The sequence below is a fragment of the Siphateles boraxobius genome, unplaced genomic scaffold (genome assembly GCF_051911475.1).
Source record: "Siphateles boraxobius isolate OS27281-9 unplaced genomic scaffold, OSU_SipBor_1 46, whole genome shotgun sequence".
NCBI lineage: Eukaryota > Metazoa > Chordata > Actinopteri > Cypriniformes > Leuciscidae > Siphateles > Siphateles boraxobius.
Genome location: NW_027509097.1, coordinates 16,366,305 through 16,654,662, shown reverse-complemented (window position 1 = coordinate 16,654,662; position 288,358 = coordinate 16,366,305). Strand labels below are relative to the sequence as shown.

General features: G+C 37.7%; 12 protein-coding genes and 2 non-coding genes across 24 annotated transcripts in view; 3 read left to right on the top strand and 11 right to left on the bottom strand.

The window, feature by feature from the left end:
- Positions 1 to 6,976, top strand: part of shisa9a (shisa family member 9a) — a 736,130-nt gene extending 729,154 nt beyond the window's left edge. The window contains exon 5 of the mRNA XM_077201149.1: positions 3,594 to 6,976. Within this exon, the coding sequence (XP_077057264.1) occupies positions 3,594 to 3,997 (404 nt within the window). The 3' untranslated portion in view covers positions 3,998 to 6,976. The remainder of the gene's footprint in view (positions 1 to 3,593) is intronic.
- Positions 6,977 to 46,039: 39,063 nt separating this feature from the next.
- On the bottom strand, positions 46,040 to 185,839 carry snx29 (sorting nexin 29). Of its 3 annotated transcripts, none has more exons than XM_077201129.1 (21): positions 185,263 to 185,643; positions 183,984 to 184,048; positions 183,529 to 183,581; positions 183,296 to 183,420; positions 180,690 to 180,870; positions 178,737 to 178,807; positions 178,369 to 178,623; positions 177,467 to 177,827; positions 176,147 to 176,265; positions 175,846 to 175,939; positions 175,681 to 175,763; positions 168,466 to 168,529; positions 166,825 to 166,953; positions 160,497 to 160,582; positions 139,474 to 139,580; positions 113,860 to 113,976; positions 110,545 to 110,600; positions 109,287 to 109,368; positions 86,792 to 86,932; positions 68,254 to 68,393; positions 46,040 to 47,065 (listed from the first exon to the last, which is right to left on the bottom strand). In XM_077201129.1, exons 1-21 carry the CDS (start codon positions 185,267 to 185,269, stop codon positions 47,014 to 47,016), a joined length of 2,388 nt encoding a protein of 795 aa, XP_077057244.1. In that variant the 5' UTR covers positions 185,270 to 185,643; the 3' UTR covers positions 46,040 to 47,013. The 3 variants fall into 3 exon arrangements, with proteins under 3 accessions (XP_077057244.1, XP_077057245.1, XP_077057243.1); XM_077201130.1 differs by lacking the exons at positions 46,040 to 47,065; positions 185,263 to 185,643 and adding exons at positions 60,477 to 61,584; positions 185,822 to 185,839; XM_077201128.1 differs by lacking the exon at positions 46,040 to 47,065 and adding an exon at positions 60,477 to 61,584 and having other exon boundaries at positions 185,263 to 185,656.
- A 497-nt stretch (positions 185,840 to 186,336) lies between these two features.
- On the bottom strand, positions 186,337 to 187,882 carry tnfrsf17 (TNF receptor superfamily member 17). The gene is made up of 3 exons (XM_077201157.1): positions 187,681 to 187,882; positions 187,007 to 187,147; positions 186,337 to 186,712 (listed from the first exon to the last, which is right to left on the bottom strand). Exons 1-3 carry the CDS (start codon positions 187,832 to 187,834, stop codon positions 186,471 to 186,473), a joined length of 537 nt encoding a protein of 178 aa, XP_077057272.1. The 5' UTR covers positions 187,835 to 187,882; the 3' UTR covers positions 186,337 to 186,470.
- A 5,035-nt stretch (positions 187,883 to 192,917) lies between these two features.
- On the bottom strand, positions 192,918 to 197,866 carry rsl1d1 (ribosomal L1 domain containing 1). The gene is made up of 9 exons (XM_077201143.1): positions 197,393 to 197,866; positions 196,896 to 197,035; positions 196,659 to 196,797; positions 196,240 to 196,388; positions 194,175 to 194,276; positions 193,847 to 193,940; positions 193,551 to 193,676; positions 193,320 to 193,463; positions 192,918 to 193,206 (listed from the first exon to the last, which is right to left on the bottom strand). Exons 1-9 carry the CDS (start codon positions 197,471 to 197,473, stop codon positions 193,060 to 193,062), a joined length of 1,122 nt encoding a protein of 373 aa, XP_077057258.1. The 5' UTR covers positions 197,474 to 197,866; the 3' UTR covers positions 192,918 to 193,059.
- Positions 194,010 to 194,140, bottom strand: LOC143710341 (small nucleolar RNA SNORA55). Its single transcript, XR_013194530.1, has one exon. It is a non-coding gene; the product is annotated as a small nucleolar RNA SNORA55 (small nucleolar RNA).
- On the bottom strand, positions 196,469 to 196,592 carry LOC143710340 (small nucleolar RNA SNORA55). The gene has a single exon (XR_013194529.1). It is a non-coding gene; the product is annotated as a small nucleolar RNA SNORA55 (small nucleolar RNA).
- Positions 197,867 to 198,339: 473 nt separating the features above from the next.
- On the bottom strand, positions 198,340 to 215,098 carry gspt1 (G1 to S phase transition 1). Of its 2 annotated transcripts, none has more exons than XM_077201131.1 (14): positions 214,647 to 215,098; positions 212,727 to 212,768; positions 209,746 to 209,982; positions 206,584 to 206,617; positions 206,420 to 206,497; positions 205,531 to 205,711; positions 204,837 to 204,991; positions 204,608 to 204,748; positions 204,418 to 204,511; positions 203,247 to 203,327; positions 202,916 to 203,089; positions 199,623 to 199,712; positions 199,313 to 199,481; positions 198,340 to 199,226 (listed from the first exon to the last, which is right to left on the bottom strand). In XM_077201131.1, the coding sequence occupies exons 1-14, from the start codon at positions 214,810 to 214,812 to the stop codon at positions 199,174 to 199,176; spliced, it is 1,695 nt and encodes a 564-aa protein (XP_077057246.1). In that variant the 5' UTR covers positions 214,813 to 215,098; the 3' UTR covers positions 198,340 to 199,173. The 2 variants fall into 2 exon arrangements, with proteins under 2 accessions (XP_077057246.1, XP_077057247.1); XM_077201132.1 differs by having other exon boundaries at positions 214,909 to 215,074.
- Positions 215,099 to 215,207: 109 nt separating this feature from the next.
- dmc1 (DNA meiotic recombinase 1) lies at positions 215,208 to 221,573 on the bottom strand. Its single transcript, XM_077201144.1, has 15 exons — positions 221,526 to 221,573; positions 221,247 to 221,346; positions 220,905 to 220,962; positions 220,668 to 220,712; positions 220,443 to 220,589; positions 219,792 to 219,874; positions 219,425 to 219,477; positions 219,275 to 219,316; positions 219,106 to 219,178; positions 218,912 to 219,003; positions 218,704 to 218,777; positions 218,470 to 218,584; positions 218,229 to 218,289; positions 218,042 to 218,158; positions 215,208 to 215,523 (listed from the first exon to the last, which is right to left on the bottom strand). Exons 3-15 carry the CDS (start codon positions 220,959 to 220,961, stop codon positions 215,454 to 215,456), a joined length of 1,029 nt encoding a protein of 342 aa, XP_077057259.1. The 5' UTR covers position 220,962; positions 221,247 to 221,346; positions 221,526 to 221,573; the 3' UTR covers positions 215,208 to 215,453.
- Positions 221,574 to 222,164: 591 nt separating this feature from the next.
- On the bottom strand, positions 222,165 to 225,655 carry tomm22 (translocase of outer mitochondrial membrane 22 homolog (yeast)). Its single transcript, XM_077201154.1, has 4 exons — positions 225,404 to 225,655; positions 224,735 to 224,853; positions 224,531 to 224,648; positions 222,165 to 222,952 (listed from the first exon to the last, which is right to left on the bottom strand). Exons 1-4 carry the CDS (start codon positions 225,494 to 225,496, stop codon positions 222,878 to 222,880), a joined length of 405 nt encoding a protein of 134 aa, XP_077057269.1. The 5' UTR covers positions 225,497 to 225,655; the 3' UTR covers positions 222,165 to 222,877.
- A 1,400-nt stretch (positions 225,656 to 227,055) lies between these two features.
- Positions 227,056 to 232,873, top strand: maff (v-maf avian musculoaponeurotic fibrosarcoma oncogene homolog F). 3 transcript variants are annotated; one of them, XM_077201151.1, is made up of 3 exons: positions 227,056 to 227,290; positions 229,353 to 229,426; positions 231,037 to 232,873. In XM_077201151.1, exons 2-3 carry the CDS (start codon positions 229,391 to 229,393, stop codon positions 231,478 to 231,480), a joined length of 480 nt encoding a protein of 159 aa, XP_077057266.1. In that variant the 5' UTR covers positions 227,056 to 227,290; positions 229,353 to 229,390; the 3' UTR covers positions 231,481 to 232,873. The 3 variants fall into 3 exon arrangements, with proteins under 3 accessions (XP_077057266.1, XP_077057267.1, XP_077057268.1); XM_077201152.1 differs by lacking the exon at positions 227,056 to 227,290 and adding an exon at positions 227,331 to 228,286; XM_077201153.1 differs by lacking the exon at positions 227,056 to 227,290 and adding an exon at positions 227,344 to 228,201.
- Positions 232,874 to 232,911: 38 nt separating this feature from the next.
- On the bottom strand, positions 232,912 to 245,632 carry tmem184ba (transmembrane protein 184ba). Of its 2 annotated transcripts, XM_077201141.1 has the most exons (10): positions 245,263 to 245,632; positions 243,581 to 243,802; positions 243,335 to 243,500; positions 240,463 to 240,553; positions 240,216 to 240,291; positions 240,033 to 240,124; positions 239,768 to 239,937; positions 236,553 to 236,747; positions 235,412 to 235,438; positions 232,912 to 235,240 (listed from the first exon to the last, which is right to left on the bottom strand). In XM_077201141.1, the coding sequence occupies exons 1-10, from the start codon at positions 245,269 to 245,271 to the stop codon at positions 235,011 to 235,013; spliced, it is 1,278 nt and encodes a 425-aa protein (XP_077057256.1). In that variant the 5' UTR covers positions 245,272 to 245,632; the 3' UTR covers positions 232,912 to 235,010. The 2 variants fall into 2 exon arrangements, with proteins under 2 accessions (XP_077057256.1, XP_077057257.1); XM_077201142.1 differs by lacking the exon at positions 235,412 to 235,438.
- An 838-nt stretch (positions 245,633 to 246,470) lies between these two features.
- On the bottom strand, positions 246,471 to 254,740 carry csnk1e (casein kinase 1, epsilon). Of its 2 annotated transcripts, XM_077201072.1 has the most exons (12): positions 254,573 to 254,660; positions 254,388 to 254,449; positions 253,719 to 253,815; positions 253,523 to 253,633; positions 253,288 to 253,436; positions 251,304 to 251,532; positions 251,042 to 251,212; positions 250,807 to 250,955; positions 250,522 to 250,720; positions 250,214 to 250,350; positions 250,065 to 250,134; positions 246,471 to 247,252 (listed from the first exon to the last, which is right to left on the bottom strand). In XM_077201072.1, exons 3-11 carry the CDS (start codon positions 253,792 to 253,794, stop codon positions 250,102 to 250,104), a joined length of 1,254 nt encoding a protein of 417 aa, XP_077057187.1. In that variant the 5' UTR covers positions 253,795 to 253,815; positions 254,388 to 254,449; positions 254,573 to 254,660; the 3' UTR covers positions 246,471 to 247,252; positions 250,065 to 250,101. The 2 variants fall into 2 exon arrangements, with proteins under 2 accessions (XP_077057187.1, XP_077057186.1); XM_077201071.1 differs by having other exon boundaries at positions 254,388 to 254,740.
- A 715-nt stretch (positions 254,741 to 255,455) lies between these two features.
- tnrc6ba (trinucleotide repeat containing adaptor 6Ba) lies at positions 255,456 to 282,527 on the bottom strand. 4 transcript variants are annotated; one of them, XM_077201067.1, is made up of 22 exons: positions 282,260 to 282,527; positions 281,028 to 281,115; positions 278,582 to 278,603; positions 276,484 to 276,834; positions 274,392 to 274,418; positions 271,466 to 274,267; positions 270,287 to 270,451; positions 269,287 to 269,459; positions 269,116 to 269,187; positions 268,605 to 268,811; positions 268,355 to 268,474; positions 267,939 to 268,073; positions 267,716 to 267,823; positions 264,660 to 264,858; positions 262,587 to 262,748; positions 262,310 to 262,477; positions 262,068 to 262,208; positions 260,987 to 261,079; positions 260,166 to 260,381; positions 259,946 to 260,016; positions 259,690 to 259,829; positions 255,456 to 257,548 (listed from the first exon to the last, which is right to left on the bottom strand). In XM_077201067.1, exons 2-22 carry the CDS (start codon positions 281,082 to 281,084, stop codon positions 256,981 to 256,983), a joined length of 5,997 nt encoding a protein of 1,998 aa, XP_077057182.1. In that variant the 5' UTR covers positions 281,085 to 281,115; positions 282,260 to 282,527; the 3' UTR covers positions 255,456 to 256,980. The 4 variants fall into 4 exon arrangements, with proteins under 4 accessions (XP_077057182.1, XP_077057184.1, XP_077057183.1 ...); XM_077201069.1 differs by having other exon boundaries at positions 262,635 to 262,748; positions 282,260 to 282,517; XM_077201068.1 differs by lacking the exon at positions 274,392 to 274,418 and having other exon boundaries at positions 282,260 to 282,517.
- On the top strand, positions 281,525 to 287,303 carry LOC143710118 (putative endonuclease 4). The gene is made up of 8 exons (XM_077201073.1): positions 281,525 to 281,848; positions 283,382 to 283,556; positions 283,905 to 284,114; positions 284,313 to 284,492; positions 284,604 to 284,735; positions 284,907 to 285,011; positions 286,937 to 287,066; positions 287,160 to 287,303. The coding sequence occupies exons 2-8, from the start codon at positions 283,388 to 283,390 to the stop codon at positions 287,224 to 287,226; spliced, it is 993 nt and encodes a 330-aa protein (XP_077057188.1). The 5' UTR covers positions 281,525 to 281,848; positions 283,382 to 283,387; the 3' UTR covers positions 287,227 to 287,303.
- The last annotated feature ends 1,055 nt before the right edge of the window (positions 287,304 to 288,358 follow it).

Genomic DNA, 288,358 nt, shown 5'->3' with positions numbered 1-288,358 from the left:
TTGCCACACTGTCACATAACACAAACTCATCGCAACCCCTTTAACAGATGCATACTTTTATGGTAAGTTAGAACACCCTGAACTGCAGCCGGTGATTAACAATAAAAATACAGTGAAGTAATCAACTGACTGTGACCAATTATCTAGCCCGATAAACATGAAAAAAAAAAATTAGACTAATCAAGTATAGAGTTGCATTCTTTGTGGCACGGGACGTTCGTGGCTTAATGTGTCAAATGTGCCAATCAAATGTGCGAAAAAGACTGTCCTTTATTCAAATGTTGCTATATAGCCTAATATTAATGCTAGAAAGCCTATGCACTTGGCAACTGTAATTTTTTTTAAATAGTCCAGTCTAAGGCTATTTCATTATTAAAATCCATTTTCACATTCATTTCACATTCAAAGTGGCCTAAGAGTGTACATACAGAGATTAAAATAAACATAACTGGGAAAACTGAAACTAAACTACAATAAATTTGCATGACTTCAAAACTAAATCAGATAAAATATGTTATAATATGAAATGGCATATTAGAAAACTTGAAATCTTTACAACCACCTTGCATTAAATGTGAAAATGCCTCTAGATATAATAGCATTAGACTGAATGTCTAAAGGTGTTAAAACTTTTTAAAATGTCTTTACATTTAAAGACATTTAAAATAAAAACTAAATAAAATATATCATCAAACTAAAACCAACAATGATAGTGCTGCACACTGAACTGAAGACAAATACAACAAATTTAAAAATGTAAGACTATTATAACCCTGTGTTGAAGTTGTTATTGATAAAAGTGTCTGATAAACGCATAAATGTAATGCCATGGTTTAACTGTAGTATGTTGCTACAATTGTTTCTCCAACTAATCACCTGAGAATTCCTCAATCAATGTGGTGAGACCTAAAGAGAATCTCACTGATGCATATCATTTATACTGTGAAGTCACTTCAAGCTTCCTCCCTACCAGACAGCTAAATGTTCTGATTTCAACTTATCATGGATGATGTATACTCGAGATCATCGAGCAGAGAAGAACTGACCCTCTGGCATAATGGTTATTTTTTCTTATTTAATTGCCTCCTCCATGAAAATCTTCAAAGGTGCAAAATTGTTAGAGCTGATAAGTCCCAATTCTACAAATCAATACTTCTCTCTCAGTCCCTAAATACATCTCTAAGGTCAGAGAATTGGATTTCCACCAGACATAGAGAAGTGGAGCTTCTAATAAAGGCCTGCACCAGAATATCCTCCCACCCAAACCCTTTGAGATCCTGATGACACTAACTCCATGCGTGGAGTCATGGAGTTTCGAGCCGATAGATATTTGAACTCTGTCTGGGGGCACTAGTTACAAAACCACGATTCATCTTGATTATGGCTCTTGAGGATGTGCACTGTTGAGCACTGTAATTGATTCACCCGTCTGTTGTGATGATCCATGTGTCTGATACAAGGAGCAGTGCAACTGTGAAAAAATGTCCGCCGCACGCAATGTCTCCGTCTTCTCCCACAGGGGCAGATGTGCAATAAATAAGATTTATCATCACACCGTAGACCAAACTCGTTTTAAGCGTGAAAAGTTGATCTCCAAGGTCGTCAAAGCAGCCGACCATCAAAAGCAGACTGAGGAAGTCACACTAGGATGCCCGGTACTCTAAGAGTAATGATCCCCTTACAAACATGAATTACCTGGTTAAAGGAAACATAACCCAGAGGAACGCGACAGGCACTGACCACAGATTGAAAACCTTAACTGCTTGTGTGTTAAACTCTTGGATTCAGATGCTAATGTTTCTGCAGGAAACGTGGGACACTAATTTTACTAATGCACTGTGTACTAACTGTAATGGTTATTTTCGACTGGATGATTATGTCCAATATGTTGTCATAAAATGGAAATTCCCCCTATCTATTTTCTAAATGCTTGTTATTGATCTTATTGTGCACCATTCATACATGCATATTTTATTTTAATTTATTTATTTATTTATTTAAATTTGAGCTCATAGTTCATCGTCAAAATGTCATTGATCAACTCGATCTTCCAATGAAATGACAGACTTCTCTCTGGTGATGTATTCCGGTCCAAAACCAGTCAGTATCTGGTGTGACCACCATTTACCTCACGCAGTGCAACACATCTCCTTAGCATAGAGTTGATCAGGTTGTTGATTGTGGCCTGTGGAATGTTGGTCCACTCCTCTTCAATGGCTGTGCGAAGTTGCTGGATATTGGCAGGACCTGGAACACAGATAAATTATTTGGAGGGAGCCATCTTTGCGCAATTAATTTTTCGGCAGATTTTAGACCTGCCAGCCAGATCTTTCTTTGTAGCTCAGTGAAACCTAAATTGGAATCATCATTTAAAAGGAGCACAGCTGGCTGCACTGGTATATCTTTTCCTATCATATCAAAGACAGTAATGATGTAATCTTTTCCCAAAACTCAGAAACCTTCTCACATTTCCACATCATATGCATGAATGTTCCCACTTGTTGGTAGGGGAAAAAATTACAGTTAGGATTGATAGGTGATGTTTAGTGAGGGGACGTTTCTTTGGTGTCCACTATGACAAAATTTGAAATGAATAAATTGGTGATTTGGATTTTTTGATGCACAGAATATGTTTTTCCATACCGTCGCCTAGTCAATCTGGTCTCCTTTACACAAATTGTGTTCAGTGATAATTGTTTTTGCTTAACTTCAAGAAGGTGAGGATAGACAGCTGACACTACTCTTCTTTGAGAGGGATTAAAGAACCAACTGTGAATTGGGTGCGCTTCAAGAGCTGTTCCCCACGAAACTAAAAGTTGTACGTTTTTAGTTGAAAAGGGTGTCGTGTAAACAGCCCCTAAGTCTGCCTTCTTAAACCCAGCCCCTTTCTTACAATAGACCTCAAGCTCACATTCAGATCTGCCTCCATCATATCAACAACCGATGGATAGAACCAAGTCTCTGCCATTTTTTTCTTTTGATAATCCATTTCACTCAGATGAACATCATCATTTTAATTTTTCAAATAAATTCAAGATTTAAAGTGGTCATACCTACTTTTTTATATATATTTATTTTAAAATATTACATATTTATATTTTAATTATTTAAAAAAAAAGTTTAATAAAAATATAAATAATAGAAAATGCAATATGACCCCTTCATCCATCTTAATGATATATTATTCATGACATGACCTCTTTAACATCAGTATAATATTTTCAACATTTATGCTACAACCTTTCAACCCAAAATAGGCAGAAGCGTAGGTACATAGTGTGCCACCTTTTCTACAGAAACAACAGCAATTGACCATAATGTTAGTTTTGTTGTGCCAAAACAGTCCAATATAAAATTTTAATTTAGGAGTAATAGCATCTATATACTTTTTCCTCAATAGCTCCCTGTAATAGGCAATTTTTGTAGCATAATTTCAAGTAATGCTTTTTTGGACTGGGTACATAACGCTCTTCTATCTGAAGAAAATTTCAGTTTCTCACTATATGAAACTTTTATGTATGACAACTTCACATAATTGCAATTTCTCCCTTGAGATTAACTAACCTCCCTCTTCCTCTCTATCTTTTCATCAGCGGCCAAAGCCAATGGTGATTTCCTCAACAAGCAACACCGCCACTTGGTCGAGTTGGCAGCTAAGGGAAGCCTGCCGCTTCATTCAGTCAGAATGGAGCATGTGGAGCCCACGGCTTCTTACGTCACAGAGGTCCCGTGCCTCAAACAAAATGGACAGAAGCCCAAAAGCATTAAAGCCAACGTGGCCCATCCCGCGATGGCCTACAGCTCCAATACAATCGCAAACCCCGGCATGCTGAGGAGCTGGGAGAACGCAGAGACTGCGGGTTACCGCAAAACCTACGGCCCTAGGAAGGTGTGCACGATGGAGCGAGTTAATGAGCTACACACTGCCCGCAGTCATCATTACCTACCAACGCAGCCCTACTTTGTAACCAACAGTAAGACTGAGGTGACTGTGTGAGAGGCTGAAAATGCTTCAAAGCAAGTGGCAGAGAGCCAAAAGTGATTATTGTCATGAAATGACTCTCCACACTGCCCCTAGTGGACTGGAGGCACAACAGGGGTGAGCATGTTACGCTCTCACGATAACATCCACTGACTGTGAGGCCAGGGACACTTAGAAATGTTCAGTTCACCACAATTTATATCCACTGTAACAATGATGTGTTTGTGTTCTGTCAATGGCAAGGTAAAAGGAAACAGATGTAAAGAATTGGCACACGAAAAGATTCAGATCAATAGCAATAAGATCTAATAAATGTGTATGGAAAGAATGGCTTTGGAGAGATGAGACATTACAGAAATGAAACATACCGGATTATCGATCCCAGATATTAAAGGGCTGGCGTGGAGTATGAAACACAGAGTGATGCTCTTATCTGAAATAATATACTGAAAATTTGTTGGGTGTGATATTGATTTGATGATGGCGACATGAAAACACTGGGCTTGAGGCTGTGCCTTTAGTTTTCTCATTATAAAACACCTCGGTCAAGCAACTAAACAAATGACGCTTGAAATATGGAGTCAGAAGAGTATTAGCAGCGATGGTCGCATTACTGAAAATATATAATAATGCGGAGGTAGCATTGTCATGCCATGAGCAACACTGTTAAAAAACATGGAGGCTTGGATACAACTTGTGTCTTTGGAAATATGTGTTTGGTCTCCTTTTTGCGTAACATTCGGCATTACTTTTTTATGTGTACTCTCAAATGCATACGAGCATGTTGAAATATTTGTCAAAATGTCATCAGTAGGTGTATCTGCTGCCACATGTAAGGTTGTTTTGCACTTTTACAAATGTGTCGTACAGAAGGTGCATTTTATTTCATCCCCCCCCATAAAAAAAAGATACAACTATAAAAGTATATTTATACCATTGCCAATATATTTATGCAGATTATACAGTACATTGTGCCAAGAAGTAGCTGGTTGAAGTTGTTGTGTTCAGCATTATTTATTTAAACATAATGATTTATTTTGTTTTATTCAATAGTATGTTCGAGACAGAATGTTTCTAATGGAGTGGTAATTGTGGAGATGAAAACAAAATAAAGCTTTTTCTTTCCTCATTCTCTTCATCCTTATTTTCCCCTTCCATCGCTGTCTTTGATGCTAACAGGATGTTGCATTGTGAGGTTTTTGTAAACAGGTCGATGAACTTTGTTGTATCCAATTGAGTTAATTCAGCAATGCGTAAACTTGGAAATATCAACCCAAAGAACTTGACCTGCTCCTGCACTTCCCTCTGATTGCAGGAGAACCAGATCATGTGGAATAACTCTAGTCTAAGACGGATCCTGTCAGCCTCACTGCCTGGTAAAAATTCACTCTCCTCCATGCTTCTCAGTTATTCTGTTGTATGTTGTGTGCATGAGCAGTGAGCAGTGCCGTAACTGCTTGTTTGTGCATCGTGAAATCTTACTTTTGCTAATTATTCACGGTAGTTTTATTTTTTTAATTCTTTTCCTTTCTTCCATCACTCACTAAAGCTACAATAAAAAAGAAGCATAACTCTGCACTGTAAAGCCTTTAAATATCTCATAGCACACACTCTCCTGCCAAATTCGGAGGTCCATCAAAGGCTGTTGTGGTGTTTTGTTAGAAACAGCCAGGGAACAGGCAGCAAGTCTTTCATCTGCTGCAATACCGAGGAAGTCCCAGATGAGGAGCAGGGAAGGAAAGGACTCTGATTGATTTGATTCAGGCACTTTGAGCAAGAATAAGTCAGCTAATCCAATCCTCAGCTGCACACATTCACCTCTGAACAGGTGCCTGGAAACAGCCAGCGATTGAATGAGCCCGTTTCTGTGGGGGCCTTGTTGAGCTGCCAGAAATCAAAGTTCTGCTCGGCGAATTAAGATCGAGGGTGCAAGTGACCTAGTTAACCGAATCAGCACCGGCATGTTCAGTATACAGACACATTGTATTAGGAGAGCGGGTGGTCGATTGCATTTGTTTGTTGAGCTCCCTGGCTGAACATTTAATTTTACTATGGCTCTGATGTCTATGTGAACTTGAGAGACCAAACAAAATATATTATTATACAGAAAAACTATTCTATTAGGCCTATCTGGCTCTCTATATAGGATGTACAGTATTGTCATGTATGCCAAGTTCCATTATATATTATCAACACCAGTGTGATTACAGTAATATACATTTTTAAAATTTCAAATTATATGAATATAATGCACATAGTGATACATTTATCTTAATTCATTTAGCAGATGCTTTTACCCAAAGTGACTTACAAAGAGAATAGTTAAGCATATGTGCTGCAATATAAAACTGTTCAGAAAAGTACAAACCAGAACATAAAGAGTGGAACAACAATGTCTAGATAACAGGGCAATAAATTCAGTGGATGAAATTTATTCAAATGCGTTCTTTATCAATGAGTGATTCAATGCTAAATCAGTTGATGCATGAATAGTAGTTATGTCAGTTCGTTTCACATATACACATAAGCACAAGAATTGACTAGTACCTAAAATCACAGCATATTCACAAATATGAAGCACTTACTGACTCACTGCATTTTAGCTCCAGTCAGAAATTTCCAAATTATGCGCAATAATTGAAATTTCAATTATGGGAGAAATGAGGTTGAGAAATGGTATTGACTGTGATTAATGGACTGAGCCTGAGATAAGTCTGATTGTTATGAGGTTATGATTAATTTGAAGTTAGAAAATGATAATGTGGATTGAGAAACTAATCAGATTCAAGGGCTTATCTTTTTCTTTTCATGTTTCAGTATTGCTACTTGTTCTTATCTATGAGTGTAAAATGCAATTCATTTTGTTTACAGTGAGTTTACATTAGGATATGTACCACATGGCAGATAAGCTGTCTTTAAAACAGTAATGTAAATACTATTTTTGTGTAGTGTATTTGTATACATATGACATTTAATAAAGATACACTAAACTGATCTCATTGGTGAAGGTTAATTTAATTGTACTTTGATTTATTCATTATTTACTTATGATTGTCTACTGTTAAATTCACACTCATATTTTTTTTTAACGTTTTTTTATTTATTATTTATTAATATTAAGCTTGCAGGTCTTATTCATCTCTCTTGTTCACTTTGGACCAATGAGGATGTTTATATGACAAAAGCTTTTGCTTGTAAGAACTAATGCAAAGCAACAACAAAAAATAGTTTATCCATATTGTTATCTCCTAAGCTGTTCTTTAATGAAGTATGCAAAGCAGTACAACCAAAGTTACAGTAATGTCCATTTTAGAAATGTTTAGGGCTATCCCTTGAATAAACTGAGAAAACATAAATTACACCTGACATTACATCTGAGTGACTGAAAGATGTTGCTTCTGTTACAGGGCTGCATCTGAATTAAAATACAGTTTTGGTTGACCTACGTGCCGATCGATCGATCGATCGATCGATCGATCGATGATAGATAGATAGATAGATAGATAGATAGATAGATAGATAGATAGATAGATAGATAGATAGATAGTGTGTATTTCTTCAGAGACTGCGTGCATTGCTACGGTTGATTCTGTACATTCAAGCCTGAAAATTTTATTCTGCCCGTCCTTGTAGTTTTTCTGGTTCATGGAGATGATGGGCCATTGCACCCACCAGTCCTACGCTTGGTCTAAGGGCATAATTAAGCCCTACGAACACATTGAGTCTGCAGATCTAGCGCCTGTCACATGGTGAGTCACTGCAATGAGATTCAATTTCTCAAACCTCATCCAAAACTGACATGAATATTTATGTATGAGGTACACTTTTATCTCTGGTTCCCCCCTGAGTGTTCGCCCCAGTAACACTAACTTCCTGTCTGAGACAAATGACTGATCCTGAGATTGGGCATGTGGAACATAAAAAAACTTTCAAAGCACTGCTTCTCTTTATCTGTGAGAGAATAAACCAGTGCAGGGTACACAAGAGACTCACCAACGAGATGAGCTCAGATCTTTGATTCTGAGAATGTGATCATTTCCATCATGTCTTTGGCCTCCGTTTGTGTCAAAGGGCTGCAACTATGGCTGCCTAGACTTACTGACTTCTGAGAAGCAGTTTACATTGGATGCACAGGAGAAGTCTGATTCGTGAACGAACCATTGTGAACATAAGTGAACAGGGTCTTTGGAAAGATTCTAATTTGAAAAAAAAAATTTAATTCATGAAACAGATATTGCTTCCACTGTAAACATGTATCAACTTTGATTTGTATCTCTCAAATGAATCAGTTGAACAGTTCACAAAACTGTTTTGAACTATATACTCATGAATGGGACTGAATCAATGTGAGCAGTTCCAGAGTCAACAACCCACTATCTGTGTCTGATGTACGGATTTTGATGAAACGTACATTTCAAAGTCCTTTAGGTATGCACTATGCAGGCGTGAGGTATGGAAACATCCATCATGTTGTCATTTTTCTATTTTTAAATAAAATAAAATAGCTTTTTTTTTTCAAAAGTGAAAAACATTTTCACTTGAGCGTTACAAAAACAATAGGCCTACTAAAATTCATAGGAAGAAATTCTAATTACCATTAGTTTACAATACCATTACAATATGTGCTGGTGTTTAACATTTTAGTGCATGTAATATGCCCATGCCAGGATGTCAGGGGATCACATGATGATGCTGAATCAATTCACAGAAATTAGTCAGTCTTCCCATCACTAGTTTGTTTAAAAACAAAAAACAAAGCATTCTCTTCGATTCCGCTGCACTCTGTCTAACACTCTGTTTTTGAAAAGCATCCTATGTGAACGGCCCTTTAAAGTATACCTCAGAAGGAACATTGGAGATGTAGATTGATACATAAACCATGACGGGTCGTAAGACAGGTCATCACAGGAGGGACTTGAGCTGTAATAATATTCATAGCGGTCCTTTAGTCTCCCGCAGTAATTAAGACCTGAGTGGCAGTTTTGGAAATTCTAATAATACCCTTTGTTACTGTCAGGTTTTCTTTATCTTCATTAGTGCTCCTGAATAATGTTATGATGAAATTATGACAGGTGAGCGCTCGGCGGAAATGAAGCTCGCATGGGCCTTTTTAATGCCTTTAGATCCAACAATTAGGTTTTCATAAAGCCCATTCTCATTTTATGCCCATAAAGAATGTTCAGAGGAAGAGGAATTTTCTCATCAGCGATAAATTATGAGTCTTGCACAGCATATCCAGAAAGAAAAGCTGGGTCACGTAAGACGCCACAAGCGCCTTTTAATAAGCCCCCGCTCGATGGTCCATTTCAGCAAGGAATACTTCCTCCTCGCAATCAGGAGTAATTTACTGCTTATACTGCAGGTTTAATGTGAAGTCGACAGTCTGGCGGTGGTCACAAATTTTGGAAAAACTGTGAGAACTAGACCCCCAAAGCCTTGATGAAACCCAGCCGTTGCCATGGCAACAGAACTTGAGCCGCCTGCTTACAAATCTCTTTGTATGTTTCCACAGCAACGACTGTAGATAGGTGGAGAGGGGGTGGCGATATGGAGGAGTGAGTGGGAGAGAGTGCTGCGTCCATTGTTTATGCTCTGGAATTCACTAGCGCGATCATACTCAGCAGTTTCAACTTAGTGTCCAAACACCAAGAATGATCTCCCAAGACAAAGTTGGAGTGCAAACTAGATTTCAAACTCTTTAGTTTAGAAGAAGAAGTTTTATTTATATAGCCCCTTTCCGTAGCTCAAGGTCGCTTTACATTGTACATTAAAATACATTGACATACACATCACAATCACGGAAGGACACATATAGTCACATTATCCAAAATACATGTTAAATAGATATGTTTTTAGCTGAGTCTTGAATGTAGACACAAATGAGATATTATGAAGTGTAAGGGGTAGTGAATTACATGAATTAGGAGCATTAACACTAAATGACCTTCCACCTACAGTAGACAACTGGAAACGAGGGATGGACAACAAACCAAGTTCAGCTGATCTAAGGGACCGGGCAGGGGATAAGAGTAAAGTAGATCAGACAGATATGGAGGTGCAAGACCATTTATTGTTGGTCTAGGTTCTTTAGTTTAGAACCTAGAGAGGTAAAAAACTATGCTATCAAACTATCAAAACATCAGACAACCCCTCTTTTAACATGACTTAACATTCATTACTAAATTAGAGTAAATTTCCAAAATTGTTTCTGGGAAGAACTAAGATATGTCTGTTTTGAAGCCTGTAAAAATCACTTGGCTTATACAGGAGGGATATCAATAATTACACTAAATTGATGTTATGGTGTTTCTCATTATGAGAGAACAGCAAGTACACAAACAGCGCACACTTCAGCTGAGAACACACGAGCTTCGCTCCACACTCAGGGACAATAAAGCTTCATCCCACTGAGAGATGCTGCTTATCTCAGAAAACAATTAGAATGGCAGGCATCAAGCAAACCACAAAGAGACTCAGGTACACACATACAAGCGCACATGCATAAACATACTCATCGGCACAATACATTTTCCTATTCATGTGAGCCAGACAGGATCCTATCTCAGTGTAAGCTGCGGAAAGATCTAATAATGGAACCTGAAAATAAAAGCAGAAGATCATTTCAGCTATACAGGTACAGCTATACTCACATCTAAATTCAGACGACAGTAAAAAAAAATTGTGGGGCTCATTTTTTTTAAAATTATTTTATTCCTACATTTATTTTGAGCACTCATAACAACCTGAAGCAGTACTGTGTCTTCAAATCCAGAAAATTTCCTGCGGGCAATAAAAGTTTTATAATTACTTTTGGTGCAGAACAGGCCTATTTAGGACTGATAAGTCGTTTCATTTGTTATACAAGTTATTGAGCATAAAAAAAATGCCAAAAAGCATCAACTTCAAACAATTTCACATGAAGAAGAAGAGTGCTAATTCTTTCTGCTGGTTTCATTGTAACACCATTAGTTGGCGACAAGTGACTGTTATGAGCAAGTCACTGAATCATTAATTTAACCAATTCGTTCAAAAACACTGAAACAAGAACAAAATAGCTACTGTGTGTTTCTCAGAAGAACACACTGATTCATTCAGTAATGAAACAAGGGCTGCATCTGAAATCACATACTTCATACTACATAGTAGGTGAAAAACAGTATGTGACAAAAGAAGTATGCCCGTATTCACAGTATTTATAAAAGAGTAAGCAAAAAGTACCCGGATGACCTACTTCTTCCGGCAAGATTCTGAAGTGTGTGTACAATGGACACTCTACTATCCCATAAGGCCACAGGAGAGGATTTATGAATGGCAGTGAAGTGACGTAACTGATGCTGGTAGGTAACATGATAATGACAACATGTTGAATGTAGTATGTCCAGATTACATTCATACTACACACATTCATACTATATAGACACAACCGCATACTTTTTTAGCGGCTGTGATATAATTACTTATTTAAAATAAGTACCGGCTCAAGATAGTATGCAATGTCGGATGCAGCTTTTATGGGTGAGTCATTGAATCATGCACTCAATCAGCTTGTTCAAAAAAATGCAAGAACAAAACAGCTACTGTATGTTCCTCAGAAATGTACAATGGTTAATTAATCTAATTTATTCAATTGATTCATTCAAACATACTGTGTCATTCAGTAATGAAAGATATTTTTGTAGGCGAGTCATTAAATCATTAACTCAACCAATTTGTTCTAAAACACTGATTCAAGCCAGAACAACAACTACTGTTTGTTCCTTAGGAATGCACAACAGTTGATTCAGTATTGTTTGGAACTTTTTTCACTGGGAAAAGCAAAAGTAGTCAAAGTAATGGTAATATGTCTAAAATGCAATTGACTCGATATTAACTTGTTTATTGAACTGTTGTATAAAAGCAAAATTACATTTGTGAATTGTTTTTAAACAAAACGCACTCGTGAATATAACGTCAGCAATCTTTCTAGTGTTATATTGCTCAATTAAACCAAAAATATTCACCAATAGACTGAAGTGCCTGTCAACTACTTTATGTACTGATTGTGAAAGGTAATTCCCACGCATATCACTGAACCTGAGTTTCAAATGCTTCTCATATTTCTTTCTCCGTCAGCAATTTCTTGCATTGTTTACAGTGTTGAAAAGAATATGGATTGCACTAGATTTGCTGATGGCTGTTGGAAGAACCTTAGCACTGACTCCATCAAGCTACTGAAAGATTCATCAGTTTCTTCATTATGCTCAGCCACAACAAACAATCATCCATCAGTATAGCTCACCACTCCACATATAGATAAACTTTATACATGCAACGTAATGTCTAAGTAGCTTTTAATTAGCACAGCTACATAATAACATTTAATTAATGTGTCCATGATCCATGCTGGTTTCATAACTGAAACTTTCTTAATATAGTTTTAAACAAAATTAACAAAAAGGGTTCTTCATTCTCAAAATCAAATACAAATAACATAGAGAGGAGATGCATACACAGTATAATGAAGCTGTTTCTTGTTGTGTAAACGTTTCCCCTGTTTCATGCAAATTTTCACACCTCGGGCATGAGCCAACCTGGCCATAGTGGTTGTGCCCTTGTGTTGGGCCCTTGGCCAGCATTAACAGATGGCTGAATGGGTGACAAAGCTGCTGGAACCCTATTCAATGAGATGTGAATGTGATTGTGCCCATTTGTGAGGGCACTGTAAGACAAACAAGCTGTTTACCAGATGAAATTATGAACATTACAAGTTTTCTGTGATCTTTTCAAGTGATCAGCATCTGGAAAAACACAGAACAAGTACAATAGACAAGAGTTTGGAATTGCTACTCTGTCTCCACAGCATCCCACACCTGGTATTTGTCACACTTCATAGTATATGGTGTGTATGCAGACTGGAGATGTGCAGGTGTTGCCATATACAGTGAGGGCTCTCCACACCAATCAGATGTGACCAAGGGTGAAGCATCTCCATAAAGCTTCACTAGAGCACAATCAATTGCTCATTTCCGACAGCTGGAGCAATTCTGGCCCCTCAAAAAAAAAAAAAAAAATGATGGAAAGTGGTTGAAAATGAAAGTCACTATGAAACAACATTATATGGCTACTAATATAGCATACATAAAACATAACAAGAACTAAAGATATTAGAGAATACACGCAGATCAATAACGCCTTTCAAATCAGGTCTATTATAATGGTGAAACGCAAAAGAACATCTTCAGGGAACAGGCTATGCAGTCGCATATGATGCATCTAGAAGCTTTCCAGAGGATGACTGTAATTCCACATATCAGCATAAATGTTGTCTGCTGATAATGTTCTGGAGCTAAAATGAAATGCATTTGTAGATGAATAGATCTGACCTAATTATACACAAAGCAAAAAAAAAAATATTATTATTATTTACTTTTTACAGTTTCAATATCTACCAGCGCAAAATGTTAATATTCAAACACATTTAGGATGCAAACCAATAAAATGGGGTTTAGATTCATTCACAAAGCTATGGCAAGAATATTAAAAAGGAAAATGGTGTTCCTATCATTCGCTCATGTTCGACGTTACGTCAACGTGACAACATAATTGGGATCACTTCAGGGAGCCCTATCAACTTCGAGCGTCTACAGAACTCACGTCACGCGCCACGCCCCATAGCCTGGGTATAAACAGAAAGCGGGTGGACGAACCTTTGTCTTGCACTTCGGATCCAAGTTTCCTGTTTGTCTTCGTGGAAACAGACTGCTACTGCGTTGAAGAAGCTTCTTATCTCCTTCTTACTATTTAGTGTTGGTGTGACGGCGCGAACAGCGAGTGGCCGCGAGCTCAAAACTCGAACAACTGCTGTTGTCACAGCATAAAGGGTATTGTGTTGGTTCGGTGGGCGTTCCCCTGAAAGTGTACTGAGTAACACAGCGGCCATTCCCTGGGTGCCTCAGCACTGTGTGAGAATCACAAAAGAGCTTCTTTTTTTTCTTCACAAAAGAGCAACATAGGCAGCCTTTGTGAATAGCTCATTTTCCCATTGTGGGAATATGACTATGGCAGCGTTAAGATCGAGACTTGCTTACCTCAAGAGAGGTGCAGTCTCCTCACCTATGCCCCGACCTAGTGCCTATTCTGGACCTCAGAATAGACCTATTTCGGCGCTTAGCCAGGGTGATCTGAGGATTACCGTGAGGGCTTCCCAGCCGAGGCAATCTCCGTGGGTCCCTCACGCCTCACAAACGCTGCCATCGTTAGAGCCTTCAAAGGAGCATGCTGGTCCTTCGCATGGACCACCTGACGACCAGATTTCGGTTGCAGCATCGGAGGGGGTGCACTGTGTCCAGTGTCCGCTTCCTCTTGGCAGGGTAATCCGCGCCTCCCGTCCAAGGCCTATGAGTTTTCATCCGGTCTTACGGCGAAGGCTTACAGAGCCTGTGGACAGGCTGCTTCCGCCCTCCATGCCATGGCACTCTTGCAGGTCCACCAGGTGGTTCTAACCCAGAGCTCCTCTGTGAGCTCCGTGCGACAACTGACCTCACCCTCCGGGCTACGAAAGAAACTGCACGTTCCGTTGGTCAGGTGATGTCCACCTTGGTGGTCCAGGAGCGCCACCTCTGGCTCAACATGGTATATATGAGGGACACCGATAGATATCGGTTCCTGGATTCCCCCTCTTTCCCAGGTTGGGTTATTTGGAGACTCGGTCGAGAGGTTTTCCCAAAAGTTCTCGGCCGACCAGAAGCAGATGGAGGCCATCCGACACATCCTGCCCCGGCGGACCGCTGCTGCTCCCACCCGTCTGCCGGCCGCAGACCCTCTGTCTGCTCGTCGCCGAGGTCGACCTCCTGCGGCATCCTCCGCTCCCACTAAGTCGCCGCAGCAGCCATCACCCAGGCCTCAGCGTGGAGCAAGCCGTAGGAAGTCAACCCTGTCTGTCCAGGCCGCTGCCAAACCAGGAGGCAAGCGGAGGTGCAAACGACCCGTCGGGCGACCCGGAGGTGGATCAAACTGCTCTTCAGGAGATGATGAACCTTTTGTTTCTTTTTCTTTTTGTTCTGAATAAGAGATTTTCAATAAAAGAGCCGTTTCCAGGGAATGTAACATGGAGAATACACATATGGACTGGCCAGTAGGGGGCAGTACAACATATGGAATCATATGGGACTGCCATGGCGCTTTTGCAGGTACACCAGGCCCAAGCGCTCATGGACATGCATGAGCGCCATCCTTCTCAGGCTGGAACCACCTCAGCGACATTCCATATGTCGTACTGCCCCTAACTGGCCAGTCTATATGTGTATTCTCCACGTTACCTCCCTTTCCACTCCCTTCTGGGACCAGGTGGCGAACCTTCAAGCGCTGCCTTCGGAGATGGCAGACCCAGCCCTGGCTTTTCTCTGTCCCATTCGCGCTCTGCGCCTATAAGTGGACAGAACGCAAAACCTCAGGACCAGCTCAGACCAGCTCTTCGTCTGTTACGGAGGCCAGCAGAAGGGGAAGGCTGTCTCCAAGCAGAGAATGGCCCACTGGATAGTGGATGCCATCGCCTTGACTTACGAAGCCCAAGGCGTGCCTTGCCCTTCCGGGTTGGGCCCACTCTATTAGGAGTGTTGCTTCTTCCTGGTCGCTGGCACACGGCGCCTTGCTGACAGATATCTGTAGAGCTGCGGGCTGGGTGACACCTAACACGTTTTATAGACTACTTGTTGAGCCGGTTTCTTCCTGTGTGCTCGCTTCCCGAAGCTCCCGAAGTTCCCTTTCTAGTGTCGGCTTGCTGCGCCACTCCCCTCCACATGGAGCGGATTCATGTGCGTTTTGGCTCCAGTCGAGTTCCCCACTCAGGCGAACCCTGTAGAGTTTCGGCAGTTGGACGTAGCGGAGCGTTCGATGCCAGGCCTAGTGCTCATATGCTTGTGTAACTTGTGCTAGGCTGGGTTCCATATGTTGTGATCTCTGCGGCGATCCCATATGTGTATTCTTCCAGGACCAGCTCCCTGCGGTGAGCCCATGTCTTCCCTTGGCCACCCCAGCGATGTCCATATGTCGTACTGCCCCTAACCGGCCAGTCCATATGTGCATTCTCCACATGTTACCTCCCTTCAGGCAAGATGTGGCTTCTGCAGCGTCCCTCTCCGTTGGAAAGGCACACTTTCCCAGTGTTATCCAAGAGTTCCACTGTGTGGGGTATAACGGAACAGCAGTTTGAACTCCCTCTACGCAGGATTCCGCCCCAGTCAGTTGGGAGTCTGAGAATCTTCCGTAGGGCGCTGGATGTGGCAGCAACCGTGGCGTTTTCCATAGGGATCCAAATTACGTCGTCACGTTGACATAACGTCGAACGTGAGCGACTGATAGGGAACGTCTCGGTTACAAATGTAACCCTTGTTCCCTGAAGGAGGGAAGGGGAGACGTTACGTCCGCTCAGCGAAAAACAAAAGTGCGTGCGTCCGCTTCCTGTTTATACCTGCGCTTTACAATAGTGGCGCTTTTCCACTGCATGGTACGGCTCGGTACGGCACAGTACGGTTTGGCTCGGCGCGGCACGGTTCGGCTCGCTTCGCTTTTCCACTGCGTGGTATGACTTGGCTCGGTGCGGCACGGCTCGGTTAGCTTTAGCTCGGTTGCTTTTCCACTGCAGTTAGTACCACTTCAAAGTGGGTGGGATTATGACTGATCGTTATAGTTTATCCGCTCCTCGGCAACCAACAAGAGGAACGCCTGCGCTTCTCGTCCACTGACCACGATTCAGCCATTTCTTTTTTGGAAGTTTTTTTTCTTCAAGCAAGTCAAGCAAGTATTTTTAAAACAGGTGCTACAGCGGTGGCTGTTACTGGCTATTTAAATCTAGCGGATTTGATGTCTTGCAAATACAATGATGCTGGTAGTGACGATTCTGTCTGTCTGACCAATCAGTGATCTACAGTGCTTCCACGCTACATTTTAATATCGGTACGGTACGCTTGGAACCTCAACAAAGGTGGTACCATTTAAAGCGAGCCGAAGCGAGCCGTACCGTACCGTACCATGCAGTGGAAAAGCGCCACAAATGAGCCATGCCGTGCCGTACCGTACCATGCAGTGGAAAAGCGCCAAAGCGTGCCGTACCGAAACGAACCGTACCGTACCATGCAGTGGAAAAGCGCCATAAGGTTCATTAGTTAACATTAGTTAATGTATTAACTAACACGAACTAACAATGATCAATACAATTGTTACTGTATTTTTTAATCTTTGATAATGTTAGTTAATAAAAATAAAACTGTTTTATAAAAATAAAGCATTGTTTGTTCATGTTACTTCACAGTGCGTTAACTAATGTTAACAAGATTTAAATAAAGTATTAGTAGATGTTGAAATTAACATTAACAAAGATTAATAAATGCTGTATAAGTGCAGTTCATTACTAGTTCATGCGAACTAATGTAGTTATCTAATGCTAACTAATGAAACTTATTGTAAATTGTTACCAGATTGTTCAAAGCTGCGTATGCGTCAAACTCCTGTTGAAAGTATACTTTGCAAGGCTGTACGTTCGACTGTGCACGTACAACAAAGTATAATTTCTGCTTTAGTATTATTTGTCTAGCAACTCTCAGAAAGGTTATTTTCATGGCCAGAAGAAAAATAGGTAACACTTTACAATAAGGTTCATTAGTTAACATTAGTTAACTACCTTAGTTAACATGAAATAAGAATAAACAATACTTCTACAGTATTTATTTATCTTAGTTAATATTAATTTCAACATTTACCAATACATTATTAAAATCAAAGGTTGTATTTGTTAACATTAGTTAATGCACTGTGAACTAACATGAACAAACAATGAACAGCTTTATTTTTATTAACTAACGTTAACAAAGATAAACTAATACGGTAACAAATGTATTGATCATTGTTAGTTTGTGTTAGTTAATACATTAACTAATGTTAACTAATGAACCTTATTGTAAAGTGTTACCGAAAAATAACTCTTTCTTACTGAGTACAGTACTACTCCTGATTAGAGACTCCAGTATATGAGCGCAAGCCACACACAACTTTACGTGTGACACGAAAATGGCTTTATTAACTAAATTTAACACTTAGACTAATCTAACATACACACACACACAAATGCACACAGTTTAGCAATGGAAAGAGAGCTGAAGCAGAATACAGGAAAGCAAGAATAAAGCATTGTTTGAAATTCAGCAGATCAACAGGCTTTAGCAAACCATCAGTTTCTTAGTTATACGCACCCTTCTTTAATAGGGGTAGGGATACTATATGTATATTATATATAATGTATCAACTAATGAGAATAAATTTGATTCTTGAATTTCTCGCCTATTTGAATAAAACTGTCCTGATGCAATTTGTTAAGGCTCTAGTTGATCTCTGCTGAAGTTGTCTTGATGAGAGAGAACCAGTTTGTTTCAGGATCATTGATGAGTGGAAAGACAAGAGCGTAGTCTTCTAGCTCATCTTCAATTTCTCAGAATCAGCAAAGGGGACTAAGGGTAAGAGGGCCTGATCTTGTGATCAATGATCTTTTAAAGCATGAAGATGTCACACCCTCGGGAGGCGAGTGAGCCAATAAGTAGTTGTTCCTTTAGAGGGAAAGAGATGGCAAAATGTAATGTAAATAAACATAAATGAAATTAAGGGTGTGTTCACACTTGGCGGGTTTGATTTGATTAAAATGAACTCTGGTGCGATTGCTCTGTTAGTGTGGTTCATTTGAATAAGTGGGAACACTGCCATCCGAACTCTGGTGCGCACCAAACAAGTGAGCTGAGACCACTGAAAAGATGGGTCTCGGGCCGCTTCCAAACGAACTTTGGCACAGTTCAAATGAAATATGAACGCAACATGGACCAAAGACATGTAAACAAACCAAAATACGGGGCATGATGTCACAAGATGCGACCCTAAAAATGACAGAATGCTCAAGCATACCTGTTTTTTCTCGTCATGGCCGCGATATGTTGCCTATCACAGTTCGGGACAGGCATCAGAACTGCGTCTCCTCACAGCAGATATTCTTTTGTGTGTGGGATGTAGAGATTCCTGCTGATGTTTTGACTCCTTTACACAGTTTATAAGCTCTTCATGAGTTGTCAGCTTCCATCATATACCATCATATACTGTATGTAAACACAAACAGTGAGCGCATTTAGCCCAGCATACAGCATTGTTTTGGATGTTTCGACAAGATCCGTTGCAAAATAATAAAAGCCTTTTTTTGAATCTTTAGGTGCGGTGTTAAAAATGACAGTGTGAATGCTAAGCGAACCATGACTAAATTGGTCCGCACCAAAAGAACCGAACTAAAGAGTGAACAACACACCATCAAATTGCAGTTCATAGATACCCAACATGCTTTGTGATCCTGTTTAACTACAGTGTGCCATTCGAAATAATTCCTTCAACAGTATTTGAATTAAATTTTAAAACATACGCAAAACCAGGGCTTGACATCAACACCCACATTTGTGGATGCGGGTGGATTTCATTAGTGTCGTGTAAAACAGTCACTCGTACTAGCCACTTTGGCGGGTTGAATTTTATAGGCCTATATAATGAATTCATATTTCAATTGTAGTCTCTTAAAATGTGTTTAGAGTTGTTGTCAAAAATATAGATTTTTGTATACATATTTATACATTTGAATTCCTATACTCATTTCCCGCAGAATAGATACAAATAGCTGAACTTTCTCACTCTCTCATCTCGCCAACAGCGAGTTGACACACAAAAATAATTTCACTCATTCCCGTAGATTTTACTCAGAACCAAAGTGCGTGCAGCCGTGCACATAAAGCCGCCTCTCAGTACTAAATTCTGTTATTTTTCTCTGCTTATTGTGCTTAAACAGTCAAATACACACAAAATAAGGTCAAAATGCCGGTCTTGGGGAGTATTCAAATAAACACAGTTATGTTATCAGTGAACGTAAAAGACAAGATGTGTGTCAGGTCTTAAAGTGACAGCAGCCTAATATACCTGCTGCCAAATTATATGGTAGTATTAATAATATCTATATGGCAGAGTTTTCCCCATGATATCAATCTCAAAATTGTGGCCAGTGTAAATGAAAAGTGGCTAGTAGAGTTGGGTATAACGCATTACAAAGTAACGCGTTACTGTATTCTAATTACTTTTCGTGGTAACGCAGTAATGTAACTCATTACATTTTAAATTTATGTAATTTGATTACAGTTACTGATGTCAATAAAATTAAGTTACTTGCGTTACAAATGTATTGTTAAGAAAAAAATATTTAGTAAAATGCATTACTAATCACGTTTTGCCGGCTGCGTCAGCATGCGCTTTAATGAATTACCGGAGAACGCGCTTCATGAGGCACACACACACACACACACATGCAGCGCTACACGGTTTGGAGCACAGTCTCGCCGTTTCTCAATAGAAGTAGCCTACGCAAACTTCGGACTTGCGTCCTTGGTAGTTCAGACTTGCCAAGTTTATTCTGCAAACGGAACCGCGGCGTTCTTGATCGCGTAACTCAGCATGCTCTGGCTACTCCGGTTATCTCTTTATGTAGCTATATTTCAGGCAACAATAAAACGAAATATGGTATAAAGTATAACTCTGCCTCTTTTCATCAACAATAAAACAAAATATGTTTTAAAACACAACTCTGCCTCTTTTCATTTAAAAAAATCGTAAACATATTAATGGCCACACAAATGTGGTTCAGGCAACGCGTACATTGATTATCTTCACTGCATATATTTATAACAAAACGATATATAAAACACAACCCTGCTTCTTTTTGTTTTCATTTAAAAAATATGAAACATTATTGATCATTAAAACTGACATTTAACAGAGACAGGCTTGTCATTTTATTTTATTATACATGTACATACAGTGAAGAGAATGTAGCGTAAAATAAATATAAACAATAATCTATATATTTTAAAATATATAAAATGAAATTACACAACCCTGTCTCTTTATGTTAAATGTCAGTTTTAATGCTCAATAATATCCAGTATAAAAGTATAAGTAGCCTAAAAGGTATAAGAAGCTGTACAATTAGAAATAAAGCAAACAATTCAGTCAAACATAAGTCAGCTCTGTAATAGGCTACAAAGTTAAAGTCACCTCTCAATGCATCCTGGGTAAAAGGGGCGGATCAGGAACACATCAGGGGTCTTGAACTGGACTTGGCTAGATGTGAACTTTGAATTGGAACAGTACTTGGGCAGCGACTGATGACGTTTCACAAGTCCACAAGAACATATTGAGAAACAGCCCTCTCTTCTGTCTCGCATGCGCGCTCTTTCTCGCTCGCTCTAACTAATTTGCGGGCATCAGGGAGCCGCTATCAATATGCGGGAGACTCCCGCAACTTCCAGGAGACTTGGGGTGTCTGTATTCTGCAATATTAAATTACGGAAAGAAATGAGTTTCACTTTGTAGTGTATTCTTGTAGTTTTAATAGGTTTTCAAAGTAACTTGAAAGTAAAGTAATTAGTAATCTGATTACTTTTTAAATGCAGTAATCAGTAATGTAATCAAATTACAATTTTAAAGGAGTAATTAGTAATTTGTATGGATTACTTTTTTTGAGTAACTTACCCAACACTGGTGGCTAGTAACTTTGGAAAGCCACTATAGCCACAGTGGCTGATGAGCGAAAAAGTTAATGTCAAAGCCCTGCACAAAACAATGTAAAAGAACATATGATTACTTTGGAAAAGTGGGTACATGATTGTACAAGTGATTATATCTCAAGTGATTATATATAGAGAGGTTAGGATGGACCGTATAGATGCATTTGTCTGTTTCAAAGTGAATTTAGAATGAAACTCTACATTCTTTTGAGTTGTAATCCAATCTTATCTGTGTTACTACGGTAACCGGAGGCCTGGTGTTAGCTGGTGTTAGATTGTGCCTTAGAATCTCATGGTCTGTTCGTTGGGTGAGGGGTATTGTAGACTATTTCTTAAATATAACAAATAGTTGTGTGTCTAATCTGTCTCAGGTCGCTACATTATGATTCTTCAAAATGACTTTTTCTGTTCCACAGAAGAAAGAAAGTCATACAGTTTAGGAATGACTAGAGGTTAATTCACAGTATTTTCGTTTTGGGTGAACTATCCATTTAAGGATCAAGACAATATGAATGTTGTGTTCCACTAAGGCATTTTGTATAAAACATATGCACTTTTTGATCATAAAAAAATAACAATATTTCCTACATGAGCATGGGGTGTTTTTCTGTGTATTCTAGACAGTCCCTGCTGTCATTTGATTTTCACTTTTATTTGAGTTTTTCCCTTTACAAAATGAAGGATCCGTGAAAAGGGATTTACCCCCAGGCGTTGTTAGTGCAGCATTTTAAAGTAATTGCCTAAGAAAGTACAAATTTTGTGAGGTTTTTTTTTTGTGCTCTGGATCCTCATCTTCTACATGGAGTTAAATTGAATGTATTATATCTTCCTCAGAGGGTCGTCTGTCTAGTTCCACAAGATGTGGAAACTCATAAACTTGCTTTAATCTCACATTGAGATGCTGAATGTATACTAAAATGGTGGACATGTCTGTGATTGCAACCACAAGGCATATCTTCACAGTGACTAGAAAAAGATTAAAAAATAAACAGATAGACTGCAAACTTTCAGAAAAAGTGACTTACCCGCACCTGTTCCATAGTGCATTTATAAATGATTAATTGCTCATTAATATTTACTGTATGTGTAAATGGGATATGCAGTCTTTGTCTGTATGGATTTTGATAAATGCATTTTCTTTTATATTTAGATCATCTTTGTATTTCCATTGTCAAAGTTGACAGTGATGTCAGCATGCTGTTTGAATGATGCAATTGTATGAAATCAGTCCTAGATTTTGAACAGTTTCTCATTTGTAGTATCCAGATCACCCAAAACACTGGTGAAGCACATTGATTATATTAAGATATCAATCTGAATATTGATCCAAAGACAGGTTGGAACCCAACATATTGTAGCTCTTCACATTCAGTCAAAAATTAAAACATTTAAAAAAATTATTAAATAAAAAAATAAGATGGCCCATAGTTTGGTTAATGGCCTAATCAAATGTCCTATCTGTTAATTTATTAAAAAATACATTAAAATGCAATTGAATATGATGAGCATCTTTTTAATTGTTTTATTAAAATACATTTTGATATTCTTGGGTGCAAAACGTATCAATAGTCATGTACTGCCAGATCCACATGACTACAGACACTTTATGATATGAAAAACAAAACAAGGACCCTTGCAGTCTCTTATGACTTTATGTTAAGGTCAACAAGTCTCTTACCTTTTTAAAAACATAATTCTATTTACAGTATGAAATCACCACATAATGTGCATAGCTAGGATACCAAACAGTTTATCAGTTTTAGTAAGAAGAAGAAAATGCTTTCTAATATTTTCTTTTTATTGTTGACGTCAAAGGGATATACTGTACAGTAGTTCCAATCAAACTCTGCAGTATTTATCTGTCATTCGACACTAGCCAAGTTAGGTTACAGATGCCAAAAAGGACAGGTTTTGTGACATGCTCTCATCCTATGCACAATAATAGACAAGAACGAAGAAAGTGGATCTTTCAGAGTACAGAATCTTTCAGGAAGTACATACTAATCATACTAACATCAATCTACAAGTGCCTGTCATTGCCAAGATGAAGCTATAACCATTATGAATTGGGTAACACTTTAGAATACTGTTCCATCATTAATGAATAACTACACAATAACAAATTAGTAATGCGATATTAACATTCTAGTAACTATTATTAACTAACAATTAACTCTGTTCCCTCGATTACCCTGTGTGTATATTCTCCCCGTTCAGTTCAGTCCCTTGTTGGTTACTGTTCGTGAGAATGTTAACAAGGTGTTACATTCTGTTCACCTGCTGTTGGATTAAACCTAGTTTACCATTCAAATCTATGTTCGTCTGTCTGCTTATCTGCCTAGCCGTGACAGAATAACCGACCAAACAAAGATGAACTTGATGGACTCACCCACGCTGCAGCTTCTCCTCCGACCGGAGAGCAGGCCCTATCTGGGTTACCTGGCCTGGATGCTCCGGAACAGCGGCCTCTCTTCACCAGCCGACGAGCCTGAGGTGCCCACTGAGGTCGTTCCAGAGCCAGCCCCGGAGTCGATGCAGGCGGGTCAGTCCATCTCAGAGCCAGGAGCAATCTATGACCTGATAGACATGTGGTCCGCGGATCCTATGCCCACCCAAGTCCCCACCCTCACATCATCATCTTCTTCTGCCCGTATCCCTGCCTGATGTCCTAATCCCGTCTCCATCATCACGGCCAGCCCCCTGGATCCGTCGGCACCACTGGTGTCGTGTAGCTCCTCAGCTCTGCCACTGCTGCTCGCTCCGTGCGGCTCACCCTCCGCGCCTCCGGCTACACCTCGGGCCTCCAGACCCAGACTACCACCTCGTCCTGTCAGCCCGTCGCCCTAACCTTGACCCACTACTCCTTCATCCCCTCCACGGTCCGTCTGCCTGGAAGCTCCTAGCCGTGACAATTCTAAAGGGAAAAGCATAATAACTCTAGTAATGACTGAAATCATTGTTAGCTTTTGGGTTTTTTTCAAAGGTTTTGGATAATTCATGTAGTAACACTTGACTCATTACTATTCAAAACCTTAAAATCCTCAAAAGTTTACAATGACTTCAGCCATTACTAGAGAGTTATGATGATTTTCACTATAGAATGTAAATAATAATTCCTTCGGAAGGATTTGGTAATACTTGATTCATATAGTGGGTTACCATGACCTTTACTTCAGAGTTAATTATATATTATGCATTGTTCAAATTAATTATGAACCTGTATATGCTCTGGAACTCTGAAGTTCCATCCACTCCTCCCACTCATTCACTCACTCCGCCCACTCGTTCATTATCACCAGAGTTCTGATCACCATCACCTGCACCTCATCATTCACCTCCCTTTATATTCAGCTCTCCTTCATTCACTCATTGTCTGGTCTCGTCAATACATGACACACAACCCCTTGCCTTCGAGTACCATCTTCAGTCTTCAGCCATCAGTCTGCAACCGTCCATGTGATCTCCATACTGCATCTGCAACAGAGACTCTTATTATCCTTCAGCTAAGTTACCAACTGATTATCATCCGTTTGCATACTCACTATATCTTCCTTCTGCTTCTGCAAAACCTGTTAATAAACAATATTCACTTACCATCTGTCTGACTCCTGTTCCGTCCGTGACAGAAGACCAGACCGAACATGCAGAATCCAGCGGAGCCTGTGGAGAATCCATCAAGCGATTCATTTACAGAACTTGGCCAGGCTGTTCGCCAATCTTTACTTTCTTCTCCACCTACTAATCCACCCACCGTTCCCGAAGATATCATTCAATCTGCACGTCAGCGCTCACTTCCGCAAACATCCACTGCTTCGTCAGCTGCCTCTGCGAGTCCCATGGCCCGACCAGCGACATTCACCGGAGGGGCGGAGGACTGCAGCGGTTTCCTGCTTCAAACTTCACTCTACTTTCAGATGCAAGCACATCAGTTTTCTAATGATTCAGCCCGAGTAGTCCTTGTTATCTACCTGTTATCCGGCCGAGCACTCCAATGGGCAAAATCTATATGGAATTCTAGTTCTCCTGTTGTAAAATCCCTCTTGAGCTTTATACAACATTTCAAGGAAGTGTTTGGTCAGACAGTCTCCGATCTCTCCGTTCACGATCAGCTATTCAATCTTCGTCAGGGAAATTCCTCTGTGAGTGATTATGCACTTCAGTTTTGCACGCTGGCGGCTTCGAGTGGCTGGAATGAAACCGCTCTGATAACTGATTTTTGACACCGTCTCAACCCTAACATCCCCCAACTGATTGTGGTATATGAGGATTCATTGGGAATTGAGTCTCATTCAGAGAAACAATCGGGTATCCCAACTTTTGTCTGCCTGCAATAACCCTGCTTCCGCTGTATGTCCTTTGCCCTCGGCTCCATCAGTCACTCCTCCAGCACCCGAGCCTATGCAGGTTGACTCCGCTCATCTCTCTTCCCACGGAACGGCAGCGTCGCATTCAACACCACCTCTGCCTGTACTGTGGGGATGACAAACATCTCATCAACACCTGCCCTGTTCGACCTCAACGACCAGCGGTAAGCACCATTCAAATTCCTCCTAAGATTTCTACCTTGAACCGAACTACTGTCCATCTGTTAACCTCTCGTGTATGTGTCTCAGCAAAAGCCCTCCTCGACTCTGGTTCAGCAGGGAACTTAATTTCCACGCAACTCCTACAGAAATTGAACGTCATAAAACACCAAAGTCATCAAGATGTCCGAGTTCAAACTATCCAGGGTAAGCCGCTGGGCCGACGTCGAATTCGTCATTTCGCTCCCACACTGACGCTCTGCGTGGGGTGCTTACATACTGAGGAGATTTCCTTTATGGTACTGGAGCAGTCCACTGCCGAGCTCACATTCTCTCAAGGGCCAGCCCAAATCTCTGTCCTTATCTCCTGAAGCCATCACAGCCTTTCAGCACCTCAAGGAAGCCTTTCAAACTGCTCCAGTCCTTGTTCATCCTGACCCTGAGATTCCCATGTTGTAGAGGTTGATGCATCCTCTACAGGGGTTGGAGCGGTACTCTCCCAGTGGCAGGATGATCCTCCCAAACTCCATCCATGTGCCTTCTTCTCTAAGAAGCTATCCCCGGCGGAGCGGAACTGTGATATCGGAAATCGTGAACTGCTCGCCATCAAGTTGGCCTTAGAGGAGTTGGCTGGAGGGAGCTAACCACCAGTTTCAAGTCATAACCGATCATCGCAACTTGGAATACCTCAGAGAGGCGAAAAGGCTAAATCCTCGTCAAGCTCGATGGGCCCTCTTCTGTACCCTGCTTTGATTTCCTTGTGTCTTACCAGCCTGACAGTAAGAATTGTAGAGCTGATGATCTCTCCCATCTTCATAGTACTCCCAGGGAAGATTCATCACCTGAACCCATTCTCCCTCCAGCCATGTTCGTCAACCCGATCATCTGGGACATCGACGAGAAGCATCGTCATCCCGCTCCGCCGGAAGGTCCAGAGGGGCGCGTCTTCGTACCTTATCACCTTCGTACCGCCCTTCTGGACTCCGCTCATACCGCTCCGGGCTCTGGACATCCAGATAGCAGGCGTACCCTCTCGCTCCTCAGTTACCGGTACTGGTGACCGTCCATCTCCCAGGACGTCTCCAGGTACGTCAGAGGATGCTCAGTCTGTGCCGTTATCAACACCCCCAGAAGACTCCCGGAGGGTAAGCTTGTGCCACTTCCTATACGTCAATGACCGTGGTCCCACATTTAAGTAGATTTCATGACTGACCCTCCCCGATCCAGTAACCACACTTGCATCTTTGTCGTTGTGGATTGTTTCTCAAAGGCCTGCAAGCTAATTCCATTACCTGGACTTCAAACTGCTTTTGAGGCCGCTGAAGCCCTTTTCAATCATGTGTTTCGGAACTTCGGCATCCCCAAAGACATTATGTCGGCCAGAGGTCCACAATTCATCTCTAAAGTGTGGCAAGCGTTCTTCAGACTCCTCGGGGTTACGGTCAGCTTGTCTTCTGGATACCAACCTCAGACTAACGGCCAGACTGAGCGGAAAATCTATGAGATTGGACGGTACCTGAGGACTTATTGCCAACAGTACCAGGACAGCTGGAGCCAGTTCCTCCCCTGGGCTGAATACGCCCAGAATTCCCTCCGGCAGTCCACCACTGGGCTCACCCCCTTTCAGTGTGTCCTGGGTTTTCAGCCTCCTCTCTTCCCTTGGTCTGGTGAGCCTTCAGACGTTCCAGCTATTGATTACTGCTCCCATCAGAGTGAGAGGGTATGGGACTCGGCTCACGTGCATCTCCAGCAGGCAGTGCGGAGGCATAAGGACCAAGCAGATCGCCGTCGTTCGGAACCTCCTCAATACCAGCCTGGACAGAAGGTTTGGCTTTCGACCCGGGACATTCGCCTCCACCTGCCTTGCCGTTAGCTGAGTCCTCGATACATTGGTCCATTCACCGTGCAGAGGCAGCTGAACGAAATCCCCTACAGGCTAAACCTTCCTCCACAATACCGGATCTCACCTTCATTCCATGTGTCTCTGTTAAAACCTTTCACTGAACCTGTCACTCCTCCTCCCAAAGAACCTGTCCCAGCCGACGTACCTCCTCCTCTGGTTCCCATTGAAGAGGAGCCCATCTACCAGGTCCGCACCATCTTGGACTCACGGCGACGAGGTCCGCGGCTGTAGTACCTGGTCGACTGGGAGGACTATGGCCCAGAGGAGCGGTCTTGGGTTCCTCGCGAGGACATCTTGGATCCGGCCTTACTGACTCAGTTCCATGCTGACCATCCTGATCATCCTGCTCCCAGGCCTCGTGGTAGACCTCGTCGCCATCTTCGCCCCTCTTTTCAGTCGTCAAGAGCCGCCTCAGAGGAGGGGGGTACTGTCAGGATTCCACCAGTTCCATCCACTCCTCCCACTCATTCACTCACTCCACCCACTCGTTCATTATCACCAGAGTTCTGATCACCATCACCTGCACCTCATCATTCACCTCCCTTTATATTCAGCTCCCCTTCATTCACTCATTGTCTGGTCTCGTCAATACATGACACACAGACTCACCTATGCTACATAACTGCTACTTACCCGCTACTTACCTGTCTCCCGTTGGACTCTCTTCAACCCCTTGCCTTCGAGTACCATCTTATCTTACGACTCTTATTATCCTTCAGCTAAGTTACCAACTGATTATCATCTGTTTGCATACTCACTATATCTCCGTCTGCTTCTGCAAAACCTGTAAATAAACAATATTCACTTACCACCTGTCTGACTCCTGTTCCGTCCATGACAAGTTCTTAGTAGTCCTGAAACAAAATAGAAGTTGTTGATTAGCTAATAGTGAACTACCTCATTCAATTAAGGTATTACTACTAAATTATTACTTACTAATTTGTTAATCAGAGTTTCTTGTCAGTTATAAGTAGTTACTAGAATGTTAATATTGCATTACTCATTTGTTCCTGTGTAGTTGTTCATTAATAGCGAAACAGTACTCTAAAGTGTTACCATGAATTGTAAACTTGTCAACGTGTCAATCCTGCAGCTGTAAAATTTGGACTGAATTAATCTGAAGTTTGATGGTGGATCACAGCTGTGACATAATGTGATGAGGGGACAACAGGATTCCCAAGAGGGCATATCACAGAAAACTAAACAAGATTTAATGACAGCACATACTGTAGGAGAAACAACCAGAGCTGATCCAAACTGACCATGAGGAGCTATGATCTGCAAACATGTAAACAATCCAGGCCCCTCTGGCCTTGGGCTGGTGAATGCAATTTATCCCTGTCTCTCTTTATAATGTCATTTGCAAAAAGGTACTTCTTTAGATACTAGCTTGGGGGTCAAAAACCGAAGCTCTTTATCAGTAAATCGAGAATTGTTTTGGATCCAGCCCCTTTTTACTGTGATGCTCCAGGTTAAAATTTAATCTTGAATAAGCACTGCAGAAAAGTTTTTGGCAGATATGGAGAATGCGAAAGTAACACATGGAAGCAACTGAGCGTTGTTGTGCACTCTTCATGTACGTATCCCCCCAGAGACCACAGCCCAGATTCATTAGACCACTGAGATGTTCCAGTGCTCAGCACATCCTTATGAACATCTGTGTTTTCATGTTACATAAGTCAGTGTGCAGAACCATGTTTTTCGCTTTGATCTTTTTAGCTGTCAAGGGAGAAAAAGCACATATACAAGATAAGCAAATAGCAAGACATAATAGGATAAGCTCAGAAATCATTGCTTGACACCAATAGAAAAATCCAAAATTGTTACTGCAACGCTAAACAGTCGATTAGCACCACAGGAACGATTCGAGCTGACATAGTGCCAGATCACTTTACTGGTCGTGGTACACATTCAGTGCAGATATAACACTTCTTCCATCACAGTGCAGGTAAAACACTTGAAAAATTAGGGAGCTCAACTCTATTTTAGACTCAACTATTTATGTAAATGCTCTTGGGGGTTAAATAATTTTTTTAAAATTCTTTTTACACATGTCTGGTACAAATAAGTGGTCTTGACTATTGTTTCATAAATAGAGCAAATACTTTTTGTGTAATTTGCCTGGACAGAATTAAAGTAAAATGTTTTACAACATTTTTACAAAAATGGTACATTTTAACACGAGGGAAACACTGCAACATGACTAAATTTTAAAGGGATAGTTCACCCAAAAAACATTATTTATTCACCCTCATGTCATTTTAAACCTGTAAAACTTTCATTCATTTTCAGGAAACAAATGGAGATCATTTTGATGAAATCTGATAAATTTCTGTCCCTCCATTGACAACTATCAGTTTGACGCTTCAAACGTTCACAATTAGATCGTAAAACTAATCCATAAAAATTTAGCGGTTTATTGCAAAATTTTCTGAGGAGACACGATCGTTTTATATGATGAACAGATTGAATTTAGGCTTTTATTCACATATAAACATTCATCAACTCACACATTAGTTGTGGTAAACAGAAGCTCAAGCATGTTCGCTTGGCGAGCGAGAACCAATGAGGTTCATTCTCGTGTTATGCAGCATGTTTGAGCTTCCGCAAGAATCAATGAGGCTCATTCTGGTGTTACGCAGGTTTGTTGATCAGTGTTTATATATGAATAAAAGCCTAAATTCAATCTTTCCATCATGTAAAGCAATTGTGTCACTTCAGAAATTTGGGCTAAACCGCTCAATTCATATGGATTAGTTTTATGAACTCTTTATGAACTTTTTGAAGTGTCAAAGTGCCAGTAACATTGCTGTCAATGGAGGAACATAAAGCTCAATTTCATCAAAAATATCCTAATTTGTGTTCCGAAGATTAACGATAGTCTTACGGGTTTGGAATGACATTAGAGTGAGATCATTAAAAAAGTACAAGATAAATTAAAATACGGTGTCAATAAAAGTATTTTTCACTAAGTAATATTAATTTCAGTGTAGAATTTTAATTTTGAAATGGTTGAGTTCATTTTCCGTGATGTAACGGAAGCAGAAGGAATAGAATCATTTCAAAATAGAGAGTGTTTTGCATTGCCAAAAAAGAAAGATTTAAGCTTTGTTAAAACCATCTGCATCATTTTCTTAATTGTCATTTGTTGTCAGAAATAAATAGCAATTTTGTTCAAAAATTATGTAAAGGAATTCAAGAATGTAGAACTAGTATTATCCTTATTAGATGTTAAACATAGGACCTCCGATGAATCATGTGAAGTTTGTTGTTAACCTATTGACTTCACCTATTTTTGCTCCCAAAAAAGCCAAAAGTAATTTCCATATTTATAGTCTTGTGCTATGAATAAATCACAGACAGCTAATGGCCTTTGTGCGTTGTAGTAAAACATGTTTTAATGAGCTTCATTAAGTTTCCTATTTGTGGAAATGCCAGGAGTAATTATTTTTCATTTGTATCACAATGTGCTTTTTCGCTCTCTATACTTTTTCAGATTTGTTTTGCCATTTGTCATACCAGAGGGCAACACACTAACCACCTTACAAGTTTTGATCAAGAAGTAAAAACTTTAGAGATCTACAGTATGAGACGATTATTGTAAACTGCCCTCTCATATCCCTTCATCTATAATCACTTCAAATCTCGGTTAACAGTGACATATGTAGACATGAAACTTAAAAAGAAAAAAACTAGGCACTATATGGAAGTAGAGCTGCACACGAAGTACATCGCTCAACCATGAAGAAAATGATGTATTCATTTGCTGCGCCTCACGGGTCATTATTTTTAAAGTCTACATAACAGTGTTCAGTATGTGCAAAATCATTGGAACAGAAATGATCGAATTACGTCTGTATCTGCGTTAAGGAGACTGACTATATACTGGGTGAAAATGTAGAGGAAAGAGGCAGTGGGAGGCAGTCAGATGGTGAGGACACACCTTTTGTACTGGCAGTAAAATGGGAAATGGTGCTGCGTATTGTTGGAAAAGAGAATATCTCAGTGGATTGTGTGGAGCAGACAGGCCCAGGCTTCACAAGAAGCACAACTTCCCCCTCCTCATTTCCACATAAATGCTCAAATGGAGAGCTGAGAGTCTTAAAGACAGGGAGAGAGAATAGAGTACACCAAACCGTAATGATTACTTGCAACTAAAATTACATACGGGAGCTTTCCCAAAAAAAAGTGAAGGGCTGATACAATGGAAAACTTTTCTAAACTTATTTAGAAAATTCTAAAAATTAAATAAAAGCAATGTTGGGGTTTAGGAGCACAGAATATAATTTTCAATTTTTCATAAAATATATAAGAAGTTATTATTGAGTAGCTTACAGTGCTGTTTAAAAGTAAGATGTTTCAATGTTTTTGAAAGAAGTCTCTTATGCTCCCCAATGCTCCATTTATTTGATCAAACATACAGTAAAGATGGCAACATACATACAGATACATGATGGCAAAGCTTCAGTGTCCCATGATTCTTATGATTCTCTCATGATTTGGTGCTCAGGAAACATTTCTTTATATTATCACTGTTCAAAAACAGATGTGTTGCTTGGCGCATGGCGAAGATGAAGGAGGAAGGAGCCGAGCCAAGGTGGAGCCATTATAGATTTCTTGGGGGTTGACAAATGGAGGCAGAGCTAGCGACTCCAGCGAAGCCTTGATGATGACAGCCCAGGGCGACATCGTAGACCCGGAATTACAAGGCAATGCCGCTGGCTTGAGGGACCGAGGTAAAAACGGGGGCCTGACAGAGTGGGGTGACACCAGAGAGAATGACACCAAGGTCGAGCCGGAGTAAAGGAGGAGCCCAGTAGAGCTGAGGGGGTGGAGGGTTGAGGCACAGCCAGAGCCCCGGAAGTATGCGGGGAAACCAGAATGATGAGAGACCAAGGTGGAGCTGGAGGGACGACGGAGCCCGGTGGAGCCTGAGTGATGGCGCACCACAACGGAGCAAAGGGAGCGCATAGCCAAAGGGCTAAAAGGCTGAAGTGGAACTATGGTCCTGGAGGTCCGTGGTGGTGAAGTGGCCCAAGATGGAGCCGAGGTGCTGTGAGGCACCAGTGAAGCAGGAGAGTCCAGGGGACTGGACGGAACCAGCAGTGGGTACAGAGACAATGGGGTAGGAAGACAGCATGGAGGTACAAGGTCATCCAGCTGGTTAGCCGTGCATTCAGGGCAGGAACAAAGGTAGGAGCAGGCTCTGTGTAGAAACAAATGCATGAGCGCTCCTCAACGGGCTCATTTATAGAGTGTCTCACCAATTCTGCCTCTTTGATGGACCTGGCGATCGGCTCCAGGCTTGGGACGGATGTGCCGACCGGCCTTAGCTCCAGGGCAGACTGCAGCTGGCGCTGGCTCCAGGACCGTGGTGGGCATGGGTTTCATCCTAAGTTCCGTGGTGGAGGATCTCTGTTCGTTCAGGGCACTCCGAGCTGGAAAGTTTTGTCCTATCTAGAATGGGTGGAGAGATGGCTGATGGATGAGGTACTGGTGCTGGGGAGTCGAAGTTAATGTTGTCTTCCTTGACAACTACCGTGTTGAGGGAGGATCCATGTGCCCATAAGGTGTACAGGGACCCTCCTCCAATAACAGCTTCTGTCTCAAGATGTTGTCCATCCCACTCCAGAAGAAGTATTTGAAGACTGCATCATTCTACTGTGCCTCGTGGTACAGCTCCAAAAACTCCTCCACATACTCAACCAGTATGCATCTGTTTTGTAACAGATTCTACCACAACGCTGTGGTGGCAACCCAACATGAATGACAAAGGTATTCAATCTAAATAGTCTTTAATCCACAAACAGATATACACAGGAGAATCTCAGAAGAACATACATGCAAACCACACTTAATAATGACGATAACCGATCACAAACTGAATCAACAGAGTGGACTGTTTTATTATTTAAAATAAATATTTTAGTGTTTGACAATGACCATTTTGTCTGTAACTGACAAAGTTGAAGAAACCTCAAAAAAGGTCAATCCCACATAATGTCCCAGGGTCCACATGGCTCAGTGCTTCCACCCTCAGTGTCTGTGTCCTTCCAAGTCAGCTACTCCATTAGGTGGACATATAAGGGTGGTCATTTCTCAGACACATAATTACTTCAAGCCACAAATGAAACATTCCAGGTGCAAGTGGAATGACATGGTTTCATTTACCAATCCAATGTGCTGCTTTAGTCAACTAGATGTTTGAAAATCATGATGCATGTGGTTTATGGAATAAAAGTTTGTTGCAATAAAATAAAATAAAAATCAGCCCACCCAATCGTGATATTGGCCCACTCTGAGCAACCACCCACCAACAGAACTTGTTTGTCATGAATATTAAAATTGCAATCACCACCAGTTGGTCATATATTAAAGTTAAACAAACCATGTAACTCTGGAAAGAAATATGGAGATTTTTTACACAGTACATTTAGTAATATTAGAGTAAATGAACAGAGGAGAAGAGCTCTTAACATTCTACCATAATGCACAAAAGGAAACTACCCAAAGGGAGCAATTTCATGATCACTGAGGTGTTTTTAGTTTTTTTTTATTTTTTTTTTTTAAATAGGAACAGAGCAGAAGAATCTTACTGAAACTCTTCTGTTCTCTCTGGAAAAACATCTGAAGAAAGCATAACATCAAAGCTAGCAATTACACTGAAATGAAAATTTGCCGTGATCATAGTCATAATAGGCACAAATATCAGTCCATGTAAATAATGGTTTCATGGCTGTGCTTTGGACATAAACTCACTGTACAGCTCTCAAACAGCTCAATAGTTTTACTGAAGTAAATATACATTGACCTTTCTGTGACTGCTGATGCCATACTTGTTTGCTAGTGAATGCAGGCTACAAAATGCACAAAACTCCGACGGTCACCAAACGGTCAGCTTCCTACAGTATGTTATTGTAATAATTTACTCCAGAGTAAATGGTACTTGAAAGCTACAGTGCAAAACAAATTACTGCCATACACAGTGCAGAGTGTAATGGTGTGCAAGTGAATCTCAGAGTCCATCAGTGATTCGTGCTTGAAAACATACAGTATTATTGCTACTGTTAATATTTTTCTCCAGTATCCCTTCTTTTTCCACATACCTCCGCAGATTTTGAGACAAATGCAACTTGTCCTAAACACTGTGGCAGGAATCACATTTATTCACATGTAAATTTGGTCAGTCCAATCAAATCCACAGATTTGTTTTAAACAGAAAATACTGTCATCAGCTTCAGTTATTTAAAAAGCATTTTTCATTTACAAGATGTGATAAACACTTATAAAAAAGTGCTAAATTTTTAAAAAGTGTTTTAGAATTTTAGCATGTTTTATCTCAGGGTACCAAGTGTCTCAGAACATCCTGGTTGCGTATGCAACTCACCGTTCCCTGAAGGAGGAGGACGTAGTTGATGTCGACTGAATGGGGATCACGACAGGGAGCCAATCCTCTTCGAGCAATATTGAACGAGCCAATGGAATTACACACCCCACCGCTGCGGCGCAGGTATAAATATGGAAGTGGATGCACGTACTAGTTGCTTTTTCGCTGAGGAGCCGAGCGTAACTCTGAGTCAGCGGTGGTCCAGCAGTAGTAGCAAGGGGACTACGTCCTCCGTTCCCTCCTTCAGGGAACGGTGGGTTGCATACGCAACCAGGACATTCCCTTTCAGTCGAGAACGTCAGACGTAGTCGACTGAATGGGGATCAACCATTGAAAACACCACTAAAGCTGCCACCTTCCAGTGCCTAGACAAAAGCCTCCTGATGCCCCCACACTTTAAGACGGGGAAAGACAGGGCTTAGGCCAGAGAAGTCACTGCTGTTCCTACAGGACCTGCTCCACTCTTGTTCTGGCACAGTAGGTGTAAGTGACATGCGCGTACAAGACAGGAGCACTGCTCAACACTACATGTGAAGATCACTGTGCTTCAGGAGCATTTCTGCTCAACACCTGAGTGTGATGAAATTCACTGGGCTTAGAAGCATCTCTGCTCAACACGTGAGTGTGATGAAAATCACTGAACTTGAGCAGGCGCCAAGCAACAATGAATCGCATAACCGCTTTTATAGAAGGCTCACTCGGGAACGCTTTCTGCAGGGCCCCAGGGGCCAGCTGAGAGCCAGTGTCTGTCCAAGGGTTGTCAGTTCGGACAGAAATAAGCAACTGGCAGGGGAACGAATCCAGAGAGCCAACAGATTTAACTGTGCGGCCCTGAAGTGGTCCTGGCGCAGCTGGATCGCCAGGGGATGGAGTCTCCACTCTCCCTGGCCATAACTGTCATGAGGCTTGTTGGCGGCACAATTGAGCAGGCCAGAAAGAATAGTGGAATGAAGCGACTTCAGAAGCTTCTGACTCCAAGGAAGAGGTGACGCGATGTTGTCGTTTCAGACCAGTACCAGCTCACTGAGCAGCGGTGGCTCAAAGTCAGGTGAACTGCAACAACTTGAGGCACGAATGCCCATGCAGTCGGAGGTTGTCCAGGCCTCCGTTAAAGCACACCCTTTGTACATGGCCCCTCAGTCGGTGAGGGTTTGGCAGCAGGCCGGGGTGAACTGTTGTCATACAGGGTGTGCAGCTTTGCCACGTTCACCTCGGGAATCGATCATGAAGATAGTGCTGAAGCGTTCTTCATATGGAGGAAGCCAAGCGACTGCATCTGCCATATGCCCCAGGAGCCTCTGAAAGTTCTTTCAGTGGGACCCTTTCTCATTTCTACACAGCACCAGCCGAACACACTCTCGATCTTGAAGAGACGTGTTGGACCGAGTCCTTTTCCAAACTAAAAAAGAGATTGCTCTCTCCCAGTTGATCTGAAGACACAACTGGCTATGGAGCACTCAAAGAGTAGGACTCAGTACTGATACTTCGAACTCTCACACGCAACACACAGGATGGCCTGTGTGCGGAAGGTAGAGATCTGAAGTACATGTCTTTCAGGTCAGATGCTGCAGACCAAGATTGTCACGACCCACCACATACTATCATGAAGAGCGAGTTTACAACAACTGGCCTTCACATTGGCTGGAGGGAGCGGCTATATCAAGTCCTTCGCCAGTAGGACATAGATATGCGCGCACAAGACTGGAGCACTGCTCAACACTAGGTGGGATGAATATCACTGAGTTTTCAGGAGCACGTCTGCTCAACAGGTAGTGTGATGACTATCACTGACTTGAGTGGAGCCTGATGTGCCGAATGGCCTCCGCCTGCCTCTGGGCTGCAGAGAACTGTTGGGCAAAATTTTCCACAGCGTCACTGAATAACCCAACCTAAGAAATGGGAGAGTCCAGGAATCGAACCTTGTCCACTTCTCTCCTATGAGCCAGGTTGAGCCGGAGATGGCGCTCCTGGACCACAAGTGTGGACATCGGCGTACCGATTGCGCAAGCTGCAACCTTCGTGCCCCGGAAGGCGAGGTCGGTTGCCATGCTCACCCATGAGCTCACAGTCCGGACTACCCTCGTGCATGTTCATGAGTGCCTGGGCCTGGTGGACCTTGAGCAACGCCATGGCATGCAGAGAGGAAGTGGCTTGCCCACAAGCTTTGTAAGCCTTGCCCGTTGGAGCGGACGAGAACTTACAGGCTTTAGAGGGGTGACGAGGATCACCTCTCCAAGACGCAGCGGCCGCCGGACACAGTTGCATCACCACAGACCGCTTCACTGGAGGGATAGTCTCGTAATCCTTCAACGCTCCCCTGTCAAGGGTAGTGAGGGGGGAGGAGCTGCTTAGGCGGTTTTTGGCATAGAAAGGTGCCGTCCACACCCTCGTAAGCTCCTCATGCCCTCAAGACCCACTGCATCAGATGGGTATGCCTCGCCGGAGACAGAAAGAGAAAACATGGATGCTCGACCGGGAGGGCTCACGCAGCGTCCGATGGAAGACAAAGACTCACGGCACCGGACGGGTAAGTCTCGCCAGACAGAGAAGGAGAAAACATGAAAACATGGACACTAGACCGGGAGGGCTCTCGCAGCGTCCGACGGGTGATCAAGACTCACAGCATCGGACGGGTAAGCCTCGCCGGACGGAGAAAGAGAAAAACTAGCCGATGAGGGTTTGTTGGGCTTTTTTGATGTGGAACCAGTTCGTCCTAATGTAGCTTTGGAAAGTGTCTGAAGACCATCTACTGAGAGCTTGGATCTGCTGCGGGGAGAGGTCTTTTTGGGATGCTGAGGTTGCTACCCCAATGTGGAAAGAGTGACAGGAGAATGTTTTTTTTAGCTTTGTCTGTCATGCTTGTTTAATCAAACAGGAGATTTTTTCACTATTGAGTACGGATAAGTCTAAGATGATGGGATGAACTTTTGGGTTGAATTTGGAAGTTATTGCAAATTCCAAGCATCTAAGAAACCCAAAAAGGCTTAAATAAACAGATTCGAGCCAGGGCGAGGGCAAGACAGCTTTTGCCGCATCCGACTGGAGTTCGATACTCACGGCGTTGGACGGGTAAGCCTCACCAAATGGAGAAAGACATAGTTTCTCGACCAGGAGAGCTATCACACCATCCAATGGGAGTTCAACACTCACGGCACTGGATGGGTAAGGCTCGATGGTAGTTGGCTGGGGACTGTTGCACATGGGCAAGCTCCAGCGGGGGTGGAGGAGATGGCACTGCTATGGCATTGAAAGCGAGGTTAAGCAGAGAAATGGAGCACCTGCAGGGATGGAGGAGATAACGCTGTTGCGGCAGTGAAAGCAAGCTGGACAGAGAAACAGAGATCCTGCAGGAGTGGAGGGGACATCACTGCTGTGGCATCTGTACCATCTGATTTAGATGATAGTTTGTTCCATTATCTGTTGCTGGTTTGAGTGGCACATGCGTATTCATTTAGTGAATTTCAAGAGACTCGCTTATGGTAAAAGTCAAAGGGCTTGGCATAATAAAAATGTGTACCTTGAATTTATTCAATTGTGTTCAATAATCACTAAAGGATCCCTAAACTTCACCATGAAAACACACTGTTTGTATGATTTTTTTATTTTTACTTATCCAGACCTGGAAATTACTCAAATCAAATTCCATAGTTTCCAAACTGCGTAGGAACCCTCAACATAGGTTTATTTTTTGATCAGTTATCTGTCTATGGGTCGTTACATTACTTGCCAATTTCTGTTAGTTTTATGAGATACATGTGAAGTGGAACGATAAAATTACATTTATTTGAATGCAAGTGAGCTCATTTATTTGAATGAGTGAGAGAAAAGTTGCGTGTGTGAATTTGTCCTAACAGTCTGTGCGGCATTTCTTTACCATTATTGAAGCTGTGAGTTTAAGTTACATAATATCTTTCTGTTCCTAAGTGATTTTGTTGATAAATCGCAGGACAGCGATATCAATAAGTTCTGCGCTCCAAAATGATTCTGTGTGCGACTTGACTTTGCGTGCGAGCTGTACATGGTGTGCGAGCTACTGTGTGTGTTTAAGCTACAAGGAAGCAACGTGTTAGTTTATAACGGCAAATCACTTGTACAGAAAACTGTTTGAAGTGCCCCATTATGTTTTTCAAATATTCCCTTTCATGCAGTGTGTAATATAGCTGTTTGTAAATGTAAACGTTCTGCAAAGTTGTAAAGTCGAAAGTCCAACGATAAATAAAGTTATTGTCTCCCAAAAGAAAGAATCGACTCTGAACCGCCAATATGAGTCGTTTTTTATTCCAATCCTACTGCATTACAGTTTACGTCACTAGGAGATACATTTGCATAATGCCCGCCTATGTTGTAGGTTGTCCACCCACAAACAACTTGACCAGCCCACAGCGTGTCATTTTACTGACGACTGCTTCTCAAATCTCTGAGAACAACGAGGGATTCACAAAATGCTTGCTCTAGAAAGACTGGTCAGTACCCAGTTAAGTTGGACCAGCTTGCTCCTCAGAATCCCAACCTGTAAGTGAATAATTATGGATGTATATATTTTCTAGCAGGTGTTCAATATACTTAGTTTTGTGTTTTATATTGTGTAAGTTTCTGGCTCAACGTCTTACTGAAATTCCTCTGCTAATCAGCTGTGGGCCACTATTGCCTAAAACTGTCTCTATTAATGCAGATTGTCTGTCGTTCTTACTAATTTGAGTAAAGATAAAGGATGGAGCAAGATTTGTTTTACAAACATTTGTTACATCAGTCATTCACGTTAGTGCTGGAAGAGCATTATTGGTACAGTTCCCGCATGTGCACCGCAATAAATTAGAAACATTGGTTTGTTGATGGACATACACTTGTTAATGCTGATGGTGAGGAATTACAGTTAAAAAATCTCAATGTACCTCAAACTGAGTAGCGTATCACTGAGAAACGTCCTGCTCGAGTCGTCTTTTGCGATGGAGGTTTGGGTTGAATAACTAGTTCTTCGAAAGTTTCATCATCGGACTTGTGCTCAGATTGATATGGTAAAATCGACGTCATCGTTACTGTCTTTACAGTTCAATCGCTGAGCTATAGAAAAAAGCCTCCGGACCAATTTTGTTTAGCCTGTGTGAATATAGCCTGTTTCCTGTTCTTAGCTGACAGTTAGACCATCTGATTCAAGGTTTGATGTGTTGTGCGTTCATACATGCTCTTACTTCTGGCATCAACAAGGCATTTTCGCCAATTGAACTGCCACTCACTGGATATTTTACTCTTTTTCAGACAATTCCCCTGCTAACAGGGAACATTCTCATAAATTTCACTAATGTTCTTTAAAAGTTATGTAAATGTTTGGGCAAAATGTTCTTAAAATAATGTCTATGGAACGTTCTTATAATGTTGTTATTTGCTGAATTATTTCATAATATTATCATAAAAAGTTGTGAGTACAACATTCATGGAACGTCCTTACAATGTAATTTGTACTTGAATGTTCTCGTAATGTTGAGAGGAAATGTGAGAACATCGTTTATGGAATGTCCTCACAATGTTATTTTTACCTGATGTACATTCTCATAACATTGAGAGAAAATGTTCTTAGAACAACATTCTCGGAATGTCTTTATGATGTTATTAATATTTCCTGAATGTTTTTGGAATGTTTGCATAAAAAGTTGTGAGAATTTTAATGAAAAATCCATATAGTGTTATTTGTCAAAGTCCATTTTTTTGTATAGTGCTGAGGAAGTACACAATCGTGGTGCAGCCGACAGGCCAAGGTGGAGAATTGGGCCTGGAGGCCTGAAGTGAAGCCAGGGACTCAACCTCATGTCGAGCTGGTGGTAATGGATATGATAATGTTTATATGTTTGGTCATGGAGAAATATATCTGCTACGCTGCTGCTGCTGTTGGTTATTGCTGCTACAGAGCAAGTACGGGACTTGCTACTGCCAATACATACATGACACGCTTGTTGTGAACAAGTAAGACATGCTGGTTCTGCACAGTACAGCATACATGAATTACCCGTAGCAGATCTATACAGGTGGAGCTGGGGAAGGTGGAGGGTTTCTGAAAGCGATGCAACTCCTACAGCAAATGCTGACTAAAGTTTTTAAGTAGGTTTTAAGTAGGTTAAGTAGGTTATCACATATATCCCCATATGATAATGAGCTGATGAGTTGAATCAGGTGTGTTTGATTAGGGAGATAAAGAAAATGTGCAGTTTTGGGTGTACTTCAGGAGCAGGGTTGAGCAACACTGGTCTATATGATAGCCTAGGAGTCAAAGTGTGGATGAGTGGAGGACCCAAAGGCTGAGTTCATCATTTGAGTCAGGGAATACCAATGTTTCTTCCACACTTATGGCGCTTTTCCACTACACAGTACCAGCTCGCCTTGGCTCGGCTCGACTCGACTCGACTCGCCTTTGTTTGGTTTTCCACTGTGTAAAAGTTGTACCTGTACCTGCTTTCGGGTACTTTTTTTCGTACCACCTCCGGCGAGGTTCTAAGCGAGCTGAGGCGAGCTAAGGCGATACTAAAATGTGACGTGAAAACAATGCCGACTGCTGATTGGTCAGAGAGAATCATCACTATTCACTGCGTCATCATTGCACGCGCCAGATGGAGTATCCAGAATAACCCCGCCTTTTTTAAATAGTTTAGCCAGAGATAGTTACTAAACTTACTACTATTATTATGGCAACTCGGAAGAATACGCCGTGGTCAAACGAGGAGGTGCAGACATTCCTTTGTTTGGTTGCCGAAGAGAGGATCCAGCGAGAGCTTGATGGGGCAACGAGGAACGAAAGGCGTTGCTATGACGACCGGGTACTATTTGTGGCGATACTTTCTGCAATGGAAAACGGAACGAAAAGCGAGCCGAGTCGAGGCGAGCCAAGGCGAGTCGAATCGAGTCGAGCTGGTACTGGTAATGGAAAAGCGCCATTAGCAGGTCATCAGCTGGGCCGTGTGTGTAGTCAGGGTGAAATAGATATTATTATTCTCATGGGTGAATCTGAGCATACACGTGATCTAACCTCTGAAAGAACGCAGATGTGACGATCCTTAACACCTGCGTAAATGGGACCGTCCATATGGTGCAGATGTATAGATGTGGCATATACTTATGCTGCACTGTATGGCCATTTAAACAAATGTGCTTTAAATAACTAAAAATCATGGTCTAGTTATGATGACTTCATAAACTTAATTCACTACAGTTGGACAAGAATGTCTAATTTCAACCGTCAGTTGGTCAGCTCAATAATCGCAAACAAGAACAATGCAAATAAAATTAGAATAACTATCAGAAGAAGAAAGCTTTATCTTGATGAGGGTTTGAGCTCTTGGTACAGCCGTGTGTGAATGGAATGTGGATGACTTTGATGAAGTTGTTTATTTCTTTGCTTAGAGGCATTTTTCTCTAAATTGTTATTCTGCTGAAATATGGATTTTTTTTTCTTCTTTTTGTTGCTGCTGTATGTGTGGCTTGATGATAATCACACAGAAACTCATCTGATTTTACATTCCTCACAAACGCCCTCATACAAAAGAAAAATCACAGCATGAGATGTTTCCATGGTGACATACGGCCGCATGAAACATTCAGACTGCACATGATGCACATACATGCTAGACAGAGACAATATCCCATTTATGTTGGTAAATCTGCTAACATGACATGGCATAAAAATGATGCATTATCAAAACAAGCAGGTTTTTTTCAAGTAAATCTATGTAAAAACACCTCATGCCTGACATGAGGTGCATTAATGCACTCTAGAGAAACAATTATGTATTCAAGAGGAAGAATTGAAGGGCTATCGTGTAATTGCTCTCTGACCATGCAGACATGCCAATGAGACAAGTGATGTGCTCTACAAAAGGCATAAAATGCCCATCTTCCCTGGACCACAATCCATAAGAATGTGTCACTATAGGGAGGATAAAATTGAGATATCAGCCTCAGGAACGTATTGTATCATGCAACCGCAGTGTTCAAGGACAAAACTATCATGCACTTACAAGGACTCCAGTCTGTCATCTGCTTGAAACTCTCAGTCACCAAAGTGCAAGAACAGATCATATGGATCGGAAGCTCTGCAGGGTATTAAAAAAAGTAGGTGTTTGATTTCAATAAACCATGGCTGATTTAAACCTAATGTTCAAGTGCATCCACTTGCATAAGCAATCAATCTCCTTATTGTTATAAGAACATACAGACTATTGCCAAATAAGTCTCAAAAATAGCATAATTAATGTTATCCTTTAGAGAAAGTAACTTGCTTCATTACATACTATATGACAAATATTGGCCTTGTTTCACAGACCAGGCTTAGATAAAGCCAGGATTAGGCTTTAGTTCAATTAGGACATTTACAGCTGGGTTCACAGACAAAGCTTTAGTCCCAGAACAAATTCATGTTTGAGCTGTTTTGAATGAAAGCCACTTGAACATACATATCTTAAAATATGTCAGTGCCTTTGTTTTGTCTCAAGATGCACACCAGTAATGTTAAAGGCACATCTATAAAAGCTAAGTAAATGCCCTAATTGAACTAAGGCCTTATCCTGGCTTAATCTAAGCCCTGTCTGTGAAATCCAGTCCTTAAAGTAATAGTTAACCCTAAAATGAAAATTATCCCATCATTTACTCACACCCAAGCCATCCTGGGTATATTTGACTTTCTTCTTTCAGCCAAACAGATTTGTAATTACAAATATAATAGTAGTTTCAGCTGTTTTAAATGAAAGCAACTTGCACTGGTATATCTTAAAATATTTCAGTGCCATTGTTTTGTCTCAAGATGCATTGCACACTAGTAATGTTTTTTTTCCAAGGCACGTTTATAAAAGATACGTATATGTCCTAATTGACATAAGGCCTAATCCTGGGATTCCTAGCTAAATCTAAGCCCTGTCTGTGAAACCAGACCTATAAACTATAGTCACTGGCTTCTGGCAACTGCAGAACGCACGTTGGTGAGAGAGTCAAGTTACGGCAGAAGGGTGACCTCTGAGCCAACATGACATATAGGTGTAGCGTAAGCTTAGGTGAGAATAGACTTCTCGCAAAAACCACGTAACTCTCCCATGAACGCACATACGCCCGTTGCCGGAAGCCAATGATTATTGTTAAAGTTTTAAATATGGATATTTTTCTTACATAACACCCCTCACTTCACTTCAGAAGGCCTTTATTAACCCACTGGAGAAAGCTGGGAAGAGCCAGGATATTATTTAATATAATTCCAATTGTGTTCGGCTGAAAGAAGAAAGTCATATACACCTATGATAGCTTAGGGTGAGTAATTATGAGATAATAAAAAAAATTTGGGTGAACTATTTAATTAACTATTTCCCCGCCATTGATGGAAATTTCCGTAATTTGTGAGACGAGTCCGAAAACTTAAGCAGCTGACTTGTTGCCTCGCTGGCTTATCTGGCAATGACTTTGCAGGCAACTTCTGCGCACGAAGGTCCCTCACGAAACTGATTTCAGACAGACTTCTTAGGAAGCGTAACATTTTAATGATCTACAGCAAAATAGAGTGAGCTTTGGTGAAATTTAAGTGAATATTTAGTGACTACAATAGTAATTTCTCGCTAGAAATGACATCATAAGTGGAAAACGTTGGTCAAAAATGTAAATTTGCACACAAGCTGACGACCAGATGCAACTTTGAGATGTCATCTTTATTTCTTAGTCATAGAAAGAACAGGATTGTGGGATATCAGAGGTAGCGAAGGATACAGCTATGCTGCCTTCAAAAAACGATAAGATGAAGGGATCTCAGGAGATAGGAAGTGAAACTAACATTGTATTCGGACGTGCCTTGATGCCTTCCTACTTTGGAATCCTCTCCTCCGAAGGCAGCAATTATCAGTTTTTGGACACAGCCAATGCTTCCCCGCCATTTACAGGAATTTTCTGGCTTTCCATGTTTTCACTGGTACACGGTAGGGGGTGCTGTGGCATCTTCTGCAAGAGTACTGAATCTCCTGATCAAAACACATGTGAAGATGATACAGAAACAAGCGATATCATACATGTAATCATATGCATATGTAACATAATGCGATCATCAACATTAAACAGCATATAAATCAAAACTGCCTAAGATAACTGAATGAAATGTCGACCCAGGACGAGCTAGATGACTGCAAGCATTAGGGGTGTTGATGGACTCGATTTACTCCATCTATGCTTTGATAATCGTTCTGAAACTGATCTGATCTGGATGTCGTTTTTAACATAAAAGTGATTCTCTCAGCTCAAAATGTTGCTTTTTTATGAAACTTACCCATTCAAGTGCATGAAGCTAGAATAAAACAGGTTTTTATTTTTGTTTTGTTTTTTAAAAGTACAGAAAGTCTATTCTTTCTTCTGATATATATTGCATGATCAGATATTCATAAAACAAAATATTCTGGGGCCATGATATTGTGAAAATGATCTGGTGGCTGGCCACTTTTTTAAAAGGCCCACCTTCTTTCTGGGTTGACACATTTTGGGTTTGTTGTTTTTACTATTTCATGATTACACATTCATATCATGTTGCAGATACCTTGGTTACAGATCACACTATATATGTATTTCATAATAATGACAGACACAGATTTGGTTAATTTTCACTGGTTTATTTTCAATGTGTTTTCTTCTATAAATTAATAGTTTGGGTGCACACTTTCTAGTTATTATTGGTATATTGTCAATGTTTATTTAAGTTGCTTGGAAGAGCGGAGGTTTGGCGCTGTGTTGGCGCAGAGCTTCGGCGGAGGTCCGTTCCAACCAAGGGCCGACTAGCATCAGTTGCCACTACTTTGATCTGTTGTAAAACATCTCAAACATGCATTTTAGTCTGGGAATTAAAGCCTTTTTTAAAATTTTTTATTCAACTTTCATAAAAACGTACAATGACATTTTACATCATACATAAAACAAACAGATATTGGGGAAAACCTATACCAGATCTGACATTGTACAGAGTAAAACATTAAATTCTACAAACTATTTTTTCCAAAATATGAGATGTTTTTATGCACTTCTTATTTCTAGTGATTGAATTCATTGAGTCATGGAATATTTTAACATCTTTACAAAAGAAATTAAAGGAGGGTGTTATAGACATTACTTTAGCTTTATGTATATGAAACTTCCCAAGAAGAATTATTGGGAATTAAAGCCTTGTCTTTGAAACTGTGTGATTAAGCATTTGGGACCTGATCAAAGTTTAAACCTAATGTTTAAGTGCATTCTCCTGCCTAAATGCATTCTCCTGTATAAGCAATGTGTTTATTATCAAGAAAAGTCTCAAAATGAATAACGATTATAGTTACGTTTTAGAGAAAGTAATTTGCTACATTAAGCATTATATTAAATAGCCTACAACAGAAATAAATTAATTAAACCATAGTAATGCCATGGTACTTTATGTTTGTATTGTCAGGTACGAAACACAAGATCCAATAGCAAATGAATGTAAGTTTATTTGAAGTAGCAAGAGAACAAAGCAAGGCAGACTGGAGAGATCGCCAGTTCGGCGCTTGGCAGCGCAGAGACTGCAGTGGGCTGGAATTTCCAAGAAGACAGGAAAGACGAACCCAACTGGGCAAAAGGTCCACAGCTCAGGTACTGACATCAAGAATAGTCTGGTAGAACAGGAACGGGATGGATGAACTGCACAGACAGCGAGACAAGAGAACGAGTAACAACGATCTGACAATGAACATGACAAACACAAGACTACATATAGGATCCATAAACGAGACACACTGTGGCTGGTCTGATTGCTCGTCAGCCCAGCTGATGCTGATAGGCAATCAGACCAGTACAGTACACACAGAATGAACAGACAAACCTGCGAACTGTGACATATATACTGTTTTGATTGATAGCCTACTCATTTGGTTTGGAAAATGTCTTTACCTGCAGTCCAGGTTCGCTTGCTGCACGTGTGGGTGTTAAATTGATTGCAAACGATATTTGCAAGTGTTTATGAAGTGGATTGTAAGTAGCCTAAATATCCCGTTAGTGTGTGCATTGTTTGAAAAGCCGCAGTAAATGGAGAGCATGAATTAACTGTACGAATAATCCAGGCTGAATCGTGAATGGTTAGCCTACTAACCTGTTCGACCAATTCATTGAAAACTACTCAGAAGAATGATTCTTGTTCTGATTGTGATTCTTAACAACCGTCAGAGAATAACGGACGTGGGGCATGATTGCTGAAATATTGTCTAAGCGATTATAGAGCTAGGCTACACGATTATGGATAAATTGAGAATTTAAAAAAAATAGAGATCATGATTGTCCTGCGATTCTGAATAGACGACGAAACTAAATAACATGTGTAATTTACTAGAGGTTCTGACAAAAAGTTAATTACTGCAGTCTATTTAAACATATTTAATCAATTTTAATCATTTTTTAAAATTAAAATTAATTGCCTCACTCTGAAAGACTTCCCTTGTTTAATTAAAGCTACAATATGTAATTTCTTCACAGCCAGGGGTCGCATTTTCAAAACAATAACAAGACAAAGGTTGATGAGGAAGGAGAGTAGAACTATGGGAGATGTTGTTTTCGCCATCGAGAGTTGCATAGAGTTCACGAATCATATAAATTATATATCAGCTAATAAATTTGTTTTTGTATTACTTGTACGTTTGATCACAATTATTGACAGTAGACTAGCCTAATAAATGAAACACAAAGCCCTTTTAACAAGTAGGCCTATTAATAATTATTTATTTGTTATATTATCTGCAATAATTACGAAAACCGTGCGCGAGGACTATCAATTTATTTATATATTGTTTAATTTTCTATTGATTATAGATAGGACTATATACTTTATTCAAATTAAACTGCATGTTTCCATTGATTGTGAAGTTAGACATCGAAAATTGCAGATCAAGCGCACGGGGCTGCATGTTTTTTCTTGGTATGAATTGTCTCCTATTTTCCGTTATACAGTCAACTACGCGAAGTGATATGGAACTGTAATGCGGTCAAGACCTGCCTGGAACTACTTTAGCCATGCGTTTCCCTGAAAATAATTGCACACCTTAGAACGTTCGTCAACCAATCATACATAGATTCCTCATTAGCGGCTTAAGTATAGCGGCCCATTAAAACAGCCGCTAATATGGATTCTATCTATTGATATCTATGGTTTCTACAAGCGGAAACCGGGGATAGTGCGGATATTACTTCATTGATACGCAACAATGACCAGGGACAAGCCATTATTAAACACTGAAATTTACAAATCCTTGGGAACTTTTGGGACAATGTAAGTACACAACTGCATGAAATATATCACACTGTGAAAGTGGTTTTTGAATATTTTATTACAAAAATCTTAGATATTGTACCTTTAATGATTGAATCAGCGTTTTTAAACTAATCTCTTGAATGATTCAATGGCAAATACATTCAATGACAAAACAGTCACTTGTCGCCACCCATTGGTGTAAAAACTAAAAAGCTACATAAAAAACACTGAGTGTTTTACTGAGTTGCAAGAGTTGTGACATTTAGTTTGTATATTTGCTTTGAGGCATCTATTTGTTAGTGTACTCCTAAACATTGACAATTAAATTTTTTTTTTGTCTAATCAAACACCCCCAAATAGTCTACCATTGGTAGACTAATGCCCATCCCCCAAATAGTCTACCACTTGCAACTAGCAAGTAAGATGGGAAAGATGCTCACCTTAAGAACAATGTGAATTTACTTTAATTTGTAACAGATTTAGAGACAAGCCTGTGCAGGATGATGATGTCAATGTGTTATGAAGGGGAAAATACAAAGATTTACTAATTTATTTTCTTTAATATTTTTCTCTTTACCATAGATGGCACAAAATCTCAGCGCAACACATTTGTTGAATGACTTTTCTTAACACTTTTCTTAATTGTGTCATTTAATCTGAATATCAACATCATTTCATCTGAACTTTAAAGGGATTATTTTTTGCTACTTGTAACACTGCTTATGCATGGCTCTCTAACATTAAACCGGGTGAGGAGAAAATATTATAAAATTGACACCTGACATAAGAACATTTTCAACCGCCTGAAAACAAAACAGTATACCATTACTGTCTGTAAAGCAGTTATAATGTCCCTTTTATGCTGTTTCTTTTAGATGACAATACATTGCCAGGGAAAGTACCATGTGAGAGATTTTATTACTGCCCCAGCTGTTCTGAACTGATTAGCACAAAGTCACACAGCTACAAAAAACAGGGAAAATTACAATCTGCTACAAAAGTGGCAAAACTAACAATCTAAAATAGTGCAACGTTTGTCAATGTCTTTTGTGGCTGTTTTCCATCCATCCACCCATCGCAGATGTTGCTGTTTTATTATTGTTTTTATTTTTAAATGACTATTTTTTTAATAATCATTTTTAATAACACCACCTTGCATCATATTTGCTGAATGAAATCCAATATTTGTTTCCAACTAATTTTGAAGTGCTGATTCAAAAAATAGTGACCGTTTTGCTCTAGCACATCACACTTTCTCACAAAATATGATCTGCATTTTGTAGCATTTCTGCTTTCAACAATCATTAGTAAAAGGAAAAAGTCTTGCATTGCAATTTAAGCACCAATGTAACCTCGGTTCCCTGAAATAACGGGAACAAGCATTGCGTGAAACACGCTTTGGGGGAAACAGAGTTTTCTCAGAATACTGAAGCCTGTTCAGATTTGTTCATGTTTTTGCAGCTGCACAAACCAATGCATTTCAGCCCACCAAAACGGGCAGAGCGCCTACCATTTCAACAGAATTTTTTGACTGAGAAGCGGCAGCGTCGACTCGTGTGCAGCCATATAGCACGGCAGGGTAAGCAATGCTCGTTCCCTTTATCTCAGGTAACCAAGGCTACGTTAGTAACCAGAGAGTTCCCTTTCGAAATGGTCTCTCACAATGCGTAAAACATGCTTTGGGGAATGATTTACCATAGCAACGTGCTATAAGTGCAGAAAAGAAGCTGTTCCACAAGCCCAGTCCTAGGACGCTACCACAAGGGCCCTAGGCAACATAGCCTAACTAGTGAGGCTCAGGCCACGGAGAGCTGAAGCCTGAGCAGTTCAGACCACTATTTAGGAGTGCAGGACAATCAAGCAGACAAGATCCATGACTGAAGGGCAGGGATGTCCAGGATATAAAACCTCGCAAAGGTAGACGGCAAAGACCAGCAGGTTGCCACACAAATATCCCAAATGGAGACTCCACTGGACCAAGCCCAGGAGAAGGCCATTCCCCTGGTGGAGTTGGCCCTCACTACAATGGGGCATTCAGAGCCCACTGAAGTAAAAGCCAGGGCTATAGCATCAACTATCCAGCGGGATAATCTCTGATTTGTAACGGGCAGCCCTTTAGAACAGCCTCTGTAGCACAAAAAGAGCTGCTCTGATTGACGAAACTGGCTAGAGTGCTCCACATAAGTTCTGAGGGCCTGGACCGGGCAAAGTAAGTTAGAGCCCTGCTCGTCATCCCAGGCGGGGAGAGCTAACAGAGTAATGATTTAAGGGTAAAGAGGCGTATTATAGACAGCGCTCTGGCCTCCGCTATAGTGCTGGTCACCCTCACAAGGAGCTGCCCTCACAAGGAGCTGCAAAGGCTCCCATCGAGGGACCACAGATGTAGACTCGGTTTGGGGATGCCAAAAGGAACACTCTTGTTTGAGAGAGAAGGTCCTTCCTCAGCGGAATCAGCCAAGGAGCTGTCGATGTCAGCTGTATCAGCTCAGGAACATCGACTGGTTTCGCCAGAGTGCAGCCACCAAGAGAACTGAGCAGCTTGTCTCCCTGATTTGCCTGATGTCCTGAGGGAGCAGAGCAATCGGTGTTTACAGGCGACGTTCGGGCCAATCCTGGGCTAGCGCATACTGTTCCCTCGAGAAAAATATTGGGCAATGAAAGTTGTTTTCTGAGGCGAATAGGTCTACTTATGCCCTCCCGAAGATCTCCCAGATCATCTGAACTGATTGGGGGTGAAGCCTCCATTCCTCTGGAGACACTCATGGCTCCACTGAAGGAGATTAAATCTGATTCCTATGGCGAAATGGGCCGCTTATATAGTCAGCAGCCACGCCCATTCTGGCACGTGAGGCGGGAAGTGTCCTGATAGGATTGCGCGTCCTCGCCGCTTCATCATAGGTTCGTGCAGTTCCCGCAGCCCAGCCAATCAGCGAGCTAGACAGCTCTGCGTTGTGCTGGCTGTGCAGCTGCACTGCATTTTAAAATAAAGGCTTCAATTTTATCGAGAAAAGGAGTTTTCCCATAGCGTATTGCTACGCAATACGAAGTGAACGTTCTCGAAAGGGAACTGCTAATTTGACACTATGTTTTATTCACATCAGAAATACATTGTTTAGGTAACTAAATTTACTTTTAGTTTGACTTTTTATTCTTCTCCCAGTTCACCGGCCACTTACTTTAATGTCTTTCGGAAGAAAGTAGATGAATTTGCACGTTTTAAATCCGACAACTCTGATTCTCTGCGCTGAAGAGCAAACTATTAAATGGCAGAGCCGATCACCGCTATCATCTAACATAATCATTATAAAAGAGTTTAAAAGACAAAATACAATAAGCTAAAACCAAGAGGTTTATTTTCACATAGCGAAATGGACTCGAAATGGAAGTGTAGACATTTTTTTTATGCTGTTTAAAGTAAAATAAATATATTTTTTAAATGTCACTTAATTATATTCACTATTACTGTAGTGCAATTCAGAGTAAAATGTAATGCAATGTTGGAATGTGGGGGGCCTGAGATCCTGACTGCATCCATGGCTCGGAGGAGTTTGACCTGAAAAACCTGGAGGACCGCCATAGTGTAAAGCGCTGAGCCCGCCTGTCCTTCTGCAGAGTAAGCCCTACCAGCAAGGGCTGAGGTGGTTCTGCAGGGCTTGGATGGATGGACGGCCTTGGCTTTCCATCCCAGAGCTGTGGGTGGGCAAAGATGCACAGCAAAGGCTCCTTCGAGAGGAGGGAGCTTCTCATAGCCCTTTTCCTCAGCGCCATCAGCAGAGGTGAGTAAAAAGTTTATAAAATGAATTTATAACCTTATGTTCTATGACATGGAGTATATAAACATATTTTTCCACTCCTTTTCAGCTTAAGTTAAATGATACATTTGGAATACTTATTATTGTTCTTAAAACTGAAATATTTGACATTTAAGTGCTTTTGTTAGTTTGATAATTGCATTAAAGCTGATACCTGTATTTATATTTTTGAACTTTGCATCATCAAATTAGGTAAGAAAGGCCATTGGTGTAAAGGCCATTGCAAAAGAGCATCAAGGTCAGCAAACCCTGACAACGATGAACCTCCCTTGAGAGCAACTAAGAGCATGAGAGGTATTAAGCATACAATGTCATGACTCAGTGAAAAAACAGCCTTAATACTTGTACACTTGCTGTGTGTCCTTACATACCTCAGATCTTCTTTGTTCACACCTCTGTATTTGTCATCAGGGGTTTGATTTCACCATTAAAGTTGTGTGAGAGAGATGACAGTTCAAAGTGTTCCTGTAAGGTTTCTCTGGCATCGCCGATCAGTATTCACTGCCAATAAAAACATGCTCCTGCTAAGTGGAGGCAGTGATGGTGTGATGCTGTAAAGACTGAAAAGAAAGTATCTTTTGTTTCATGCACGCTGAGATAGAAAGAAAAAGAAGCGCAGATATGTGTGAGGAATCGCCCGCACCGCGTGAGGAGGGGAAATACCACGGTAAATAAGTGTGAAATGTAACACATTTGTGTGAAAATCCATGACTGCAGTTGAGGGAACAGAACTTTGTTGGGTGAAACTTTGAATTTCTCTGAACTTTCATCATGAAGACCTTCCTAAAGCACAAACCTCCAGACCCCTGCGTTGTAAGGCTTGTTTAGAAAGGAAACATCCAGCAATATCAATCTAAGGCCTGAAGGTAGTAAACATAGACCTCTGTCGACTTGCACATCATCGTCCATCTGTCATTTGCCATCCGACCAGACGCAAAGTGTTTGAACTGCTAGATAAATGAAGTTTACCTCCATTTCTCAAATCTGTCCATACTGACAACCTTTTGGGAGTGTTGGTGGTTGACTTTCCCTGTCATGATTATATGTCACAGCAAATCTAGCATGTTGTAGGGGGTGTTATGTTTGAGAAAGGCTGTGAAATGCAATCTTGCTCAAAAATTGTCTTCGTAAGTGAGATTTTATTAGGTATTTCATTTAAAATGACAGAAAACTCTTGCCCTCATGCAGCGTTGTGACTGACTCTCTCTTTTCTTCCTGGGGGTTTCTGCTTCAACCATCAGTCACTATTTGAAATGATTAAGAAAGTCCAGTTAAACCATAGCCTAGTTGCAAGGCACAGTGACTTTTCATGGCCGGAGCACTTTGATTCTGAAGAGGAAAATGAAGAAATAACACTACGTACCTGCCAAAACACTTCTAGAACCATAGGGAGTAAAAGAAAGCATCTGGGCAAAGAGGAAATTAGTCATACTTTTAACTCCTCCGACTATCGCTCAAGCTAGGTTTATTTTAAAAGTCAATTTCTATATAGACACATACCTTAAACACTACAAAAAAGCTATTGCACATTTCCATTGAAAATACCATTGGAAAAAGATACTGTTAATTTTACACAATTTGATCTAAAGGCCCGTTCACACCACGAACGATAACTATAAAAATAACTTTAACGATAACAATATTAGCATCCACATCATGATAATGCTCTGTTATACGCATGTGCTGCAGTTTTGTTGCTTTAAATGTTTATGTGCTTTAAACATCTGCTGCTTTAAATGTTCAAGCTATTGCGTTCGAGTAAGATTCTGATTGTGATTCCAATGAAATTGTTTCTGTTTTTGTTATAGTTGTGGTGTGGACTTCCCTTTTCTCATATATTTTAAATGATTATGAAAACTTTATAGTTAGATAGTTCTTGGTGTCCTAGCAATCACATCGTTCTCTACAGGGCACAGCTGATTGTTTCCTGGTTGCATCAGCAGCCAATGAGCTCGCTGCTCAACTTTCAAATACATGGTCAGTGTTTGCTGTAGCAGTTGCAGCACGCTTTCAGAAACCCTCCATCTTCCCCAGCTCCACCTGTATAGATATTCTACGGGTAGTTCATGTATGCTCCTGTATATTCATATTGTAAAACTAATCTATATGAATTGAATGGTTTACTCCAACTTTTCTAAAGAGACATGATCACTTTATAGGATGAACAGATTGAATTTAGGCTTTTATTATTAGTTTTTTACGATCCGTTTATGAACTTTTCGAAGCGTCAAATAAATATTTGCATAGACTGGCAATGAAAGGACATCAATCTATCAGATTTCATCAAAAGATCTTAATTTGTGTTCCGAAGATGAACAAAAGTCTTACAGGTTTGGAACAACATGAGGGTGAGTAATTAATGACATAATTTTAATTTTTGGGTGAACTCAACCTTTAATAGTGGGCTAAGCTCACAATTAAACAGTTTATTGTAGGCTTTCAGCAAAATGTAATACAAATATAAAACACAAAACTACTCAGAAAACAGCAAAATGGGTCAGCAAAATATTTATTACAAAATAAATGTGTCAACGTTTTAATGAAAAATACCCTTGAAAACAGTTTAAACTTCAATTAAAATCTACAGTACTTTCATTATAGTTGACTCGTGATGAATGTACTGAATGTCTGTGGGTTTTATCATGTAGAAACAGCAAAAATATGATTTAAATACAAGTTATTGAGATACAACCAATCTCCAACTAGTCTTGGTCTCCCCTATTTGAGGTCCGGTGGGGTCTTATATAAAACATGCTTAATATTCAGCAATTTTATGGACTCGAATCCACTGACACTATTGAATGAGAGCTTAAATAAGCTGGATGATGAAATCACTGTTTTCTCCAGAGCTGCTTTATAGAATTGAACTCATTCCATAATTGATGAACTTTACACGGTTATTGAACCAAACTGAATAATGACTATTGTTTACCATTGACTTTATAGAGTAGAACTGAAATCTGTTTGTATCATTGAATAATTTTTTTCATGTGTACTACTCTCAAGATGATTTGGACAAGCAGATAGAGCCCACCTAACAAGTCACTTCCTGTCTAGATCTATAGAACGTGCTTAAGTATCCGCTTCCTGGCGTTCCCAAATTAGACACAGAATGTTTGCTTTCCTTCTCCAAGTACCTGCTCTTTGTTTTTGAGTGTTTTCGTGTATCGCAAAGACTTGTACACCCTAGATTAGCATAATCACAATAATTGAATCATAATTACATTTGCAATAAACACAAAGACTCCATGCAAAACAGCATATAAATAGCATATTTCTAATGGGGCCAATCTTCTTGTGCTGCTGCCTCCAGTTTCCGTTCTGAATCTTGATAGGCTTGTTGGATAGGGACTTGATTGGGATGTTGGGTGACTGATGTTGTTTGTGTTCCTCAGATAAAATGACACATACTGTGCCATGTTTTCTTATTCGCAAGGCCCTTCTCCCTTACCTCGCTCCCAGATGGGCCAGATATGATGTCTCCTCCCAGCTTTTCCATCAAAGCAAACAGAGCCAACAGCAACAGATGATTCCCAAGCAAAGCTGAATTACCAATCTAAATCTGGCTTGTCTTCCAGCTCCAACTGTTTATACAAGCACCACATGTTGTATTTAAAACCTGTCGGCTGCTTCTGCTCATTAAGCATTCGATTTGGGATTGGGTGTGAGTTTTGCGGTTGGTTAGCGCCTGACAGCACGTTTCCTCCTGTTTTATTGACTGTTACGATTATGTGTCCACAGTAGGTGGATCCAGTGTTCATTTGTTTTTATTTGTCAGTAACACTTTAGTTTAGGGTCCAATTCTCACTATTAACTAGCTGCTTATTAGCATGCATATTATTAGGATATTGGCTGTTTATTAGTATTTATAGAGCACATGTTAATGCTTTATTCTGCATGACCATATTCTGTACCCCTTAATCCTACCCAATACCTAAACTTAACAACTACCTTACTACTGTAACTATTAATAAAGAGTCATTAGGAGTTTGAGGCAAAAGTCACAGTTAATAGTTAGTTAATAGTGAGAATTGGACCCTAATCTAAAGTGAGACATTTTGTCTTTTGAAAAAAAGAAAAAAAAAATCTTTTCAATTTAGTCAATATTTTGTCATGTCAATTTCATTAATTTAAGTCAGTTTTACTCTGACTAAATGTAATCTAATTTTACATATTGTCACAAGAGGCAACAACAATGTTATTTAACAACTATGCGTTTATTGAACATACTGCATGAACTGCATATTTCAGTGAACTGCATAAATCCCGACCGCCCATTTTTCCAGGTTTCCATTATATATACAAGTGAAGTCCCCGCCTATACAGGTACAATTTAATTGGCCAACATAATGAGGCTGGTTCCACACATATGAACAGTATTGAGAAAACCACTATACAAATAAATGTGAATTGTGAGAATAGAATTGAATTGTCGGTAACATTTTATAATAAGTATACAGTGCACTTATATATCATGTCATTATGAAAAGAGCATATTCGCATAACTTACATATTTTTAAGTAAGATCACTTGCACATGCATTTTGCCAATTGACAATATTGACTATGATTGGATTTTCTGAAATAGGCTAATATTCTTTCTATATACGTCCTAGTATCTTATGGCATCACTTTGTCTTGTCATATTTTCATAAAAAATATGATTTATATAAAATGTTCATTGATGAACACTTCATTGACAAGACAAACACTGGGTGGATCTTAATGTCAGTCAGATTGAGGGTAAAAGATCACTTATTAATGTTCACACTGCATTGAAAAATAATAATTTAACGATTAAGAAAACTTGCAATGAAATATTTGTATTCTAGTTTGAGACCACAGAGGACTTTGAATGAAGCAAAAAACAAAACAAAACAAATCTTCAAACATCCATTTCTTTAAGATATTTCTGGAGTTTAAAATATATATTTTTTAAAACATTCACAGCCAGAGTTTTGAAATGCAAATCAATTATATAAAAAAGACAAGAGGGAAAAGAGAAGAATAAATGACTGTTGACTTAGAATTCCTACTAAAATACTCAGGACTGTTTATACAACAGCCTCGATTTAACTAAGGTCACTGTGCTCTGCAGAGAAATTCATGGAAATCATATTCAGCTGAACAATAAATGTTAGGAATGGATCACATGAATAAAACAGCTCATTTAAACAAAATACACAGTGTGCTTAAGGTAAGTACTTTAATGTTTAACTCACAGGATGAGTGTATCCTCATAATGCAGATTTGACAGAGTGAAATAAATTACCTGTGTTTTTCTGTTTTAAATGTTGCTAAGCCATGACCAGGAGCACAAGTAACATTATCTAGATGGTCATTCAAGTGGAAGTGCACAGATTATCTGGCCTGTATTCACTCAGCTGTGAATAACACTCTCTGTGCTAGACTGCGACGAACAGTGATCTACTTCTGACTGGCAGCACAGGAGACGCGAGCTTGGGTCACTGTTGCCAATTAAGATATGTTCCTGGAATAACATTCCTGTCTGAAAATCTAGTCCTAACCCTATCCCTAATAACACTGATGTAGAAGCACCTAATCCTGGTTCTAAGCCTAAACTTAACATAAACTGTAAACTTTCTCTCAAATCTGATTGGACGCTTTTCCACTGTCAGGCCAAACGGTTCTAAGAACGGCAAGGAATGGGTTATTTTCACTAGAGCTTGGATCAGCAAAGCACGATTACAAACTGTTTTCTCAAGCACAGTTGGCCACTCAGGATCGGTTTCTTGTCTGTTGTGTGGCTACCAGTTTCTCTGTAGCTAGCACACTATTTGAGCGAAGAAAAAACACAAGATTATAATAAAATTAAAAGAAATATCTGATAATACTCCATAATGTGGTCGCTATTTTCAGTACATCCTATAGTGTCTGTAAACTCTTGCAATACCAAGGCAACGACTGACGCATTTGTTTTACACTCCAAAGAGCGGCCGTTATCAGCCCCACAGTGGAAGATGATCCAGTGGTCGAATCGGCATGGAATGGAACGCTTAAGCAACAAGAACGGTTTGGCCTGACGGTGGAAAAGTGACTAAAGATGTTGATCCAGGAGCGTGTTGCATCCTAAGTGCTATAGCTGGCTAGTTGTATAACTAAAAGGTTCCGAGTCAAAGGTCCAATTACACAAATGCGTGTGTTCTCTAATAGTAGTTTTATATGTTGGTTTCAAGACTGTCCTGGATTAGGGTGTTTACATGACACCATTTTCATCTACAATTTGAAAACTTATTATGCGTTTTGGCCGTTCACTTACACACAACAAAGCTTTGGGGCCTGAAAATGCAAACTTTTGAAAACGAGATTCAAAGTGCAAGTGATAGTGAAAACGATACTGGTTGAAAACGATACTGTTATCCTCTCTGTGTAAACAACAAAAACGTGAATTTGTGAATACTTCGACGTCATGCGCATACATATTACGTGTTCAGTCTATAGGCGCCAACTACTGGCCTGGCAAGAATTATACAGCGTTTGTAGTCGTGTTGTCGTGTTAGTACATCGTTGTCATGTACACATACCCGTTAAAGCCCGATTTTGCTGAAAGTCCTATAAAAGTTAGTGACAACATGGTACACCATAGTGACAACATGCCCCACTTTAAGGCATAAAGTTCTGAACCAGAGGGCCGGGATTCATTAGAGGGCTTCAGAAACCTTCCCAGGGGCTTCAATAAGTAACAATTTAAATGTAGCTATTTTAACATTATCATGTTCAAAATACTAATTTATGTCTATTTAGGCCTATTTATGTCTGGAAATGTCTGAAAATTACACAAAAAAGATGACAAAGTATACAGTGGTACTGTATAATTATTGTATAATTAAGTATTATTGTATAAATAAGTATTACTGAATAATTTGAATGTTAGTATTTGACATAAAAGGTGATTCATAACTCTAAATAAGTTTAGAAAGAATGTCCATATATAGGTGAAAATGCCCCTGGAAATCAATTTAAGGTGGCAAATTAAATTAATAAAAAAAATAATGTTAACTGCTGTTAACTGACCCCTGCATAGGATATTAAAAAATATGAATATCTTTGTGAGTCTGCTGTCAACAACAGGCCTAATCCAGCCATGTCACCAGCACAAAAACACAATCAGTAAAATATCATTTAATTACCAACAAAACATTGAAAATATTGAGATATATTTTTGTCAATATTGCACACCCCTAATATACGGTATGAATTTTGATTTCTTCAGGTCTTAAAAAGCCGTAAATTTGACTTTTAAAAGTGATTAATAATATCAGTTATTTTCAGTTAATTAATTGATACGCTTCTTGGTCCCCATTGCTTTTGCTAATTTCTCACCAAAATGAAGAGAAAGAAGGACATCATGTCAATTACAGTTACTGTGAATAATACTGAATATGTAATGCAAATGTAAAAATATAATGGAAATGCTTACACATTGTTGAATGATTATAAACATGGTATTTTGTCTGTTAATGCCTGCAGTGCAGTGCAGAAAAAGATATGACAACAATAAGGTCTAAATGTAACTGGCCCCTCTAACAGTACAACTGGCCCCAGCTTGGCCCCCCCAGTTGAAATGGTCTAGAACCGCCACTGTCTTTCTTGCACCTATTTGTATATTGAATTGCAATTAGTCATTTATTTCCCGCATGATGACAGCAAAGCAACTATGATGCAACATTTCATTAACATAGCCAAAGCCTAAAACCTCACTTAAAACCTAAAAACTTATATAACCTATTTATTTCTTAGTAACCTGGAGGTGTTGTGTAAAATTTTAATTTTAGTTTTGAGTCAAGTTACCATGGCGACGCAGGTCACAAGCTCAAATTCAACCATTGTTGACTACTTTATATTTAGTTTTTAATACTTAAAGTCTTTAAAAGCCCATATTTATTAGATATTTAATAGCCCAAACTGGAGCAAACCCTTGTCATTGTGCTAATCACGAGTTACCTTACAAATTTGAAGCAAGAAAAAAAAAAACCTGATTGTGTGTTGGTACTTGTTTTTATTCATATATTCATTAAGCTGCAAAAACAGCTGCTTCCTGTCACATCTGAGACAGAAACATACTCTGTTTAAGAAAATGCATCATATACAGTTGCTTACTAGTACAAAAGGTTGCAAACAGGCACATATGCAAAGCACACAACATGATCTGCTACTGTGGCAATTCTACATCACATTCAATTTGATAGTTTATTCATTTAAACACATCATGGTTCCTGGCTATAATCCCCATATACATTACAACATGTTAAAAACCATAAATACTATTTATTATTAATGAGTTCCAATCATCATTTTGCTCGTAGTTAAAATAGGGCGAAATGATCTGCTCATTCATTCAGTGGAGATTCCCCTGCTACGAAATTCTCTGCTGTTCAGTTCACACAATGCGATACACCCCCAACCGCGCCGATTTCTGTGTAACAGTTACTCCCTAGGTCATACAGGATAATGGTTTTCTGGGACAGACAACAAGGGCTAGACATACCCGTATAACACTTCATCATGTTCTGACCCTCACCAGATATTCCATCTAAAAAGTGATCGTTTTGTATTTGTATTAAGTGCAGTCATAATACAATTACATTAACTTTGTGCCTCATACATAGCAGAGCATGGTAACAAAACCTATATAAAAATAAAAATATAAATGAGTCCCATGTGTCGCAGTCAAATCATATTAAGATGTGCAAATAATTTCCAGACGATCACACAATTCTCATCGCAGTCTCATAAAAGTTTCACGTCCTCCAGTTAGTCAAAATGGCATCCTGACTTTTCCCAAAAACAACATCTGTTATAAATCTCTAGGCACAATAGTAACTGAACGTTCTGCCGCATTTTCCTGCTGATTTTGTTCATCGCCCGGCAGTGGTGGTATGTACATCCATAATAGAAGAAAAGGTCCCGGGCTCAGTACATCCATACTGATGAGCTCTATGGATTGCGCACAGAAGTTAAAGGTCACCGCTTTGGGGTTCAGGGTTCCGGGAATCCCGGCCCGAGTTGCGGCCTAGTCTGGGGAAGCGGCTGGAGGCTTTGGATCGGGCAGTTTTGGCTCCACTCTCATTGGCCGTCGGGCTGTCCCTGTTAGAGGACAAACGCAAACATGGGTAAACCCCCAGGACACTTTGCTCTTTTTTTCTCCTGCCAGACTCAGGGTGTTCATTTGTGTTGTAATACCTTTGGAAAACCGATAGCTCCCACCAGGCACCTAAATGCTTAAACGGAGCAGAGGAAACCACAGCTCCGACATGTCCTCTGTGCATTTACAGTGACTAAACACTTCTGCTTGTCAGAGTCCCCGCTGTAGGTAAATAAACAATGAAACAAGCTCTTCGCAATTACGTTGTTTTCTTATATCCTCACGGGTCGCGCGCTGACATCACCGGTAACTCAAGGCTAACAAACTGAAATTGAAAGATGCCTGCGAGTTGAGCGCTGAGCGGAAAGCCCCCGAGGCTGAGTGTGTGTGTCAGAGACAGTGTGTGAGTCCTGAGGGAGGGCTATATAGACATCAGCTGCTGTTGAGGGCTAGACACTATACATACCCAGCTGAGGCTCACCGTACAGAGACAACTCCAGCCTGGAAACCATGACAACTATGTCACTCATGAGCTGGAGGAGCCTGGGAGCCAGTGGCGATCTAGTTTGGGTGCCCGCTCCCAAATTACATATAAATATAAATCAACAATGCACATAAAGGAATGGTACTGTACATACTGTACTGTATACCACTGCTTGCAAAAAATAAGAAAAATATTACAAATAAAGTAGAGATATTACAGATCAATGATTATAGAATGAAAATTAATGAAATTAAATCCAAGATCAAATAAACCAATTAAAATTTAAACTGTTTATTAGTGGATGCCTAATTGGAACTTTATTATGAAACTTATTTCTGTAGTCCAAAACCCAGAAACCAGTTTCATCGTTCTGAAGTCAATGTTTTTTGGGTTAAATGCCTGAAATAAGGTATGTGGTTAAAAGAAGCACAAGATAGTTTCATGTTTAATTCTACAACATAAAATACATCAGTATTACCTCCTTGTGATTATTTTAAAGCTTTTACTTGTCTTGAAAAAGGGTGTTACTAACTAAGTACAGGTAAACTCATCACCTTACTAGTCCACGTTTACAGCCTTGCATAGTGTTTATAATTGCACTCTTGCAACTATAATAACTTCTGTGGCGTAGTACGTTTATAGCCTACGTTTAGCCTTTTACTTCTGGTGATTGTATTTAGGCTTAAAAATTCATAAAAAGTTGTGTTCATTTGTGAAGATTATCATGATGAACATTGTAAGAATCAAACTTTTGATGAACACAAAGTATATTTTTATAGAAATCCAAAAGACTGTGGAAAAATCCTATTTTGGATTATGTTGTTGGAACTAGGGTGATGCTAACTTTCAGGTTTACCTACAAAAATACAATCACTGCACCACTAGGTGAGGAGACACTTTTCTATTTCAGTTCATGTTCTTATTTCGATGGTGCAGACAGTGAGCAGGCAAAGCAAAAGCGGGTGGAAAAGCAGGAAGGTTCTTGGAAAAAACACATTGGGTCACAATTGGAGGTGGCAGGTGGAATGAAGGGCGACTGCAATGTTGTGAGACTGTCATAGATGAGTGACAGAGAAGTGGTGTGCATGTCTGAGAGTTGCGCTCCTTTATCACCTACGTCAGGATCCAGCCCTGCAATAACATTCATGTTTTTTTTGTGTTTGTGGCCAAAACACAAGGCAAAGGCATCATAAACCTGGCTCTTGTGGGATGGAAAGGCTGTGACTGCATCCAATCGAATTCGTACAGTGACAGTGTGTGTTTATGTGTGTGTAAAGTGAATGGCAGATATTTTAGCCGTATAGAACCACAGCGAAGAGCAAATAAACGCTTTTGTCGAACTGAATCCACCATCATTTGAAGGAAAACGTGTGGATTTACAATACATTTCCAACCAAGTCACAACAACAGAAACCATAGTCTGCTTAAACACAATCAACAATATGTTTTCATGTCTGCCAACCTGGAGATTGAACATTAAGTGTTGAATAAAAAAGAAAGCAAGCATTTGTTATATTTTTAAATATTAATATTTACGGTTTAATACAATAAAATCAGCCAATTTCATAAATCCATAAAAAATCCACATACTTTTCCACCCTGTAAACCACAGTTATTTGGTTTGGCTGTGGTTGGGTAGTTCGGTAACACTTTACAATAAGGTTTCATTTGTTAAAATTAGTCAATGTATTAACTACCATGAACTAAGGATGAGCAAAACATGTGTTACTTTATTTGTTTATCTCTGTTAACGTTAGTTAATAAAAATACAGTTGATCATTGTTCATGCTAGTTCACAATTCAATACCTATTGTTATTCAATACTGAATTCAATTGGATACAGTGACAGTCATACCCTTTCTATCCCACAAGGCATCAGTTATGACCAATTTATGCAAAAAAATCTATGGTTCACATACTTTTCCTAGATCATCTTAAAGTGGAGAAAAACAGTGCATTTACTTTTCTGTTCTCAAAGAGGACCAACAACAACAGTTTAAAAAAGCACTTTTGGGAAGGCATAATGGAACAGCAACTTATAAAGCAGTCGGTCTGAAATCAGGCTAATCTAGCTGTACTGATTACGTATAACTAATAGTGTTCGAGAGGTTTTAAAGGAAATGAAATTTGAACAGTGAGCCAGAAGTGTGGTTATGCAACACACATCATACCATGATCGGCTTCTCCTCTGCTGTATTGCTGCTGTCAGATCGGCGTAGCTGAGAGAGAAAAGAAGAGAGCTGGACGAGGGGAAAGAATGAGGAGGGGAAAGAAAAAAATGCTGGAAAAGTGAAGTGCTGAGCAGCTTTCAATCAAACTTGAGCAGCAGGGAAGAAGCTAGAAGCAGGTAAGTGGGGTGCTGCAATGCCCCCTACCAGTAAATCTATCCATCTCTCCATCCACAGCTCAACACACACACACACACACACACACACACACACACACACACACACACACACACACACACACACACACACACACACACACACACACACACACACACACACACACACACACTCACACTCACACTCACACTCACACTCACAAATCCAGATACTATTCAATGGGTCTTTGCGGCAGAAGGCTGATCTGCAGCCTAAACAGAAGCCTGAAAGAGCCTCCAAATGTTACATAACCTCTAAGAACAGAGATTCAGCTCTTCCTTATCCATCTATCCCTTGCATCCCTGCTGGAGAGGCTTCTTGTTGTGGATTTAGGCACATAATATCTAGAAGTAAATTTTGAAACGGCTCAACCACATTGGAACCGAATCGAGCATTACTGGATGTGGCCAATAATGCTCAACCTCAACAATCAATCAACCTGCTCCCTTAGATTTTTGAGCCCAGTGGATTTTGAATAATACAAAACAATACAATCATTGTTATCTAAAAAAGTATCATGTTTATATGTGCATGTATATATAAATGCCCCGAACAAAAATTATATAAATACACTGCCGTTCAAAAGTGTGGGATCGGTACGATTTTTAAAGTCTCTTATGCTCACCAAGACTGCATTTAAATAACTGTTTTCCATTTTAATATATTATAAAATGTAATTTATTCCTGTAATTCCTGTGATTACAAAAGCTTTCTATTTTAGATAAATGCTGTTCTTTTGAAATTTCTATTCAAAGAATCCTGAATTTTTTTTTACATTTCTGTTTTCAACATTGACAATAATAACAATAATAAACGTTTCTTGAGCAGCAACATATCCACAACATATATCAACATATTAGAATGATTTCTGAAGGATCATGTGACTGAAGGCTGGAATAATGATGCTGAAGTCTGCTTTGCATCACAGGAATAAATTACATTTTAAAATATATCAAAATAGAAAACAGTTATTTTAAATTGTAATAATATTTCACAATATTACTGTTTTTTTTGTTATTGGTATTTTTAATCAAATAAATGCAGCCTTGGTGAGCATAATAGGCTTCTTTCAAAACATAAAAAATCTTACCGATCCCAAACTTTTGAACGGCAGTGTATGTACACACAAAGGTTTTCAGCATTGAAAATTAGAAATGTTTCTTGAGCACCAAATTAGCATATTAGAATGATTTCTGAAGGATCATGTGACACTGAAGACTGGAGTAATGATGCTGAAAACTCAATAAATTACATTTTAAAATTGATTAAAATAGAAGAGAATTGTATTTCACAATATCAGTGTTTTACTGTATTTTTGATCCAATAAATGCAGTTTTGGTGAGCATTGAAAATGAAAAAAAAAAAGAGAAACTTTCAAAAATGTTGGAAAAAATATTCAGTCCCACTTTATATTAAGTGGCTGTAAGTACTATGTAATAACATTGAAATTAATAATTTGATAAAATGGACTTAGTGTACATAGATGTTTTTACATTGTACTTATATTTTGAAAATACCTGCATGTAATTACAGCTGTAATTAATTTATGTAACTACATTTGTAATTACACTGTTGAGCCTTTCCTTAAAACCTCACCAGCCCCTAACCTTACCCGTATCACACCTCAATAGCAGCACAAGTGTTTTATAATACAACATCAATACAATAAGTACACTGTACTTATTTTTCGATGTAAGTACATAGTACTTAAAGCCACTTAATATAAAGTGGGACTAAGATATCAATCTATCTATTTTATACCCCAGTCCACCTGTATCCTAAACGAAAATGAACTAGTAGACCAAGTCTCACACTTACTTTAAGAGATATCAAGTTGTTGAAAAGTGTTTTTGTCTGGTCATGTCTAATCTCGCCTAGAGCACCAAGTGAGTCAAGACTGTCACTAGAGCTCCATCAAAACCAAAATGACAACCCTGGCTGAGACCACCTTTGCTGGAGGCTTTTTGAAGCAGCCCTGCTCAGTAAAGATGTATAGACCTCAAGTGTCTTCCATTTCAAAGCTGAATTCTCTCAAAGTCTGAAAACGCTTTTTGTTCTACAGAAACCTCCTCACAAGAACGTCTTTTAAAAGACCTTCGTCATCCTATACTCAAAACTGACAGTGACAGTCAGGAGATGCCAGGAACTGGCACACAAGAGCTGTTTTAACATGAAAGGATTCCCTGGTTGGCAGTGCGCTCACTATAACCTCTGTGCGACAGCTTTCCACTCTGTCTGTTTGCCAGGAGGCGGCTTTATTGGCATGGATATGTAATCGTCAATGTGTTTAAATTGCTGTGAGCAGATATTCCAGGTCTGAGAGCTGCTTCCAGAGCACAAGAACAGAATTGTTAATCACATAAATCACACTGGCAAATTTATCGAGAATAAACACTGTGGCAAGACAGCACATGTTCAGAAACACAAGCAATCAATGTGTGAACAGTGCACTGCATATACACAAAAGTAATCCAATCCACATAAAGAATGGACTCAAGGACCCTGGGAGCCCCTAAATGAGGGCTATTGTGACTAAATGTGATGTTAATCATACATCACATCCGGCTCTCTCTCTACCTAAAAAAGCAGCTGGCCTTATCTGTCCTTAGTACTCAAATTGTCTCCAGTCATGCCAAGCAAAGAGCCATTATCTTCTCACAATGTGCCAAGGGTCTCTTTTAATTAAATCAGATTTGATGTGAGGGTAAAATTGTTTTTTTTTGTATTATTAATTTCCTGTTTGTAATCACGTCACGGTGCCAGAGCCAGCGCTAACAATAAACCGTTGAGATGCAGCATCTGAAAGGAAGTCTGACCTGATAAATCAATGAGCCAATCGGAACAGACAATTGACTGGTAAAATGCACGATGTCAGTGGAGTGTAAGCAAATCAGACTTCCTGTTAACAGCTGTGAGATGATGGTTTTTGATGCATTTGCTCTGTATAGAGTGGGCAGTGTGGGATTTCAGAAAAAAACAGAATAAAAAAGTAATATATTCACTAGCCATTGTAATCTAGCTTAAACAGGTGCTGAATAAGTCTCAGGTATTTAAATGAAGTCACTCGCATTCTATTCAGCACAAACACACCTGTGCATGGAAATACGGTTTTAGGAAATTTGTAAAAGTCAGTGCTATTTTCTTGCCATGATTAACGTTGTGCTGTTATTGCCCACGGAAAGCAGGCAAACAGCAAACTGTGAGTATAAAATATTTATTTAAAAATCCTCATCCTTTTACAGTAAATCATGAACAAAGTAATGTAAATGCACTAGTTAAAAAGAGTGGGAACCTTCAACATTCAGATCTTCAAACTTCTGAAATCCTTACATTTAATTCACAGAAACAAGGAATTTCAGTGTCTGTGTCTGGCTTTTGAATATTGCTGTGGACAATGGGAGGCCTTGGAATCAGAAAGATTAAGAACCACTTTGCATCTTCTGCATCTTTCACAATCTAATATTCAACCCACAAGATTGTAAATTCGGCATGCATATATATAGCATTCAATAAAAACGTTATGGCCTTATTTGCTTAATTCCTTTAGTGAATCGGGTGCAGCACAACAGACGGCGTGCATGAATATGGCACTATCAGTGTCATTTCTTTATTCAGCATGCATCTGTGGAATTTGAAAGTTTGATTGCCGTGCGCTTACTTGAGTGACAACTCAAAATGGCATGCATCTTTCACAGAGGTAGGAAAATACAGTGTCATATAGAGTTCATGGTGCTGCATTACATACAGTTGATGGTTACTACATGTGGATTATTGTGTTAGTGTGTGTGTGCGTGTGTACTCACTGGCAGAAAGGCAGTAAATGCAGTAAGGTCTCCTTTGTGGGCTGGGCAGTGAATTCAGGCAGTGTTTGGATCAGTTTATTCATCACCATACGCAGATACGATTGCAGCTGTTTCCTCCTCTCCTCTACAAACTTGGCATCCTGCAAATTCAAACACATACAAACACTATGTAAAGTACTTGATTATAATTTTAACTGTAGTGTGTTATTTGATCATTACAAATGTGTAATTAAATGTGAGATTAAAAAAAGTGTTAAAGTGCCCCTATTATGGATTTTTGAAAATGACCTTTCATGTAGTTTGTAACATAGCTTTAAGTGAATGAAAACATCCCGCAAAGTTTTAAATCTGAAAGTGCACCGTGTATAAAGTTATTGTCTTTCAAAAGTAAGAGTCGACTCTGAGTCAATGAAATGAATCGTTTTTCAAACGAGTCATAAGCCGTTTCGTTGTGACGTCAAGACTAAACATTAGCATATTGCCCACCCACTTATTGCGTGTGCAGACACCAGGGAAAACTTGAACCTCAAACCGGCAGCTGATTCCTGTGGATACTGGATATCATCATGTCGAGACGATGCTGTGCTCTACAATGTGAAGGTAAAGCCAGTTTTTTTCCTCTGCCCAAGGATGAGGATGTGAAGAATCAGTGGTTACAATTAATCTTTACCATGATATCACAGCAGTATAATCCTACACTTTTGCTGTGTTTCCTTTATTTTACTGACGACTGCTTCTCAAATCTCAGAGTTCAATGCAGGATTCGCAAACCGATTGCTCTTGAAAGATGTTGTTCAAAATACTTAGTTTTGAGTTTTATATTGTGTAGGTCTCCTGCTAACTGGCTAACTCATGTTATCACTGTCTAACTGAAATACTTCTGCTAATCAGTTGTGGGCCACTATTACCTAAAACTGTGTCTATTAATGCAGATTGTCTGTCGTTCTCACTACTTTGAGGAAAGATTAGGCTAAGCACGGAGCAAGATTTGTTTTACCAACGTTTATGTTACATCAGTCATTTACGCTAAAGCTTGGCTAATGTATGCACTGTTATTGATACAGTTTCCACATGTTCACCCCAATAAATTAGAAAAATACTTGGTAAATAAATAAGTACAAGTAAAACAATCTGTTTGTTGATAGACATGCACTTGTTAATGCTGATGGGAATTACAGTTGCAAAATCTCATAATGTACCTCAAACTGAGTAATGTTAGTGTATCACTGAGAAACGTCCTGCTCGAGTCGTCCTTGCGATGGAGTTTCGGGTTGAATAACTAGTTCTTCCAATGTTGATTGGATATGGTAAAATTGACGTCATTGTCCATTACTGTGTTTAGTTTACGATATAGGAAGCCTCAGGACAGCTGACGTTGGTATGGCAATGAGCGTTTTATTTTAGACGCTCGCGCTGTACGGCTGTACACCAATCACAACAGACTGAGCTGTCTGGCCAATCAGAGCAGAGTAGCTTGCAGAAAGGAGGGATTTAGAGAGATTGATTCCTCTGACGAGTCGTTTGAGAATCATTGAAAATGTGGTGATGTGTAAATATATATTATGAGAAAATGAAACAGTTTTTTGACCTTTGATGCATTAAAACCTGTTTTAGGAGACACCAAAACAGCATTAGGAAACTTTAAAATAGCATAATAGGGGCTCTTTAAATGAACGTAAAGAGAAAAAAGGATGTGTCAGAGCCTAGTCATGTGCCGCAGGTCTTAAAGTGACAGCAGCCTAATAAACCTGCTGCTGTCTGTCATTAATGTGAATCAAAGAACAAAAGACAAAGAAAAATCACTCACTGCTCTTGACTGGATAACTTTTGTACCTTTAATAAGGATTAATCTATATTTAATTTAGAATTTATGCAGTGAATACTTTGCAGTATGCAGTATAAATGTTAAAAATGATAGCTTTCAATTATACAGTAATGTTGAATGGCTATAATTAGTGGCTAAAAGAAAAAAAATAATAGCGCTTAGTAAAAAGATGCAATTAAACAAATATTTTAAATATACTGTCTTTATGTTGTTTTCTACATTATTTGGAGATTCAATGTGAAAGTATTACAATTAGAGATGCACCGATTGATCGGCTGGTGACCGGAATTGGCCGATTTTCACGTGATCGGCCATGACCGGCGACGGCCGGTCAGTCTGACATATTCCGATTTTTTTGCCGGTGAAATGCACTCGGGTCCGCATGATTAACATCGCAAAACATCAGCATCACACGTGCAGACGGAACGCACATGTAGGAAACCTCGTGAATTACGGCCGTTTCACACTGCAATCGTGAGCAGCACGGGGTTTTTTTCCCCCGCCGTGCATGTTAATGAATGAGTGCATTCTCACCGCGAGCAGGAGCAGCGCGTGAGCGTCGAGCAGGAGCGTCGCGTGAGCAGCAGTGAAGCGGGGGTTTCTGCGCAGCCGCAGAGTCTATTTTTGCTGCGCTGCTCGCGCTCAATTAAACTGATTGCTTAGCCTGGCTGGACATGTGGCAGACGAGAGAAGAACTGTTTGCGAAATAAAACTTGTCATTGATAAACAAGTGATTTCAATAGGCCTGTGTGTGTGTGCGTGCGTGTGTGTGTGTGTGTGTGTGTATATGTGTGTGTGTGTCTTTGTTTGTTTTGAGAAATATCTTTATACTGCAAGGCTATATTTATTTTATTTTTATTTGCTATTTATATATTATTTTATTGCCATTACCTGTTTTCATACATAAGTTGAGTTTCCTAAATAAGTAAATATATCATTTCTTTTTAGTTGAATATATGAAAATGGTTCTTCCATACCATAACACTGCACTTAGATATGTGTGAATTTCCCACACCAGAAGTGATAATTTATATAGTTCTATTTTATTTAATATGTCCAAAAAATGTTCTATTAAAGAAAAGATAGAAAATAAATATTTGTGTTTGCTGTAAAGTGGTTAGAAAAAATTAAATCGGAATCGGCTAAAATCGATATCGGCAGGCCAAACTCATGAAAAATCGGAATCGGCCTAGAAAATTGTAATCGGTGAATCTCTAATTACAATATAAAAATTAGGGCTGTCAACGTTAACGCATGCAATACATTTTTGTCCAGTTTAAAGCATTAAAATATTTAATGCAGATTTGTCATCCTTTGACTAGCTTTACATTATATGATGGCACTCTTATTAATACAAATGCTTTTAAACCATTCAAGCACGACAAGACAAAAGAGAACGTGCTGCCTGTGAATGACCTGTCTATGTGACACACACGATGCACAGAAAGATGCCGTCCAGTATCGTGCGCACAGACAGTGCGCCAGAATATAGTTCTTCTCTTTCACGCTTGATCGAATAACACACACAATTGTGCCAAATGTCTGTTTTGTCGAGTATCCTCATAACATAAGAACAGTCTTAAATGAGTTAAAGTCTTAAATGAACGTAAAGTGTTGTGAGAGAATGAGACGCGTGTGAGATCAGCGTCTCTAACAGCAGCGGCAGGTCTTAAAGTATCCACTGATTATGTCTGTTAGTGAAGTTAATCAAAGAACAAAGGTAACAGAGAAAAATACTCACTGCTCTTGAGTAAAGAACTTTTGTAGCTTTGATAAGGATTAGTCTATATTTAATCTATAATGTATGTCTTGCAGACTGTTTGATAACTTTTTTCAATTTCTGTATATGTTAGACAGGTAGGAAGGGTCACAGGTAAATATGACATTAATTAAGGTTTATGTGAGGATTGTTTAAAGTTCACTTAAATTTCAAGTTGTTATATTTTTTGAAGCCTAAATAAAATGTATAGCTTTCAATTACAACAAAAATTGTGTGGGGGGGGGGGGGGCTGTCATTTTCATGGAGACATGACAGAGCTGTATTAGTATTAGAGATACTGACCTTCATTTATAAAAAGATGCCATTAAACCACTATTTATACAAGTGCCAGTACTAGATACAAAATTTAAACCTGTGAAATGATTACATTATAAAATATGTCAACTTAATAAACCTATAAAAGCGTAAGTATTTTTAATTGTGATTAATCGCGATTAATAGAGTTAATTTTTAATCGATTGACAGCACTAATAAAAACATGAACATTGTAAAATTTCTCCTATCGTGTTCCATATGAAGGTGAGAACATGATTATGATTCATCCAAACATGACAATATCCCTTTAAAAGCCTGTTTCATCAGAACCTGCATTGAATTTACAGCATCAAACCTCAGCATCGCGACTGTATCCAGCATATCAAGCTGATGGATAACCAGATCAAAGTCTGCGCTGTGGTGGGGGTGACATCAAAAGCAAATGAGATAGAACAAGGGACAGCGGGAGAGAGATTGAAATGTTATTAATGTCCCCTTGATGGCTGATTAATTGGCCCTGATGCTCCAGTTCTTGCATCTTTACGCGTGTGTGCATGTGACATCAGTCATGCCTCACTTGCTGAGGGGAAGTTGACTACTCTGAATGCTCTGGCATCACCCACTCCATTAGAGGGCAATGGCTCAATCACCCAACAATAATAAAGAGCGTTAGAAAGTGTGTGTTTGTGTGCCATTTAAACAACTGTCACCCCGCATTTTAGCATTAGTGTGTCGTCAGGGCATGAAGTTCTAATAGTGATCCGTCTCCAACAGGCATGAAGAGGCATAAAAGTTGATTATGATATGGGATATGTGGAGGAGATCACTGCTGTCAGATTAGCTTACCCATGAGGGCTGTGCCTGCCAGGGCTAATTTAATGCTCTGGCCCACGTCATCTCAGAACTCTCTTTAAAGGTGGGAACCATGACATCAAGTACAAATATATGCTCTTTGTGCACTTTACAACAATAACATCAAGTGATATTCACTATAAAAGTACATTAGGGGGTCTTCAAATTTTATCAGGCCAATGACCCCTTAGAGGGGACGGAGACAAAGCAGGGACCACCTGTTTCACAGTGGATTAAAAGTAGCATTTTAAGCCTGACCCTAAAAAACATGCATACAGTACCAGATATATGTATTGCATACTTTTATTATCATGGTCATGGTCTATCTATCTATCTATCTATCTATCTATCTATCTATCTATCACTTATCTATCCATCCATTGTACAATTATACATTTACAAATTATAAATGTGTAAAAATGTATAAAAACTGCAACGACTTAAGGTTGGTATGTTTTGGTAAGTCTCTTATGATAAAGGGCTCCATTTAAACAAATATAATCAATCTAAAACGCCATATGCCAAATAAACTTTTTCAAGATCCTTTGATTCATATAAAGTTCAAAAGAAGAGCATTTATTTGAAATAGAAAACTTTTGTAACATTATAAATGTCTTTACTGTCACCTTTGATGAATTGCATGCATACTTGCTGAATAAAAGTATGAATTTCTTTCAAATAAAAATTTCACTGACCCCAAACTTTTGAAAGAACAGTGATGAATAAACTAATTAATGCACACAACTACACCTAACAGGATAAACTGACTCAAGGATGTTAGTCTCCTTGAAAAGAGATGTGTGAGAGAGAGAAAAGAAACCCAAACCCCTTCTAAAGTATTCCTAGTTTGAGAATGTATTATGCTAATTGGATTCTATCAAGATAAGATACTAAAAACCCCTTTTCACCAAGGGACCCTTAACGACCAAACACCTTGACAAACAAGCACACGCACACATGCACTTATGGCAAGTGCATTTAATAACTGATTTTTTTAAGCTGTTGATGAGTGCAGCTTCACTAGGGCTTTCAGAAGATCTGTTAAAACAAACACCCGCTTGCAATTCACGCAAACAACTTGTGGCAAAACCAACAAAGTGCTTCACAATCTCTTAAGAGAATGAAAATGTGAAAATTCTCTGCAAATTATTTTCTCAGGCTTCTGTCTTCGGGCCAGTTTTGTTTCTTTCCATAAACGATAGGCTCCTCTCCAAATTCCTCAAAGCACAGTTCTGCTGATCGCCTGTGTCTGACAGCGGCAGGCAGTGAGACAGAGAACATCACAGCGAGACATTACCATTATAGCCAATGAAGACTTGCTGGGGTGCCATCTTCAGAGGATATTGTATGGACCAGCTGGACTAGCTGTTGCCACACAGTGAGTTGTGTTCGCTTTTGTACAAATCACATGTGCAGCATGTATGGACGTGTGCAGATTTGAATGAAGGAGACACGTTGTCAAAATGACAAAGTGTGAGGGTGATTCAAGTTGGTACAGCAAAACCCATCATACTGTCCCTGAGAATTAAACAGTTTTGACTGAAAGAGGTGATTTATCACGCTGACCCTCCCACTGCTGTAAAACTGCTGTTGCTGTAAAAGTGGTTGTACGGGGAAAGAGCCTCATTCATCCTACAAATAACAACTGATGGTACATATTTACTCTAGCTTAAATCCTTTCGATTCTGTAGTAAAGCAGTAGCTGCCGACCGCAACTGTTTGACAAATTTGATTTTCATCAAGATAATGAAACATTTAAAGCATATCTGAAGTAATTAACCAGGTATGATGTGAGAGGTTATTTACATTTATGAATTTTCCAGACTGTTTAATCCAAATGACTTATAGTGCATTCAGGATACATTTTGTAAATAAAGTAATTTTTTTCCTATGATATCATATTTTAGTTGATGTTTATTTTTTTTCAAGTAGCGAAAATATTTTTATGCTTTTAGTTACGTATAATAACCCTAATAAGAAGCAAGCAAGTCATGAGAGATCATGTAATTTGCTGTGTTCTCTCTGCACATTTCTTGTGCTTTTTGTCACAAGAAAAAAAAAACATTGCAAGCATCAGGCATGTTGCATATGCATACAAAATGCAGGAGTCATGATTTATTCACTTTGAATAGTGAAAGTAGAATTGGCAAACTCTGCATTAATGAGAACAGGGCAGATCCTCCTGGGGCTGTCATCTTTAATGCAAAGATTATGTGGAGTTCAATTAAAGCTGTGCCCAAGAAGCCCGAAGAGACAACAGACTGTCTTCTATATTCTGCGCCTCCCTCAACCTTTTGTTTAAGCCAAATGATGGGGAAATCAATAATATATGACGCAGGTAGCCGGTACCATAATGACCATGTGTTACGGACTATAAAGAACCTTCCAATCTCTTGCACTCAGGAAAATATGGATACAAATGTCTCAAACCAGGTGTTGGGAAAGGCCAATGATGAGAACAAATGGGTCAGTAAATGTACGAGGACCTGCAGAGAGTCAGTAAATAATTCAGCACACAGCAGAAGGTGGGTCAGAAGAGAAAGTCTCAACCTCCAGTCAAGTCTTGTGCTAGAAACAAACTATTCAAATGATTAAAGGAACAGTTCACACACACAAAACAAATTCAATCCAACAAATGTTCATTATTTACTGACCCTCATGTTGTTCCAAATGTATAAGCTGTAATTATTATTATTTATTTTTTTGCAATATACATATGTAAAACAATATTATTAAAATAGTTATATTAAAATGTTCAATGTTCAAAAACACACATTTTACATTATTGCAGCACCTCTCTTCCCAATCTGTCAGTAACGCTCTGTTTAGTTCCGGTCTCTATGAAGCCCCTCCTTCCAAAAAGTGCAATGTGCACTGATTGGTTGTCTGGATCAGTGTGTTTTGATTGGTCATCCGCTTTGAGCATGTTTAGGAAATGTCACGCCCCTTACCATAACCGCACTTGATCCAGGATGGAAAAAACAGTCAGTCACTACTAACACAACTTAACCAGGCCTCGTCCCTTTTATTTTGCGTATGCCTTGGGCGGGAATAATTTAAATGAGGAATATTGTTAAGGGAGTTCCCTTTGGTGTTTGTTTTCTTGTAGTTGTTGTTGTAACTGTGCAGACTTTTTTCTTGCTCCAACAGCATGACACACTAAAGAAAGTTGAAAATATAAAAAAAGCATAATAGGTCCTCTTATATGAGGCAATACATTAATTATTTTAAAAATATTATACACAAGGAAGAACTTACTATAGTGGATGTTTAACTACTGTATCTCGATTACATAATTTTTGGCCATCCAAATCATTTGAAAAACTGCTTTAACAGGGAAGAATGTATATTTGGACATGGGCTGTGCAACATCTAAGCATTCCCTCAATGTACCACTGAATCTCTGCTCTCATTCTGGCCTGTGGCTATATAGTACAGTATCATCTCTAAGTACATCTGTGCATCCCAGCTGCAGTGAAGATCACACTGTATGCACCAAAGCGTAAAAAAAACATGAACATTTTCTCATTTTAATGGTAAATGTGGGTCATAGAGACGGTCAGAGGTCTGTGTTTGTTCCCCCTGGAGACAAGAGATGTGATGAACAATATAAGCAAAATATGAGTGCACAGATAATCTAGATAAAGGTTATTCGTTCATAATATGAGGTTAGCAAGGTCCTCTAAGAAAAGAGTACAGCTAGAGTTCCCAGTTTTGCCCTTATATAACACGTTATTCTAATCAGTGATTATTCATTATACATGTTAATTCATTCATTTACATACACATTTTCAGATTAAAGTCCATATTCTCATTAAACCTTTACTCTGAAAATAGGTTTGCATGTTCAATAGAGTGTAGAGCTATTTTATATTACTGCATGAAAATCTTCTACATGGAAATCAGTGTATTTTGAATAAACTAAGACGTGTGCTCTTTTCACATTATTATTCTCTTCAGTCTCTCTCTAGCCATTTATTACTCTACATTTTGGGTAATTTAATCAAACCCCTCATTTGCATTCATATCCACAACAATAGCAGACAAAAGGATGAGGCATAAATTTAAAAACTTAGGCCTGTAACCTTATTAAATAGAACACTGTTAAGATGCCAAGGCTGTGCTTATTTGATTAAAAATTAAGTAAAACAGTGATATCGTGATTATTTTTATTTATTTATTTTTTTTTTTACATTTTAACATTTTGTATGTGAATGCAATCCATCAATTTTTAAAATTTAATTTATTCCTGTGATGAGAAAGCTGAATTTTCAGCAGCCATTAATCCAGTCTTCAGTTTCACATGATCCTTCAGAAATCAATTTGATATGCTGATTTGGTGCTCAAGAAATAGTTATCAATGTCCAAAACCGTTGTGCTGCTTAATAATTTTATGCTAACCGTAATTCTTTGATGAATAGAACTTTCAAAAGAACAGGATTTATTTGAAATATAATTTTTTGTAACATTATAAATGTCTTAATTGTCACTTTTGATCAATTTAATGGATCCTTAATAAAGAATAAAAGTATTAACTTCTTCAAAAAATGAAGATGGCTGATATTGTAAATAAATACAGTACACTTACATGGCGCATGATAGGAATGACTAATTTTCTATTCATATGGGTATATAATTGTACATGTCACATGTGGTCACTTTTTTTAATAATTCAGTCAGTTCAGCTCACTTATTCATATTCGTTACTAGAAAATAATGCCAGTAACATTAGCACAAACAAATTATACCATGCTTTTCTTGTACTTTTATCTGTATATGAATATTTTTAAGACCACTTCTGCCTCTGTATAAAAGGCAATCTCTTTGCTTGTAAGTTGGGGTGGTATGGTTTAGTGGTAATAGATCTAGCAAGAGAAGTTAAAGATTATAGGTTTGAATCCTCTAAGCGGTGATCAACAGCTTACATTATTGTTCCCAAGAGCAAAGCGCTTATATACTTACTTAACATTGTCCCTGTGACAAGTGTACTGTAATCACAGTAACTTTAAATTAAAGCATCAACCTAACTACTACTGCAGTAGAAATCACATCCGCCCCTTCTTGGCATAGATGTTAAATGGCAATGACTCACAAAGGCAGAATAAATACATGATTCAATTAAAAAAGAGTCTCTAGCACTGTGTTCTTAATACACAGATTAGAGCTGGGTCAAACGTGTGACAAGGAAGTATATTATTATGATACAAAACATCAACATATGCCTTTACGAAACACCCAGGCAAAAGTACACATCAATACACTTATCTGTACATATGTGGGAACAGTGAGCAGGTATTACACACTGGCATTGTCCTATTTTGCTGTGAGGCTATCAGCTGAGAGCAGGGACAGTGAGCGCGGTGCCTGGGGAAGATGTGCAAAATTATCTCTGTACTGACTCCCTCTAAACAGCCAATCCCCAGACCGCAAGGCCTCAGAAAGACTCACCAAATCCCTCCATCAACCTCTCTACCTCTGAGTGGATTAAATATACCTACTGCACAAGCGTGTGCGCCTGTACACATACACAAACACTCAAATGTTTGGAAAAGAGCAATTTAGTACCAAACACAAATGCAAGGATAGATAAAACTAGACAAATTAAACTCTGTAGTGAGAGGCACAGAAAGAAGATTGTATTACAAAAAATGATTTAATCTATTATGGTAAAATTATTATTATTATTTTCTATAATACATTTTAGAAAGAAAAAAATATTTGATTAAGAAAAAACAACAATTATTATTATTATTAGTTAGATTTTAGAAAGAAAGGAATATTTGGAAAATTGATTTGGAAAATTAGAACAATATTAATAATTTTACATTATCACATTTAATTAATATATGAATGATTTCTAAACTATTAATAATATTTATCACTTGTTACATTTCTAAATCAAATATTCTTTTCTTCAAAAATCCACACAAAAATAACAGTAAAAACTACTACCTTGAACATAAAAAACATTTACCTTGATGACATATTCACATCAGTTGAACAAAAGACTATGTTAAAATATGTTAAAAAACAAATGTTTAAGATAGGCAACCATAGGCAGAGTGTGTGTAAGGCTGGGCAAGACTTAGCCTTCCCTAGACTGCTGGTCTAGGATCCGTTTTCTCTGGAATAACGATAAATTGGCAAAACAGACTTGAGGTTTGCACTCGAGAGGGCCAAAGGTTTCATTTTACAATATGGTTTTGAAGCGTTGAGCAACATAGCCAATCACAGACATATCTGTTGAGTTCTTGAACCCAATGGCCAATCAGATGTGCTTAAGTTCGAATCCATTCACCGCTCACAACGGCTGAGTTTTTGTCCAGTGCTGAGTTCTGCACTCCCGCAAATCCTCTCGTTACAAGTTAACTTACAACAAATAAAGTGTAGACTTTTTCTAGGCTAAATAAGAGATCCATTGTGCAGTCAGCTTCATTGATTATAGCAGAACTTTGTGAGATTGCGATGAATTGAGACAGGGACTGATTAACATGCCCAGGGCAATAGACCAGCGGGGAGGCCAGACAAGCTCAACAAGAAATTGGAGCGCTTTTGCTTTGCTGCATTAGGTAAGGCAATGGTTATTATTCGATTTGGCTGCCATAAATTCTAGTGGTTTGTTAACATAGCCGGTTTAATAACAAATAATTTTGCGCGAGCGTTTAGGCTGGGATGTGTAGGTTGTCGCTAGGTGACACGTAGCTTGGAACTACTTCATCACATTCTATTTAAATGTGTTTTTAAAGAGGAAGCGAATCTCCTTAGCCTGACTCTGGAGTTGGTTCACCCTCCACCTATGTTGGCAACTGAGCCAAATCTCTATTATCCTAGCCTTGAACCACTGGTCTATACTTGAGCTCTGAGAGGTTGATCTAAACTATCTAAGACACTCTTACCTGTCTCACTGGGAATAAGACCACTCATCCCAAAAGTTTAACAAGATAACACTGGCTACTTTCCATGATCTCTCAATTATGTCATAAAAAACTCCCTTAAGATTTACTCTCCTTTAAGGTTCTGAAGCGTGAACAAAAAAAACGCAGCCTCAAAATGAAGTCTGTAAATGTGATCCTGATACAAACCTCAGCTATAAAAAATAATCTAAACACAGCTGAGGAGCTTATGAGGTGACAGTTTGACTGGAGTGCTGACAGTCGCCTCTCTTTGATGTCATCATTCTTCCTGTGGTTGGCTGGGCTCAGCGTGCCTCTGCTTGGTAGTCAGGGCACATTTGACGGGTAGGCTGGGGAGCATTTAGCGTGTTTGCCCGGCGAGCCTCTGACAAATCAGCTGTGTAGGAGCTGTCAGTTTGGCTGAGCAGCAAGGGGCCTGACATGGCCCAAGCAGATGGAGTCATGGACACAACAACACACCAAATCCACAATCCATCCCAAAACACAGACAGCTTCATGACAATCACAGAAGGAATGAAATAAAGATAGTCTCAGAGACAGGAGGATATTATACACAAACTAACAATGTATGGAAGACACAAGGAATCTTTTGCATTTGTATATATATTTGTGCTATTGCTTCTCTAAGCAATCAAATCCTGGTGGATGTTGAAAAGGCCAAAAAAGTGGCCTTCATAACACAGCACTGGTTGGAATTTTTGTGAAATCACCAAAGCCTCAAATCTGCTTGATTCACTTAAAGGTTGAAAACAAAATAACAGTTCTTAAAAATAATTATCAGAGGAGACGCAAGTGCCTGCTTGGTGTTGCATTGGTTTCAGTGAGACACATGAAAGGTCTGGATGGGTAATTACACAAGCTGCTGTCTCAAGATGAATGATGAGACAAGCAATGAGAAACTCACAGTTGCAGATAAGACAAGTCCTTCATTTCAAAGGGGTGTAAGGGTTTCCCCAAGTGAGGCATTATTTGCATTTTCTCATCATTACTCTTGTTAGTGTAACTAGTGGCAGAGATTTAGGCCTGAGGAGAACACAACTATGTTGCACAGTGCAAAGTTAAATTTCAGTTCAAGCATGATTACAGGATGGACCATCAAGAGACATTAAGCAACTTGGTTTAATGAGAAAGAGAGAAAACGGTAATATGATGTATTCAATCAATGTTGGGGAAGTTACTAATAAATTAATTACTAGCTTCAACCGTGTAATTTGATTACTGTACTAATTACTCTCTCTAAAATGTATTGGATTACTTATTACTAATTACTTTCTAAATCCCATATCAACTTCAACAAGTTGAACAATACAAGGAAATACATGAAAATGCACTTTTAATTCTTTCAAATAAACAATACACAAATGCATAAATTACTCGAACTGACCAGAGCTTTTAAAGGGAGAAAGTTACAATAAAAACATAAATTTTAACATTAGACGTTGAATTTTGATGTTAAATCCACTATTTATATTAGGGGCCAAGCACAGAAGGTGCGGAGGCACCTATTGTAATTGTATATAGACTTGTTCTAAAGTCTATACAGTATTAAATGCAATTATTAAAGAAGTAACTGTAATTAAATTAAATAAAAAAAACTTTTCAAGGGAAAAATATATTAAATTACAGTAATTAATTACATAGTAATAAATTAAAAAATAAAACTTAGTAATTAATTACACCCAACACTGTATAGTGCTCTTAATATTAAATTAATTGAATTTAATAAAATGTTGTGGTCTGTTTTGACCGAAGTCTCTTTTGCTCACCAATGCTGCATTTATTTGATCAAAAATACAGTAAAAACAGTAATATTGTGAAATATTATTACAATTTAAAAAAAGTTTCATATTTTAATATATTTTAAAATGTAATTTACACCTGTGGTGGCAAAGCTGAATTTTCAGCAGTCATTACTCAATACAATTATAATATGCCGATGTAGTATTTAAGAAATATAATGTAATGTGATGTTAAATGTTATCAATGGTGAAAACAGTTGTAGTTCTTAATATTTTTTAATATTTTTTCAGGAAAGGTCAAAAGAACACCATTTATTAGATTTTTTTATAACAATGTAAAAGTTTTTACTCTCTACCATAATCAATTTGATGTATCCTTGCTGGATAAAAATATTAACTTCTTTAAATAAATAAAAATATATATACTGTACACACATACATGAATATATATATATATATATATATATATATATATATATATATATATATATATATATATATATATATATATATAAACAGGTCCTTCTCAAAAAATTAGCATATTGTGATAAAGTTCATTATTTTCCATAATGTAATGATAAAAATTAAACTTTCATATATTTTAGATTCATTGCACACCAACTGAAATATTTCAGGTCTTTTATTGTTTTAATACTGATGATTTTGGCATACAGCTCATGAAAACCCAAAATTCCTGTCTCAAAAAATTAGCATAACATGAAAAGGGTCTCTAAACGAGCTATTAACCTAATCATCTGAATCAACTAATTAACTCTAAACACCTGCAAAAGATTCCTGAGGCTTTTAAAAACTCCCAGCCTGTTTCATTACTCAAAACCGCAATCAAGGGTAAGACTGCCGACCTGACTGCTGTCCAGAAGGCCATCATTGACACCCTCAAGCAAGAGGGTAAGACACAGAAAGAAATTTCTGAACAAATAGGCTGTTCCCAGAGTGCTGTATCAAGGCACCTCAGTGGGAAGTCTGTGGAAAGGAAAAAGTGTGGCAAAAAACGCTGCACAACGAGAAGAGGTGACCGGACCCTGAGGAAGATTGTGGAGAAGGACCGATTCCAGACCTTGGGGGACCTGCGGAAGCAGTGGACTGAGTCTGGAGTAGAAACAGCCAGAGCCACCGTGCACAGGCGTGTGCAGGAAATGGGCTACAGGTGCCGTATTCCCCAGGTCAAGCCACTTTTGAACCAGAAACAGCGGCAGAAGCGCCTGACCTGGGCTACAGAGAAGCAGCACTGGACTGTTGCTCAGTGGTCCAAAGTACTTTTTTCGGAAATCGGAAATCAAGGTGCCAGAGTCTGGAGGAAGACTGGGGAGAAGGAAATGCCAAAATGCCTGAAGTCCAGTACCCACAGTCAGTGATGGTCTGGGGTGCCATATCAGCTGCTGGTGTTGGTCCACTGTGTTTTATCAAGGGCAGGGCCAATGCAGCTAGCTATCAGGAGATTTTGGAGCACTTCATGCTTCCATCTGCTGAAAAGCTTTATGGAGATGAAGATTTCATTTTTCAGCACGACCTGGCACCTGCTCACAGTGCCAAAACCACTGGTAAATGGTTTACTGACCATGGTATTACTGTGCTCAATTGGCCTGCCAACTCTCCTGACCTGAACCCCATAGAGAATCTGTGGGATATTGTGAAGAGAAAGTTGAGAGACGCGAGACCCAACACTCTGGATGAGCTTAAGGCCACTATCGAAGCATCCTGGGCCTCCATAACACCTCAGCAGTGCCACAGGCTGATTGCCTCCATGCCACGCCGCATTGAAGCAGTCATTTCTGCAAAAGGATTCCCGACCAGGTATTGAGTGCATAACTGAACATAATTATTTGAAGGTTGACTTTTTTTTGTATTAAAAACACTTCTTTTATTGGTCGGATGAAATATGCTAATTTTTTTAGATAGGAATTTTGGGTTTTCATGAGCTGTATGCCAAAATCATCAGTATTAAAACAATAAAAGACCTGAAATATTTCAGTTGGTGTGCAATGAATCTAAAATATATGAAAGTTTAATTTATCATTACATTATGGAAAATAATGAACTTATCACAATATGCTAATTTTTGGAGAAGGACCTGTATATATATATATATATATATATATATTCATGTATATATATTCATGTATATGTATGTGTGTACAGTATATATATATTTTTATTTTCATATATACCATTGTTGTTAATGTTTGTGAATATTTTATTTCATTACATAAAATAATAAAATAAAAATAAAATGTAAAATAAAATAATAAAATAACTACCAAACCTTAGCACAAACACACAAAGAATATTACAATAAAAATAAGCCTACTTTGAAATTGTCTGAATATCCATCCACCTATAGCATCATATGAAGAAGCCACTTAATAAATCTGAGGCACCTTGCTAACCTTTGATTTACCCACACAAGTGGATTCAGAAAGAATTATTCTACAGTCCCTGTTTTAGTACAATCAAAGTCTCGGCTGAAAACTCAACACTGTGGAAGATCAGATATCATACGCGCATACGTGTGCAATGGCGCGTATAGAGAAGAAAGAGAAAGGAGCCCCTTTTTAACAAACTGCCACCGAGCTCATGCAAAACAATAACGGAATTAACAATTACATGACAGCTAATCTCAACGGGCCATTGATTATCAACAAAAGCCCTGTCGCCATCAAAACCCTCCACAGTTGCCGCCATTTCAACTTTAAAAGCCTGCTCTCGTTGCACCCTTTTCTCCCTGCTTTCTTGTTCTAACTGAACCCTGAGGGTTTCCACACTCCAGTTGAATTTGCATGTGAAAGTTTCAGCGAAAACTTCAGCGGAAGGCAGTTAGGAGCTCTCATCTTGGAAAAAAAAAGAGAACAGAGAGGCTTTTTCTGCCCTGTGAATGTATGCAGCTTCAGCACACCAGCAAAACAAAACTCGAATCTGGTTCACGCGCTTCCCTGAGAGGTCAGGAACTTCTTATCACAGAGCAGAGCGAGTTACTCGAGGACAGACGCAGACATGTTTCCTAATTGACATTTGCTCAGCTGTTTTCCACTCCTTGGTGATATGCTAAGAGCAAAATGGCAAAATGTGGCGTGGGGTTAAAATAACTCGTATTTGAAGTCCAGACCAACAACTGACTGCTGGTATTGAAAAACTAATGTGCTCAGAACAGGAACAAAGCATGCTGTCTACACGCCAGCCCTGGGGTTGATTGACTCTTTTGATTGTCCGTCCTTGAGGTGGGACGCAGGCTGGCAGTGGCTGTCTGGGTCCCGGTAAATCGGGTCTGTCTTTCACGCTCTAAAAAGTCTTCCTTTGAAGGGCCACGCGGGGGCCAGTGGCTCTGCTTGGCACGCTCACAAAAATCACAAGCAGCGAGAGGAAGCTGTGTCACAAGCCAATTACCTGCCCCTGGATGAACACGGGAAAAAGGAGGAAAATGAAAAGACAGGTGGGGAATCTGAGTGCTGTCAGAGTGGCCCATCCTCATTAACGCATAGAGTGCTGCCCCGCTGATGATGCTGATTGGACACTGGAGCAGAGGGCAGGACCACATGACACAGCGATCTCGTCCTTATACACGCCGCACAGCAGCATTGTAGATGAAAGGCTAGGAAAAAAAAAAAGCCAACACTCCCCAAAGCAGCAAGATTACTTGTGATAGAACTGAAGCTGTGGTACTAAAAATGGCCACCAAAACTCTATATAACAGTACAGCGAAATGTAGTTGTGTGGTTCTGTTAGTCAGAGAACAGGGAACGCTCAGACCAGGAAGTGCTAAAGAAGTAGTCGGAAATTGTAGATTGCAGCATTGCAGTCTTCAAAACATCACTTTGCTCTCTTTTTATTAAAAAACTACTCAAAAGGCCCCGACCACTAGCAGTGATGTCAGATACCATGGTTAGTGTAGCAGGTGGTGGCAGTGGTGCTAATAGAATGCTTTTTTTTGTTGTTGTTTGTTTGTTTTTTGTTTTTTTTGGCTCTAGCTCCCTTTTCTATAGTATTCCCTTTATTTTGTCTTTTTGTGCTGTGCTGAGATATTTTCTTCTCATATTTCTGGATTACTGTCATTTAAAAAGTTTAAATGTGGCGGCCTACAAACTTTGCTGTTGCCAATGTTTTCTGCCGGCTGTGCACAGAATCAACAATCAACTTTCAAGTGTGTGATGCATTGTTTCCCACAACTGTGATTCTTTTGAAAATACATTCATGTCAGATTAAAAAGTCTTTGCAGTACGGGGTTGCGCAAAATTCTAAATTTCAGAAATGGATTCATAAGTGTGAATTTGGATGGAATTGGAAATGATTTTTAAACACAAGGCTTTATCATTAACTCTTTCCCCGCCAGCATTTATTATTATTTTTTTTTAAGTTGCCAGCATTTTTAACGGTTTTCATAAAACTTTCATGGCCCCCATAATATTATGTTGTATGAATATTTGAACATGCAATAGATCAAAAGAAAGAACAGGCCTCTGCTTATTTATGTTAAAAAAACATTTTATTCTAGTTTCATGCACTTTTTTTTAATCAACACTTGAATGTAGGTAAGTTTTTTTTTAAAAAAGCTACATTTTGAACAAAAAAGCTGCGAAAATCACTTTGTTTTTTTTTCAAAGACTACAACGTGCATAAGCAATGCTTTTATCGCTTGTTTCTGCTCCTTTTTTGCCTGTTTTCTGATCCAGAGCGTCTCTACTCTTTCAGAAGATACGTAATAGCGCCCCCTTCCATATAACAGTAAAGACACAGAAAGCCAGAAAATTCCATCAATGGCAGGGAAAGTTACAATTCAAAGTTTACCAATTATAGAAAATCTATTTTAATTCTACTTCAAATTAAATTCAAACTGAGACTATTTTCTCTTTTTTTCTCCATTCAAGCTAAACTAAAATTCAGGAATTATCAATTCAACTCTGAATGAAGCACAGCCCTGTTGCAGTAAGTAAATAATTAAATAGAGAAATATAAAATAAATGTATGGTAGATAAAGAAATGATAAAGAAAAATAAGTAAATATATGATAAATAACTAATTATTTAAATATACAATAAATTAATAAACAAACGATAAAATACATTTATAAAATACATGTTTTAGGTTGAGTCAAGAAATAGAAGGATGAGGGGGGAAAAAAAGAGAACCTGCCATTATAAAGAAAAAATGTGGTACATACCTTGTTGCCGATGGCTTTTTTAGGTGGGAAATTGAACGTGTCGACTTGTGGGAATTGTGGCCGCAGGTAACTGTGCAGCGTCCTGAACTCAGTATAGCGCCGGTACACATTCCACTCATTGTCCAGGATTCGAATGTACACCTGAAAAGATCAAATATATAAAATGTCACTGGTTAGAGTGAAAAGTATCTGAAGTGATATTTTTCTCGTTAGCCTCATTATTATTTGCATCTGTGATAAGCCAGATCTCCAATGTTGCCGTAGTCAGAAAGACAAGTGACTGTGCAAAATGTGCATTGCAGGGACAACAACACAAGGAAGCGGAGAGGGATGCTATTTTCACGCCTTGCTTTCTCCTTCAGAGCAGGACCGAGGAGCCTGGCTCGATTTACCCAAGCAAGACCTCTGATCACAGAGAAGCGGCACACTTAAGTCTCTTGAACAGACAGCAGCGAGTCCACCGGGGATGCAGAGCAGAGACTGGCTTTAGTAACAGGATCTCATGAGAGGTTAGACTCTGACAGCATGTTAGCACCTGCGAGGGCACACTGACAGTGTCAAACTCAGGCTGTTCTGAGACTACTGGTGTCACAGCGTCAGTGCAATCACCAGCTGCAAAAAATCATGCATGCAAACTAGATGTCAACACAACTCAAATGGCCTTACTTTTTTCACATCCTGGAACAATAGTAACAGTGACAAAACTACGCGACCGTTCAAAAGATTTTTTAAATGTTTGTGAAAGTTTTACTGAATGGGGGGGGGGGGGTCTGAAAACCAGTCAGTACCTAGTGTGACCACCATTTTCCTCACGCAGTGCAACACATCTCCTTTGCTGATTGTGGCCTGTTAGCATCAATAAAATGCACCGGTGTTCGTTGTCCATACCATATGCCTGCCCATACCTTAAATCCACCGCCACCATGGGCAACTCGATCCACAACGTAGACACCAGCAAACCGATTGTTTCAGCAGCTGTCCGGGTGGCTGGTCTCAGACGATCTTGGAGGTGAAGATGCTGTATATGGAGGTCCTGGGCTGGTGTGGTTACATGTGGTCTGCGGTTGTGAGGCCGGTTGGATGTACTGCCAAATTCTCTGAAACTCCTTTTGAGACGGCTTATGGTAGAGAAATTAACATTGAATTCACGGCAACAGCTCTGGTGGACATTCCTGCAGTCAGCATGCTAATTGCACGCTCCCTCAAAACTTGTGACATCTGTGGCATTGTGCTGTGTGAAAAAAATGCACTTCAGAGTGGTCTTTAATTGTGGCCAGCCTAAGGCTGTGCAATAATCATGCTGTCAAATCAGCATCTTGATATGCCACATCTGTGAGGTGGATGGATTATCACGGCAAAGGAGAAGTGCTCACTAACAGATTTAGACAGATTTGTGAACAATATTTGAGAGAAATAGACCTTTTGTGTACATAGAAAAAGTCTTAGATCTTTGAGTTCAGCTCATGAAAAATGAGGGCAAAACAAGTGTTAAAATGTAACTTATTCCTGTGATGCAAAGCTGAATTTTCAGCAGCTGTGACTCCAGTCTTCAGTGTCATATGATCCTTCAGTGCTGAAAACAGTTGTGCTCCTTAATATTTTTGTGGAAGCCATAGACAATAAAAAAAGATGGACGACACCCCTTCGCTCTCTTCCATTGGTGAGAAGTGAAGCCGTCAGTGTCCCAATATGGCGCTGACATCTTGGGACTTGAGTCTGCGCAGTTGCGATCTCGGGACCAGACCATCACAGTAGTGAGCAGGAAGTAAAGCCGCAAAATCAACGCCCTGCCCTCACTCTCGCCAAATGCAATCTCCAAGTAGTACCTGCACTTTTTTTACGTGGCCTATGTCTGCTCCGTTCCTCCGTTCTATTCCAATTTTGATGTCCATTGATTGCAGTACGACAAGAGGCTCGTTAAAATAAAGTAAATAAAATCTCTTCAGTCCTCCGAAGATCCCAAAGTCCGTTGGTGCTTCAATGATTACTTCGCTCAGAGAACCTTTCAATAATGATGCCACAGCACCGTTTTTATCGCATCAAAAACTAACTAAAAATAAACTTATTTTTAAAAACAAACACTTGAAATTACATCAGCGTGATAAAAAATACAGTAGATGACAAACTATCTTTGGAAAAAAGATATGTGAAGTGTAATTTAATTGTTTAGTTAGTCTCACGTCCCGTTGAATAACATGGGTAGGGTTTATGACTTTTATACTAGGACCGGTCACCGGGGGGCGATCGCGGTGCTTTGGCTTCACTTTTCAGGGCTTGTGCGGCACGCTTGGTGGAAACAGTGAAACATTGTTTTCAGGATTCTTTGATGAATGGAATTTATTTGAAATAGGAGTCATGTCTTTACTGTCACTTTTATCCATTTAATGCGTCATTGCTATATAATTGATATGATGTTATATGACGTAAACTTTTCCATATGAGTTACAAACGAAGTCCTCACGTCGCAGAATCTGGGTCATGCTAAGACCACACATAGCCAAATAGGTAAATGAAAAACAATCCATGTGATCCATGATCCAGTACAATAGCTAAAAGGTCACTGCTCTGGCCCATAGGGCACTGGGAGAACAGACATGTGAAAAGCGAAATGACTGGTCTTGGGTGCTGAAGATGAGAGTGAGCAGAATAACAAATAAGGCTTAGTCACAAACAGCAGGCCATTACAGTTTCCCTCATAGTCATTATCTTTAATAGCTTGTGCTTTGTTTGAGTTCAGTCTGGTTTGGCACGTTCATAAATATAGGATGTTGATGCTTTATAAAGTTTAATTTAATTCTCTTTACAAATTAGCTCGATAGCAACTGCTTCATGCAAATCTTGTTTATGATTAAACCTTGAAATTCTCTAAACATATTAAACCGGAGGATATTTCAAAGAAGATGCCACAATTATATTAAGACACAGAATGATGAACACATTGAACCACACAAACACGCACACACAAGAGAGGTTTTATGGCCTTAACTAAAGGAAATCAAAATGACAAACTGACAGTGTATTAAAGCTATCATAATCCCATAGAGGCGGTCTCATTAGCATACATATTTATGGCAACAAATCATCCTCTAAAGAGCAATCACTTCCCCCTCAATAATCGCAAATTAATTCGACGAAAAAGTGTTTGAGGAAATCCAGCTCTCACTGAAAACTCTTTCTTGACAAAAATAAAACCAACCTCAATTAAAATTAAAGCTCATGGCAAGATGACAAGAAATTCTGGAATTCGCCCAATCAAGCAAAACAACATCCTCAAAAATAAGGTGGCAAGTGTTAAGAAATTTTTAATTGAATTTCACCTGCAGTTCACTTAATATTCATTCAATAATTACAACCTAGATTTAGATGTTAAGAAACATCGAGAGACAAAACTCTCTGACGTGATACTCAAGTGTTCTGGGCCATTTCCAGGCTTTTGTTATACAGTTGCTAAGATGTTCTGAGCTGTTAAAAATCACCATGCAATAAAACATTTATCATGGAATATTGCAGTGTAATTTTAAATTATTTCTGTGCACACCATTATTTCTTTAATTAATGTGCCCTTGTAATCTTTAATCAAAATATCTTCCCCTCCCTCTTGCAATGACTCTTCTCTTCTCAAACTGTCATTTACATGAGATCACAGCAACAATAGCAATCAATTCCTGATCCAATCAATTTCCGATGAATAAAATCAAGCACGTCCTACTTGTTCGAGAAGCTATTTCATTTGGATATACATCACAATAGGGAAAAAAGACACATCTTCCATTTCATGCCGACATTAAGCACACTGCTAAAGTGTTCTGGCTAGTGTTATCTCAGTTGCTGGGGTGTCGCTATCTGGTTGTCTTTCCCGCATAGTAACTCCCAGTCAAAAAGTAATATCAAGTAAATAGGAAATATGGGAAAATTAAAAAAACGACTACATTAATCAGCTATAAAGAATCTAGTAGTGTAATAGCAGTGTGGATGATTTATAACAATTTGCGTCTAGTCTATTCATTTGGGCATTACTGTAATATGGAGGAAATGTCCATTAGACTTATGTACCTTTGCAGATTTGTATTACCTCCACTATGGGCATTATAATGGAAATGTCATTTATCTTTGTTGAGAAACAATGAAAGGAGAAAGAAAAGAACAGCCAGTGTATGATTCATACTAAAAGCAAATGTCAGCCTGGGGGAGGTTGCTAACATTTATCCCAGCTATAAAAGCATTTACAATACCTCATAATATCCATATTGAGAGAAGAAGTGTTCCTTACGGAGATTTACCAGTGACACACACACATAAAAAAAACATGTTTTTTCAGCTCAGATACACCACACCATATTTATAGGTGTTGTAGCAGCGGGCAAGCAAGCAATATTGTCTGAAAATGAAATGCAGCAAATTAATATTGGTTTGGAAGCATGTCTAATTGGAGGTTCCCAGCTGTGGTAAAAGCTGTGGTTTGACCCCTTCTATTTCCGGTGGAATCACATATGGTGGTCTCCCCCTCATCCCACGGACAGCCAAACCCTCTTTCTACCTATTGAGCCTCCATACACTCTCTTCTGAGCCATTCAGCTTAACTACAGTTGTCAGTGCACAAATTACTGGCTGCCGGAGTGCCGAGGTCACTTCCTGCTGAGGGCTCCCCGGAGAGATTTGTCTTTTAGTCGATCCTAGAATTATTTGCATTATTCTAATTTGCCCAATAAGGGATATTTTGTGCAGAAATGGAAATGCACAAACCACCCGCAGGGTTCATTTCACCCATTTTCCATCAACTAGCTTCAAACTTTCCAGCCATGATGATCCTCTAACTGGCCTCTATGCATATCTAACTGATAGTTAAGCAATATCACAGGAGTGCATGTGCTGTTGTATTCAATACTAGTGTGGCTGTGAATCAGCAACAGGAATCAGTTATCTTTAGAGTGGGGCAACAAGTAATGTTGGGAGGTTTTCTACAAAAGTAACAGATATTCATTACAACTGCAAGGTTGTGAGTGAGATCTAGTGGGATCTGTGATGCTGCTGACCTATAAGGCCTAAGGACTATAAAGTGTTTAGCTCCTGTGTATTTATCCGATCTTCTATCGCCCTACAATCCATCATGCTCTTTAAAGGCAGGGTAGGTGATTTGTTCAGAAAAACATTTTTCTTTTAGTCTCTTTACATCCTGATAGCAATCACTAAGCCAAGTGGGTCTAAATGTATTTATATGTATATATTTAGTCTGTGGAAGGCTTAGGAACATAAAATGTTCGTCCAATCATTGAATTGGGTCCAAATGCAATGATACAACGTCCTATTTGCCACTATTAACGGCGAAATGAATCTGCAGCAGTTAGATGGTACAGGTCAGTGTTCTTCAAGTTGTTTGTTCATTATTATTATTATAATGTTATGTGCTTTGAGACATGAGGTAGTTTAACGCCATCTCTTGCTCCCTGCTGTATGCATTCATGTGTTTTGAAGGAGACGCGGCTTTGGAGACGCTCTGAAGGGCGGGTAGGATCTTATGCTTTCAAAGCTAGCGCGCTAATGCTAGCCTCTCTGAAAATTGCCTACCCTATCTTGAAGGTCACAAAACCCTGGACTTTTGGTAGTACCTAGGATATCTAAGTCCACTAAAGGAGGGAAAGCATTTGCACATTTGCCTCTTTAACTCTGGAATAGCCTTCCTGATAATGTTCGAGGCTCAGATTCACTCTCCAGTTTAAAACTAGATTAAAGACATCTCTTTAGCCAAGCATTCCATAATGCATTTCATAACCTTGCACTCCAGTTATATCGGATTAAATGTGCATGACTATGTATTGCTTGAACCGTTATGAACAGCAGCTACACTAATTTTTTTCCATTTACTTTTCTGTTTTATCTCAGGATGTCCATCCCGAGGTAACTAGAGATTACACCAGCTCCAGTTTGGATCCAGCCTCTTACAAAGATTTCAGATGACCAAACACCAGTGAAGAGATGACGACTACCCCTGCCAGGACTTCAGATGACCCTAACTCTGAATCAACATACACAACTGCCAAATTTTCTATTTATTGTAATTACAATCACAACTTAATCACTGCTTTAATGAACTCATTGTTTATGTCTAAATGAATACATGATATTAGCTAACTGCATGATTTGTATTATCTGATTTGTATTATTACATTTTTGACAAATGGACATTACTTTGAGACAGTCACCTCTGAGAACAGATTTCTCTAAATTGTAACATAGAAACCTGCATTTTCTGTGAAGCTGCTTTGAAAAGATATGTATTGTAAAAAGCGCTAAACAAATAAATTTAAATTGAATTTATCTTGCTTTTCTACAACAGTTCAGTAGAAAAGTGGACTTTCTGTTAATAGGTTCTATTAGTATATTAAACATGTTACATGTATTTACTATAGTAATAGCAGTAAATCATGCATAATTACAAGAAACTAACACTAAACTAAACCTTACTATAAAGTTTAGTTTAGTGTTAAAGTTAAGTTTAATAACTCATTACTTATTTGTGCAATTACACTGCTACATGAACATAAAATAAAGTTGCCCAAAAAAGTTAAATACATGCAGTTATTTAGTTCCTTTTTACTGTCAACAAAAAAAAAAAAAAAATTTCAATGCATAATCATTGTCCACGCAATAAATATGTGGTTAATTAATTTCACTCTTTGTACAGATTATCATCCTTTTTAAAGTATATTAATTTTCACTTCAAATAGATACACTTCAATTTCAAATGATGACAATATGTACAAAGAGTGAAATAAATAGGCCTAAGCCACATTAATATTTATTGTGTGAATAATGCTATATTAATAATTGATATTAACTGATAAGTGATAATTTATATTAATTTTTCAATTGTCATTTCAATCATGATTTTAAAGCATAATTTCCACCAAACAAAATGTATCCCTAATAAAGTTGAAGACAAATTAAGATAAATATGACTTTTGTTTAATGTATTTAATGTGCATCATTACTAATCAAGCTATAATTTTGTGAACTCAAGCCAAAAATAACTGCCAGATATTTAATATTTAATTGTATTTAGGGTACATAAAATGCATAAAATGAGTTTTAAAAAAGTAATTTCTATCACTGTTGTTTCCATCACATAATGTTATTAAGCACAATAAATAATGTGATACATTACGTGGTAGAAAGGACACTGTGATTGGAATTTTTAATACTTAAAAATAGACAATTATCCTGTGATGCATGTAACTCCACTGTTAGTCCACTGCTATTGGAGAAATGAAATAAAATACTGAGAATGAAAGAAAAAGTGCCAAAATTAGAGGACATATGTAGCACATCTTAAATAACTCCATTCACAAGTAAAATCTATTTATACAGTTTTGAGGACTGTTTCTGGAAAGCACACTCATGATGGTACACGGCCCTACAATTTGACACCCACCCCCAAGTTCACTCTACACTCCAGTTCTACCGAGACAAAACATTTGCCAAATTAGGCAGAAAATAGAATCCATTTGGAAGATTGCTGTGCCAGAGTCATGGTGTAAAAGGAATGACAGAGCCAGAGAGAGAAATGAAGAGAGGAAGGAAAGGAGGAGAGGGAGCAATAAGGAGGAGTGAGAAAAGAGTTTTTCATTAGGAACATTCAGCCGCAACATCTGTCACCTGTGTGCAAAGTGCAAGCAGGTGTGTGTGTGCATGCCATGTTCAAAGCGTAACCATTATCCTTCCAGATGACATTCAAGAACCATAAAGTATGACTTAAACCCTGTTAAACTCGTGGTAAATCATGGTTACATGTATGTATGTTCATTTAGGGTTTTTTTTCCTGACCGATATCATTGTTAAAATAGAAATAAATTAAATTAGAATAGATAAATGTCTGTGACCCAATCAAAATACCAAAATTAGTTTTCCAGGGGTTTAGAATTGATTTGCGCAAATAGTAGCATAAACAACAGAACATGAGAATTCACACACAGTCACGTCACACACTTGCAGAGCTTCTGTGAATAGAGAAAAACAGAAGAAAATTTATTTATAGGCCTATATGCAAAATATATTTATATGATTAACAGATTAATAAAACGAAAGAAAAAACTGTGTGCCAAATAGTAGGCTATATGCCGAGTTTGCTCCACAAACAAGTTCACAGAAAGGAAACGGCAAAAAGTGTTATCCTGTTTGTTTACTTTACAAAAGTATAATGTTTTGTTTTTACTGTGAGTGTTCACAAATGAAAGTAAACCTTTTACAGTTTCGAATGTCTTACTCATATCGTATGACCATAAATTATGGAGTATTAAAGTTTTAAAGAATTAAAAAGTTCTAGCATTGCTAGCTAGACATCACAGCCTGTTAATTATCAAAATAAAAGTCAACAAAACATTATAAAAAGTTACACTGCTCAATTTAAATGGTGTCATTTAAATGTAATTCAAGTCCTTAATACGGTTACGTTCACACACAATTCAGTTATTTACGAGAGTGTCAACCACATTCTACCGAAATCACACCCATACGTTTTCAAGACTCACAACCACACACCTTCGGAAAACACGCTTTGTTTGAACGGAACCATGTCTGTCACATCGTACAGTGCTAGAGAGTCGCTCTGCACAGCACAAACCAGTATCTGCCGTGTGTTTCGCTTTGGTGTGCCTTTTGGTTTCGGAGATTTGAGCTGTGTGTCATCTAAAGCTTTTAGATCCAGTCACTGTTCTCCACGTCTCAGTTCCTCATCTACATATAAAGATGTTGTCGGTTAATGAAGATCTGACGGATGAACTTGCGGCTTGATTGGACTCTTGCCGTGCTTCTCAGATTTATGGAGTCGCCATCTTGGATATTTCTTTGGTCACTGTTTGTATGGTTACTGGTAAGAGAATACGGGCTTGCTTGCACATTCATACAGACAGTATTCAAGACAGAACAAGACATTTCGAGACTCACACCTGTAAGTAAATGCGGTTGTCACTCCCAAAAACAGTGTGAATGTAGCCAGTTTAGTATCCAAATACATTGCAAATATGGAAATCTTTGGATTCGTACCAAATGAGAGAGTTGAGCCCAACGGTGGTTTCGGTTTCAATTAAAATCAAATAATTTGTTTTGGCTTGATGTTTATATAGCTAGTAAAAATTCAGCTTTATTTGCCGGTATTTTACATTATTTTTGATTGTAATAATAAAATGCAACTTTTACAGGAATTATTTGTTTCTTTCCCACTCAAAAATGCATTTTTTATGTGTAGCATATTTTTTAACCATGCAGCAAACGTTTTAAAATATCTTAAAAAATTTACTTAAAATCTATAAAAATCTAAAAATGACTTAAATCACTTTTTAAACCGTTCCTGTTGGTTAACAGTTAATCAGTTCATTATGAGCATCCCTCGTGACATGCATGAATGGTCAGATTCGGTTCTAGCTTTAGTAAAGCTCTCTGCAATTGGGGTGGTGATGGCGCAGTGGATAAGACACATGCCTTTGGTGTGAGAGACCCGGGTTCGAATCCACTGTGAGTCCACTTAACCCCTAGTTGCTCCAGAGGCGTGCGACCTCTGACATATAGCAATTGTAAGTCGCTTTGGATAAAAGCGTCAGCTAAATGAATAAAAATGTAAAATGTAAATGCAATTAAACAGGACGTTATACTTAAAGAAACAAATTGGCAAGTAAATGAAAGAGAGCATTGAACCAGTATTTGTGTTGTATTATACCTAGTAATACACTACCGTTTAAAACTTTGGGGTCAGTAAGTTTAAAAAAAGAAATTCACACTTTTATTCAACAAGTATGCATTAAAATTGATCAAAGGTGACAGTAAAGACATATATATAGACATAATGTTACAAAGGATTTCCATTTCAAATAAAGTTTGCTTTTGAACATTCTATTCATTGAATTATCCTGAAAAAATGCACATGTATCATGGTTTCCTTAAAATATTAAGCAGAAATTAATCACATTTTAAATTACATTGAAATGAAAACACATTATTTTAAATCGTAATAATATTTCACAATAGTACTGGTTTTACTGTATTTTTTATCAAGTAAATGCAGCTTGGTGAGTATAAGACACTTTGGAATCTTACAGACACCAAACCTTTAAACAGTAGTGAATATTTAATAATCATGCAGTGAAGAATAGTTATATAAAATAATTGAGAAAATACATTTATATTATATAATATAATTTTTAATTATTGTAATAACAGTAACACCATGAATAATCTGCATCTGACCTTATCAAGCAAAACAGCCACCACTAATGGTTGAGGGCTGCTTAAAATAACAAAATAAAATAAGAGTCAAAAGGCAATATTAATCTAGACATGGAGCTGGTGTGCCATTCTCAGCCTGACCTTTCTGTCCAACACACATCGATCTCATTTGGTATAAGATTTGAGGCGAGAAGCCCTCTAAAATTCTGGCCACTGTGGGTCAAGTCAAACAATGCTGAGAGCCAGTGTAGGCGTGAGATAGCGATGCAGACAGGACTGAGGAGACAGCAGCAGATGGGCACATAAATACCGTTAGTCTGGGTTAGTGCGATCACGCAGCAGCATGTGAGGAGGGCAATTAGTGCTCAAGCTCCACTGAGATGTTTATTACAGATCTGATTGCAACTGATTGCAGCTCAATTGACAAGATGCAAATAACACAATAGGAAAAATAGGGAATAATGGAAATAAGGCAGTGGGTCACAATCAATGGGTCACAGGCCTGTTCTGATTGGACAGTAGGGCTGGGATGGTATGGTTTGGATTTTTCTAACCGCGGTTGAAAAGCAAGAAATTGCGCTAAACCGTTTTAATTTTATTTTTGTCCCTGTGCACCGATCAGAATTCTGGGAATACAACATAACCAATAGGCTATACTAGGGACTTAGGCCTTTTAATAGTTTTGCTGCATTGGATCAGTCTCCTTTCTAGAACAGCCAAGAGCTTTCTAGCCTCACGGCAGCAGCGTCTTGCATCGCCCATAGACCTTAAAACAATCAGAGGATGGCGGGCAGGTGCGGTTTTGAAAATTGGTCAAAAAACGTTGGTGTGGATGGATGGCGGACGGATGATGAGTTTTATAATGCGGTTGCGGATGAAATAATAGCCCATCCGCGCATCTCTAATACAAATGGAATGTTATGTGTCATAGAACATTGCGCTCCCCAACTCGCGAAAGCTAGGATTTGCTCCATCTTTTTAGCCTGGCAAGCCAGACCTATGAAGATGTTAGGTCTGGGAACTCACAATTGGCATACCTCAATCCAAGGGGCGGGATAAACGGTTGTCTTTCAAATTCCCTCTGCACGCAATAGGACAGCGCTACAACCAACCAGAGCAACGGACGGCTGTGGCTGAGTGAGTCCCATCATGCGTTTTTCCACCAGCGGAGCTAGTTGATATATTAAACTTTTGCCGTATCCGGTCGTCAAAACTCTGAACACATCTTCCTTTTTTAAGAATGACTTAAGTGACGTTCTCTTAACTCCAAGTCATCCAGAGTCGCGGCCAAAGCCAATTCGAAAGACCGCTGTTCGCCAGCAGCATCTTCTTTGTTTTCAAGTAGCAGGGAAATCACGCGGAAATATGCGCGGAACCGTCACAACTCTGCAGTCATTATGTTAAGCCCGCCCACCAACTCTATACACGATGTGATTGGCCTGACCAGAGTTTAGTTTTTCCAGCTCAAAAGTCTATGGAGAGTTGCTAGACCACCCTTTCTGCAAAATAATTTTTGCTGCCGCTAGGGTGCGTCTAGATTTCTAGGCTACCATCGTTTGATGATAAACAAAATCCCAGCCATATTGGACAGTGAAAACAAAACCAACGAGGAATGCAAACAATAAACTGCAACTAACCATATGATCATGCATGGTTAGTCCAACAAAGTACCCATCCTAATCAACTACTCAAGGAAGTGAAAAATCATCCAATAAACCTATGTTGTTGTTGTCATACCGAATTGTCAAGGTCATACCGAATCAAACTCTAAGCTACTTAAATTTAATCATAAAAACCACCAAAATCAGAAAACCCCAATCTTTCAATTGTCCCATTAGTCTGTCCAGTTCCTCGTAATATTAATGAATGCCAATGCTTGATTGTTTACTTTTGTATAACAACAACTTGTCAGTCCCATTGTTAAATCTTGGTCATGAAACAAAAACTAGCTGAGAGCCATTAAAGTAAGAAACAAAGTTATATTACAACTCAATTAGGGAAGAACTTTCTACCGCTATAAAAATTCTGGACCAACACTGAGCATGCAAGCACATTCATGCAGATTCTTTCAGCAAAAAGTGCAGACAGGCTATTTCAACTGTTGATATTGCCCATTTTATTTTCCTAAATTAGTTGGCTCCTGATATGCTACTATGAGTCTCATATAGATCTCTCTCAATTTCCCAAGCCCCATCCCAGTTTATAGGCAATCTGCTCATGGTGCATTGCCTTAAAGGTTAAGAGAGTGTGATAAATAAATATGCAATCTGGACCAGTATGAGCTCAGGCCAGCACACAAAATGCACACAAAAAGTCCATCACAGCCAAAAAAACATTTAGATTCTTGTCCATTTAACTTTGGCTAAATTGCCTTTTAAATGCCCAATTCTACAGGGGATAAATGTTCTGTAAATACTACAAGTATTTATTTATATACACATATATACACAAACTACCATTCAAAAGTTTGGGGTCAATATTACTTTTTATTTTTAAATTAATAGTTTTAAGCAAGGATGTATAACATTGATTAACAGTAAAGACAAGTATAATATTACAGAAGATTTAGATTTCATATAAATGCTGTTCTTTTGAACTTTCTCTTCATAAAAGTATCCTAAAAAAATGTATCTCAGTTTCCACAAAAATATTAATCAGCACAACTGTTTTCAACATTGATAATAATAAGAGCCATTTCTTGAGCACCAAATCAGCATTTCAGAATCATTTCTGAAAGATCATGTGACACTGAAGAGTTCTGGAGTAGTTTATTTGATCAATTAAAATGTAACCTTGGTCTGCATAAGAGACTTCTTTTAAAAACTTTAGTAAAATCTCACGGAATCAAAACTTTTGAATGGTAGTGTGTATGCATGTATTTATGCATGTATAGATATTGTGGCAGAACGGCTGCCTCCCCGTTATTTTCATCGCCACCATGTCACTTAAATTGCCGCCCTTCGTCAGGTTCCCGACTGGAGTGGGTGTGAGAGAGAATGTGTATATATATATATATATATATATATATATATATATATATATATACACACACTCACCTAAAGGATTATTATTAGGAACACCATACTAATACTGTGTTTGACCCCCTTTCGCCTTCAGAACTGCCTTAATTCTACTTTGCATTGATTCAACAAGGTGCTGAAAGCATTCTTTAGAAATGTTGACCCATATTGATAGGATAGCATTTTGCAGTTGATGGAGATTTGTGGGATGCACATCCAGGGCACGAAGCTCCCGTTCCACCACATCCCAAAGATGCTCTATTGGGTTGAGATCTGGTGACTGTGGGGGCCATTTTAGTACAGTGAACTCATTGTCATGTTCAAGAAACCAATTTGAAATGATTCGAGCTTTGTGACATGGTGCATTATCCTGCTGGAAGTAGCCATCAGAGGACATGGTGGCCATAAAGGGATGGACATGGTCAGAAACAATGCTCAGGTAGGCCGTGACATTTAAACGATGCCCAATTGGCACTAATGGGCCTAAAGTGTGCCAAGAAAACATCCCCCACATTATTACACCAGCACCACCAGCCTGCACAGGGGTAACAAGGCATGATGGATCCATGTTCCCATTCTGTTTACAACCAAATTCTGACTCTACCATCTGAATGTCTCAACAGAAATCGAGACTCATCATACCAGGCAACATTTTTCCAGTCTGTCGAACGGTCCAATTTTGGTGAGCTCTTGCAAATTGTAGCCTCTTTTTCCTATTTGTAGTGGAGATGATTGGCACCCGGTGGGGTCTTCTGCTGTTGTAGCTCATCCGCCTCAAGGTTGTGCGTGTTGTGGCTTCACAAATTCTTTGCTGCATACCTCAGTTGTAACGAGTGGTTATTTCAGTCAAAGTTGCTCTTCTGTCAGCTTGAAGCAGTCGGCCCATTCTCCTCTGACCTCTAGCATCAACAAGGCATTTTCGCCCACAGGACTGCCACATACTGGATGTTATTCCCTTTTCACACCATTCTTTGTAAACCCTAGAAATGGTTGTGCATGAAAATCCCAGTAACTGAGCAGATTGTGAAATACTCAGACCGGCCCGTCTGGCACCAACTACCATGCCACACTCAAAATTGCTTAAATCACCTTTCTTTCCCATTCTGACATTCAGTTTGGAGCTTGTCTTGACCAGGACCACACCCCTAAATGCATTGAAGCAACTTCCATGTGATTGGTTGATTAGATAATTGCATTAATGAGAAATTTAACAGAACAGACTTCTTCCAGACAGTCAAAGCGGCGTTACATCATAAAAATGCGGACTAGTAGGAGGACCGCCAGTGTTTAGGGTGTCATTTGGGACAGGGCCCCACTAGAGAAGCCCCCGTCCCTCACATCCCGAAGAAGGGAGTGAGTGTGGCCCCCTTTACTTGGACCAACCCATCTGAGCACTACCTTCCCCTGCATGTGCCCCTGCACAACAGGGACAACAGATCCCCTATTTATTTTGGACACTCTTATCCTTATGGACATTTTATTCCCTTATTGGTCAATTTATTTTTATTTTTAGGTTAATAATTGCTCTCCGAGCAATTACTATGGTTAACTGTGGCTTTATGCCACACCCACTGTGTCTGTTGTTTGCTCCTCCCGCCACAATATATATATATATATATATATATATATATATATATATATACACACATCACATATAACATAATATACATTCCATATTTATGCCATTCAAGATGTGACACTTTGAAATAATTTAGACATTTATAAACAATAATAAACAGGCACTTGGAATTAGTTGATAGTGGTGTATGTGTCTCAGCCAGCAGAAGCACAGAAACCAAATGTAGTTAAAATATGACAAACGCAGAGTCTATGTCTCACACACAGAAAGAGTGCAAACACTGATCTCAAAGCAAATCTGTAATAATGCAACATCACAACTTTCACCTTATTCATGAACTTGTGCAACAAAGATATTGATGTCACTGGCCTCCAATGGTCTTCCTAAATAATGCTACGTGTCACTTGTAGGTTACATATCATGGTTGTTTTTCTGCATGCAAAACTTGTAATAGACAAACAAGCAATAATAAGGGAGAGGGAGCTACATACATTTCGGCGAGTCTGTTTTTCACCGACAGTATTGATTGCTTTTAGTGAATCACTGCAATAATTGGCATATGGTTGAATCATGTGGAATGATCTACAGAGAGATTTCATATAAAAGAAACACGTCTGGTTTAGTGTCAACGAAAATGTACTTTAACCTTATTGATTGGGATATGGGGTTTCATAAAAAAAAGGGGTCTGGAAATGCTGGTTTAGAAGAACATAAAGAGTCTATAAAAAAGTCCATCCAGACAAGTCTCACTATTTTGAAATGAAATACTCACTAATGTGAAACATATTGCTGGGGGCCTAAATCAAGCATCCATGAAAAAGTGATAGCCGCAATATTGCTCTCAAATTTATTATATTTGTGAAAGGATTTGAAATGCCACTTGAGCAGCCAAGAGAGAAAAACAGAGGGAAAAAAGGCAAGGGAAACTTAGAAAGGGAGTTTCAGGGAACTGACATCTTGTCTCCTCAGCCAGCTATGAAGTCATTGAGCCTACCCATCGTTCAGTGAGGTTCTGGCCCCAGTGAGCTTCAGCCGTCCGCTCCGTATGAATTAGTCATGAGTGCGGCTCCATAGCCACCATAATGAGGATGAGTAAGAGATCAGTTCTGCTTTGTAACGAGCATCGTTCTAAAGGTTAAACATACACTCTCACACCTTCTCCCTTCCCCGGGTGTTAACCTAATAATAAACTATTTAGACATGAGGAAGCACCACGGCAAAAAGTGACCTACCATAACCCAACACAAACCCCTGAAAACCTCTGTGTAGGATTGATATGGAAATAAAACTGGTATTTTAATGTCTAACAGGCTGAATACAATGGCTGGATACTTTTCTGTACTGAAAAAGATGTCTCGTAAGATACGACCAAGAAAAACAAGCAATGATCCATTCATCATGAGTGCCCTCCCTGCCAGATTTCAATCAAATAGAGTGGCACAATAGCCGGCGGGCAATTTTTAATGTCGACGTGGAAAGTACTTTGCAATTAATAACAGCCCGGCGATGATCTGACTGCAATGAGAATCATTATCTTACTAACCGTCATCGTGATTCTCATTATAATCATAATCACCGGCTTCACCATCCTGATCATCATTACACTATAATCAGCGTAATATCCTTCAAAATACATATACAGGGTTCAGCTTTGCGCACTGCGCCCTGCTCACGCATGCAGCATCTGTCATTTCCCTTTTTAAGTCAAGCCAGATTCAGTTTAAATTAGATTATTTTAATGGGCAAGCGACTGGAGGCTGTGATATTGATATTAGAGCACATCCTCACAGGGGAGAGGCCATGACATAAGTTATGGAGATGTCCACTTTTCTATGGATTTATACTAATTCAATAGTCACTTATGTGTGCATATTCAATGATATCACTGAAGAAGTCATTTAAGATGGACTTACATAATATCAACTCTCAGTTACTGAGGAACATTCATGTTAGAAGCCACGAGTACAGACACATCATTTGTTTGTGTTCTTACCCTAATCATTAGCTATAGAAAATTTTCAAAATGGAAATAAAAGAAGAAGAAAAAAAGAGTTATCAAATCTCATTAGTTCATAAAAAAATAACTTTGCAGAGTTGGGAGGCAGTGGGCTCAGCTGGTTTTGCTGATCAAAGGGAATAACTCATTTTAAAAAACTAAATTCTGACTGAGGATTTCAGTGCTTGTATATGTGCACTTCAATAAGCTAAGAGCAAACACAGAGCACTGGAACACCAGGGAAAGCCTTGCAAAGGAAGCTATTCTAGCCCCTTTTTAAGTATTTAGGGCAAAAACACTGTTACTTTGTTGAGGGGATCAGTGTCGGGCCATACACTTAAAAACAGTGCCACGATGACCTTAACAAAATGCAACACTGCTAAAGTGGAATGAACATGCAATTAACAGCTTTGTAATTAGGGGTGGGACAAAATACTGATAGGGCGATATATCATTGTCTTTCACCATGCAATACGAGAATCGATACGCTAGCGCCAAATATTGATATTTTAATTAATAAAATATGGCGCTCTAAATAGATTTACCTGCTGGTGAGTGTGAGTAAAATAATAGATGCCCAAACCAGGTTTAAGTCCAAAGTCTGGACCCACTTCGGCTTTTATACCATTGATGGGACAAACATGTTGTAAATAGACACATTTGATGCTCTTCACCAAGCGCTTACACAGATACACACAGGAGCTTGCAAGAAAGTATCTATCAGCGGATCTGTCTATCAGTGGACATATTAGGGATTCGCTGATAGATACACTGAAATGTTCCCAATTTACAGACAGAAAAACTTTTTTTGTGTTGTTTTCTAACAGTTTGGACTTGAATAAAGAGAGAAAACCCGCACTTAACCTTTTGACAGGCATTTGTGATTCCCACCCCTATTTGTTAAACATGTGTAGCATCTGAACCAATCAGACACACAAATTATTCAGTATATTTATACATTCTCTCTTTTAAACTCTAGATTAATGTTTCAAACTTGCATACTATGGTTAACTAAAATCATATGTGTATCATGTTTAGTCTCTATAAACTCCAATCTTTGTCCCCCATTTGTTAATTTACATTCCATTTTGCTACCTTTGTGACTATTTAGTATTATAAGAATCTTGAAGATTCTTTTGTTAAACACCCAATCAAATTAAATTTTTAAGGCAAGCTTGAACAAAGGGTCGTAAAGAAATTCCCTCCAAAGGGAACTACTTATTTTTGGCTCACAATCCTCCAGAGGGTGTGACATCTTCACGCTTTAAAAATCACTGATCACAAGATCACACCTATTGGTCTCTTAGTCTCTTAGTCTTTTAGGTCCTTTCAGAAGTCCTGATGTGAAGAGGATGCTGAACTAGAAGTTTTCTAAGGACCCCCAAGCTTGTGCCAGGCTGCGGCCTTGTCTTTCCATTCACCAAAGATCATCTGACTTCAACTGGTTCTCTCTTATCAAGACAACATCAGCAAAGATCAATTGGAGCATCAACAAATTGCATCACGACAGTTTCATTCAAATGGGTGAGACATGCAAGTATCAAACTTAGTCACGTTATTTGATACATTAAGTATCCTTACCCCTTTTTAAGAAGGGGGTGTTAGAACTAAACTGATGGTTTGCTCAAGGCTGTTGATCTGCTGAATTTCAAATAATGATATAACTTCTTGCTTTCCTGTATTCTGCTTCAGCTCTCTATCCCTTGGTAAACTGCATGCATGCATGTATGTGTATGTTTTATAAGAGCCCATCACCACAGCAACTCTTTACAAAGGCAGAGCAGCACCATTAACACTTCAGATCAACGGGCACAACCATACATAGAATATAGGCCATTTCTGCGAGACATCACCAAGAACGTTTGCACTGAAATAGAGGAAAACATCAGAACAACACAGCCCCAGTAAATCCACATTATAACAGTCATTACATCCGCTTTTTTAATAACCCTTCCTGGCAAAATTGCATAAGCGTGAATGAGTTGTTTTAGGCAGCTGTTATATTTTTTCATTATGTGACATGAAACGGAGAAGGTAGAAATCTTCACAACAAAACAAAGCCCTGGTAATATTACCGAAGATCAATTACATTCTTTCTATGGAATTCAACGGCACTCTGATTTATTTTATGGGGGTAATTTCAAAGCACAGACGAGTCGCAAAAACACAAAAAGTGGGAAATGGAGTAGCTGCAATTTTGGACGGTGGTGGTAATGTGCCATAATCTGCAGCCAAGCTGATGCAGGAATCCAGACTAAAAAAATAATTGACTTTGGAGCCACTGAATCATAAAATGAAACATTGAGGAGCCAGATGACTTTTTGATATATTCTTTTTGTTACCAAATTATACAGTCACTCAACATAGATCAGAATGCACTGTCATCTATGCTAATGTTTAATTCAGGATCTATTGAAATGGATTCACATTGAGATGCATCGCACTCTGTATTTTTCTACTTTTAGAAGGAAATTTAGCACATTGAACGGCTGCAAAAGCATATCTATAAATATATGGTTCAGTTCTTAGAGATCATAGATTGTTACTTTGTTGCCTTTTAAACAACAAATACTGCGGTGGGCTGTAACAAAGACATTTGATTAATTTATGTCAACAGCAGGGCTAAACAAATAAGGATAGCATGAAGATACTATTGTCCAGCTATTATAAACAGTAAATAATATTTAAATATTTGTAATTATGTAGCTGTAATTATATATTATTATCTATATATTAGTTGTTTGGGGTAAATACTTTTTTTTAAAGAAATTGATAGTTTTTATTCAGCAAGGATGCATTGAATAGATAAAAAGTAACAGTGAAGACATTTATAATGTTACAAAAGATTTCCATTTCAGATAAAGGTCTTTCTTTTTATCTTTCTATTCAAAGAAACCTGAAAAAATATAATTTTTCCAGAAAAGTGCTTGTTCACTCTCTCTCTCCTACCTAATTTTTTCCTGCACTTTCTTTGTGCCAAAAACTTGGGTAATGCACATACCCTTGACAATAGTGCTAAGGGTTGTCTTGACCCCTTTAACTGCACATTTTCATTACTTTTGAAGAACACGCTGTAATATATAACCAGCACATTAAGGTAATGCCTATAGTTTCCCTGTGCTATTCCAATCATAAAACCCTAACTGGAAGTTTTCTGAACACTGGTCGCTAAGAAAAATCATGACGGGCTCTTGAAAGTGTAGTGTAGTCTACTGTACACACTAGTGGGCGTCTCTAAGCATGAAAGATTAAAATTAATGCAGGTATTTTCCAACACATAAATGTGCCGATGACATTAGTGCTCACGTGAGAGACACAACTGCCTGGAGTCATCAATCATATCAGAAAATGAGAAGCCCTGGGTTAAATCTAAAATAGTGGAAAGCATTATCCATCAGTCATGCCTTGAAAAAACAATGGATCCATTTCCATGGGGATCCATTTCAAGGCCAGACTCAAGGGAACACTCAGAGAAAATCGAAAAACCCTGTCAAAACCAATTCACTCAGCAAAATCAACTAATATGTGGGGGCACTATTGCTACTTACGAGGGTCTCCTGGTAATCTGTACTGTTATAGAAAGTGCATGGGTCACTATTGTATGAAAATAGCAACATTACAAAGTGTCATATCATCATATCACCTGTGTACTCATGTCAACATGCCTGTTGTGCAGGATACAATATGCTTTGGTTTGGGGTCATTTCAAGATGCTTTTGTCTGTTCTCTTTTCCAGCGGTATTTCCAATGGCGACTCACATTAGCAGATTACAATTTTTTTTTTTTTTTTGACTTATTGTAGTTCATTCTAAACTAAATCTGGGAGAAATATTTGTTTTAACATAGTCCCACAGGCAATAAAAATGCAACCAAACTACAAAACAATAAAAGTAAACACTCTCTACTTAGAGAGAATAAAATATATTCTTTTGGATAAACTCTCACACTTTGAAAAAGTGGTGGTCACCTCTCATTCAATATCTCTCTCCTGGCAGTGGAAATTAATGTTTCCCTCTAACTATAATAAAGGAATATTTAGACATAAGGATAAGGCTGGGTAGGGTGGGAAAGAGGGACTATGTAGGTTTTTTTTCTGTACTCTGTATGTTTATCTGTTGATTCCGTTTTTTTTTTTTTTTTTTTTACATTGTTGTATGTTCTAAAAACAAAAAGAGGACAGTATGTCCTAACTGCACACATTTCTATGTGGTTATACATTATACTCCTGTGTATGATGTAGATAGTATAACGATGTGAATAATGTGCTCTAATAAAAATATTTGAAACAAAACAATGAAAGTATCGAACTCTCCTGTTTCAGATGTACTCTTTAATTTAAGTACTTATGTATACAATGTATTTCCTCATATAAACTAGGAATGCACCATTACCACTTTTTCCAGAACAAGTCTGGATACCGCTACTTTTATTTTTAGTACTTGCCAATACCAAGTACCAATACCTGTAATTTTAATTAAAAAAAATATTGTGCAGAGAAACCTAAAGAATATGAATCAAATTAGTTGGATTGGCAAATAGATATTTCCTTCAGTTATTTTCATGCCTAATTTTACCTGTTAAAATGTATTGTAGGAGCTACTGTTACTTTCACTGTTCATATTATTACTCATAATCTATCTTTAATTTAATACCACAGTTAATATTCAGAGCTGCTCCAGCAGGGCTCAACCAATCGCTTTGTCTTTTGTTGTCAGATTAACATTGCGGACAAATACAGCATTAGGTTTATTAGGCTGCTGTCACTTTAAGAGCTGCACGTATCCAAATACATGTGTTTTCTTTTCAACTGTTTAAGTTCACCTAAGTCATAACCAACTGTTTCACACGGATACTTGACTATTTGGCTTTTTAACATAATTTTCTGTGAATTTGTCCATTCGAAAGCAAGAATAAATGAAAGAGAACTCAATTTAAAAGGATATTCGCACACTGTCTGAGAGGCAGCATTATCATAAATCATCAGTTCATGTTTTTACTTGCACATAAAAATTTGTTTGAATTTAAATGACGCATGAGTGTTGAGTGAACGATCAGCAATCAAGAGCATGCAACAGAAGTGCTCTCTCTCTCTCTCTTTACCGTCAGTTATCATTAGTAATATGCTCCTCATTTTACTTATGACTATTGCCATATCCGAGCGAACTACAAACTTTCCAGCGATAATAATAATAATTGAAAAAGGGACGTGCACTCAACAAGCTGTGCCGCTGCACGCTCAATACACTGAGTTTGCGCACAGCAGCTATATAGGAGTAAATATTTAATTTATTTAATAAAATTCTATCAATTCGATACATTTATTTCATAGACATCCTTCTCTAATATCTCCATTCTGCCCCATGTTGTCCAACACAATATTTGAAGGCCTCCCCACAACTAGGCTATGATATTTTGGATTTTTCTGCTCTTGTAATAACTTTTCTTTTTCTTTTTTACAGAAAACTGGGAGTATAGAAATAGTAAAATAATTAACCATGATTCACCACTGTTCAAAGGACATCAACCTTCAGTCTTTTTTTCACTTGGCTTAAGTCAGCAAACTTGTCATACAGTCCAAATGACAGAGCATTTCAATTACATACTGTGAGGGAAAAGGGTGGTTAGGAGAAGATTACAAATTTTCCAGTAGTACATGGTGGATTAAATTCTGATTAAAAGAACTACCTGATATACATGATAGGCGTTGGCAGCCCGACCTTGAAGGAACACAGAGGGGATCCACACGTTGACAAGGGCACGTTGAGTTCTTAGAGAGACAGGGAAGGAAATAACACATAGGGGAATTCTAATTAGTGAACATCTCAAAAGAAGAGACGTTTAGTGTAGCTATAATCACTTTATCTGCCCAGGGGTCTGAAAAAAAATGTCTTATAACAAACTGACAGGGAAAAAAACTATAGCCTATACTTAAACCATAAACTCTCTGAAGTCGGTGGATGAAACCAATGCGATCGAAAACTTAAAAAACTTATTTTGGGTCATACAAAATTTGTGTACACTCACAAAAACAACAAAATATTGTGTTTTGTAAAATTATGAAAACAGGAATCTCCAAACCAACCAAAACTCAGCATATACTCGCCTCACAGACAGGAGTAATATGCCTATAGAACGCTTGAAATTGAATCGAAAACAAATATTCACTAATATTCCAAATGAAACAAACAAGAGGTACAGTCTTTCCCATCTGAGCTCATTATCTGTGATGTGGTCGCAACCACATGCAGCGCAGGCTATTCATTCGGTTACCATCCATCTGAGACGCGAACACCCTCCATATTGCCTCGATAAAACAAAGCATCAAGCTTTATCAGATGCATCTACTTTTTCCACCTTGAGGAATATGTCAGTATTTACCTCAGACGAAGCCTCAATTCAGCAGAGAATATAATTTCTGATGAGCAAGTCATTTATTTTTACTTGCATCAGTTAATGTTTTATTTTTACATAAACTTGTACAAAATTTATAATTTGGACTTTTCCAAAACTACAGAGTGAAATGTGTGAAATCGAGTGAAACGTAGGTAACTTTTCATTACCATCATTACAATCATTGTCGTACAAAAAGAGGATGTGAATTTTAAGTTCTACAATGTAATAGAAATACAATATAGAAATAGCCTTTTACATGACCCACTAGTTTAACATTGCATGCATTTTCTTCAACCGTTTTTAATGACTGCCATCTTCTCATGTACAAAGGTTACAGCTGTGTGGAAGAGGTGCGTGAATGCTCAGAATGTAAAAACAGAAGCAGCATTCAACCTCCCTATTTTTAGCACAGTCTTTTCCATCAGATCGGAGGCATCTCTTTATGGAATTCCATACCATCGATTTGATTCTCTAAAGAGGCTCGCTGTATACCACCTCCAACACATATACATACAAATATAAAAAGAACAGCGAGTAGGAGGCCACTTACGTCTCAAAGTCAGATAGGCTGGGATCGTCAGAGGTCTGGCTCAGGTCCCCTGGCACCTGTCCAAAAGCAGAGCGCATGAGGTCATGGTGAGCAGCTGAGTTTGCTGATTAACACTGTACTGTTGCAGAAACTTCCAAACCTACATTCTGTAATTCACTTATCTGATAAAAGCATGACAGTCTAGCAATATTCACTGAAAATAATTGATTTGCTAACAAGTAAAAATTTTAATGAAGAAATGTTTCTCTTTTGATTCTGAAAATCTGTTTTAGGAAGGGAGGAAAAAGCTACATTTACATGAAGTTCTAAATGACTACACATTACCCCTCATTCCTGAAAACACATGAGCCTAACTGGTAACAGGCTCTAATCCTATTTGAGTGTGCATCTTATCTTGTGGTGAAAGTGTGGTAATGTTAGCATTTACAGGGGTCACGACTCACAGGCTGCTCCATCTTGGCAGGCAGTGGCACCAGAGAGGAACAGACACATGAGCCATGGAGGCTAGATAAACCAACCACCATATACAGTTCAGCACAGTTACAGAAGGCCATGGTTCAAAGCCACTGCCGTCAGATGTATCAAAAAGTAATCAGTGGCCAACAGATAAGCAGTGAACAGGAAAGAGAGAGGATGGATGGAAGCCACGAGGTGAAATGCACTGTGGCTGAGAATGCCACTGGAGACAGACGGGTCAAATTAAATGGATACCTCATCCAAAAATAGAAAATAGCTTTGTGCGAGAAACAGACAAAAAATTAAAATGTTATTCACACAACAAATTTTGCTTTATTTTACAGTGTCTTTGTTACACGTTGAATATACTTACTGTAGTAATAACAGTAAATTATGCATAATTAATGCAACTAACCCTAAACGAACCCTAACCCTATAGTAAGTGCTTTGTTAATTTAGTTTACTTAGTTAAATTATCAAAATTATGTGAGTTTTTGCTTAAAAGAAGCAAAATTATCTGCCAATGGGGTAAGAAAAATAATCTTGTTTTCCATTTGAATACAAGATTATCTTTCTTACTCCATTGGGAGAAGCAAAAACAGCAGAAAACTTTTTTTTTTCCAGAAAACAAGATATAATTTCTTCATGAAATTACTACTTTGCTGTTATTAGTACTGTAATTATTTAGTGTTATTAAGTGTCTGTTAAATTATTGTAGTTGAGTTAGGTAGGTGGCTTAGGTTATATTGTGAATCTATGTACATTTGTGTGTTTTGTATTTACTTATATTTATATTAAAGTATACTTTAAACTTTTAATATATTGTTTAATTTAAATAAATTATTTTTTTCAGTAAAAAATACTTTTTTTAATGTCATCCACCATCGTTTTATGGCTCTTTTTTTTAAAGTATCGGTTCAGGCACCGTTTAGGCAAAGGGACCGTTTTAAAAGTATCGTTTTTCTACCGGTATCATAAAAAAACATACATACGCATGCTTAGTGAATAATATTTTTCTAGTGTTTTGTTGTTTTGTCACCTATGCTTCTCTATAACCTCCCTTGGCTCCTAATGGTTACCCTACGACAGTACATAAATGTATAATTACACTGTAACAAGGACACCTTAAAATAAAGTGTAACCCATTTTCCTCTGCCAAACCTCTCAAATCTCATTCACATTCACACCAAGAAAAAAATCTGTTTTCTTCACACAAAGCTATCACATGACTTCACAAAACATAATATGATACTTAATATAATAAATAATATAATATAATAAAATAAATCGTTGGGTTTCATTTCATTGTATTGCAAGGGCAGGATAGCGATTCTTAAACAATTTTACGTCCCATAAAAATAATAACAGCATATAGATTTGGAAAGACCTGAGTTTGAGTATTAGGGCTGGGGTTGACAATTTTTTATATTTTTCATGTTGAGTTCATGTTGACATCGTTGACCAACATGAAGAATATAATGTAGTGTATTGATGGTCGAAAACATTGATGGCCGCGTCACCAAACAAATCCAATACATTTATAGACGTGTTTTGCATTTGACAGAAGTATTAAAACAGGAGTCAATAAAACACTTACTGTATGTGATTTCATAATTTGTGCCGTGCATTGGGGTATGCGAATGGTGGTAAAAAATAAGCACAATTCTTAGCGAATAATCTGAATAATTAAGATTGCATGTAAATGGGAGTGAAGAAGTTTTGCTTGTCATGTAAACAACTTACTGCAATAAAATCCTTTCTCTGATTATTAGAAATAATCACATTATTGGTGCACATGTAAACTTAGGTTGATCACTCAACCTGATCTCATAAAAAAAAAACAAATAATAAAAATAATAATTATATATATATATATATATATATATATATATATATATATATATATATATATATATATATATATATATATACACTGCCGTTCAAAATTTTGGGGGTCGGTAAGATTTGTAGAAACATCTCAAGAAACATTTCTCATTATTATCAATGTTGAAAACAGTTGTGTACCATTTTTTTTTTGGATTCTTTGATGAACAGAAAGCATTTATTTGAAATAGAATCTTTTGTAACATTATAAATGTCTTTACTGTCACTTTTGATCAATTTAATTCCTCCTTGATGAATAAAAGTATTGATTTATTTTATTTCCCCCAAAAAATAAAATAAAAATTATTTCTGACCCCAAAGTTTTGAACGGTAGTGTTTAATGTTACAAAAGATTCTATTTCAGATAAATGCTGTTCTTTTGAATTTTCTATTCATCAAAGAATCCTGAACATTGATAGTAATGAGAAATGTTTCTTGAGCATCAAATCATCATATCAGAATGATTTCTGAAGGATCATGTGACACTGAAGACTGGAGTAATGATCACAGGAATAAATTACACTTTACTATTCACATAGAAAACAGCTGTTTTTACATTTAAATAATATTTCACAATATTACTGGGTTTGTTTTGTATTTTTAATCAAATAAATGCAGCCTTGGTGAGCAGAAGAGACTTCTTTTAAAAACATTACAAATCTTACAGACCCCAAACTTTTGAACGGCAGTGTATATATATAAAATAAAGTGTTTTTATTCTAAAACACTTGCAAAAGATCTATAATATTTCCTTGTTTAGTTAGCTAGGTAAATGCGTTTGAGACAAAGGAAGGTAATGGTGTAATGGCCAGACAGACAGTTAATGATGGAAGAGAGGGCAGACCTATGGAAGCATACAGCGATCTGCCCAGAGTGCCTGGACTGCAGAGATAGAGAAGAAAGAACAACCACTCAATGAAAATACGGTTTCACACACCCAGAGAGAGGCATGCGTGTGTGCTTGTGTGTGCTTACTGGACCGCGTAGGTCGATGAGTTCCTGTCTCATCTGTCCAATCAGGTTGTCTTTGGCCATGAGGGAGCGGTACAGCCTCTCGTTAAACTCTATCAGCTCTCCATGCATCTCAGCCACCTAAAAACACACACATTGACAAACTCGCATCAAACTCCCACTCAAATAGGCTGCTTAAAAAGTAGTAGTGTTCAGCACCTGTCTTGAAGCAGGTTGTAGTATGTGTCATTTCTCAAAGGCACACTGAATATGAGTTATCTGGGTTTTGACTCAGGTGTGGAAGGGTTCAGCCGGTGAGCGTCAACTGCTAGTTACAGCGAGTCTCACACCTGCCCGGCGACTCGTCAGCTGTCACTTAGAGTAAGTGACACAGACGTGGAGGCAGGCTCCAGTCTGCTATTCAGAACTTGCATTCATTTGTTTATGGAAATCATATGTCAGGGTATATTTGGGTTAGCGGCGTTTTGCCTGACAGAAGCATCATGTCACTTTTTGACATGTTTGTCCTGGTTGCCGGGCCGCACCTGGCCAGACAAACAGACAAGGATGAGTCAAAAAACGAGTAATGCTAAATCCTGATCTTGAAAGAAAACGTGAATGCCATAAGACTGCAAATTCAAATATATTTTTGGAAAAAGGACGGACAAAAAAGAAAACAAAATAAATCAATTTTGAGGTCTAGGCTACTCTAAATATGCAACCAGAATGCTAAATTTGCCAAATATCTAAATAAATGTGTAGAGTGTATTTGAACCAGATGCAACATGTTAAATCTCATCCATGTAAATTTAATGGTTTTGTCCTGACATTTAGACAGTAACTTGGTTTATTATAAATCCCATCAGTCCAATATCCTGCTCAACATTTGTTTTTGTTTTTTAGAGTGAAAAAACAATGTTGCAATGATGCTGCCTTCAAGTACGACAGGGAAGTTCCTACTTCTGAGTTTGATATTACATAAATTTTAATTTATTTATGATTGTATCCAGGATTTGAAATTAACACCTGCCAACCCGGCAAATGCGGGTAAAAATCTACTTTGCCGGGTATCGCTGCCAAATCACTAGCCATTTTGGCGTGTTATCATGTTTACTCACTTTGCTGGGGAAGTTCGTGTAGACAAATCTTGCAGATTTAGCACAAATACTCAGACTCATGAGTCATCATGATATATTAAATACAGCCTATTGAATCTGCACATATCTGGCTTACTTGAACACACACGTCACTACGCAACAAATAACGGCCCGCTTGTTCATTTGCATTGAAAGAATAACGAAGATTAAAAAGCATTTGGTTAACAGAAAAGACATTGTTATTTTCCAACATCCTACATTTTTGGAATGAAAGACGAAGGGGGGAGATCGGTTGATGACAGGATTTTTTTGAATAAGAAATGAATATATGAAATCCAAATTATATAATTTGGATTTCATATATTCATATATATATATATATAAACTGTGACTTAGGCCAAGTTAATCTGGGGGTTTTTTTGGCTAGTAGAAGTTCTGAATGGCCGGTAACTTAAATTTAGTAGCCAAATTGGCTGGTGAGTGAAAAAGTGAATTTCATTTACATTTACATTAACATTTAGCAGACGCTTTTATCCAAAGCATGAGAACAAATGAGAACAATAGAAGCAGTTAAACTAACAATAGTACAACAATATGCAAGTGCTATGACCCTTCCCAGTTTAATCTAACGCAGTACGTGTATTTTTTTAATTTTTATTTTTTTTATAGAGATAATAGATATAGAGTAGAAGATAAAGTGTTTGTATTAATGGATCAAGTGTTGCCGAAAAAGATGCGTCTTCAGCCGTTTCTTGAAAATCCCCACGGACTCAGCAGCTCTGGCCGAGTTAGGCAGATCATTCCACCAGCAGAGAACAGACCAGAAAAAGGTCAGAGAAAGAGAATTTGTGCCTCTCTGAGATGGCACCACAAGACGGCGTTCACTTTTCAAGCCCTTTTCATATTTCAAACCCTGATGGTATCTCATAAAAACATTTATTCTGCATTAATCAAACTGTGAACGAAAGTGATTAGCTTTCCATTTGTTGTCTATAAGTTCGTCTGTCTATATTTATAATACCAAGCAGCATTACTTCCCACTAAAAACACAGAAGTCAACATTTGAAGTGGATCAAAGTTGTCCTATAAGACTAGAACGGGTATTGTTCAAAATTCATGTATAACTTTGATGAAAGGTTTTGATCCACTTCAAAAGTTCACTACTGTATATCACATTACACCAGATATAGACATGGTGGTTAGGTATTACAACAACAGACTAAGAAATTAAAAACTTTCACAAAAATTTATTTTAAAAAGCACTGAATGAGTGAGTGGCAGTCTCATAGAATCTAACAAAGCAGTCTGAACTACAGAAATAGCTTCAAAACTTTTTGTAATTGATTGTCAGACACGGCCCTCTATCTGGCTACTCCATTGCCTAATTCATTGCTTTATATAGCACCAAGCTGTTTCACAGTATTAAATCCATTTCTCAAAGTCTTTTTTAGTAGCTTGTGTGACAACTTCAAAAATAGTTACCCTTTTAACATGTTAAAAGAGCGTTAAGCTTCAAAATACATATTTTATAACTTGTCATGAAAGCGATTGTGGGTACTGGAGCACAAGCACGTACAAGAATCACTCATCTTAAAGCATTAACAAACATTCACTACGCACCATGCCAAAGGTTTGATTAACCATCAAGCTGGATACAAACAGGGGGAAATAACGGCAGTTATACCATATTTACACACCCAGATCGATACACACCCTGAGCCCTTTCATGGCTTCAGGCTTCATTCATCTCCTGCAGTCGCCGTGGCTACACATGACACACTACTCGTAGTATTCTCATCAATCACATTTATTTATCTGTGGCAAGGCCTTCGAACAGGACATTAAAAAATGGAAATTAATTTTAAGCGTCAAGGAACACAATTAATTCTCTGCAAGGAAGCGAGCTAATCTGTTTGTTGTTCAGTAAGCAATAAGCAGGCTTCGTCCTTCCAGCTCGATGGGTGAATTTTCCGACCTGCGCTACCGCGCGTTAGCACTTTGGGTTTATCTAAACGGGCGACAGGTTCACACACTTCAGACAACGTATCAAACCTCATTACTGGGCCTTTGCAGCAATCCGAGTGCATGACTGTATCTGTATTTGCTCTTTGTAATTACAGGCCGCCCAGTGCTCCAGCGCAGATATCAAGAACACTGCATTCCACAATTATCCCTAGTCATTATTTCCATGAAGGAAAGAAAAACAATTGTGCAGAACACAAACACCATACAAGCATAGCATCTCTCAAATGAATCAAATCTGAGGTGAAACCGAATAAATGTCAAGAAGGATGAAAAACATGTGTGCATTTTGATAATGCACTCATAAGCATATTAATGAGAGGAAAGTTAGAGGAGATGTTTTTTTCATTTTTATACCTGATCTATACGTCTGCACAACAAAAGAGGGAATATAATATTTTGCAACTGTGTTTGCCAGATGCTTTGCCTTTGAATGAAATAAACTCCAACTGTTGAAAACTGATTTTATAATGGATTTTAACCACCAACCAAACAAATACTAAATGTTAAAGATTCTAGTTCAGATTTTTTGGTCTTAAATGGTTAAAATAATAATAATTTTAGTACTTTTAAGAAATAAATGTCTGGAAAATAAAATGCTTTTCTTATTGCATTTTCTGCCCTAGAAGTTTGCTGTCATATGATGAGGTCATTTTAAATTTCAACACAGTCGATATAACAAACAAATATCAAATCAAAAATAAAATGTTCTGATTGATAGAAACAAGCGTGTTAATACTTTTAATGACTTTCACAGACCTATTAAAAGGCACCATCAATTCCATACAATATTAAGTAAGGGATACTCCATGGCAAGCAGTGCATTAAACGATTTTAATGCACAACGTGAAGGCAAAGAACCAGCTAACACAAAGCATTCAAACCGTTTAGTGCACAGCTAACCGCAGATTATGCTGCTTATACCATGGTCATTTACAGTCCAATATTGAACCAGAAGGGTAAAAATTATTGTTATTTTCATCAGTCACGCTTCGCTAGATCTAGCATTCTGTCCGCTTTGAAATTATTATTAAAAAATATTTTTTTTATGTTTTTGAAAGTCCCATATGTTCACTAAGACACGGAACATTGTGAAATATCATTACAATTTAAGATATCCGTTTTCTATTTTAATATATTTTCAAAATATAATTTATTCCTGTGATGACAAAGATGCATTTTCAGCAGCAATTACTCCAGTCTTCAGTGTCAAATGAGCCTTCAGAAATTATTCTAATATGTTGATTTGCTGCTCATGAAACATTTCTTACTATAATCAATGTTGAAAACAGTTTTGCTGCCTCATATTTTTGTTGAAAGAGTGATACATTTTTAAGCTCAAGGAAAGTTCAAGAGAACATAATTTTAATTTAAAATATACATCTTTTGTAACACTACACATGCCTTTACGGCTCATTTTGGATTTGGTTAATGGATTTATGTTGAATAAAAGTAGTAATTTCTTGAGAGAAAAAAAATCATACTAATATCAAACTTTTGAACAGTGGTGTATATTAGATGTCTGAAAAAGGACAGGTTGTTGATTCCTAACCCTAAATGCCAAACTAAAAAGGATGGCTTTATCTTAACATTGAAAAACTCACAGACAGTATACAATGTTACAGTAAGAAGGCGGCAAATCCAAATCCATCTTTGAATCACATTCCTGTCCATTAAGATGCCTGGTCAGATTTTGAAGGCTGCAAAATGTATCCTTCTCTCCCTATGATATCCCCAATCCTATGTATGATGCTGTTGAAAAAATAAAAGTGGCATTTTTAAGGAATGTATGAAAGGAGCAAATTTATTTATAATTTCATTTCTTATAAAAAAAACTGTTTACTACTTATGACTCCATTCAACTGAAAAAAAAAAATTAGATATTCACTTGGCTATCTCCAAAAGCTCACACTTGAATTTGCCTTAGATTATTATACATGAAGGTGCCCTGGAAGGCTGTCTGAAACCAGAGGGAACCTTCATACATAGTCATTGACAGCAAGGAATCTTTCGGTTTCAAACACAGCCAATGATTCACTACATGGTGTGTTTGGGGGCTTAAAGTCATCCACTGAGTCTTGAGGTTAACTGAGACCAAAAAATAAATAAAAAATCCAACAACAGCAGGTTATATTACAGGTCCCTGGTATTCTGGGGTAAAGCTGTTGCTAGCATTTTGGAGCAGTGCTACTTTCAGACGCAGGTGCTGCTGACAGTTCGTCTGCATGGCTGTCAGCGCGAGGGAACGAGTGCTGAGCCAGGTGTCCTGAATGAATAAGACTTGGTCAAAGCAGAAGGGGGGATGGGGGAGCGTGGCCCGCTGCAGCTCTAATGCTCGTAATTGGATGTGAAACAAGTTTGAGGAGTGAGCTTAGAAGACAGGCTTAGCAAACACAAACAGACTTGAAGTGTCAGAGGAAGAGCTAGGGACTGGGGCGGGAGGAGAGGTGGAGGAGGGGGGATAAGTGTGACAGTGAATGTGCTGCTATCACTTTCTTCCCCAGGCAAATACTTACTGACAGAGGGAGAGTTCAGCCTGGCAAAGAAGATTTGAACTGATGGGTAAAAATGCAGTAGAGATAAAACAAGAATGGAATAAGTACACAGGCCTCAACAGAGTCAGAGCCGGAATAAAAGAACTATAGAGTATATGAGAATCTGAGCTTTGAAATCAGTTAAGTTGGAGAGTGATCGTTATCATCATTTAACACTGGAGTCCATAACACAAAGTACATCAAACCAAGAAAATGAACATATCATCCTCTAAACGCGCGTTTGACACGTTTAGAAACCCCACTGGATTGGCGACATTGATATTCACTATATTAGTATTTGTCCTTAATCATTCATCTTACATATGCTTACCATACACACACATACAGTATATACACTCACCTAAAGGATTATTAGGAACTAGGGGTGTCACGATTCTCCAAATCCTCGATTCGATTACATTTTCGATTCTAAGGTCACGGTTAGATTCGTTTCTCGATTATTATTTTTTTAAGCACAGGTTGCTGTTGCTCCTAAAAAGCTGACATCAGTTCATCGCAATCTCACACATCTCTGTTATTATCAGTGAAGCTGACTGCACAATGAATCTTTCATAATATATAGCCTACACTTTGTTTGTTATAATTAGAGGATTTGCCAGATTACAGAATTCAGCGCTGAACAAAAAGTCCGTTTTGAGCGGTGAGGAGAGTCTATCTTAAATGCTTCTGATTGGTCATTGCGTTTCTAGAAATCAACACATATGTCTGTGATTGGCTAAATCACTCAGCGCTGCAAACATGTTATAAATAGAAACTCTGGCCTGTAAATCGTTTCTATTTTGTTTTAGTTGTTCTTGTTGCTTTTCTGCAACAGATGAAAAAAATGTATTAGTTTTTATATGTTTTATTCATAGATATTTCTAGTTTGCGGGAGTCCCGTGAATCTTTTTATTCTCCCGCACACACAGAGTGAGTACATTACCGCCCGCGCTCGCACTCGGCCATCAAATCTAGTCCCGCGCCGCACTCTGTTGCGTTGGGAGTGCACGTCTATAGATCAAGAGCCTGGCCCGAGGATAGTGACGGGAAATATCGGCCAAGTTCGGGCTCGGGCATAGAATCCAAGTTAGAGGACTCACAGCCTTTCAACACGTGTGTTTTTTTCCCGCGCCGTGATGAGTCGTTCATGAACGATCCGTTCATTGCCTCTGTCACGCGACAAATGAACAAGAGACTCGGAAGGTCAAGTATTAATGTTCCCTGTAAATTACTTTTGACTGCATTATAATGATTTCTTAATTCAGAATATGATCAAGATTGCGTTGGATGTGTTCGGGGAATTTGCCTGTTAAAAGTATAACATTTAAAGCCCCTGAAATGACTAGAAAAAAGATTAGTTAATTTTGATGAACGAGATTGAACAATAGATTCAGTAAAACGATCCGAACTTTCCATCACGGGCGCGACATGGGGGCGTGGCAGTATCGACGATTAGATTTTTTATTTCGATTTTTGAGTTTGTGAATTAATTTCGATCGATTTCGATTTAAAATCGAAATCGTGACACCCTTATTAGGAACACCATACTAATACTGTGTTTGACCCCCTTTCGCCTTCAGAACTGCCTTAATTCTACGTGGCATTGATTCAACAAGGTGCTGAAAGCATTCTTTAGAAATGTTGGCCCATATTGATAGGATAGCATCTTGCAGTTGATGGAGATTTGTGGGATGCACATCCAGGGCACAAAGCAATCCGTTCCACCACATCCCAAAGATGCTCTATTGGGTTGAGATCTAGTGACTTTGGGGGCCATTTTAGTACAGTGAACTCATTGTCATGTTCAAGAAACCAATTTGAAATGATTCAAGCTTTGTGACATGGTGCATTATCCTGCTGGAAGTAGCCATCAGAGGATGGGTACATGGTGGCCATAAAGGGATGGACATGGTCAGAAACAATGCTCAGGTAGGCCGTGGCATTTAAACGATGCCCAATTGGCACTAAGGGGCCAAAAGTGTGCCAAGAAAACATACCCCACAACATTACACCACCACCACCAGCCTGCACAGGGGTAACAAGGCATGATGGATCCATGTTCTCATTCTGTTTACGCCAAATTCTGACTCTACCATCTGAATGTCTCAACAGAAATTGAGACTCATCAGACCAGGCAACATTTTTCCAGTCTTCAACTGTCCAATTTTGGTGAGCTCTTGCAAATTATAGCCTCTTTTTCCTATTTTTAGTGGAGATGATTGGTAACCGGTGGGGTCTTCTGCTGTTGTAGCCCATCCGCCTCAAGGTTGTGCGTGTTGTGGCTTCACAAATGCTTTGCTGCATACCTCGGTTGTAACGAGTGGTTATTTCAGTCAAAGTTGCTCTTCTATAAGCTTGAATCAGTCGGCCCATTCTCCTCTGACCTCTAGCATCAACAATGCATTTTCGCCCACATGACTGCCGCATACTGGAAGTTTTTTCTCTTTTCACACCATTCTTTGTAAACCCTAGAAATGGTTGTGCGTGAAAATCCCAGTAACTGAGCAGATTGTGAAATACTCAGACCGGCCCATCTGGCACCAACAACAATGCCACCCTCAAAATTGCTTAAATCACCTTTCTTTCCCATTCTGACATTTAGTTTGGAGTTCAGGAGATTGTCTTTACCAGGACCACACCCCTAAATGCATTGAAGCAACTGCCATGTGATTGGTTGATTACATAATTGCATTAATGAGAAATTTAACAGGTGGTCCTAATAATCATTTAGGTGTGTGTGTGTGTATATATATATATATATATATATATATATATATATATATATATATATGGAATAATTGAAGCTATCATTGATGAGAGGCCGATTTATTAGAAAAATAATGCACACCCGAGCTGGAACTGGAAGCTGAGTGGCCGTTACATCTCGGGTGTGTGTTATTTTTCAATAATTCAACTGTCCGTTGTCAATTATGCTGCTTATACTACGGTTACCACACCTCAAAACAAACATTGTTCAGATGACGCATTTCAAGACGTTTATCAGGTTTTTGTACTGCTAATTCCAAAACGTAATGTTAGAGCTAGCAACGAAGACTTCAGCCACTGTGAGAGAGAGAGAGAGAGAGAGAGAGAGAGAGAGAGAGAGAGAGAGAGAGAGAGAGAGAGAGAGAGAGAGAGAGAGAGAGAGAGAGAGAGAGAGAGAGAGAGAGAGAGAGAGAGAGAGAGAGAGAGAGAGAGAGAGAGAGAGAGAGAGAGAGAGAGAGAGAGAGAGAGAGAGAGAGAGAGAGATTTTATCCTATTGTTTAATAAATTATTTTGCTTGGTCAGTGTAGTTGTGGGTTTTGGTTCCTTTGCTGTTGTAGGCCATAACTGAAATCATTTGGCGAATTTATATGGAACTAATGCAGTCAAGACCTGCCTGGAACTACTTTAGCTGTGCGTTTCTCTGAAAAGAATTGCACGCCTTCGAACGTTCGTCAACCAATCAGATTCAAGCATTCATCAGCCCAGCCCCGTGGTATAAAAATATTTATACAATGCTGTTGTGAGGGATTCTATTAAGGGTGTTGAATAATTTTGAGACTGCAGGAGTCATTAAAAGTTACATTTTCAGTTGAATTTGGGGAAAACATTTGTTGTGTTGAGCGATTTCAATTACTTATGTTAATTTGTTCATTGCAAACAGCTGAAAGTCTGTAAATGTTGCCAATAAATCTAATTTGCAATGAGGGTAGAATAATTTCGATTACAACTACATATTATTACCTGCATTTAGATATGCCATAGCAACACAATTTAAACAAGAAATCATATTAGAAGGTCCCCTGCCTACAGTGAAGTCTGCAATGCAGAGATTTTTGCCAACGATACATCAACATACTATAATATTCCTACTATATGGTCAATGTCATGACACTAATTTTGTCCCAAACCCAGATGGTATAATGTGAGCAGGTGGTGCTGTGAGGCGGGTTACAGCTACGAATTACTTGAGACCTGCACAAGGTGTACTGATGGTCACAGGTGGCCGCTACACAGACGCAACACCTCCATGGCAATGACCTCCTGACCCAGTGTCTCTGGACCTACTGCACTCAGCACGACACAACCTTTAATTCCACCATCACAACAAGGACTCCACACCCCATGGACACATTAATCTATTTTAACTTGTATTTCAAATAAAAGACCATCAGAGGCACGTCCACCCCATCCTACTCTGTCCATCCACTTGTCATATTTCCATTTTCAAATAATTGAATGTACATTTAAAGGGGTGGTAAAACACGATTTCACTTTTCTAACTTTAGTTAGTGTGTAATGTTGCTGTTTGAGCATAAACAACATCTGCAAAGTTACAACGCTCAAAGTTCAAAGCAAACGGAGATATTTGCTTTTAAAGAAATTTCTAAGGACTACAGCAAACGACCGGGTCTAGGGACTACACGACATTCCTCCAGGGTTGCTGACATCACTAACCCCTAAACCCCTCCTCCGAGAATACTAAATAATGGGGGCGAGGCCATTTTATATTGCTTTGGAGAAGAGTTGTTGTGGTAGAACGTTAGTAGGCTGGAGTGTTGCCGCAATGCCGTCAAAACGCTGTTATTTTCATCCGGATTGCAGGCCAACTTTGTTCAGCCTTCCTAGGGTCGGGGGAGTTAGGGATCAATTGTTAAATATATATATTTTTTTTTTACTGTGTTTTTATTAATCATTTTTCGAGCTTTCAACATTTAGAAAGACAGTGGAGGAAGGGAAAGAAAAGAAAAAAAGAAGCAAACAATAGAAGAGGGGGTATACATTCAATTCTGTATAGTTTTACATATAATCATTGATTGTTTACATTGCAGTACTCAATCCATTTCTTCCAATATTTTAGAAATAAGTCCCTTTTAAGTCTCAAAATAAAAGTCATTTCTTCCATATTAAATATTTCTTGAACAATTTCTATCCATTCTCCAAGTAAGGGGGTGTCCGGCTTATACCAATGCCTTGTAATACTCTTCTTACATGCTACACTTAATATATTAACAAAATATATATCTCCTCTCAACACTGAGTGTGTGTTATTTCCCAGATACAATGTATTGAAATTTCTTGGTATTTATAACCTAAAATCTTTTGGATCTCCATCAAAACCATGTTCCACAAAGGTAATACTTTTGGGCAACTCCAGAATACATGAAGATGATCAACATCAGTATGCCCACATATCCTCCAGCATAATTGTGGTGTAGATAATTGTTTACTTTTAATTTTGGGGGTAATGAAATAACGCACTAAATTTTTCCATGCAAACTCTTTCCATCTCTGTGAATAGGTAATCGTATGTTGTGTCTTGCAAGCAAAATACCATTCTTCATTTGGAATTTCTTCCTCTAATTCTCTTTCCCATTTCTGCTTAATATAGCTAGATGTGTTTTTTCTATTCTCCATCATGGCCCGATAAAGAGAAGAGATTATTCTGGGATTATTCTTTGTATAGGAATCAACTATCAACTCTACCAGTGTATTCGGCTCTGTACTACCCATTTTTTGAAACTCCGTTTCAAAATAGTCCCGTATTTGTAAATACCGATAAAAATCATTTTTTTCCAAACCATAATTTTCTTTTAATTCAGCAAAACTTTTAAATTTTCCACGTGTAACAAAGGTGCACAAAGCAGTCAAACCTTTAGTTACCCATCTCCTGAATCCTACATCAAGGGTCCCTGGTTTAAAATTTTGATCAAATGCCACCCATCTTAACAATTTTATCTGATTTTTTAGGTTATACTGCTCAACCAATTTAAACCATACCTCAAGTGCAAAGACTGATATTTGATCTAGATTCTTTTTTGATGCCAACAATTTTTCTTTATCACCTAAAAGGGACTGTATAGGTAAACTCTGGTTTGCAAGCTCTATATCTTTCCATTTCGATATGTAGCTAGGGTTACACAGACATATACATGGTTAAATTTGTGCTGCGTGAAAATATTCCAGTAGATTTGGTAGGGCTAGTCCACCTTTGTCTTTTGCTAGCTGTAACGTTGTGTATCTTATTCGAGGTTTTTTCCCCTCCCAGATAAATCTTGAAATCATCCTGTCCCAAGCCCTGAACTGAGTCTTAGGAATCGTTACTGGTAAAGCTTGGAAAAGATACAACAATCTCGGGACAACATTCATTTTCACGACCTCTATTCGCGAGCTGAATTCCATAGGTAGAGTCGACCATCTCTCAATGTCTCTTTTGATGTCCTTATTAATAATATTATAATTATTACAATAGAGTTCTGAATATTCTTTTTTTAGAATTACCCCCAAGTACTTGATGTGCTTTGCATCCCATTTTAGGTTATATTTTTGTCTAATTAGTTGTGATGGGGAATAATTAAATGATAGAACCTGAGTTTTTGAGACATTTAATTTATATCCAGATAGTTTCCCATAATCTTCCAGTATGTTCATAAGTAATGGGAGAGCAGTTTCAGGCTCCTTAAGATAAATAATGACATCATCAGCAAACAACCCAATTACATGATGGCCATCTCCAATTCTTATCCCACCCAATTCCTCACTTTGCCTTACTGCTTGGGCCAAAGGCTCAATATAAAGAGCAAAAAGAGTGGGGCTCAAACAGCAGCCCTGTCTTGTACCCCTACTTAGATTGAAAGTGGCTGACAAATGACCATTAACTTTGATTCTGGCTGTTGGTTCTGAATAAATTGTTCTAATACACTGTACTGAATTTTCATTAAATCCAAATCTTTCAAGCACCTGGTACAGAAAGGCCCAATTGACACTATCAAATGCCTTTTCTGCGTCAAGACTCAGAATAAAGGCACATTCATGGTTCTCTTTAATATTCTCTATAACATGTAATGTTCTCCTAATGTTATCATGTGTTTGCCGGCTCTTAATAAAACCAGTTTGATCCTCATCAATTAGATCAGGTAAAAAAGTTTCAAACCTTTTACAGATAATTGAGGTAAATAGTTTATAGTCCACATTCAAAATAGAGATTGGTCTATACGAATCACAATGTTCTTTATTTTTACCTTCTTTCGGGATTATTGTTATGATAGCCTCCCTCCATGATGGGGGGAGTCTCCCTTCTTTGAGGGTCTGATTAAATGATCTTAGTAAGATTGGTTTCAATTCTTCCCTAAACATCTTGTACCATTCAGATGGGAAGCCATCACTTCCTGGGGATTTATTGTTTTTTAGCCCACTTATCGCTCTCTCTACTTCTTCCATTGTGATTGGTGCAGTGAAAAATTTGTTCTGTGTTGAACCAATCGTGGGTAGATCTAGGGTGTTTAGAAATGTTTTCATTCTTCCTATATTTGCAGCTGGGGGTTGGGAATATAATGATTTGAAATAATTCTCAAAAATAATTTAAATCTTTTCTGGTTCATATACCAATTGTTTTGTCGTAGGATCCTGAATTTTATAGACTGTATTTAATGCCTGTTGTTTCTTTAATCGACGAGCTAACATCTTTGTGCTTTTAGGACCAGATTCATAATAAGACTGCTTAACGTATCTCAACTTTTTCTCCAGCTCACTTTTCAAAATGCCATTTATCTGTCCCCTTATTTCTTTCATTTGTTTGAGCATCTTTGAGTCCCGATTACTCTTATGTTTATGCTCCAAAGCTCGCAATTCTTTGACTAGGTTATCATATGTTGCTAATTTAGCTTTTTTGAAAGCAGCAGTCATGGCAATCACCTCCCCCCTTGTAACTGCCTCAGCAGCATCCCATACAATAATGGTGTTAACTTCCCCTGTATCATTCTCCTCTATATATAGCTTTATGTAATTTTTTATTTGCTTCACAATTTCTTTATTATTTAGTATTCCTACGTTAAGCCTCCATAATGTGTTCTTTTTTCGAGTGTTCAAATCTATTTTTAATTGAATAACATTATGATCTGATAAGTCAGCAACACCAATTTCACATTCTTTCACTTTGTGACGATCCTCTTTACTTATTAAAAAATAATCAATTCGTGAGTGGACTTTGTGTGGTGCTGAATAGTGAGTATAATCTCTGGTTAAAGGGTGAATATCTCTCCATGCGTCAATTAAACCGAGATCTTCCAAAAGGTTCCTAATACACTTCGAAACCTGTCTTTTCCTATTAGAGTGGCTGGTGGTATCCAATCTTGAGTTTATTACTACATTAAAATCACCTCCTAAAACCAGAACTCCCTCTGTCTCTTGAGCTACTACATTGAAAAGGGACTTAAAAAACTTTTACCGCAGTCAGGAGGGGCATATACGTTGACCAATGTGACCATTTTATTCTCAATTTTGCCCCTTACTAAAATATATCTTCCTTCTTTGTCACTAATTTCCTTGCAGAATTCAAAGCAGACTGAGTTAGGTATTAGAATTGCCACACCTCTCCTATGACCCTTTTTAAAGGAGCTATAAAAAGTGTTTCTAAAACCAAATTTCTTTCATTTTTCATGTTCTTACTGCGAAAGATGCGTCTCCTGCAAGAATATCACCTGTGATTTTTCTTTTTTAATTTTAGCTAAGACCTTTCCCCTTTTAACTGGATTGCATAATCCATTTATATTTTGTGATACAATCTTCATTCAATATTAAGATGAAACTGAATGAATAAACAGTATGATACCCCACTAAGAACATGACCAGAAAAATGTGAACTTCTGAACATAGTAAAAAACATTTAAACGTTAGTGCCCTTCGAACGGACTTCCCAAACTGAACGTGATCAAAGAAAAAAAAAGAATAACAATAACAGCGATAAGAGAAAAGAAACAGCAGAAGGAGGGTGTACTTGTGCACCCGACAAGTCCCGTTGGAAGTATGCGGGGCTGGCCTTGAAGGAGGGGCCCGCAGACGTGTGAAGCAGCGTCTCACTTACTGTACAGTAAATATGCTACTCACCAAAGTTGTAAGTCCAACGAAAAGAAAAGAAACGAGTGAAGTCAATTGTTGAGTTCCTCCCTGATAGTCAAAAAATACTAATTCAACGTCTGTGTAGAATAAAAGGGAACACCCTGAATTATTATTATTATTAATATCTCTAAAGGTGCTTGACACTTCTCATTTCCTCTACTATTTTGGCGGCATGCGTTGGAATTCCTGAAGTTTTTGCCGAACTCATAGATACCTTTCCGGGTTTTTGTTGCAAACGCCTTGCCAAGTCATACAATGTTGTAGCCGTTCTTCGAGGGGATCGGCTCCGGGATTCGCCGCGCTTCCACCGTCGCTATTCACTGCTGACCTCCTGATGATCCCGCGGCCCATCATATCTTGTACCGCTTCCTCGGGGGTATTATAAGTCCGTGTCCCGTCACTCCAATGAATGCGAATTTTCGTGAAGGGTGTCTGGAACCGTAACTTCTCTTCTTTCAGCACTTTCTTTATCCCACTGTATGCTTTACGTTTTTGAATTATCTCTGTTGCGTAGTCGTGGTCGAACGATATGGGACGACCCAGCACCTGTATCCGCTTTTGCCAGGCCAGTTTCAGAACAGTCTCTTTAACCGCGAACTGAAGGAAGTTAACAATGATAGATCTTGGAGGCGAGTTTGGATTCGGCTTTTGGAATAAGGCTCGATGTGCGCGCTGGATTTGAAGATCAATGTCAAGTCCTAACTCCTTCTTGAGAAGCCCCTCCACAAATTGGGAGACCGAACTGTCATCCTCCGCGCCCTCAGGGATTCCATAGATTCGAATGTTATTTCTACGTGATCTTGATTCGAGGTCAGTCAGCTTCTCTTGTATTTCTCTGTTCTTTCGAAGTGTTTTCAGCAGAGCAGCGTTCGCTTCGATAGACCATGTTTCCAGGTGTTCGTTGCGTTTTTCAGCCTCGGTAAGTCTGCCTTGCTGTTTTTGAATTTCGTTGGTGTTCGTTGAGAGTTTGTCATGTATTTCTTGTTTAAATTGGGCGAATTCCTGTTTCATGTTATTCTTGAATTCTTCTTTAAATGATCTCAGGTCAGACTTCATTTCGTTTTTCAAATCACTGATTTGCCTGCTAATAGTTTCAAGTCCAACGTAGGCCACAGGCTGTTCGTCTTCGCCTGTTAGCTTAGCTTCCCCCGCATCGCCATCCCTTTCTGTTGAAGTGCCTGCGTCCTCGATTATATTTTGTTCATTCCCTTTTGCCTGATTACTAGAAGTTTTCCGACTTTTCATTCTTCCACCCCCACTCATTTTTTAACCAGAATACGAGTTTAGTAATTGAATTTCAGGGGATAAATCTGACTGACTATCGGGAGCTACTGATTACACGACCATTCACGCCGCCATTTCAACCGGAAGCCATGTTAAAATTTATTTTTAACTCGTTCCCTCATAATTATTACCCAAAACTCGCTATCCGTGCTGCACATTTTACGAAGGAAAGCTTCCACAATCTTCGCGAGTTCAATGCAGGATTCGCACAACGGCTTGTCCTAAAAGATGGAGCTGTTGTTTACGGGCCACAGCCTGTAAGTATGATTTATTTTTCGTCGATGTGTTTTCCTGTAATAGTTCGTATTGTTAATTGTATGTTGTAGCAATGAAGTAAATAAATGACAACACTGTTTGGCTCTGCAAACCAGTTTGTTAAATGCTCTATCATACTTCACGTTATCCGAACAACACCTAAAGTTACAAACATTTTTTAATCTCAACAGCGAACTTGGAATTAGTGTAAATTATTCTTTGATTAGAGCTTTTATGTATTGTTTGTCTACATGCTTGTTTATCTACAGGCATGCTAAACATGGTTCTGTGTTTGATTTGGCTACTGTAGTAAAGCCAATGTTTAGTGTTCGTTTTGCGTTAATAGTTCTGGCGACAGATATTTGGCTACAATCATTCTAAAAATACAAAAGTAACGGTGCCATACAGCCAGTAACGATCACTATAGATCCGCAGTCTTTACTCAAAAAAATCCCTTTGAGGACTGTAGTATAATTTGTTAGAACGATTATATGAAAATCTTGTTCATGAAGCTTTTTTTTTGTAATACTATAATAATTAGAACAATTATATAACAGCGTATCTAAAGAGTAATAAGAGAACAACAAAAAACAAACCTTTCTGAAACGTCGTTTAACAGCCGTTCTTGTACATGTTCTGCTAGATCATCTTCACTAACATTCTCTGGGTCCGATTGGTTTTATTGACGCCATTGTTTATAATACACCAAAGCACAAACTACCGGTAAAGGTAAGGAGCGTGACGTTTCCGAAAAACGTGCACTAGGCGGTTAGCGAATCACAACACACTGGGCCAGCTAACCAATCTGAGCCTATCATTGCATATTTTTGAGGGACTGGCTTCATAGAACCCGGAAACCATCAGACCGTGTAGAATAAAGGTAAAATATATGAAAAATAATGCAATTTTTTAAAAACGAAGCATGAACACATGTTACAGTGCACCCCACAAACACAATCAAGCCTTCGAAAAAATGTGTTTTACCACCCCTTTAACACTATACTGGTTATAGTTTCTGTTCACCACTATAGAAGTTTACCCAATTACACTCTTAAAAATAAAGGTTACATAAGGGGTAACATCCTGTGGAATTGGGTTTCTTTTAAATTGTTGCCACGGGTTGAATATTTTTTTTTTCACACTCCAACGCACCTCTCGAAGGATATTTTTGGGCCATTTTTGATTGCCCATTTTTGATTGCCCAGTTTTGTTGCGAAGACCTGGCAAATCTGAAAAGGGAGTTTTCACATCAATACCGTGAAAGAAAATTTCAGTAAGCAGTTCTTAAAATAACCATTTTTTTCTTAGAGTGAATCAATTAAAAATTACAATCACACACCTGCAGGTAATAGTAAAAATGAAAGAATATTAAAAAGATCTCAATAACCTATATCCACTATATAGAACATTTGCTCAATGGAAAGGCTCCATGGAAGTTATAAGTTCTTTATGTAAACATTAATGGCAATAAAGAACATTTATTTTTTAAGACTTTATGAAGACTTCCACTTCTTAGAAATGTGAAAAGGGTAAATACAAAAACAAGGCCTACCAATAAAGACAGCCATTACTTTATCACTTTAGAATGGTAGAATTGCTGTTTGTTTTTTGTTTCCTCTGAATTGAATAAAAAAAAAATTTTTAACTAATCGCCTATAGCCCTAATGACTACCTAGTTAATGTGCCACATGCTGTCCTAAAACGCCATCAGTGAATGTTTCCAAAATACAACCTCCAACAAAATATGAGTGAGATGAGAATGAGATCCTTAAAGAATATGAATGAAAGACAGCGAGCAAGTGAAAAACATGCGGCTAGTAGAGTGGATGAGGACTGTGGTCTGAATGTAATGCCTCAGAGAGTCTGACATGACACTGGTTCAAATTCACACAGTCCTTCAAATCACACTAACTACCTGACTGGACTAGTCATTAGCCTGCCTGGAGTGGTGGAGCAGTGGCTGTAAAGATATTCCTCGACCAACACACTGACCACCAGTGGTCAGAGCCCTCTTTAAGACACCTTCAGGAGTGAAGACTGTAGACCGGAAGTTCAGTAAACATGCCAACCCTGTAGTGATCATACATCCAACCCCGAAAGAAGAGGGATTTTCAGCAGCTCTCGTCATTACTAGGACCTCTCCTGCTTGAAACAGAACAGTTATCCAGACTTCAAAAGACCTCCAAGATGTCTCAAGCGTGAAATATGCTTTCAACTGGCTCCACAGCGCGAGCCTCAAATGGACAAGGCGTTTATATTTGACGTGCTCGCAGTTGTACTGTTCTTTGAAATGACAGGGGGGCGACTCTGAAGAACTGTCCTCTGTTGGACAATCAGTGGTGCGAAGTAGTAAGGTACACACGTAACAATGGCTGCATCCAAAATCACAGACTTCCCTACTATATAGTAGTATGCAATTTCGGACGCGGCCAATGTTAGTTTAGTACACTTCACAAAAACCACATTACAAAAGTATCGTGTAAAGTGTTTGGAGAAGTCTGGCATACAGTACATCACCAAACGTCACTGACATTTTGATAAAAAAATTAAAAATAAATGACACAAATCAATATTGTTCACAGTATGATATATAACATGCATTCACAAAATAAATAAGCTGAATTTCTTTGCAGCTTAAATAAGAAAAAAACAGTAGTTAAAATATGTTGTATTGCAGAAATAAAAGGGTTTCTCAATGTTCTTTTCTCTTAAGATGTTAAGAGTATTTAAATTAACGAACAAAGGATGTTTCTTTTAACAATTGCACTCCCTTACGAAGTTCTTAAAATTTTCCTAAGAACTTTAATTTTTTTCTTAAGATTTCTGTGAATCCAGTACAGAGTTGTCCCATCATAGTACTAAAGAATTCAACTACCGGTACTTGCAACTTGTGTTGTTCATCTGTTTAACCAGATTATTTTTCTATAATTAAAGGGATAGTTCACCCAAAAAATTTAATTCTGTCATCATTTACTCAACATCATGTCTTTTGTCACATGTCTCCTGTGAATTTGACACCCTCATGTCTCAAAGACTGTCATGTCTTTACTCACCCCTTTTTTGTGGAATATAGAAGATATTTTAAAGAATTTTAGTAACAAAACCGCTTTAGTTCCCGACCTAAACTGTTTGGTTACCAACATTATTCAAGATATCTTCTTTAGTCTTCAGAAATGAATACAACTTTGGAGTGGCATGAGGGTGAGTAAATGATGGCAATTTTCATTTTTGGATGAACTATCCTTTTAATTTGTCAGACTTTTTCCACCAAAGTACTATGCTTACTTTACTTAGTGCACATTTTCTGTGAATGTGTTTCTACCTGATCTTGGAAACACAGGACATAGGCCAACTTTGCTTGTTTTTTTTACAAAGGGCATCAGGTCTACAAATTTCACTCATAGTTTGTGCCTGTTATATGTCACAGCTGAGAAATATCCTCTTCATCCTGAAGCTTAAATAGCACTTTGATGTAATCACTCGCATTTTAGCAGGCTTATAAAGGGCATCATATTAAACTGACAGCAGAAGTCATCAACCTTAGTAAGTCATTGGTAATCACTGGCATGTAAACGATAAGAGCAACAAAGATTATTATTAAAATGTATTTATTTTAAAAATTTTATTTTAAAACATTTTTAAAAAACTTGCTTGCATGTGCATACTTGCAGTATTCTTTTCCACAGTCCATCTGAGGTCACAGCACAGGAGCTCAGAGCAAAACATGCAGTCTAAAAACTTTCTGTGCCTGCAGTTCCACAGGGCCATTAACTGGTGTGTAATAGTATTACGACAGCTTCCAAGACAGAAGAACAGTATTCCACAGTGATAATTTGAAAGAAGACTAGGAGAGGAAGTGTGTGGGTTACAGAGAGAGAGAGAGACAAGACGAGAGGCTCCTTTGGTGTTACTTCAGAAGAATGATGACATCTTCAAATCATCTAATGCATTTAAGGTGATGAAAGTACACACTTAAACTCATCTGGCACAAGTGAAACATACCAGAACGGACAGCAGGATAGAAAAATCAATCATTTAAACAGATTTATAGATGTACACAGTACACACAGGTCTTTATATCAATTCACATAGTAACTCACAACTGCGGTCGAGATGCCATTGCTCTTAGTTTGTGTAGCAGCGGAACATTAAAAATATTAATTTAGCCAAATAAATATGCCACAAATGTAATAAATCTTCCATATGGTCTATATTCATTGCTGCTCTTGTGGAAACTGAAATAAATATGCCTAAATTTGTCACCAGAGAAAAAATTGCAACTCTTTTACATATTCAGCTAGGAGCAAAAAGGAATGCCCGCTTGACAACAAAAACTAAATAAAGCCTTCAGAGCTCTATATGTACATTTAAAAACTACAAGGCAGCAGCCCTCACACCCATGTTTGAAAAACACAAACGAGACAGACAGCTCTGCAAAAGGGCCCATAAATAAATGACATGCTCAAAAGGACACACTACTGTAAATACATAAGTTAAAACATACTCCTGCCAAAATATAAGCAGAATATTAAGCTATTACAGCATAGACAGGCTTTTCCCTTCATTCAAAATATTTTGGCGGCCATCAAAGATTTATTTGATAATTTAATGAGACGATATCTGCAGTAGCGGTACTCTGTGATAGTCGGCTGCTATAAAACTCTCCGATGAGTGTTTGTGTAAGCGCTCTGTGAAGAGCGTCAAAGGTTTCTATTTACAACATGATTTTGCAGCATTGAGCTTTGTAGCCAATCACACACATCTGTTGAGCGTGTGAACGTGACGAGCAATTAGAATTTTCATTGTGAGTTCTGCAAGCTAGCGAAACCTTTCATTATAACCATCAAATTATAAATGCTATGTCAATAAGAGATTGCACAGTGTAGACAGCTCCATTGATTATAATGGGAGTTTTCGCAAGAGTGCAGCTTTGTGTACCTTGTGTTGTAATTGACTTCAGTGATTATAATGGCAGCAATCTTTACCCGCTTTCTGTATAAAGCTAATTTATATTTTCATGCTGCTAACTACAACCCCAAATCAGAAAAAGTTGGGACATTTTGTAAAATGCAATAAAATCAAGAATCTGTGGTTTGTTCATTCTATTTAACCTTTTATTAACTTACAAAAGTACAAAGAAACGTTCTCCAATGTTTTCACTGACCAACATAATTGTATTTTGTAAATATGAACAAATTTTGATTTTGATGGCTGCAACACACCCCAAAAAAGTTGGGACAGAGACCAAATAAAAGGGAAAAGATTATCCAAATTAGATTATCCAACTATTTTGAAACAGTCCCCAGTGAGCAGGTGAATTGGTAATAGTTGAGGGTATCATGTTTGGGTGTAAAAGTGCTTCTCAGTCTTTTTAAGCAAAGATGGTCATGGCACATCACTTTGTGCCAAATATCTTGAGAGAATTGTCAAACAATTAAAAAATCCCATTTCTCAATGCAAGATTGCAAAGAATTTATGCCTTTCATCATCTTCCATACATAATATTGTCACAAGATTTAGGGAATCCAGAGAAATCTCAGTCTGTGTTGGGTAAGGCAGTAGACCTCTGTTGAATGTGCGTGACCTTTGAGCCCTCGGAAGGCATTGCACAAGATACCATCATGCTAATCCGTTAAATACAGACACATGTGCACAGGAGTAATTTGGAAAACCATTTTCACTGAACAGTCTGACGCTGCATCAAGAAATGCCACTTGAATATCTGTTACGCAAGGAGAAAGCTTTACAGTTTTTATCAGTTCTATGTGGAGATCCGGCGAGTTCTCTGGGCCTGAGCTCATCTTCGATGGTCTAAAAGACAGTGGGAATGTCTGCTGTGGTCAGATGAGTCCATGTTTCAGCTGTTTTTGGGAGAAAATGGATATCGAGTTCTCAGTCCCAAAGACGATAGGGACCAACCAGACTTTCACCAGCGACAGGTGCAAAAGCAAACATCTGTGCTGGTATTGAGGTGCATCATAGCAAACGGTATGGGTAACTTGCATTATTGAAGATACCATTGACATGGAGGCATGTATTTCGATTGTACAGAGACATAAACTGCCATCAAGATGACATCTTTCCTGGGAAGCAAGACAATGGCAGGCCTCATTCTGCACGTGCTCAAACTGAGTGGTTTCTACACACTCTGCACCATAGAAGGGATGTGCCTGCCTGTTTACTGCAGTCCAGATATGTCTCTTATGGAAAATGTATGACCCATCATGAAAAGGAGAATCAGGCAACGATGACCACAGACTGTTGAGCGGATGTCTTGTATCAGACAAGATTGGGCAAATATTCCACTGGCAAAACTCCAACAATTAGTATCCTCAACTCCCAAATGATTCAAAATTGTAACTAAAAGGAAAGGTGAAGTGACACAGTGGTAAACATGTCTCTGTCCCAACTTTTTTGGGGTGTGTTGCAGCCATCAAAATCAAAAGTTGTTCATATTTACAAAATACAATTATGTCGGTCAGTGAAAACATGGAAAACATTTCTTTGTACTTTTGTCAGTTAATAAAAGGTTAAATAGAATTAACAATTCACAGATTCTTCTATTGCATTTTACAAAATGTCCCAACTTTTTCTGATTTGGGGTTGTACACTTTACAAAGTTTCTGAATTGACAAGCATATTTAAAAGCACGACTGAATCTGACTAATAGATATAACCATAGCAATGGACGGAAAAAAACAATCTGATACTGTATGTCAAATGATCTGTGCATTAGGTCTTGGTGTGTAAATGCAAAATAATAGACCTGCCACTTTTTCTGTGAATGAGGCATTTGTTTTCTGTGTAATGTGTTACTTTGCTGTTTTAAAACTTTTATAATCAGTAACTCAGTGACATTTTACATATAAATTTACAGATTTTTAAAATTTACTTTGTTTTATGATCTGTCTTGGAAGTGATTTTTTTTTATTTCATGAAATAAATAGGATAAGTTAATATTACAAACTGTTTCTTTGCATCTATTTTGGATTTATTGTCAGTATTGGGTTTGCAGTTCACATGGGTAGGGTACTTTGTACTGTGTATGTGGATGGCCGTGCATCTTGAACCAGGAAAAACCCTAATAGAGAACTATATACTCAATGAATTATTCCTTCAACCTTCGTTATATATTGTCCAGCCAGTTCTGTAAATGTTCGACAAGTCAATATGACTCACAGCACATTTACAACAAATTACAGTCACAGGTTTCAAAATGAACTTAGACTGCATTTAAAGTAAGTAATGTTGAATCTATACATTTCACCTTTCACAGAAATCACACACACAATGCTACCAGAAATCGAAATAATTTTCAAAAGTCATCTCTGACATTACCAGGGCTCAACATTAAGGATTTTTTTCTGAGGGCCAGTGGTTTAAATTTTTACTTGCCCATTTGGTCCCACCATTGAAAAAGTAATAAATAAATGTAAAAAAAGTTCGTTTTCATTGCGTTTGACCATTGCGAACTAAATAAATAACATTATGACAACAAATATCAGATAGCAGCAAAATATCACAATTCTCGATTCCATTTTTGATACCACAGCAAAAACTACTAGCCTACCTAGGGCTGTTCGATATAGCTAAAAAAATTATCACGATATCTTTCATATCGTTCGGTATCGATAATTATTGACATTTTTTATAAGCTTTTTTTAAAGGCAAACAACAAATTATATTAGTTTTAGCAGTCAAAAACAAAATAAACTGTAAATAAACCCTTTATGTCTTGTATCAAGATAAAAAAGTTGAAGAAACTCTTGAACAAATAAAATGTTACAAATTGTGTGCAATGAAGAAACTCTTGAACAAATAAAATGTTACAAATTGTGTGCAATGTAAAAGTGTAACTGTAGATCAATCAAGGTAAACTTTGAGGTAGATCAACATCTGTAATAAGTAGGGGTGTAATGGTTCACAAAATTCCAATCTTTTTCCTACATCTTGAAACTTTTAGTTTTATAAATGGGGGTAATCTTTGAAGGATGAACAAATAATGTTTTGGTCATCACATTAAAAAATAACATTTAAATATGATAATATTTGAGTTTTGTAGTGCTGGAAAAAGATGTGTGATGTACTTGAAAGCATTTTACTATTTCTGCCAAACTTCCATGGTTACAGTTAGTGTTACTACATTAAATCCATGGTGAATGTTGCTGATCTGTGGACTTAAAGCCAACAACTAGTTCATTCATGGAACAATGTTTCTCCTGGTTTCCACGTCAGCGCTGTTTGATCCGTTAATAACGGAGAAATTTGAATGCTTTTCACTAGATCTCGCAGCGATGTTATTACTTCTGTGGCGAATTCAAATGCTTTCTTTACTGGATCTCTCAGTGCTGTGTAGTACCAGTGTCGCTTGATTAAGATCGGCTTAATCACAATATAGCACAAAATAATGAGTAGCGCAGTTTCGTTCTGCTTTCAATACGTTTGCCATATGATGTTGGGCAACGTTGTGGTGGTCGCGCCATTTTTAACTTCGCAGTCCACTTACGAATCACGGTCGAATAGAACGCACCTTCAGTCAACATGAAGAGCACAGTTCATGGATGTATAGCAATGACAGACGCGTTTTTAGACGCGATATGTGAACGGCCCTAAGATCTACCCCGATGCGCGTGCATTTTAATGAAAATATCGAATGCTATATCGAACGTTTTTTATATCGTTACCGACAATGGTGTACCATCGATAAATACCGATACCGTTTTAGCCTACCTACTATAAATTTCAAATATCATAAAAGACAAAAAAAGTAAACAGTCAGTATTAAAATATAACCAAATAATCAAATTATGAGTTCTTTTCAAGATTTTCAGGTTGGTCTAACAATAGTTTTCAGGTACGGAATTTGAATAAAGTAATCAAATGTAAAATAACATTAAATAAATTAAATATAGATTAATCCTCATTAAAGTTACAAAAGTTATTAAGTCGAAAGCAGTGAGTGATCTTTTTCTTTGTCCTTTGTTGTTTGACAGCAGCAGTTATATTAGGCTGCTGTCACTTTAAGACCTAATGTTCGGATTGAATATAGTGTTAAACATGCATTTTATTTCTCAACTGTTCACGTTCACTTTAGACATAACCGACTGTGTTTACGAAGATACTCTCCAAGACGGGTATTTTGACAATTTCGTATAAATGTGTATGTTCAAGTGCCAAAAGACTGAATTTGCGCGCTGTCTGAGAAGAGGCTTTCTGGGCACGTACAAAACTTCTCACCCAGCACCCGAGTACTGAATTGAGTTTTCTTTAGCGTCTTCTTGAGCATAATATTATTATATTTAAATTTATATTTAAACTGGCAAACTGGCTTAAAAACACGTGCAAATTATAAACTTTCGTGGCGATAAGGTCCTGCCATGTCCATCAACTGTCCCGAGCGTCGTTTACACTAGCCCTATGCCATCGTGCAGTCCTTTTTGTCAAGCCCTGATTATTAAACCAGTTTGTTGAAATTTGAAGTGGTAAGTGTTGGTTTACATTACATGACACTGAGGTTTCAGCAGGAAAGGGCAAGTGTTGCATGCTAATGAAGCTTTAGTACTCACCTCGATGAGTTTACGCTCATAGGTGGCAGCCAGTTCCTCTGTATCAGCCACGGACCGGTTTTGGGCGGCTGGAGGGGGACCATCACAATTCCTTTGAATGGTCAATGCTAGGAACAAAATGTAACACACATTAGGAGGTGCAATCAAATGTAAAATAAATAAACGGCCGTCTTCCAGCACAACCAATGGCATTAGTTAGGGGGCAGGGACTAATTGTTTGATAAACAATGGAAGACGAGAGTTAGAAGTTCCAGTATAAGATGTCTGGAAACAATTATTTTTGCAACCAGCAATTGGGTGGCACTAGAGGTGGAGAAATTTCTCACTTCAGCTTTACGGCAAGATATAAAAATTCTGTTATTTCCTTTATATGATTATGTCTTGTAAAAGTTTGTGAAAAACAATAAAATCTGAGATGCTGGTTGTTCACACCAACAAACTTGGGCTTCTTCCAGTGCCGCGGAGCTGTAGCCTTTAAAATCCAGTGTAATTTAGTTTCAGCGGAGCCGCCTGTGAAGGCTGAGATCTGTTGAGTTCATAAGCAGCAAAACAGAATCTTTCACCAATTGAAAACTCAATTAAAATCTGCAACTTTCACAACACAAATGTTGCTTGAGGCGCCACAGGACAGCAGAGACGAGGAAAGCAATAAGAACAAAAACGCAACCCCGGACCTGGACGAGTTTCAACAGAACAGCTGTTAGACTCTCTCATTTCATAATTCTCAAAGGAGAAAGAAAATCCGGATATTTCCAGACCAGAAACAAAATTAGATGCAAAAAGTTTTCTTTTGTGAAAAGCAAAAAGATGTTTGACCAATGGAGGATGTAAAAGTCACAAATTGACTTAGTCGGGTCAGAAGCAATTTTGCATGCTTAAAGCCTAGTGTGAACACATCTTAACACCAACCGCCTGATAAAGGGTGGCTGGATCATCAGAATGGTGGCGATTCGCGCACAAAGACTCCAGAGGGTACGGTTCTGCTGGGGTAAAAATGATAGAGATGAGGAGGTGGTGCTCAGCTAAAAAGTTTGTCATAAAGCTGCGAATAAGTCTATGGAGTACAAGTCAACAATCCTGAATATTATCAGCTCACCCGCACACAGACAACCACCACTTCAGCACTGAGTCTTATCGGTGCTCTGCCAATAGTCTACGCATCCCTTCTAACTCACACACCACTACTGTCAGCAAGAGTGGACTGCACTGAAACTTATGCCAATGTGCAGCTCCACTCGTTTTCAGTCCACCACAATCATGTCTGGAACGGTTAATAATAAATGCATTTATGTATAATGGTAGTGTGTGTGAAGTTTATTACACCGTGGGAAATGGGGAATCTACATATGAGAGTTAATGCTGTGTCAGATCATTTAAAAAAAGTTTTTAGGCATGTCACAGCAGATTTTACATTATATATGTGATCACAAGGCAGCAAGCAATCTACTGTCAATCACAGCTGACATTAGATGATACTTGGTGATGAGACTATTTAATGTGTAAGAATTAATTTAAGTTTTGAAAAATAATCGTAAACCAATAAAATTTCTAAAATGAAACAACTGCTGATGTGATCTCTGTATGTAAGAGTATTCGGTAACACGTTACAATAAGGTTCATAAGTTACCATTAGTTAACTACCTTAGTTAACATGAACTAAGAATGAACAATACTTCTTCAGCATTTAATATTAGTTAATATTAATTTCAACATTTACTAATACGTTATTACAATCAAAGGTTGTATTTGTTAACATTAGTTAATGCACTGTGAACTAACATGAACAAACAATGAACAACTGTATTTTTATTAACTAACATTGACAAATATTAATAAATACTGTAACAAATGTATTGCTCATTGTTAGCTCAAGTTAGTTAATACATAAGCTAACATTAGTTAAAGTAACACCAGGTAACTTTTCAACCTTCATAATATATTTCCTAGTCACTTGTGATGGTACATCGACTTACAATAGGTTGAATGACACGTCTGCCATAGCCTGACGGGGTCTGTAGCGTTTTTAATCATACTTTTAAACTTCGGGGTTCGGGTAGTAACCGGCGAACAAAGAGAACTACAAAACTCGACTGCTTTACGGCATATATGTCACTTCAACCACCACCCCCACTTCCTTAAAATCGCAGGGCTGTCAAGTGTCACGCATTGAGCGTGACAGTCACTCATTTCGGTCTTTTGTCACGCTCTCCCGCCACACATTGTATTTCTCACGCTGATAAACTATTTGTAATATATTTAATATGCCGCAGCGCCCAAAACTCTGGCCGCGCCGCTCTCACTGTGGAACAGGCATGAATTCAAGCGCGTCTGTACTGAGCAGTGGCTCATTGGTTCATGTAGGTTGTCTACAAACCGGAAGGTTGGTGGTTCACTCCCGGTTCCACCTGGCCGAGGTGGATGGCGCCTTGCATGGCTGACACCACCGTCGGTGTATAAGTGGATACGAGAAAATTAGAGGCCATATGTGTCCAATGTGTCCCTGAGCAAGACACTTAACCCCTAGTTGCTCCAGACACGTGCGACCTCTGAAATGTAAGGCGCTTTGGATAAAAGCGTCAGCTAAATGAATAAATGTAAATGTCTCCTCTGGTGTTGTTCGTCTGGTGTTGTTAGCCAATCAGAAAATAGCACTATTGTATCTGGGTAACATTTAACGCAACAACCAATGACACCACGTAGTCTGGGGGTTTTTTTTGTCTGCCTGACTATGTTACGGAAGCTATCTTATCCTCCGTTTATCTTCATGAATCAGATAATGATCATTTGTCTTGCCTCAAGCTATAATGCAAATCGATTTGTAAAATTTGCAGATTTATTTATGGTAGCTTGATATTATAATATTGACGATATAGTTATTATCTACCACTCAAACATTGCATTGAAGTATCATATAGATTCAGTAGAACGGTAACCAATAGACTAGGCTAATATAATGACACTGGCTTGTAAACGTGATCATAGCGATCATTTGTCATTAGAAAAAAAATAAAACCCATGAAATTATATTCATATGACATGATTAAATATATGCCACTGTACCTGGGATGAAGACATTTCACACGCGGCGCAAGCAGAACACCTGCATGTGACCTCCTCCTACAGTGTTCAGGGCTATCATGGTTGTCAACAAATGCACGATGACAGAGTTTACGACAGGACAATACTGTTTCCCAACTGTAGGGGGACCCCGAGAGCAAAAGTTACCTGGTGTTACTTTAATGAACCTTTTGGAAAGTGTTACCGAGTATTCTGTGTGAAAGCAGAAGTCGTATTCAATTGTTATGCCAAACAGGAGGATATCTTAGCGGTGGACCTCATTTATGTTGCCTTCCTATTGATTGGGGCATGTTAGGAATTTTGTTTTGTTTTGGGGCATTAGAGAAGTTGTGCAAATTATACAAAAGCTCTGCAAATTAAAGAATAGATGTTTTCGGTCTAGGCTGTCCTGAGAGCCTCATACGGTGGTGTAGATCATCATTATGTTTTAATATTTTCTTTACGAAGTTCAGAAGGAATCGGGTCTTTTTTTAATCCCAATTCTGTCCAAAAGTTCTCAGAGAACTAGTATCTCAAGAAGCAAGGAGAAAAAAATAAGTCTGAGCATCTTAGCTACTTGTGAGTGATTGAACGTGGCTTTGACAGACATATGCAAAATTAGTCTGTTTACGTGCTGAAGGGGAAAAAAAGAAGAGTTAATGAGGGTGTTGATCAAAGTAATCTTCCATCCATTTTCCCATCATGCAGCAGTCGCTTCCTGTGAGACAGCTTGAGATAACAACAGCGTATCATTCCATCAGCGAGCGATCTCTACTAAGTACAGGACGCAGTCAATTTGACGCCCAGACGTGAAATTGCATATCAAACACTCGTTGCACCTTGAAGAGGGCAAACACGGAGGTTTTGTTGAGCAAGTTTGCTTACAATCTTCTGAACCGTCATTCCACCAAACAATAGTTGACTCAAAAGACAGAACAAGCACAGACTGAGATGTTCTGCTTCTCTATTTGATGTAGGGACCTCAATAATGGGCAAATTATATTTCAGTTAAGGTACTCCAATGGGTTTATCTTTTTGTGCGGTTTTGAGAACGTCATGGCTGTTGTTAAAAAAATTTTTTTAACAAAATAAAATTCTTGAGGTAATTTCTAAATCTAAATATAAAGTAAACTGCTGTATGACTGGCTGTTTTTTTCCAGCATCAAAGAAAAGGTATCTGCTGTGTAATCATGCAGAGCAGACATCTGAAATGTACAATATATATCGATTAATGCATAAACAATAATAATAATACCAATGTCGCACGTCCAACAGAATGTGATAAGGTAAAACTAATTGGAAAGATGTTAGAGACGGTTTTCTAGGACGGTAATTTATTCCTGTGATGGCAAAGCTGAATTTTCAGCAGTCATACTTCAGTCGTCAGTGTCACATGATCCTTCAGAAATCATTCTAATATGCTGATTTGGTGCTCGAGAATGATTTCTTATTATTACTAATGCTGGTTTATGGAAACCACGACAGTACTTTTTTTCAGGAATCTTTGATAAATAGAAAGTTCAAAAGAACAGCATTCATTTGAAACAGAAAACTTTTGTAACATTATAAATGTCTTTACTGTCACTTTTGATCAATTGAATGCTTTCTTGTATGAAGCAATTGAATCCTTCCTTGTATGAACAGTATGAAGTCCTTAAAAAAAATCTCACTGACCCTGTACACTTTTGTGCGTGTATGTATTATGGATATAAATAATTTATATACAACATCAACAATTTTATATTAAAATTTTAATTCAAGAAACTGAAAGAGATTACTGAGCCATATGGTAATGTTATGCCCTACAATGAATCATAAGGAGATGGAAAGCGGCCAGTGTTTGATCAAGGAATCCCTTTTTTTAGCACTACGGTTAAAATAATTAGGCCTGATTTAGCTGATTTATCCTTGTAAGGATCCTCATGCTTTTCTGGATTGGTAATAGAAAATATGCAATGAACAAACAAAAACAAACACATTTTTGGTTTAAAAAAATGCAATTACAAATTCAGCTCAAAAAAAGTTTGATCATTTGCATAAACATGACCATTTATAAATCTCTGAATAAGCATGTGTAATGGAGAACATCAAACAGAACAAATTTCAGTTGTGCTATTCTAAAGCATACAGCCCAAGTAAAAATCTTCTAAAACATTAGGAAGAAGACTTGATATCACCCTCGATTTCCCACTTTAGATACACTTGTACTGTTCTTTTAGTATAAATTTAAAAGAGATTACTTGTCTGTGTGTGTTAGAAATAAAAGTCCTCATTATTCACATTAAGATCAAAGCTATTAGCTTAAGAAACGTTGTCTGCACTGAAAACAGGGAACCAGCCTTGTTGTGGCTCATTAATCTTGAAATTCTGAAAACATCATAAGCTAGAAGCCATAATGAGGATTCAAATCATCCTCCCCTACGCTTTAATAGCCCTAATATAAGCCATGAATGACACATTCATTGATGGCCAGAGTCGGTACAAACACTGTCTAGCCTTTAAAGAAGTCTCGAGGTAGACAGTGTGTCCCTAAACCGGTGCTTTTGGGTTATTTAGCTCATCCTGTATTGCTCAAGTGAGAGGGGAGAAGGGGATGCTTGTTTTTATTAGCAGAGAGCTACTTTATCGGACACTCTAAAATCTAGTTCCAGTCAGTATAATTGACTGCCATTTCTAAAAGTCAATCTAATTGCTTTTTCGTTATTATGGTAATAGTCCTGACAGCGGTAAAGGGAAATCCCCCTCCCCATGAGAGGGACCAGAGCCTACAGACGATTAATTTGCCTCTTCGTCGTAATTAAATGCACCGCGGCTGATAAACTTGCAGATGACTAATGACAAATGTTAAAGTAGGTCAAATCAATTATTTCAACAACCAGCCACTAAAAAACAATGGGGAAAAAGCATCATTCGCGCAGTCTCACAAGGCAACATTAGGCAAGTTCTTTAATGTGGTGGGGAAGTCTTACACTGGCATCGTGCCTGGACAGTTTCTTTAGTTTATGTCTGTCAGCCCCAAGGACTGATGACAAGAAGAGAAAGTGAGACGATGCTTTCAGTCTTCTATGAGTCAGTCCCATCACGGTTTGGTTGTAATACAGCAAAGGTTCCCAAATATTTTATCACTTTACCCCTAAGATCAGATGTAAAATATTTACTTGGAGCACTTTAATTCAATATTTCAATGATTTAATGACACAGTTGCATGTTCATGGTTCTATGATGTCAGTTAAGGGTCACAGAAAATATAATCAATGTTTGTTTAGTATGTGTTTTTATTTTAAATATATTAATATATTAATAAATATAAAATATATAGTGCCTTCAGAGAGTATTTTGCACCCCTTCATTTTCCCATGTTGCTGCCTTGTTAAACTACTTTAAATTATTTTTTTCTTCACATCAATCTACACTCCATATACCATAATGACAAAGCAAAAAACAGAAGTGTAACAACTTTGCAAATTTATTAAAAATAAAAAACATATGTATTCATACCCTTCTCTGGGATACTTTAAATTTAGCTTAGGAGCATTACAATTCCGCTTGCAGATGTTTTAAGAGTAGTTACAACCCGTGGCAAATTCAATTGCGCCCTGGTTTAGAGTGGTGACCAAGAAGCTGATGGTCACTCTAGTTGATCATATATGAAGATGGGAGAAACTTACAGAAGGATAAACATCACTCCAATTATCTGGGATTTTTCAGCTTTTAATATTTAATAAAGTTTTCTCAAATCTGTTTACTGCTTTATCATTATGGTGTATGGAGTGTAGACTGATAAAACTGATGAAAACAAATGAAGGGGTACAAATACTTTCGCAAAGCACTGTATCTACTATATGGACAAGTATTGGGACACACATCTTAATTATTGAATTCAGGTGTTTCAATCGCATTGCCACAGGTGCATAAAACCAAGCAACTAGTGATGCAGTCTGCATTTACAAACATCTGCGAAAAAAAATAGGTTGTTCTGAAGAGCTCAGTGAAATCAAGTGTGGTACTGTGATAGGATGCCATCTTTGCAATAAGCCAGAAATTTCATCCCTGCTAGATATTCCACAGTCAACTGTAAGTGATATCATTGCAAAGTGGAAGCGTTTAGGAACAGCAGCAACTCAGCCACGAAGCGGAAAAACCAGGTTTAAAAAAAAAATAGGTGGAAATTGCAATCGACTTCTTTTTTTCCTCTCAATAACTACTTTTTTTATTTCAAGAATATACAGAGAATCTTGAATATTTTGAATCTGGAATCTTGAAAATTTGGTAATCACAAAATGAAACGTATAATGATCAAATTCATATAATATTATTCATATATTATTTACTTAAAACATATCAGAATACCCTGTCCCTTTTGATAAAAAAAAGTCAAAACAAACATTGTTTTCCAAATTACAGAAGAAGAAATATCTCAGTAAAGGAAAAATCCCAGTATGGGGCAACTGTGTATATTGTTTTGGAAAATGGGTGGCCTTTAAAAAATTGAGAACTGCTGCACTACACAATAACTGAAGCTTACTCATTTGATTAGTATATTAATGGCCTCCCTTTAATCATTCAGTGATGGCAAGTTAAAGGCAAGGGGGTGTACATTAAGCGCTGATATCCCCATCTGTTTATAAAAAGACAGGAGGCTGGATGTCTGCAGCGTGGCCGCCTGCAAAAGTCCTCTTCTGCCCCCTACTACTCTTCTTTTCAAATAGCTGATAAGAGAGAGCCTTTTATTTCATTTCAAATGAGATGTGCTCTTTTCCTGATAGAGGGAGAATTAAAAACCAAGCGGCGGGAGGGCAAAAAAGAAGAATCGCCGTCTCTGCATGCTATTAGCAAGTGTAATTTAGACATTTCCTATTTTGAGGTTTGGGAAAGAGTGCAGAGTGCTAGTCTGATGCTATCACACTCTATTATGAGAGCTAGCTGCCTGACACCGGGTACGATAGTCTCCTCACACTCCCAGCATTCATCAGCAGGGACAGAGAGCACGTTCCTCATAGGGAGCTGAAATGAATCCAGCTGGTGCACCACCTCTGACCAACAGTAATATCCGATGAGCAGAGGACAGCTACACCTTCAGTCCCCAGAGGATTCAGAGGCGGCTGGCTACTGGTTATGAGATACAAACTAATCACAACTCGCATGCGTCCAATTCAGCTGTGCACATTAGAAGCAGCACCTTCGTGAAGAGTTTACAACGTGTGCTAATCGATCACTGCTCTGATTAAACCAATCAGTGCAGTTTACCAAAAAGAGTGGGGTAAGCTGTGTCAGCCCATTGTCCATAGTGCTTTACATGAAAATAAAAAGAATAAATCGCCAATCGTCATATCGCCCAGCCCTAATGTGACTTTTGATCTATTCAATGCATCCTTTCTCAATAAAAGTGTTAATTTCTTTAAAACAAAGAATTTCTTTAAAACAAAAATAACTTACTGACTCTGAAAAGGGTAGTATACATATTTTCAAATGGATAATAAAATACATAATACATGATTTTTGGCACAAAAAAACATGAATTATTAAATGAAACATTTCTCTCCAGATTGATATCTTGCTGGTTAAAATGTGCCAGTAGTTGTGGCTCAACTAACAGTAAGCTTTGCCTCCAAATGCAGGAAGTACTATTACATTTTGAAGTGGGGCCAACATTTCTTCAAAGAATCCGAGGGAGCTCTGACAAAAAGAAACCCGTCGTTCCAAGGAAACGATCAAGGACCCCAACATAGTTGTATATTTAAGCTGTGATATTTCAATTCAAAACATTTGACACACGTTTTCATTAATAACAATTCAATAATCCATTTTCACCTTTCATATTTCACTTCCAAAATATCCTGTTTAAAAATACAACCTGTAACATTCGACAGGCAATTTTCGGTCCATTCTATTTCGCTTCCACAAATTCAGTGGTTCAAATTCGACAGAAAATTCAACATCTCACACCCGGGAACGGCAGGAATATCAGTAGATTTCCGATTGACAATCTCTATAGCTGTTAGTAGACCTCACCAGCAGGAAGTGTAAACGGCTGTTGACCAAGAAAACTATAGAGCAACGGGTGAGAGAGTCATTCATAAAAATGGATTTACAGAAATGGAGCAAGCGGTAAGTATTTGTGATGACTATCAGGGCCAGTATATGCATGGAAAACCTGATAAAGACCTGATAAAGCTGTGTTAACATTTAAGTCTTCACAGTAAGTTTTGCACATGTAAGCAGCTTTCTCTACCGTGAACGAGATGTTATTCCCCGATGCTGATGTACAGATAAAACGTTAAATCCGACGTAGTAGACATATATTTCTCTCCGTTGTTTCTTTTTCTTAACTTTATATTGCAGTGATGTGCTGCAGAACTGGAGATTCCCTCAATATGTCATTCTCCAGGATTCCCCTGCGGTCATTTTAACGCTTAATAGACTAATACAGTAATAAAAAATACCAAACTCCCACCTTATTGGGATTTAGGCTATACCAGATACAGGAACAGGCAAGCGGACTCAGAATATGAACATAGAGCGCAAAGTTTCACGCTGAGCGATTCCCAGTGAAATACTGGCATAAAGTCACATTTAGGGACCGTCTCTAAAATTACATACGACATTGTTACACGTTTCTAACTTCAATAGCATTTGAAGGGAATGACTTACAGTAGTCATAAAACCAACTGTTAAGTGTTCATGTAGGTGCATGTCAGGCATGATGCACAACTTTTGTTGATGTTGAATTTCAGCCCATAAAAATGCAAGCCCCCTAAAAATACAATTGCAAGCAGGGTTAATGCAATGCATATTTTTTCAAGTAGTGCAATTCAACAGGCTTTTTTGTTTCAAAAACATTCAATTTCTTTACTTCCATACTACAGCCATCATATACGATGCTGTGGGCGTTCTCATCTTACCTGAACATACCTGCATATTAAAAATAACACCTTCACTAACCTAATCTGGTCTCAAATACTCGCCGCACAAGCATCCACCCCACGTCTAATTTCCAAGCAACTTGCAATTTAAATGTCATAATCATGTTCAATCAAAGGTGTCATGTAGTTATTATTTTCACCCAGCCTTAGTTAGAATATTAATGTAACTAATAAAAACAAAACATGTCAAACAAAAACCCTTGTCTTGTCAGCAAATTATTTTCCTATTGTTGAAAAATAATGAAGGCATGAGTCAGATCGAACACTTTCCACCATCCATTCAAAACATTTCCTAACAGCAGATGGCAGAGTGAGTTTCCATCTTAAAATCATTACGAACAAAGGACCGCAAGGTTACCACAAAGAAACCCCTGTCAAAGATGTTATTCTGTGCAATTTCACTGAGAATCACTCTCTCCCTGTGGGCAGATTACAATCCATCCACACTAGGATGAGCAGTAAATGCTGCTCTTTCTCAGAGCATCTTTATGTGATAAATCTCCATATCCTGAGGCAAGAATCCAGAAATATCATCAATAGAAAACGTATGTCTGTAGAAATTACGAGGCCGGCTGTGACGTTATGACTTCATTATGTCATGTGCACAATATGTTTGATGTGACTGCAGATTAAGGTCTACAACAAAAAACAATTAAATGAATAGTTCAAGTGAAAATGAAAATGAAAATTCTTTCATTATTTACTTCAAACTGTATGCTGTATAAAAGAGTCATATGAGAGTAACTTGAGACGCACCGATACTACATTTCTTTGCAGATTTCGATAGCAGATTACTCAAAATGATATCTGACGATCCCAATACAGATATCTGATTTTCTTAAGGAAAAAAAACTGAAATGTAAACTCAGCTGCACATAAACACTTGTCTTCATGACAAATTTATTCAGTAAATAAGCTCCTCTCTAAGTGTTTTTATAGGTAACGAACAAACTGTGAACATTGGATAACTTTCCTGAGGCAATTGCAACGTTACATATTGTTCACACGCTGCTTTAGCCACATCTTTCAGTGGTTTAAACACTGATTGAGCGATTACATGAGACATGATACATCTCGGTAAGTTGTACTTTCCACATATCTTTTGATGTTCATGCATGTTTTTCATGTTATCACTTGTATTAAAAAGGAAGTGATTACTCGCACTTAACTGAGGTGTCCCGTCAAATTTATTGTTTCAATTATGTGATAAAATGAACAGAATTTGAAAGCTGAGACTTTGTTTCTTATCAGAAGTAACAAAGCTCTTTGCGATTAATGGATGGGAGGAGCGCAACAAATAATGTTTGGAGAATGGAAAAACCGCAGACCTGGCAACCCTGGCTTGGAACTAATGCTTTCTGTACACCTAAAGACTTTGAAAAGATTTAGAAAAGACTTTATAAGATTATCAGCTCACATATAAAGACTTGGGTTCACAGTTTTTAGTCTCAGACTAAAGACTTGCGATAATATCAAACATGTTTGATATGAAAGACTAGAGACAGACTGGCATAAATCGGGTCGTCGACTGCAGATTATCACCTCACATCTAACGATCGAGCGACGGGAGCGCGCTGAGACTCCAGTAAGATTCCTATAGACTGCCGGTCTTTAGTCTGGGACTGTGAAAATCCTTTGGTGTACGCCCGGCATTAGAAAGCCCAAAATTTAACACAAGAGACATTTTCTTTTCCAACAGTATAAGTTGCAGTCTGACACGCTTTCCCGTCCCCTATGATTGACAGGATATAATCAGCCATGATCATCAGCTATTTTTAAACAACAGGCCGATGGCCAATAGAAAAAATAATTGCTTTTATCAGATACCGATATTTGGCCAAAACATCGGTGAATCCCTAAGAGTAACCACTGGAGTGTATCATGCTCCCAAAAAAATCATTATTGCATTAAAATATAAATAATAAATGAATAAGTATTGAATTGCCAAAATAAGCTAAAAAAAATCAGCTTCACAGACGGTGAACTGAAGAAAAAAAAATCAGTTCTCTAAATTCAGGTTTAAATGGAAGAACCTGCACAGTGAACTGCTGTAATAATAAAGGACATCAGACTTTACTAAGAAGCTGTTCAAGGCTGAGGAAGGACATTCTCTTGCAGGAAATTGAGGCAATCTCCTCCCCTGACATTCATGCAAATACACAAATAAGCTTCAACATGCATATCCGATTTAATCAGCCAGGCACCTAATTACTGTTCAGATTAAACTGCCATTAGATATTAAGTCACCAGTGGCAAAGTGTTAATAAGATTGAGCATTGTGATGCAAACTTTAGATCGCTGTACCCTCACAGTCATATGGAACGTATTTCTGATAAACCTGTTTAACATGAGCTCGGTGTGATTAGTCATCTTAAATTCTCCTCGGCACAACGCGATAAGTCTGAACCAAACTGACCTCAAGCATTTCAACACACAAGCTGTCCTCCATGTTCTTCTGATTTGGCAGCCCATGAATATTATTTTCCCTTGAAAACTCATTATAGTTCAAAAATTAGCACAAGGAGAATAGTGGAAACCAGAAATAATAGAGACATATTTGAAAAGCCTGTAGGTCTAATGATGCTGGAACAATTCCTTTTCTCTATAATAGTGATGGCAGCTGCTGTTTGAGACGTTTATGAGACGAGCTCAGCTGGAGCAAACAGATGGTCCAATAGTTCCTGGTTTTGGCTAAATTTATATCAGATGTCACATTGATGAACTCAGAGATGCAAGGAATAATGTAAATCAGCTCAAACAGTTTGCTGCATGAAAGAAGGGAGGAATACATTTTACCTTCTCGCATCTATTGTGGTACTCTGCAAAAAAGATTTCCACTTGTCAGCAGAAAGCAAGCACTAAAATCCTCAAATGCTTACAGGTCATGGGGTGGGCTGCATCAAAATGTGCATGAAAAACCATGTCAAAATGTCTGTTTGCATAATTAATGCACAGACACCATTATGCAGCCTAAAATATGAGGGTTAGAGTAATACTTCGTGTTTTGGACAAGGCCAAAGAGAAATCATTCTATTCACCGCTTGCAAAATGGGCTTACAATAAAACTTGGCTGCCTATGCAGTAGAATGGAGGTTTTTTGCCTGACTAGAGAAAACAGAGCAAAGGCTGTTGTCTTCCCTTTTGCCAAATAGGTCAGAAACTGGGCATGTTGCCGTCTAAGGCCACTTCAACCAGTTTGCCATGGACCTGCTTGACCAGAGTCAAGTACTGCCTTGCTTTAGTAGGAAATACTACTTGGAAAACTTAATTATAATGGTGTCGACATGTATTGCTCCCAGGTGCAAGAATTTAAAGAGTAAACGTTTAGCGGGAGTGAGTTACTTTTGGTTTCCAGTGAAAGATCCAGTGCGTTGTAGGCAGAGACTAAAGGCAGCAAAGAATAGTAAATACGGAGAGAACACTGCGACGGACAATCTGAAAAAACAGTTTTTGGAGTCTACATTTCAAACTGGATGACTACGAACACTGTTTTATGCGTCCCGAAGCAAAACGCCATTGCATACAGGTAATAAAGCAATAGTATTCCATTTTTATCATAATGCTGTTTAAAGAGTAGACAAAGTGGGATACGATAACTGTTCTGTTAATAACCCTCTGTTGATCTGACTGTCTGTGGGTGGGGATACAAAAATGCTAAAGTAGCTGTAGTTTTCACGAAAGCCTTGAAGCTATCAAAAGTCTGACATTTGCTGACAATTACAAGTGAATTTCTTGATCCAGGTAACACAGAACGAGTAAACATTTACATATGCTACCGACATTGTTTCAATAAAAAAATTTGTTTCAAAAATTATTAATTTGCATAAATTATAAGTATAGCGAAGTATAGTTACAAAATATTACACAAAATAAAAGTGCACTGAATAAATGTTTTTAATTAATTGATAACACTTACAATTACAATAAGGTTAAATGTGTTAACATTGATGATATTGCTGACCGAGGAAGATCTGCATGTAATAAAAATTGACCCCATGTACTTTCTGTTTGTGGCTTTATTGTATTCACCGGTAAATGTTATTCCAAAGAAAGTCTTGATCTTTATTCAAAATGTAATCATTCCTTCTTCCTTTGAAACTCCTCCTCCATTCCTGACAATTCCTTATGGATAAAATCAACCCACTTTTTCTTTTATTGAAAATGTTTTTCTCTGAAAAATAGATTGTGAACAGAAATTCACATTGACTTTAACATTAATTTAAAATCAAAACTATGGTGTTACACAAACCACTTTTTTAATTTTGGCTGGGGTTTGACATGGCTATTAGTGAAACAAAACTGTCATTCTTATTAATTTACAATTAGTTACGCAGAAGAAGACAACAATCACAAAAAGTTCTGGCTCCCAAATGCTTCTCGAGTGCAAAAACTTGCCGGCAGCCATCACCTCCTCAGTCTGGCTGCTAGGTTAACAAGAAACGGTTCGATTAACCACGATAACCATCATGCATGTCGAAGAGCTCAAGTCATCACGCTGAGAGGCACATTAGCATAGGTCAGGTACAAGCAGCGCTTTATTTTACTCTTCATCTCCTCATGCTTTTTTTTTTTTTGTAAGAAAGGCCTGGGGACAGGTTGAACGTCCCGCCCCGCTTTGATAAGAGCAGAAGCGCCAAGCTGCTTCTCTGATGAGCACAGGTCTGTTCGCGTTCCTGGAGGGCCTCAGCATGGTATAGGCCATTGTAGTCCAGCTTCATCTGAATAATGTCAGATAAGCAGCTGCTACTCACCAGAAAGCAACTGTTGAACTGGTTCCTTGTGCTACAATATGTTGCCCTTTACTTCACCCTCACTGTATAGCTGTCATTGTGCAAGACGAACACAAAGTCAGTGATGTTACAGGGAGAAAACACCAAGGCATAAGTATGGCAAGTTTGAGGGCTTGTTCGTACTAGACGGTATAGAGAGATTTTTTTATTTTTAAACAAAAGTGTTTGTTTGCCATCTTGAAACATTTAGTTTTTCAAATGGGGACAATCTTTGAAGGATGAACAAATAATGTTTTTGGTCATCACGTAATATTTAACATTTAAATTTGGTCATATTTAGAGGTTCGAAGTGCTGGAAGAAGTAGTGTGAAGCACTTGTTGAAAGCCCTAGAAAAGTGCATGAATTTCACCCTCAAACGTTTATTTGAATATTCTACCACAATACCATGGTTAGCATTACTACATCCATGGTATATGGATCCATGGTGAATGTTGGTGATTTGTGGAATGAAAAGACTTCTATAATTTGTTTGTTCATGGCACAATGTTTCTCCTGGTTTCCACATCAGCGCTGTTTGATCTGATATATATGGTTTTTAAAAGAGAATTCTGTGCTTAATTTGAATGTTTCTCTCTAGATCTAGCAACGATGCTATTGATTCTGTGAAAAATTAAAATCACTAGATCTCCCAGCCTGTGTTGTAGTAACGGTGTCGCGTGATCTAGTAACCTGTTCTGAGCTCATCCTGCGTTGTCTAATAATGGTCTAATATTGGTCTAATAACGGTCTAATAATGGTCTGCACTGCACAGGGCTGCATTTCCCAAAAGCATCGTACGCCTAAGTTGATCGTAAAAACGATTGTACGACTAATCTTAATATTATGGTCTGTTTCCCAAAAGCATCGTAACTTAAGTAGCATTTGAAAATCTTCGTAGAACTACGAGTGCTCTGGAGTAATCGTACATCCCCAAGTGCATCGTAAGAAGACAGATTTATGACGTCATCTGCAGGACAACCGGCAGATTACACTTTTATCTAGATTTAACAGATTACACTGCAACGTAAGTATAATATACAGGTTTTGATTGTACTTTATTGTACACTTTGTTGTACTCGTGTTTTGTTTAAATGAATAAATGAAATAATTAAAAAGGGAAGAAAAAAATAGAAATACACATCTAAATTAAACGAATGAACAAAAAAACAAAAAATCATAAAATAAGTAATCTGGGAAATATGCTTTAAAGACCGGGCAAAATTGGGATGAATTCAAAAAAATCTGTCAATGACTTGCTGACGTGCACGAAAACCAGCCATGTATTGGGCATTTCTTGCGGACCTCCTTCCCTGATCTTTGAACACGGTTGCAGTTAGTTTGCAATGTGACAATGTCCTTCCAGATGTTTTGTTTTTCTTTATTTGTATGGTGTCCTTTAAATCTGTTAAAAATAAAATCTTTGTTTCCCTCTATCTCCTCTAAAAGGACATGAATTTAATCTTTTTGAAAGGTCTCTTCTCTTGTTTTTTTGTTTTTGTTCAGCCATTTTGTCAGCCTGTATAGGTGTTTTATATCCATATAGACTTGTCTTGCTTTCGAATCCACAACAAATGACGATTATTAGGTTAAACGTTCAGAATACGATTCCATATAAGGTTATATTTCAGCACTTCGCGAATGGACAGCAACGCTTAAGTAGCACGTAGAACGCGTTCTCGCGCGTTCATGTTAAGTGGAGTTTTGGGAAACGCACGTGGAATTGCGGCGAGGGTTCGTAACCTTGCACGTAGAGAGCGCTCTTAAGAGCTAAGATACATCGTTATCGGGAAACCCGGCCCAGCACAGCTCAAACGAGTAGCGCGGTTTCGTTCTGCTTTTGTTTAGTTTGCCGTTTGATATTTCTCATATCCAACAGAAATGGCAAACAAAATAGTTTTTGATGCGTTTATTCACTTATCCTGCATTGTCCTTTTTATTCAAGATCGAGTCTCGCTGAGATAACGGCCAGAGTAATGATGGGCAAATGTTTTCCACCCTCTGCCCTTTTTACTCGCCTGTCTGTCTCTCTCTCTCTCGGGAAGCGCGGCAAGACCAGAATCACAAATTAGTGTTGCCGTCACACTCTGACTGTCAGAGGAGATCTTGTGGTCCACCATAACCAAGAACCAGAACACCCGCTCTGTCAAACGAGTAGCGCGGTTTCGTTCTGCTTTTGTTTAGTTTGCCGTTTGATATTTCTCATATCCAACAGAAATGGCAAACAAAATAGTTTTTGATGCGTTTAGTCACTTATCCTGCATTGTCCTTTTCATTCAAGATTGAGTCTCGCTGAGATAACGGCCAGAGTAATGATGGGCAAATGTTTTCCACCCTCTGCCCTTTTTACTCGCCTGTCTGTCTCTCTTTCTCTCGGGAAGCGGGCAAGACCAGAATCACAAATTAGTGTTGCCGTCACACTCTGACTGTCAGAGGAGATCTTGTGGTCCACCATAACCAAGAACCAGAACACCCGCTCTGTCAGTAAATGAAAAATAACCACAGGCAATAGAAGCCATCGCTGTCCAGGTGCTCCCACTGAGGTATCTGGCGTACACCTGCTCGGCCTCTCTATCTTAAGGCACAACGCCGGTGCAATAATGAACAAGGCTTGAGCCGAGAGTTATGTGGTCCCTGTTTAACCTGCAGGCGATGATTAAAATGTTCATTAACACCGTTCATTAACAGGTGATCAGGAACGTCATCCCCCTTGCCGAAGACCACCTGGCCCCACCTACGCGACCCGCTCATCTCCGCTCTGCTGTGAACGCAGCACCTCTGATTAATAAAGACCAAGCTCTCTCACACACAATGGGGATCCGCATTAGTCCAAGTAAACACAATAACCCACACGGCTGCACACTCATCTACACCTTTCCACCAAAGCGGAGGCGCGAACAACAAAACGGCTTCGCTTCCAGAGCCCAACAGAGACGGGTAAGTACAATCCGCCTTGTAATGAATTCGAAACATGAAATTATTAATGCTTTTCTGGCTGCACTAGTGAAGAATGGCCTTCATTGACTCATTAACTGTGGCTGTCATCGGAGAGAGGCGAAAGCGCGGCACGTTTATTCATTTTTAAATAGCACCCTGATCCATTTCCTGAACTAAGATTCATTTAGCCTGTCAGAGGCTCAAACAAATTAATGCATTATAAGTCAAGGAGGGCTGATGAAGCAATGAATCCAACACAATTTGAATGCCAAAATCTTGTACCATAATGAATATGGGATACATCAAAATAGTTTGAGTGTATAATACATGAATTTTTTTTTTTGATTTGATTTTTTTTGATTAAATAAAATTAAAAATAAATCCCTAAACACTAAAATCAATTGTTTCACAAAATTACAACGTACGGTATGAAAAATGGATATTTATTTTAAGACTGCATTTAACAGTGTTAATAAATAAGTGTTTTTTAAGATTAACTTCAACGTTAGAAGTTAATATGCTCACCCAGGCTGCCTCACCATTTATTTGATAAAAAAAAAATGCAGTAAAATCAGTAATCCTATGAACTATCACAATTTAAAATAATCTTTCTATTAGTATATATTTTGAAATATAATTTACTTTTGTGATGGCAAAGCTGAATTTTCAGCAGCCAATTACTCCAGTCCTCATGATACCTCAGAAATCATTCTTATGAAATGTTCTGAGAATAAAATCAGCATATATTATTATCGAAAAAATAAACAATTGCGCTGCTTAATATTTTTGTGGAAACTGTGATCAATTTTTTTCAAGAATCTTTGATGAACAAAGTTCAAAACACATCATAAATGTCATCACTGTCATATTTAGTCATCGCCATTGCTTAAATGAAAAAAATTATTTCTTTAAAAGCGTAAGGGTGGGCAAACCACACCAAGAGCAAAAGTCTTTCATATGGGATGTGTTATGTTCAAAAAAGCTGGACTAACTGAATAGAAAAGTATGAAGCCGTTTTTAAACTTTTTTGATTTGTGCAAACTTGTCGGCTAAAAAAAACATCACACTGTTAGAACACTGCTGGAAAAAAAAAAGCAGCTGAATAATCTAGAAAAGAAAAAGGTAAATAATAGAGATAAACTAGTCGACCTTGCCAATCGACTAGTTGGTTGTTGTCAAAGCACTCCACTTCAAAACAAATCCTGTAAATTCGCAGTTCACACTACACAGATACAGATTTATCTATTGTAATAAGCTGCATAACTACCATTCATCATCTGAGACAAATGTAGTGTTCTCTCAGCTCGGGTTATCCCAGAACTGATGACTCTCCCTTTGACCCATATTTCAGAAAAAAAAGAGAAAAAAAAACCCCAGCTGCTTTTGCTCTCTTTGCAGCCTCTGCAAGTGACAAGACTCTTAACCTCCCTCATTTGCATGATTTCCTGTTCACTTCCAATGCTTAATAAAAGGATATTTGATATGGGAATGAAAAAGATTCTTCAATTTCACATTTTGGTGGAGCGAGGCGTTTAACTAATTGCATGCTTTAATCCAACACTAGCAAAACCGTAATAGCAGTTGAACTTTGGGGAGACACAAGGAATTATTTTTAACATATCACGATCTCAGAAGCGTGGGTTCATGAAAGATCACATCGGGAGCACACTATCATTAAAGCAAAACTTTCAAAAGAGCTCATATTGTGTGTGCACAGTCTGACAGGACATGAAAAAGGCTCGTATCGCTTATATATCAATTTGATGTGTCCCAACAATCCTTTTCAGTTGCTGTTCAACATCAAAGTCAGAGTACAGTACGGACACATCATTAGCCCAGAAGACATGGAGGGTGGAATCATTTAAGCCCGGTTCTACAACCTAGTGAGCTGCCTCACTGTCTACAGCTTACATAGGCAGCATACGTCATGGAACCTCATACGTGCGCGCCTACAAACAATGTTACATATTAAAGACTTGACTCACAATTGATTTAAATAGAGTTTGAGGTTAGCATGATGCTAAGCTATGATAGCACAATTAAAACAAAACAAAAAATAAACAACAAAATAAAACACAAAACAAAAAATAAATGTTTAAATTATTAATTTTTTAAATATAAAAAAACAGTAAAATTTGATTAAAGGAGGTGGTACAATCACTATGCCTAACCGAAGTTGGGAGCATATCTTTGATATTTTAAAATGCTGCCTCCATAGGCAGCTCACTTAGTTTTGAAATGGAGCATTAGACTCGCATGTGGTGGCCTCCATTTTTTTAGTTTTTATTTCTTGCAACAATGGAGAGAGAGAGAGAGAGAGAGAGAAAGCCAGGGAGAAAGCAAATGGGGAAATTAGCATCAATAGTGCTGCCTGGTGCATCCAACAAGGAGCCATAATAGATCCGGTATACACAGCATGATCCAGCCGTATAAAACTCTTTATTAGGCATCTGTTTGGGGTTTCTCTGAGGCTCAATCCCCTGTAAAACCGCTCTTCCACACACAGATTTGACTGATACTGTAATACCGTGACGCAATGCGAGCTGGGAGAGCTGCGACTGCTGATCAGTGAAGAGGAGCATGTTTTTCAAATCCATTAAAAAGATGCAAAGCACAATCTTAAAGGTTCACAACCAATAGTTGCTGGGTGTACATCACCCAGTTAGCTGGATTTATCGGAGGGCTGAGACGCAAACAACCCACACAGGAATTTTGATAAACTTCTCATTTCACCTCCTGTAAGGCATACTTTTATTTTGCATATAAGAGCTGTGCTACCACACTAAAGTTACTGCATGGAAATATCTTACAATGTCCATCTGATGCAATCTGTTGATGGAATGATGTAGAGATAATTAAAATTCCCACCATATCGCAGAAAAACTGTGAAATTATAGACACAGGCTGTTCAAACATATGACAGCATCCCACTGAGGGATATGTCATTCATCACACATATGCTTAATAGTCTGCAGCAACGAAGGAACAACTACAATGCAATATTTCAATAAAAGGTTTTTTTTTTTTTAATTAGTAATGTTTTTGGGCTCCTTATAAACCCTCCAGGAGCTTGGAATGACTGCAGATCCAACGCATCATTGCACAGATAACGAAATTTTTTAACATAAAATATAATTAACAGTCCCTTTCTCAACAAAATATTTCATGTTAATGTGTTTGACTTTGATAAGGTGATTTTATCTGGCAACAAGTTTTAAAGTTTTAAAAAGCCTTTAAAAAAAAACTTGCCACTTAATCGAAAATGGCTGCATGTTAGAGAATCTAAAAGAGGTGGTCACATTTTTCCCATAATGCTTCAGTCTGAGAACATTGACTTACCGTCATTGCCTTGGCTGCCTTCCCTTTTCAGCATTTGGACAGCTCCAACATACTTCTTCAGCTGAACCTTCAGAACCTCATTCTCTCTGTAAAAATAAAAATATAATAAGAGAGATAAACAAATTGCACATAGAAGCTGATTTGTTAGACAAAAAACAAACTTTTAAATGAAGTGAAAAACAATTAGCAGGCTCTCAGAGAGAAAAATCATGTGGAGATATTTCACACTAAAGAAAGGCAAAGCTAAACATACTATTAATTAAAATATGTTAAACTCTTAAAGGTAGGGAATGCAGTTTCAAAGAGGCTAGCAATAGCAGGCTAGCTTTGAAAGCATGAGATCCCATCCTCCAGTAAGAGCGTCTCCAAAGCCATGCCTCCTTCAAAACACATGAACGTGCACAGCAGAGTCTGCAAAGCGTCATGAAATGAGAGACGGCATTAAATTACCTCATGTCTCAAACCACATAACATTACAATAATGAACGTAAACAACTTACAGAGCTCTTTCTTGTACCACCTGGCAGCTGCAGATTCATTTCGCAGTTGATAAAGTTGCCAGAGAAACGAATAAATACAAGTCTGAGGACTTGAACAGCTCCGGGCAGAAAGTCACTGGTTGCCATCTCGTAATTACTCTTACAAATGGTGTGAACGCAGCATAAGCTCGTTGTTTTGGTTCAAGAGGAACTGTTCAGCGGCTGCTGTTTGTTTGTGGCGCTCTGTGACTATGTCTTCAACTCTGCATAGACTCATGGAACACGCTGATGATAAGTGTTGTCTGCGCGGAGGTAGGGAAATATATATGTTGACAGGCAGGTAGGACATCCAAAAGGTAAATGAACAGTATTCTAAACATACCTCCTTTTTGTTGATTCGACAAATATTAGGGGTGTAAATATTTTTAAATGTTAGTTGTGATAAATTATCTAACATCATTAATGGCTAAATCTTTTTTTTACATTTTAATTGATTCACGCACCAATTAAAATAGAACAACAACACTATTTGAAATAACATCTTCCATCTTGCATCTTCTATAAAAAATACAGGAAAATAATGCATAAAAGGGTCTATTAACATAATCCAATACTTTCCTGGCATTCAGGATATATGTGCAGTTAGAAGCCCACTGAGAGACTACCACAGCAAGACCACCACTGAATTCATTTCCAGGAACTAATTTACACAACGTTTAATAAGGCTGTTCTAGGGAACAAGATGTGTGTGCATGCGCATGTGCACTTGCTTACAAGGTTTGTTATTGGTGGTTTGGGAAAATCAATCAGAATCAATCCAGGTTGTGTTACTGTGAAAAACATCCCTTCCTATTCCTTGAGGATGCCTTTTGTAGCTCGCTTATCACTGCCCATTTTATACCCTTCAATAGACGGAGAGAATGAAGGAGATCCAAAGGCGTCTGGGTAGGCTCTCAAAGGAGAAGAGTCTTCGTTTTTCGCACCGGCGAGCTGCGCACAATTCGATGGCGATTTAATTAAAGTTAATAAGTGACAGCTGCTCCATAGGGAGGACTCAGCAAGTCAGGTGTGCCACATTGATCTTTTCCAATGCCCCTGCAGAGCGAGCCACGGTATGAGCACATGCCATTGTATTCATATTAGAAGACTTAACATCCAGCACAAGAGGGGGACTGCAGGTGTCCCTCTGAAGGGCTTATGGGTCACATAGTGGTCCACTTAATGAGTATCACCTTGGACAAAAACAATGTCATTCACTTGAAAGTAACATGCACAAGTCTAAAAAGATATGCATGTCTAAATAATTTATCCATTTCACAAAAAGGTCACTGTTCTTAACAGTCAGTGGTTTCTGTTGGTTTAAATTAAACCTTTTAACTTCAATCAGGATTTAAAAGCACCCATTCAACTGAGACAGCCTTGCTGTCGGTCACTGAAGCTCTATGGATTGTAAAAGCTGATTCGAAATCTTCCCTTCTCATTCTAGATCATTAGATCTATCTGCAGCTTTCGACGCGGTTTAGGCCTGTTTACACCAATAACGACAACAATAAAGATAAAGATATAGTTCTAAAAATAGTTTTAAATATAAAAGAACAGCAGAGTACACACTGCAACTATAACGATAATGACAGTCAAACGATATCGTTGGAATCATTTTCAGAACTATTTTTTTCTAGCTTAAAACATTGACAGCCAATCAGAATCCATCCTGCTTTAAAGAACTTGAGCTTTAATCATCAGAACCTTCTGTCCACTCTGTCATCATAGGGCATAACCGGACTCCACTTTGCTGGTCTGGGGGGAGGGAGGTATCCAAAGCACATCAACTGGTCATGGGGGTTCCTCAGGGATCTGTTCTTAGACCTCTCCGCTTCTCCATATACACTACATCGCTGGGACCTATTATACCGGCACATCGTTTTTCCAATCATGCTGATGACACACAGCTATGCTCTTCTGGCTGGACTTCCATCATGAACAATCAAACCTCTTCAAATGATTCAGAACACAGCAGCAAGACTGGTCTTTAATGAGCCCAAGAGAGCCCCATCACACCTCTGTTTATCTCTCTGCACTGGCTACCAGTTACATGATCTTCCCAACTCTATCCGGAACACCGAATCCCAGATAATACTTAAGAAACAACTGAAAACTCATCTCTTCCATCAGCGCAGAATAAAATTCCTTCCATATGCTTTCACTATTCCTGTTCTAGCTTGTACTATTCTAATTGATGTCTAAAACTTTGTATTACTAGCACTTATCGTGTTTATTTCATCTTTATGATCAATTATTTGTTGTATTCCTCATTTGTAAGGGGCTTTGAATAAAAGGATCTTCTAAATTAATAAATGTACACTTAAACACACTTGTGACATATTAAAGTATGACTCCTGCAACGTGCTTCACACATGCACCCTTACACAGACCTAGTAGAGAAAAGTTTTTTATTAAAAAAACACTTCCTAAATGAATTTTCTAAATGTAAATCCATTAAGGAAATAGGATCATAGAAAAAGTATTAAAAGAATAAGCTACAAAGGATTTAGCACTTGGAATGCATTACATCCTCCCTGGTTGCAGAATTCTGCAAAAAGTTCCACAGAACCATAACAACCATCATTCATAAAATTATATAATGTATTATATACAATTCTATAATAACTTGTTATATATTTTGCTTATGAACATAGAAGAAAGTTCCACAGAACAACAACATCCGTATTCATAAAATTCAACAGTTTTCTATAAATTATAATTCAAATTTTGGCACAGATGATTAATTAAACTTATAATCTTAACCACCTTATAATTATAATTCTTATAAGTCTTGTAATAATGCATTATTTTGATTAATTAAAATAGCCGTTGCATCATGAAATTTGCGTCATTATTTATTTTAATAGTTTGTCATTTATCTATTCTAATAATAAAAAGTCACCATAGATCTGAATTAAATAGCCTAATAAACAAATAAACCCTTTAAATTAAGCTATAACGAATACATTAATAATATCTTAATAAAAATGATCTTACTCTATAACAATGTTTTACTGGTCTGAATCTCCTGGAACAACAGCTAGAGCAAGGGTTTGTGAGGAACCACAGGGGGTTTATGAGTTTAAGTCATAAAATTGAAAAAAAAAAACCAATAAAGAAATTATTTTAAAATAAAATTTTTTTTATTAAAAATAAAAACCCTTTCTCAAGAAGATGAAAAATTTTGATTGTTTACCTGCGTGCCATGTGACCAGAACCATGATGATGTTGAAGCGTGAATGTGTTGTTAAATTATTGATGAATTAACATAAATAAAGGAATATTTCCCTCAAGTATATATTCAAAATGTTTGGCTGACAAAAGTTTGGGAATCCCTGTTCTAGAGGATTTCAATCAACCATGTTGAATCCATAAAAATATTCTGTAGAATTCTACAGATTTTCCTTCAGTACTGCCAATGTAAAAAAAGGCCTAGACATGACTATGCATGACAGCAGTCTAGATGTCCTTCCCAAAACCCATTTCCATCTCCCTAAGGCTACAGGTAAATAAAATGTCAAACACAGAACCAGCAGTATGCAGCAGCTGCTACTATCTTAAGTGTTACAGAATGTGGCGATTACAGCCACAACAGAAGTCAAATACATTTAAATGTGAATCAGAAGTATATGGTCTCGAGGTGAAACGTAGACTAAACACTTTTGCAATGGTTAATAGAAAAAGGGTAGGCTGGTGGCGGTGCTTTCAGATACATTACTGAATTGACTTGTAAACGAGACCAACTCGGTGTCAGTTTGCCTAAACAGGCTGGTGAAAAGCAAGTGGAGGGATGCACCATCCAGGAACGGTGCAGATGTCCCCAGCATGATACCGAGTGTGGTTTTCTCCCCCATAATCCTCTCTTTGACACAGCGTCATACTGACAAGCCTGCCTCCTGCTCTCGGCCGCTGTCCTCCTACTGAGCTAAATTAATTTGTTCATTCACTCCCCACATTATCCCCCTGAGGAACCACTACATTAGAGCTGATGAAATGCTCACAAAAGCAAGATGTCTCTCCCAATAATCCCGCAGCACTTCAGGAAGACAAAAACCCTGGCAGCTCCGCAGCGTTCGGTAAAGTATTATTCTGATCGCCAGACGCTGCCGCGACCATCCCTTCATGTTTCTGCTCGTCTGGTTAAACCTGGATGTGATGGCGTGGGAGAGGATTGTGAGAGCATTTCAGCCTCTTGCCGTATGGATCCCGCTTCTTAAATACTGCACACTGAGCCAGGCTGAATCAATGGAGCTCAACCCAAGAGCATGGTTCACAGGTGCTGCTTCTGAGCGCACAGCCGCACCGAGCATTTCCACACCTTATTTTTAGTCTCTATCGACAGGGACAGATTAGGTTTCAGTCAGAAAAACTGACTGGACTCTCAACTTTTCAGTTTGCAAGACTCAGATATAGACAAGAAAGATATGGGAAAGACTTTGCTTTACTGAAGCAGTGGTAATCAATTTGATGTTGCTCATCCTAGGAGTGAATTAATACAACAGTTGAAGGTTTCCGATGACTCTGAGGACAACTGCAATAATGTTAACTTGCATCATTCTTTGGTTAGTCTCAGCAGCAGACCCTTTATGTATTTTTCTAATTGATTTTCTCCATAGGCGTTTAAGAAATTTCTTCAATAAAGATTTCTAACCCTTAAGCTTAAAAAAAAAATCAATCACCACATTTGATTTGGCAATGAAGAAAGAATATGAAAAATTTCAAAAAGGTAAAAACTTTATTATAAAAGAACTACTCAAGGACTAAAAATTATGTACATTACTGTTCAAAAGTTGGGGGTCATTTATAATTTATATTTATTTTGTAAGAAATTAGTAATTTTATTCAATAAGGGTGAATTAAATTGATCAAATCCTGAAAAAAAATTAATTATTCTTGAGCAGCAAATCGCATTTTAGAATGATTTTTAAAGGATCATGTGACACTGAAGACTGGAGTAATGATGCTGCAAATTCAGTTTTGCCAGGAATAAATAAAAAATGTATATGTATTAAAATAGAAAACAGCTATTATTTTAAATTGTAATAACATTTCATAATATTACTGTTTTACTGTAATTTTTATCAAATAAATGCAGCCTCGATGTGCATATGAGAAAAATCTTAAACCCAAACTTTTGAATGGTAGTGTATTAGAATCAGCTAGGTATTTTTAATCGCTTTAATGTATTTTCTCAAAACACAGCCATTTCATGTTAATTAATGCTAACAGTAGCCAGCTAATGTTATCCTCTAGCTAGTCTCCACAACACACACAAACTCCACAGGCTTCGGTTCCATTTTTCACTTGAAACTTCTCTAAAGTTGGATCTCTCTTCAGGATGATGGTAAATCTCTGGGAATTCAGCAGGAATTGTACATTTACATTAAGTCATTTATATCCACAGATACTGTTGTTTGGCAACCTCAAAGCTCAAGGCTGTGAAGTTTGTGCCAACAAATGTAAAATTTCTTTGTTGCAAGTACCAAGGTAGTGAGATGAAAAACCTGTCCATGAAATAAATTATAACCTGGCCACAAAATGAACACACATTTTTCAATTACTTCTGAACAGACTGCTGAACAGTTATTTGTAGCTACAGTCTATTACTATCACTGTGGAATTACCAATTTCTGATTTTCTCAAACCTAAACTAAAGGGGACAGAAATAAACCATGTGCTTCACATGTAGGTCAGATAGCTGCTTTCAGTCTGGTGTTTGGCAAGATTAAAATGCAATGTGGACAAGAATTTAGGCTGATATCCTGCCTATGTGAGACCTTGTTTCGGTTAGCCTCTAGTGAAATTACCTCATGAGAGCCTGGACTTTGCCCGCATGTCTCTCCTCTAGCTCAGCCAGTTTCTTCTTCAGGCTGTCCACCTCCTGCCTGAGCCCAGCAGAGTGCTCCATCTCTCCATCCAGGAGACTACGCAGAGACCTGTGCCAAAGAGTTTAACATCATTAACACACACACACATCTGACCCACTTTTTCTTAGCTGTCTTTAATGACTACCAGTGCACAGGATAATTACCCAGCTGCACATTATTGACTGTGCACATCATGGCATGTTTCACAAATGGGGTACAAAACAAGGCCTTATGCTCACTAAAAATCAAAAAAAAAATTTTGAACAAGAGGTCAGTGAGAGGAGAGACTTAGATCTCCCCAATCTCAATAATATATATTTAGGTTATAGTGAGTTATTTATTTAAACGCAGTTTTCAATTATTTCCAATAATGTAACCAATACTGCATGAATCTAGTTAAAAACACGATTTACACTACAGTTTAAATCTTATGATTTATACACTATTATTACAAATTGTACAAAAAAATACTTCAGTGTCACATGATCCTTCAGAAATCATGCTAATCACTCATTTGTTAACATCATTAGTTAGCATGAACTACAGCATCTAATAACCAATTGTTCAGTTTGTTCATGTTAGTTCACAGTGCATTAACTACTCTAATGTTAACAGATACAACTTTTGACTTGTGTTAGTAAGGCCATGTGTCCAAAGTGTTTTTAGCCGGCTGAAAACGCTAGGCGCTCTGCTGAAAACGGCTAGCATTGGGCGCTTGAGAGCGTTTTGGCAGCGCTGCGTTTTTTTCAGTCGAGACGCTTCGTTGCTATGATACAGAATATCCGCAGCACAGTTTACTTGTAACTGATTTCGCAGATAATTTGTTTCATACTACAAATTTATTTTTTATTTTGTTATCAATTTTGTTCGGATAGCTCTGCTGGTTGACGTTGTTGTAAGAAATAATGTTGTGACAGTTGGTCAGTGTTGTTTTTGTCCCGCCCCTCCTCCACTGTGATTGGACGGCTGGGTAAAATGTGACAGTGATGAGCGCAGCGTTTTACCCAAAGTTGAACATTCAAAAAACACCGGGCACTCAGCGCTTGAGCGTTAAATACACGCTCAGCGCCTCGTTACGCTCATGGCGTACAAAAAACGCGGCACTCCCATTGAAAACAATTGGAATTTTACGCCAGCTGCGTGAAAAAACGCTTTGGTGGACACACGGCCTAAACGTAGAAATTAAGATTAATAAATGCTGTATAAGTATTGTTTATCATTAGTTCATGTTAACTAATGTAGTTATCTAATGTTAACAAACGAAACCTTGTTGTAAAGTATTACTGATATGTCAATTATTATTATTATTTTTATTATTATTATGTCAATTCTACAGATTATATAAAAGAAATAAGATATTGTATCATTCGAATGAAAGTCAGCATCATGGTGTGACCGGCCAAAATCATAATTTTAAAGAAAATACATCCATGAAACACAAGCAGAACACATTTCTGAAAATTGCTAAAAACCATTCTCACCCAAAAGAATAGTTTTAAGAACAGATTTCTAGACAAATCTGTTCATGTTTCATGAATGAGCAAAAGGTGCAATCAGTGAAAACGGTAAAGAAATTCTTACATGTTCTGCTCAGTGAGTTCATCTTTCCTGTTCATCATGGCCACAATGGCTTGCCGCAGTTCAGCTAAGGATGAAAAAAAACAATGTTATAAAGGAATCAAAACCTACTCAAAATGAACAGTGGCTTTTGTCCTCACCCAACTCATGAAAAAAAACATGACTTCTGAACAATAAGACTCAATATCTCAGAGGGATTTAATGTCCCACACCTGTCTTCATTCTTTCAATAAGGGTTACTGTTTTATACCACTGACATTTTCATTTGTATAGCGCCACAGAACTAATAAAGAGAACTATGCGAGGCTTAAAATACCAGCCCGACATTAATTTCTTTAAAATGAAGGTGACGTGAAAGGGTAAGGCATTTATAACACAGCCGTAAGGGGAGCCTCTGCAGATTTTGTCTCAAAACACATTAGTCTGTGAATAATCCAAGTGAAACATAAAGCTCTGACTGGGAAGCATTATTACAGCACTTCAAAACACTAGGAAAAAACAGCAGCACTCGGTATAGTCTAAATCCAGACTTTCATGGAGAGTGAAGAGGACAGAGAGAGAGAGTCTTTGTTGTCGTTGCACTCTCAAAGCTGGATAACCTGGCACTGGGTAACCTAGATAACCCCAACAACACGGCTCCAAAAGACAAAGTCTGAACACTCCTATCAGTCCATTATCATTTAATGAATCTTAGAGGAACCGCAGGCTTGGACGGAGCCATCTATATAAACCTGGCAAGCCTGATCCACATTTAACAAGTTTAAAGTACTCTCAGCAAAAGAAAGTCAAATATGTCTGTAATTTTTCTTTCTTTTCTTTTCTTTTTTAGAAGCAACAACATTGGTACAGCAATATAGCTCAATTATTGCGTCTCCAAGAGAAAAAGCTTATCAGACCACCAGAGATCCATTTGGCAGCCATAGGTATAATCAGAAAGCGCTTCAGTAAACTTGTGTGCAATGTCCCTTTAAAAACTATTTCCAGAAAATGGTAACGAGAAAAGGACTACATTTGTTTCGAGTCCTTTTTCTGTTTGGTTTGTATAGTAAAGCTGGCAAAGTGATACACTCAGGACATGAGTTGTAGGGATGGGATTTTTACGCATTAAAAAAACAACACAAACAGGGGTAGGAATGCTAAATATATCTCCAAAATGAAAAAGTAAATTAAAGAAACAATCCTGAGGCAAAAAGCAACTCTTGAAAATGTGCAATTACACCTCTCAACAAAAACATTTAATGACCCTTGAGGAACAAACAAACCCAAAAGGCAAAAAAACACATCAATTCAGTAATAAAACATGAACCAAGACAAACTCCAAAATAATTGTTTTTAAAAATCATACAAATGTACTCATAATTAAAGTAATATGTAGATTAATACCCTCAACTGCAACAAAAAGAGCTCAAGAGGTGAATAAGGGACCCCGCTTCTTAGTGAAATGATACAGTTTAATTTCCCACTGGAGCCACAGAACTTTATTGAATGAGGAGATGGCATCCTCAACTTCTTTATCATTGAACATTGAGCATTATGCTCAACTTGGCTGTTTGACGATATACATCATTACCACAGTATAAGATGTCTATCGTTAGAGATTTTGCTATATCATGGTATGTAAAAATATAGCACTATTGACACTTCAGAGTGATGAAATGCATGAATGACAATTCATTGAACATTAAACATTGAAAAGGTCAAGTGAAAAGTTAGTAATAAAATGAAGAACAAAGGACTTTGTTTTTATGGTTTTCACTGTCAATCACTGCACTTTCAGATTCAGATCTGCACTTAAATACATGTCACTCCCAAAAATTTTCAGCATGTAGTTAGCAGCCCTAAAAATAAAAGTTTTCTTCAAATTGTTATATACCGAAAGTGAACAAAGAGCACTCCCTCTATAATCACTGAAGTTCTCAATCACTTCAGTTCAGCGCAATCTCAATGAGTTCAGCACTGTTGCTCTCCTTTTAAACAAAAAAACCATCTACGCTGCATAATCTCATATTTACATCATCTTTACACTTTGTTGGTTGTAATGAAAGGATTAATGAGCACTCATTCTACGACCTCACTTTAAACAAAAACTCAGGCGTTTTGAGCAGCATTGAGGGGATTCTGAATAACAAACATGTCTAATTTATCATTATGTTAATGCGCTCAACAGACATGTGATTGGCTACAATGCTCAATGCTGCAAAAAATTGAAATAGAAATTTTTGCCGCTCTTCACAGAATGATCATAAAAATATTCACGGGAGCATTTGAAAGCAGCAAACTATTAACTGCTTTTCAAGGGGAGTGAAATTGGCTTACCATCTAATGAGATAAACTTTTAACATTATCATGAAATTCACGATATTCCCTAAGAACATCATCAAAATCTTGCTAATAATCCATGTATGACCTTTCCATTCCACTCAATGCCACAACTGACCGATAAGAATGATTGGAGTTTTCTAATAAAGACTGTTAGTATAACTGCCTAATCCTGTGTGCTTACTGGACTGTTTCAAATGAATTACAGTAAAAGGATTAAATACATAGCACTATATTTAACAGAACAAATCAAACAAACTGTTTAGGGTTGTTTTCAACCCACACAAAGGATTTTAAATGCACAATGCACTATGTGGTTGTCACAGTTATGCTACACTGGACCGCGGGGTGTGGGTGTGGGTGTGTGTGTGTGTGTGTGTGTGTGTGTGTGTGTGTGAGAGAGAGAGGGATCTGGAGGAGAATTATTGCGGATGAGCCCGCTCACACTCCCATAGCCCCTCATCTGGAGGAGGAGAAACACACCAGGGTGAGGCGGTCCAAGTATGTTTGTAATCCTGAGAGGAAGCAGGCAGGAGCAAGTACAGGAGGCAAAGCTTTGACTTGCTTCCCAGAAAGTAAGGTTCACAGGCTGCTGTCTGGCATCGGTTCACATTTAGCACATAGGCTTTTCATCAAAGGCTATTTACACTGTATTATCTGCATGGAGATTCCCTCTGGAGAAACCTGAGATTAAGAGTCTGCTCAAAAAGCGCATTGGGGTCACCCCTACTCGGGATTGAACCTGAAGTTTTGTGTTACAAGTAGGGTTGTTACAAATACGCTAAACCATGTCACAAATTGGTTCAATACACTATAATGATCTCACAACATGATACTTTAAACAAAACCAAAAAAGTTAAAGGTACACATGTAACTTTTGGCTTTCTAACAGTAAAAAATAAAACTGCATGTATTTTGCAGAAAAACATTGTTTTGGTTGTGCTTTGGCTCCGGGTGACAGTGCGGATGAATATGGCCCTTCACAACAGATAATGCATTACAATGAACTCTGTTAGAGAGCTACATATGCCAATTTATTCTTTGAATAAAATACCTTACTCCTCTGTTGAGTAAAACAATGACACATTTCAAATCCCCCAGTAGCCAATGCAATGTGTATTTTCGGTTTTTTCGATATTTAGCAAGCTCCATGTCAACCTTTCTTGCCCATTTTGACAACTAGCCGATGCCACTCCCACACCATACATCAGTAGCCGGAGCAACATTTTAAGAATATGACAAGACAGATACGGGCAACAAATGATATATGTATGCAATTTCCTGCAAAAACCATCCTGAAATGTCTAAAATATAAACACTAATAATAGGCTTACCATAGTGAAACAAGGTAAGACAAAAACATGTTAAAAATGTATTGACTCATTGTGGAAATTTTGAACAAAAAAGTAACAGTGTACCTTTAAAATGGGAAGGTTATTTTAGTTGTTACTTATAAGACATATGATAAACAGCAAAAAAAAAAAAAAAGTTCATAAAAATGCTAAAATTGGTATTACATCAGGAATGGGCTTAAATAGACTTGGACTAAATAGACAAGAATATAAATATTCATGATTCTGATTGGCTTAAAATACATATAAATAAAATATTCTTTTCAAATATATATTTTTTATTTACTGATATATTTCTTTACTCACAAGTAGTTAGCAGTGAAACCGGTTCAAAAATTGGTGATTTTAGACCTGACATGGGATCGTTCTCAGACATTTTGTGAGAAAGTGCACCAAAACAAGCAATTGAAACTTTGCTGTCTTGTAACAAAAACAACAGATTACAGTCGAGCTGCACTCCTTACCCTTTTCATTCAATTCCTTTCCCACTCACTCATAAGCCACTTAAGATGGGTTTGTTCATAGTATTAATCACAACTTTTCCCAGTAGACTAATCCCACAACTGTTTCCCTGTTTTTCTACAAGCTTGTCTTAATAAGCGAGTCTCAGGGGTTTTCTACTGAAATGTTCCGCATCGGCCTTTCTGGCAGCAAGAACAGAAGTTCAAATATCCAGCAACGTTTGACGATCATAAATCAAAAGTGCACAACAATTTGGGCGCAAAAGAAACAGTAGAAAGAGCGAAAAGAGGGAGAGGAGGCATGACAGACAGTAAACCATCCATTACATCTTTTCACATTCGCACCAGCGGATGTAACATACAAAAACCGTCTGCCATTGGTTGGACAAACAGATATTGCTATAATTTAAGATAATGTTGCCAGTGTCAATGGTGGAAACCAACCAGTTTTGGTTCACTAAATATTGTCTTTTATTTTTCACAGAAGACAGTAATGACATGAATGTGAGTAAATGACAACAGAATATTTAATTTTTAAGTGGAGTATCCCTTTAAGAATGTCTTATAGCTGATTTTTTGCATATAAGCAAACAACGATGTTAACAAAAACCCCATTCTATAGACCTACATAACTAAAAATGCACATAAATATGATGGATTCAGGGGAAAAATCTGTCTACGATATAGCTGATAAAAAGAAATTAAGGAGAAAACAGCATTTTCAAGCCTTGAAGATAATGTTCGTTGTATCCATAATCAAATAGGATTTAATAGGTTATTAAGGCATACTGAGAAAGCCATGTTTGATCTGAAATTGAATTTTACTCATGTCTGAGAGCACAAGCAGATTCTGGCACTCTACATGGAATATTTTCTTGCTTTCATCTTTTCTCCTTTTTATTTGTGAAAGCTGAAATAAAACTGGATCAGTCACCTCCAGCCCCATCTCAAAGTTGTGTTTTGTCCAGAAAAAAGACAGAGAGAGAGAAAGAGAGAGAGAGAGAGAGAGAGAGAGAGAGAAAGAGAGAGAGAGAAAGAGAGAGAGAGAAAGAGAGAGAGAGAGAGAGAGAGAGAGAGAGAGAGAGAGAGAGAGAGAGAGAGAGAGAGAGAGAGAGAGAGAGCATGAGAGTGTTTCACACTGAACCAACATTGCCCTCATCTGGAAAGAGGAGGTATGCAGGGGATGAATCAAAAGAGTAGAAATCCCATCTAATCCCAAAGAAATCCAGAATAATATCTGTGCTTACAAGTGTAGCATGTCTCCGCAGCACAAAGACGGTAAAGTGATAGATTACATGATAATTTACAGTTTCAAAGTCTTCTTTTCAAAGGCAAAGTCACATAACCAATATTTAAACAATGATTAAAAAGGTCTCACATCTGCACCAAACAACTAAACAACAGAGCTGTAGTCAAGGTGAAATTACCTCAATGAAGCCATCTGTCCACAGAATATATCCTCAAAGGCCTACATCCTTTGTTTAGATGAAGTATGCAAAAATATGCAAAACGTATAATTAAAGGAACAGTTCACTCAAAAAATCAATGTTCTGTCATTACAGATATTTAAAATATTAATAATCATTACTTATTGACCTTCATGTTGTTCCAAAACAGTCTGTTGTAGAAACAAAAACAAAAAAAATCAAAAACAAAAGAATCTTCATCCATTCATACAACAAAGTTCATAGTGACAAAGAAAAGCAGTCGTATGGCTTCAGAAGACATAGGATGAAGGAGGCACACGACACCATTCAACTTTTGGGGGTCAGTAAGATTTTTTAATGCTTTTTAAAGAAGTCGCTTATACTCACCAAGGCTGCGCTTCTATTTGTCTCAAGGCTGCGTTTCTATTTAAACAGTAATATCGTGAAATATTATTACAATTTAAAATAACCTATTTTTTAATCCATTTTAAAATGATTTATTCCGGTAATTAATTTAAACTGGAATTTTCAGAGCTGTCATGAACTGAATCAAAGCTGAATTTTTTAGCAGTCATGAACCTTCAGAAACCATTCTAATATGCTGATTTAGCTAAAGAAACTTTTCTTATTATTATCAACATTAAAAACAGTTGTACATGTTAACATTTTTGTGGAACCATGATACTTTTTTCATGAAATGGTGACCTTTTGTAACAATGTAAAAGTCTATAATGTCACTCAATTTATTGCTTTTTTGCTGAATAAAAGTATTAGGGCTGTGAAAAGATTAATCTTGATTAATCGCATCCAAAATAAAAGTTTGTGTTTACATAATATATGTGTGTACACTGTGTATAATTATTTTGTATATATATAAATACACACACATGCATGTATACATTTAAGAAAATATTGTTATTTATACATAAAATATTTATATATAAATATATACAGTATATAAATGCAAATATTTAATAATTGTATTTATATATATACAAAATAATTATACACAGTGCACACACATATATTATGTAAACACAAACTTTTATTTTGGATGCGATTAATCAAGATTAATCTTTTCACAGCCCTAATACTTTTATTCAGCAAAAAAGCAATAAATTGATCAAAAGTGACATTATATACTTTTACATTGTTACAAAAGGTCACCATTTCATGAAAAAAGTATCATGGTTCCACAAAAATGTTAACATGTACAACTGTTTTTAATGTTGATAATAATAAGAAAAGTTATTAAATAATAACAAAATAATTATACACAGTGCACACACATATATTATGTAAACAAAACTTTTATTTTGGATGCGATTAATCAAGATTAATCTTTTTACAGCCCTAGAAAGTATTAATTTCTTTTTTATCTTACTGACCCCAAACTTTGAAACAGAAGTGTAAATGTTCTCTCTTTTTTGGAGCTTGATGGTTTTATTGAAAAGAGCTGTGTGAAGATAAGATTATTCAGTTCTTCAACAGCATAGAGGTTTTAAATTAGGTCAACAAATGAGAGTACAAATGACAATTATTTTAGGGTGAACTATCCCTTTAAATTAGTATAAACAATGTTCCAGTAAAGTTGTAACTTTCAAAAAATAAAAAAATAAAGATCAAATCTCTGGACAATGATATCTTAGGTCGACTCACCAATGGTCATGGACTCGGGAAGGCCAGGGGTCGGCAGAACACTGGTCACGGGAGAAATCTGCGCTGGTGAGTCGGGCTCCATGCTAAGGCAGCCAAAAACACAGACAATAAGCATTAGTCTTCAAAGAAAATCTCATTAAAAAAGTGTTCTTTTGTATCAGATACCTAAATTGGAGTTGGCTTTGTTTTTCGCTGTCAGTTGGTGGGCTTGAGCTCTCCTTCTGTCCATGAAATTCGACATTTTCAACTGAACTACCAGCTGAAAGTACAAAAATAGCACATTTCTCCATGCCAGGATTGTACGCACACATCACACACTCAATTAAATAGTGCTACATTTAACTTAAACTCATCCATTTGAACAATCAGAAGACATCAAATGCCAGCCACATCTATGTGGACAAGACCATGAAAACGCAGTAAGATGTCCCTGAATGAGCAGTGTCTGACAGGATGTGTGTCTGACCTTGTTGTGTATAGGGCTCGCTGGAGGCCAGAGGTATGAGAATGTGCGAGTTGTCATTATCTGCGATGATTTGCCTTGGACTCCATGTAGAAACACTGGATAAACTTCCCACAACCATCCTATGCAGAGCAGAATGTTATAATCAACCCTTATGTGGTAACACATCATTTTACAGTGTCACTGTTACATATGTTACATGTAGTTACTATAACTATAAATTATGCATAATTACATGCAACTAACCCTAAACCTAACCCTATACACTAAGTACATGTAGTTACTTAACATTACTCTGTACTTAAATGTATAATTAGTCTAACAAAGACACCTTAAAATAAAGTGTAACCCCTTATTTTATTGTTTCTTTGTTAAAATGTAATTCCACAAGTCCTAAATATTAATTTACAGCATGTACTTACTATAGGGTTAGGGTTTAGTGTTAGTTGCTTGCAATTATGTTGTATTGTAAATACACTAGGTTTTACAGGTTTGGGGTTGGTAAGATATTTTTAAACTTTTTTTTCATATTTCTGAAAGTGCATTTATTTGTTCAAAAATAAAGTAAAACAGTATTATTTTGAAATATAGAGTTGCGCAGCTTAATATGTTTGTGAAAATCGTGATACATTTTTTCTCAGGATTCTTTGATGAATAGAAAGTTCAAAAGAACAGCTTTTATTTTAAAATAGAATTTCTTTGTAACATTATAAATTTATTTACTTACTATTACCAACTATACTACTATTACTAACATTATAAATGTCAATGTAACAAAGAAAAGCATTGTGTAATATTTAGGAGGATCTGTTGACAGAAATGCCATATCATATACATAACTATTGGCAATAGTGAGATTCACTATTTCAACAATTAAAGCTAGACTTTAGCCGTTCGAAATCCTAAACCCTATACCCTCATTCACTATTCCCTACATTAATGCACTAATATAGTCCACTTGAAGTATTGAATGAAAACGAGTGAGCGAATTCGGACACTGAATGTACATAGTTTGTGCTTGCCATTTAATAATCATTTGAAATGTATGGGTGCTTGCATGAAAATGGGTGGATGAATAATTCAGCTGCGGGCGCCATCTTCTGGCGAGACCCGGGAATTTATTCGCCACGACCCTCACAGTGCATTATGGGTATTCTCTGGCCATTGAGTGTACACCAGCCGTACACCCGTTATTGCGGTGCATTATCAGATTGAATGAGTGCACTCTATGTCCACTATGGTTTCGGACACCACTACAAATGGCTCTCCCCTATTTAATGGTATAGGGGGGCGATTTCAGGAACAGCCTTTAAGTAAACTCACCGCTCCCCATTCCCATGATCCTCTTGTGGGGGCTCCTGCCTGCTCTTTCCATAAATGTCATCCTCTTCCTCCTCCTCATTGTCAATGCTCTTGGTATCGGGCAGCACTCCATTCTGTGTGGGCGTTTCGCCCCAGCTCACAATCCCAGGCTTAGTCAGGCCGTTATGAATGGGAGAGGTAGGGTCAGGATGGTCCAGAGCCTCCTCAGAACTCATATGACCCATCGTACTCGTTCTGAGACTCCTCACAATGTCCTCACCAGCCTCGTCCTCATCTTCCGCGCCCACGTCCAAGTCATCGTCAAACGAGATTATGTTTGTGATCTTCTTTTTACGTCTACGCTCTTTTCTTAAACCGGAATCTAAAATGCAATTAAATCAATAATATAAGGGTAACTAAACAATGGCAACTGAATCTCAATCATCAACTGAATGTACCATAATGATATTTATTAGTAGAAGAACATGAAATAAAACTCACTCTCACAAAAAGAGAGCACAAATCATTGTCAAAGCATGTCAGTGGGGTAGTACCCATAAAGGGACATCTTTACTGTACCTATACACTAAAAAGCAAGTCATAGTCGTAACTTACAGGTACTCCTGATAAACTTGAAGCAAAATCGAAGAACACGTTTGATGTCATTTTGAAGAAAATCAGGCCAAAATTAAGTTCGTTTGAAGTTTGTTTTAGGAGTTCGACAAATCTTTCCAAAGCGTACTATCAGGAAAATTTCGCTCTGGCTAGTAAACACCTGGTTCCATTGGTTTGTAGAGATTACATTTGTAAGGTACAAAGTTGTCTCTTTAAGGTTATAACCCCAGTGACAAACTATTGTACTCCCAAAAGTAAAATTTTTGCCAGTGCATGTGTAATTCTTATATAATATATGACTCAAGAACCTGCAGAAGTGCTGCGGGGCAAGACAGGCAGTGGGTCTGATGGAGCATCGGAGCGAGGGATGAAACCAGGAACCACCGCAGTGGCAGTCCCGATTTCCCGCAGAAGTGTGCTGACACCTTGGGTAGACTCTTTCCACAAACTGCTCATGCCCTGTGAGGACTCCTTAAGCAGGTGAGAGACAGACGGCCCCCCACGAGCCTGGCCATTTAGGTCCGTGTTGTCAATGTTGATTGCAAACAGGATGGAATTGAGCCCTGATGACACATACACCGAATTGACACTTGCACAAGAAAGGATGCCTAGCTACACTTTATAACTTTATGCTAACTTACAGAAACAAATGGCAAATATCTTATTGTAATATCACCTGCAGCCATAGTGGGCAGCATACTGGCTCTCTCCTCATCCAGGACAAAGGCCCAGTCTTCATAGAAGGCACTATATATGAGGGAGAAATATGACAATTCATTTATTTTCACACAAGTTAGAAGTCTTAAACCCCTTTCACACCGCCAGCGACTTTGGAGGGAAAAGACTAAATATAAATGGACAAAGTACATAAAATGCTTAATATTAAAGACGAACGAGAAACAGCAAATGCTCTTTGTCATCGCAGCTATTTGTAAGAGGCAAAAGCGTCAGTCTTTCTGGGTTCACGATACCATTCAAGCTTGGAGTGAGCACGGCGAGTACCACTGTCTGATGAAGGAGCTGAGGCTGGACGAGGTCCAGGAAGTTGTTGACTGCTAAAATTCTTTTCCATACCATTGAATGTGGTAATAAAGTGTTGACTGTCATGTGATGAACGAAGGACTCGGACCTGAAGACTTTAGGCATCATCATCAAGGCTCGGCGATCAAACGATCAAAAAGTACAAAATCGCTCCGAACTCCTAAACTCATCAGTCGAAGACCCAAGTGTTTTGTATCATCGGAATTCTTGGCTCGAGCCGAAAAAAACTTTTTGAAAAACCTACTTTTTGCATACTAGTCCTAGGTTTTTTTGCCTGGTCTGACCCAAACAAGTGCAGAAAGATTCTCTGCAATCGGTTAATAGTGACCGGAAAAAAGCCGGAATTTCGATTCACATTGGCGACGGAACACCAAAACATTTGAAGCGAGCGAGGCGGGGTTTACTAAAATGGCTATAACTCTTGAACGGAATGAGACAATTTCACTCAAGTTGGTACACCTGTGTATGGGCTCAGTCTCTGGTCACCTGAAAAAGGATGCAGCGACTGGCCACTTGGTGGCACTATAAAATGAAAAAACAACAACATTGCAGAGACTCTAAGACTGCATAGCTTCAGATACTGGTAATGTGACATGATGACAATAGAACGAACGAGTTGGATTGGGTGGGGAGTTGAATTAACAGAACGCTACACAATGAGTTAACCATTTTTGTTCCCGTGAGTTTGGCCATCACTGCTTTCGTTTTTCTTATCCGAAATGACATCAACATTTGCTTCAAGCTACAATATGTAATTTTTTCCGCCGCTAGGGGGTTGTTAACCTCTTACAATAACAAAGGTGTAGATTTACGATGCAGTGAATAAGTGGAATGATGGAACATGTGGTCATGCCAAGGGTTCTAATAATGTTTATGGGAAATGTTTATGGATGAGTGAATACATTCATGTTTTTTAACATTACTGTGGTATGAAGCAGGGCGAGATTGCTAATGAGAGACAGATGTCAGCGCCACACGCGAGCCCCGCGAATATAAAGGAACGAGGACATTTCATTCTACCGAACTATCCGCGAGTGCTGAATTAATACTCAAACTGGTCAGTTTATGTAACAAATTAAACTTGTGAGGTAACGCAGCGCTGTTTCATTTGGTCTACTACACAATCATACTAAACTGCATTTGAGTGTGTTGAAAGTTTTAATGTTATTCTATGTGTAAGTTTGTTGGGTGTATGAGACTATCAGTAAGCTAGATCAACATTACAATAACATACTGATCATATTCTAACATTTGGAAACATTTAAGATAATATAAGTACACAATTGAAAGAAATATATAAAACTGTGCAAGTGGTTTTTGGATATTTTGATACAAAATTCTTACATATTGTACCTTTAAGTAGATGTTTTTGGCAAATAGAGGAATTTGGCTGTTAACACGTTTTAATTTTATTCTACCGAACTTCCCATCACTAGCCAGTTCTCCATTTAAATGAATTGGATCACATCCCTTTTTTAGCTGCGTGTCACTGGCAGTGTGAACGGGGCTCTACTGATATGTAGCGGAAAACAACAAGGACGATAAACAAATAAAGACATCCAAAACCAAGATTCATGGGTGTCTTTACCCAAGGCGGGCATTATCTGCCAGCAACATGTGTAGATAACGCTCTAGCGAGTGTTCGTTCAGAGCACAGCGAAGCCATGCCCGGCCCCGACCCAGCTCAGATGTGATATTCCGCAGAGAGTAGAAGCGCTGCAACTCATGACGGTTGAGGTGCTCCTTCACATAAAACCAGAACGTCAGCTCTGAAACACACAAGAGAGTCTGTTTGAACTGCCACAGCAATGTTCTCAGTTCCCCATTAAAGAGAATAGAGGTAGATAATATCACAGAAGTTATACAAGGAGAACAATTTGTGAATCAGAATTTAGGAGGTAAAGAAAAGGTCAGCGATACTTATTCTTAAAATCCTCATGGTTGAGAGAAAAGAAAATGAAAAGAAATGTTTTCACTGCAACAGCAAAAAATAACTAAATAAAATCACAACACTAAGTAGAAGACCAGTTGAAACTTTTCTTTCTGTATTCATAATCCTTTGTATTCCATGTTGGATTTCTTTTTTTTTTTTAAATCCATTGCTGGTTTTAGCCTCAGTTTGGATCAGTCTGACATTGAACTTGTTCAGTTGTCTGTATGAAAACAAATTTTCCAAATGTTAAATGTTTCAAATGGTCACTTAGGGCTCAGGTAGTTATACTCGTCTGGAATCTGTGACATTTAAGTAGTGCATGATACAGGGTGGCGCAGCCTAGCATTTAAAGATCTGGGCTGGAAACTAAGAGGTTGTGGGTTCTGATGTGATAATTTTACTTGCAAAATAATAATGTAAATAACTTAACTTACTTATTAACTTATTAAGTTAATAAGTTACATTATTAATAACAGCTAAAAGTGTTTGCCACAGGATTTTGTGAGATTGTGGGGAGCAACAGACTATATTGATGCTTTTGGTTTCAGTTGGTTTGACAGATGCCAAACCAAATGATGCAAAACCCATCGTCAAATACATTATGAAGCTGTGGCGGGACAGGTTAGACTGTGGCATCAATGCGAAACAATGGCTAAATATTATTTAGTACCATTCAAAAGTATGGGCTCAGTGAGTTTTTATTTTATTTGAAAGAAGTTTTTTTTTAATCCTGCCCAGGGCTGCATTTATTTGATCAAAAATACAAACTAAAAAATTATTTTGATATACATGATTTTTTTTTTTTTTTCATCAAATGTCTTCTATTCCTGTAATGAAAAAGAAACAGCCATTACTCCAGTCTTCAGTGTCACGTGATCTTTCAGAAATAATTATAATATGCTGATTTGGGCTCAATAAATATTTATTATTATTATCAATGTTGAAAACAGAAAATAAACAGCATTTACTTGAAACTGAAATGTTTTGTAACATTATAAATGGTGTGTGTGTTATGTATGTATACATTATATATATATATATAGAGAGAGAGAGAGAGAGAGAGAGAGAGAGAGAGAGAGACAGAGACAGAGAGAGAGAGAGAGAGAGAGAGAGAGAGAGAGAGATTATTTTATATATATATATATATATATATATATATATATACACATATATACACACTCTGGGAACAGCCTATTTGTTCAGAAATTTCTTTCTGTGTCTTACCCTCTTGCTTGAGGGTGTCAATGAAGGCCTTCTGGACAGCAGTCAGGTCGGCAGTCTTACCCATGATTGCGGTTTTGAGTAATGAAACAGGCTGGGAGTTTTTAAAAGCCTCAGGAATCTTTTGCAGGTGTTTAGAGTTAATTAGTTGGTTCAGATGATTAGGTTAATAGCTCGTTTAGAGACCCTTTTCATGATATGCTAATTTTTTGAGACAGGAATTTTGGGTTTTCATGAGCTGTATGCCAAAATCATCAGTATTAAAACAATAAAAGACCTGAAATATTTCAGTTGGTGTGCAATGAATCTAAAATATATGAAAGTTAAATTTTTATCATTACATTATGGAAAACAATTAACTTTATCACAATATGCTAATTTTTTGAGAAGGACCTGTATTATAGAGGGGGGATATACATCCTCAAGATAAAACTTGACACAATAGTTTATGCATGAACTCATTCAGCAGTGAATTTTTTCAACCATGTTCAGTTTCGACTAGAGTTCATCAAGCACATTATTCATGATATCTCAGAATCTTATAAGATCACTCAAAATTCCCCATTATTTTCTGGATGGCAGTCAACTTTCTACTCTAGAAAAACTAAAAGTACTCACTGTCAGCATTGATTCATAGTATCACTCTTAGTTCTGCTGTTAATTTTAAACAGTTTAAAACCACAACAGGTGCAGAGACTAACCTCAGAAAAACCTTGTTTCTCTTTTTTGCCATTTTTACAGGGCTTGTTGCATAACCATCTGGTTTCGTAAACAGTATCAGCACCTGGTTTTCCTGTATGAGCACTCATAAGCATCTGTTTCCTCAATGGACAACCCATAACACTGCATGTGTTCTTTGTTACTAGGGAAATCTCTCAGGCAAAGTCTCTCAGGGGTACCAACTAAGACAAACTCATTAAGTAGCGAAAAGAGTTCACAGAGTAAACGCTTGGAAAAACACTTCTTTTAACTTCTCTTTCTGAGAATAATACATTGATTAATATGGCTGGTCAAAAGCTGAATGACAGAAAACAAGGTACCTGCTTCAGTTTTACTGCTAAATCCAGCAGCATGTTTAATGGCAGCTGCCGTGAGGGCTAAACCACGACTTTTCCTCAAGCCGTGTTGAAGTACCGCTTCGAACTGGGCACACAGGCATATGACTCTGAAAACAAAAGATCAGCAAAATAAAATAAGATTCAGCATTATCTTATCAAACCATTTCAGATTTATAACATAAACAGATAATATTTGGATGGAGTATTCTTCCCACCTGCTATCAGAATCTGAGGCAATCTCCTTCCTGCCACCGAAGCGAATTTGGCACTAAGAAGATAATAATTGTATAAAGCAAGGAATGGTCAGACTTTAACATAAATTGACAATATTGTATTACAAAATACTTAACATCACTCAAACAATGTCAATGGAAATGTCAAACTTTTATATGCATTACATATCTTTTTTATAGATCGCTCCATCACCTTCATGACCACATGGATAAATATAATTAATATTTAAGCATCTGATCTGCCATTGTTACTAAACTCACTAAATACAACAGCTGGTGAATGGGAGAAAGATAAACAATTTCCTGCATTCAAAATATAATAACATGGCTCGATAGGGCATGATGTAGCAGTGCGGTGTTCATTCAGGAAAGGCATCCTGACAATAAAAACATTGTAAGTTATTAATAGTCAATTAAAAAAATCAATGTTACCTTACCTGTTTAACTGCATCGAGAAGTCTCTCTAACAGGTTTTGTCTTCTTAGGTCATTTTGCTGCGCACCTGTAAGGTACAGTGTCCTGAAATATTACTGGTTAAATTGACCTCACTTAACAATATAATAAACACACTTAAAATAAACACATCAAAATCACAGTGCGTGAAATGTTTATCAATGGTTGACATATGATATCTGACTGCACGGAAACAGAGCATATAGTCAATCTGAATACATCTAATCTCTTCTTCACACACACACAAATATATATATATATATATATATATATTATTGCATATATATTCCAGCCAAAAAAACGTTGCTTTTTGGATTTAAATAGGCAAATGCTTAAGAGTGATGAATGCTTATGACTGCATCATTATTGCAGTAATTATTATGTTTCTAGCATGTTAAAATTGATGCACCTCTTGATGGAGATAACATCACATTTATATAAATTTATTTCCATCAAGAGATGCATCATTTTCTGGCAAGACCTTGTATTGTAAGAGTCCATCAGAGTCTTATTGTAAAGTGTACTCCGTCCAGCACATCCCAAAGACTTTCAGTTTATTGTGTGAAAATGATTCTTCATGCTCCCTCCCAACCATTCTTTCACAATTTGAGCCTGATGAATCTTGACATTATCATCCTGGAATATGGCCATGATGTGTCTTCCTACATGGTTGTTTAAGAAATGAAAAGCTACACACTCCATCAAAGTTAGGTTTAGAAGAACTGTTGACAAACATATAACATGCTAGAAACATAATCACTGCAATAATGATCCAATCATAAACTCTTAGCCTAAGTATTTGACTATTTAAATCCAAACAGCGAGTTTTTTGGCCATGCAGTGTATTATATCTATCTATACACACACACACACACACACACACACACACAACAGGGAGTTCTGCTCCTTGAATCTGATATACAGTGTTTGGAAAGATCAGTCTTAAAATGCAGTCACACATTTGACATGACCTGTGAAAACTGCAGATAAAGAACTTAGTAAGTAACGTTAAGTAGTTCCAGCTACCGTAGAAAGGCCGATTGACTGTAATCACAAATATCACATTTTGGTCATACAATTCACTTGTTTTTAATGACATATTCTAGGATTTACATATTCCAACCACATTGACACAGACTGAATGTTTTGAAACCTCAGACTACCTAACAAACAATATTAATGGATAACAATTAGCGCTAAATGTGTTGCAAACAAATAAACAATTTAATAGCAGGAATATTTCCCCTCACATTTGCAACTCACCGTTCATTCTGAAATTCCCGATTAAACGGTTTGGCAAGCGACATAAAATCGCAGTTGAGTCGGTAGCTAAAAGTTTCAGATTAATCCCAAGTGATATTTAACAGCATTGTTTACATTTTGAATCGTTCTCCATAGTTTAATTTGCAGAGCAGTTAAACCGTACAGTACAACCGAGGCCTAGTTCAGACAACACTAGCACTTTAAAGCCGTTTAATGCATCACAACTATGAAGACGTTGTTTATGGAGTATCGTAAATGTTTATTGTCCAGTATAAGTTAACTTTTTCTACCCAGTTAAGCTCTTGTATCGTTGTGCTAACGAGAACTCGCTAATGCCACTGCTGCACAGCGCTCGTGTCAGTCACATGACATTGACTTGGTGTCACGTGACAGCAACATTGTCACGTTGGTCAAAATTATAATAACTTCAAAATATACAGAAATAAAAGTATTTAGACGTCGTTCAACAGTGGTTGCTGACATTTAAGTAAGTTTGAAATTCTGATTTAAAGGGACGGTTCACCCATAAATGAAAACTGTCATTATTTAGCCTACTCACCCTCGTGTTGTTGTCAATGATTTTCTTTCCTCTGTGAAATACAAAAGGAAATGTTGGGCAGAATTTTAGGAACTTACAACCTCCGTCGCCTTCTCATCATTGCATCTTTTTAACATTCAGTGAAAGTGAATGGTGATTGAGAATATTGTGCCGATCTTTGTGAGAGACAGAAAAAATACATAGGCTAGGCTGCAAGGTTTGAGAGGGGAAAAACACAAGAGTGAGTAAATAATGACTGAATTTCATTTTCATGGGTGAACTATCCCTTTTGCATAAATGTCATGCATTTTTTTTCTGTCTTGAAGTATATTTACATATACTTATATAATGAGACTACAATTGAAGTAGGCTAACACATTTTAATTTAACAAAGATACAGCATAAATTTGTACTGGTTTTGCATTGATGATAAATATGTGAAAGAGTGAAACTGAGATGTAAAACATTTGGACAAAGCATGTTGAAATTGTTTACATTCACTGATATCTTACACCTAAATAACAGAGATGTTCACTTTTGACAGTCAAATGCCATATTGTGTTCATTATTAGTGCATCCAGCTGTCCATTTCAAATTAAAATGAGCATTTTATCCAGTCTGGACAGAGTAATGGTGAGATTATGTGCAGAGTTTTCAGAATCTGCTGCTGTTATACAAGTTCCATGCGATCTCCTCCATATATGAAAGGTGCACACTGGTAAGCTTGTACTGTCTTTGCTGTAACCAGCAATGTGGTGCCTTCCTCAGTGGAGGGAAGAGGCAGGTTGGAGTTGCAGTGATGTTGATTCAATCCATCTGATAAATCAGTCGTAGCTTCATTCGTATCTTCAGATTGCTCTGTGATATCCGAACCTCTCTCTCTGTCAGATGTCTTTTGTTCTTGACCTATCGCTGTGTGATATTTCATTGACTTTATAAGGATTTGTTTGCCACACAAGTAATGTCATTATAAGATACTGGCTACTAGTATAAGTATAGTTAGATATATAATTTACAATGCATTTAAAATCTGTATTACATATTTTTATATTACATATTCTGTTGTTGTTGTTGGGTTTTTTTTAGATGTAATGTCATACAACATGAAATCAAGTACAGTAAACTAAACAAATGCATGCACAATGTACTAAAATTTGAACCACATGGCAACATTCATAACTTATCAAAATTCTTTCAGCAATATACCTTTCATGATGATGGGCTTACAGGTTTTTCTGCGTATAACTCGCAGAATAATGGTCAGTGCAGTGAAAGCTCCCAGGAACACAAAAACCACAATCAAAATTAAACGAATATTTTGATTGTTTTCAACTTCATTTACTGGTACTGAAAAGGACACAATAAGGCACCGAATAAGAGACCGACATAATAAGACATACATTGTTGACTTTGATACAGTTCTTTTAAGGAAAGGTACGTTTTCATACCTTTTGCAGAATTTTCAAAGAGTTTGATATTTAAATAACTGGAGACTATTGCATTGTTTGTACTCCCCTGATGAAGAAATTAAACAGATATTTTTATGCATTTATATGTATATACATTATTTCACAAGACAAATTAATACGTAGCCCTACCCTTGATTTTTTTATACACAACCAGATACTTTGTGTATAATGCGTCTTGTAGAATATATATATTGAATATATAAACATATATTGAACATTAAAGAATGTTATATAGCCTTTTCAAGGGGAGGTTGAATCTCAGTTTTTAAAATTTGACAACTTACTGATTCTGCAAGGAGTATGTAAACGTACCATAACTGTTACTGTTATGTTTATCCATTCAATTATGTAATGTGCTTGTTCTAAGTCTAATGTCAAAACGTTTTAAACCAGAAATATAACAATACTTACTTGAGGTACAAAATGTTTTGCAAATATTTGGTGGAGAGTTGCATCTAATGGAGCAATGTTGACACTCCTCGAGAAGTCCATCGTAATAAGAATTCTTTGCACATTTTCCCTCAGCACAAATAATCATGTAAAGCAGCCATATAAAGAGAAGCATCTTCCACTGAGGTTTTGGAAGTCACTGAACTTACAAACAGTCAACATTTTATTAAGCGTAGTATGTAAATATGTCTTAAGAAGGGGATGTCCCTGAGCTATTGTCTTTTACATTTGGGATCAGTTTAAATTTTAGTCTTTTTTTTTTTTTTTTCATGACAAAAACTAAACTATCCTCATCAAGCACATTTCTACTTTTTTTTAGTTAAATAACTATTAATACTACCATTTGTTTTATCTTAATAGACTTAAAATTCCCAAGAACCTTTAATATCAATGGAACCTTTTCAATGCTCAAAAGGCAGGGGGAAAAATATAGGTTCTTCTGATTATTAAAATGTTATTCACACTCAGAAAAATAAATAGTTGTTTCTTTGGGGAAACAAAAATGTTTTTTCCATGGCATCGCTGGGAAAACCCCCTTAACCTTGCTTTTCAGAAATGAAGTGACTTTGTTCTTCTTTTTCAAATAAAACTTTAAATAGACTAATAAAGGTTCTAAAATTATTTTAATTTCAATGGTCTGTATACATAACAAAATAATGTTATCCTGATACTATGAACACAGAAAACCAACCACTGCTTATTAGACATGTTGTCAACATATTAGTAACAATTTCACAAATACACAACCAGCAAATAACAATCAAGCATATTTGATTAGCATATTATATACTATTATCAGTATAAGTTAACAATAAGTAATGCATTAGCTAACTAAAAATGAGCAATATATTAAAGCATTTATTAATCTTTTTTGATGTTAGTTGGTAAAAGTCTAATTGTTTGTTTGTTTGTTCATGTTAGTTAACATTGCATTAACAAATGTGGTAACACTTTACAATAAGGTTTCATTCGTTTACATTAATGTATCAACTAACACGAACAACAATTAGCAATACATTTGTTACAATATTTATTAATCTTTGGTAATGTTAGTTAATAAATCCAGCTTTTCATTGTTTGTTCATGTTAGTTCACATAGCATTACCTAATGTTAACAAATACAAGTTTTGATTTTAATAATGTATTAAATGTTGAGATTAACAATAACTTAGATTAATAAATGCTGTAGAAATATTGTTCATTCTTAGTTCACTAATGTTAACTAATAAAGCCTTGTTCTGAAGTGTTACCACAAATGTTATTTACAACTTTTTTAAAACGTTTAAAACCCTAACGTTTTTAAAAATGTATTAGTAAACGTTAAAATTACCATTGATTAAAGAATGCTGTGAAGAATTGTTCATTCTTAATTAGTTAACTAGCCAACTAATGTTAATAAAAAGCCATCATATTGTAAAACGTTACCACATTATATTAAATAATAGAAAAATATTTTAGTTCAGTTGGATTAAAAGAACAATCTTTAAATATATTTATATATGAACAATTATACATGAATGTAGCCAAAGAACACTAATGATCTTAAAGATCTATAAAGCACTTCTAAAGGCAAGTCATTTCTAAGCAGCATGAATGCAGTTGTGGAGAGGAGGGTCTTCCCGCAGTGCACTCTGGGAATACAGATGCAAATCAGAGCCTGACACAAAGTTGAGCAAAGTTTGCTGTGTGGTACAAAAGATAAGTCTTATTTGATTCTCTGTCCTGGCCAATAGGATTCCACCTAAAGACCAGAATGCTATAAATGATTAACAAAGTCACACGTTGCATGAAAATTAAAATTAAAATCATGCTTATAGATAACATGAAAGATTGCGGGTTTCCATTGCATTGTACAAGTTTGTATTCTTTAAAACACCTTTCATAGGGTATTATTAGTATTACCTGTATGTTATATCACTAAAGGATCTCGGTTCAGGTGGTTGGTCGTCTCAGTTGGCTGTGTATTCAGATAGGAGCTCATGGCAATGGTAACGGGTTGATCTGCTCTGGCCGTGCGGTTTTCATGAGAGCCTCCAGGCCGAGTGTTGATTCTTCCATTTCTCCTGAAGGAATTGCTCAGTCCGTTGGAGAGCCTGCTTGAGACTTTACGCATAACGCCTGAAATTCCTTTAGTGCGTTTGTACTGAGCAATGTCATCCTCCAGCTCTTCAGGAGGCACTTCAATATTCCCAGTGTACCAAAACACCCACCAGATAAGACTCAGGAAAATGATCACAGCTCCAGCGTATATTAAAAAGTCATGGAAAAAGATGTCCCAAAACACCCCAGCCAGGAGGACAAAAAGTCCAAAAACGTCATGAAAAACAGCAAACCAAAAGGCACATTTACAACGTCCAACTCCTGGATACTTTTTCTCCATATCCCTAATTTTATATTATTGTCCCTTTTTATTGAAACATTTAGCTAGACGCCAGCTCGTCTATTCAGATCAATCTAAAGAAAAGTACAGTGCTAAAAGTACACACTGCGTGAAACATGACGCACACATACAGATGATGTTCAAAGTACACTGAAGTGAATAAACCTTGATGTCCAGCTGTAAACCAATGCTTTTATCAGAAAACTTTATCAGGATCACAAACCTGAAGATAAATTAAGATAACAGACATGCGCTGACAAGTCAAAATAATATTTGCAAGCAAGTTTTTCATGTGACGTCTTTGACTATTCATCTAATTCTAGATCATCTGCCTTTTTTGTTTCACGTTTTGTTTTAATGTCCAGACGACACCGAGCACAGCAAACATCAGCCCAACTGAAAGAATGGGCCCACTTCATCATTCACAGGCATCAAGTCTCTAGGCTTACTACCAAATAATCCACTATGAGAATGAACCACCAGACCAGCACTCAATGCTAGCCCACAAATGGTCAAGATGAAGATGGGTTTGAGGTAGTAAGTCCAACAACTGGGGTCTCTGGGTACAGGGTCCCGAACTGTAATTGAAACTGTTTGCAGTGTCAAATCTTCACTTAACTCCATCCTTACTGTCAAACAAAAAATACATAAGTAAATGTCACTCACTTTGTACGATCCACGGTTTGATATAAATATCTTTCTGAAATGCATTGTTCACTCACAAATAAAGAGTCTGTCATTTACTTGCCCTCATGTCACTCCAAAACAGACTTACTGGAAACACAAAAGATAAATGCTTTGAAATTGTTGCCTATGGTTCATCTCCATTGGATGGACATAAAACATTCCTTAAAATATCTTTGTTCCACTGGAGTCAATCATTGTGGTTTTGAAACAGTATAAGGGCAAGTACACAATTTTCATTTGTAGCTGAGTTATTCCTTTAACAATATCATCTAAATATTGTTGATAGCATAAAAAATAGCTTTTTACTTGCCTTCTGTTTGTAATCTGTACCACTACTTGGTTCCTTTCATTGTAATCAGCCTCACACGTAAATCTAGGAAATATGAGAGAATAATATAGGGTAACACTTTATATTACGACCCGCAAACAACTGCGTAAGTAAACCGAAATTACGGTGTATGTTTCTGTAATTATAGTGTACTTCCGTGTAGGTATAAGGAAACAATATGTTAAGTTTTGGGTAATAAAGGGGTAACAAGCAGATATACAAGCAAATTATTTATAATGTAATTATTTTAAAACTAACAGGTACCTATTCTGTTAATATATTCCAGGCAAAAATTGTACATCTGTTATATATATATATATATATATATATATATATATAAACATATATAAAAACTTTCACATTGTATTGCAATGACACTTAAATGTCAGGGCAAATATACTGTGTAATTAAAAGGTTTTTTTTGTTTTGTTTTCTTAATAAGAATACCTTTCTCTGTAATTACTGTGCAAATAGTGTTGTTTCGTATTGTTACATAGTAAGTAGTGTTTGTCACCCGTTTCAACTGTGTATTTACAGGGTAAGTGTAACTCCTGCGGGCTATAAATTAAAGTGGCGCTTCTTACCCCCTTGTTCTGTGTAGTTACAGGATAAATACTTTGAAATTTTGTTGTAAAATAAAAGTCTGAAATTAAATGGGATCCTTTATTGTATATTTACTGCACTTACCCTGTAACTACACAGAACAAGGAGGTAACAAGCGCCACTTTAATTTACAGCCCACAGGAGTTACACTTACCCTGTAAATACACAGTTGAAACGGGTAACAGACACTACTTACTATGTAACAATACGAAACAACATTATTTGCACAGTAATTACAGAGAAAAGTACTCTACTAAAACAGAACAAAAAAAAAAGTTTTAATTACACAGTATATTTGCCCTGACATTTAAGTGTCATTGCAATACAATGTGATAAGGTAAGTACTACATGGTACGTTCTAAATTAAAATCATAGCAGAAACTAATTGTTTTGGCTTAACATTAACTAGTTTAGTAAGAAGAGCCAATAAATAAAAATTTTATCATACTGTACTTACATACAGCCATATATATTTATATGGCTGTATGTAAGTACAGTATGATAAAAATGTTATATATATATATATATATATACACACACGTTTAATTTACAACCCCCAGATGTCAAAATTACCCTCTAACTACATTACACAAGAATATTTTGCCAGAAATGTGAAGAATAATTTGCCAGAAAAAACTTTTATATACAACAGACATACAATTTTTGCCTGGAATATATTAACAGAATAGGTACATGTTAGTTTTAAATTAATTACATTATAAATAATTTGCTTGTATATCTGGTTGTACCCCCTTACTACCCAAAACTTAACATATTGTTCCCTTATACCTACGCGGAAGTACACTATAATTACAGAAACGTACACCGTAATTTCGGTTTACTTACGCAGTTGTTTGCGGGTCGTAATATAAAGTGTTACCTAATATAGTCTCAAAAGACAATTCAAAACACCCGTCTTGATCAAAACAGGAAAGATCTTCAAAATGATCTTGGTAAAAATCTCAAATTTTAAAAACATCAGACTCAGTGACTAGATGACCATTACCAAACCAAGCAAACCAGTGTGAGCAGGAACAGCGGCACAAACAGAAGAGCAGCTGGTCCAACATTGTCTAGCTCATCAAATGCATGTCATATAATACATCTATTACACAGACCTACTGTAAACAGAACATTGTAACATCAAAGCTGACAAATCCAGATACCGACTTCATTTAAATGAATTCACAAAAGCCATCATCAGATTTAGAATGCTTTTAATTAACTGTTGATCTGTCAGAACAAACGTTCACATAAACAACCATGTGTACTACAAATTCTGGTTCCGTATATATCCACGTAAATTGTTAACAGGATGAGAAAGCTGTACATTAATTGCATTTCAGATTTTATTTGTTTTAGCTTTTCTTTTCAGAACACGTCCTGTGACCTTTGGTGTTTTCTTGGCCAGTTTTTTGTCTTTTACGGTTTTCTTAAGTCCTTTGCTAGCAGGCCTGGGTGCTTTTTTCAATCCTTTTTTGGATATGCCCTGTAAAAAAATCCACACAAAAAAGCACATACAACAACATTATTGCATTAACATCCATGCAGTGTAAATACTGGTTTAACTAACAGTCCCTTGTGAGATGTGCAGACACTGACCTCCCGTTTTGGCTTTTTGGTTGGCGTCTCGATTGGCACCAGCTGTGGTATTTCCTCTTCACAGTCTTCATCTTTCTCCTTCTCTTTAGTGATTGGCTCTGATAGTTCTGTTTTCTTATTTTCGCTCTTCCTCTTTTGTGCTCCCTAAAAATTAAAGGGTAAAACAAATGACTTCTCATTTTACAAAAGTATTTTTGGACACACATCCATATTGCCTTTAAACAACTTCACCTTTGTTGGATGAGCTTTCTTCTGGGCCTCCTCCACCACTGCAAGATGACTCAAATCAGAGGTGTAGATGGGCAGAGCAACTGAGTTCTGACTCTTCAAATGGATGATTTTTATGTTTCTTCCTGTCTGAGAGGGAAACAAAAGATTCAAGGTTTTAGGTAAAAACATGGTGAACAGAAACACACATCCCATTAAAAACACAAGAAGATGCAAAGAAATGATGAGTAGCAAATGATACCGTGGGGAAAAAAAGCACACAGGTTACATACATAAAACTCTTAACCCGCTCTACTCACTGTTGCTAACTTTGTTGAAATGGTGGAAACCGCCATAGTCACATTCTCGACTATCTCATCTGCCGTCATGTTTGAATGTGCTACACGTGCCATGCTGCAAAGGTAAATCTCACAATCAGGGAAACTGAAAACATTTCTGGATTTTGGAAGAAAATAAATAATCTCATGTTTCATAGTTTGTAGGGACAAGTTTCAACAAATGAGGAGACCCGTCTGGATACACTATGAGTTACTATCGCACATTTTTAACCCATATCCAGCTGTTATGTAGCAGGGAATGGTTTGCTGTAGTGCTTCTACATACTGTAACTAAATCAAATGTTCATACCAACAGGAGCCTTTGTTTGAGACACAGAGGGTGGTGCCTTGAATGAGGAGCTCCATGTGTCTGGCCAGATTTTTACTCTCTAGATCCACCGACAGAGGAGCCCTGACACAGAGGAATAACAACAATAAACTTTATTTTCTATAGCGCCTTTAAAAGTAGCATCTCGAAGGTCTTCACAAGAATAAGATCAAATAAAACATACAATTATACAAACAACGCATTAATGAAAGTGAATAACAGACACAAATAAAATACAAAATAAAAACATACTATGAAGAGTTCAACAACTAAACAAATACTTCAATAAATGTCATTCACAAAGATCATTGAAAAAAAGACTATTGTCAGTAGTGTAGAGATGTATTTCATACAGCTCACACAGATGTCATTTTAAAATAGGGATGCAGATTTGTGTTCATTTTTAATGGTATTGCCCCGATAAGAAAATAAGGACAATATATTAAAGCCAATAAAGAATGGATTTTTCCTTCAGCGGAGACACTTCAGAAGTGCTCTGTTCAGCATGATGGTTTTGAATTGCTTAAAATATGGTTGGAATCACTTCAAAAAGGAAAACACAGTTAAGCGCAACATAAGTAGCACAAATCTATCATATAGCCTACATAAAATTATAATGAGAACACTACTTTAAAAGAATGCGACACCTTCATGATTAGCAAAGTCAAGTTCGCTTGTGCATTCGGAGGCTTTTGTTTTGTGCAATTGTAAATTGGATTATGTTTATTTAGTGAATATATATCTGACTTCTCATATAGGAAGCATTTGGTTATGTTAATTAATGTGGTAGTAAGGAGCTTACCTTCAGCGCATGCAGCTCAAATAGCAATGCACGACGACATTAATAACTATGATTGGGAATGTCATATTATGTAACATTATGAAGTCTATTGTAATAAAACGCTGTGAATTCTTTGTGCAGATATAAGTTGTAATAGATTTATGTTGTATAAATATCTGACTTCTCATATATGATGCGTTTCATTGAGTTAATTAACCCGCTAACAAAGCGCTTCAGTTTCCCGGTGTTCATTCAGCTCTTCAGATTCAGCGCAAGCAGTAGGTGCTGTTATTTGAAACAGTAGCTAAAATAAATTTATAGATGTTTCTTTTTCAAAAACATTGATGCATTATTAATAACTAGAATAGGCCATTCCATTTTATTTATGGGACATGCATGTTGATTCTTTATACATAAGTCATGTTGTCAAATGACTTAAGGCAATCGATTTTTTTGTTTGTTTGTTTGTTTCTTTTTGATAAAGAAAGTTGGCCATAGGAGTGTACAAATTATAAAAGGTCCTGGTTTCACAGACAGGGTTTAGATTAAGCCAGGGTTAGGCCTTAGTTCAATTAGGACATTGAAGTAGCTTTTATATTAACATGCCGTGCATCTTGAGACAAAAAGGTTTTGCTTTCCATTATAACAGCTCAAACATGCAGTTTAGTCCGGGACTAGCTTAAACATTGAAACTGTGAGAAGGAATCGTACACCGATTCAAACTAGGCTACTGTATTGTATATATGTGATTTATGCTGAAGTGCTTGGGACAAGGCTTTTAATGGTGAGCCTTTTGTTTTTGTAATCAGGGTCTTAAAAAATTGCCCGATTGATAGTCTACACTTTTTAGAAAGCAAAACGCCTTTTAATATAATTCTAAATACATCCCCCTTTATAATGTGGTACACATATCTTTTTGCTGCAAAATCTTTATACTGATTTTTAAAAAGTAAACATAATAACTTTTATATTGGTATTAATAATTCAAGATGAACACTTTCTGAACTGAAGGAACTTAGGTTTACTTGGTTATCCATACATTTCTTTAAAAACAAATCATGCTAAATTATGAGTATCAAATATGATGCCAAAAGCTTTTGTGGAATGTTTAATTGTACATCCCTCAATCAACATTGTACTCCCCCCACATTAAAAACAACAGAGCTTTGATCATAAAACTAAGCATTTAAATATCTAATGTATACAATAAATCTCAATTCTGAACTTTTTTTTTTTGTTTGGATGTGTATTTAAATGCAAACTTACTTCTTCCTTTCATAGAAATGTTTTCCAATGTGGGAGGGTAACCTGCGTCGAATACGTGCGTCTGCCAAAAACAAATCAAAGTTGCCTAGCAGTCTTCTCTTGGCTTCAAACGGCTTATACTCAGTTCTCAAAACTTTAAAGGGAATCACCTAACAAGAGAAAAAAAAATTATGTAAACGTACTTTTAAATATGTTCCAGTACATACTTTCACATAAAATGGCCATGCTTGGTTGTTTCAAAGTTTGTAGAGACAAGTTCCAATAGAGGAGACTCGTCTGGATACACTCTGAGGTACTTTAGCACTTTTTAACCCACGACCAGCACTGAGACAGGACAGGGTTTGCTGAAATGCATTTGCATATAGTAAACTTACTATAATAATTGCTGAAAGCATTGAAGGATCAGACAGATGAAATACCTCTATGACATTTTTGAAGCCTCTCTCAGTTAGTAACTTCTTGTAGAACCTCTCCGTCTGTTCTGAAGTCATGTTGGGTTCATCTCTGGTGAAGAGACACACGTCTCCTGTTTCTTTCCTCAGTCCATGGGGTAAAGGACTGTGGTACACAGCACATTTGGTAAGAGCAGTAACATATTTAAGTTCATCATGTCTAAATCAATGACTCTGGATTAATTTCCCATTTGAAACACTTACATGCGAATGGTTTGCTCCTTCTTAGGGATTTTCCATTGAGTAAACAGTAGGAAGACGGCCTGACCCTCATTCTGGAAGAGTTTCTGGGACGAGGAGCTGCTCTTTATATATGCCTGTAATGCCTGTGCAGCTTTCTTCACCTGTAATATGATGTTTGAACTAAATTAAGCGTCTTTCGTCAGAAACAGACATAGAATCAGTCATTGTTATAGTCATAAACAACGCCAGAAACCGCCATAGAATCAGTCGTTGTTATAGTCATAAACAATGTAACTTCATTGGGCATATACATAACATGTCAACGCAAACATAATACATGTTTTTATATCTAAACTTCGACAATTTGGTTGCCGCGCTTGTAAAGCCGTTAACAAAACGGCAGCATTGTTTGTTAATAGATTTTAACAAGGTACCCACCCAATCGGAAATATACACACAAACAAAATTAGTAAAACATAACAAATATGTGAGGAAACTATCAAATATAGCTAGTTTACCTGAGTCCGATCGAGAACCAATTCATCTCGTGGGGACTCCATTCTGCACGTGTGTAGAGGAAGCACAGGGCGCATGCGCATTGCCGGTAAACGTCACAAAGACTTTTATTCTGAAAAATGTATTAGATAGTGGGATGCTTCATGAGTCAGTCACTTTCCTGCAGCACAACAAACCCTTTTTTAGATCCAGGCCTATTTTAAACTATGATTTTAAACAAGGGGGTAATCATAGACAGTAAAAGAAATGGACACAGCGACCCGATTGATTTCAAAGGAGAACACTGAAGCCCGATTTTTGCACTTCCTGTTTCATGGCTGAGCGACTGAGCGTGACGATAGTCTGACAGTTGTACATCTTCTAGTAGCTGTGGCAAAACAAATCTGAATCACCTAATTCCTCAAAAACGTTGTTGAAATATTTTGTCCCGTTGTTTTTATGGACTCTCTATCTATGGGGTTCTCCCTTGACTTTATGCCTCTATGTCCCCCCTATTGCCTCATAGACAGTAAAAGATTGCCTCAGGGCTCTCTATTGTGCGACATAAATTCGCGTGGTTATGACGCAATCGCTAGCCTGTTTTAACAAAAACGGCTTCAACGGGGCCATAACGTAAGATACAAAATAATGGAGCCTTTTATACATTGTCGTGTATTAGAAAATAGATCCCCAAATTCTCCATTTCTTGTTAACGTTTATAAGTTTACAAGAGGTAGAGAGAGAGAGAGATGCAAATGTTATATAATAGAAAGTAGAGTGTTATAACGTGTACATAATAAAAAAGATGAAAATATGAAATACGTTGGAGGATTTACGATGCTGATGACCGTCATCACAGTCTGTGAGAAAGGTCCATTGACCATAGTGCATTAGCAGAATATGTTAACTACAATGTGACTTCCAGGATATTGAACACTGTATAAACACATATATAAACAAACCACTTTCATTTAAAGTCATTTTAGTGTTTTATTGTTTTGGAAGTTTGATGTTTACATCCCAAACAGGAGTGTACAGAATTTACACCAGCTGATGTGACATGTTCTTTTTTAAACCACATGGGTGTATTTGTCATTTGTTATGTAATGACATCACAGTAAACAAATTCATCTGCTCATCTGGTGCATGATTACATCTCTACATAAGTTTTTTTTTATTTGAAGGACAAGGCCTCTTGTATGACCTGATCTTGACAATTATAACTCTTGCAGGGCTTTCCAGGTAAAGAGCAAGCTCTGACTCTGTATGGACCCTTTTCATGCCATAATGAAACACTCAGCAATCACTAACTATCCAGATGATGTTGTTATAAAGTGATATGCAATCAGAGACCCTGCTTTAATGGTTGGGGGCGGGGATCTGAATGTTATGTTTGAACGGCATCAAAAAGAGGCACCTCTCAAAGAGATGACACCAAGACTCCCTCAGTAAGTCATCTGTATTTTAACATGAAATTAAAAGGCCAATGCCTTAAAAGAAAATTGCATCCACTTTAAGATTGAATATGCACCAGTAGAGAGAAACTGGCTCTAAAAATTGGGCTACATGAGTGGCATAGCTGAGCTCTCAATATGAGAAAGCTGTCACACTGAGCTTGTCTTTCTATATTAATGTTCTTCCTAAAAATGTATTCTGTCACTTTGATAATGTCCTTTTCCCATACTAATTTTCATAGACTGATCCACAGTGGGAAGATGGAGCAGTTTGGAGGACATCTGGCAGCGTCACATCACTGCATCCTCCTCAATCCCAGAGTGCACCACGGAAGTCCTTCAATCCGCATTTAGTCCTTCTCAGGTACCAACTTCAGCACCTTGCCAATTGCGATTGTCTTACCTAAAAAAGAACAAATAACATCTTCATTTTAGTATTCAGGGAATATTATATTTGAATTGTCATGTGATATTTTCTTGACATCTTACCCTCATCTCTCAAGGTGAAACGTCCCATCTGAGGGAAGTCTTTAAAAGTCTCTAAGCAGATAGTTCCTGCAGCCCTAAGACGGGCGATGCATACTTGGTCTTGTTTGACGAAGCGTGGGCGAGTCTTGCTCTTTTCTCCTGTCTTCTTGTCCACCAGACAGATTAACGCCTATTCGAAGAGGTTTTTGAGGAACATGACAGTTAAATATTTTAGACAAACAAACCGTGGTGCTCTCTATCGTGGAGATTTGAATGAACGTTTCACACCTTTACCTCTGAATATTTTAGAAGTGCACACAAAATAACTTACTGTTATCTGCACTTCTTCTATGCAGGTATGTATGTGTAGTACTGCATTGTAACCTGGGCATATAATGGATTTGTGTTCAATAATGACAATCTGTTAACAAGAACAAAGAAAAAAGCTATTAGATCTTCCAAAAAGTGAGATAGTATTCATCATCTTGGTAACAATTTACAATACGGGTGCACTAATAAGCATTAATTCATGCTTAGCTAATGCACAGATAATACTGAATTAATGTGTAACTAATGATTATCTAAGCTATTCATTAATGATTACCACATTAGGACCTAATTAAGTGTCTGTATGGTTAATGTATTAGTTCATACATGAATTGTTATTAATTAAATATGTAATTGTGAATTAATTCCCTAATAACTCATTTTTTTAACTAATCGTTAACTAATAGCAGATAATACAGGTACACATTAATACATGATTAATTACTTCATTGCAGAGGTGTCAAAAGTATTCACATTTGTTACTCAAGTAGAAGTATAGATACTAGGGTTTAAAAAGACTTCTGTAGAAGTTAAAGTATCAACTCAACCTTTTTACTCAAGTAAAAGTGTAAAAGTAACTGGTTTCAAAACTACTTAAAGTAGAAAAGTAAAAGTAATGCAAAGAAAAAAATGCCATTAAGGACAAAAGCTTAGGCCGCACCACAGGGGCTCTACCACCTCCTCAAAACAACATGTTTCTAAAGGCCATGACTATAACGTTATATTAAAATGTTAATGTTGAAAAATGTGGGATCCACTACCTATTTCAGCCGCATATATGCCCATAGAAAATGAATTTCAGTCCAATTTCCATTTTAGTAAAATGCAAATACATTAAAGAACCACATGTGTGTACTACTGAGAATTAACATGTGTTTCATGGAGAGGAAGATATGATGACTAGTTGCCTATAAGTATTGTAATGGTGCAAAAAGTCAAACTTCAGAGGCATGTTATCGTCGAAATGGTATATGTTTATACTTCTTTTTAAGGGCTGGGGACATCCACAGAAGTGGAGGAATCAGGAAATGAATAGGATTATGTATTAAGGTTTTTAGTCTATACTGACCTTAACAAATACATTAATTCATTAATTCTGTAATGTTAAAGGTAACTAATAAAGACAAGGAGGCAGTTTAACAGAGACTTAACTTTACTCCGTTCATAGTGCAATGCAATAGTGCAATACTGTCTTGTTCCTTGCTTTTTAAAGAAGCCAAACACGTCGGCATCTTTCATTAAAAGGATATAGTTTACCCAAAAACAAAAATCATTTAGGCTACTCACTCTCAAGTTGTTTCAAACCAGTTTCTCTCTCCTGCTGAACACAAAAGAAGATATTTTGAAGAATGTCGATAACCAAACAGTTGATTGTAGCCATTGACTTCCATTGTAGGAAAAAAAATAAAAATACTATGGAAGTCAATGGCTATCATCAACTGTTTGGTTATCGACATTCTTCAAAATATCTTATTTTGTGTTCAGCAGAAGAAAGAATCTGGTTTGAAACAACTTCAGAGTGAGTAAATGATGACAGAATTTTCATTTTTAAATAAGTGAACTTATCCCTTTAACAGAAATTAACTGTTGGCATATATGTTTTGCATCAATACTGTCAAGTTTGTCCTGTTGGACACGACACACAGCAATACTGTCAAGTGTCATTGTGACCATTGCTCTGAGACATGTTTTCAGCGTCCTAAGTGCACTGAAACTTCTTTCAGTCCAGCTGATGAGACTGGGATGAAAAGGTTTCAACTTGATCAAACAGGCCTCTCATTTCAACAGACCAAGCAATGTTATTTTTTCATGTTTTATAGGGACTTTCCATAGACAATGATTTTTATACTGTACAAACTGTGTATTCTACCTCCCTACACTAAACCTATCACAGATAACTTTCTGCATTTTCAAAAAACATCACTTAGTCTGATTTATAAGCCGTTTTCAAATAAAAAATTTAAAAAATCCCGACAAGGATTTCGGATATTGCTATCTTTATGGGGATATTTTGATTCTATAATGTAGGGTTACACACACACTCTCTCTCTCTCTCTCTCACACACACACACACACACACACACTCTCTCTCTCACACACACACACACACACACACACACACACACACACACACACACACACACACACACACACACACACACACACACACACACACACACACACACACACACACACACACACACACTCTCTCTCTCTCTCTCTCTCTCTCTCTCTCTCTCTCTCTTTCTCACACACACACACACACACACACACACACACAGACTCTCTCTCTCACTCTTTCTCTCTCACACACACACTCTCGATTATGTTTGCCACTTATCCCGCGATTGTCTTACAGTACTATATTGTAAAAACGGCTGTCCCCAAATCAATATTTGACGCGATTTGCCCCGTATTCTTGAGCAGAAAACTGTTGATTTCTCCGTCACTTACCGCATCTAGGTTTCCTAATTCCTTCGGATGAGTTTTGCCGCTTCACACAACCAAATGTAACAGCCTCTCACAAGTTAGAAAGAAAACATAGAGCCAATCAGTTTAGCGATGTTCAGGAGGTGGGACTCAGATCTATTAAATGTTTGTGTAATTGGCCATTTTTTGAACAATGACAACCCGAAATGAAACAAGCCGAAATGAAATAGGAGTAACGAGGCTATTTATAAAATGTAAGGAGTAGAAAGTACAGATAATTGCGTGAAAATGTAAGGAGTAGAAGTAAAAAGTCGGCTGAAAAATAATTACTCAAGTAAAGTATAGATACCCAAAATTTCTACTTAAGTAATGTAACTAAGTATTTGTACTTCGTTACTTGACACCTCTGCTTCATTGTTAGTGGAAATTCATGTGTAAATTACTACAATTACTAAATGACTCGTTAATAATGATGTGCCTCAACAAGTAAAGTCATAACATAATGATACCTTTGCAAATCATTAGCTAATGATTAATTAAAGCAGACAACTGGTAGTTGAAGTGCATAGCTTTGACTACTTGTGGTAATTAACACATTAATTTACATTAATAAAATATGTTATTAAGGAATTAATACACAATGACACATTGAATTAATAGCACTTCATGTATTACTTAATCTATTAATCATATAGACTCTTTATTAGTTGCTGATGCAGTAATAATTAATTAATGGTTTAGTTCTTCATGAATCATACATTAACTCATGATTGTCTGTGCATTAGTTAAACATGAATTAATGCATATTAGTGCACCCGTATTGTAAAGTGTTACCATGATCTTTACCGTCAGTGCTTGAATCATTACCTGGGCATCAAAAGTGCGCCCTGAGTGACAGAGGTTCTCAGCATTGCATAGGATAAATCCTGGGAGAATCTCTTCCTCCTCGATGCCTTTGAGCCGGAGCTTCAGGTTTTCACCAGGCGAGGCGTACTCCGTCTCCACATCATCAGAGAGAAGACTCAACACCTCCACTGTGTTCTGGGAAATAAGAACAAACAGTGTTTTAAACGTTGACTGTTATCATTCAACATAATGGGTAAATTCATAATGGTTACGATAAAAACATATTGTATTTGTACCTAACAAAACAAGAAGGAAATTCTCCCATGCATACTGTTGTTTTGTACAGTCTTACCCGATTTGGCATCATAATAAGTTGTTGTGCTTTCCCGATACACCCAGACTCCAGTTTTCCAAGCACCACAGTGCCCATGTCCTGCACAAGAGATTATAAAGCAGCATTATGGACTCTATCAGCTGATATTAGAGATTTTAAAGTATATATTTTTGAATATTTATTCATGCCTCCTTTTTTACATTTAGATTAACTTTAAGTGAAAATTAAATGATGGCAGAGGTCATCTTAAAAAATAGTAATAAACACTATAACATTATAATGTTGTGATGCCTAAATTCACATGTAGCATTTAAAAGTGTTATTCATTTAGACAGAATACTCTCGTATTTTACAGTATTCGTATTTCGTATTTTAGTAACTTTTACATTTTTTATTCTATAAATATAAAAGCTATCAAACCGATTAATCGCGATTAATCACATCTAACAAACATTTGTGTTTATTTAATATATGTGTGTGTAAATGCACACATATATATATATGTATGCATATATATATATATATATATATATACAGTAAATGTGTGTGTGTGTGCTGTCTATGTATGCATACAAACTTTTATGTTAAATGCGATTCATCGCGATTACATATATTTCTATATTTAACACTCAGTAAAGGTTATCTTGAAAAAAGATTAATAATTAATTAATAACATTAATAATTTAATTTAATAACACTCCTTTATAACATTATAACAATTACATTTATAATGTTGTGATGCCTAAATTGACTTGTAGCATTTGGGTGTCAAGCGTATTTGAAGATGTTTTCTATCCAATTACTGACACTTCAATCTGATGATAACTGCCAGCTCTAACAAAGAAACTAAGCAAGAATTTAACTTGAACTTAATCTCATTACATGTGCTGAACACAGGGCTTAGTTTAGCTTATTGGTTTCATAATACTGGACAAATTTTGTCTCACTGGGAAGAGAACAGCTGAGAAAACAATTTCCTCGTTCCATTATACTAGATACTTTCCTGCCAAAACACTCCTTTAAATAATTGGAAATCATCAGCAGAAACTGAGACAATAGCAGTATTTGGAAAAGTAAGACACTCTTGATAGACACTCAGAATATTTTATTTTAGAACAACAGATGCCGTTTTGAAGTGCATACTGCATATGCAAATTTCATTAAACTTGACATGAAATGTTTCACTTACCTTGTATTTATCCACAATAGCTAATCTGATGGGACCATCAGTTGGTCTGGTGAAGTTTGGCAGGCTGTCCAGATGTGGAATGAAAGGCAATCCCCTATAAAAGTTCAGAGTTGAAGTAAACTGCCAATTGTCGCTCGGATTTCACCTTCGTATGTTCACAGTAGCCTGAAAAATGACATGTTAAACTTACGTGTACCAGGGGCACAACTCTGAAGTTTCTTTCAGGTTGGCTCCTGTCATTCCGGAGCAGGGCATGAAGTGAATGTCTTTCTTTGGATTAAAGCCCACTTTCTTCAGAAATGGCACTAACTTCTCTTTACATTCCTCATATCTGTGGGGGTAAATGTGTAGTAATTGTTAAAAGAAGGACCAGATCCAAGGATAAAAAAATGATAGAAGTCAAACTCTATTTAATTCACCTATCCAAACTCCAGTTCACAGTGGGATCATCCATTTTGTTGACGAGGACTATCAGATGTTTGACTCCAGCTGTTTTGGCCAGCATGGCATGCTCCCTCGTCTGACCTCCCTTTTCAAAACCGGTCTCAAACTCACCCTTCCTGGCAGAGATGACCTGACAAAAAGGAAAATTTTCTTTTCTTAAGTGTCACTAAATAAAGTCAAGACCTATTATTTTTATATTTTTATTTTTATTTATATGTACACTACTGTTCAAAAGTTTGGGGTTGGTAATGTTTTTGTAATTTTTTTTTATTCTCACCAAGGCAGCATTTTTTTTTTAATTCAAAAATACAGTAAAAACATCAATATTGCAAAATATTGTTACAATTTAAAATAACATAACTATTTTAATATATTTTAAGATCAGCATTTATTTGAAAAAATAATTATAAAACATTGTAAATGTACTTTCACTTTTGATTAATTTAACTTAATTGTTATATTAATTTCTTATTAAATACTATATATTAGTATGTCTAATAATATTATCTTAAAGTAAAAATATTTTAAAGTGAAAAAAAAAATAGAAATTTCAATAATTATTACCGAACCTTTTTTCTGATTTTGTACTCTCAATTCAACAAGCATTACTTATAATGTCTTTGTCAAAGACTTGCACAGCTTGCTGTAGGCGTTTCAAGAGGAACTCACCAGCACTGCCAAATCAGCTTGGGATGCCCCCCCAATCATGTTGGGTACAAAGCTTTTATGGCCCGGGGCGTCAAGAATAGTAAAGTGCTTTTTCTCAGTCTCAAAGTAGGCTCTTCCAACTTCTACTGTTTTCCCCTTGTCTCTTTCCTCTTGGTTTGTGTCTAGAGCCCAGGAAAGATACCTGCAAGGATAAACATGAATGAGATGCCATTTCAACCCAGATCGCATCATGAGAACAAATATTTCACTCAAAAAAGCCAAGAACATGTGTAAAAGCTCATATAGACGTCTTAAAGTGACTATACCATTTGGGTTTCTTATTTTAGATAAAGCCTTTTAACCAATCTCCATGTTTGTCACATGATGTACACTACAGTGCCATTCAAAAGTTTAGGGTGAGTAAGATTTAAAAAAAATATATAACAATAATAATTGATTAAAAGTAGAAGTAAAGACAATTATAATGTTACAAAACAAATGTTGAACTTCCTGAAGATCCTTAAAAATGGGTCACAATTTCCACAAAAATATAAGTAGCAAAACTGTTTTCAACATTGATTATAATAATATGAAATGTTTCTTGAGCACCAAATCACTATAATAGACTGATTTCTGTAGGACCATGTGACACTGAAGACTGAAGTAAATTCAGCTTTGCCTTTAAAGGAATACATTTTATTTAAAAAATGTATTAAAATAAAAATATATTTTTCTGTATAAATTATTTTAAATTGTAATAATATTTTACAATATTACTGTTTTTACTGTACTTTGATCAAATAAATTCAGGTTAAGAGACTTAACGACCCCAAACTTTTGGTCATTAGTGCAATATTATGCTGCATTTCTATGAAAAGGCATGGAAAGAAAGGCATAAATAAATGTTTACCAAGTCTCTCTGTTCTTCTCTTTTGCCTCCCGTTCATATTTCTCCAGCGTTCTTTTGTCCACCATACCAGTTAGATACCTTAATGGTAAACAATTAAATGTGCATTTTTTCACATCATATATCATAATGTATAACTGAAAGGTTATAAAAAGTGGTTCACTCACATAATCTGTCCACCAATTGTAGACTTGCCTGCATCTATACAAAAGAAAAATAAATCAGTAATAAATAATTTATTTGCTCACCAGCCACTCTTGCTAACCAATCAACAATTTCACTGGCCATAATTTTGTTTCTGGGAAATTACCTTTTTTTACATATACATATATACAGGTCCTTCTCAAAAAATTAGCATATTGTGATAAAGTTCATTATTTTCCATAATGTAATGATAAAAATTAAACTTTCATATATTTTAGATTCATTGCACACCAACTGAAATATTTCAGGTCTTTTATTGTTTTAATACTGATGATTTTGGCATACAGCTCATGAAAACCCAAAATTCCTGTCTCAAAAAATTAGCATATCATGAAAAGGGTCTCTAAACGAGCTATTAACCTAATCATCTGAATCAACTAATTAACTCTAAACACCTGCAAAAGATTCCTGAGACTTTTAAAAACTCCCAGCCTGTTTCATTACTCAAAACCGCAATCAAGGGTAAGACTGCCGACCTGACTGCTGTCCAGAAGGCCATCATTGACACCCTCAAGCAAGAGGGTAAGACACATAAAGAAATTTCTGAACAAATAGGCCGTTCCCAGAGTGCTGTATCAAGGCACCTCAGTGGGAAGTCTGTGGGAAGGAAAAAGTGTGGCAAAAAACGCTGCACAACGAGAAGAGATGACCGGACCCTGAGGTAGATTGTGGAGAAGGACCGATTCCAGACCTTGGGGGACCTGCGGAAGCAGTGGACTGAGTCTGGAGTAGAAACATCCAGAGCCACCGTGCACAGGCGTGTGCAGGAAATGGGCTACAGGTGCCGCATTCCCCAGGTCAAGCCACTTTTGAACCAGAAACAGCGGCAGAAGCGCCTGACCTGGGCTACAGAGAAGCAGCACTGGACTGTTGCTCAGTTTTGCATGTCATTCGGAAATCAAGGTGCCAGAGTCTGGAGGAAGACTGGGGAGAAGGAAATGCCAAAATGCCTGAAGTCCAGTGTCAAGTACCCACAGTCAGTGATGGTCTGGGGTGCCATGTCAGCTGCTGGTGTTGGTCCACTGTGTTTTATCAAGGGCAGGGCCAATGCAGCTAGCTATCAGGAGATTTTGGAGCACTTCATGCTTCCATCTGCTGAAAAGCTTTATGGAGATGAAGATTTCATTTTTCAGCACGACCTGGCACCTGCTCACAGTGCCAAAACCACTGGTAAATGGTTTACTGACCATGGTATTACTGTGCTCAATTGGCCTGCCAACTCTCCTGACCTGAACCCCATAGAGAATCTGTGGGATATTGTGAAGAGAAAGTTGAGAGGCGCAAGACCCAACACTCTGGATGAGCTTAAGGCCGCTATCGAAGCATCCTGGGCCTCCATAACACCTCAGCAGTGCCACAGGCTGATTGCCTCCATGCCACGCCGCATTGAAGCAGTCATTTCTGCAAAAGGATTCCCGACCAAGTATTGACTATTGAGTGCATAACTGAATATAATTATTTGAAGGTTGACTTTTTGTTGTTGTATTAAAAACACTTCTTTTATTGGTCGGATGAAATATGCTAATTTTTTGAGACAGGAATTTTGGGTTTTCATGAGCTGTATGCCAAAATCATCAGTATTAAAACAATAAAAGACCTGAAATATTTCAGTTGGTGTGCAATGAATCTAAAATATATGAAAGTTTAATTTTTATCATTACATTATGGAAAATAATGAACTTTATCACAATATGCTAATTTTTTGAGAAGGACCTGTATATACATATATATATATATATATATATATATATATATATAATATATTTTAGATGTTTGTAAATATGTATATATATATATGTGTGTGTGTGTGTGTGTGTGTGTGTGTGTGTGTGTGTATATATATATATATATATAATATGTTTGTACACAGACACGCAAACACACATACACATATATGTATATATGTAAATAAATATAATATATAAATACATACACATTATATAAACGCAAACTTTTATTTTAGAATCGAATAATCGTAATTAATCGATCTGACAGCACTAAAAACTCAACATTATCAAATTGTATATATAAAATTATTTTATTTACAAGTTTTGTACTTGTGCTTTTTATTCGTTGCACCTGTTTCTGAATATTGCTTTATCTAAGTAGTCTACACTTAGATCAATCAATAATCAGAAACAGGTGCAATTATTATAATGTTAGTTTTAATATGAAAAAATCTCTGCCAACCACTGTAAACCCTAACGCTCAAAACAATTAATTGGTTTGAGTAGGACAAACTTAAATTAAACTAATTAGTTCAGTCAAATGAACTTTTATGAGTATTTAGCACTTTCTTTTTCTTTCAAGGTCACAACACTTATATTTTAAGTAAACTGAACTGTTTCATTGTTTTGAGTTTTATGAAATTATTTCTTTTAATTTAGATGAACTTAAGTTTAACTGAAACGCCTGGGATGTCTATTTCCCAGCATGCTTTGCCGGTGGCACTCGAAAGGGAGTGTAAATGCTAAAATTAAGTGTAATATGTTTTTTTGTGCAAGATTAATGTTAAGTGAGGGATTTAGTAGTGAATCATGGTTTGTTATGCTAATTTAGAAGAATTTCTGTTAATGTTGGTTTTAGGATAGTTACCATGGTGACAAGTGGTGCATGCAGCTTGATTTGTGAGCAAATAAAATCTTTAATTTGCTGCACTCATACTGCAAGTGCTACTGTATAACAAACCTTTGTTAACGTTAACAAATTAGTATGTTAGCAAACTAGCATGTTAAAGCTAGCTTAATTTATACTGATTAAAGTGTTCACATTGAGATTACATGAAAGTTTTAAGTTAAATGTATGAATTAGTGTACTCAAACATTTCAAGTTAAGAACAATTAAAATGTATGAGTACAAAATAAAAATCTATCAGTTCTGCTTACTTAAAATTTTAATTTCTTAACTTAAAAAATTTGAGGCAACTGATTGCCAACTTATTTGGGTTTACAGTGTGCCGTAAATTCTTTTCGTCTGCAGAACAAAGTGAACAAAACAGTTTAACTTCCCAGAGGAGGACAATTCCCAACGAATATGTATATACATCAACAAGATAGTTCTGACATGCACTGTAACCGTAACTGTATATTCCAACACTAAATGACACTAAAAACACGTTAACATACCCACATGTCCAATGAACACAACATTCACATGTTCTTTCTTAGGGGCATCTGGTAAAGGAGGAGGCAGCTTGGGGGTCGGCATCTCTTCATCCTCCTCCATCATTTCATCCTGTTCCACATCCCTACAGCATCCAGTGTCAGCCGGAGATCCAGCTCCTGGTTCCTCCTCATCCCGCTCCCCCTTCTGCTCCCACGTCTCCACTGCGCAGGCATCTGTCTCTCCGTTCTCCACTGCAGCTGTGAGGACAGTCACAGCAACATGTTTGCATTTAGAGGATGTAGGATTCAATGTTAAACTTACTAAAACACAATGACCTGTTCCTGGAAAATATAGAAACAAGCCAACAAAAATGCGTCTTTAACACTCAGTATCTACCGTGGCCCTTCAATCATAAGCGGTGTCATTTCAGTTGAGTCAGCTCAGCTGTTTAGTAAAACAATCTTTTAACTAAACCATGTGAAATATTTTTTAAAAATGTAAATGCTTTGTATTCATAAAACAACGGAGGACCTCCTGAACACAAGCTAACCTAAGAGAGTGGTAAGGGCTATTAAGGGATTATTCACTGTAAAATGAAAAACTTTGTCTTCTTTTAATCTTTTTCATTAATGATTAGTTCAAAACTAATATGACATTCTCTTTTATGCTAAGAGTGTCACTTAAATTGATAGTTAATTCAAAAATGAAAATTCTGTCATCATTTTCTCACCCTCATGTTGTTCCAAAACTGTATGACTTTCTTTCTTCTGTGACAATGGAAGTCAACCAATGTTCTAATTTTATTTGGTTACCAAAGTTCCTAAAAATATCAACAAAAAAAAAATAAAAGAAATGCAATACAGGTTTGGAACAACAGCAGGATAAGTAAATGATGATAGAATTTCTATTTTTTGGTAGAGTATCTATTTGCCAAAAAAAAAAGAAGAAATCACTTATCAATGTATTCATTTAAAGTAACACCAGGTAACTTTTCAACCTTCATAATATATTTCCAAGTCTCTTGTGATGGTACATCGACTTACAATAGGTTGAATGACACGTCTGCCATAGCCTGACGGGGTCTGTAGCGTTTTTAATCGTACTTTTAAACTTCGGGTTTCGGGTAGTCACCGGCGAACAAAGAGAACTACAAAACTCGACTGCTTTACGGCATATACGTCACTTCCACCACCACCCCCACTTCCTTAAAATCGCAGGGCTGTCAAGTGTCACGCATTGAGTCTTTTGTCACGCTCTCCTGCCACACATTGTATTTCTCACGCTGAAAAACTATTTGTAATATATTCAATATGCCGCAGCGCCCAAAACTCTGGCCGCGCCGCTCACACTGTGGAACAGGCATGAATTCAAGCGCGTCTCCTCTGGTGTTGTTCGTCTGGTGTTGTTAGCCAATCAGAAAATAGCACTATTGTATCTGGGTAACATTTAACGCAACAACCAATGACACCACGTAGTCTGGGGTGTTTTTTTGTCTGCCTGACTATGTTACGGAAGCTATCTTATCCTCCGTTTATCTTCATGAATCAGATAATGATTATTTGTCTTGCCTCAAGCTATAATGCAAATCGATTTGTAAAATTTGCAGATTTATTTATGGTAGCTTGATATTATAATATTGACGATATATGGTTATTATCTACCACTCAAGCATTGCACTGAAGTATCATATAGATTCAGTAAAACGGTAACCAATAGACTAGGCTACTATAATGACACTGGCTTGTAAACGTGATCATCGCGATCATTTGTCGTTAAAAAAAAATAAAACCCATGAAATTATATTCATATGACATGATTAAATATATGCCACTGTACCTGGGATGAAGACATTTCACACGCGACGCAAGCAGAACACCTGCATGTGACCTCCTCCTACAGTGTTCAGGGCTATCATGGTTGTCAACAAATGCACGATGACAGAGTTTACGACAGGACAATACTGTTTCCCAACTGTAGGGGGACCCCGAGAGCAAAAGTTACCTGGTGTTACTTTAAAAAAAAAATGTAAATAAATAAAGCACTTTTTAAATAAATAAATAAAAATAATTACTGTTTAACCCTTTGGTGCTGCTCGTTTTGCCGTCAAAAAGGATCAAACTTTTTTTCAATGAAATGAATGTACTATATGTACTAAATGAATGTAATAAACCTTTATTACCTTAAATTGGGTATCTTTTAAAAAAAGACACTTGGCAGATTATTGCTAAAGTGAAAAATAAAGAATAACTGAAATAAGTGAAACTAAAAAAATTATAGAAGTTTAAGTTTATTATTATGAAAAATGCATAAATAAAATGATATTTTTAAATTTTATATGAAATTTATATTTTCCAAAACTACACTCTAAAATTGTGTAAAAAAAATTCTAAACCATAAATCGAAACTAATTGTGTTCCAAATTTGAGGTTGATATCTTTCAGTAAGATTTGGTTTGTGCTCAGTACAAAACATTTCCACTAGATGAAATTCCCTTTACATTTCTTTCCAATAAACAGTACAAGCGTGACTATTTTTTTTCAGAACCATTTAACCTTTTTTTTTACGATTTATTAATTTTTTGTGTGTGTTCACATAGCAAGTAAAAAAAAGTTTGAGAACCACGCTTTAAGCCAAAAAAAAGATTGATTAAGAGAATTAAGCAGAGGACAGGAAATTAAGTTCAATGAACTTACATTGCACTGCAACAATACACAAAATCCAAAATCAAGCTAAGAAACAAGCTACAACAACAGAAATTGAGAAACGCATTCATTGTTTTGACAGTTCTGCTTCTTTGGGTCAGTATCTGTGGCTGGAGGTGTACGTAAAGGGATAAATGAGGACTGTAATTTGAGCACATGAGTGCTGATGTAACAAGTTTCCCTCTGTATGGCTGAAGAAGCAGCAATAGTGGAAGTGCAACACTATATCAGAACACAAACCCCAAGGAGAAAAGCAGAGTCTAGCTTGATAGACAGATATCCAAAAAGCATTAACATACCCACTGGTTCTGAGATCTCCATGCTTGCCACTGCATCAGTGCCTGTGGAGAGAGATATGGGTTATGATTGGAAAACATTAAATCAAACTCACTAATAAATCTGACAGTTTTGAGTAACCACGAAATCAAAATTGACAACTCTTATTTTTTTATGGAATATTGCAGTATATATTATAAATAATTTATCCGTGCACATAATTATTTTATTTTCTGTAAATGAATGTGCCCTCTTGAATTTCAATCAAAATAACTTTCTTTCCCTCTTGCAACGATATCTTTTTTCTGATGATGTGTTTACTGGTGGGAGGGCAGGACAAGCTGTCACTCACATGAGCTCACAGCAATACAAATTACCCAATTGACAAAATCAAGTCCCTCCTACATTTTTTTAATACCGTTTCACTTGGATCAGTGGCGTGCAGGGGTGTTCTGAAATGAGGAGGGAAAGTCCTCACAGTTTATATATATATATATATATATATATATATATATATATATATATATATATACACATACATATATATACACACACATATATATATATATATATGCGTGTGTGTATATATATATGTATGTGTATATATATATCAAATGTAAATTTATATCTCAGTTACACTTAATGTTGTCACATTTTCCTGGTTAAATAAAATCACTTTACATTATATCAAAAAATTACAGTTTAATATACAATTTTATTTTGTATTTTTACCTTAACAATGTAATTAATGTTCTGTTTTTTAAAAACAAGTATAAATCTCAAGTTAGTGTTTTAAGTATTTTTACATTTATTCCAAAATAATAACTAAAGGCAGTAACAATTTAAACACTTTTTTGTGAACTGATTAACTTATTGTTGTATCATCAATCAAAGCTCTGTAAACACTGGTTGAAGATACAAGACTACACGAAGATGTAACTTTAATTTCACCAGGCTGATTGCTCATTAAAAACACTCAGAAAACAAGAGGAGGGAATTATCCCACGAACCAATCATATCACTATATAGGTAGGCCTATTGCCTCCTCTCACATGACTTTACCCCATTCATTCTCAATTACTCAATTTTTTTTTTTTTTTTGAGGCACTGCCTCCCTGGCCTCCTTGGAGGAAACGACCCAATAGGGAAAAAAGACTTGCAACTTCCATGTCATGCCAAATTTAAAAATCGTTTATGCTATCCAATTAGGTTGTTTAGCTCACTGTTAATAGAAGTTAAATACATATAATTTCAATGTACAGGTGAAAACAAACAGGACAATTTTACTCTAATGACAATTTTCTGTTAGTGTGGAAATGCCTCCTTGTAATTTACACAATAAATGAAATAGCCTGAAACAGACTGGAGTCAAATATTATCAGCAGGTCATAGTATTAACTTGTACGACACAGCTGATCATGTGACAAACACGCAGCACCCATAAGTGGGCGACCCGCTCCTGTGTAGAATAAAACAGCTAGAATAGCGATAATTTGTGTCTTCACCTCAGACATAATTTGAATCATATTTCTCATTAGTGTTGTTAATTTATTTACGTGTAAAACATTTGAATAAGCACACAATTCTGATTAAGCTGTTTTAAATTAGTACTAGTTCGTATAGTGTGTTATGTACGTCATGCTATCATGTATTAACAAGTATATTAAGTCGGCTGCTAAACTGGCTACGCAAGTCTATCCGGCCTTTAGTTCATGAGTCATAACAGATCACATATGTTTATTAAAGTGCGCAACAGTAACATACTATAACGTACACCTGACTATGTATAATGAAAATGTCTAACTCGACCATGGTAAATATAGCGCTCAAATAAACGCTGGCATCTGTTTGGCTAGCCCGTTATAAACATTTCCAGCTAAAAGCCCTTTTATGGTCAGAATGCATCAATGCTGTTAGTCGGTTTATTAACGCTGTTAGTTTACCATCAGACGTATCGTTTTCCGCTGGACCTTGAGAAAGAAAGGATGGTACGAATTCCGGAGCGTTAACGTTGAGCCCGGTGAAGGCGGACTGAAGTTCGGTATCAGCCGTGGCCTCAACATCGTCCTCCTGTTCCCACGAATCAGGAGCTATGTCTCTCGAGTCCATAGTGGCTTTAACTAATATAGCTGACGTTTCTAGCAGGTGGCGCTTTAACCCACAAGGCGGTTTTGACCACAACAAAGTCTGCTGTGTTTTCAGTACCTATTCCAGGTAAATTGATGGATTGGGGAACTCGTAAATGAGCTGAAATGGTTCATGGGGCGCTCGTCTTCTTCATGCGACACCATGGACGTGTAGCTAGTAGAGTTAGCTGATACTGAATCTTGCATGCGCGCACTCGCGCAGTGCCAGTGCAGAAACGTGGACTGTGAAAGCAGAGACCATGTGTGATAATAGCCACATCAACAGCTTTTCAAAGTAAGACCATCATGGTAAATCTACAAGTGCAACATTAAAAAACGGGAATATATTACCAGTAAAAATGTCACCACTCTGCACTAGTTTTTATTCAACCGTTTTTATATACTTTTAATTTACAGTTAAAATTGCATTGTATAAATAAACAATTAAAATATATACAATTTATAAATATTGATGTGTAATGTATAAACAAAGTATAAATACAATATATATTCAGATAGACAATAGATAAACGTGTAAATAAACAACTAGTTTGTGTTAACTTGAACAGGTTCCATCTTGAACAAAATGTAGACATTTATGCAACATGCTTTCTGTGTAGATTTTTAGTCTTTGGCATCTGCTATTCCTCCAGCGGTGATGGCGAAAGTAGCCTCGCTTTCTGGCATGTCTGGGCTGTAGAAAAGCAGAGGTTTGGTTGCATTTAAATCAAATGATAATCAAATACTATAACTGTCTAAATCTATAAATAAATGTACAGATGCATAATTTGTGCATTGTATGTGTTCTTTTTGTTAGTTGAGAAACAAAAAGAGAAAATAGTAGCACTTTACAATAAGGAAGGAGCTATTGTTAACATTAGTTAACTACATTAGTTAAAGGAACACTCCAACGTTTTTTGAAATAGGGCTTATTCACCGTCTCCCCTACATTAAGATAAGTGGGCAAAAGCATTTTTGTCTCAGTGCATGCATTGTCTTAGTTTGGCAGTGCCGACGCTAGCTTAGCTTAGCCTAATGAATGGAATCCTGTTGTCAAGTAGCATGTCGTGAGTAAATGTGATATAAAAAAAAAGCCCACCTAATTACTTCTTGTGGCCTGCGTAATCACAACGAGTACAAATAGCAATTCAGATTAAGACTAGGCGATTTCCTAGGCAGAGATTGACTTGGGACTATATTAGGGTGAATCATAGGCAAAGCACTGCTACTTGGGCGCAGTCATATCAAGCAACTCCTGAAATTCCCCAACTTCCGTCAACATACCGGCATGAATATTAGCTGGCTATTTTTCTGAAAGTACACATAGTGAATGGCGATGGACATGGGGGATTTTGTGCGAGACGAAGAGGCTGACTTCTCAGACAGTTAAGATCCAGAACCATATCTCTACGAACCAGAGTTTACAGAAGAGGAGCTGCGTGCTTTGGAAATAGACCGACAGGAGGAGGTTGCGATCGCTCAACAGCCTGAGGACGTGAGGATGAGAGCAAACACGAACTGGTGGTGTGAGTGTGGGGGAATATGCCAACCTATGCCAACTGAAATAGAGTGTCTGTGCTGTGGCGAGTGGGACAAAGTACTGACTTTAAAGCAACACTATGTCGTTTTTGCGGTTTTTGCTCTCGGGGTCCCCCTACAGTTGCGAAACAGTATTGTCTTCTACTACTGTCGTAAAATCTGTCATGGTTACACCAGGGGATACAGTGTGCATTTGTTGGCAAGCCGATACTGTCTTGAGTTCTCGCGGGCAGACTGCCAGCGTTGCGTGTGAAATGTCTTCATCCCAGGTACATTGGCATATATTTCAGCATGTCATATGAATATAATTTAATGGGTTTTATTTTTTTCAAACGTCAAAAGATTGTGTAGCTCACGTTTACAGGCCATCGTCATTATAGTAGCCTGTCTACTGTTTTACATAACGGATATGCTAATTCAATTCGATGTTTGCGTGGTAGGTAATAGCCATATATCATCAATATTATAATATCAATTAACAAACATGATTATCAGCCTGCATGTAAACTAGCATGTTAGTGTAGCTACCAGATTCATAATTCGCTACTCTACTAGCATTAATTGATTCATGAAGCTAAATGGATGACCAGATAGATTCCGTAACATGGCCAGGCCATGTTATTCAGCCTTTTACATTTTGCGCGGTAGTCAGCTCCCTGACTCCCTGATTTATTTATAAATGTATAAACACTTTATAGATGACTGACTGCTGCGCTTGTGACAGCATGTTACTGAAAGAACGAGCATAGAGAGAGAGAGCCGGTGTTGTGCCGAATTTTGACCCCCGCCAAATTACTACCCCCCTAGCATTGGTAGGTTTAGGATTAGTTGTGGGGGAGGAGTTAGGATTAGGGGTGGGGTTAGGATTAGGCAATCAGGTACTGACTTCAACGAGGGGGTTAATAATTTGGCAGGGGGTCGAAATTCGGCACAACACCGGTCGCGCGCACACACTCTCACCGTCTTCAAACTGTCTTGCTCTCCCTCCAATAGTGATCCTCTTTTAAATTGTCACTCTCCCTTTTTCTTCTTCTAGTCTCCTCTGACAAAACCTTTGCCTTCTTCCTTTTAGTTGTTGCTTCGGTTCATGACAACAACATACAGACGGGTATCAAACGCTAGTTGGGCTCTCACGTCAGAATTTGAGGAAGTTGGGGTGGTGGGGGAAGTGACGTATGCCGTAAAGCAGTCGAATTTTGTAGGTTTTTTTGTGCTCGGGTTCCTACCCGAAACCCGAAGTTACATAGTTCCAGTAAAAGCGATACACTATCAGGCTACGGCAGACGTGTCATTCAACCTATTGTAAGTCGATGTACCATCTCAAGGGTCTTGGAAATATATTATGAAGGTTGAAAAACGACATAGTGTTGCTTTAAAGACCCAAGAACTGACCTTTACAAATATTTTTAAAGCATAAAATAATATAGGTTATGATGCTAATTTGATCATTTACTAATACATTATTAAAATCAAAAGTTGTATCTGTTAATATTTTTTAATGGACATGAGCTAACATGAACTAACAATGAAGAGTTGTATTTTTTATTAACAAACATTAACAAAGATTAACAAATACTGTAACTATTTATGTATTGTAATGCTCATTGTTAGTTAACTAACATCAAGTAATGGAAACTTGTTTTAAAGCGTTACCGAGAAAATCTTGAAATTACCTATCAAATATTTTGGCAATTCTCAACTCAGCACGTCCTTTCCTCAAGCTGATGCGTGTGGTGGAAGCATGCGCCAGTATGTGTCCTCCAATGGGCTTTTTGGGATCTGCTTGAAATCTAAAATCATAATAATCAGTTTAAAATTCCCCAACATTCCCTTTCCTATTTGTTTTGTGTTCCTACTTACGTCATTCCAGCCCCTGGATCTGCAGTCATCTGGTTGGTAACAAACACTGCCACGTTGTACTCTACAAACGATATATATTATTGATAAAGTGAAGTTTAGAAAAATGAAGATCACAAGTTAAAATCACAAGCTTACTTCATTGAAGATAAGACTGACTACTATCAAGTTCTATGTCAGGTCCATTATTTTAGTAGTGTCTTATTCACATTAATTTATATAACAGAAGATGATTTTTACAGACCTTCAGAGATCTTCTGCAGTCTAGAGAGCATTTGTGCAAGCTTCTGCTGTCTCTCAGCCAGCTCACCTCTTCCAGAGAAGTCCACCCGGAACAGAGCCATGATTGAGTCTATTATCTGTGAAAAATTCATTGTCGAAGGCCACGAGATCAAGTAAAATCGCTTCCTAAAAATATAAATCTCAGAACATTTTCAATGATAGGATCAAGTGTTTTTCTTCTATCTCTCAACCTTACCAGAAGCTTGAAAACACCTCCTTCCTCATGAAACTTGGCTGCAACAAAGTCTAATAATTCCATCTGATGCTCGCCTATAAATGAAAATATTTTAAAAAATAATAAAAATAAAAATGATTAAGAGCCTGTTAAACTCCAAAGTAAAGCACCAAGTAAAAAAGTTTATAAGTAAAAAAGTTCAGCTTTAAAAAAAGAGGGAAGTTCTTACTGGTATATGCACGTGCGTATAGCACATTATCCAGTACAGCTTCATGATCCACATTGAATCTGTCAGCTATGTCCTTCAGCCTCTCAGGCCGACTGGTGTTCACAATTATTAAGCAGAAAAGGGATTCTCCATATTGTATAGGTTTAGAAAAATCAATTTGACACAACGAAAAAAAGCAAATGCAGAAACGATACAAGGTGTTTTCAGAATCAATGAAGATGACCTTTCCTCCTGAATAGCCATATTCACCAGGAAGCTGAGCGGTTACTTGGGGGAAAAAGAGAAAGAGAGTGACATTAATGGTCTTAAATGACAATAAAATTGGAAATATACCATTTATACAAAATACATTATTGTTCTTACCACACAGTGTGTGAGCGAGTTGAGTCTTTCCAGTTCTGAATTCTGTAGGTACGGGAAAGGATTCACAAAGACAAAAACATGTAATTTTGGTAGAACTGATGTATGGGAAAATGCATTTAATTCTGGTTGATAATCAAAACACCACCCTACCACCAAAAGCCTCAGTAATGGCCATACTCTCCACACCTCCTCCAAGGAGTTTGCTAAACAAAATATGAATAAAGCATTCTTCATTAATGTGTAAAATAATGACTTTACCTATGACTTTTTTGTTTCGACAAAATGTTCAGCCCTGTGTAAAACAACAGGTAGGTTTTAGTGCGGAGCCCTAGCATGACATGGGGGGAAATAGATATTGAAGCCACAAATAAAAAATTTGTTCACACAACTTATTCATTTGTGTCCATATTTTTGAACTCATTTTAGTTAAATCATGACCAAGAAATCTTTTTTTTTTTCCTCCATGTCATCGGCAAGGCGCTCAGTATTTTAGAGCTATAGATATGTTATTTCTTACTCAAACTCCAAACTGCCAGTTGTGACGTGGAACACTTGCTTCCTTTTTATAATGTAATCAGATGCTGTCTGAAATCCACATGTCTACAAGAAAGACGACAACATTTTATACATTTACTTTAAGATTAACTCTATCCACCTTATTCCTGACGATCTTACTACGTTTTGAATTATGGGTGGCACTTCCGGTTTGGGGAACTTCCATTCATAAAGACTGAAATGAATAATTTCAAATCATAAGGTTACCTTACAAATAAAGCTTATCTTGTCAGTTTGACTCAATGAGCTATCAGTTTTCTTTCATGTTTTATTTAAGAATAACATGAGAATAACGTAACACTTGGCATTTTAACTTGACATGTTACAAGAATATCTATGGCAAGAGCTCTTTTCAGTCACTGCATTCTTTTCCTCATGATTATTTTCTTTTTTCCTTTTGCATTCTGCGGTAATAGTATGAAAAAGGTCAACATATACTGCATATTTGTGGTCTGTTCTATTTAATTTACAATATATACCATTAATAATTCAGTGGAATGCATGAATAATCTCAATTGTTTTGTGCAAAGCGTCATGAGGCGTAGGAATAATGTGGATACAATTGAAAGATATGTATTATGCTAACAAATTACGAGAATTCACATCAAATTACCATCAACTTTCCAGCAGCTTCCTTTATTTTGTCCACTTTAGCCTCAGACAGTCCCTTCACATTACAGAGGGCACGACGTGTGGTCATCTGGATGCCTTTCACAGTACAAATGCCTACAGACTTCAGTTTCTTAATGTCAGCCATGTTCTTAAAAGAAAAGGTTATGAATCAGTCACTGTCATGATGAGATTATCATAACTTTCATAATAACATTAGTTTACTTACAATACCATGCTTCTGTAAGAGCTCAATGTCTTGAAAGAAGGATTCCTAAGTGGGTTTTATAGGAAATTAATTAATCATTAATTTGTAGTATACACAAAAAAACTAGTAAAAGACAAATGGGTATGTCTACTTTAAGTTGTATCTTTTTATTAAATGCATTTTGAAACGTAATATTAAACACAAGACCTCACGACTAAAATTGTATTTGGCTGGCGCATAGAAATGAATGTGAATCACCTCATCCTCTTGGTACCCCGACTCATCCTCCAAAGCCTGCTGTTCCAAAACTTTCATACTATGGATGATTTAAAAAGAAAGTTTACAATTTAATACATAATTAAAGTTAGCTAGTTAGCGAAGACATTCGGTAACGTTAATTATCTAGGTAAATCTTCAAAGTGGCGGCTTACACTTTAATCAGTTAACGTTAGTGTTTACTGTTAGCAGCCTGTTTCAAAAGAACTGGTCTTAACTCTCGCTGTGGATATCACATAAACAGTTATAGTGTCGTGTTCCTCGTCATAAGGGTTCAAAATAACTTTTTTTGACAAAAATAAATGAATGTACATGACATTTTACCTCACGTTTTTTCCTCAGAGAAAGCTGAAAGAAACGTCTCACGTCACTGATCTCGCGCTCAGTGACACTTCAGCGCGCGGCGCGAATCTTTTCCCGCGCTCTAATAGTCATGAACGTAGACATAATAAATACAATATGTAAATATGTATTTATTATGTCTATGGTCATGAATGCCACACGCATATTAAAGTTTCAGGTTTTTTGTTGTGATTTTTAAACTACGTCTACTACTTATAATACATCTAAATGGTTCCTTTTTCTCTATTTTACCAAACCGACCTGAAATGTAAAAGGTTTTTTATGATCCTGGTGGCAGTCTGACAGACCAAGCACACTGTAACTGATTTTTATTCAATCTAAACCTAAAACTGTTTAAAAAGTTTTACCATTCCTTTTATTTTATAAAATTATTTTTTTTCTACGTTCAAATTCATGTATTCTATTTTATTCTCCCAATCAAAGGGTAAAATAATCATACATATTTTCTATATTTCTTGTGCGTAAATGATCAATGTAATTTTTTTTACGAACTAGAGGACTTTTAAATTGACGTTATTCCTTGATGTTGCGTCATTTCCACCTATTCGGAACCGCATACTATTATACTACTCGTACTACGTTTACCATATCGGTCTATGGCAGAAATATTAATTGTAGTAAACGGTTCAGAATTCAATAATTTATTTTATGAGGAAAACTTTGTTGACTGATAATCTGTGGGAATATTTTATTACGTATTAAATGATTATTAATGTTAGGTTGAGGTAACCTATGCTATTTTGCTCAATCATCATTGGAGTCTCCAACTGAAATTTGTGACATTTCGCATGAATTAGTGAGCCGCACATCATCTCTTCTGTCGCTTCAAAATATTCAAGTCATTCTGTAATATAAAGTATAACCGTTACACAAAAGAAGGACAGAGGAGCACTTGTTTTTATTCCCATCAGGTGGAGCAAACAGGTTCACTCACTATTGAAAGTATTGTTTTGAAACATTATTTCTCAAATATATCACAATGATTCTACACGCAGTATGGCTTTTTCTGTGGAATAACACTGCAGAAGCTTTGCATGATGTTAGTTCTACCTGTAAAAGACACTGTTGGTAGAGAACCCCTTCTTAAGTTTTTAACATTTCTGAACCAAAAACAAGAAACAACCGTAATTTGTAGACAGAGAAAATTTCACAATCAACATTGGCTTTGCGTGCCTTCATAAATATTACAGATCTTTTACATGCTGTTATAGACTCTCTACAACGTCAGTGTTGATCCGGCATTACAATGGCCAACATTGCACCGTTAACACTCTCTTAGAAATATAATGCACACAGTCAAAATATTTCCAACAGATGCCATAGTCTCTCTCTGAAAGACATGTTGTTAGATCGCTATAATAAAAAAGTAAAAGGTCAGAGCTTGGACATCAGTCTATGCAGAATGTTTTTGTGAGAAAGGCAGAGAGAGAGGGAAGTTCATAAAAAGTCATCAAGTTCTCCATTGTACAGAATCTATACAGGGTAAAAACTTCTTGTTGTTGACCAACCACAGCATCTTCTTTTCTCCAGTTCCTGCTCCCTCTCTCTTTCCCCTTCTTCTACAACTCATGGATGTTACATTATATACATCATCACAGCTTTCCAGGAGCAGGAGGCATCATTCCAGGCATTCCTCCAGACATGCCAGCATTTGGACCCAACAAAATCTATTAAAAGGAAAATGACAAATCAAATGAGAAATTAATTCATACTTTAATGAAAAAGAAACGTAAAACACATTAATTAAAATGAAAAAGGCTTGATTCATTTTTTCTATATATATATATATATATATATATATATATTTTTTTTTTTTACAAAAGGCATTTCAATGAAAAGATACTTAACATGTTAACCAAAGATTTGTAAGAGAAGTGAAGACTGCTTTACATTATTTAGATGTTGGAGCGACAAAGAAACATGAAATAATGCAAAACTACAGTAGGACGTTGTCGCAAGCAGGGCGGGGGCGAGAGCTGTGAGAACGGCTTGAGTCTCGTATCTCTCACGGAGGAGCTACAGAACCATAAAGGGAGGAACGACGACGGAGGACCAGGCCTGGACATTTACGTTATGTTTATGTGTGTGAGGCAGTTGTCCGAGATGGGCATTTCGTTTATTTCGAGTTTTGTAATTATTAAAGTTGTTGAACATTTGACGCTTCCTCCTTCCCTAGTCAACTAACCGTGTTATAAACGTATCCCAAACAAGTTGATATGAGGAAGAAACTGTTTTTAAGGGATGTGTAAGGTAAAGTTCAAATGTTTATGGCAGCTAGGAAACTTTTGGTGTCACATTATTTGATGATATATGAAGTGAGGCGATTTATTCACCAGCTACGAGGTGAATAACATTACAAACTTTGATTTGAAGCAAAAAAGTATTTGAAAATCAAAGGACAAATGTAAAAGACTTTTTATATAACTTTATTGAGGGAAAAGAACTACAATCATATGAAGCATTACGAATTATATATTCAAATTAAAAACTAAATTATGTAGATTTAAAGACCCAATTAAATCAATTTAAATTTCTTGGCTTTTAGTATGAATATGTTAGCCTTACTGTTATCTATAAGCTAGTGTGCTCCTAAAAAAATAAAAACTTAAATCGCATCTAGAATATCTAAACATTCAAATCTTATGCTCTCATTTCCGCCAATATGGATCAATGATTTTGATGACATCGCTCTGGACTTCAGCTTCTCATTAGATTTTCTGTCCAATCAAATGCTCTCTAGAATCTGAAGCGTCCCGCCTATCGGACCCATTTGAATTCTGCACAGAATGCTGTATTTTAAAGCTATATGCAAGATTAGGAGAAGAAAGGTTAGAGATTAGATGGAAACTGCGGCTTTAACAAGCTGTGATATGGAGAAAACAAATGGGATCCAGAACCCAACTGTTGCAGTCTGTAGCTTTAAATATGGCTCATCCCATAAGAACTTAGTGTCAGAACAACCTATTATATCATTATTACATTAGTTTTGAGGTAATGTGACGCTCTTTTTGTACTGATTTCATAAGACTATTTAATTTATGGATTCATTTGTATCTTTTGGTTTGTGAAGTTACTACCAACAATTGTTAAAACTATTGACAAAAATAACTATGTTATATATATTATATACTATGATATAAAAATACTTATTCTGTCTATAAGATTTCAGTCATAGAGCTCACCCCTAGTTAGGTGGGTATGATATCACAAGGAAGGTTCATATGCAGGACTTTGGTGCAACTTACCTGTCTCTGCTGTTGTAATTGTTGTTGTTCCAGCTGTAACCTCTCAGTCTCAAAGACAACCGGCAGAACCAGAATCATAAAGGAAGTGGTGCCGACCCATAGAGCTGAGCGGGAGAAACTACAAGAGCACAATAAGGAAAAAAAAGATGCTGAAATGTGTAGCCTAAAAAGTTTTAATTGTAAGGTCAACTGCCAGCACCCCACCTGTAAAGTTTTTTGGCTACAGATAGCGAACACTGTGCGGATACTTCAGCTGCAGATCGCAGTGATTCTGGAAACATCTCCGTGAGACCCCACAACCTCTCCAACATGGTTTCATCCAGCTGGGAGAGAAGAAATAAAAGCTGGAGCATTACATCAGAAAATGAAGACTCTAAAACCCACGCCACCAGCCAAAATGGTTACTCAGGACACACTGAAAATGCTTATTCCTCACAAAGCATGTAAAAGCTGAAGGTTTCTACTGACAGTGTGCAATGAAATATACTTTGTATGTGAAATGGTAACATTGATATTAAAAGGGCAAACGCTATAACCTAAGAGTAATTTATTTATAATAAATTGTGTGGTGTGTGTGTGTGTGTGTATATATATATATATATATATATATATATATATATATATATATACACACATATACACATATACACACACACACACGAATAATCACACTGTATTATATATATATATATAACACTCAAACTGCTAGCGTTACGTTGCTCTTCATTTCATGCCAGTTTGGCCAGCTAAATAGCTAATATTCACTATGCCAGCACCAAACAAGCTGTGTTTGGTCTGTTTCTTCACATTGTCCATTGTCTTCATAAATTTCTCGAGGTCAGGCAAAATTGTAGAAGCAATCAAGTGACTTACCTCTTCATCTTCATCATCTCCCTCGATCTCATCTTCGGGCGGTCGTGTCTCCACACGGCCGGAGTCTGGAGACAGCTCCTGGATGGTAGCCATTTAAAATATGACGCAAGTCTAAAAGCTTTAAATTATAATTGTGAATAAACCACAATGGTGTGTTACAGCTTCAAAATGTTTTAGATGCAGAGAGCACGCATTGAAACCTGAGGTCACTTGGGTTACATGTGAGACGGATGTACTTCCCCGGTTCTTTGTAAGGAAGCACAACGACATATTAGGACGCCTATCGACAGGGAGGTCTTACTGCAGGTCGTGATTGCGTAGCAGTGGACGATGAAATAGTGGAAGATTGCGCTCACTGACACAATTCCCCTTAGTTTTAATAAGAAGTGGAAGAGGAGACCAAAATCACCTACTTTACACGTCACTACACCAAAAAAAGGGGAAAGAATGCCTAGTGTGGGAGTTTCGAACCAACGGATTGTTTGTTTGTTTGTTTAATTAAAGTAACACTTTTGGTTTTAGTATTTGGATGAAACAAACTGCATGCCTAATGACTTTTTTATGTTAAGTGAAAGCATGTCACTTACGATAGCCCACTTACGACATGTGATCATATTTGTGATAAATGGGGCAACACAGACAGACCTTTATTTTTAACAATTAACTAATTGATTCACATTGTATTTACACATTATTGTTACATTAACATAAGCAGTTTTTTTAGTGACAGGCAATTTTGTGGGGTTAACAATTATTAACGGTATTTTTTTTTACTTTTACCTTGGTTCATTTTTATGTAACTATAATTTGTAAATACAATGTGAATCAATTAGTTAATTGTTAAAAAAATGAAGGTCTGTCTGTGTTGCCCCATTTATCACAAATATGATCACATAGCCTACATGTTTGTCTGTATTGTAATCATGAAAAAGATAATTATTACCTTAACAGCTTTAAAATAAAGGCCTATGTTTAAAAATTGGCAGCTGTATGAATGTTTTACATACTTGTTTTACATGGGGGTTACTTTTATGTAGCTTATTTCAACATTTAAATTCAAACATTTAAAGGGATAGTTCACCCCAAAATGAAAATGTTGTCTTCATTTACTCACCCACCCTCAAGTTGTTCCAATACGGAGTTTCTTTCTTCTTTTAAACAGAAAAGAAGATATTTTAAAGGATGTTATAACAAGACAGTTGACACCACCCATTGACTTTTTTTTATTTTATTTTTTTATGGAAGTTTATGGTTGCCTTCAACTGTTTGATTGAAGAAACTCATACAGAATTGGAACAACTTGAGTATGACAAATTTTACATTTTTGGGTGAACTGTACATTTAAGGGAATTGAAATAATAAAATGATACAATACAAGCTTAAAAAAGTTTAGCATGTACTAACTTAAAATGAAAGAAACTTTTATTAAGAGACTGATTATCCTTAGATTTTTTGGGATGGTAAGTTCTTATTAAATTGAATTAAACGGCTGTGCGCACAGTTTGCACTTTCATTGTAAAATACATCAACTCTTTTTTTAGACCATATGAACATAAACATAGACTTAAATGTCACAGGGATTAAATGGGTTAATAAAAAGAAGTTTCACAAGGTTGTTGACTGATATTTTTGTACGCCGAGGTCCCGCCCTCATTCTTAAAGGCTTGAGTCATCTTGTGTGTGTGTTTTTTATGAATGAAAGGATCCAGCCCGCTGATGGAGGACTGATTCCGGGAAAAAGGCGTTTAGCTCTCTAGTCCGTCTAAACACGGGCCGTGCTGCGATAACGTGTATGTCAGTCGAAATACCGGACCAGCCGTGAGAATCTCGGACAGATCCATATTCATCTTCGTTTGAAATTAGCGAAGAGGGGGAGATCAACACCAGGCAAGATTTTCTATTTTTTTCCTTCTTTCGACATTTGTTTACACTAAGGAAACGGAGGGGTGTTAGCAAAGCTGCTGTAGTACATGCAGTCAATGTTTGTCTTAACATAATATCCACAATTGATACTGTTATAGCTTAAATGTTGTTTTAGGATGATTTGGAATAGTATATTACACATTAATAGTATTATATCATCATGAGTTCATATCGCGTGTGGTTTTATCACGATGTTAGGTGTAGCAACAAGCTAACGCGTAATAAGGAAATAGCTGCGTAGTAGATGTCGTCGATTTCAGACCGTTAAAATTTAACGTTATCAGCTTTATATATACCGTATATTTTTACCAACATGTCTTATGTATTATGCTAAGAAACTACGCTAAACGTGTACGTTATGTTGTTTACTATGAGAAACGACTAGTCAGCAATGTCAGGTTTGAACTGGAAATATGTCATTTATGTTTGTAATGAATTCCTACGTTGTCAAACCGCTTTAGTATGTTTATATATAAGGTTAACGTTACTTGGTTATATAAAATATTTAACGTTAGGTTAAATTGTAGCCGTGTAGCCTACGTAACGCAATGTTTATTTTGGAGCATGTAACGTTAAACTGAAGACGTTTGGGGGGAAACGACAGCCCAAGACTTGTGTTGTTCACTTAATCGTCTATCTGGTTTTTATGATAGTTCATTTTATATGTGAGTGATAATATTTGTTGTGACTAAGTAACTGGGAATTTTATAAAAATTTTAAAACATGAAATGTGAAAAGAAAGTAAGGAGTTGCTGCGAAGGCAGGAATGGAGGACTTGTGCTGAATCACTGTGACTCTGTGGAAAAGCTCAGGCGGTTATTTGAGGCAGCTCGCGGATGATAGGTGCACTTCCCACACATGACGGGAAACTCATGGTCAGCAGCGTTTACTTCTTCATCTGGACTTTGACCAGGCATGATTCACTGTCAAGAAAAAAGTGCTACAGTTTGGATACGGGAAGTCTAGTCTAGATTTAGAAAATATGGAAACAAGAATTGTAACCCACGATACATTAACAGCTATGACGCGGTATACACCTGTTCGGGTGTCCAATATGGATTTGTTTGATGGCTGATGCCGATATCTTAAAAAAAGATACAAAGCCGATATATATCATTATTTATTTAAAGATAGTAAATAGCACGCATAACAATTGCTGCAATTACATTTATATTCATTTGACATTTTTAGAAATAATTAATTGGAAAATGAATTAATATTTTTAACAAATACATTAAAAATGAATCTGTATAATAAACATCTAAGGCCACTTCACACCAAGGACAATAACTATAACGATATAGTAATCGTTTTAAAAATCGAGTCCACACTAAAGCTATAACGATAATGGCACAGAGAAACAATATCATTGGAATAATTTTCATAATTATTTTTTATCCACATCTGATGAATGATAAAAACAAAACATGGACAGCCAATCAATCAGAATTCTTCCTGATTTAAAGAGCCAGAGTATTTAAAGGGCAGAAAGGAAAACTGCAGCACAAGCTTAAACAGAACGATATCGGTCTGGATGCCAAAATAGTTGTCGTTATGGTTCTTGGTGTGAACTGGCCTTTATACTTCAACTTCTTAATTCTTTATTACTATTATAGTATTTTTCAGAAAAATAAAAAAAATGAAAAAAGCTATGCCGAAAAAGAAAGCCAACTACCGGCTGATATATTGACAAAAAAAAAAAACCCGAATCATCACATCATAGAGCATCTCGCATAGCAGATTGTCATTTCTGTTGTATAGTAACGTTCACTGTTATGTCAGTGTACATCTCTTCAAGCGGAAGATGTCACTGTCACTTAATGAATTTGTTTAATAAAATAACATTTTAATAAAAAATTTGAGTCATTGAAATTGTTTTTATGAAAGTAAAGCACTCAAGGCTTTTTGCAGCATTGTGAATATAGTCGGTTCACTGTGTCGAGCCTTTAGCTTTGACTATTTACAATACATTGGGTCTTTATATAACATTCATTTGATTTTAATCTGTTATTTTTGGTATTTACAGGTTTCAGGGATACATTCAGGGATACATAAAACCAGACAATGACTTCAGACGGCCGAGCTAGTAAAGCCCTCAAGGTAAAGATAATGTAACTGAATACACTTTTTTATCACACTGAGAAAATGTTTGTAATAAAAAATAAATAAAAAAAAACACTGTAAAATGCTACAGTAAAAACTTGTTAATTGGTTAACTAAGTTACCTTACCTTATACACTTAAACTGTCAATTGTGTGTTGGCGCCAATAGCCTCATTGGCAGCGCACAGACAATTAGCGCAGTTGTGCTTCGGGCGTCCCGAGTTCGAGTCCCGGCTCGTGGACCCTTGTCTCTCTCTAGCTGTCCTGCATAATGAAAAATGCCAAAACTAAGAACCTTTTTTTTTTTTTATGGAATTACATCGCTTCATATGTAATTGTAGTGTAAAATACTGTCAAATGTATGTTTGCGCTGGTAAAACCCATGAATTACTGTATAATTTACAGTAAAAGGACATTCCCAATAGTCACCGTTTATGATCACGTATCATTACAATTTATATATTTCTTTTATTCCAATCTTTTTATTGGTAATGTACATTTATATTGTTTTGTGTTACATTTTCTTTAGCGTTTACTGCATTGTTTTAGTGTCAGGTGTGTTACGCTGATGGTGTTTTTTTCTGTGTGTGTGTGTGTGTGTGTGTGTGTGTGTGTGTGTGTGTGTGTGTGTGTGTGTGAGTGTGTGTGTGTGTGTGAGTGTATGATCCTGTGCATTGTGTATATACAAATTCTGGCCATGTTTTATGGACCAGCCACTTATGATGAACCACCTTTATTATGGTTATCAGTACATTTTACGTTAAAAAGACGACTTGGGTATATTAACATTAAATCACTTAATGAAATATACAGTTATGAGTTGAAAAAATATCCACCTTATTTTCCAACGCGGAAGTAAGCTATTTTCTGTGATTGTGGAAAAATTATGATTCATTAGCCACAATAGGTAAATAACTAGAAGAATAAGGTGCAAGGTAAAACTATTTCCGCTACAAACCAGTGTGTTTTTGAATATGATAATAAATTAAAATAATATAAGAAATACCAGTTTTTAATATCTAGCAGCATAAAGGGCTGTTTTCGTACAGCTAAAATAACGAAGTGGATGACAACGGAAGCCTTGCATTCAAGTTACAAATGGCTACGACTGTTCTTGCGTTAAAAATAAGGTGGATACAGGCACCAATATTATATACCATAATACCTGTAACATTCTAACTGTGTTTTTCTGGCAACCACAGAAATTTAACTGAAAAATTAGTCAACACTTCTTTATATGCAGTGGCATGGTACAAGCAGGGCTGGAAAAGTAATGGAAACGAGTTCAAACCTATAAACTCACTAAAAAGCAATTTTTGGTAACACTTTACAATAAGGTTCATTATTTAACAACCTTAGCTAACATGAACTAAGAATGAACAATACTTCTTCAGCATTTATTAATCTTAGTTAATATTAATTTCAACATTTACTAATACGTTATTAAAATCAAAGGTTGGATTTGTTAACTATTTAATGCACTGTGAACTAACATGAACAAACAACGGTATTATTTTACTAACATTAACAAAGATCTTTAAAAGCAAAATCTTTAACCCTGATAAAGTATGTTTAGTTTTGCTTCATACAACTGTCCCATTGTTTCAGGTGAAGAGGGAATGTGGGGAGAACGTCCCAGTGCTGAGCGACAGCGAGCTCATGTCGCTATCGGTGCGCGAGCTCAACATGCACTTACGCGGTTTGTCGCGCGAGGAGGTGCAGAAGCTGAAGCAGAGGCGGCGCACGCTGAAAAACCGCGGCTACGCGGCGAGCTGCCGGGTGAAGCGAGTGTCGCAGCGAGAGGCCCTGGAGCAGCAGAAGAAGGAGCTGCAGCGGGAGGTGGAGCGGCTGGGCGCAGAGAACGCAGGCATGAGGCGAGAGCTGGAAGGGTTGGGTGCTCGTCTCGCTGCCCTCCAGCGTTTCGCCAGAGGTTTGGAATCTGGAGGAGGCAGTCTGCTCGCCACCACACCCCGTCTGAACACAGCCTCCGTCATCACCATAGTGAAGACACCGCAGCAGGTGCACACCCCTAGAGAGCAGGGAGCATCCTAGAGCCCCGCGCTCGCATGGAGACGCAGACACACATAGGTACACAGTATGATCGCGACAGACAGACAGGACCATGTATACTCACATATACAGGAAGAAAAACAAGTACCACTTGGGAATTACAGATTCACTTACATATATAAACACACAGAGACTGAATATACAGTCTGATAAATGTCCAAGAATAATCTCAGTACTGTTGTTGTGGCCTCGAATATCATGACAAGTGCAGAAGTCTGCGCAAAGCTATTGCTAATGATAGCATTATGCTATTTCTATGCCCATTACTGTGCTTTCTGGGTGGTGATACATAAAAAATAGTCCTAAAACTTATCATATGGGAGAACACCAACATTTCAGAAGCTGGTTAGTTTTGCTGGAATATCTCCTTGGTATTAATGTATCATCGTGGGACTAGAGAACTTGCAGAACTATTGATACATGCCATTTATATATTTTAATGTTTGTATAAAAGACAAATGTTCAACAACAGACATAAAAGCTATTTTATTTGTGTTCCAAACATGATGTTTGAAGGTAATTTGTGCTGTGATCTGTCTATATACTACTTCTGTTTGACTAGTTTGGGGTCATTCTTTTAATTATTATTTTTTTTTTGTTGTTGTTGTAATGTTTACTTGTTGTAATGAGTTATTAGTTTAGTAATGCTAAGGTATAAAGCCCCATTACTTGTAATATGATTCAGTATGTGTGAGGGTCATATTTGTACTAATATTAGAGCGACTTGTTTGTAGTGGTATTTTTGTATTTAAAACCAAGACCATATATATTATTTGCTATTTATGATTAAAAACGTATCTGAATATTTTGGAAAGCTGGAATATTAAAAAAAATACCATTAGAAGGAAAAGAGAGTGGAAGGGGAATCTGTGGAAGATGTGAAATTAGAGAAAAATACGGAAGAGAGCAGCCAGAAGGAGAAGTGAGCACTTGTGGCTTACACGGGAGGAAAAAAAAGGAGGATAAGAAAGTGACAGAAGGAAAGTGAAAGATAAAAAATGATATCACATGTACATTAACCCATGGTTGTTGAGATGACTCTTGCTAACTACATGCCTGGTTTATTCCAGTAAACGGGGTAATGCTGTATGATCAGGTAATGATCGGCCATGTTAAACGTGGATATCTCTGGTGATTTTCTAATTAAGTGTAGTTAGCGATGTCATCGTCAGTACTGAGAATTTAACCTGGTAATATCGTGCCCATGACACTTGTGCTTCAGAACAATGTGCCGAATGTTTTGTAAGAGGGCAGAGCACACACAAAAAAAAAACTATTGACGTTTGTATTTATTATCTGTATTTTTCTATGGTAAATTCATTGTCTATTTTATATCATTTAATTGGAATAAATGTTGTATATATTGTACATAGAATTACATGTGTTCATTGAGTGAAAACTATCTCACAAATATTTACAGACAAAATTCTTTAATGTTTCCTAGGTCAGAGCATCAAGGGGAAAAAATAGAAGCAAAATCTTTGACATAGTAATACATAATGCTCTGTTTCAAATAACATGACAGTACAAAGAACGTCTTAGTGTAACTTCAAAATATGTTTCCACAAAATATATATATTTTTAAATGTAATAGCGCTTCCTATGTTACTTTAAACCACTCTCTGAATAATAACATACATTATTATTGTGATGGTACACAAATAGCTTACCAAAATATTCTAAATATACAAAACTGCTTAGTGCAAGTTACAATAATGTCTATATTATTAAAAGAAGCCCTCCCCTTACAAAGAATACACTGCAAAACACTAACGTAATAACTATAAGCAGGTACCAAACAAACTCGTACTTGGTTCCAGCTGCATTGTTTATACTGGCCTCTATTGTACCAATAAACGCGTAGGACAGTTAATAAGTAACTCCAAAGATGCTACATAACCAACCGCAAGCTTCAAGCTTGGTTATCAAGGGCCTACTGCTATCTGAAGAGGTAAAGCGCAGTGGCGGAAGCTTCTAAAGAATGGGAGAGACTTTGGTGTGGCTCTCAAAGGTTCAGTGATAACAGGCGTGTCCCATAAAGATAAAGGCTATGAACTGTGAGAAATGCCTCCCTCTAGTGGGATATCTAGGAACAACGCCTATTAAAGGAATAGTTCACCCAAAAATAAAAATGTTGACATCATTTACTCACCCTGAAGTTGTTCTAAACCTGTGTTGAACACAAAAGAAGATATTTTGAAGAATGTTGGTAACCAGACGGCACCCATTGACTTCCATAGTATTTTTTTTTTCCTACTATGGATGTCCATGGGTGCCGTCAACTGTCTGGTTACCAACATTCTTCAAAATATCTTCTTTTGTGTTCTACAGAAAAAACAGGCTCATACAGGTTTAGAACAACTTAACAACTAGTAAATTATGACAATTTTCATTTTTGGGTGAACTATCCCTTTAAATGGACAGTTCGCCCAAAAATTTAAAAGTATCATTTATTCACCTTAATGTTGGTTCAAACCTGTATGACTTACTTTCTATTGAAACACAAAAGAAGATATTTTGAAATATGGTTGTTTATTTTTGTCCTTTTGTCCAAATGTTGATTTGGACCCCAATTGGCTTTCATTGTATGACCACAAATATTCTAAAGAATATCTTTTTTTAGTGTTTTGCAGGAGAAATATGGCATGAGGGTGAACAAATGATGACAGAATTGGGTGAACCGTCCCTTCAAGTTTGAACAATGTTTGCATTTTCATCAGCACACGGATGGTACTTGACTGCTTTCTCTGTGGAAATCAAGCATACACCAACAAGCATAAACTAAATCTATTTTTAAACCGCCTGCCGTGGTCACTCTTTCACAAAAGCTTGTGCTAATCTGCACCAGACAAGTAATGCTTCAATTACAGCCAAATAATCCAGACTGCATTAATCTGTAATCTTATCGTGGACCGTCAACCTCTTCCCGTCCCTTAAATCATCCGTCAAAACAACAATGGTGTGTTTAAACAGCTGGTACTGCCTCTCCTGTCACTGTGCTCTCTCATTCACAGCTGTACCTGCCCTTTAAATCACTGGGAGAGCTATAAACACTGACAAAACAGAAGAGAAGGTGCACTTGAACTTGTAAATCACAAACGGAAAAATTCCTACGGAACGGCCCTCCAATACACTGCTCTTTATAAATATGCTGGGATGTGCAAACATCCACTATCCAAAACTAGAAGCTTCAAAAAATACATCAATTCAAACGCTGAAAGGTCAGACCATGTAGGATTTCAAAATTTGGCTAAAAATGCAAACGTATAGATGAATGTATTATTTAAGTCTTTGTATAAACAACATCGGACAAAAGCGCATCATTGAAAGTCTGTTTTAACGACTAAGTATAAGCAGCTTAATTTCATATTCTACTGCACTAGAACGTCTCTACCTGCTTAAGATGGTCCTTTAATAACCTGTCCCTACGTTATCTTAACCTCATCATTACACTACCACAGCAGTAAACAGTCCCTTACAGAGTACCTTCGTTCAGGACCATGGGAAGTGAGTTAAAACTCATCATCAGAGCTAAGCAGCAGGGTTTTCTCATTGTCCCGGGCGCTCAAGCAGCTGTGATTACGGGATATGGGCGGTGCGGTGACTCCCTGCTCCAGGGTGGATTGCTGGGTGTACTGTTGGTAGGCTGGGGAGAAATTGTGGATTGCATCCTGAACCATGTCTCCAGGATTCATGGTCTCCTTCAAGCTGCTGGAGATGCTCTTCATGGGGGCACAGCGACCTTGGGAAGGATGGAGAACTTAATTAGAGGTTGATGACGGCATGAGAGAGGAGAAAGAGAGGAAAAACACAAGAATGACTTTTTTGGTGGAACTATCCCTTTGAGATTTCACTGTCCCTGCACTATGAAATAGAGAGAAGATGGGCGTTAAGATCAAGAACTGTAGCCTACCGTACTGTCCATATGTAGGAACAGGGCCTTTAGAGTGCAGCATGGAAATGAGAAACAGAGAAAGGACGGAAATGGGCGGAACGTTGGATGTGTTGCATGGGATGACCAAATAAAATCAAGAGAATATGAAAGGTAGATTCGCAAAAATAAAATAGAAAAAAATGAAGCATTGAAATAACAGATCAGCCATATTAATGGATGGATTGAGGAATAAATTATGATTTACATAAAAGCAGAAGAGGAAAAGAGAAAAGTCATGAGATCCAAGCCATTACCATTTCAATAAAACATTCTGGAATCTGTATATATATATATATATATATATATATATATATGTGTGTGTTAGTTCTGTCAAATCGATTAATCACATCTAACATACAAGTTTGTGTTTATATATATGTGTGTGTGTGTATATATATATATATATATATATATATATATACACACACATACACACACACATATATTATATTATACAAACACAAACTTTTATGTTAGATGCAATTAATCGATTTGACAGCACTATTACTATATATATATATATATATATATATATATATATATATATATTCTACTGTTGAAAAGTTTGGGGGAATTTTTTTTTGTAATTATATTTATGTATCATTATATTAATACTATTTCTTATATGAATACTAATATGATTCAGAAAAGATGCGTTAAATGGATCACAAGTGACAGTTTATATTGTTACAAAATTTTCTATTTTAAATAAATGCTTGTTCTTTTGAACTTTCTATTTATCAAAGAATCATGAAAAAAATGATCAGTTTCCACAAAAAATATTTAACATCCATTATAACAAGAAAGGTTTCTTGAGCATCCTATTAGAATGATTTCTGAAAAATCATCTGACACTAAAGACCAGAGTAATGCCATCACAGGAATACATTTTTAAATATATAAAGAAAATGATATTGTACAATATTGCTGTTTTTACTGTATTTTGATCAAATAAATGGAGCCTGTGTAAGCATAAGAGACTTTTCAAAAACGTACCTATTCCAAACTTTCGAACAGTAGTGTGTATTTAAACTTCTTTTTAACAATAAGCGTTTTACATATATTGGAAAAGTGAAACACCATTTGTTCATTAACAAAGAAGCAAAGGTCTAAAGCTTACCAAGGGAGTCCAGTCTTTTGTCCATGTAGACTTTGTAAGTAAAGGCATGTCGCAAGGCCAATGCTGCAAAGAACATCTCAATGCAAATAATGAAGTTCTGGTATCCAGCCGCAACAGTTCCCTCGCCGACAGAAACCTCAGGAGAGCTGATCTTAGGAATCGCACCACACTTCTCCAGGATGGCCAGCAGCATGCCTGAAAGACCAGCAAGATCACATGACCAGTTTACCAAAAGCTTTAAATTGCTTAAAGTTAACATGAAGAGGCATCACTGTTACTATTAGTACAGAGCACCACAGATGACACGCGGGAAAAAATACGTATATTGTGATGACGAATCAACAACTCGTTACCATGACTTACTAATACATCAGCAAGTTTTACTAATTCGTTTTCTTCGTTTTAAACAAAACGTGCACACGATATTATTTGTTCCCTTGGTTTACTAAATTGTGCGCAATATTGACAATATTGTGTCTAAAATGTAACACTACATTAACTTCTTGTTTATCAAACTGTTATATAAAATTATCACATTCGCAATGGTGGTGATATTTAGGGGGAATACATTTTTTTTTTCTTAAAAACTGTATCATATGATATAAATATGAAACAAAAACCTATACAGGGTTTTTATTTTAGTGGCATTTTAACTGCATTCTAATAGGCTTCATCACACAATCACACAGACAGGCATCATGTTTATAACTAAACTGCATGCAATGTGAGATAACGTACAGATCTGGGCCGGGCCCAGGCACGTTAATATGGAAGTAAAATAATGTCAAATGTTTTTGAAATAAAAAGCCTGTTGAATTGCACTACTTGAAAAAAAATTGTCATTGCATTAACCATGCTTGCATTTTAATGCATTGTATTTTTAGGGCTTGCATTTTTATGGGCTGAAATTCAACATGGTTGAATATTTAAGCTGTGAATATTTCAATTAAAAACATTTCAAACACATTTTCATTATAAAAAATTCAATAATCCATATTCACCATTCATATTTCACTTCCAAAATATTCTAACTGTTTAAAAATACAACCTATAATATTCAACAGGCAATTTTCGGTCCATTTTATTTCGCTTTGCAAATTCGCTTCCACAAATTCAGTGGTTCAAATTCGACAGTAAATTCAACATTGACGTCCAGGAACTGCAGGAAAAGCAGTAGATTATAATCGCAGGATTATAATCGGTTTCCCTCAATACCTCATACTCAAGGATTCCCTTTCCGTTGGGACAAAACGCTCAACACATACAGTGATATGAAAGACCAATCTTGCACCTTATTGGGGATGTAGGCTGTAGGCTACTATATAGGCTACAGGCAAGAAGATGGACTCAGTTTATAAACTTTATGCGCAAAGTTTCATGCTGAGCGTTTCGTGATATACTGGCATAAAATCAACTCTTGATCAATTAATACTAACACTTTCTATTCTATTCTATTCTACTCTCTCTCTCTCTCTCTCTCTCTCTCTCTCTCTCTCTCTCTCTCTCTCTCTCTCTCTCTCTCTCTCTATATATATATATATATATATATATTGCATTAGCTTAAACTGTTATCATAGCACTTGCATATTGTTGTCGTCCTATTGTTAGTTTACCTGTAAATCGCTTTGGATAAAAGCGTCTGCTAAATGACTAAATGTAAAATTGGCTTGACATTGGACATTCGCACGTTCAGGGACCGTCTCTAAAGTTGCATACAACATTGGCATGTACGTTTCTAACTTCAATAGAAAACTTAAATTTATTTGAATAAATATCAAAAATCCAAAGGTACGCATTATGCCTGACACTACATGAACACTTTACAGTTGGTTTTATGACTGTAAGTCGTTGTATTCAAATGCTATTGAAGTTAGAAACGTGTATACCAAAGTCGAATGCACTTTAGCGACGGTCCCTAAATGTGCGAATGTCCAACATCAAGCAATCTTTATGCCAGTCTATCACTGGGAAACGCTCAGCTGTGCGCGTTATTCTGAGTCCATCTGCTTGCCTGTGAGTTTGAACTTTTACATCAATAGTCCATTAAGCTATGTTAAGCGTTGTATGTCCAGCAGGGGAATCCTGAAGTATTGAGGGAAACCCTAATAGCCTGCATGCAGCACATCGCCACAATATAATAAAGTTAAGGCAACTAAACAACCAAGAGAAATATATGTCAACCTCAAAAATGTAACATTGGATCTGTATATCCGCATCGGGGAATAACATTATGATCTCGTTCACGGTAGAGAAATATGAATGTAGGCTACACAGGAAAAGTAACCGTGAAGGCACCGAATTTAACAAAAACAGCCGTCATAATAATCACAAATGAACTTACATTGCTGTAAATGAGTTTTATGAATGAATGACTTGCTCTAATTTTTTTGGTCTTCGTCAACAACAAACACTTGCACCCCCTGCTGGTGAGGTCGACTAACAGCAAATGGAGATTATGCTCGGCAATCTACTGCTTTTCCTGCAGTTCCTGGACGTCAATGTTGAATTTACTGTCGAATTTGAACCACTGAATTTGTGGAAGCGAATTTGCGAAGCGAAATAAAATGGACCGAGAATTGCCTGTTGAATATTATAGGTTGTATTTTTAAACAGTTAGAATATTTTGGAAGTGAAATATGAATGGTGAATATGGATTATTGAATTTTTAATAATGAAAATGTGTTTGAAATGTTTTTAATTGAAATATTCACAGCTTAAATATTCAACCATGTTGAATTTCAGCCCATAAAAATGCAAGCCCTAAAAATACAATGCATTAAAATGCAAGCATGGTTAATGCAATGCCTATTTTTTTTTCAAGTAGTGCAATTCAACAGGCTTTTTATTTCAAAAACATTTGACATTATTTTACTTCCATACGTTAAAAGCATTAATAATTTTAATGCGTTATTTATTATATAAATAAATCACACCAATTCATTAAATCGACAGCTCTACTTACTATATATTCTGTAAAACAAGTTACATGAAAATAAAAGATGTAGGGTCGGACTTGATAGTATCCCTAAAGGACTGACATAGCATGCAGATGCCTGAAACAATAATTGGTTAGCATAAACGCCTTGGCTGAAAAGGACTGTTATTTCATGGGTGGAGCAGGGTTTTTTTTTTTTTAAATAACAGACTTGTTTTGAAGTAAATAGGCGCAATTTTGACCTTTTGTTGAATATTTCTTAAGAAGCAGATCTGCTGACCTTGCCAGAAGGAGAGGAAGATGACCGATTTGACCATGAGGAACTTGAGCATGGGCCTGTAGGGACTGAGGAGGTCTCGGGTGGAAAAGTAGAACAGGAAGAGGGCGTAGAGGGACAGGCTGACGGATATGTTGTAGACGATAGTCACATACAGGTAACCGCTAGCGACACTATGGGATCAGAAATACAATTCTGAAATCAAGAATTCAGTTCTTTACAAAAAATGTACAGTTCAACATAGAGACGTCACATGAGAAGCACATACTTGAAGTCTCCATCACGATACTTCCCAAAAGCCTGTAGGATGACTGTAGTCATGGCCATCAGGGGTTTTACCACACAGAACTGTAAAGTGGCCTGTGAAAAGAATCAACAAACAAATTACTCAAAATACCTGGATCATTTATAAAAAGGTGCAAGGACTACAAACGGCTTTTAATAATCAAACCTGTTTGCAGAATCTAAGGAAGCCAATGGAGTAGGTCTTGCCCCAAAGACAACATGTTCCATATATACAGCTGGACCTGCAGCAAAAACAAAGACAGGTTTCATTTAAGATGTGAAGCTATTACTTAACTTAAAGTTGCACAAATGCCCCTGCAGAGTCTCATCATACACCAGTAAGAGAATTGATCCTGAGGCATGCATTACTAAAAAACATTTTCACCTGAGAATAACTGGAATATGACACTCACTCAATGGGTTTGCCTCTGATCTCGGCCATGATAGCGCTCTCTCCTCCAAGGTATTCATAACAAAGGCTCAAGAAGTTATAGATCACAAATGCTGCGAAAAAATTCAAAGATAAATTGAATTAGCATATGAATACAATTGCAGTTGTATTTTCATCTCACAAGGGTGATACAAAACCGGAGATTCAAGTATTGTGATCATTTTTGAATACAAAAACAGCTAAGTAATGAATGTTGTGGATTAAATGATCAGAAGAACCTTTCTTATGCAGTTTAATCTCATACTGTGGCACTTGCAGTCAAGCACAGCGGACCTTTCGGAATAAATCCCCTCAGAGTTTCACCAAACACCAACAAAAGGCTATGCCAAACAATGGCACAGTGGTGCATGGCAAAACATGCCTCGTGATGGTCTGGGCATGACACGAAAAAAAATGTAAAAAGACTGTAAATACCAGCATCCTTCATTCCTTGAGTACACCATGTGCTTTTCTACACCAGATAATAGGACACCCACAGTTATAGTAGTCTTGGTATTTTACCCATTCATTTTCTCCGTAAGAGTTCTGAGGCACGGATCAAACCAACCAGATCAGAGATGAATCACACTATTACAACCTTTGATTTGAAGCCAAAATGTACACTACTGTTCATACGTTGGGGCTCTGTTTGATTTCTCTTATGCTCACCAAGCTTGCATTTATTTGATCAAAAATACAGTAAAAACAATATTGTGAAATATTATAACTTTTTTTTTTTACCGTTTATAATTTTTTCTGAAGCCATAAAATTGCAGTGAATAGCGACCAAAATCAATAATTAAAAAAAAAAGAATGATCCAATGCAACACGTGCCATATAGTCCAAGTGTTCTGGGGGTATATGATAGGTTTTGGTGAAAAACAAACCTTTGAAAAAAATGTATGTATTTTTCAACAAACATCCTGACCTTGGCCTTTGGTCTTCAGTGGACGGCTGTGCGTGTTTATTATGTTTATTTCATATATACCCAGTAAATTTGGTTGTGAATGAAAGAAAGCGCAAACTAATCTATTTTAGTTTGCTACAGGCCAAGCGTGCTAATGTTTTAAAATGGTAAGAGACCCGAAGACCCTCGTCTAGTCAATGGGTTAAAGAAAATTCCAGCAGTTTTGCCTCCGAAAAGCTGACATTGTAGTTAAATGGAAAGACTTGTATTGCCTTTTTACAATATTGCAATCAAGTGGATCAAATGGTTTGGGATGATTGAACTACCCACCTCTTATGTATTGAAAATGTTAAACATATGTTTCCAGCAGAACAACTAATAACTTTGATAAAGTAGCAAAGGTAAAATTACATAGCGAAAATCAGTGCACTGTGATGTATGAAAATGAAAATTTTATTTATGTTCTAGTTTTGTTCCAGAAGTCTTAATGTTCTGTACATTTTTTTTGTTTTATTTTTGCTTTAATGTTCAAACAAATGCCAATACATATATTTTAAAAGCTTGATCTTGGTTGCTATTCACTGCCATTATATGTATAAGCGCAGGGCTTTTTTTTAATTTCTCCTTTTGTGGTCTGAAAAAAGTAAATAATGGTATTAATGGTATTTTTTTTAAACGTAAAAAAATTAAGTGAATCACACGTGTCATATCATGAAACGTTTCTATAATGTTTCTAAAATGAATGGGATTTTTTTTATGTATAAAACCTGTTGCACTCTATTAAATCAAGCAAAACGGTATGAAACGTGCATGTGCGACTCTAATAGATACATTTCAAGAACTGCGCTCCTGCTTATGAAGCGACTAAACTGTGCCAATATTCACAGCATCCCCAGAGGGTGTTAATTTGTCCTCTTCCCTTGCTCTTTGGGGCAGTGTATGTGTGAATCTCTGCATGTGACACAGACAGTGGAGGTTGGATCTCAGCTCTATAAATAGCGCACGGACCCTGCAGCCACAGCTGCTCTTCAGTGTGTTTTGCTGCTGCTGAGTCGAGAAACCGACAGCGGTGCGGCTGAAGGTCTAGTTACTGTGAACAAGAGCTCAATAATCTCTCCATCCCACTTGAATCGCCCCATATAACATTTGGAACAGTCTTTAACAGTCTTAAAAACAATTAAGCCTATCCAAATATATATCTGTAAATCAAATTATACCACTTTTTATTTACAACCAAGCCAGAACCAAAATTAATTATCACTTAAAAACACACTGTGAATATTGCTATGGCACTGTACCAGTGTTATTTTAGTAACACTGAGATAGCATTATAGTTTTTGTTAATATTTTTAATTCAATTTTATATTTAGATGTGCTGTTATTATTTTAATTTTAGTTAGTTTCAATAACTTTGCTGTGTTTGTCATTTTTTATTAGTTTTGGATTTTTAAAAACATGTCTATATAGTTGTTATTAAGTTTTTGTTTATTTAGTTTGATTTATTTTAGTATTTCAACTAAAATGAAAATGAGAAATGTTGCCATGGCACCTAACTGAACTAGTTTATATATATATATATATATATATATATATATATATATATATATATATGTGTGTGTGTGTGTGTATATAGTTTATATATAGTTTATATATAAAGAGTATATATATATATACACACACACAATGAGAACGTTTTATATGGTTTTAGTTTTAGTTAACACTAATAACCCTGCACTGTATTAGTCTGGTCTCAAACGAACACCTGGTTTATTAGTTTATCCATGTGCATCCGCTCCACTGATGCGCGAGAAACACGGTTTCTATGCAACAATCGCTTCTAGAAATCCCAGCTGACCTCTAGCAGGAGTCGGCTATAAAATAGGCTGCAAAGGTGTCGTGTTTAAAGCTCCACATGCAAAGACAGCTGAAAGAGGGGAAAAAAGCCTACCCTCATAGCAATCCCTGACTGTGTCGAAGTAAACATAGTACTGGTCGTTGGTAAAGAAGAGAAGGCTGAGCCAGGAGTCAAAGGCGTATATGGGTACGATGAAAAGGATGCGCACTATGTGCCTCTGCTCCTTGGGAGAGCTGTAGTATCGCAGATGCATGTAGATCTGTACAAAATGACAAACAAAAATTAAATGCACTGGTTGAGTTTATATTTTCAAGCCTATCTGGATTAGGGGATGTTTACCTGGTGGCAAGTGATTAGAAGTGCTGTCCACACAAAGAATCCTGACACTGCCTGGGCCGTCGTGGTCATGAGGAATATGGGCTGCTCTGGAGTGAGCAGAGGAGCCTCTGGGAACCAGGAGATGTTGGGCCCAGCAGGGGCCATTGTGGCTAGCGAGCCTGGAGCCATTCCGTTAACTTCCTCCCCAAAGTGATCCGACAAGGGCACGTCACGTCTTAAAATCTGCGGTGTTTGAGAGATTAGGATGCTAATCAGTAATATGGAGTGTGAAACAGTATGATGTAATCATGAATCATTTCTCTGTGATAATGTGGACAAGCAAAGAAATTGAACTAAAATCAGCCAGAGCTATAGCTATATGAAATGGAAGAAGAGACAGATGTTTTCTTTCGTTTTGTGATGTACATAAGAGCAAAACAGATTATCGAAAAAGAAAAAATTGTAATGCAAGGACGTGGTCATAAATCAGTTATTGATTGGATGGAGGCAGATCTGAATACGAGCTTGCAGTCAATTGTAAGAAAGGGGGTTAAGTGGATGAAATGGTTGGACAAGTCTGCCATATGTCACCAGAGAGAAGTCAGTCATTTCAATGGAAAATTTAGTTATGATTAGGGGTGTAACGATACCCTCAAGTCACGATTCTATCACGATACTGAACTCACATTACGATATTATTGCAATAACGATATCAAAGACATAGTAAAAAGTTAACAAAAATGTACTGTTGATTAAAATGCTAAATTTGGTGTTACATTGTGGGTGTGAATGAATAGGCTTGGACTTGGTGCTGATAACCCAATGCACAGGACAATGATGACACTAGAATAAGAATATTCATATTCTGAAGCTGAAAATACAGAATTATTTTAGACGAATATGCTTTCACTCTGTCACTGACTAGATATATTTAAAATAATGCAGGCCACTTTTTACTGGTAACATGAGATATTTGGCATTATCAGGACCTACAAATATTCACCCAATGCATTATTATATATTATATTGAACATTATAGCAGTTTAATGTAGTACTGAGTTTAAAACTATTGAATTTGTTCCTCACACAGAAATTGTATTTTGAGTGAACTATCCACAATACATAGTCACTATCCAGGAAACATATTGTTGCATTTTCGTATTGCGATATTTTGTGAAACGATATATAGTTACACCCCTGGTTTTGATACTTTGTTACAAGGTCTCATTTTATTTTTTTAATGAATCATGCATGGAATTCAGGTTGAATTTTCATTTCATGCCGACTTCATTGAAAACGGTAATGAAATGAAAGCTCACTTTGACTTTTTTTTAACAGATACTTAGTTTTTGTCATATGCACCTTTATAATGTTATTTCTTCAATAGAACACAAAATATGTTCTGACACTCTGAGTCATGAACATTGAATGGGAAAAAAATATACAATGAACGTCAACAGTGACTGGTGAGAAAGAAAGTCATGCGGGTTTGAATTAACTTGACGATAACTAAATGCAGATCTGTTATTTGGGTGGACTTTTAATCATATGTGTAATGCTTTCAGCATTCACTTTTCGTGTTATACATTGGCCTTATTTGGAAAAGCAGCATTAATTTAGTTTTTAGTAGAAGTTCGCCCAAAAAAAAATAGTATGAAAAAACAACAAAGTATCTACAAACAAGAGAAACAAGATCAACTTACCAATAACATAAACGCAGATTTAAAATCATTCGCTGTGCACAAAGGAAAGCGAACGAGAAGCGATTCGGCCTTAATTCCTCAAAGCCATCGTTGCTGCCCGTCATCCATGTTTATATTCCAGCGCCGTTTATCTCGGCTAGGAAATCTGCGCTCCGTTCTTTTATATGTTCCTATGTAGTACTTCGCCGCGTCTTTGAGCCGTTTGCTGTGTATTTTACGACTATTCTAAAGGATTTTATACACAATACTAGTTGAACTGCGTTGAAAGGTAATTCCTCCTTTTTGAGCTCCCCTTGCCGTTGAATAAAATCTCTAGCGGATTAGTTTAACGGGGATAAAAGTGGAAAGCGTCTGTGAAGTCTGCTACAACAAGGAGCTTTTTTTTTTGTAATGGGTAATAGCTTCAAAACTTCAAAATAAAAGTCAAGTGTAAGACTAACCCTGTTGTCATGCCTAGTTGTAAGACTAACCCAATTTTCAATAAATAATGCATTTTAAAGAATTATGTTATACTGAACACATTCTTCAACCGTTAAAAATAATTCCTTAAAAACAAAAAAACGTCGTTTATACTCAATTAATCCTAATTTACTTTAGGGTTAAGTGAGCTCATGTATATTATTCCTTGGATATCACAATACAATAAACTGCATGTCCTCTGCCTTTATTCAATTGTATTTATGTCAAAAAATGGTCAAACCTTTTTAATTTGCTTAATTAGACCCAATGGAAAGTTGCAGGCCATAAAGTTACTAATTGTGTGTGTGTGTGTGTGTGTGTGTGTGTGTGTGTGTGTGTGTGTGTGTGTGTGTGTGTGTGTGTGTGTGTGTGTGTGTGTGTGTGTTGATTTAATTTACTGTCATGCAATTGTGGAGAAAAGGGAATGATAATCCAAAAATAAATGCATGTGTATTTTTTTTTTGTTTCATTTAATGCAATAAATAATACTTTGAAATTCACAATTTTATCATCTGAATCAATCCAGTTACTAATTGTCTCTTACTTATTGTCTCTGTGATTTCCTGCTGTTTACATGTATCGTGATCTTCATTTATAAGTACAATCTTAATAATCCATTAATAAACCTTTCAAAAGGTTAAACTGGAATCAAACAGCTCAGGTCATGTTACTTTGTACACCAGCCATGCAAAAATGTTCAGTAAGTTCACTATATAAGTTCCACAATGTTCAACAAGCTGAAAAACTCGTACTTTTATGTGTGTTTATTTATAAATGAGGTTGTCATAATGTCAATGCAGGAGTCTTCATTTCAAATTTTCAGTACACCATATAGTTCAGCTCTGTAATTTTAAGAGAGGAGTTCAGGCCTTTATTAATGCTCAAATTGATCTTAAGGTTAGTTCACTACAGCAGATATTGATATCAATCAATACCTCCAATAATTTACATGTTCAATGCACAATCATGACATATCCATTCAGTGACATCTACAGACCAAACAGCAGTTTGACTGGAAACAACATTCTTGGAAATTCTTAACTTTTGCATATTTAAAATTTAACATGGAAAAGATGATTCCACAAAACCTCATACGTCAGTAAGGGTGTCAACATACATCAATTTTTGTGTGTTAAAGTAACAGTGCGAGGGATACATTTGTTACACTCTATCAATATTCAATTTTAACTTTACAGTCCAACAAGCAAGTCCTTCTTTTTCCCGGCATTTCAGACAAAACAGAGAACAACCAGAATAACCTTCATTAGGTCGCAGGTAAGAATTCTCTTTTCCACTTCCACCGTTTGAGTCTTGTGATCCTCGATAAACCTGCCAGTCCACTGTCAACATGCGTCTGTATCTTCGATGTCTCATCCCAACAGCAACAACCTGCAGTGCGTGAGGACGGGGGAGCACTTTGTCCCTTACAAAAATGTGGTTCCTTTCTTTCAGCTTCTTGCTTCTGTTTCGCACTCCCGTTTTACATAGAAAGATGAATATAAATGCTTTAGGGGAGTTGTCTGTTGTAATCCTTCAAAATAAAGTAAATGAAAACACACTTTAGTGAATGTGAGATTTTTTTCTCCTTTATTTAATCTTAAAAACACAAGAACAAATATTGTGAAATATCACAATTTAAAATAACTCTTTTCTCATTACTCCAATCTTCAGTGTCACATGATCTTTAAAAAATACTTACTACGATACTAGTAATACTAAAATACTAGTAATATGCTGATTTGTTCCTCAAGAAACATTTCTTATTATTATCAGTGTTGAAAACAGTTGTGCTGCTTAATATTTTTGTAGAAATCATGATACATTATTCTTAAGTTCAAAAAAGTTAAAAAATATTTTGTGACATTATAAATGTCTTTACTGTCACTTAGTGCATCCTTGCTGAATTTTTAATAATAATTTAAATCATAAATACCATGGGGGTTTCTTGGGGGTTATACCATATCACATTATACAACCTGAACTAACTGTGCCTTGTCATAAAATGTCACACTGATATTAGACATATTAGCATTTACAATGAAGATTCCCAGTTCGTCTACTTATACTTTGGCCTAAAATGCTTATAATCTACCTTTTTTAGTGTGTCAGAAGAGTAAGCAAGCTCTGGGACATACTACATCATCATATTTGCGTCTTCAACGGGCCGCTCTGCTGTCATCATTTAAACTAGTGATGCACCGATATGAATATTTTGGCCGATATCGATAATTCCTTATATTTGATCAATCTAAATCCAAGTTTTTGGGAGCCTGATTACAAAAAAAAGTCTCACCATTAAAAGACATGTCCCAAGCAAACAAAAAGAAAAGCAAACAAAAAAAGTACAGTAGCCTAGTTTGAACCAGTGCAAGTTTTAAAATTTACTTGACACCTCTAGGCCAACTTTAATAAAAAATAAATAAATATTTCTAATCATATTTCAAACAATCCAAAACCATCATGGCGAACAGTGCGCATCTGAAGTGTCTCAGCTGAAGGAAATAATCCATTATTTATTGGCCAAATATTCTTATTGGACAGATGACACTAATATTAAAAATGAACATATATCGGCCGGTACCGATATAGTGGCCGATAAATCGTGTATATCCCTAATTAAAACTGCCTTGTCAATTATTTTGTCACAGGTAAAATCCTTCACGTTCAACTGTATCGGAGAGAAATGTAGAAACACATTGATCTGCCAGTCGTGGTTCTTTCATGCAGAGACTCCTCAAGTGTTTGCAAGATGATGCATTTAAAAGTTAATGACCAAAAGTATCTTTATAAAAGTTCACAATGCTGTTGCAGATGAAATATAAATGTTGATAACATTGAATAAATATCTTTTTATCAGGTGAGATACTGATTATTAATCACTCAAACCCAATGGTCGGTCTTGCACATCCGCCATATTTGTGTGTTTGTAGTTGTAATCGAATCCTCATTCTACATGCAATGGGTTGTTGGCAATATTAGCCATAATGCGGTGTCGGAATACTCATTTCCACATACTACGATTTGGAACACGCTAATGCTAATTTCAAATAATATTTAGGCTGGATAGTATGCAAATTGGGCACAGCAATTGACACAGTTATGTCAGCAGGGGTCCTCTCTATGATATCATTTCCTATTTTTTCTTTCGACATCACTTTGATCTGGTGGACAAACATATTTATAATATAATGTATTATTTTATTTTTTTAGAAATGCTTCAGTGTTCATTTTATGCCAAAAACGTTTTTTTTAAGACTTTCATGCTTTTATTGATGCCTTTTTTTACAGTGTTATTCCTCTGACATTTCTTACTTTTTCATTTTAATTCAGAAATTAAAAACATGCTTATCATAAAAGAGGACATCAAGTCATTGGGCTTCATCCATGAAACTTTTGTAAATATATAAGCAAATTCGGAGTAATTTGCGTGTAAAATGGACCTTTATGAAAACTGTCCTCCAGATTCACAAAGGCTTCGTATACCACAGCTTCAGTAGATAAACGTGTGTACATAACTGAATTCCAAACATTCGTAAATAGGATGCACGTACACGCTCATTTATAATTGGCATAATTCCTGCCCATGAGTTACAACTACGCAAATTAGGTGTCCAGGAATGCTGTGGAATCTTCTGGACTTCCTTCTCAGGTTTGGCTCCAGTATATTGCATAAATGCTAAAGAGCCATATGCCTAGCAATATATATTCAATTATCGTATGTCCACCAAAGCATTTTAGCCACCTAAAAATGCCTGATGCTCTTCTGAAAATGGCCAGCTGAGATGCTTTGGTTGCTATGATACAGAATATCCATGGCAGTAATGTATTACTAGTATCTCATTTCTCCATTGCTGTTCAGTCGCTGTACAAGTAGGATGATTGGTCGATGTAGTATTTGTCCCGCCCCTCCTCCACTGTGATTGGACGAATGGGTAAAAAGTGACAGTGACGAGTGCTGCCTAATACCCAAAGTTGAACAGTTAAAAAAACAAAAACCACAAAAACGGGGCAAATCAACACGTGAAATATTATTATGGTGCATAGCACACCAAAATGCAATGTCATCGGTTTGCCTAAATTAGAACACAAATGTTCAAATGTTTTACGCAGCATTTACACATGGTGTAGCAGGGGTGTATTCAAGGGGTGTATAGTAGGGAGCAGGTGTACATTTCTGTCGTACCAACTAACATTTTGAAAATACAAAACATGTCGTGAGTCTGAAAATTTACATCAGAACAGCTTTTACGAACGATTTACACAAAAATTTGTTCTGCTCGTGTTTCATGAATGAGGCCCAAAGTGTGTATGAACTGCAGGATCCAGACAAAAAACCCACTTACCTCCTAAAAACAGTAAATGAGAGTGAACTTGCAGAGCTCATTTCCCCATGTGTTCGAATGGAACGCTGACCTGTGCGAGAGAGACAGAGAGGTCAGAGAAAAAATAAATATCAGGGAATTAAGCGAAGAACTAGTACGTGAACGGAAACCTGTGGGGGAGTGATGCGGATCTGATCGTGACGGAGAGGGAGGTCAGGGGAGGCATTGGCAGGAGCACCGCGGTGCAGCCGTAAACACACTCTCCTTTCCCGCTCTGCTCCTCGGCCTGCTCTTGGAGATGCATTCCCTGACAGACAAAACAACAGGTAAGAAGAGTTAAGTGCTGATTTCGAATACCAACAACACAGAAGGTCATAAGAATACAGTTTCATAAGGAAGAGAAACCATATCCTTCAAAAATAACCTGCTCATAAATAGAACAGACATCAATAACACCTCCGCTCGTTCTCAGACTCACCAGACTGTGGCACACGGGAGGCAGGTGTTGAGCTGGCCGGGTCTGGGCCATTGCGGACCCTGTTAGGGGCCGGGAGGTTGGGGCCAGTGGGCAAAGCACGAGCCGCAGAACCCGGAGCTCCACCGCCGGTCCTCTCATCCCTCTCTTCTCCCTCTCCTCTCTGCTCCTTCTCTTTATCCTCTGCTGTCCTGCTGGCACCCTGACACAGTCAGAGAAACCCACAAGGTAAGCAATATAATGCACACTTGAACTGCATTAAATAATGCAAAATGTTTAAAAACCTACAAATTTCAGCATGTTCCAGTCAAACACATAGTCGTATGAAAATCCCTGTCTGTGGAAAAGGTTCCTGAACAGCTGTCTCAGGTAGGAGTAGTCCGGCTTGTCATCAAATCGGAGAGAGCGGCAGAAGTTCATGTAGGTTGAAAATTCAGCTAGAGACGTGAGGAAAAAAAGAAAAGAGTTAAATGAGAAATTGAATTCCTATGATTTTCTAGCTGATTAAATCGCATCTACTCACATGGATAGCCCTTACAAAGAACCTCAATAGGGGTTGACATCTTTTTCTCACTGATGCGCTCATACTTCTGCCTTTTAGTGGCCGCTTTGAGGCCTTGCCAGGGAAGAGAACCCAAGTTAAAGTACATAAGAACATAGCCAAGGGACTCGAGATCATCCCGCCGAGATTGCTCTGTGGAAACAGAAGGTACATTTAGAATAACCCAAAATATAGAGTCCATTTGTCAATAGAATGCATTTCAGTGGCCCTCTCCTGCCCTTACCAATGCCCAAATGAGTGTTAATGGAGGCATAGCGGGCAGTGCCAGTCAGGTTCTTATTCTCACGATACGGGATGTGCTGATGTGTGCGGGCGTCACGATACTTCTTAGCCAAGCCAAAGTCTATGATGTAGACCAGGTTTCCTTTCTTGCCAAGCCCCATCAGGAAATTATCAGGTTTAATGTCTCTGTGAATGAAGTTCTTGGAGTGGATGTACTCGATTCGGCTAATCTGGAAAGAATAAACATGAAACAAATCAGAAAAAAATCTAATAAAAAATCTACTTCTATTTTAATTAATAATAACTTTCTTTTTTTCTAGGTTAAAATTATGTTTAAGAACAACATAATTACAATTTGATTTATTGAGGTTTTATAGTTCTTCCTCTGAATATTCATTACATATACGAAAACTAAAGCCGGGGACACACTTAACGACTAGCTGAAACATTCTAAGACTGAACTGAACACACTTTCAGACTTTTTCCAACGACTGGAGCAGATTTTAAACAGCGACTGTGAACAGCGACTGAACGCAACGATCTCTGACTCGGCGCATTTGGGCATAATCAGTCGTAAGTATCAAATTATATTCAAAACCGGCCTTACAGCCTTAATCTGCAGCCAGATTATTCAAATGATAAACTAAATTTTTATACCAATATTTTATGTAGTATTTTATATAAATTATATACATTTATAATCTATTTTTACATGCATTTATGATCCTAGGGCAGTGATTCACAATGAAGTACCCTCAAACCTTCACATGCTTGATGTCTCTCTTATCAAACACACATATTAATCTTGGAGCAGAGGTGCTCCAACTCTTATGTCCAGCAGAGTTTGTTTTATAAACTCAGCAGGACAGTGGCCCTGCAGAAGCAGGACTGGACATCCCAATTCATATACTCATGTTACACCCTGAAAGTATGTGCTGTTTTTGTGCAGAAAAAGTATACTTTTGAGTGTGTAGCAGAAGAAAAGGCAAGCTCGTCATAATTGCGTCTTTAACGGACTGCTCTGTCACTTAGTAACGTGAATCCTGTCAAAGTTAAAACTGTCCTTGTCAATCATTTTTTTACAGTTAAAATCCTCCACATTCAATTTCATTTAATTTCCTACTGTATTGAAGAGAAATATAGTAACACATTGATCTGACAGTCGTGGTTCATTCATGCGGAGACTCTCCTCATGTGTTTGCATGATGATGCATTTAAAAGTCAATGAACAAACGTATCTTTATTTGAATCTATATAAAATTGTATCTATATAAAAGTTCACACTGCTGTCACAGATTAAATATAATTTGGACAAAACTCAATACAGAAAATAATAATCGAATCCTCATCCAACGCGCAATGAGTCTTGGGGAATATTAGCAGTGTGCATGGATCTGCACTTTGGATTCTAACCAGAAATAGTATCTTTGGAATACTCATTTCAACAAACTACAATTTGGGACACTAATTCTGATTTCGAATCCTATTTAGGACAGATAGTATGCGAATTGCGACGCAGCACCCTGTGCTGTAGTTTTTCCTAATGAGCTGATGAGTTGAATCAGGTGTTTGATAAGTTAGACTTGTAAACTATGCAGTGCTGGATGTACTCAAGGACCAGGATTGGGAACCACTATCCTAAGGTATTGAAGGTGGTTACCAAGGCATTGCTATACAATTGCTATGGTATTCTAAGTGGTTTTGACGATGTTCTGGCTGGTTGTTTTGTGGCCCACCTGCGATCTTCTATGATATTACGATTCTTATATTTGGCTCAGGTCCCCCCTTCAATGTAAACTATAGGATTTTTGCCCATTTTCTCCACCAAGTCTCATTACTTACAAAAGTAATAGGAAACTCCCCTCAGTAAGGTATCATGTCGCAACAAATAGTGCAGGATAAGTGGTCCGTTTAAATAACTAACCCCTAAGTATGAGCAATTATATGGATTTGTTCTTCTAGATTTTGTTTATACATGCAATTACCATCTGGTCTGCCAACAGCAGGACAGTTTTTAGAGTGAATTTCCTTGAGCAGAAGTTGAACAGGTCCTCCAAGCTTGGACCCAGGAGCTCCATCACCATGACATTGTAGTCCCCTTCAGCACCACACCATTTGATCGAGGGAATACCCACTGAGGTTGAAAGGAGATTGAAGAGATATTTCTAGAAATCCATATTCGCAGCATCAGAAAGAAAACTGACGGAGATCATTTCTCACCTCCACCTTGCATCATCTTATAGAACTTGCTCTCAATATGTAATTGTGGATGTTTAGTCTTCACACTCTCCAGTTTAATGGCTACCTCCTCTCCTGATGTGATATTTGCTCCTGGAAGATTTTATGTTTTACAACATCAGGGAACAACACTTTTATGAAATCTAGATAAGTATGCAATTGTCAATAATATTTTTACCCAAGTAAATGTCACCAAAGGAGCCACTTCCGATCTTTCGCCCAAGACGGTATTTACTCCCAACACGTAACTCCATGATTCCTTCTCTAAAAACAGCCTTAGAATCATAAAAACAAATATTATTATGATGTAGATGTCTCCTTAAACAATTACATTTCAGCATTTTAGCACACAGCTGATGTAAACAGGAATGCTAACTTAAGCATTTAACGTCATAATTTTCACTAGCTCAGCTTTAATTCACATTTTCAGACAGAAAAGCACTGGCAGTCATGCATCTGACATCTGAGTCATGTGATGTGTGATCCGAACACAGACGCTGTTCAATTCCCACGAACTTGCAATGAAGAGGTTAATTTTTAATCTTAGCATCATCGCAGATCATCAATGTGCAAACTATGAACGTTATAATAGGCCTCAGGAATCTATTGAAAACGACCCATTTTAATGAGGGTTTTACGGCGTTTGCATAATTGAACAAACAAAACGAAATCTGTCTTCAGCGGTTTTCAGCCAATTTTGTAGCAGCCGCACCCAAGACCATGTTGATCCCGAGGTTTCACAAACAAACTGTTAATAGTGGTGGCATTTACATGTATTCAGAGCCGCTAAATGAATCTTAAACACTCATGTCCTGATATGACCTTAAAGCAGGAACATCTTTCTTACCTAGCGTGAGGTTGGAGGAAAAGTGAGTCTGGTCGACAGGCTTGCGCTCGTAAGACAGGACCCTGGACAGCGAAGAGTGCAAGCCTAATTTTAAACGTCGCATCACAAACGTAATTCCAACCACTGCTTTCTTCCTCAAATTTCTAAATCCTTGCGTTCATATCCCTGCTCATGGATTGACCTACTTGCATTAGCGGGCTAGCGAGCAGCAGCCTCCCTTGTTTTGTATCCCAGCGTACTTCTCACAGAAATGATGTCATTCACAAACTAGCGGAAGGACCCGGATCACTTCAAGGGGCCGCGCGCTTGACGTGCGTACGCAGCCTCATTCTCATCCACACTGCTGCTGCTACACACGGCACACGACACGAACTACAGCTCTCCTTCTTTTCGATATTATTCTCTTAAAAATAATATTAGAAATCACGTTTTTTTTACATATGGTAATGTAAAGACGTATTCAGCATTTAAAATTTAAAATACACAAAAATGGATTTGATAGCTTTTGTAGCCTACTCTGGTTGCCTACCTTATTTTTAAATGTATATATACATAAAAATGTACACTTATTTTAAAAATTAATATTTTATGTATTTACTCGTTTGGTAGGTAACTGTGTAATAATTGGGATAATGTAAAATCAGTCAGTAATACACCCCCCACCCACCCCACATAAACATTAATGAGTCTAAACCAATGGTTCTCAAGCAGGAGGCCTCGAAACAAATAAAAATAAATTTCTATTTTAGAATCTATTTTCCCCCTTTTTTTGAAAAACCAGGGTTACCACTGTCTTGGATATATAATTAAGTCTCATATTGAAATTGATTTCTAAAGTCACGTAAAACAAAATTGTATAATTTGGATATTTTTATAAAGAATATAAAGCTTGAGAATCATTTAACAAGGACCTAAGTAGCTAGTTCTCTACTCGAAACAGGTTGTAAATAAAACAGTGACCCTTACAAACCTGAAATATTCTAGTATAAAAGAGTGAATACTAGCATACATACATATATTAAACAGAATTGACATTATAAAGGAAAATGAACACAATTGACAACAAAATTAAATTCAACCTTTATTAATTGTCTTGTTCTTTTTTTTAAATTAATTTTCTTTTGTAAAATCAGAAACAAAAAAAAACCTGAACACGAGTGATAAAGCCCGCCTTAATTTATAATGGTACACAACAACAAAAATAAACAACTGGTAACTTTTGAGTGTTCCTAAAACACCCGTCCAGCTCAGCTTGGTACAATAAGGTTTGGCATGTTTCATGTTTCAGTATGAATGCCTTCAGTTGGTTGCATCTTCTAAAAAAATCTTTTTCTTTATTATAATTATTGCAATTCAGACAATATATAAAACAAAAAAGGCTGCTAAAACCACAACTTAAGAAATATTCATTAGTGCCAATGTTCTTGAACTTGCTGTCTACACTCTCTCACACACACACACACACAGCCACACCTGCATACATATCATGCACACATAGACATCAAACACCTGAAATAAGCTGTCACTCATACATTTACTCCCCTCCTTAAATCCAGCACTGATCTTTGTAAATGCACCACGCTTGTTAATCTCTGGCTGCCACACATTCATCAATGCCTTGCAAACACTGAACGTCACCACCTTTACCTGGGACTTCACTCATGCGCAAACAGGCAGAAAGGGCACCTTGTACAGCTAAGTAACATCCAAGTGATCGTCATTATGACAACATACTCGATTAAGAAAAAAAAACGAGGTCAGCGTTTGGGAAAAAAACATTTCTGGATTTCACCATCATTTAAAAGAAAACAAAAGACAACGAGACACAGTTTGTCAGACATCAGAACAGTGTTTGAAGAATTTGAGTTTGCATGACAATGGGAGCCGTAACAACGTGAGCGTTCAACAAACATTGTATGATGCATATTTTTGTCCTTTTGTTTGTCTGGTTTCTTCTTTACAGTGCACGCCTGAGTGAGAGCGTCTCAGTATGCGAGTGTGATCTTTATGACCTCAAGGTTTAGGATTCATCCAGTTGAGTCAGTATTTAAGTCCAACTGTTTGCATGTCCTGTTCAAGTCTTGCATGAAGTCTTCATTTAAGGGTAAGAAGAAATGGGATGTGTTGGTGTGTGCGCGTGCGTGCGTGTGTATCTATCTGTACTGCTTTTCTTCCACACACTGCTCCTCCACGTTTCCGCGTTGCGGAGATCGCATTATGGGGAGCTCGGAAACACTGCTCAGGTAAAGATGACAGTGTTCACATTTGTAACCAGTGTCATCTATATAATTTTGTCTTAATGCATTTTGCTAGGTTTCATAATTCAGTCGGCCTGCCTCTCAGCACTTGTGTTAATCTGCATCTGGTGTTTGAGTGCCTACCTTTCAATATCGTCTACATAAGTGTTACAAATGTATACTAAATACTTGGATGTGTATGCAATATGCACCCTTCCGAGTGACAGAAGGCATGTACGCAAATTGCCTGTATTCTGATTAATGTTCCTATATTCCTGCGTCTGTTTGTGATAATATAGGAGGATAACTAATATTTATATATCTGTTTTGTGTGCGCGCGCGTGTTGCTGCATCAGTCAGATAGAGTCTGCGCCTCCACCCAGCAGGTCTCCAGGCAACAGCGCTGCAGGGCTGCTCATCTGGTGCCGATCTTCCATGGCTGGAGACCCCCATAGACTGCTGCTTGTGTACCCTGGAGTCATGCCGCCCCACAACCCTGCCCTGCTGGGATCAACACCCACTGTGTTGCCGCCCACACTGCCGCCACCACCATTGCTGCTCCACTGGGCAAAAATGCTCAGGCCTGATCCCTGGGCAGAGGTTGGGTCAGCGGAGTTCCCCGTACCATCTAAACTCTGCCAGGCAGTGCTAGAAGGCCCAGTTCCGCCACCGTTGTTGCTTCCTCCTGCTGTCATACTTCCCACTCCGGCCCGCTCTCGCTCGCCACCCCCAGCGCTGATTGTACCCACAGCCCCGGCCCCCGATGATCCCGTCACGCCCGCCGGCCCGGAGACGGCCCCACCACCGGCTCCGCCACCTCCGCTGCCACTTCCACCAGATCCCGCCTGGGAATGTGCAAAATAGCGAGCAACTTCCTCCTCACTCACGAACTCCGCCAGGATTGTGGTGTTGCCCAGAACACACCTAGGGTGAAAATTGCACAGATTACATATAAGAAGTAATCTACAGTGGAAGCCAATTTCTGCCACACAGTAAAACAAAATATATTGAAATCGGTCATTTCAACTCTGTTTGTCAATTGTGACTATACATACACATCTAAAAAAGTAACTTTACTACTAGAGCTGGGAGAGAAAAATCGATTCACCAAGCCATCGCGATTTTTTTGTAACGATTCTGAAATTGATTTTTTTTATTCCAGAATCAATATTAATAAAAAATTCAATTGCTTTATTTTTGTCCTTGCTTGTAGATGAGGTTGACAGAAGTTAGCCACTTTCTTAACGTCTCACGTCTCTTCCACGCGTCCACTTGAAATGTGTCGTTATCTATGAGTGTTGAGTGACGTAATATTCCAAGTGGACGTGTTGAAGAGACGTGAGACTGAAAGCACTGAAAAGCCCTCACACTACTCATATGCTGAGAGAGAGATAAAACAATAGAGCTAGGGCTGTAGCTATCCATTATTTTAGTAATCGAGTATTCTACAGATTATTCCATCGATTAATCGGATAAAATATGTGTAGTACAAAATAGACAGCCTTTAAAATGACTTAAAATACAAATGTATAATAACAAGCATTAATAATTCGTTCAAATAAAGTATCGAAGTAATTATATGGGTTTAATTTAACAACACTGTTAAAATACACCCTTGTAAAATAAATTATATAAACTAATATAAACATAACTTATGTAAATAACAATTGCCTGCAGAGGGCGCCAGCGGCCCGATGTTAGTTGTTACTTGTTACACTAAGGCATGATCAAATCCTTGTTTAAGATTGGCCAAACAACATTTAATTCAAATGTCAACTTAACCTTTAATATTTGGTCAATTCTGTACAATAGAAATGCTACACCCACTGTAATTTCTTGAACAAGTACATGTGCACATCAAAACATGAGAGTTTAAACTTTTATTTTGAAATCGTGATGAACTACAATTCGCCCATTTAGAAACATATTTCTGTATTCTTCTGTGATGGCGTAGATTTACAAATTAGTTGTTACAAATCTTGTGAGACGGCACACACTGCGTTTCCAGATGAACATTACAAGCCACACAAACTCACAGCACTGCAGAGATGGAGTTTGAGAAACACAAGATGCGCTCCACGCATATAAACGATAAAAGTGCAACTATGAAACACAAACTGCGTCCAACTTGCGTTCCCAAATGCACGTTGTTAGAAACCTAAACAAACAGAACTGCAGAGACTAAGTTTGCACGGAGCAGCGTTTACTGTGAACAGAGCTGAGGTAATTTTAACATTAAATCTGCACGCATGCAACTAAAGCGTTGTGCTTCTCTGTGCAAAAAAACCCCAGAGGATATACTGTATTTATTTAACTGAATCGCAGCCTTTGTGATTTCACAATAGCACTATGCTATATTATGATTGTAAATGGTTTTAAATATATCACATAGCCTTAGAAAACGGAGTATTAATGCGGTTCATGGATTCTCATCTGTGGAACGTGCCACTTCCGGTATTTTGACGGTTACTCGACACGGGTAAATTGCAATCGAGGATCTTTTTAAATCGAGTACTCGACATTAATCGAGGAATCATTGCAGCCCTAAATAGAGCTGCACGATTCATCTTTAAAAGACTGTGATCTCGATTCAAACACCCACGCAATCTTTCAATTCGCCTGTCTTTTAAACTTTGACAAAATCATATCACAACATTCAAAGCTGTGTTGGCGCTGCCGCTGACCCGGAGAGAGTTGTCATGAAACGGCTTCACAAACAGTCTTTTCAACCTCATAGTATGATTATTTCTGTGATGCAATAGTTAGAATGACATATAAGTACTTGGATAAAAGTTTAAGGTTAAAATATGAATATTGATGTCTACGATAGCGATCAAAATCAGCTTTTGATAGAAACTTGGTGCTTAAAATAAGGCATTTATCGATTACATTGTTTCGCAACTAAGTGGCGACAAATGACTGTTAAAAAATTGATTTGTTATTGAATAATTTATTCAAGCTAAAATGTGAAAAAATGTAATTCTATGGGGAAAAAATATTACTTACTATTATCACCATTATATTGATGGATCTGGGTCAGGATATGTTTTTTTTTAGACACTTACATGTGAAGTGCGCTCTGGGCTTTGGCTGCTTCCTGGCGAGTACTGTAGCGAATAAGAGCACTACCTTGGGTCAAACCAAGGTGAAAAGTCAAAAGCGGCCCATGCTGCATACAGATAGTCCGCAAAGTGGAGCCATCAATCTGCAGAGAACAAATGATACATATCACTGCATTGAAATTTGAGAATTCTATTTTCTATTTTTTAAATAAGTCTATTTCTAAAAAAAAAAATCCAACATAATGCATAACATAGATACCTGAGGGGTAAGATTACTCAACACCAGCCAGCAGCTCCCCTTAGAGGCTCCTCCATCACTCCACGCAGAACCTACATAAATTGAGAGACGATTTATGATCTAGTCGTTTAATAAATGTTAAAGCAGGTTGAATTTACTTGAGTGAATGTCTAAATGGTGCTTTAATTAATACTTGTGATTTTCATTAATGTTTTTCAGTTTCTAAGGTGTGGTATATTACCAGGCCCAAATCTGTTTTCGTGGCTGCCTCCAGAGCCACCCCAGCCTCTACCCAATCGTGGGCCTCCTCCCGTCCAGGGAGAAACGGAGGGCTGCTTCTGATGGGACAGTCCAGGAGGTGGGCGTGGCAGATGAGAGCTGTTGCGATTGGTCTTCCAAGGCTTGTTGTGCCCTATGGGCTCAGGTGGCCAGCTGGGCTTGTAGTCTGTGTACTTAGCTGTGAGACCAGGAAATTAAGCACAACATATTCAGAGAGTTGAACAAAATGATGGAATTCAGTACACACCTAAACAAATGACGCTTTTCTACTACATGGCACGGCTCACTTTTGGGGTGTATTCCACTTTGTACAGTACCAAGTACTTTTTTTAAGTACCACTTCGGTTGAGGTTCCAAACGAGCCGCACCGATACTAAAATCTGATGTGTAAACACTACAGATCACTGATTGGTCAAAGAGAATCGTCACTACCTGCGTGATTGGACACGAGACACCAAACACGCTAGATTTAAATAGTCAGCAACAGCCAGCGCAGTATCATTTGTTCGCACAACTTTTTAAAACGACTAACTTGCTTTAAACGACCGTCGCATGCAACGTGAAAAAGGAAATGGCTATATCGTGGTGAGTAGATGAGGTGGCGGCACAACTATAACGATCAGTCTATAAAAAGAAAAGAAAAAGCAAACCGAGCCAAAGTAAAGCAAACCGAGCCGAGTCGTACCACGCAGTTGAAATGCGCCAAAATTAAGTTGTATGGGGCTTCTCTGCAACAAAAGCAAATAAAAAGCGACATCTAGTGAAAAGAGTGCATGGTTTTACCTGGGTTGTGTGCATTGTTGAGGGGGCTCTCTGAGGCACTGTAGGGCCAGGCACCAGGTGAAGGCAGCAAGGTGTTGAGGGAGGAATTTGATTCTGTGCCAAAAAAAGCACAATGAAAAATACAAGAGTTGTTTGTTAGTATTTAAATGAATATGTAAATGACTTCTAAAATTCTAAGCTTAGAGCTCTATGTATGTGTCTGTGCTAGAGGAACTACCCTTGAAAGAAGAAATCAATGTCATCAAAAACTACCAGTCAAAGGTTTAGACCCTCTTGAGTGAAAGAACAATTTTTATGATCTGAGAAAACCATTTGAAATAAATGATTAAACTTCAAGGTAATTACTCACCTTGATGTTGCTCCAAACCCATAAGACTTTTTCCATCTTCAGAACACGAATGAAGATGAAATCTGAGAGATTTCTGTTCCTCCATTGACAGTCTACGCAACTACAACTTTGATGATTCAAAAAGTTTGTAAAACTAATCCATATGAATTGAGTGGTTTAGTCCAAATTTTCTGAATAGACACAATTGCTTTATCCACCTAATTTTTCAGGTTAGAGCGGGCGTGGCCATTTGTAATTTTATTATGTCTGGCTTCCAGTCACTCACTTTAAGCTATTTATAGCTGTACAAAACAGCTCTTTATGCTGCTTGATTTTGCAATATGTTATTTCATACCATATGTAAAAAAAAAATATGCACAAGCATGTTTTCTCCAGAGAGAATTCGCAGATCATAAGCAAACTTAAGATGCTGCGAAGACATTACACATCACATTCTGATGTCACGGGTCTATATGAGATGTGTGAACGCACGCACAGATTCCAGAAAATCAATGGCAATGTAAATGAACCAAAATCTAGGATACATCATCAGTGCATTTTCCGTAAAGTGTCAGTTCCATAGACTGTCAATGGAGGGGCACAAAGCTCTCAGATTTCTTCCAAAAATATCTTCATTTGTGTTTTGAAAATGAATGAAAGTTACAGGTTTGGAATGACACGAGGGTGAGTAATTAATGACAGAATTTTCTTTTCTTTTTTAAGTTCTTGGAATCAGTTTTGTAGACAATGTACCTGTGTTGTCTCTTAGCAACTGGTGCTCAGTGTCATTGAGGCTTGACATCGATGAGCCCAGCATACTTCCAGGTGTCATGTAGGGATCAGATTCAGGGTCCACACTCTGAATTCCTTTCCAAGGCACTCCTGGTTGAAACTCTGAAGCAAAAATCAAATTTCAATTCATTATGGATGTATTCACAAGTAATGAACATTAAAATGTTTTTTTTTTTAATGTTTAGATGTGAATCACTGTTTACCTGGAGGCCAGCTAGATGTGCCAGTCTTGGTGCCCATCTTGTTTCCAGGACTTCTGTGCCAGTGATCTGATGGCCCTTGAGGAGGCACACCTAAACCCTCACCTCCCAGCATCTCATATTGGGAATATGGGGAACCACCTCTCATTTTGAGTGGAGCAGCAATAGGACCTATATATCGGAAGAAAACAAGCACTTACAGTCAAACTTGTATCAGACTTTGTAAATAAACTCCTTTGTATAACTCAATTTTTTAGGTGTCACAAAAAAAGTAATGGACCATTTTTATGGAGAGTGCTATCAGGAGGTGAGGGGGATGGGGAATGACCTTCCATCATCCACTTGAAACGAGACTGCTGCCCCCCACTGTCTTTAAGCCCAGCTGGGCCACCAACCATGGGACCCAATTCCAGACCGGAGAGGCTCACTCCAGGCCCAAACCCTTCAAGACACAGAATGAGACAGAAAAAGGCATATAACAAAAAAAAAAACACATCAAGTTCCCACATGCATTGACACTAGAGGTCGATCGATATATAGCTAAGGATGATACAGGGATTAAAGTGAAAAAAATTCTTCTGACCGAAAATTTTTTTCAGGGCCGAGTCATATTCCTTTAACTTTATTTAAATAGTTGAGACCAATAGCGTTTTAAGGGGAGATGTTTTAAACCACTTTAATATTGCCAGTTTTCGTATTTTAAAAGCTTTTTAATTTTAATCTATGAAAAAAATGACTTAGCTTGACAAATAATCAACCATCTACATAACTTTTCAGTGCATGTTTTTATTTATCTTATAAGACCAAACAATGCTAAATTATATTAATATATAGTTTGTTCCATTGCAAATCGTTTTGGCTGAGGGGAAAGTGAAGTTTCATAACTTTATATATTTAGGCTATTTAACTTTAACTTTGTAGCCTATTAGAGAGCTGACTAATGTTTGACTGAATTGTTTGCTTTATTTCTCATTGCATAGCTTCTTATAGCCTACCTATTAGGCTACTTATACTTTTATACTGGATATTATTGATCATTAAAACTGACATTTAACAAAAAGAGACAGGGTTGTGTAATGTTATATAATCTAAAATATATAAAATATTCTTTATATATTTTACTATGCATTCTCTTCACTGTATGTGTACATGCATAATAAAATAAAACGATACAACCCTGTCTCTGTTTGTTAAATGTCAGTTTTAATGATCAATAATGTTTCATATTTTTAAAATGAAAACAAAAAGAAGGGTTGTGTTTTATATTTCGTGTTGTTAGAAATATATGCAGTTAAGATAATCAATGTGCGTTGTCTGAACCACATTTGTGTGGGCATTAATATGTTTATGATAATATGTTCATTTATAAATGAAAAGAGGTGTTTTGTATATATTTTGTTTTATTGTTGATGAAAAGAGGCAGAGTTGTATTTTATACCATATTTCGTTTTATTGTTGCCTAAAATATACACAAAGAGATAACCGGAGTAGCCAGAGCATGCTGAGTGACGCGATCAAGAACGCAGCTGTTCCATTTGCAGAATAACCGGACTCGTGTCCTCTCGTCCTCGGCAGTTCGTTCTCCTGAGTCGAACTTGGCAAGTGCAAAGTTTGCGTACCTGGTATTGAGAAACGGCCAATATTGACCCGGGTTCTGTTTTCTATCATGCGCCGTGCACGTTTGCGATGACGTAGGCTAATATGCACGCAAATGCACCAGGGTTCGATAGAATCAAGTTGAGAGTGAAACCAGGCCAACGCTGCGGGGGGCGCCGGGAACAAACGCGCACGGATTCGGACCGCAGTGAACCAGCTGTAGCCTAGCCTGACATACACTTCTCCAAAACTAAGATTAATTGACTGAACACGGAGCAGCTTTTCTGTGAGTGGGAATTGAAAACCCGGACTGGACCATAAGCGAAGTGATTACAGAATGCTTAGAGTGGAGAGAGGAACGTGCTTTCGCTCCAATCCAGGCTTTATCACATCCCCCTCAGCAGCGTGAATACACATCGTCTTTCCTTAATTTAAGACCTATTCAAACCAAAATTAAGACATTTATCACACTATTTGAGAAATGAAAGCCTATTTACGGCCTTAACATTATGAAAAGTGAATTTAAGACATTAAGGACAGACGGGAACCCTGCAATTGACGGAAATCCGTCATAGACTCGCTGCAATTAACGGAAATCCGTCGTAGCTACGGAGAACTTTAATCCCTGATGATATATCTGCTGATATTTAGCATTTTGTAAACTAACGTTTTTTTTCTGTATGGTCAACAAGTGTCGGAAGACCTTATCGGAAAAATGGATATGAAAACGATATGAAAAATTCATATCGGATCTCACCAGAATAAGTTCCTTGTGATTTCTGATGCAGGTCTGCAACAGATCCTGCCAAGCCAGGGTGTGAGATGGCGTCCGACATTGGCATCTTTGGGCCACTCACACCAAGGTGAGAAGGAGAAAGTTTGGAGCCGCCCCCTGTACCTCCCAAATGTTGCTGCTGCTGTCTCTGCTGCTGAAGAACAGCCATGATTCTGGCAAGCTGGAGAAAAAAAAACTGATTTAACAACAGCAGCAATTCTTAGACAACTCATTTTGTTCATATGTCCACAACTGTGGCGGGTTAAACCCCAATCCTCATTTCATTTTCACTAGGGATGCTCCGATCAGGATTTTTGCAGCCGATACCGATAGCCGATTTCTTGTCATGGTGATCGGGCGATACCGATCCTGATACCGATGCTTAATATAGGCTACTTAATATAAGACAAAGATAAATACAAACAAAATTGAGCAGTCTGATACAGCCCACAAGGTTTAATTGTTGTCCAATAGTAAACTTTGGAGGACAACATAAAATAGAGAAGTCTGATGTAACTTAAACCTTGTCCAATACAAGTCTGGGCAGGACAAAATTAAATGAATAAATAATTTAAACTCCTAAAAGAACAAATTGGAGTAGTTTGATGCTACTCATTAGAAGGGATGGGCATTTCAAGCAAAAATAAAATTCGAAGATGGCTGGGTATTATTCGAAAATCGCACCCCTCCCCGTTATGTACGCACACATGCATGTATAGGCCACACACGAGAAAAGCGGAGTGGTCTGACATTTAAATATAACTTAAAAACGTAAATATACATTTCATATTTGTTTTATATAATATAATGTTCTTTTTTTATTTCATCTATGTTGATTATATGAAAAAGGAACCGCATGAGATGGGTAAGATAGGATCATAAGATGCCCAATATATCAGGAGACATTTGGAGTGGGTCAGACATGATTTTGACCACTTAATTAAGTTTTGTGGAAAGCCATTCTTTAAAGTGAATTTCGTTTTGTAAAAATTGTATCTTAATTTCAATCAATGTTTCATCAACCAATTGTCTGGATTTAATAAATAAGAAGCGAAATATAGCAGACAATATAATAGGACACGGAGGCGCCCGCGCGTGAACTGGAGCGCGCATAAATGAACTGAAACTAAGCGTATAAACGACATGCCTCACAGACCTGAGCTTGAAATGTCTACTTTAAAAAAACAAACAATTCAAATCGATAAGAAATGGGCTACTCTCTGCTTATAGGCTAATCCGTAAGAAGTGAGCATTTCTCTCTATAGGCGCGTCCACTATGCGAAGATGGCGTCAACATCGCCAAGTGTATCTTTGCAGCCAGAAAACACTAGTTTATTAATAAACAGCTAAAATGTATCAGGCTGCACAAACATTACTTTTGCCTGTTCTTTGTGGAAGCTTTATGCATGCGCTTGATATGCGGAATATGCAATATTACGATAACGCTCATTATGGTTTAGTATTGTCTCCCATATATATATTTAAGTAATTAAATTAATATAAATATTAAAATAATATAATGTGATTAGACTAATGGCTTAAATGAACTACTCTTAGTCAACTAGAAGAAAAAAAAATTTAATCGTGCACGGGCAGCCCAATTTATTTCACATATTTCCTAACCAGCACGTCAGTTTGGGCGTTCTGAGCGAGCGGGCTGTGTGGACTGAGCGAGCGAAGTAACTCTTCAGAAAGGCGATCTCTCTGGAGGACAACGCTCCTCCACATGAGATTCCTTTGAAACATATATGGCAAGTAGCTAATTTTTTCATTGTTTCCCGACACATCAAAGTAATTCCAGACCGGTGATGACATGACTGCCAAATCATTTAAGTCCCCACGCATCATGTACCTTATTCTCATGTTTAGACGTAATTGTGATCGGTTTGTGAGATCGGCCAAGTTTAGTGAGTACCGATCGAGTCATAAAATGTGATTATTGGCAGACACCGATCTCCGGCCGATCGATCGGAGCATCCCTAATTTTCACATTACAAATCTTGCAATTTGTTCTGCTATGCTGTTTGACTTCAAACTATAGCATCACCCCGTGTCACAAATCCACACAAATATTGAGTCTTATAAATATTGAGTTTATATGGAAGCAAAAGGTTGTTTGCCAGTCTAAAAAAAGTTACTTGAATAAGTAATATAACAGTATACAAGCTGCAATGAGTCCAAAAATGCACAAATCAACATTCCAAATTATTTGTGTGATCATATGCATGCTACCAAGTATTAACAATCTTTTTAAACATATGGGGTATTGAACAATATTATTTATTGACTATACAGAATGAAGACTATGATAAGCAGCAAATAGTAACTAACAAAAGACAATTTCTACTATATTTTGAGTTATACAAATCAGACCACCTTACAAAACAGACTCTTCAGCTCTCTAAAATTGCTATATGAAGATGTAAAAAAGCATTGGGCTATATGGTAACATTGTAAATGGAGAATTATGTATGTTAGACCAAATTGAAACCAGTACGTAGAATATATAGTTGAATAACAATCGTAATTACAACTTGTAAAATTTTCTGGAGAGCTCTGGAGATTTCTAGGAGCACCTGAATGCTGATTTTAGAGTAAAAATAGTTAAGCAGTTATATTTTGGCTTAAACCTATAATTGTCTATTATTAATGTCTTTGTGCAAGAAAAATAAAATGATAAAAATGAAAATAAATGACAGATATACAGTTTAATGTAGCTAGCACAGAGTTACTATCTAATGCCCCTCTAATTAAACTATACATTAATCAATAAGGCATTTGCATAAAGACTGTTACTTTTTGTATTGTGATTTTGTCTATTGCTTACTCATATTTCATAGATTCATTTTGGCATTAACAGTACTGCCATAGAAACAATTCAGAGTCCGAGGAGTAGAGTATACTATCCCGGGTTGTCTTCTAGCAATTAAGGCAATTACTCTTCCTGTGAACGGACCCAATTAAGTTCTACTACCTTTGGCAGTAACTAGTCCCTTGGATACTGACCTGTTTGCAAAAAAAAGAGGTGAAGACCGTACCTGTTGGGGGTCTGCTTGTTGACGTATGTTTGGGGGGAATTTGCGCTGGTTCTGCAGCAGCTGCTGCTGCTGTTGCTGCGGTTGCTGTTGTAGAAGCAGTTGACAGGCCTGCAAGAAAGCACAAGTCAAAACTTCAAAAGAAAAAACAAACCGAACTCTAGGGAGTGTATTGTGAGTCTGGCCTAATAGATAAAGTACTGTGCATGCAACGGGAGTTACCCACCAGCTGGAACTGAATATGAGGGGGATAGATGCTGCTGAGCATGGCGATGTGCTGTGGGGAAAGCTGTGGAGTAAAGATGCCTCCTCCAACACCTCCACTGGAAGGAGGAATCTGTTTCAGCACAGAGCCTGGCACCTGCAGGACAAACTAGTTAGTTCTATAACAAAGACCACTTTTGACTTGGTCTTGGCCAGCTGCATTCCTTTAGTTGAGTTTATCTTAAAAACAATGTGAAATCCTATTGCGCATAATCAGTGCACAGTACTTTTGAGAATTTTTTTTTTTTTTTTTAAACCTCAACAAAATGTCCACCACTATATTGGCCTGTCTGTCAACATTTTTCAAACATTTTTCTGTCAACAGTTGTGCAAACTACTGAAGTAATATTAAATAATAGATACAGTATTATCAAGTACCTGAGGTGACAGGAACTGATGAGGCACTTGCGCTCGTACTGATGGGTTGATGGGCGGCACCCCTGGTTGGTGCCTGGACTGTGCCATCCCTCCACCGCTACTAAACAACTGACCACTCGCCTAAGGAAAAAGATAGAGGGATGGAAAAACAGTTAATCAAAGTGACCGCAAAGATCCGGATTAAACAGGTCAATAAGAAATTAAGGACTAACGAAACACCATTAACAGAAACATAAGGAGATGCAAACACCTTGTCATAGTAAGGCCCAGGTTCACAAGCCCCCACCTCTTTGGAACCAGGTGAACGGAAGACTGCTCCTACTCCCCCTCCACGTCCTCCTTTACGCATCTCTCCATTGTACTCATTCAAGCCCATACCACGCTTCTCTCCTTCCATTTTTTTGTCCTGTGGAGGACCAGGGGCCAGATCCAAGGAATGACCACAGGGGTCCTCTCCCTAATAACAAATCTCCACATTGGTAAACCTCATAAACCAAACTTTACTTAAATGTGTTGATAAAGATGCATGATATCTTAGTGAGCAATATACTATTCACAAAATCTCTGAAAATTCAATGATTATTAAAGCTAGCAATGAAAATATAGCTGATAATTTAAATCTTTTTTTAAGCCAAAATTTGTATCAGTGCATTCTTAAAATGTTAATAAAATTAGCAATTTCCTACATGTTTATTTGCAAAAATGTAAGATCCTAAAACTATATTATCTAAGACCAATTTTTTCCCCCCATAGTTTCTTACCAGAACCCCCATGTTTGAAAACTGTCTTGTCATTGGGTTCATCCAAGAGTCTCCTGCACCCTTCATGGAGCCCTGAAGAAAATTAGATGGAACAATAAGTAAATAGTAAGCATAAGCAATTTAAATTGCAGATCTGCATGAATATTGAACCTAGCCTGACCACTGACATACCTTGTTGCCCTTCTTTGCTCCCCAGCCTCCAGAGTTGTAGGAGGAGCTGCTGCCTTGGGAACCGGCACTGTTCCATACACCACCACTCTCATCCTCCTCCTCCCAGCTGGAGTGACGTGAAGCACTGACTGAGCCCTCTCCTTCACCCCAACCTTCTTGCATAGACTTTGAACCTGTAAAAATAAAACATCCCTTTATTAGGGCTGGGTGGAAAATCGATTCTTAGATGCATCGCGATGCGGATGTGGGCGATTCTGAATCGATTCATAAATGTCAAAAATCGATTTTCAAAAAAAAAAATATATATATATATATTTCTAGATATATATTTATAATAACGTAATATTGACGGAACGCAAAAGACGGAACTCTGAAGCGCAGAAGTGCAGTGCCCGGACTTTCTGTGGCGTGTGCACATAACAGAGACTAGATGGATGAACGCAAAATCGTTAAAAGCTGAGTTGTGGAAATATTTTGGCTTCTATGAAGTTGAATGGTGGAAAGGAGCTGGACAAGAGCCACACTAGTTGTAAGCTTTGTAGAATAAAACTAAAACATTTCGGAAACACGACAAATATGAGAAGCCATATGACACGTTTCCACCCAGAGGAGGAAAAACACTCGGCTGTACCAGTCGTTGTTATATTATTGATTTACTACAAGTATGCTGCTAGTTCAGGCACACATTTATTTTCCTGTTGGTTCTTTGCAATGTTAATAAAATATATAGTACGTTAATTCTTTATGGGTCATTACTTTGTACTTTTAAAGCAAAGTATTTATTCACACACACACAAAGATTCAGATAATCGATAATCGCTTTAGCATCGAATCGCAGCCCTCTGAATCGTAATCGAATCGTGATTCGTAGATTCTTAGTAGATTCCCACCCCTACCCTTTATGCAGAAGTATGCATACATTCAGGATCAGGTTTAATTCAAAACACATTCATTTATTCAAAACACCATCATCACTAGGACAAAAATGATCCAGACTCACCAGACTTCACTGGATTGGGGGAGGGATCCCCCCAACCTAACGCCTTGCCAGTGTCTTCAGGGTCACCCCAAGCAGTGGGCGCATTAGTAGGTTTACCCCACGCTGCAGTACCGTTGTCCACACATGGACTGGAAGGAGAGCCACTACCTCCCCATCCAGAAGAAGCTAAAAGATAAACAAAGGAAATGTTTTAATAAATACAGTTCTATGTTATGCTACATGAAAGCAAAACAATAGGGGCTTTCGCAGGGTGGTTCCCCGAGAACTAATGGTTCCCCTAGGAACGTTTTCCTGATTAAATTTGCACCGACAATAGGAACTCTGAAGTGACATAAGCCACGCTTGTTGTTGTGACTTTTATTTTGATGGCGCGGAGGACCTTTATTTTGATGGCGCTGAGAAAGCCAGAGGCTGATCACATAGTGCTGATCAAATTCTCTGTGTTCATTAGTTTAAGATCTGTCTAACAATCCTGTCTATATCGTTATTAGAACTGTTATACATAGAAAGGAGACACTAATGAAAAGTTATTAGTGTATGCCGTGTGGTTGATATCCAGTGTTGCTAGCTGAGCAGAAATAGATAATCATGTTTCGCTTGGTGCCCTAAAAGTTGCATTGGATTTTCTCCTTAGCGTAAAGGGTAAGAGGTCCATCTATCACAATTTTCCATGTTCGTAGAGTTAGTTTGTGGAGTAAATATATTGGCTATAATCTGTGAGTTTACACAGCTTTTTTAAAAATGTCGGGTGCTGGTGTTTCGCGTGTGCGTTCGGCCAATCAGCGTACACTAACGTCACTGGTAGTTCCTATAGTGCTGGCTTAGACCCTACTCTTAAGTAGGAGCTAAATTAGTTCCTCCAAAAGGAGTTCCTTGAGCTAAAATCATTCCTAGTTCCTGCGGTGCGAACACGCTAAAATCCGGGTACTTCCGCCTCTAGTTTTAGGAACTATGAAAAGCTTCCTCCGGTGCAAAAGCTCTTAAAGATCATATCTAATGTCACTCTTTTCGTTCTTCAAAATATCAACCTAAATGACTGTCCAATTTTCACCTTCTACTGCACTAAATATCCATTTCATACCAAAGGAACTCTTCTCATTAGGTATGACCGAAATTAAAAATGCAGCTTTTTGAGGAGTTTTCACAAAGGGTTAAAAAAGCACTGAAAATGTGACTTACCTATTCCAGGCCCCTTGTTTGTTGACTGTGCAAGGTTCATATCCCTATTCCCGAGGCTTGCTGGAATTCTTGCAGGTGGCTGCTGTTGCAGGGTTGGGGGCCCCTGCTGAGGGGGCACTGATTGTGCCTGGCCAGATGGGGCATTGTTCTTATCCCAGAAGTTAACACTTTTGTGGTTGATGGGGTCACCCCAAGCAGATGTTCCATCATCAATCTCCATTTTCCTGCTGATAGACTGTGGAGAAGGCTCCTCCCAACCGCTGGGCTCTGAAGTGTCTCCAGGGCCACTGGAAAGTTGGGGTATAGGCCCTGAAGTCCACCCTGAACTTTGGCTCTGGGGTGAAGGACCTGCCGGTCTTCCCCAGCTTCCTTGCAGGGCCCCCGTTTCTACTGACTGACACTGCTGAGGCTGTGATTGTTGTTGCTGTTGCTGCTGTGCCGGGCCTTTCTGCGAGGCCAATTGGCTGTTTGGCATCTGTGACGGGTGCATCTTCCCACCCCAGCCTTGGTGAGATTTTCCACCCTTGTCTCCACCAACCCCTGTACCTCCAGCTCCCCACGTCCCTCTAGAAGCTCCCTCATCCCAATTACCCCATGTACCCACTTCTGAGTCTCCACTAGTACCTCCACCACCCTTCCCATCCCCCCAACCCCCACTGCATGTTTTGGGCTCATTATCTCCCCAGTCATTGCTGCCTCCCGGGCCCCAATTGCCTGCATCCACCCGTCCAATTTCTTTCCATCCACCTGTTCTTTTATCCTCCTGACTGTCTCCCCAGCCACTTCCTCCAGTTGATGGAGTACCCTGTGTTTGGATATCTCCCCACCCGCCTGATGAGCTCCCAGCTTTACGTTCTCGCCACTCATGTCCCTCACTGTCCCAACCTTTCCCTGGGCCTTCTGATGAAGCAGTCCCCCCCCAACCCCCAGATGGCTTGCCCTGCCCACCAGCTGAACTACCTCCTCCACCTCCAGATTGTGAGACACCAGGGTTTTGGATATTGACACCCGAGGGTGGAGGGCCTCTGGCATGCAAAGAAGAGCTGCTGTTGCTACTACTGTTGTCCCAACCTTCACGTGAAATAGCGGATGGTCCGAGGATGGAGTTTGAGTTCAAGTTGGCATTAAGTGTTGCACCTTGGAGCAGAGGGGAGGAAGATGGATCAGTAGTTGAGGAGCGAGTAGAACCAGAGTACGGTTGGGCGTGGGCAGGTGCACTCATTGTAGATGAGGAGTTTGCCCCACCTGGTGCTGTTGCTCCACCGCCTTTCTCCAAATCCCATGCCACATTCTGACGGATTTGCGTCTGACCCCAACCAGAGTTGGACAGCACTCTGGGGTCCAGGTCAGACCGGCTAAGCAGATTCTGTAAGGCCACATCAGGGTTGGGAGGCTGATGAGTGCGGTGGTGGCCATGACGCTGATTGCCAGTTCTGGAGTTTCCTCCGCCACTGGAGGATGAGGTACCTCCCCCACATTTGCTACCCTGGCCTCCCCACTCACTCGAGTCCCCTGTTCCTACATTCCCAACTTCTTTCTGATTGTCCCAAGCTCTTGTCATAGTTGAAGGTGTGGAGGTAGAAGTCGTCTGGTTGCCGACACTACCACCGCTGCTGCTGCTGTTACTGCTCGAGCCATTTTTCCCATCTGGATTGCTGACACCCCCAACCCCACTAGACGCCCCCCATTCCCCAACCAACATATGGTCCCCACCCCACGCTCCCTGAGATACCCCGGGGGTCTGACCACCACTTCCTTTTCCCCACGCACTTGCCCCTGTCAAATCTTCTCGATCGTCCTGGCTGGCAAAACCCCACGCCTTCCCGCTTTCGGTAGACACAGAGCTCCCCCCTGCTCCATCCTCCCAAGATTCAGTCCTTGAGGCACCCGTTTTGGAGTTCGGGGGGAAAGGCTGAGCTCTCCATAATGATGAGCTGGTGGAGGAGGAAGAGGAAGCTGAGCCATCCCCTCCACCTGTGCTTCCACAGTCCAAATCAGCCCCCTCTGCCACCCCTGTGTTTTTTGGTCCTGCTCCTAGTTCCAGTGATGCGCCACCCCACTCTCCACTGGATGGCTCTCTGTCTCTGGATTGCATTTGGTGAAGTTGGTGCTGATGAGAGGCTTGATTCACAGAAAGAGAGTTGCTGGCAGACAAAGATGAGCTTTGGAGGGAAGAGGAGCCCCCCTCTGTTACAACTGTCCCAGCCCCTTCCTGTACCAGGGCTGGCCAAGCAGAGGGATTGGCATTAGGGGTAAAATTGGCACCTGGAATCCCACAGCTGACACCAAAGGAGCTATCAGAGCTCCCTGGGAGAGGGACAGCTTTGGATATGGGGGGCAATGAGCCTAGTGCTACTGCATTCCCCCCTATGAGTTCATGGGAGGATGAAGCCCAAACACTACCAGACTGCATACATTCATTGGGTGAACCAGAGGATGTGGGTGGGGAGGGGCTGCCGGAATTGACTCCTTTCCTCCCATTCCCTCCTCCCAAAACTTTCGCTTGCTGCTGGATATGCCTCTCACCCCATGAGGCGCTGCGATTCAGAAACCCACTACCGTCTGCACCTCCGGTACCTGCTGTATCCCCCGCCTTTGACCCATCCCCAGCAGCAATACTAGGCCATTCCTCCAGGTCTGACCGGTCCACTATCACCTTTTCCCTGCCCTGAGAGAGGGGTTGGCTGCCAGAGCTGGTCCCCCACATGGAATTTGCATAATTTGAAGAAGCAGCGATTGATGAGGAGGATGATGTATGGGGCAGTGAGAGAGCAGCTGGACCCAAAGAGCCCTGGTTTGGATCTGTAAACAAAATACAAAACTCTTTATGAACCTGCCAGACTATTTTCTATATGTAAATAAACCAAACCAAACCAATGTTATACAAACAGGGATAGTTCACCCTAAAAAATCATCAATCACTCACCCATGTGATTCCAAACCTGCATGACTTCTGTGAAACACAAAAGAAGATATTTTGAAGAACTGCATTCTCATGAATTTTCATTTTTGGGCGAACTATCCCTTTATAGATGCTGTAAGTGAGTAATTTTGCTTAAATTCTCTCTTCAAAGATATATTAGCAATTCAGATCACACACAATTATTTGCAGGCAAAAAGTGCTTTTGATTTGCTAGTTTTCTGATTGACTAAAAAAAAGTGCAGACCACTCCCCCTGACTATTTAGTGTCATTTAAACAGCATAGGTTAGTCTACCAACATCTCAGGTAGCATAGGATATTTTATGCAGAGTATTCAAAAATATGTGCTTAGAGCCTATTTTACATATATCCTCTGTGCTGCTGCATAAAATAAGTAAGCTTTTAGAAGACAAGAAGACTAGATATCAGGGTTCTACGCTAAGGTTTTTCCCAAGGAGCACATGTGCTCCTAAATGAAAAAATCTAGGAGCACAAAAAGACATTTTGGAGCGCAGTGAAAAATGTTCAAGTAACAGAGTTTAACAAACTGTTTATTATATATATATATATATATATATATAAACACAACATGTGTGCTCCTTCTCTTTCTGTTCAACTATGGTGTGAAACCGTCGTTTTGATGCAGAAGTATAAATCACACTTTACAATCACTTTAGTAAAACAGAACAAGGGGAACGTGTTGCTCTCAGGAGGAGGAGCAAATCGGCACACCAGTGAATCTGCATCTTTCACTGCAGAGGCTTTTCTCCACAACATGGAGGAGAAACTGAGAGTATTAGTATTTACTAGTATTAGTCAACTAAAACTAAAAATAAAACAATTTAGATGACTAAAATATAATGGGTTTAGATCAATTGTAATGCATTCATTTAGAATTTCTCTAAAATGTCCAAACCCATATACTCCCGGAGAAAACATCTATTAACCTGTTAATATGAACGATTTTAAAGTTTGAACATGCAATACATATACAGATTTAACTACTGTGACTTAAAAAAAATCTTAAAATTAAATAAAACCACTTTTCCTAAAGTAGAATAGTCTTCTTTCAATGAATGATATATGCTTTCTTTATAACTACTTGCATACATCATTCTTTATTATTTCAAGCAGCAGACATATTTATTTGTATGAATGAAATATAATGAATCTTTATTAAAGCTATTAACGAGCAGTGAATGCTTTTCTCTTTTTCTTTTGTTGCTTGATAATTAAGGACACAGACTGCATTAGGTTTATTACTCACTGTCACTTTAAGACATCGGATCATGTCCAATGACATGCGGATCCATTTGCACTGATGCACATCCGATTCACTCAAAACTGTTTAAGACTTAACCGACACAGTTTACTGCTGCGTCCCAATTCGCATACTATCCGTCCTAAATAGTATTCGAAAATAGAATACTCTCCAAAACGGACATTTCGACATAATGTTGTGTATTTGTCCATTCAGACACGAAAGAGAGGTAAATGCAGTCCTCGCGCGTTTAGTGTGTGTGTGTGTGGCTGCGCGCTTCGAGTCGAGTGTGTGCGCACAGAAAACTATGCGTCGTCGTCACTCTCATTCAGATCTATATGGCTGCTCTACTCATTCTCCCAAACGTTTACATTTTTTAATATTTCATGAGACATGCAGCGCATGTGAACCCGTGTGCCGCTGGTAGAACAGCAGCACGTCCCTAATACTACAGGACAAATATGCGCATCTACAAACGCAGGACATCAGTTCTGACTGGATCGCTTCCAAATCGTCACTATCTAACATTTTTGTCTAGTTTTTATTCGTTGCCGGGAATGTCAATAGATTTTCGTCATAGTTTTTGTCATTCAAAACCAGTTTTTATTTAGTTATCTTCTCGTTTTCGATTATGGTAGGTTGTAGTTACTCGCACATTGTGCTCGTAAATCATTTTTCCGGTTCGCACGGATCAATTTTTAGGGGCATATGCGAGCAAAATGGTCGCACTGTAGAACCCTGGATATCATGAAGTACTTTTACATGCACAAGTATATAAGTCAGGTATAAAGTTACACCATCTCTGTTATTAAAATTATTCAATTGATGATTCTTACCTGAGGCAGAAGCCACTGTTTCATTGGGGCTGTCCCCCCCGCTGTTGCCTCCCCCCACCAGCATGGAGGACAGTGGTGGCTGGCCCCTCTTCAGTAGCACTTTCTGGTCCGGCAGGGAACGGAATCGAGGGGGCACTTCACGGGGCATGTAGCGCTGGGAATTCTGTGTTCCGGGGGAGGGCTGTCCGTTGGCCACCGCCGGCCGCTTAGCATTGTTCCCACCCTGAGGGAGGGCGCCAGCAGCCGGGGTGGCAGCGGATGGGGTTGAAGAGGGGACGGGGCCAGGGCTGGGGAAAGTTGAGTTGGGGGTGGCAGGAGACTGTGCAGATGGAGGCTTGGTCAATTCTGGCACTGTTTAGTGGAAAATTTAGGAGCAAATGAGAGCAGAAATGCAGAAAAACTACATTAAGGTAAAGGAAAGAATAAATGGATTTTACACATAGCTGACACACTTTTTCATTTCATGTTTGTTTGCCAGCACAATGACACATTGTCTCTGTAACTTTCAGGATATCAGCGCACAGTACAAACAAAAAAGATGAAAATAAAACAAACATTAAAAAAATGCCAAACCTATCTTAGATAGTTTTCTTTCATGCAACATATTAAGAGCTTGATCTCTGTCATACATAATTTAATAACAGGTCTGGCATCTTCTTTAGATAAAATTAGGGGAGGAAAATCTTGACAGATCACTCTCGGATGACACATGGGACCGTACCCACTCATCAATGTGTGCTCGGCACTCACTTTTTCAGTTCAAAGTAGTACAAAGAGCACATGTGAAAAGTTAAATTAGTTCAAATGTTCCTTGGTACTAGTCCCATGTGTAACATATGTCAATGTGCTGAGGATTCACTAGTTTATATATTCAGGACATTTCTTAAATTAAGGTGCTTTGGCGATCTGCATTTGACACTCTTTCAGCGGTTCTCCACACCGGTTTAGAGCCAGACTAGCCTGGCAAGCCAGACCTATCAAGATGTTAGGTCTGGGAACTCATAATTGGCATACCTCAATTCGAGGGGCGGGATAAACAGTTGTCTTTCAAATTCCCTCTGCACACAATATGACAGAGCTACAACCAACCAGAGCAACGAACGGCTGTGGCTGAGTGAGTCCCATGCGTCTTCCCACCAGCGGAGCTAGTTGATAGGCCTCTATTAAACTTTTGCCGTATCCGGTCGTCAAAACTCCGAACACATCTTCCTTTTTTTAAGAATGACTTAAGTGACGTTCTCTTAACTCCAAGTCATCCAGATTCGCGGCCAAAGCCGAAAGACCGCTGTTCGCCAGCATTATCTTCTTTGTTTTCAAGTAACAGATCATCTATGGAAATCACGCGGAACCGTCACAACTCTACTGTCATTATGTTAAGCCCGCCCACCAACTCTACACACGATGTGATTGGTCTGACCAGAGCTTGGTTTTTCCAGCTCGAATGCCAACTACAACTAGCTAGACCACACTTTGCTGCAAAATATTTTTTGCTGCCGCTAGGGTGCGTCTAGATTTCTAGGCTAGAGCCAGACGCCTTGGTGGCATTATTTGGAGCTGCCCCAGAAGAGTCACGGTTACTAACATCAATGTGTAAAGTCTTTGCTTTTTGTTCCTTGTTAGTATGCAGAGCAATACTACTAAAATGTAAGGAGGCTGCTCCACCCACTCACACCCAGTGGATCAGAGATATAATGTATTGTCTTTGCTTTGAAAAGATAAGGTACTCATTAAGAGGATCAGGAAAACAATACCTTGATTATTTCTAAATAACGCCTTATTATTGAATTCGTTTCTCTCTATGGATAACAAACCAGTGTTTTTTAATACATCTTATTTTTTGTTACTTTTTACATTGAGTGTGTGCACCTATATACATATAGAAGAGATTTCATGTGTGTAGGCATGCATGTACTACTTTCAATTTTCAAATATTATAGTAATCATTGGTCAGAATGGATGTAATCCCACGGATTTGTTGGTGAGGGTCGGGGATAGTTTAATCTAATTTGTTTTGAAGAACTAATTTTAAAAAACTTTGAGAAATAAAAATCCCAAACTATAACAAAACACACTTAAAAAGACAACAGAATGTAGTTACCTTTATTTTTTTGCTCTGCAACCTGAAACAAAAGGGTGAAAAAGTGTCACTATTGATGATAATGGATATTTAAATTCTCAAAGTACAGAACAATGTTTGCTGGGCTGATTCTTGGAATGTATTCATTCATAGATTTGTGCCAAGCAGATCTTCATGACAGATACCATGATGCTATTGAATGACTGATTCTGATTGGCTGCTGATTATTTTTCTATAACTATTTTAGCTATTGCAAAGAGCATTAAAGGGTTAGTTCACCCAAAAATTTGAATTCTGGCATTAATTACTCTGGCATTAATTATTGATATTTTTGATGAAATCCGATGGCTCCATTTGCAGCTATTTATTTAATTAAGGCACAAAAAGGTAGGAAATACATCGTTAGAATAGTCCATGTGACTACAGTGGTTCAACCTTAATTTTATGAAGCGACGAGAATACTTTTTGTGCGGCAAAAAAGCAAAATATTGACTTTATTCAGTAATTTCTTCTCCTCTGTATCAGTCTCCGACGCGTGTTTACGGGAGCACCACGAGGTGCGTGGTGATGAAAAAAAGGAGCTGGAGTTCTGACACATGACCTATAATTTTTTCTTATAGTTTATTTTTTTAGTTTCATTTGATGCCATTATGAATGAAGTTAATACTCGTATACATTGTGATCATCTGTATGTGTATGTAGTTATTGTTCTGTTATGCAAAGAATAATAAAAAATACAAGCAGAGGAAGACGCACCCGATGTCACTCATGCGCTGTGGTGCTCTTGTGAACGTGCGTCGGAGACTGATACAGAAGAGAAGAAATGACTGAATAAGGTCGATGGTTTTTTTTGGCGTACAAAAAGTATTCTTGTCGCTTCATAAAATTAAGGTTGAACCAATGTAGTCACATGGACTATTTTAAAGATGTCTTTCCTAACTTTTTGGGCCTTAATTAAATGAATAGCTGTAAATGGAGCCCCTCTGAGCTATCAGATTTCATCAGGAATATCTTAATTTGTGTTCCGAAGATGAACAAAGGTCTTACGGTTTGGCACGACATGAGGGTGAATAATTAATGACAGAATTTCATTTTTGGGTGAACTATCCCTTTAAGGTCTATTCACACCAAGGTAGATAACTATTTGGGATGTGTAAGACTAGCCGACAAGTCGATTAAAAGATACTGCTGCTGCTAGTTGACTTGGAAATACTAGTCGTTTACTTCTTTTTGCACATTTAATGTTTTGCTTTATATTTTTTAAATATACTACGTTTAAATTACCATTACGTTAATGTTACATCTTAAAATTTAAAAAGTGTGTCTGCAGCGGAAAACAAACTCATTTGATTTTACCTCAGATTCTGCAAGCGTTTTTTTCTTTTGTGGTGCTCGCAGTAGGTTCGAGAAACTTCCACTCAGAAGATGAGCAAGGTGAAGCAGTATTTTGAACGCCTACGTAAAACTTTTCCATTTTCTTCCATATTATGTCAAACTAGTCTATAAAAATTAAGCTTGCTTAGGTCATAGGCTTGTTATACTACTGGTTATGAGGGACAATAGTATGAAATTTTATATTGGATTAAAGGAGAAACATTATGAATGAAACTTAGGCTACTTGACACTTGAACAGTTGCAATATCAACATCCTAACCTATAGATGGCAGTACACATGAAGCTTTTCTTGCAATTTTGCTGCCCATCATTTTTGTTTTCTCACCACTGTTATTTTTGTTGTCTGTTGTTTTTGTTATTGAGAGGAAAATGCACAGCAAACAACAAAAAAGACCTTCACTGTAAGTAGATCATAAAATTAATGTTTATGGTGCATTTAGGCTAGCCTATGTATTGAGTTTGTAACTTCATTAAAACAATATTTGAACTCCATAACCTCAAGACATATTGCTTATTTCACATATTCTCAAACCAGCATATCACAACGAGCATTCTGTATATTGAGCTAGTGGAGAGGAATATTCAGAAAGGTGCTCTCCACTATGGAGGCCGCTACGCTCACATTCTCTGGAATAAACTAAATATTATCATCCGTTGGTGTGGACGCTAATATAGTTATCATCATCTTTATAGTTATCATTCTTGGTGTGAATGGCCCTTTACAGCCTACCAAAGCAAAAGTACAATAAGAACGAAGCAAATAAACTACAGAAAAATAGAATAATATGACAATTTTAAATGTTCCAATAACTGCTTAGTTCAAGCCTACATCACTAGTTCCAATTCGCTTTGAAAAACTAGTAACGGAGGCTCGGATGACTTTCAAAAAATTTTTTTAAGTCAAATCAGTGATGTGAGAAAGTAGTTCTACACACGAGCTGAAAAATTGACTCTGGGACACTGGTTATTGAAAATTAATGCACACCTGCCGCATAAATTACCATCACAGTGCATTCATTTACTATAATTTTACAATCCAAAATAATTTATTCATACATAATATAACAAATACCTTCTGTGAGGTTTCCCGTTTCCTTTTATCTTCCTTTTTCCTTTTCTTGTCTTCCATGAACTGCTGTTCCCTTTCCTGATGCTCCTTTCTACAAACGATATGGAGCTCATTATACTGTTTAAAAACAATATGGTTCAACTGTAAAACCTTCTCAATGATATAACGTTATAGACCTTTTCTGTCTAATCCGGAGTAAGCAGTACCAAAGATCGGTAAAATGTACAGTTTTTGATGAGTATCACCTTCAACCAGTCCAGGCACTAAGAGGTGCTGCCTTGTTACCAAACGCATAACAGCATGAGACACAACAGCGGCACCATTCACATGATCATAACATCACAAATCACTGTATACGTAACTTCGAAGGAATGTTGGTTATAGGGTCAACCTGAGTTTGCGTGGGTCATGTAATAAATCGGATGCCCATTAAAATCATACTGTGATCGTCGTAATGGGAGAAACTATTGGTGTAATCTGTCTGCGAGCCTGCAGTTGGCAGGCAGGGCAGCTTCGGACAGGCGCTCCCACCCGCCCATTTCCTCCGGTGCAATATACGATAATACATGCATTACATTCCATGCGTCAGCTATCCGAACGATTCGTGAAAAATCAACTGTTTAAACGGCAATAACTGACATATTACGTTACCTCGTAAGCTTTAGTGGTCCTGCCAAATCTTGTTGCCGAGTTAACTTAGCTAACGTTAGTTTGATAGCAGAAGAAAATGACACCCTAACCGTAACGTTAAATCTGGTAAGTTCGTTAAATTCCCCCTGAAGCCGTCGATTAATTGCATACGGATAGCAACACAAATCAAATGGGTAAGCAACCGTCAAAACAAGACATGCATAAATAAGCATTTAATCAAATATAGGGAGCAACAGCAATAGACTATGAGTCGGGATACATTCATTGCCCACCAAAATCATAAAGCAAACTCATATGTGTTTTCATTTAATGCAATCATTGTCCATATCAATTAGTACAGACTAAATAAAGAGTATGTTTTTACGACCGACCAGCGGAAAGCTAAACCTGCAAACAAGTAGATGCTAACTAGCTGGCTGGCTAATTTAACTAGCAATCGAGCTAGTGGCTAACAGATGTCGACGAGAAAAAACTGTATCACACATAAATACTTTCATGCCACTGCGGTTTTTCAAATTCATATTACTGCCATTGGTAGCAAATAACATTTTATATAAGTTGTTTTTTAAAAACAAAGCACTTACCTCAGGAATTACATGCACCGCAGCTAGTATTCTAGCTACAGCTAAAGTGCTTAAGTGCGAATTTCTGGGGTTTGAGGCAACGTGAAATACAATACTCCATCAAAATCGAATAGCTAGTCATGAAAACACTCCTTCTATTGTTTTTAAATATGAAATACGATAATGTAAACGAAAGAGGCGGAATCTATGTTTAAAGCGCTGTAAATTCAGTTGGTTGACGGTCGGCCATTTTACTGCTCGTTGTGAATGTGTGTGTCTGGACAGGTCTGACGGAAGGGGGGCAGCCGAGGGAATTTTTTGACCTTCAATATTAAAAGTCCAATAATTCTTTATTTGGCCGTTCTTATAATTAAACAATGCACTATTTATTGTGAGATCTAGCTCTTTTGGAATGGTTATTCATATATGGTTACATACTGTTTCTCTTTCAACATCACTTAAATGGCTACTTCATTCTATCCTATCAAATTTCACATTATTTAAATATAGATAATGTTTTAGTAAAGGGATGTTCTTTTTTTGTATAAACATCCATTTTTATAATATACAATAAAAAAATTATAAAGACAACATGTTTTTAGAATTAAATAATTTACTTTTATGTTGCCATTGTAAAAAAGCTTTTATCTGAAGCTTTTTCTACCCTCTGTTAGATATATAAAATTGAGGATAAAGTAATTTGTTTACTTTCTTTCTTTTTTATAGAAAGCAGAATGAAACAAAAATAATGTCAAATTCCGTAATGTTAACTTTAACCTTCTGAAATTTCCCACTGAATTTTCCCACTCTTGAGGTCCCTAGGGTCCCCGGATCCAATGTTGAAAGCTCCTGTCTCAGTATCATCTCCAGAGTAAAATATTATTTGAAATGTATAATGTCAGATCACAAATGACCTGCCCTTATATAAAAGAAGCCAAAATCAGTTTAAATCCAGAGTATTTAAAATGTTATAAACAAATCTTTATGTTTTTATTGCACTATAAATCTCTAAGGTAAACTGCACACCAATTTTTGGTTCATGATTAATAATGTTTTCATCAGTGTAGATTTACCATATTGTATTGGGTTGTTTATTATTCATAGTTTTAAGTATGTCTAATCAGATGCTTATTCTTGACTCAGAAAAATATGGCCTCACGAAGAAAAGGCAAGAAGAGAAAGAATGAGGAGGTTACTGAAACAAAGGAGCTTCAACATTCTGACTCACAACTATCAGATGGGAGCAGCACAGAAGAAGAAATGGCACAGAAAAGAAAGATAAAGGCAAAGAAAATTGGCGCTCACGTCTCAGTGTCAGGTGAGCAAAGATGCTTTATTTTCAGTGCAGTGTTTGTGCTGAATGCATGTCAATTTTACAAATATTCTTCCAAAAATGAAAACGTTGTCATCATTTACTTACCCTAATGTTGTTCCAAACCTGTATGAGTTTCTTTCTTCTGTTGAATACAAGAGAAGATATTTTGAAGATTTTCGATAAAATACTATGGAAGTCAATGGGTGCCATCAACTTTCTGGTTACCAACATTCTTTAAAATATCTTCTCTTGTATTCAACAGAAGAAAGAAATTCATACAGGTTTCGAACAACATGATGGTGAGGAAGTAGTTACAAAATTTTCATTTTTGTGTAAAACTATCTCTTTAAGGAGGAATATGGAAAGCAGTCGAATCAAGTGTGACCATGGGAGGTCATGCTTTTGCCCTTTTCTTGGGCTCCCAGCGCTCCTGGACCAGACCAGCCCTTGATCCAGCTGCAGCAGTTAAATTTCAAAAAGCCTGTGCTCAACATGGCTTCGATCCGATACACATCCTGCCACATGGATCTTATTTGATGAACTGCGGTTCCCCAAAAGAAGGTTTGTGCGCTGACTGTTCCCGCTCTGGTTGTGTGCATCTACCAAATACTGATTATTTAAGGATGAAGCCACAAGTTTGACATATTTAAAAACACAGCTCAGCTGATTTAGTCAATATCTAGTCAATAATGAATACTAGGCTGCATATGTTTTGAATATAAGACTGAATGTCAAATGACTCTGCATGTTGTAATCCAGATGTGTTCAGTAAGAGCAAGTCTATGCTTGTGGATGAGCTGAGTCGCTGCAGTGCACTGGGCCTCAGCCAGTTTAACTTTCACCCTGGAGCTTCTTTGGACTCCAGCCCTGAGAAATGCATGGAGAAAATTGCCCAAGCTATTAACCACGCACACCAGCAAACCCCTGCCGTCATTACAGGTCAACTATACAACCGTGATGATTTGTAGAAAATGTGCGACTCTGTTCATGCTTTCTGGTGAATTTAGCTGGATTGTATTCTTTATTTTGCTCTTTCTTTTCTCTCAATAGTGCTTGAAAACATGAGTGGTCAGGGCAGCACTGTAGGTGGGCAGCTCAGTGAACTGAGAAGCATAATAGACCGGGTGCGTGATAAGACACGTGTTGGGGTGTGTCTGGACACTTGCCATGCTTTTGCAGCAGGTATGGTGTGAAGTCCCATAGATATTACCACAAATTATTTGGAAAAAGATAAGTTTGGTACAAAGATCAAAAGTATGGGCTAACATGACAAACCTTAACTTTTTTGATTTTAAGAGCTCTGCTGATTATATACAGTATAAAGTATTTGAGATGAGATATTCTTCTGTTTAGGCTATGACATTTCACCACCTGGAGGAGTAAAGAATATGCTTGATGAATTTGACCGTGTGGTTGGGTTGCATTATTTGAGAGCCGTTCATTTAAATGACTCTAAAGGTATGCAGCATTCATTTGGTCTTGTCAGTTTAAAGTGCTTCAGGAATGATGTGTTTTTGTAGGCCAAAATCTGAAAACGAATTAAAGGAGTAGTTCACTTTTTAAAAAACTTTTGCTGATAATTTACTCACCCCCATGTCATCCAAGATGTCCATGTCTTTCTTTCTTCAGTCGAAAAGAAATTAAGGTTTTTGATGAACACATTCAAGGATTTTTCTCCATGTAATGGACTTCATTGGGTACCAAACGGTCCAGGGTCCAAATGACAGTTTCAGTGCAGCTTTAAATGGCTTTAAACAACACCAGACGATGCATAAGGGTCTTATCTTGCGAAACGATCGGTCATTTCAAAAATAAATAAAAAAGTTTAAGTTTTATAAGCACAAATGCTTGCCTTGCTCTGTTCTGTGATGCACGTTCGTGACTCCTGTTCGAACTCGTTCATCAAAATGATGAACTTTGATAAAAGATACTTTGTATCTTAAACTCCTTTAATATTTTTGTTATTAATAGCATGTCCGGTTCCATTGTCCTGAAGTCAATGAGGTTTTGGTTAATTGCCTGAATAAAGGTCTGTGGTGAACACAAGTTCTAGAAATTTTCACGTTTTATTCTGCAACATGTACATCAGTATTAAATCCCCTTGAGATTTAACTCATTAAAAAACGTTTTATTGCAATAAAAAAAAAGAAAAAAGAGAAATTCTTCGAAATTTCACATTTTTCAAGAACTACAGCAAAAGCCAGTGTGATGCAAGAAAAAATATTTTTTTTTATCAATATTTAGGAGAAATTTTATTTGAATATATTATCATTAGATGAAATTTATACGAACAAATGAGAATTACCAGTATGAACTCCATTGACATCAATGGATTTAATTAAATTCATTTCAAACTTATAACTAAAAACTATTAATTTGTACTTACATAAACTTTTACTTTAATGTGAAAAAATGTTTATGATGAACAGCTTGAATCTCATTTTCATACTGCAATGGTTCATCAATAGGTGGCAGCTGAGTGAAATGTGGACTTTTTCTTTTCCAAACTGTCTTTCCTTTTTCAAAATAAGACTATATTTGGTCTATGAACATTTGCTCTACAATCACATTAAGACATTCATTTTTTATTTGTCATTTTATTTTAATAAAATGTGCATGCACAAGCATTTTTTAGCCTAAACAAAATGCAACCCCATGTAGGAAGGAAAAAATGTCTGTGTGAGTGTGGGAAAAAGGCTACAGAAGTAATTTGAGACAAATCAAGCTAATAAATGTAAAACAAGCCCCCCCCCCACACACACACACAGTACACATGCATACTTCTACATTTTCTGCCATAGAAAGATATGGTAAAAGTAGTAAGAATAGTATACTAGTATTCAGCAGTTCCGAATTCAGCTGGTTACTAACAAGTGGCTAAATGGGACTATAGAGAATGTCGGGGACATTAAACGTCATCTCGCTGAACAGGAAAATTCATCTACTCACTAGTCCCCTTTTACAGCCTAAAACTAAAACTATCTAACTCAGACTTTTAGGGAAAATGTTTTTGAAAGAGTGATGTTATTGTCATGTGACTGTGGTGTAGTTCATTTTAGTCTACGTTTAGTTTTTTACATTTGTCGAATGTACAGTATTTAGGCTTTAAAAATCATGAAAGTTGTGTTTATTTGTGAAGATTATATTATGAAAAAATGTGTAAATAAATACTATTGGTGTTCACAGAGCTTATTTAATGCAATAATCTAATGCAGGATAAAACTGTGTTGGCCTTCAAAAATACATCATCACTGTAGCACTCTATTGCTGTAATTGGTTGTGCAATGACAGTGTGACAAGTTTAGCCTATGAATATTCCATATATTATATATGTTTAGTAGCATTGTTACTTCTTTTGAGATTGTGTAATTTGTCTTTAAAAGGAACATTAGGCAGCCATCTGGACCGCCATGAAGACATTGGACGTGGCCAAATAGGTATTACTGCTTTCCGAGAAATTGTGAATGAGCCTCGACTGGATAATATCCCTCTGATTCTAGAAACACCCGGTCGGTAAGTTTCAGGTTGGAAAAACAATTTTTTTTTTGGCGAATTAAATGAACCGACAACATTGATTTGCATTTTATCTGCGTCCTCTTTTTCTAGCCCAGGCTTTGAGTATGCTGAACAGATAGAGCTCCTTTACTCCCTTTGTGAAAAGGTGAAGAATTAGACATATGCTGGATGCCAGCCTCCTTGGCACCAAAGGAAGTTATTATTGTAAAGCATAATAAATATTACCCTGATTAAGTAAGTCTGCATCTTATTAATTGAGCATTTAATGAGATCTCCATTTGATTTTAAGATCCTTTCATGTTTCTAAATACTGTTGTTTTTGGTCACAGTTTTCTTTTCTTTTTTTATTAAATAAGCTGAATTTAAATGTAGTCTTCATATCAGAATTTTGAACAGTTCCTAAGATTCTGCTGATTATGGAGTTATAAACATTTTGACCATAAGAGGGAGCCAGGAACCAGGATTTGGACACATGCGTCAGGAGTGGCGACTGCAATCTTATTCTTGTACATTTTTCAGTTTTCATGTTCATTTTATTTCATTTTATTTTAGTTTAGGATAATAACCCTGCTCTTCAATGCTGTAAATATTTAGGTTTTTCTCCACCATATCTTTCTCATCAGCTAGAGTTGAAGGGACCTTAATTTGTTGAGCATGTTCACACGTCACCCCAGGCCCAACTGTCCCATCTCAGGTGCAGCTGCTTGCAACTCTACACTTCCACAGCCCACTATTAGCTGGACCACACAAGAATGCCATGCAGTCTTGCAAAAACACATTTTTAGTGAGGCTGCCAGCTAGAAACCTATAGAAGTGGTTTTAGACTTTTAAAGTAGCCGTAGGAAGGATGTTTTAGAGTGTGAATTTATACAGGAAGACAAAAGTGCCTTGCATTGGAATCTGCTACTCTTTGCCAGGCAACAGGAAATATCAGTCAGGGAGTTAATAAACCACAGGGCGAACATAGGTTTTGAAACTTAATCATAAGACAGTATGAATTAATATGTATTCATATCACAGAGATACTCTGTTTAAAATTCTATAAACTGGGATATAATATTATATAGCCTAAAAGGGATATAATATGTAATATCCTCTCATTTTTAGGCATACTCTATTCAATTTACCTTAAAATCAGCTGAAGGCTAAGCCAAAGAAGAACAAACAACTTGGAGGCTGCAGGACTCCTGCTAAGTTACTGTTTGAACAGTGGTATCCGCCATGTTGCACATTTGTTGGGATCTGTCAGGATAAAATGTTTTTTTTTTGTTTTTTTTAATATTTGAAAA

Excerpts from the sequence above, each read along its gene's own strand:
- tomm22 (XM_077201154.1), bottom strand. The coding sequence starts at position 225,496 with ATGGCTACCATCCAGGAGCTGTCTCCAGACTCCGGCCGTGTGGAGACA. Across the intron at positions 224,854-225,403 it reads GAGATGATGAAGATGAAGAG|CTGGATGAAACCATGTTGGA; the intron begins GTAAGTCACTTG and ends CTTCTCTCCCAG. Across the intron at positions 224,649-224,734 it reads GTAGCCAAAAAACTTTACAG|TTTCTCCCGCTCAGCTCTAT; the intron begins GTGGGGTGCTGG and ends GTGCTCTTGTAG.
- rsl1d1 (XM_077201143.1), bottom strand. The coding sequence starts at position 197,473 with ATGCGCATGCGCCCTGTGCTTCCTCTACACACGTGCAGAATGGAGTCC. Across the intron at positions 194,277-196,239 it reads CATTTCTATGAAAGGAAGAA|GGCTCCTCTGTCGGTGGATC; the intron begins GTAAGTTTGCAT and ends CCTCTGTGTCAG. Across the intron at positions 193,941-194,174 it reads TCAAACAAAGGCTCCTGTTG|CATGGCACGTGTAGCACATT; the intron begins GTATGAACATTT and ends TTACCTTTGCAG.
- maff (XM_077201151.1), top strand. The coding sequence starts at position 229,391 with ATGACTTCAGACGGCCGAGCTAGTAAAGCCCTCAAG. Across the intron at positions 229,427-231,036 it reads GAGCTAGTAAAGCCCTCAAG|GTGAAGAGGGAATGTGGGGA; the intron begins GTAAAGATAATG and ends CCATTGTTTCAG.
- csnk1e (XM_077201071.1), bottom strand. The coding sequence starts at position 253,794 with ATGGAGTTACGTGTTGGGAGTAAATACCGTCTTGGGCGAAAGATCGGA. Across the intron at positions 251,533-253,287 it reads TGCTGTTGGCAGACCAGATG|ATTAGCCGAATCGAGTACAT; the intron begins GTAATTGCATGT and ends TATTCTTTCCAG. Across the intron at positions 250,956-251,041 it reads TCTTTGTAAGGGCTATCCAT|CTGAATTTTCAACCTACATG; the intron begins GTGAGTAGATGC and ends TCACGTCTCTAG.
- snx29 (XM_077201128.1), bottom strand. Across the intron at positions 180,871-183,295 it reads TAGCAGTAAAACTGAAGCAG|AGCTGACGTTCTGGTTTTAT; the intron begins GTACCTTGTTTT and ends TGTGTGTTTCAG. Across the intron at positions 110,601-113,859 it reads TCATCGACCTACGCGGTCCA|GTGCCAGGGGACCTGAGCCA; the intron begins GTAAGCACACAC and ends GCTTTTGGACAG.
- tmem184ba (XM_077201141.1), bottom strand. Across the intron at positions 243,501-243,580 it reads TTCTAATCACTTGCCACCAG|ATCTACATGCATCTGCGATA; the intron begins GTAAACATCCCC and ends CATTTTGTACAG. Across the intron at positions 235,241-235,411 it reads TCCTACATATGGACAGTACG|GTCGCTGTGCCCCCATGAAG; the intron begins GTAGGCTACAGT and ends ATCCTTCCCAAG.
- tnfrsf17 (XM_077201157.1), bottom strand. The coding sequence starts at position 187,834 with ATGCTTCTCTTTATATGGCTGCTTTACATGATTATTTGTGCTGAGGGA. Across the intron at positions 187,148-187,680 it reads CAAAACATTTTGTACCTCAA|TACCAGTAAATGAAGTTGAA; the intron begins GTAAGTATTGTT and ends TGTCCTTTTCAG. Across the intron at positions 186,713-187,006 it reads TAAGCCCATCATCATGAAAG|CGATAGGTCAAGAACAAAAG; the intron begins GTATATTGCTGA and ends AATATCACACAG.
- dmc1 (XM_077201144.1), bottom strand. The coding sequence starts at position 220,961 with ATGAAAGTTTTGGAACAGCAGGCTTTGGAGGATGAGTCGGGGTACCAA. Across the intron at positions 220,713-220,904 it reads CGGGGTACCAAGAGGATGAG|GAATCCTTCTTTCAAGACAT; the intron begins GTGATTCACATT and ends AAACCCACTTAG. Across the intron at positions 219,317-219,424 it reads CATTACTGAGGCTTTTGGTG|AATTCAGAACTGGAAAGACT; the intron begins GTAGGGTGGTGT and ends CCGTACCTACAG.
- tnrc6ba (XM_077201067.1), bottom strand. The coding sequence starts at position 281,084 with ATGGAAGACAAGAAAAGGAAAAAGGAAGATAAAAGGAAACGGGAAACC. Across the intron at positions 270,452-271,465 it reads AAACAAGGGGCCTGGAATAG|CTTCTTCTGGATGGGGAGGT; the intron begins GTAAGTCACATT and ends TTTATCTTTTAG. Across the intron at positions 269,460-270,286 it reads CCCCAATCCAGTGAAGTCTG|GTTCAAAGTCTATGCAAGAA; the intron begins GTGAGTCTGGAT and ends TTATTTTTACAG.
- LOC143710118 (XM_077201073.1), top strand. The coding sequence starts at position 283,388 with ATGGCCTCACGAAGAAAAGGCAAGAAGAGAAAGAATGAGGAGGTTACT. Across the intron at positions 284,493-284,603 it reads AACCCCTGCCGTCATTACAG|TGCTTGAAAACATGAGTGGT; the intron begins GTCAACTATACA and ends TTCTCTCAATAG. Across the intron at positions 284,736-284,906 it reads TTGCCATGCTTTTGCAGCAG|GCTATGACATTTCACCACCT; the intron begins GTATGGTGTGAA and ends TCTTCTGTTTAG.
- gspt1 (XM_077201131.1), bottom strand. The coding sequence starts at position 214,812 with ATGGACTCGAGAGACATAGCTCCTGATTCGTGGGAACAGGAGGACGAT. Across the intron at positions 209,983-212,726 it reads GGAGATCTCAGAACCAGTGG|CTGCAGTGGAGAACGGAGAG; the intron begins GTATGTTAATGC and ends CTGTCCTCACAG. Across the intron at positions 203,090-203,246 it reads TTATTATGATGCCAAATCGG|AACACAGTGGAGGTGTTGAG; the intron begins GTAAGACTGTAC and ends CTTATTTCCCAG.